General features: G+C 37.9%; 1 protein-coding gene across 1 annotated transcript; it reads right to left on the bottom strand.

Moving 5' to 3' along the window:
• Window positions 1-77,877: 77,877 nt before the first annotated feature.
• On the bottom strand, window positions 77,878-189,924 carry MDFIC2 (MyoD family inhibitor domain containing 2). The gene is made up of 5 exons (XM_060402222.1): window positions 189,807-189,924; window positions 189,143-189,230; window positions 122,657-122,695; window positions 89,089-89,310; window positions 77,878-80,612 (listed from the first exon to the last, which is right to left on the bottom strand). The coding sequence occupies exons 2-5, from the start codon at window positions 189,228-189,230 to the stop codon at window positions 80,353-80,355; spliced, it is 609 nt and encodes a 202-aa protein (XP_060258205.1). The 5' UTR covers window positions 189,807-189,924; the 3' UTR covers window positions 77,878-80,352.
• Between the last annotated feature and the right edge of the window lie 98,434 nt (window positions 189,925-288,358).

Below are 288,358 nucleotides of genomic sequence, written 5' to 3'. Positions count from 1 at the left end.
CTCTTGAGAGTCCCTTGGACTGCAAAGAGATCCAACCAGTCCATTCTAAAGGAGATCAGTCCTGGGTGTTCTTTGGAAGGAATGATGCTAAAGCTGAAACTCCAATACTTTGGCCACCTCATATGAAGAGTTGACTCATTGAGAAAGACTCTGATGCTGGGAGGGATTGGGGGAAGGAGGTGAAGGGGACGACAGCAGATGAGATGGCTGGATGACATCACCAACTCGATAGACATGAGTTTGAGTGAACTCTGGGAGTTCGTAATGGACAGGGAGGCCTGGCGTGCTGCAATTCACGGGGTCACAAAGAGCTGGATACAACTGAGCGACTGAACTGAACTGAGAGATAGGGAGAGAGAGAGCAATAAATAACAGAACCGTGCAAATCATATGAAGAATTATGGAATCAAATATACAGTGCTGGATTTGAAAGAGACTAAATTTCACATAAGACCATAATTTCTGTTGATGCAGGTCAACTTTGACAAGATTGGAAAAGATGCCTTTTTACTTCTGCTTATTCGTTACAACAATTTGCTAGTCATTAGCTCCTGTTCTTAAGTGCTTGCTCTGTGCCAGATACTGGTCTGAGAGTTTCAGATATGTTTACTGCCTTAGACAGCTCAGAATCCATGAGATAGCTACTATTGCCATCTCCACTTCCAAGAAAAGGAAATAGAACTCCAGAAATGTGAAGTTAAAGCTTTCTGGTAATTGGTCAAGCATGAATTTGAACCTGTGTCTCTTAGACCCTAAGCACCATGCATGTAATTGCTACATTGTGCGTGCTAAGTCGCTTCAGTCATGTCTGACTCAGCGACCCAATGGACCGTAGCCCACCAGGCCTCCTCTGTTCATGGGATTTCCCAGGCGAGAATAATGGAGTGGGTTTTCATTTCCTCCTCCAGGGGATCTTCCCGAGTCAAGGATTGAACCTGCATCTCTTAATATCTCCTGCATTGGCAGGTGGGTTCTTTACCACTAGTGCAGCCTGGGAAGCCCATCATAGCTATATTGCTATATTAGTTCTACCTAAATTCCAACAGTAAAGGGCTTTTCAAAATGGTTTCCAAAATAAAAGTTAATACTACAACTATTCTTCTTGAATAATTTCATGAACAAGATGGTTCCTCTAATATTTATGCATTGATACATACTTAATTAAGTATGTAAATTAAATTAAACTCATGAAGATGTAAGCATCCATATCTTATCTAGAGATGCAGTGCTGAAAGATGCTCCTTAAGAAAAAATGTGGATTCCATTTCTTTTATTTTATCATTAAAGTATCTGTCATTGAAATAAACCCTAAGCATTTTATAAAGTGGCATGATTGAAGGTAATAGATGTGGCTGTTAGAAGGTATTTCTTATCCCAGCTGGAACAGTGTTCACAGATACTGGAATTAATTCACTTACTCTTGCCCTAATCTAGTTTCCTATTACAGTGGAGAAACAATTTCTGTCTTTAAACAAAATCTAAAACAAACAGAAGACCAGGAACTTAAAATAATTGTCAGAAAGCAGTGAATTTGACATGTGCCTTCACAGTTTCCACAACATTGCCATCTCAAACATGTTGGCTTTGGTTTGTGAGATAAATTGGTGATATCCGTTGGAGGAAAAGTTGAGATTTCTGTGTTACTGAACTCAAGAACACTTCCTGTAAATCTTCTGCAAATTTGTATTATAATATGTTCTAGAATTCTGAACACAAAGTGTTCTAGTCATGAGTTTTCGTTGAAAGAGTATTGTACAAAGCTAGTCACCAAGTTAAATTTGGGACTCCCCCTTCAGGTTTAAGACATGAAGATTAAACAAATGTAGCTGAATTCCTGTCTAGAGAAAGAGTGAGGAGGTAGATTATAAAGAATCTAACATTTATCTGAGCATAAATATTGGAAATTATTGCAAAGGGAATATAGAAAGTGACTAAGTTAATGACATATTTTCAAGTTCAATGAGAAAGGCATTGCTGCTTTTTTTTTTTTTAAAAGAAAACTGTGTTGCCTTTTTTTCAAGTTTGTTTTAACTTAAATTATTTTCTATAGTTTTGCTCTATTCTGTGTAATTTTCAATAAATGATGTATTTATTTATGTGAAAAGTAAGAAATGCAAAAGTAACATGAAAGACTTTTTACTACCAATTTTCTAATGAAAGCCAATGACTTTTTCAAAAATTTGGTTCTAGGTTTCATTTGCTTAAAATGAAAAATGTATTCTTAAAACTAAATCAAAAATATCATATTATCAGTATTTCTGGCAGCAAGTGAATGAGTATTCGTTCTGAATAGATCTCTCTGAATGGCTGCTCTATAACTACTGTGTTTTGTTAGAAAAGTATATTAAAAAGTGGAAACAGCATCAAGAATGAAGAAAAAGGATAGAAACAAAGTATAAAATATGTAATCTTTTAAAAGGACTTTATCAAGGAGAATCTTAGTGAAACTTTAAATGGGAAAGTCACACAATCCTGAGACTTTCCCATTTCCTATTCAATGAATAATTTACTTTTTAGATGAGATTTGCTAACATTATTGCAGAATAACTGTAATTGAAAATTATTAAAGCTCCATCTTTATTGCATTAAAAATCCTTGCATTTGGTGTTTGACCAGGTCTGCCTCATCATTAAGAGTTTTGAGGGAAAGCAAATCTGTCTCCCAAAGAATAAAGAGCTAAAACCTTAATTGCTTTCTTGTTTCCCACAAAGATGCTAATATGATGAACTGAATGTCAGGAATAATAAGACAAAATGATGGTGTACACCCTGCAAAGAGAAAATAAAACATCTTTTTATGTAAACTGTCACGAGAACCTCAAGGAAACTCTTTGCTCTTTCTCTGCCCTGATTTTGAACCGCTTCATTAAAAGTAATTTTGTTTTTCAGAAGGAGAACTCCCACATTATTCTATAAAAATAATTTTAAGAGAAATCTTCAATTAAGAGGTTATTGTTGTCTGAAAGATTTTTCCATAGTTGGTTGGTAGCTGAAAATGTGATCTTCTCAAGTTTGAATGGAAATATGACATTCATAATGGTTTAAAATAGATGTGTCTTGTCTGTTTGAAATGCCAATGAACTTGGTATTATTTATCAGGTCCTTTGAAAATGTTGGAATTTTCAGAGGACAGAATTTTCAAAAAGGAGAGAAATTAATCATCAATTCTTTCTGTCTTCAAAGGATCGAAAAGTTAAATTAGATTGATTAAGCCCTGTTCAATGCAATATTTTAGCTTTTGAGAATCAAAAATAAACAAGAAATCATGGATTTAAGCTAAACCTGCCTGAAAATATTCCTTTTATTTCACTTTTTTGGGGAAAATGTAGTAAAACTCATCTCACTGGCCATCTTACCCAGTGCTTATCCTAAATTTAGATACCTGCTTGGCCTGTAGTCCAACTTGATAAATGTTTGGATACATAAATGCATATAAACCACTTGCAACAACATCTCAAATTCTTTTTTCAGTTGAGATATAGGTGGCATGCATTATTTTGTTAGCATCAAGTGTACTGCATATTGCTTTGACGTTTATGTACATTATGGAATGATAACTGCAATGAGTCTCGTAACCACGTGTCCCCATATTACTGATCATATTTCTTGTGCTGCATATTATATTTCTGTGACTTATTTGTTTTACAACTGGAGTTTTATACCTCTTAATCCCTTTCACCTATTTTGTACCCATAATCCCACCCTGGGGAGTGTCTAATCTTAGTTTAAAAATAATTCTGAACAATGTATTTACTTAATAATTTATCCTCCAGAGAGTTTCTTCTTAATGGATATAGGAAAAGTAAACTTGTCATTTCAGGCCATGGAAATCATTTTGCAACTGAAGCAACAGTGACCAGAGTTAGCAAAGAGTTTCCTAGTTCTTGTGACCTGGTCTACATATACAAGTTGAAGTGTGCCATAAAAGGGTTTCTCTTGACTTAAGATGCCCCTTAGAACCACCATGTTTCAAACTGTGTTTTGGGAAATGCTAATCTCTAGAAATACTCATCATAAAAATGTTCCAGTTTAAATAATTCTGTGGCATTCTGTGGCAAACACTGAGTTGTACTTGAGATTAAAAAGATACCTGAACCTATCAAAGGCTCTGAGAAGGTCTGCATTCTTTTCTGCCATCTATTTACCATTGTTCAATGCAGAATGAATTGTTTGGTATTGCATCTTCTCAGCTTATTTAACCATGAGAACATCTCTCTGCCTTTGAAAAATCTGAACAACCCTAGTTAGGTAAAACCTAACCCTGTTAGGTCTTACAGATGGGAGGAAGCTGAACTCAGGGAAGTGAAATAACCTGCCTATGGTCATGCAACTCTTCAGAGATATTGAGGTAGGATTTGAAGGCTGAAGCCTGAAGCTCTATCCTAATCTGTCACTGTGACTTGAAAGTATAAGGAGCTACACTCATTTGAAACATGTATAGTTTCTATGTTGAACAGTTCTTTTCTTGTGTACTCCTTAATGGATTTCTTTTTTCCTCATGTCCATGCTATTGGGATTTTGTTAAAAAAAACAACAACAACACTAATTACATACAGTATATTTACTTAGAAAAAGGTTACTAAATTCCATGCAGTATTGTAGTTAGAACTGAGCCCAAATTTATAACCAATATGTAAAAACCTGGAGTCAAGCAAAGTCTGTATATTATTTAAAGCCAGGAATGATGCTCAGTAAAATAATTGTAAGTCAGTAGAGCACGTGAAGACATCAATTTGCCTTTAAGGACCTTGTTTAAGTTCTAATCTCTTCAGAATATTAAAAAGATTCAATTTTTTATGATATTCAAATGAAAATTACATTGAGAAAAAGCATTTAAATTCATTAAGAATTCCTTCACGGTGAGAAAAATATATATGCTTTTAATTTTTATATAGACCTGTTACTGACATGTGTACTGTAATTCTCTATGCATACTTGTATATTTTTGTGGTTAGAGAAGCATGTACATGTATATACAAGTATATATCTATATAAATAAATTTAATAAAAACAACGTTGTGTCTGAATTGTTAAAATATCAATTTTTGTTATTTTAAATGTAATATAATTTTAGACTCTTTTAATAAATGTCCAGTGGACAGATTTATTATTATTATTATTTTTAATTTCCTGCATCAGATCTAGGTCTTTGATAAATGCCACAGACAACCCCAGCAGTGTAGGACGGGCTTGACAGTTCTTCAATAAAGGGCTGTGTAGTTTTTTTTTGTCAGTGTCTTCCTCCCAGTGACAGCTGCTTTGTTCTTTCCTAGTCAGATTTTCTAGTTAACACATCAAAAGTGTATCTGTGTACACAAAGTATGAAGAAAACAGTTCAAAGAGGTAAGAGATTCACTTTTAACTCTTCGCTACATTTTCCCCACCCTTGTCACAAAAGACGTCTCCCGTGGAAACTTCAGAACAAGGTGAGGAGTTCATGATGGAGCACTAGGGTGTGTATAACATTTAGGAATTGGTGTGTTAGAAGGCGAGTTGGTCAGGCAAAGCGCTGACAGACTCCACATCAGTGAGTGCTAAGCTGCGGTGAGGAATTTGTGTTTTCCCAAGAAAACCAAACCATACAGGCTTTTACATTCAATTTATTGTCAAAGCCTGATTTCTTCTTCTTGGCCTATCTTGATGACAGTAGTTGCCTGCTTTATGCTCATAACTTTGGAGTTGTTTCTTGCACCAGTGCCAGCTGGAGTTCACACTCACACATACATACACATACACACAGACACACACACACACCCATGGACAGTGCTTGCTCCCATGCTTAAGCAAATGGCCTGGTGCTGAGACTCCCAAGATCTTTTTGACTAAGCTAGTTAAACCTGGATTGGTTTTAGAATATTCACACTTAGGAGAGAAGGCTCTAGCACTTGGCTCCCTCTTGCAGATTTTTAGTGATACGTGGAAGCTTAGTCAAGGATGTATTAAAGCCAAGATCGACAGAAAGACAGACTTCCTTCTTCCCTTCCCAGCCATACTTCTGAGAAGCCCTGAGTTGGAAAAATATGGAGAAAAGTCTAACACCCTCTTCAGTGAATCAGGTTGAAATAGGCCAGCCCTGGATCATGTTGTATGCATGTTTTTAGTGTACCTAGTGAAGCCAAAACAATAAACATTTATTTTAAAGATTTTTTACATTTGATCTTTTAACAAAGCAACAGAGTAGTAGTCATGAGAAAAATAAAAATCTTTTTGGACTTTCGTAGGCTTAGTTTATAGTTGAGTATAGTTTTAACATTGGAAATAGGTCATCTTTTCAGTACTTTGGGACTCTTTAAGTCTTAAGCCAGGCCAGACAGAAAACCATGTGCACAGCAAACAAAACAGCCCTGCATTTCCCGAGCACTGCTGGTATCTGTTGTGTTCCTAGTACTGTGTTAGGCTTCAAGGAGGGGAAGAGACATGGGCTGGATAAAGTCTGCCTAGGGTCAGCTGAGGCAGCCACGTGGCTTAGCCTCTTTAACACTCAGTTTTCTTACCTGAGGTGGGGATTCTAATGATCCAGCACTCACAGTGGATTGTGTGTGTGTGTGTGTGTGTGTGTGTGTGTGTGTGTGTGTGTAGGGGTGGGAGTGGAGAATTATGCATGAAAAGCACTTGACACAGTCCAGACCCAAGGCATGAAACTATAAAAGACTCAGAGGGACCATGTTCTTAACACAGGGCTCCATAGACCTGGGATTTAGCAAGCGTCTGTTGGATTCCAAAGCATAGCTTATTAGCGTGCTTCTGTGGGATATCTATTTGCAGTCAACAAGCAGTAAAAAGTCATAACCATTAAAGATTTTGTTTTCACCTTTACTATATGCAGTCTACAATCAAGAGTGTGATGGTCTTTCTAGCTCTTACCTCTTTCCTATTAATTTTCAGGTATTAAACAATGTAAAGCACAGATAAGCTTAATTAACAGAGATATACTCATATTATAAACATTTAAAATACAGTAATACTTTAAGCTAGTGTTAAATGTAAATAGAATAAAATGCCACACATTTTATCCAAGAAAGAAAGCTCTCTTTTTATCAGGACATTTATTTAACAGAACATTTTTCTTTTTTTCTTTTTTTACTATTTCAGGCATGTATTCTTTAAATTGTTTTATTTTAAAAATCATGGCTTTAGAATAGATAATTTTTAAAAGATTAGGTTTGTAGGTGTCAAAATAGGCTCAATTTGTGAAATAAACGCATTCTTAAAAACATAGTGTAACTTTTGAATGTGTTACTATTGATAGCAATACCTTTCAGTTTGTGAATTCTTTGGCAAATTTCTCTCCTTCTTCAAGATTTTTTCCATTATTTTGTTTTGTGCATTGTTTATCTCACCTTTCTGAGACATTCCAAATAGTGTTCGAAGCCATGAGGGGTACTCTCCTTTTTGTTCCCAAACTCATTTGTCTTCAAAGTTACCTGAGGTGCTAAAAAAATAATTCCTAGCGCCTACCCCATAAATTCAAGATCAAATGGTTAGTACCTCAGAAGCATTTAGAGAGCTTATTAGAGTGAAGACCACTAGGCTGCACCCACAGATTTTCTGATTCAGGGCATCTGAGGTGTGGCCCAAGATCCCTTCTCTTGGATGTTCCTTTCTCTTAATTGAAGTATAGTTGCTTCACAATGTTATGTTAACTACTGTCGTACAGCAAAGTGATTGTTACACACACATTTTTAAAGATACTCTTTTCCACTATGGTTTATTATAGGATATTGAATATAGATCTCTGTGCTGTACAGTAGGACCTTGCTTATCCATTGTTTATAAAAGGCCTTATATCTGCTAACCCCAACCTCACACTCCATCCCTCTCCTGACCCCCTCCACCTTGGCGATGACTAGTCTGTTTTCTATGCCAGTGATTCTGTTTCTGTTTCATAGGTACATTCATTTGTGTCATATTTCAGATTTCATGTATAAGTGATATTGTATATTCGTCTTTCTCTTCCTTCCTTACTTCACTTAGGATGATAATCTCTGTGTCTGTCCATGTTGCTGCAAATGGCATTATCACGTTCTTTTTAGTGGCTGGATAGTATTCCATTCTATTTATGTTCCACATCTTCCTTATTCGTCAGTGTGCATTTAGGCTGTTTCCATGTCTTGGCTATAGTCACTAGTGCTGCTGTGAACATAGGGGTGCATGTATCTTTTTGAATGACAAGCTTCTGCATTTCTGGTAAGTTCTTAGATGGTCCTGATACTGCTGGACTGGGGACAATATTTTAGTTATCTCTGTCCTAGATTGTGCATTTCTGGGAAATTTTTGTTTTTAAGCACTACCCCACCACACACCCCCAGGTGATTTTGGTGTTCAGCCAGGCTTGGAAACCAGTGATCTGGTGATAGTTCCCTAGGATATTAACTACTCACATGTGACCTGGTCAGGGACCTTAGCCAGGGTTAAAAATTAAGGTGCCTCCAGGTTTGGGGGGCAGGGGAGGAGGGTAGGAACAGAAAAGTTAAAGACTGGAGGCTCTACATGGCCTCTGAAGATTTCTCTTTCAGAATAGTTTTGAGACATTGTCAGAGTAAAATGGAATCATCATCTGAGGGGTGAAATGGGCACACAGCCAGCACCTGGAACTCTGTGGGAAACATTATTAATTTTGTTACCTCTGTACAGGATTGGGAGGTATGCACAGGGGGCTGGTTCACCAACTAACTTAATGCCCTGGTCAAATCCCTAATTGTTTTGGTTTTGGTTGCTTAGACTTTTTTTTCATTTCTTGGGTTCATCACTGTGATTATTTGTTCATGACTCTCCCCAGACTCTATCTTATCTTACTCACCCTTCTGTTTCTAGCATGTAGCATGGAGCCAAGCTCATAGAATTTGTTGAATGAATGAATGAATTTCTATTCAATCCCAATCAATATCCAAGTAGTTGACTTAGAATAGATAACTCTGTAAATATGTGCCGAACGAATTAATGAATAGACCTCTAAGTTAGAGGCGTGACTAAGCACAAATTTCACCATTTGGGAAAGAAACATATATATATATATATATAAAAAAATTCATTCAGTAGGTGCTGGAGAATCATATATATATATACGCACACACACGCACACACACACAGTCTTATATACACATACATATAAAAGTCCAAGTCTTCTAATGTCAGTTGAGAACATTTTTATCTAACACATAAGCTTTCTTTTATGATTAGACTATTAAAATACTGTACCTGCCAAATTTGAAGGTCCAATTCTCTATGAAATTTGCCTAAAAGCGAGTATATTAGAAATAGACATCTTGTTAAGTACATTTTACTGTAAAAATTATCTATCAGAAGAAAGTTTCATATAATTGTTTTGGATTGAAAATTTTCTCCTTCTCTCAGTTATTTGGACTTACAGCTTTATGTGGCAAGATCAACTATGTAAAGCTGAGCAAGGCTGAAAAAAAATGACAATCTTAATCAAGTAAAATTAAGTAGAACATTTTAAAATGTCAAAGATAGAGTATGTTATCCCTATGTGAATGAGTGTTTTAAATAATGACCAAGAGTATCCCCCTGAATACAGGCTCCCTGGTGGCTCAGTGGTAGAGTCCACTGCAATGCAGGAGACATGGGTTCAATCCCTGTGGCATACTGAAAACCCACTCCAGTATTCTTGCTTGGGAAATTCCATGGACAGAGGAGCCTGGCAGGCTACAGTCCACAGGGTTGCAAAGAGTTGGAGATGACTGACTAGACAAAAATAATAACAAGAAATACCTCTGAATACAGTGAGCTTCAATGTCTCTGAGAATTTTTGTATCTAATCCAAAATTTTGCAAGTAATATGTCATTTGTTTTTATTTGAAAAGGAAGAATAAAGTGTTTATAGCCAAAGCTTTATTGTCACTATTATTATTTTTAACTTTTAGACTCCATTCATTACGTTCTTTCTTATAAGGGAGAACTTTGGGACAGAATCCAGAGAAGAGCTGTCTGTGGGTTTATTAGGCTCATCATTGTAAACAGTCAAAACTTAACAGACCGCTAGTTCAGGATAAAGGTCCATCTAGTCAAGACTATGGTTTTTCCAGTGGTCATATATGGATGTGAGAGTTGGATTATAAAGAAAGCTGAGCACCAAAGAATTGATGCTTTTAAACTGTGGTGTTGCAGAAGACTCTTAAGAGTCGCTTGGACTGCAAGGAGATCCAACCAGTTCATCCTAAAGGAGATCAGTCCTGGGTGTTCATTGGAAGGACTGATGCTGAACCTGAAACTCCAATACTTTGGCCACCTGGTGTGAAGAGCTGACTCATTGGAAAAGACCCTGATGCTGGGAAAGATTGAGGGCAGGAGGAGAAGGGGACGTCAGAGGATGAGATGGTTGGATGGCATCATTGATGGAATGGACATGAGTTTGGGCAAGCTCCGGGAGTTGGTGGTGGACAGGGAGACCTGGCATGCTGCAGTCCATGGGGTTGCAGAGTTGGACATGACTGAGCGACTGAGCTGGAGTGCAGGATAGCAGCTAGGAAGGCCATATGTTATCACATTCTCCACCTGAACCAAAGGCAGATGTGAGTGTATGACCGTGATTCTACCTCCCAACATGTCACAAATGAGATAGAAGTTTTCACCGTCTTAAAAAAGTATTATTAATAAAAAGGAAGTGCTTGTGATTGATCAACAGGACAAATTAAGATAAAGCTTACTTGACCTTGAGTTAGTCTGTGCTCCATGTTTTTTGATGATAGTTCTTACTCTGGAATACAAGGATTAGTTGGCTGTGGATGAAGTCTCTCAATTGAGCACTTTTAGACTTCACTTGTTGAATAAGCTGAATGGCCTGGAGAAGTTGCAGGATGAAAGAAGATAGTGTAAAGCAGAGTAAACTTACCTGGGGTAGCTTCCCTCTTCCTGTTCCCAGTTTGCAGACATTCTTGTCTTCGTGTTGATACCAGTGTCTGGGTATTTCTAGTTGCCAACTAATCTGGGACTCTCTACTGCAGAAATGCCTCCATGCCTCTTACTGTCTTTCCAAATCAAAACTACCATTTCTACCAGATCTGTTTATCTGACATCATTGTGTGAATTCTTGATAAATCCATCCCAACACTCTGTGAATGAAAACTAGTATTCCAATGAATACTAATCTAGGAAGAAAAATAAAAATGAATTTCAGTTCAGTTCAGTCACTCAATCATGTCCGACTCTTTGTGACCTCATGAACCACAGCACACCAGGCCTTCCTGTCCATCACCAACTCCTGGAGTTCACCCAAACCCATGTCCATTGAGTCGGTGATGCCATCCAACTGTCTCATCCTCTGTTGTCCCCTTCCCTCCTGCCCTCAATCTTTCCCAGCATCAGGGTTTTTCCCAATGAGTCAGCTCTTTGCATCAGGTGGCCAAAATATTGTTGAGTTTCAGCTTCAACATTAATCCTTCCAATGAACACCCAGGACTGATCTCCTTTAGGAGATAAATTTCAAGGTTAAATATATCCATGAAATTCTTCATGAACTCTCCTTGGAGACTCTCAGATGTTAGCTCTGAAAAGTCCTATGGTAAGAAAACCAGTGTATTTTGTTAACTTTTTGTATTTTTGAAAAGTAGCTTGGTGGTTCTCTGTACTGTGTTTCACAGTGGCTGAAGGGGGTCAAATGTACAGTGATGGATGGTAACATACCTTTGGTGGTTATCACTTTGTAGTGTAATTCGACACAGATGTTAAATTATAATGCTGTAACTTGAAACATATAACATTATATACTAATTTTACCTCATTTTTTTTTTAAAGGGAAAAGTGTAGCTTGGTAATTGAAACAATAAGGATTGAAATAAGGATATCACATGACAAGATTTTTCTGTGTCCCTCTATTTTTAGTATCCACTTCTCGGATTTTAGAAATCCTCATTTGAAAAAGAAAGGTTGCCCTTTTCTATTCTCCTTTAAATTGTCTAACTCTTTAAGAAAGGAAACCAATCCTTGGCTGTGCTCTGGGGTGACATGAGGCTGAGAGGGCCAGACAAGGAATTCTTTTCAATCAGGAGCAGATAAGAGGCATTTGGGGCATGAAATTAACATTGTAGTTTATTACTAATGATGTCTATTAATAACCTTCAGTATCTCATAACCACTCTTGCCTGATATATCTGGTAGTGCAGAAAAGTAAAAAGTATTAAACATGTGGAGAATATATAGCAATGTAGAAGGTAATATTTCATAGGGTAGGGAGAAGTAGCAATTTTTAACTCTAAAAACTGTCTTACAGGTTTATGTAAGCATCAAATGTGTGTAAATCTTTAATACCACTCCTGATATCAATAAATATTTACTATTAAAAATAGCAAAGAATAATTTCTATTCGCATTTATTTGAGACTAAATTTGTACACATCTCAGTTAACATTTTGATAAAAGTCACCCCTTTCACAACATTTGCTTCCCAAACTAGTATGGCGACTTTATATTCGATTAAATTACAGGCAATATGTATTGAGTACTTATTATAGTTTAGGTTTTACTCTAAGCTTTTCTACATATATTATTTTATTCTCATAATGACCTTAAGAGGGAAACATTGTTATAGTCATTTCACAGGTGAAGATTCTAGCATTTAAACTTGGTCTCTGGATTGAGAAGATCCCTTGGAGGAGGAAATGGCAACGCATTCCAATATTCTTGCCTGGAGAATCCCACGGACAGAGGAGCCTGGCAGGCTACAGTCCATAGGGTTGCAAAGAGTTGGACACGAAGCACAAGGAACAAGAATCACGCAGCACCTGATGGGAAACATTCACCCATCTGTTAAAATAGATGCATTATAGAATATTTGACATGTGAAGAATTTTAGAGATCATCTGTTTACAATCTTTTATAAATAATACTTCTGTTTTTAAATAAGTAGTGATACTGAGACCTGCAGAGGAATAGAATCTTTTTCTGGGTGACCTGGTTTGTGGGCAGACGCAGGTCTTTAATCTGCCCCATGTATTTTATTCAGTGATTTTGGGGCTGCTTATAAATTACAGTGTATAGAAATAAAAGTGTTCCTAATCAACAGATCTCCAAGCTTGTTCTAGCAGATTGCACTTTCCATAATGGCCATATCTCCATATATTTCATCCTGTACGCCTGTTTTTGCAGTATGAGACAGATGCCATTCCATCATGGGTGATGTCTTTCTTCTCTTGTCTTTAAACTGGGTGGACTTTTGTAATCAACCGACGGATAATAGTGAACATGACATTCCGTCTAATTCAGTAAAAGGGCTCTTGCGTTAAAGGGGATGTGACTTCTGACCGGCTTTGTTCTTTCTCAAGACTCTTGCTTTAGAATCCACGAAACATGTTGTGAGGAAGCACAGAATATGTGGAAAAGCCATGTATTAGTATCCTTGGTAACAGCCCAGGATTAATTCTCAAATAGTTAAGACTTGTGAACCTTCAGGTGATTTTGTCCTCTAATCGTGGGGTCTTCCTTATGATGTCCAAGAAATCATGGCGCAGTGACAGGCCATCTCTGCTGTGTCCTACTGTATTTCTGTTAGCACAATAATCAATTATTTTATGCCAGTAAGTTTGGGGTAAATAAGTGTTTAACTGTAACAATAGGAATATGTTTTGTAATGTAGTGAGGAGATCCCATGGCAAAAATCTGAAATGTATGAAAGTGGCTTTGGAACTAAGTAATAGGTGGAGTTTGAAGGGCCATGAGGACACTCTTAGTGCAAACATGATGGATCTCTAGGAGGATTTTGACAGGGTATATGGGTAGCGGAAGTCTTAGGACCCTTGAGGAAGCTATTGGTTAGGTCTTTTAAAAAGTGAAGAAAATAACACTGAAAGCTGAAAATCAAGAGCTCTTGTTGTATTGTGGTGGAAACTGTATCAACACCTGGATTAATGTGCAAAATGGGAAATGTACCTAATGAGCTTGTTGAGTTTTCAAGTGACATTTCAGGGGAAACATTAAGGAATAAGACTGCTAAGTTTAAACATTAAACTGTTTCTTATTCCATACTCTCTGCAGTTCTAAGATTAGAAGATGTTTTCCTAATCAAATGGTGGAAATCAAATACAGGATAATGTAAAAAAAATTATAAAGATATAAGCGAGAGTGTAACTATGAAGCCTTTTATTAAGATCTCAGAAATGTTTGAAGTGGTACTTCAAACAAATGGTAGGAATTTTAAGGGTCCTAAAGGTGTTATCTCATACCAACCTTATAGGAAACCCAAGTGTAGAGAATGGGTCATCTTGAGAGATACGTAAGTATGACAACTTTTGTCTAACAGAGTGGATTATAAATTAATTCATAAAAATAAACAACAATTTTAAAAGAATTAAATCAGTCTGTAGTGAAAGGGATAGACACAGTAAGTACAAAGTGAAAAAGGGAGCTTTAGACTCTGTAGGCAGGAAGCAGGCTTCCTTCTTGCTAACGTGGCCTCCATTTTATGGAAAAAAAAATCTGACCTCAAGGCTGGAACTAAAGGTTGTTAATAAAAAGTTCCTAGGACTAACGTCCAATCAAAGAAAGCATTAATTTTGGACCTGCAGTGGAGCAGTGCTGGCAGTGAGTCCCCCTGTCCTATACTTATGAATAAGGACCATCTTTAGCAGTTATTCTGCGTCTGTCCCACCATTGGATGGTGGATGTATCAAGGGTGGATAACTTGCCTCTTTGGCTCACAGGTCTTAAGATGGAGAGGAATATGCTTAAGGTCCGTATTTAAGGAAGTGATGTTCAGAATCCAGGCTTTTGGTATATATGGATGTGAGTTTCGTCATCTGTTAAGTGGAGATAATATTTTTTACCTTGACAGGAGGTTATGAGATTAGATGAAGTAATAATATGTGTGTATTATTCCTATACATAGAAAATCCTCAAGAAATGATTATTGTTATTGGTTTCTATAAAGCTTATTCATTATGTGGAAAATTCTCAAAGAGATGGGAATACCAGACCATCTGACCTGTCTCTTGAGAAACCTATATGCAGGTCAGGAAGCAACAATTAGAACTGGACATGGAACAACAGACTGGTTCCAAATAGGAAAAAGAGTACGTCAAGGCTGTATATTGTCACCCTGCTTATTTAACTTCTATGCAGAGTACATATTGAGAAACACTGGGCTGGAAGAAGCACAAGCTGGAATCAGGATTGCCAGGAGAAATATCAATAACCTCAGATATGCAGATGACACCACGCTTATGGCAGAAAGTGAAGAGGAACTGAAAAGCCTCTTGATGAAAGTGAAAGAGGAGAGTGAAAAAGTTGGCTTAAAGCTCAACATTCAGAAAACGAAGATCATGGCATCTGGTCCCATCACTTCATGGCAAATAGATAGGGAAACAGTGTCAGACTTTATTTTTGGGGGCTCCAAAATCACTGCAGATGGTGATTGCAGCCATGAAATGAAAAGACACTTACTCCTTGGAAGGAAATTCATGACCATCCTAGATAGCATATTAAAAAAGAGACATTACTTTGCCAACAAATGTCCGTCTAGTCAAGGCTATGGTTTTTCCAGTGGTCATGTATGGATGTGAGAGTTGGACTGTGAAGAAAGCTGAGTGCTGAAAATTGATGCTTTTGAACTGTGGTGTTGGAGAAGACTCTTGAGAGCCCCTTGGACTGCAAGGAGATCCAATCAGTCCATCCTAAGGGAGATCAGTCCTGGGTATTCATTGGAAGGACTGCTGCTGAAAATGAAACTCCAGTACTTTGGCCACCTGATGCGAAGAGCTGACTCATTGGAAAAGACCCTGATGCTGGGAAAGATTGCTGGCAGGAGGAGAAGGGGACTACAGCAGATGAGATGGCTGGATGGCATCACTGACTTGATGGACATGAGTTTGGGTAAACTCTGGGAGTTGGTAACGGACAGGGAGGCCTGGTGTGCTGCGATTCATGGGGTCGCAAAGAGTCGGACATGACTGAGTGACTGAACTGAACTAAACTGAATTCATTATGTCACAAACTGGGACATGAAGAAAAGTTTAAAGCACTACTTGGAGAAATCTTTGCTTTTCAATATTTTTGTTAATTAGAGTTCTATGACACATAGTATTTTACCAAAAGAAAGAAAGAATAAAGAGTATATTTCTCAATGGATATATACTGGAAACAGCAGTCTGTAATAATATGTAAACATATGGCTAAACTTGCAGGCTTTACAGTCAAATGTAGTTACATATTCAGCATAAGCCACAGCTAAGGTATTTCATTCTTAAAATGTATATGACCTAACAATATATAACAGTATATAATTTAAACCCAGTAAAATAGGAAAGCACTTTTATAACATATTTATAATTTATTGTTATTTTATTACTTATACATATGATACATATTTATTTCTAAAACAAATATATATCTTTGGCCACCTATTTTATTTTCTTAAGTTACAGGCAGTACATTACTCATGAATGGCAGAGTATGTCAGTTATTTATCTTTCCAAAGTATCTAAAAGTGAATGAAGCTTGAATTGAGCAAGGAAGGATCATAAATTAAAAAGTGAATTCTCTAAGAAAATCTGGGAAAAGGTTTGAATATAAAATTAAAGTACATTTTGCCATAAAATATAACTGTCAGGGTGGCGTGAACCCAAATATGAATTATGATTGGATTGAATTTGTTTTTTTATCTGATGGAGCACTAAAGAATCATTTTGAAATCATTGATCTTGGCTAGCTTGAATCTTTATTTTTCTGATAATGTGTCAATGAAGTATAAAGCTGGTGAGAGACAATTTAAGCCTCTGCATTTATTTGTCAATAAAACCTGTGCTCTATTGGGTTTTTTCTCAGTTACATTGTTTTATCATGTCAATATTTCATAAGATTATAGGGCTGACTAATGGGAATAGCTATTACCACTGTTGATGTACTTTGAAAACAGCAATCCATATTTTATGGACCAGAAAGATACAAAACCTTTACCTTTGACCTTATTGAACATAAAAGTAAAATAATGTAGATGAAGTTTACTTCTTATTTCACCTATTCACAATTAGTTTCCAGTAGCCTCAGGAATAAATGTTAGAATAGGTAACTTATCCTTTTTTGGTTTGTAAGAAAGAGTGATGGATGGATCTCAAATAAAATTCTTCAGAAGGCAATTTAGGTAACAGAAATATCTTAATGCCAGCCAGAAAAATAGACTATAAGCATTTTTACATGAGTCTTTTCTCATTATAAAAGTGATTGATTCATGTTCTCTGCGGATGTCCTAAATAAAACCACAGCCAAAAGGAAAAAGTCGTGTCCAATCCAAACACTCAGAGACTACTCTTAATGTCATTTGTATACTTCCAGTCTTTTTTCTATGCATAAATATTTTTATTCAAAAATATATTCTATATACTGGTTAGTAACCTGAATTTTTAACAAATTATTTTTTGTACTTTTAATTTTATACCAGTTTGTCAAGAAAATAATAAGCTAAAGCAGGCAATTTTTATAATATAAAGTTTTTGCACTGATGCCCTGTTACGTTTACTCACTTGCCCATGGAATTTATACAGATAGCTAATGGCTCAGTGATAAAGAATGTGCCTGTCAATTCTTACAGGAGACGCAGGTTCAATCCCTGGATTTGTAAGATCCCCTGGTGAAGAAAATGGCAACCCATTCCAGTATTCTTGTCTGGGAAACCCCATTGACAAAGGAGCTTGAGGGGCTAAAGTCCTTGGAGTCACAGAGAATTGGGCGCAACTTTGCAACTAAACAACAATATGCTTGTATAAAAAATTCCCTGTGTTATCTAATTGTTTTAAAAACACTGGCTTGTTGGTTGTCATGTATTTGACAACTTATAGTTGTGTGCTTTAAACATAACAAAGTTTTTTTTCCTACCAACAAAATTAAAATACTTTAAAAATCAGATTTCTATTTGTAAAACATGGTCAATAGCTAGATTTAAACCATACTCCTGAGTGTCTCTAGAAATATTTTTGACTATCTCTGTGTTCAGTTCAGCTCAGTCGCTCAGTCGTATCCGACTCTTTGCGACCCCATGAATCTCTGTGTTAGCCAGTTTCTAAGTTGGTGTCCAGTGACTGTTGCTTCTTGGTATTCATGTTCTATATAGTATCCTCCTACCTTTAAGTAGGACTGGCCTGTATATCCTTAGGAAATTGTGGATTTGCAACTTCAGGGTTAGGCCAGAAAAGGCATTACAGCTTCGACTTTGCTCTTTTGTAACAACCCTTCCAGGGGAGTTCATGATCTGAGCCACAGTCAGCTCCTGGTCTTGTTTTGCTGACTGTATAAAGCTTCTCCATCCTCGGCTGCAACGAATATAATCAACCTGATTTTGGTATTGACCATCTGGTGATGTCCATGTGTAGGGTCATCTCTTGTGTTGTTGGAAGACAGCGTTTGCTATGACCAGTGTGTTCTCTTGGCAAAACTCTGTTAGCCTTTGGCCTGCTTCATTTTGTACTCCAAGCCAACTTGACTACCACTCTGGATATCTCTTTACTTCTACTTTTGCATTCCAGTTCCCTGTGATGAAAAGGATATCTTTTTTTTGGTGTTAGTTCTTGAAGTTCCTGTAGCTCTTCATAGAATCATTCAATTTCAAAGAAAGGCAATGCCTATGAATGTTTAAACAACCATACAGTTGCACTCATCTCACATGCTAGCACATAATGCACAAAATTCTCCAAGCCAGGCTTTAACAGTATGTGAACCGGGAACTTTAGATGTTCAAGCTGGATTTAGAAAAGGCAGAGGAACCAGAGATCAAATTGCAAACATCTGTGGCATCATAGAAAAAGCAAGAAAAGTGCAGAAAAACATCTACTTCTTCTTCATTGACTACACTAAAGCCTTTGCCTGTATTCAGTCACTCAGTCATGTGTGACTCTTTGTGGCCCCATAAATCGCTGCATGCCAGGCCTCCCTGTCCATCACCAACTCCCGGAGTCTACCCAAATGTATGTCCATTGAGTCAGTGATGCCATCCAACCATCTCATCCTCTGTTGTCCCCTTCTCCTCCTGCCCTCAATCTTTCCCAGCATCAGGGTCTTTTCCAATGAGTCAGCTCTTCGCATCAGGTGGCCACAAGTACTGGAGTTTCAGCTTCAACGTCAGTCTTTCCAATGAACACCCAGGACTGATCTCCTTTAGGATGGACTGGTTGGATCTCCTTGCAGTCCAAGGGACTCTCAAGAGTCTTCTCCAACACCACAGTTCAAAAGCATCAATTCCTTGGCACTCAGCTTTCTTTATAGTTCAACTTTCACATCCATACATGACTACTGGAAAAACCTTGAAGTGAAGTTGCTCAATCGTGTCCAACTCTTTGCGACCCCATGGACTGTAGCCTACTGGGCTCCTCTGTCCATGGGATTTTCCAGGCAAGAATACTGGAGTGGGTTGCCATTTCCTTTTCCAGGGGAACTTCCCGACCCAGGGATCGAACCCAGGTCTCCCACATTGTAGGCAGATGCTTTACCATCTGAGCCACAAGGGAAACCCTAGCCTTGACTCAGGAAAAACCATAGCCTTGACTAGATGGACCTTTGTGGACAAAGTAATGTCTCTGCTTTTAATAGGCTGTCTAGGTTGGTCATAACTTTCCTTCCAAGGAATAAGTGCCTTTTCATTTCATGGCTGCAATCACCATCTGCAGTGATTTTGGAACCCCCCAAAATAAAGTCTGACACTGTTTCCCCATCTATTTGCCAGGAAGTTATGGGACCAGATGGCATGATCTTAGTTTTCTGAATGTTGAGCTTTAAGCCAGTTTTTTCACTTTCCCCTTTCACTTTCATCAACGGGGTTTTTAGTTCTTCTTCACTTTCTGCCATAAGGATGGTGTCATCTGCATATCTGAGGTTATTGATATTTCTCTCAGCAATCTTGATTGCAGCTGTGCTTCCTCCAGCCACGCGTTTCTTATCATGTACACTGCATAGAAGTTAAATAAGCAGGGTGACAATATACAGCCTTGACGTACCCCTTTTCCTATTTGGAACCAGTCTGTTGTTCCATGTCCAGTTCTAACTGTTGCTTCCTGACCTGCATACAGGTTTCTCAAGAGGCAGGTTAGGTGGTCTGGTATTCCCATCTACAGAATTTTCCACAGTTTATTGTGATCCACACAGTCAAAGGCTTTGGCATAGTCAATAAAGCAGAAATAGATGTTTTTCTGGAACTCTCTTGCTTTTTCAATGATCCAGCAGATGTTGGCAATTTGATCTCTGGTTCCTCTGCCTTTTCTAAAACCAGCTTGAACATCTGGAAGTTCATGGTTCATGTATTGCTGAAGCCTAGCTTGAAGAATTTTGAGCATTACCTTACTAGCATGTGAGATGAGTGCAATTATGTGGTAGTTTGAACATTCTTTGGCATAGCCTTTCTTTGGGGTTGAAATGAAAACTGACCTTTTCCAGTCCTGTGGCCACTGCTGAGTTTTACAAATTTGGTGACATATTGAGGGCAGCACTTTCACAGCATCATCTTTTAGGATTTGAAATAGCTCAACTGGAATTCCATCACCTTATGTTACATCCATACCATTTCTGTCCTTTATTGAGCCCATCTTTGCATGAAATGTTCCCTTGGTATCTCTAATTTTCTCGAAGAATCTTTCCCATTCTGTCGTTTTCCTCTATTTCTTTGCATTGATCACTGAGGAAGGCTTTCTTATCTCTCCTTGCTATTCTTTGGAACTGTGCACTCAAATGGGTATATCTTTCCTTTTCTCCTTTGCTTTTCACATCTCTTCTTTTCACAGCTATTTGTAAGGCCTCCCCAGACAGCCATTTTGCTCTTTTTCATTTCTTTTCCCAGGGGATGGTCTTGATTCCTGTCTCCTGTACAATGTCATGAACCTCCATCCATAGTTCATCAGGCACTATCAGATCTAATCCCTTAAATCTATTTCTCACTTCCACTTTATAGTCATAAGGGATTTGATTTAGGTCATACCTGAATGGTCTAGTGGTTTTCCCACTTTCTTCAATTTAAGTCTGGATTTGGCAATAAGGAGTTGATGATCTGAGCCACAGTCAGCTCCCGGTCTTGTTTTTGGGCAACTGTATAGAGCTTCTCCATCTTTGGCTGCAAAGAATATAATCAATCTGATTTCGGTGTTGACCATCTGGTGATGTCCCTGTGTAGAGTCTTCTCTTGTGTTGTTGGAAGAGGGTGTTTGCTATGACCAGTGCGTTCTCATGGCAAAACTCTATTAGCCTTTGCCCTGCTTCCTTCTGTACTCCAAGGCCAAATTTTCCTGTTATTCCAGGTGTTTCTTGACTTCCTACTTTTGCACTCCAGTCCCCTATAATGAAAATGACATCTTTTTTGAGTGTTAGTTCTAAAAGGTCTTGTAGGTCTTCATAGAACCGTTCAACTTCAGCTTCTTCAGCATTACTGGTTGGAGCACAGACTTGGCTTACCATGATAATGAATGGTTTGCCTTGGAAATGAACAGAGATCATTCTGTCATTTTTAAGATGGCTTCCATGTACTGCGTTTCGGATTCTTTTGTTGACTATGATGGCTACTCCATTTCTTCTAAGGGATTCCTGCCCACAGTAGTAGATATAATGGTCATCTGAGTTAAATCCACCCATTCCAGTCCATCTTAGTTCGCTGATTCCTAGAATGTTGATGTTCACTCTTGCCATCTCCTGTTTGACCACTTCCAATTTGCCTAGATTCATGGACCTAACATTCCAGGTTCCTATGTTCTTTACAGCATTGGACCTTGCTTCTATCACCAGTCCAATCCACAACTGGGTGTTGTTTTTGCTTTGGCTCCATCCCTTCATTATTTCTGGAGTTATTTCTCTGCTGATCTCCAGGGAGTTTATCTTGCATTGTATGGATCATAACAAACTGTAGACTGGTTCCAAATTGGGAAAGGAGTATATCAAGGCTGTATATTGTCACCCTGCTTATTTAACTTATATAGAGAGTACATCTTGAGAAATGCCAGGCTAGATGAAGCACAAGCTGGAGTCAAGTTTGCTGGGAGAAATATCATTAACCTCATATATGCAAAAGACATCATGCTTATGGCAGAAACTGAAGAGGAACTAATGTGCCTCTTGATGAAAGTGAAAGAGGAGAGTAAAAAAGCTGACTGAAAACTCAACATTCAAAAAGTTAAGATCATAGTACCCAGTCCCATCACTTCATGGTGAATAGATGGGAAACAATGGAAGCAGTGACAGACTTAATTTTCCTGGGCTCCAAAATCACTGCAGATGGTGACCCCAGACATGAAATTCAAAGACACTTGCTCCTTTGAAGGAAAGCTATGATGAACCTAGACAGCATATTAAAAAGCAAAGACATTACTTTGCTGACAAAGGTCCATCTAGTCAGAGCTATGGTTTTTTCTAGTAGTCATGTATGGATGTGGGAGTTGGACCATAAAGAATGATGAGCGCTGAAGAATTGACATTTTTGAGCTGTGGTGTTAGAGAGGACTCTTGACAGTCCCTTGGGCTGCAAGGAGATCCAGCCAGTCCATCCTAAAGGAAATCAGTCCTGAATATTCATTGGAAGAACTGATGCTGAAGCCGAAGCTCCAGTACTTTGGCCACCTGTTGGGAAGAACTGACTCATTGGAAAAGACCCTGATGTTGGGAAAGATTGAAGGCAGGAGGAGAAGGGGACGACAGAGGATGAGATGGTTGGATGGAATCATTGGCTTGATGGTTGTGAGTTTGAGCAGGCTCTGGGAGTTATTGATGGACAGGGAAGCCTGGCATGTTACAGTCCATGGGGTCGCAAAGAGTTGGATACAACTGAGTGACTGAACTGAACTGATCAACATTTCAATATGAAGTCTTTGTGGATATATGATTTATCTTTTGTGGGTTTCTTTTGAATTTAGTTACATTTTATCAGGATTTTAATTATGAGTCATAATTGATTCCATTGATTTGGGAAACTTGACACAGACAATGTCTTCTCTTTGCTTCCAATCTTATGTCCAGTGGTAACAGGTTAGGTAAATAGATTGGTATATATTCATCCTTCCATAGCCCTCTGGTCATTTAAAATTAGGTAAATATATAAACAATTTTTTTCTTTTCTAGACGTATGAAATCTCATTCTATATATTATTCTGCAGCAGTTTGTTTTAGAGAAAGTACATGTTGTGCTGACCTAATCCATTCTTCTCAATACTGCTTAGTGGTCTAAAGCAGGGCTTGGCAAACTGGCTTTTGGGCTAATTTGTCCTGCCACCTGTGAGTTAAGAATGTTGTTTTCTTTTTATTTTAAGACTGGGAAAACAATAAGAAAAGTATATCCTGATATGTAAAAAATGTATGAAATTTAAATTTTAGTGTCCATAAATAACATGTGATTATGACACAGTTATGCTCATTTGTTTATATAATATCCCAGCTTAGCTGAATAGTTGCAACAGAAACTATGGCTAGCAAAACCTACAATATTTACTATCTGGCTCTTTATAGGAAGAGTTTTCTAATTCCTGATCTATGGCACAGTGTCCAATTGAAATACAATGCAAGTCATAAATGTAATTATAACTTATCTAGTGGACATATTTTTAAAAAGTAAAAAAAGACAGAAAATTTTAATTTTAATAATATTGTATTTTAGTTAACCAAGCACATCTAAGGTATTATTTCAGCATTGCAATAATATGAAAATTGTTTATGTGACATTTTATATGCTTATTTTTCATAGTGTTTGATATCCAGTGTGTATTTTGTACTTATAGTGTGTCTTGAACTGGCCACAGTTCAAGGACTTAAAAGCCACATGTTGCTAATAAAGACTGCTGTATTAGACAGTGTAGTTGTATAGTTGACATGTGTTATGTATCACTTGTTGATAGATATTCAGATTGTGTCTAGTTGTTTTTTGTCATTATAAACCTAGGAGTCCTTATACATACTCATTTCCATAGGATACAGGGTACCAGAAGTAAAGGTGCTGAGTCAAAGACATGGACACCCATAATTTAAATAGATACAGGAATTTCTTTTGGAGTGAAGTTCAAACATAAAAGCATGTGGGTTGTATATTATCCCAACTTTTTGTTTTGTGTTGTTTTCTCTCAGTGTTTTGAGAAGAAAAAGTATTTTTTTGGCACTTTAAATCTGTATTAGTATGAGATTCTCGTAATTTTTTGTTTGCTAACCAATATTGGTAGGAAAAATAGTGTATACTGTAGAATGTCTTGCAGTTTCCAAATAGTTTCAAAAACAGTATTTCCCATGGTTCTTTGGCAACTCTGTATAGAATGGATTTGGCAACTCCGTATAGAATGGATTTTATCCCTATTTTATGGCTGATGTGATTGAGACTCAGAAAAGTTAAAAGGTCTCTGTGATAACACCACACAAACGTTAGAGCTAGGACTTAGGATAAGTCCTGGATCAGATTTCACTATTCTTCCTAGTACCATATTGCCTGTTTAGTTCATTTGTTAATTTATTCAAAAACATCCTCTGAACTTTGATTATATAGCAAGCCCTATATGAGGTCAGTAATGAAAAAGACCAGTGGGTTCCTGCCCAGTCAAAGCCTGAGGGATATAAAAGGTAGCAAATCTGTGAAGCACCTTTACAAAAGAAACATAATTCAATTGCTTTAAGCATGCTTGAGTCCCTATTTCACTGAGAGGAAGCCCTTCATCTCATTAGAGGGATTGTGATCAAGTGATGATAAAAAAAGACAAGGACTCAGAATTATCTCCGTGTGCCTTCTGAATGAACCACTTAAAGCCTCAAGCACTTTAAATCACTGAGACATTTAGCTCCTTTCAGAGTTGCATGATCTGACGCACTTATGGAACTTCAGACTTGTTGCTTGACTATTTGCAGTCCCAACTCCAAGCCCAATCAGTTAAGTTGATGGACAGAATGCAAGTATAATTCTTGTACTGTGTTAGAAAGTAGCATAATTTCTCTGTGTGATGAAACATCTGGACTAGGAATTCTAATGTGCACCATCTATCTTTCAACCGAAGCTAGGAGAATCAAATGCTTTGAATCCTAGTGAAAGAAATTATGCATGTGAGACCCAAAAATATCTTCTTAATGAGTAGAACCAGTAAGGGAATGTACATGTGAGGATATGTGTGTGTGTGCATGTGTGTGGAGGTGGAATTATTTCAATTATAAGTTGCCCAACAGAAATTTCTTTTAGATTTCATGTGCCTATTAATGCTTTCAGTTGTCCTACTCCCCCTCCAGTCCCCCATCCACTCTCTACATTTTTTTGCACCCAATTCTGGGTCCTGGGGGACTGACCTTTATGAATCAAATCACTTTCTCTTGGCTTGGCCAGTGGCAGGGGCAGGGGCTAGGAGAGTAAATTAACACCTGGCTAGGTAGGTGGTGGAGAGGGCATTAAAAGGTGTCATTTTCTTCAACTGTAGGTATCTTGGAGGACATATTTGGAAATCACTCCTTCCCCTTAACCCTTCAGATCAGAGTGAGCTCTGCTGTGCCTCACCATTCCTTGTTAATTTCCTTGACACTTACCCACATCTTTGTAAATAAATTATTTTCCCAAGTCCTTTCCAGCATTCCTTTGATGTGGTGTTTTTTGCTGTCTTGCCCCAGGACAGTGCCTTATATATATATTTTTTTTTTTTCATGAAAACTAGTGTTTTAGTGTTCTTATTCAGAGTTTTTATAAGTAGTGGACTATAATTAAGCCTCTTGCTAAGCAATTTGGGAGACAACTTTGAATTCCTATCCAGGTACACTTAGATATTCTTGCTGTTGGAGTAATTGTATGCTGTTAAGTATGTGCATTTAAATACAGCTTTCCTAAGTAGAAGAAATCATCAAAAAATATTTAGAAAGGGCAGTGACCTTTTGTAAAGGCATCACATTAAAATGTTTTACATTTTTACCTTGCCCATCATTTTTCTCATTAAACAATATGCATTATTTTTTAATAAGGCCACTCACAGGCACAGGCAGCAAATTGGCAAATTGGCCTTTACATTAAGCTTTTAATGTTAAATTTATAATGAATATGCCAAACTGCAGTATATGAAATAATTGTCCGCTTTCTATCCGTAACTGAAAAAACTACAGTAGGCTTCAGGACTGTTGTGTATATACAGGATCTGTTTCCTTCTGAAAGATTTTCTGACCTACATTGAATAAATCACATCCTTTCTACTCCTACTGTCTTGAATTCCGGAGTCTGTTAGTTAGAATTTAACTTTTATTTATTTAATTGGCATTTTCATTTCTCTCTAAGGAACTCTGTACATTATCTATAGTGTTTTCCAAGTTATACTAATGAAAGAGCAATTTGATTATATTATTTTCTGCTTAACTGTCTTCAGTTACTCCCCAGTGCCCACCAACTGCCTCTTATTGCCATATTGTGTAATCTATTCCTCACCTTTATCCTGTTACCTCTTGCTTTTCTCCCTCTTCTCCCTTCTTTACATTTTTTAAATTGAAATATAATTGATTCATGATGTTGCGTTAGTTTCAGGTGTACAGCACAGTGACTCAGTTATATAGGTATGTACAAACACACATATATAGTTCCCAGGTGGCACAGTGGTAAAGAATCTGCCTGCTAACACAGAAAGTGCAGGAAATGCAGGTTCAATCCCTGGGTCAGGAAGATCCCCTGGAGTAGGAAATGGCAACTCATTCCAGTCCATGGACAGAGGAGCTTGGTAGGCTTCAGTCCATGGAATCACAAAGAGTCAGACATGACTAAGTGACTGAGCATACAGGCACACAGTGTGTGTATGTTAATCCGAACTCCTAATTTATCCTTCCCCCTTTCCCATTTGTTAACCATGAATTTGTTGTATGTCTGTGAATCTGTTTCTGTTTTGTATATAAGTTCATTTGTAACATTTTTTAAGATTCCTCATCTAAGCAATGTTATGCAATGCTTGTCTTTGTCTGGCTTACTTCACTTAGTATGATAATGTCTAGGTCCATGCACATTTCTGCAAATGGCATGATTTCATTCTTTTTTATGGGCACATAATATTCCACTTTATATATATATATATATATATATATGTGTGTGTGTGTGTGTATCAAAACCAGGTCTCCCCCACTGCAGGCAGATTCTTTACCTTCTGAGCCACTAGGGAAGCCTCTCTCTCCCTCTCTATGTACACACACACACACACACACACACACACACATGCATGTATGCACATACCGCATTTATTCATTCATCTGTTGATGGGCATTTAGATTGCTTCCATGCCTTGGCTATAATAAATAGTGCTGCTGTGAACATTGGGGTGCATGCATCACTTTGATTTATGGTTTTCTCTGGAATGCCCAGGAGTGGGATTGCAGGATCATAAGGTTATTCTATTTTTAGTCTTTTTTTTTAAATTGAAGAATAATTGCTTTACAATGTTGTGTTGATTTCTGCCGAATGCAACATTATCAATCAGTTATAATTAATGTGTGTGTGTGTGTGTGTGTGTGTGTGTGTGTGTGTGTGTATGCCTTCGTTTGTGAGCCTCCCTCCCCTATCTTACCCCTCTAGGTCCCTCCATGGTGGCTTTACCAGTTTACATTCCCACCAATAGTGTAGGAGGGTTCCTTTTACTCCACATCTCTCCAGCATTTGTTGTTTGTAGACTTTTTGATGATGGCCAGGCAGAAAGTGAAGACGAACTAAAAAGCCTCTTGATGAAAGTGAAGGAGGAGAGTGAAAAAGTTGGCTTAAAGCTCAACATTCAGAAAACGAAGATCATGGCATCCAGTCCCATCACTTCATGGGAAATAGACGGGGAAACAGTGGAAACAGTGTCAGACTTTATTTTTGGGGGCTCCAAAATCACTGCAGATGGTGACTGCAGCCATGAAATTAAAATACACTTACTCCTTGGAAGAAAAGTTATGACCAACTTAGATAGTATATTCAAAAGCAGAGACATTACTTTGCCGACTAAGGTCCGTCTAGTCAAGGCTATGGTTTTCCTAGTGGTCATGTATGGATGTGAGAGTTGGAGTGTGAAGAAAGCTGAGCACCGAAGAATTGATGCTTTTGAACTGTGGTGTTGGAGAAGACTCTTGAGAGTCCCTTGGACTGCAAGGAGATCCAACCAGTCCATTCTGAAGGAGATTAGCCCTGGGATTTCTTTGGAAGGAATGATGCTAAAGCTGAAACTCCAGTACTTTGGCCACCTCATGCGAAGAGTTGACTCATTGGAAAAGACTCTGATGCTGGGAGGGATTGGGGGCAGGAGGAGAAGGGGACGACAGAGGATGAGATGGCTGGATGGCATCACTGACTCGATGGATGTGAGTCTGAGTGAACTCCAGGAGTTGCTGATGGACAGGGAGGTCTGGCGTGCTTTGATTCATGGGGTCTCAAAGAGTCAGACACAACTGAGCAACTGAACTGATGCTGACTGCTTTGAGGTAATACCTCGTATTTTTGAGTTGTATTTGTCTAATAATGAGCTGTTTTGAGCATCTTTTCATGTGCCTTTTGGCTTCCCTGATAGCTCAGTTGGTAAAGAATGTGCCTGCAATGCAAGAGACCCCAGTTTGATTCCTGGGCTGGGAAGATCTGCTGGAGAAGGGATAGGCTCAGTTCAGTTCAGTCGCTCAGTCATATCCGACTCTTTGCGACCCCATGAATCGCAGCATGCCAGGCCTCCCTGTCCATCACCAACTCCCGGAGTTTACCCAGACTCGTGTCCATCGCTATCCCCTCCTGTATTCTTGGGCTTCCACTGTGGCTCAGCTGGTAAAGAATCTGCCTGCAATGTGGGAGACTTGGGTTTGATCCCTGGGTTGGGAAGATCTCCTGGAGAAGGGAAAAGCTACCCACTGCAGTATTCTGTCCTGGAGAATTCTATAGACTGTATAGTCCATGGGGTCACAAAGAGTTGGACATGATTGCGTGACTTTCGCTTTGGCTATCAGTACATCTTCTTTGAAGAAATTTCTGTTTAGGTCTTCTGCCATCTTTTTGACTGGATTTTTTTTTTGATATTGAGCTGTATGAGCTGTTTGTATATTTTAGTGATTAATCTTCTGTCTGTTTCATCATTTGCAAATTTTTTTCCCCTTCTGTAGGTTGTTTTTTTGTTTTGTTTATGGTTTCCTTTGCTGTGGAAAATTTTTTAAGTTTAATTAGGTCTCATTTGTTTATTTTCCTTTTTATTTTCATTACTCTAGGAGGTGGATCAAGAAATATCTTGCTGTGATTTATGTCACAGAGTGTTCTGCATATGCTTTCCTCTAAGGGCTTTATAGTACTTGGCATTACATTTATGTCTTTAATTCCCTTTGAGTTTATTTTTGTGTATAGTGTTAGACAATGTTTTGATTTTACTCTTTTACATGTAAACTGTCCAGTTTACCCAGAACCACTTACTGAAAAGACTGTGTTTTCTCCATTGTATATTCTTGCCTCTATTGTTGTAGATTATTTGACCATAGGTGTATGACTTTATTTCTGGGCTTTCTCTGCTGTTCCATTGATCTGTGTATCTGTTTTTGTGCCAATACTATACTGTTTTGATGACTGCAGTTTTATAGTATAGTCTGAAGTCAAAGAGCCTGATTCCTCCAGCTCAGTTTTTCTTTCGCAAAGAACCTTTGGTTGTTCGAGATCAGTACTACTGTAGCCATGACTCCTGGTCCCTGGGAACCCTGTGAAATTATCCCCGTCTGTGTACTTTCACATACTGGATCCACCTAACAACAAAGCTTTAAAATATGTGAAGTAAAAACTGACAGAAATGAAAAGTAAAATAGAAAAATCTACAGTTATGGTTGGAGACATCACTATTTCCTTAGTAGTTGATAAAACTAGTAGACAGAAAATCAGCAAGGATGCAGAAGGAGTAAACATCATTAACTGTTTGGAATCTAACTGGCATTTATAGAATGCCCTATCCAAAAATAACAGATAGGACTTCCCTGGTGGTAAAGTGGGCAAAAATCCACCTGCCAATGCAGGAGATACGAGTTTCATCCCTGGTCTGGGAAGATTTGACATGCTGCAGAGCAACTAAGCCCATACTCTAGAGCCTGTGAGCTGCAACTGCTGAGCCTGTGTTTCGTAACTACTGAAGCCGTGTGCTCTGCAATAAGAGAAGCCAACACAATGAGAAGACTTTGCACTACAAGGAAAAGTAGCCTCTGCTCACTGCAGCTAGAGAAAGCCTGTGCACAGCAATGAAGACCCAGTGAAGTAAAAAATAAAATGTATAATTTTAAAAGGAAAAAAAAAGCAGATAATGTTCTTTTTAAGTTGTTGTTGTTCAGTCGCTCAGTTGTGTCTGACTCTTTGCAGCCCTATGGACCACATCATGCCAGGCTTCCTTGTCCTTCACTATCTTCTAGAGTTTGCTCAAACTTATGTCCATTGAGTTGGTGATGCCATCCAACCATCTCATCCTCTGTTACCACCTTCTCCTTCTGCCCTCAATTTTTCTCAGCATCAGAGTTTACAATGAGTCAGCTCTTTGCAGCAGGTGGCCAAAGTATTGGAGCTTCAGCTTCATCATCAGGCCTTCCAATGAATATTCAGGACTAATTTCCTTTAAGATTGACTGATTTGATCTGCTTGCTGTCCAAGGGACTCTCAAGAGTCTTCTCCAGTGCCACAGTTCAGAAGCATCAGTTCTTCAGTCCTCAGCCTTCTTTACAGTCCAACTCTCACATCCATACATGATTACTGGGTAAACCATAGCTTTGACTATATGAACCTTTGTTGGCAAAATGGTATCTCTGCTTTTTAATATGCTGTCTAGGTTTACTATAGCTTTTCTTCAAAAGAGCAAACATCTTTTACTTTCATGGCTGCAGTCACTGTCTACAGTGATTTTGGAGCTCAAGAAAATAAAAGTCTGTCACTGTTTCCACGTTTTCCCCATCTATTTGCCATGAAGTGATGGGACCGGATGCCATGATCTTAGTTTTTTGAACATTGAGTTTTAAGCCAGTTTTTTTTCACTCTCCTCTTTCACCTTCACCAATAGGCTCTTTAGTTTCTCTTCACTTTCTGCCATTAGGGTGATTTCATATCCATATCTGAGATTATTGATATCTCTCCCAGCAAACTAGATTCTAGCTTATAATTAATCTTGCCCAGCATTTCTCATGATGTACACTTATTTATAAGTTAAAAAAGTGAGGTGACAATATTCAGCCTTAATAGTTTTCCTTTCCCAATTTTGAACCAGTTTGTCATTCCTTGTACAGTCTAACTCTTGCTTCTTGATCTGTATACAGGTTTCTCAGGAAGCAGAATGGTGACCTGATATTCCCATCTCTCTAAGAATTTTCCATAGTTTTTTTGTGATCCACACAGTCAAAGACTTTAGTGTAGTCAGTGAAGCAGAAGTAGATGTTTCTCTGGAATTCCCTTGCTTTTTCTTTGATTCAGCAGATGCTGGCAATTTGATCTCTGATTCCTCTGCCTTTTCTAAATCCAACTTGTACATCTGGAAGCTTTCAGTTCACATACTGTTAAAGTGTAGCTTGAAGGATTTTGAACATTACCTTGTTACCATGTGAAATGAGTTGAGTTGTATGATAGTTTGAACATCCTTTGGCATTGCCCTTCTTTGGGATTGGAATGAAAACTGACCTTTTCCAGTCCTGTAGCCACTGTTGAGCTTTCCAAATTTGTTGGCATATTGGGTGCAGCACTTTAAAAGCATCATCTTTTAGCCTTTGAAATAGCTCAACTGGAATCCCATTACCTCCAGTAACTTTGTTCATAGTAATGCTTCCTCAGGCCCACTTGAATTCACATTCAGGTTGTCTGGTTCTAGGTGAGTGACCACACCGGGTCATTAGGACCCTTTTTGTACAGTTTCTCTGTGCATTCTTGCCACCTCTTCTTTTTTTTTAAAAAAATTAATTAATTTATTTTAATTGGAGGCTAATTACTTTACAATATTGTAGTGGTTTTTGCTATACATTGACATGAATCGACCATGGGTGAACATGTGGCCCCGATCCTGAACTCACCTCACACCTCCCTCCCCATCCCATCCCTCAGGGTCATCCCAGTGCACCGGCCCTGAGAGCCATGTCTCATGCATCAAACCTGGCCTGGCGATCTGTTTCACATATGGTAATATACCTGTTTCAATGCTATTCTCTCAAATCATCCCACCCTCACCTTCTCCCACAGAGTCCAAAAGTCTGTTGTTTACATCTGTGTCTTTTTTGCTGTCTCACACATAGGGTCATCATTACCATCTTTCTAAATTCCATATATATGCGTTAATATACTATATTGGTGTTTTTCTTTCTTACTTACTTCACTGTGTATAATAGGCTTCAGTTTCATCCACCTCATTAGAATTGATTCCAATGCATTCTTTTTAATAGCAGAGTAATATTCCATTGTGTATATGTACCACAGCTTTCTTATCCATTTTTCTGCCAATGGACATCTAGGTTGCTTCCATACCCTAGCTATTGTAAACAGTGCTGTGATGAAAATTGGGGTACACATGTCTCTTTCAATTCTGGTTTCCTCAGTGTGTGTCCCCAGCAGTGGGGTTGCTGGGTCATATGGCAGTTCTATTTCCAGTTTTTTAAGGAATCACCACACTATTCTCCATAGTGGCTGTACTAGTTTGCATTACCACCAACAGTGTAAGAGGGTTCCCTTTTCTCCACACCCTCTCTAGCATTTATTGTTTGTAGACTTTTTGACAGCAGCCATTCTGACTGATATGAGATGGTAGTTCACTGTGGTTTTGATTTGCGTTTCTCTGATAATGAGTGATGTTGAGCATCTTTTCATGTGTTTGTTAGCCATCTGTATGTCTTATTTGGAGAAATGTCTGTTTAGTTCTTTGGCCCATTTTTTAATTGGGTCATTTATTTTTCTGGATTTGAGCTGCATGAACTGCTTATATATTTTTGAGATTAATTCTTTGTCAGGTGCTTCATTTGCTATTATTTTCTCCCATTCTGAAGGCTGTCTTTTCACCTTGCTTATAGTTTCCTTCATTGTGCAAAAGCTTTTAAGTTTAATTAGGTCCCATTTGTTTATTTTTGGTTTTATTTCCATTACTCTGGGAAGTGAGTTATAGAGGATCCTGCTGTGATTTATGTCAGAGAGTGTTCTGCTTATGTTTTCCTCTAGGCGTTTTATAGTTTCTGGTCTTACATTTAGATCTTTAATCTTTATTTTTGTGTATGGTGTTAGAAAGTGTTATAGTTTCATTCTTTTACAATTGGTTGACCAGTTTTCCCAGCACCACTTGTTAAAAGGATTGTCTTTTCTCCATTGTATATTCTTGCCTCCTTTGTCAAAGATAAGGTGTCCGTAGGTGTGTGGATTGATCTCTGGGGTTTCTATTTTGTCTCATTGATCTATATTTCTGTCTTTATGCCAGTACCATACTGTCTTAATGACTGTCGCTTTGTAGTATAGTCTGAAGTCAGGTAGGTTGATTTCTCCAGTTCCATTCTTCTTTCTCAAGATTGCTTTGGCTATTTGAGGTTTTTTGTATTCCCATACAAATTGTGAAATTATTTGTTCTAGTTCTGTGAGAAATACCATTGGTAACTTGATAGAGAGTGCATTGAATCTGTAGATTGCTTTGGGTAGTATACTTATTTTCACTATATTGATTCTTCTGATCCATGAACATGGTATATTTCTCCATCTGTGTCACCTTTGATTTCTTTCACCAGTGTTTCATGGTTTTCTATATATAGGTCTTTTGTTTCTTTAGGTAGACTTATTCCCAAGTATTTTATTCTTGTCATTGCAATGGTGAATGGAATTGTTTCCTTAATTTCTCTTTCTGTTTTCTCATTGTTAGTGTATGGGAATGCAAGGGATTTCTGTGTGTTAATTTTATATCCTGCAACTTTACTATATTCATTGATTAGCTCTAATAATTTTCTGGTGGTTTCTTTAGGGTTTTCTATGTAGAGGATCATGTCATCTACAAACAGTGAGAGTTTTACTTCTTCTTTTCCAATCTGGAGGCCTTGTATTTCTTTTTCTTCTCTGATTGCTATGGCTAAAACTTCCAAAACTGTGTTTAATAGTAGTGGTGAGAGTGGGCACCCTTATCTTGTTCCTGACTTTAGGGGAAATGCTTTCAATTTTTCACCATAGAGGATAATGTTTGCTGTGGGTTTATCATATATGGCTTTTATTATGTTGTAGTATGTTCCTTCTATGCCTGCTTTCTGGAGGGTTTTTAATCACAAATGGATGTTGAATTTTGTTAAAGGCTTTCTCTGCATCTATTGAGATAATCATATGGTTTTTATCTTTCAATTTATTAATGTGGTATATCACATTGATTGATTTGCGAATATTGAAGAATCCTTGTATCCCTGGGATAAAGCCTACTGGGTCATGATGTATGATCTTTTTATATGTTGTTGGATTCTGTTTGCTAGAATTTTGTTAAGGATTTTTTGCATCTATGTTCATCAGTGATATTGGCCTGTAGTTTTCTTTTTTTGTTGCCACCTCTTCTTAATCTCTTCTGTTTCATTAGGTCCTTGCATTTCTGTCCTTTATTGTGCCCACCTTTGCATGGAGTGTTCCCTTGGTATCTCTAATTTTCTTGAAGAGACCTTTAGTCTTTCTCATTCTATTGTCTTCCTCTATTTCTTTGCATTCTTCTTTAAGAAGAATTTCTTATCTCTCCTTGCTATTCTTTGAAACTCTGTATTCAGTTGGATATATCTTTCCCTTGTCCTTTGCCTTTTGCTTCTTTTCTTTTCTGAGCTATTTGTTTTAAGAGTACATGGGTTTTACCCAGGAGAGGTCATATCCTGGATTATAAAACAAACTTTTAACACCTTTAAAATAATTAAAATCATATAAAATATTCTCTCTGATCATAATGTATTACACTAGAAACCAGTAAGAGAAAGATGACAAAAGAACTCCAAATAGTTATAAATTAAGCAACATACTTTGAACCAATCCATGAGTCAAAGGGGAAATATTAAGGGAAACTGAAAAATATTTTGAACTTAAAAAAATAAAATCCTATGTAAACAGAATTTGAGGGTTGCAGTTAAAGTAGTACTGACCTGAAAATTTATAACATTAAATGCTTATGCTAAAAAGAAGAAAGGCCTCAAATAATCTAAGTTTCTGCCTTAAGAAACTGGAAAAACAAGAGTAAAAATAACCAGAAAGAAGCAGGAAGAAGGAAGTAATAAAGATGGGAGAAGTTAGTGAAGTTTAAAATAAAAATCATAAAGAAATTCAAGAAAAATTGGTTCTTGAAAATAGCAGTATAATTGGCAGTCCTTTTAATAAAACTGACAAAGAAAAAAGATAAAATTCTTACTATCAGGAATAAGAGAATATCACTACAGACATTAAAGGAATAATAAGGGAATACTACAAATAGTTGGAATACCACAACATTTAATACCCAGCCATTTTAGTCACTCAGTTGTGTCCGACTCTTTGCGACCCCATGGACACCAGGCTCCTCTGTCCATGGGATTTTCTAGGCAGGAGTATTGGAGTGGGTTGCCATTTCCTTCTCCAGGGAACTTCCCGATCCAGGGATCAAACCCAGGTCTCCCACATTGTAGACAGATGCTTTACCGTCTGAGCCACCAGGGAAGTCAATAAAACTCTACAGACTATTAATATTACCAATAAGAGCTAGGTAACCTTGATAGCATTATACTATTAAGGAAATACATAGTTTAAAATCTTCTGAAAAAGAAACCTTTAAGTTCAAGTGATTTCACCACTGGCTAATTCTACCAAACATTTAAAGAAGAAATAATGTCAGTTATATCCAGTCTCTTCGAGAAAAGAGAAGAGCAGGAAACACTGCCAAATACATTTTGTAACACCAGAGTCACCCCAATACTAAAAGTCAAAGGTAGAACCAAAACTACAGACAAATGTCTTTCATGAACATAAATACAAAAATCCTCAGAAAAAATTAGCTAATCAAATCCAGCAATATATAAAAATTAATATGCTGTGCCCAAGGAGAGTTTATTCTGGGACTGCAAGGCTGAGTCAATATTTAAAAATTAATCATTGCAGTCTACCATGTTAATACTTTAAATAGGAAAAACCGTATATCAGTTGATACAGAAAAGGGACTTAACAATTCATACTAAAAATCTATCAGCAAACTAGTAATGGAAAGGAATTTTCTCAATCTGATGAAGAGAATCTACAAAAACCTACACATAACATCCACAACAGTTTATTTTAAAAAGGAGTGACTTCCCTTTAAGACAGAAAACAAAGCAGGATGTCTGCTTCCCTCACCCTCACACTGGAAATTCACAGATGATATGATCATCTATGTAGAATATTCTGAGGAATATCCTCATATTCCCAGAAATAATAATTGAGTTTATCAGAGACATAGGGTACCAGGCCAACATAATAACCAGTAGTGTTTCTAGATGCTATCAATCAAATGTAGGAAATAACAATTTAAAAATTACCACCTATAATCCTGCCACAAAATGAAATAGTTGGATATGAATCTTACAAAACACCTGTAATATCTGTATGCTGAAAATTACAAAACACTGATGAAATAAATAAAAAATGAATTAAATAAGTGGAAATACATACTTTCTTCTGAGAAGGCAATGGCACCCCACTCCAGTATTCTTGCCTAGAATATCTCATGGATGGAGGAGCCTGGTAGGCTGCAGTCCATGGGGTCGCCAAGAGTCGGACACGACTGAGTGACTTCACTTTCACTTTTCACTTTCATGCATTGGAGAAGGAAATGGCAACCCACTCCGGTGTTCTTGCCTGGAGAATCCCAGGGATGGGGGAGCCTGGTGGGCTGCCGTCTATGGCGTCGCACAGAGTCGGACACGACTGAAGTGACTTAGCAGCACATACCTTCTTCAGGGATTGAAAGACTTAGCTTATCAAAATAGTTTTTCACTCCATAGTAAAATGTTAGTCCATTTCTAAGTAAACTATAGGTTTAATAGAATTTCACTTGAAATTCTGTCATGATTTATTTGTAAATATAAAAAGCTGTTCTACAATTTTTACAAAAAAGTAAAGGATCTAGAATAGACAGAAACCGTTTTGAAAAAAAGAGTAAGGTTGGAAGTATCACTCTATCCAGTTAGAACTTTTTGGAGAGTTGGAATAATCAAGATGGTGTGTTACTGGCTCATGGATCACACATAGATAAATAAGATAGAGTCCAGAAGGAAATCAATACAAATATGCCAGTTGATTTTTTTAAAGGTGTAAAAGCAATTCTTTAGAGAAAGGACAATCTTTTAAGCGAAAAGTATTGGAAAAATCAAACATCTATATTTAAAAATGTAAACCTTGACCTTAACTTCACATTGTATACAAATATTAACTCAAAATGGACCATAGATTTAAGTGTAGAATGATAAAACCTTCAGCAGAAAACTTTCTGAACTGGGGTTAGTCAAAGAGTTCTTAGACATTACAGCAAAAGAGAATCCATAAAATGGAAGAAGGTTCATACAAAAAACTATACATGGGCTTTTATGACAGATCTATGCATGATCACCCAAAATAGGAAGAATCTAGATGTTCAGTAGGTGAATGGATAAATGAGCTGTGGTAAAACGATACACTGGAATACTCCTCAGTCATAGAGTGTACAGACTATTGACAGCGTGTAACCATTTGTATGAATCTCAATAGCATTATCCCAAGGGAAAGAGGTCTATCTCAAAAGGTCATTTACTCCATGATTTTGTTTATAATATTCTTGACCAGACAAAGCTGTAGTGATGGAGAAGAGATTAGAAGTTAAGGGTGAGGAAGTGGTGTGATTACAAGCACAGGGAAGTTCTTGTGGCTTTGGCTCTGTTCTGTATCTTGATTGTGGTCGTGGTTACATAAGTCTCTACTTGTGTTAAAATTCATAGTAGTATACACTAAAAATGTTAGTTTTATGGCAGATTAATTAAGCAAATTAGCAAGGAGATGGGGACAACATCCGACATATGTACAAAGGTACGTGCGTGTGTGCTCAGTTGCTGCCGTTGTGTCTGACTCTTTGAGATCCCATTGACTATAGCCCGCCAGGTTCCTTTGTTCATGATATTCTCCAGGCAAGAATATTGGAGTGTGTTGCCATGCCCTCCTCCAGGGAATCTTCCCAACCCAGGATCAAACCCAAATATCCTGCATTTCTTGCTTTGGAGGCAGATTCTTTACCCACTGGGCCCACTGAGCCACCTGGGAAGCCCCGGTACAAAAGTAGTGGATATTAAAGCAGTTAAACCAACAAAAGGACCTGGAGGCCCACTTGATGCAAGGAGTGAGAAAGAGGCCTTTGTTGAGAGTGAAAATTACGTGTTCCTATTGAGGCAGGAGTCTGTTATTCAGTCTCCACCGTGTTCTTTCACCCTAAAAAGGAAAAGGTGTTCTGCCATGAATGGTGGTTGGTTTCCTGTACTTGAAGACACCCAAGCAAAGGATGAAAACTCTTGCCCAGAGCTTATTGTAGTGGTTATTGCAGAAAGTAAGACATTCCATTAGATTTCTGTGGTCAGTTCATTTGCAATCCTGTGACATAAGCAGGAGCCAGAGGATGACACATCATCTATTGTTGCAAGGTGAGGAATAATGCAGATTGGCTAAACTATGCATCAGTTTGTCTCTCACAAAGAACAGCTGCAATCACAATAATTTCAGAGATGAATCAGTCTGATAGTTCTGACGCTGATCTGTCAGTCTAATCTGAATGTCTGAAAAATTTGCCTCCAATATAAGGTCAAGTGGGATGGAAAGAATTACTCTGTTTATTTTAGAAATCTTTTTTATAGGTGTGCACATCTCATTTGAAAACATTTATGATGATCTTGTTTTAAAATGGTTGATCTATTTATATTCAAGCAAATTCCTTAAGCAGCTCTGGTGTTTTAGGGGAAAAATAGAGGGAGAGGCCTGAAGCCCTTTTCTAGGATGGTAATGGAAAGTGCTCATATAAAGAAAGCACTAGTGTGCTTGCTTCCGCAGTTAGTAGGGGGCTTAGAGCAGTCCTGAGCCATCATGTATGCTTTGGAGGCTTTCTTAGAATTGCCCAGTCCAACAGAATCAGCTTCTCACCTGGGAGTCTGTTAAAAATGCAGGTTGTAGGTCTCCACCCAGACTTCCTCAATTATAAACTCTTAGGGTAGGGTCTAGTATGCCTTCTAGATGATTCTGATGCAAACTAAGGTTTATCTGATACATATTGAAGTTTGGCATCTATGATATCATTAGTTTTGCTTCTGACTAATTTCACACAGGTTTCTGAACAACCCCAAGGGTTATTTTTAATCCATTGGAAATTCATATTATGTGGTTACAAGCTGACCAGTGGGTCAGAGAAAGTCCACTTAGCCAACTGCTAGCTTAATTCCAGCATTTGGCATCAGAGAAATTAAAATTCCATTACACTTCTGTCCATTTCCAACTTATAAGCCATTTTGATTTGCAGCTTCAACTTACAATCGAAAACAGAAAACAGCAACCTCGACACATACCACTCTCTAGTTTCTTATATGATTAGCTCATTATTAGCCCATTTAAGAAGGCATATTCTTCTAAATTCTGTGTCCGGCTCCAACTTCCTTTCAAAACTTCGTTATTACACTCCTGACACTCTTTTTTTTTTTTAATGTTCCAATTGGTAGTTGTTTTCTCATGGTGCTTGCCAAACTGAGTTTAAAACTTCACTGTCTGTTTTAATATCTCAATTGGTTGCCATAACATGACTGCAGAGGTTTCTTGAACCAGAAGCATGTCTGCCAAGTAAAGCTTTAAGTCTGAAATGTGAATGTGACATGCTTCTTCATCATTTAAAGCACTGTTTAATTAAGGATCGGTGAACCCCATTTCAGTTTGAGTTATTTGAATGTCTAACGTTTATTCAAACATCCTGATTTCAATAAAAACTCTAAATGTGGGTTGCCAGCACTTTTCCATTAACTTTTAAATCCCTGTGTGTTTCAAGGGAAATATAGTTTGTATGTTTCTGATTCATTTACACTTAACTCATCAGAATATTATTTTGCTGGAACCAGTTCTTGTCCAAGTGTCACGTACCTCTTAAAATCCTTAGAAATAGGATGTTAGTTAAAACACAACAAAATATAAACGAAGCCGAGGCTTAGAAAAGTTGAACCATATTTGGCTTTGTTTCTGAACTTGGCCCCAAATGCCGGTGGTTTAAAGGTGTAATAGAGGACAAGATTCCTTTTACTGTCCTGGCAAAATAGGACTACCTGCCTTGTGGCCCTGGGTGCAATACACACATTTGGAAGTAATTATAAAGGACAGGAGTGAAAGTAAACTACATGCAGTATTGGCGTTTTCATTTCAGTGATGGGGAGGCTTCCTCTAAAATGTCCATGAGAAAAACCTTCTGCCCATTTAGCACTGGAACTTGAATCACAAGAAACCAGGTGCGTACCTGCTCTCCCACCGAAGCCTGCACATAGCAAATCTCCAAGAACTCAAAAGAATAAAATGATGTGAATGAACTGTTAACTTTCTTGAGTCAGGCTAGACTTGAAAACAAGACTTTCTGTGTTATTAGATTGAGAGAGAAATGTATAAATCAGTACTTCTTATTTTGTGGTTAACCTGTCTGTATTAATCAGGGTCCAGTCAGGAAAGCAGAATCACTTTCTATATTGCAACAGAGAAATTTCAGAAAGGAAACTGGTTGAGAAGGTATGAGAGGACTCCTAGAGCAGCATGGGAAGACTGGTGGTTCAGAAGGAAGTACAGCTAGCAGGTGTCAGCCCTCAAACTGGAGGAACAAAGGGAAGTTGAGATTTTCAAATCCAGAATCTTGGATGAGGGATGTTTTGGGACTGAAGAGGGCTGAAGAGGGATGGGGTTCTTTGGGGTGTTGATACCTTTGAGTGCTGTCCCATGAGGCTAGTTCTAGGAGTGCAGAAAGCAGCTGGGTACTGGAGATGATTGCCATTCTCAGGGTGAAGAACCCTGTTCATCTGAGTTATAGGGATTCCCATTGAAACCACTTATGGGTAATTGTCCTGTGAATTGACAGGTTAAAGCAATGTGTTAACTCCTTCCTGAACTTCATTGTTCAGTTTCTAAGAGCTTCATTGTCCTCATCCATAAAATGGGGCCAATAGTCTTTACTTGGCTCATCTTGATGGTGTCTTTGGGACATAAAAAGATATTAAAACACTTGGTCTGTGATCAGCGTGTGTGTGTGCTAAGTCGCTTCAGTGGTGTCTGACTCTTTGCAACCCAATGGATGATAGCCTGCCAGGCTCCTCTGTCCATGGGGATTCTCCAGACAAGAGTACTGGAATGGGATGCCATGCCCTTCTCCAGGTGATCTTCCCAACCCAAGGGTCGTACTCGCATCTCTTATGTCTCCTGTATTGTCTGGCAGATTATTTACCAGTAACACCACCTGGGAAGCCCAGTCAGTGGACAGATTCCACGTAAATTCGTGGTGTTGTGATTGTTCTTTTTTAAAAAGAACTTACTTTTCAAAAAGTCTTACTTTACTTTAAAATATAATATTGATATAAAAGAAATCTAAGACAAAATTGCTTATACCCCATCATATAATCAAGTAAATAGTTTATTTTTCTTCATATACTCATTGTTTTATATATTTCCTAATACTATCATCATTTTAAACTCAAAGCCTGGAAACTTTGTCTTTCAGGACATGAGTGAACTGTTTTTCTGTTTCTCTGAAACAGGTACAAATACATTTTTTAAGAACTAGATGTGGAGGAGGAAGGAAGCATTTGTAAGTAAAATCAGATTATTAACTAATAGTGTTAAGGATGTTTTACAGCTGCAGATCACAGCGCTGAAAGGAAATATAGCCGTGTTTATAAAATTGTAAACAGAAATATAATTCCAGGCTGCCTGAGCCTTTTTCCTAATTATACTGCTTTTAAGCAGGTGAAAGTGAAAATATTTATAAAATAAGATATGGTTATGGCACCTGATGCAGAAATATGTTTATCCTTCATATTTTATATTTCTGCATTGAAATTGAATGCTTGGTTGGCAATAACATTAAGAAACAAATGTCATCAAACAGTTCGAGGGAGGATTTTAAAGTTACCATTTCAAGTGTATGGTTTTGAGAACTGGCAATCCCTGCAAGTGTGGATGGGTTGTGTTCTTTGAATACCTAAGTGTTATTTGATGCTCCTTTGGTTTTTGGAGTTTCATTTAGTAAAGCACTTGTACACATTCAGTGAAATATCTATTACTAAGGGATCTTTTTCCCCAACTCTCTTCTAATCAGAAGTGACAATGAATATTTTCTACATTTCCTAAAGAGGCACTGTTTTTTTTTTTTTCCCCTTCTTTTTTTTTCCCCTCAAAACATAGAGTACTGGCATGTTATCTTCTGTAGACCCTCAAGGTAAAACTCTCTAACCCTTTCTAAACTATCAGTAAAAGTGGGTGGCAATGGACTGTTTTCCCCTTGGGATATTGTTGGAATAGGCTGTCTTTATGTGTATTATTTTCTTAGTCAATGAGCTTTGGAAGACAAAAAGCTATCAGTCTGATACTCAGTGACTTCTTTCAACACAAAAACACCCTAAGGGGAACCTCAGTGACTGGTAGAGTAGAAGGGATGGCTTCATGTCTAGATTTTTCCAGTGAAAATGAATTGGAAAGCTAGAGGCATTGTGGCGTATGGGCGTTCCAGGGGAGTGACACGTTCAATTGGAAAAGGGAAATGTGAATTTGAAATAGCTATTTGGTCTTCCCACTCCAGTAGCAGAAAGTGTTAAAATTGTATCTGGTCTGAAGCATTCACAGTTACAATTGAATTTCAGTGAAAGTATCTCTTACAGACCATAAATGTATGCAAAGTCACCATTCCATTGGCCTTTTAATGAATCTGAAGGAATTGTAGATCCCTAGAATTGCAGTGTCCCTAGAAGGTGTGTGTGTGCGTGTGTTTGCGCGCGCGTGTGTGTGCGTGCCTGTGTACATGTACACTCACTTTTTTTTTTCCCTCCCAAGGGAATGATCCTGAAAGGGGGGTCATTATTCTGTCAGTATATATGCCCTTGGGATGTCAGTGAAGTATTTTTTTAATCCTCACCCCCCCCAACTTTTTAAAAATGGCTTTACAAAGTCAAAAGTGGTCCCTAATATGGTTGCACTGACAGTATATAAGGTACAAAAAGCTGTCACAGCATCAATCAAATGTCAACTCTATAGCAACTTTACCATGATACTGAAAATTTACCCGTTAATGCTCAGGAGTTTCTGTTTGGGGAAGCTCTTCAGGTCATTGGGCATTTCCTATGGCTCCAATTCACTGCAACAGAGATTATGGAGGAAGACTTTTGTGGTTGGGTCAATTTCCCATTGTACTATAGCCTACATCTGGGGAACATGAAAGAGAAGAAAGAATATAAACAGGCTTTTAATAGTCTGAAGATAATCTTATCAGGGAAAACAATGTATATTTATGTGCCTGTGATAAAAAAAAAATCTTTTGGCATTTTTTATTGTGGTAAAATATCAGTTTTAGCCTCTGATTGTAAGTCGTGCTGCTCTTCTTAACTTTGGGTTCAGTTTTGGTTCTTCAAGAGAGAGCACCCCAAAATGGGGACATTCACACCAAAGGAAAAAAGGGTATTTGAATATAGGCTGGAGGAAACAATGTGTTGCAGAGACTATATCCAAATGTTAAGGCTCACACATGAGCCAGGATGGTGCCTTAGGACAGTCACGGAGATGATAGAAAGTAAGAGCCATGGGCTCATCAGTTGATGAAATCCATTGGTTACTATTTTTGTTGAAGTATAGTTGATTTACTGTGTTGTGCCTATCTCTGCTATATATCAAAGTGACTCATTTATACACATATTATATATATTCTTTTTTGATAGTCTTTTCCATTATGGTTTATCTCAGGATATCGAGTTTGGTTCCTATGCTGTACAATGAGACCTTGTTATTTATCCATTCTAAACGTAATAATTTGCACTTAACCACCCCAAACTCTCAGTCTATCATCCTCCCTTCCCCCTGCCCCCTTGGCAACTGCAAGTCTGAAAAATGAACCTATCTATAAAGCAGAAACAGACTCATAGTCATTGGTTAATCTTTAAAGCTTTATTTTTAGTACTCAGATACATTCTGGTGACTATCTTACATTAACTTTCTTTTCTCTCAAAAAGATGCTGTGCTACATATCAGAATCTATAACTTCAGACATGTCACCTCTTTGGGCCTCTTTTTCCTTGTTTATAAAGGATTAAGTTTCAAGGACCTCTAAGGGTCTTTCAGCATTGACTTTATGACTCTGAGGTATGGGGCTTAGTCCTCTGGGTTGTGAAATTCCTTACCTTGATGCTGAGCCCCAGAGGGGCTGATGGCTTGAGGAAGGAAGCTTTCTTCAGAAGATAATGTTAGCACATTAGAATTGGACAATAATGTAAGATCGAATCCTCATTCCTCTTCTTGTTGAGACAGGCCCTGGTGATCCATCTTTTGCCTCTGTCACCCTAATTTAGGTCATTCCTATTGTGAGGTTTCTCAAATAGTACCTGTCTGGGTATAAAATTTATGTTGAAGGAGCATTAATGCAAGCTCTTCATAAGATGAAGAACTTAACAGTATGCTGTTATCTGAGGATGATATATTTTATATACTCAAGACATGTTTAATTAGCTTTGGAAGAGTCAAATTGGTCTGGACAGTAATGAAGCTTTCTTTTTATCCCTTTATCCCACATTCTGTTATAATGACAGGCAAGTTATTCAAGAAATCACATTTCAAATTTGGTGTATTTGTAAATCTCTCTCTATGTTCCTGCAAAGCTAATCAGTTTTGAAAATTCATTTCTTGCTCAGGATAGAACGCAGGAGAGAACTTAGAATGACACAGTGGCATAAAGAATAGAACTAATAGGTGTTAGAGCTCTTCAAATATTGAACATGTATTTTTTTTTTTGAAACATAGTTACTAAATATTTGATAAGTGTTTACATCTGAGTAGCACTCAAAGGTTTTATAACCTTTGATATGCACTCCCATTTTGCAGATGGGGATACTGGCCAGACTGCCAAAGCTTTAAGTACTGGAGCCAAGATTCAAAATAAACCTTTTGCCCCAAATCTCTGCCTCCTTCCAAACAGAAAGATCCAAGGTTAATGTGTGATGGCTGTTCCTCTATTTAATGAATAAAAGAAAAGATTGACTCTACTAATCCAGTGGTTCCTTTGAATTTCAGGGGTCAGGTGGGGATTTGTCTCTGGTGGATTCCACCGCTGCAGAGCCAAGGAAGACATTTAATGGTCCTCATGATGGTTTTGAATTTTAAAAGTCACTGAAGGGCTTTCCTGCTCGCGGTCTGGTTCACTCTCTCGGCATGCCTTTGAGGCAGGCGTCTTGGATATTCTGACCCCTGTGTACTGTGTGTTTACTTAGGGCTGCGCTGCGTCCTAGCTGCAGCACCTCTGGCTCTTCCCTGTGGTGCACAGGCTGAGTGGCCACATGGTTTGTGGGGTCTTAGTTTCCCAACCAGGGATCGAATCTGAATCCCCTGCATTGGAAGGCAGATTCCCAACCACGGGACCACCTCCCTGTATTTTTGAGAGATTTTTACCTCGTCAGGTTGCACACATGGTCAGTACTGATGCAAGGCCAGGAAAATGCTGCTCCCAACCTCCAACTAGTACCACCAGAAATTTTGTGGGAAATTTCAATAAGTGGTATTTTGATAGAGACAAGAGTAACGAATGAAGCCGAAAAAGAGAAGAGCCCATCAAAAGTGACAAAAGTGGAAGGATGTAGGTCATTATCTATTCTAATGTATTTTTTAAAAAGGAAGGGGGCAATTTAGAAATCTTCTGAAGAATGAAGATCTTAGCAAGAGCAGTTATTTCTTTTGATAAAGACAGGTCTTTTGGTTGAGATTTTGATGTTTAAATTCTTGGAAAATGTCTGATTTTTTTTGTTTGAAAGAACTATAGGAGGTAAAATAAGGGGAAATTTTTCTACAATGTCTGATTCTGTTTTTCAGAAATTGAGAGTTGTTAAGTTGTTATTAAAGAAAACTAATTGTGATGTCATGCTTGCTTTATTCAGAAAAACACTACCTTGTGTTTGCAGTATATATAGAGAGTTGGCATGTCTTTATAATTTAGGAAGGTGACACACCTAAACTCCTGTGCTTATCTGTTTTTACTGAGTCCATTTCGTGGGTGTGAACATTTTGAAAACAGAGTAATAAGCAGTAGATTTGGGTCTTCGTCTAGCAGCCAAAGAAGATAGAACAACAACCTAGTTAATTTCTTTGAATCTGTTTTATGGGACTTTTACCTTTGTTAGGCTTATTTTTTTTATTCTGCAGTCATTGAGCACTTCTTCATGTAAATGTATTTTCATAAAAACTGATTCACAATGCAGGATAGTAAGGATATCAAACCACATATCACTGTGGCTATCTGGAAGTGTGGTACAGAAAGATTGAAGTTTCATCTCAACTTGCCAGACAAAAATCCCATGATATCGTCCATGGCTTCAGGCCGCAGGGGAGTATGGTAGCACAGGAGTCAGATTATACACTCAAGAAAATACAGGTGGCAATCGTGTGATTCTGTGCTTCTGAATCACAGGAGTTGTACATAGACAAAAGAGATGTATGTACAAAGAGAAGAGATTAGGAGAACAGTATCCCTAGTGGAATGGAATGCTCTGTAGGAATTAGTGGAGCTGGAAGAATAAGTACTTTTGAGGAGGGTAGGAGGGGTAGCAATCTTTAGTGAAGAAAATTATGATAATACAATATGACAATTAGGAATGTCTAAGGGAAGTTCCTTAACCAAAGGAGCTAAAGCTGAGCTCATTTTGAAAGAGCATGGAAATAATTTGGCTGCTGCGGCTAAGTTGCTTCAGTCATGTCCTACTCTGTGTGACCCCGTAGATGGTAGCCCACTAGGCTCCTCTGTCCCTGGGATTCTCCAGGTAAGAACACTGGAGTGGATTGCCATTTCCTTCTCCAATGCGTGCAAGTGAAGTCGCTCAGCTGTGTCCGACTCTCCGTGACCCCATGGACTGCAGCTTACCAGGTGCCTCTGTCCATGGGATTTTCCAGACGAGGGCTGGAGTGGGGTGCCATTACCTCTCCCAAATAATCTGGAGATGTAGCTAATAATTCTAGCTACCAATCAGTGAGCACTTTGTGCCCGCTTTGCTCAGCGCTTTGCATGCCTTGCCTCTAATTGTCACCATGATCTGGCAAGGAGACACCATTATTAACTCTATTTTGTAGATGAAAAGTGTAAGTCTCAGGTGAAATCACTCAAGTCTACAGCTAGTAAGTAGTAGGGTGAGATTTGAAGCCAGATGTCTTTGATTCTAGAGTCCACACTCATACCCAACAAAGTTTTTTTTTTTTTTTTCAATTGTCCTGGGTAGGATGAAGCCAGACTTTGTAGTGTTTTAAGTGACAGATTATAAGATTTGATTTTTTTTTAAATTTGGTATTTAAGGTATTTCACCTTTCTCCAGGATACTAGTCCATAGATTTTTAGTAAATTTACCAAGTTGTGTAGCCATCACTATGAACGAGGTTTAGAAGATTTTTTAGCATCCCTTTATGTTTCCTCTTGTGCATTTGCTGTTAATCCATCTCACACCCTGCTCCTCCTCTCATCCCTATAGACCACTAATCTGCTTTCTGTTTTCATAGTTTTGTCTTTTCTGAGCACTTCATATAAATGGAACCATGTAATTTAATCATATAATCACATAATATGTGGCCTTTTGTAACAGATTTCTTTGAGCATAATTTTTTTTGTTTTGTTGATGTTGTGATGTGTCCATATTTCATTCCTTTCTGTTGCTTAATCATTGTCCATCATAAGGGCAAACCACATTTTACTCATGAAATCAGTCACCAGTTGATGAACATTTATATATTTACAAATTTTGGCTATTAGGAATAATGCTGCTAAGAACTTTCATGTATAAGCTTTTGTGTGGATATATATTATTTTCATTTCTCTTGGATATATACCTAGGAGTGGAATTGCTGGGTTATTGGGTAACTCTATTTACCATTTTGAGGAACTTCTAAACTGTTTTCCAAAGTGATTGTACCATTTTACATTTATGTCAGCAGTGTATGCAGGATCCAGTTTCTCCACATTTTCCCCAGTATTATTGTCTTTTTTTTTTATTATGGCCATTCTAGTGTGTATAAAATTCTAGTGAGTATAATATCACATTATGATTTTTATTTGTGCTTTCCTAATGAATAATAATGCTGAGAATTTTTAATATGCTTATTGTCCATCTGTATATCTTCTTTGATAAAATGTCTATTTAAATCTTTTGGCCATTTTTGATAGAGTCGTTTGTCTTATTTTTGAGTGCAAGAGTTCTTTGTATGTTCTGGATATAAGTCCTTGGTCAGATAAATGTTTTGCAAATATTTTATCTCAGTGTGTTGCTTGTCTTTTCATTTTCTTGATGAAATCTCATGAAACACAGATATTTTGAATTTTGGAAATATAATTTATCATTATTTTTACATGGATCATGTTTCTGATGTCATATCTAAGAATTTTTTGCCTAAGTCAAAGTCTTAAAGTTTTCTCTTTTCTTCTAAAAGTTGTATTATTTTAGCTCTTTATGTTTATGATACATTTGGATGTTTCAAGTTAATTTTTGTATATTTTATGAAATAAAGGTCTGCTATGTTTCCCTGTTTGTTTGTTTTGATAGGTGGGTAGTTTATTGTATTAGCACCATTTGTTAAAAAGGCTATTATTTCTCCAGTGTCTTTCTTGGTAATTTGGTGAATGCTAACTGAAAATATAAGGATTCATTTTTGGATTCACCTCTGTTACTTTGACCCATATGTTCATCCTTATGTCAGTTTCACCCTATCTTGATAGCTATAGTAACCAAGTTATAGTGAAGTTTCAAACTTATGAAGTGAAAGTCTTCCAACTTTCTTGTTTGTTTTTTTTTTTTTTTTCAAAATTGCTTTGGCTGTTCTAGGTCTTTCCCACTTCATTATAGATTTTAGCATCAGCTTGTTGATTCTGGAGATCTGATGAAAGTTTGAAAGTTATTGCATTGAATTCACAGATCACTTTGGGAATAATTGCCATCTTAACAGTATTGAGTATCCTACTCCATGAACATGAAATGGCTTTCCATTTATTTAGGTTTTCTTTAATTTCTCTCACCAATCTTGTGTAATTTTCAGTGTACAACTGTGGAACATTTTTGTTAAATTTTGTTAAATTTAAGCATGTTATTTTTGATACTATTGTGAAAGTGAAATGAAGTCACTCAGTTGTGTCCGACTCTGCGATCCCGTGGACTGCAGCCTACCAGGCTCCTCCATCCGTGGGATTCTCCAGGCAAGAATACTGGAGTGGATTGCCATTTCCTTCTCCAGAGGATCTTCCTGACCCAGGGATCGAATCCAGGCCTCCTGCATTGCAGACAGATGCTTTACCCTCTGAGCCACCAGGGTCTCGTAAAGATATTTACTAATTTATGTGGTGATTGCAGCCATGAAATTAAAAGATGCTTACTCCTGGGAAGAAAAGTTATGACCAACCTAGATAGCATATTCAAAAGCAGAGACATTACTTTGCTGACTAATGTCCATCTAGTCAAGGCTATGGTTTTCCAGTAGTCATGTATGGATGTGAGAGTTGGACTGTGAAGAAGGCTGAGCACCGAAGAATTGATGCTTTTGAACTGTGGTGTTGGAGAAGACTCCTGAGAGTCCCTTGGACTGCAAGGAGATCCAGCCAGTCCATTCTGAAGGCGATCAACCCTGGGATTCTTTGGAAGGAATGATGCTAAAGCTGAAACTCCAGTACTTTGGATACCTCATGCGAAGAGTTGACTCATTGGAAAAGACTCTGATGCTGGGAGGGATTGGGGGCAGGAGGAGAAGGGGCCGACAGAGGATGAGATGGCTGGATGGCATCACTGACTCGATGGACGTGAGTCTGAGTGAACTCCGGGAGTTGGTGATGGACAGGGAGGCCTGGTGTGCTGCGATTCATGGAGTCGCAAAGAGTCGGACATGACTGAGTGACTGAACTGAACTGAACTGATGTATAGTCCATGAAATTCTCCAGGCCAAAATACTGGAGTGGGTATCCCCTTCTCCAGGGGATCTTCCTAACCCAAGGATTGAACCCAGGTCTCCTGCACTGCAGGCAGATTCTTTACCAGAAATTAAAGTCCTCTATATTGGAAAGAAGAACTAAAACTGTCTGTATTTGCAGATGATATGCCCTGTATATATAAAATCTGCAGGAATCCACACATAAGACAATTTTTTTTTAGAACTAACAAACAGATGTATCAAGGTCATAAGATATGAGATTAATATACAAAAATTAATTATATTTCCATATACAAACAAGTTAGTCTTAATTTTATTTTTGGATTGTTCATTGTATATGGAAATATAATTAATTTTTGTATATTGATCATATATCTTGTGACCTTGATACATCTATTTGTTAATTCTAAAAAGATTTGTTGTATGTGTGGATTCTTGCAGATTATATATATATAGGACATATCATCTGCAAATACAGACAGTTTTAATTCTTCTTTCCGATATAGAGGACTTTAACTTCTTTTTCTTAACTGAATTGTTGAGAAATTCCCTGGTAGCTCAGCTGGTAAAGAATCCACCTGCAATGCAGGAGACCCTGGTTGGATTCCGAGTCAGGAAGATCCACTGGAGAAGGGATAGGCTATCCACGCTAATATTCTTGGGCTTCTCTCGTGGCTCAGATGGTAGAGAATCCACCTGCAATGTGGGAGACCTGGGTTCCATCCCCAGGTTGAGAACAGCCCCCAGAGAAGGGAATGGCTGCCACTCCAGTGCTCTGGCCTGGAGAATTCCATGGACAGAGGAGCCTGGCAGGCTACAAGTCCATGGGGTTGCAAAGAGGCAGACACGGCTGAGCGACTTTCACTTTCACAGAACTTCTAATACTACACTGAAGAGAAGTGATGAGAAAGCAATTATACCTTGTTTCCAATCTTAGGACAGTTCCTTCATTCGTTCACAGTTGGGCATGATAGTCACTGTAAGTTTTTCATAGATGTGTTTTATCATGTTAAGGAAGTTCCCTTTTATTCCAAACTTGTCAAAATTGGCTGTGACAGTTTAAAAAGTGGCAATTTTCTTATCTAATCTTTAGCACGAAATTTTTACCTAGAGCAAATTAGTATATTCTAGATCATTAAGTTTCAAAGTTTGTACAATAAATGTCTTAACAGATCTTTTCTCCCTTTTCCTCCAGAGAAAGAGAATACTGGAAATAAGTAAGGCTAGAAATTGTTGTATTTTATGGATATATTTTGCTTTAGTTGATCTCTGAACTAGACATATCTTCTATATAAACCCTGTCCAACAGAAATACAGGTTGAGCCTTAAATGTGAACTATATATGTAACTAAAATTTTCTAGTAGTTCCATGAGAAATGTAAAACAATACAAGTAAAATTAGTTTTAAAAATATTTAACCCATATCTTAATTTTATTTAACCCATCATATCCAAAGTATTATCAAATCCACGTCATCCACATGAACATTCTCTCTTTTTTTTGTATTTAGTCTTTGAAACGTGGGGTGTATTTTATACTTAAAACATATCTCAACTTGGAATAGTCACATTTCAAGTGCTCTGTAGTTACAGGTGGCTATTGGCTACTGTGTTGGAGATTACAGTTGTGTATCCTTACATACAAAACTGTAGTTAACTAATAAATATTAAATAGACATATTGGTGGAAACATGCTTATTATTTGCTACACAGTAATAGGTATAGGGTATATAGTTGTTAATTTTTGTATTTAAATAACACTTGAGCAGAATTCTAGCATCTTCTAATACTGACAAATAATCTTGTGATGTGTTATACCTGAAAATAAAGGCCATGCCTTAATGCAAGATTTTCAAAATGCAATTGAGTCTATATTTTCACAGTCTTTGACATGGTGAGTGATATACTGTCTTTTGAACAATATAAATATAGTAAAATGCCTATAAGAACATGGTGACTAAGAGATTGAGCTGGGAAAAATATGGCCAATGTTCTCCCTTTAATTTCTCCTACTTGTCTCTTGGATATTTGGTCAACAAAATGGCATCAGCTTTCTTGCCAGCATAAAGAGCATTAAAGGAACAAATGGGCATCACAGATCCCGATGAACATCAGCACTGACTGCATTATGACACTCTGGCTGCTAAATCTTTCATGGTAATGGGCCGTGCTGGAGATGGCTGCAGTGATAGACTTCATGCTGGAAGAAGCCTGTGGTCACTGTAGGTGGTGCTAATGTCATCTTATCACTGATTTCGAAGGATCACTTGCACAACTCGTAATGAGAGTGGCTAAAGTGTTGATTTTGAACTCCTTCTGAATGTGAAAAAGATGATGGTTTCAAATCTTGGAGAGACATACTCCCAGTGAACACCACCACCCTTACTGAAGCAGTGTTAAGTAGTGAAAAATAAAGCATTTCTGTGTTTAAAGCTGTGTGCTCAGTCACCCAGTTGTGTCCAACTCTTTGCAACCCTATAGACTGTAGTTCACCAGACTCCTTTGTCCATGGAATTTTCCAGGCAATAATGCTAGAGTGGGTTGTCATTTCCTCCTCCATGGGATCTTCCTGACCTAGGAATCGGACCCAGGTCTCCTGTATTGGCAGGGGAATGCTTTACCACTGAGTCACCTGGGAACCCTCCATGTAAGTCTCATGCATTCTAAACTGAGGGGAAACTGTATTCTCATGCTTCCCTATTCTGTCTTTGGATATCTTGGTTAGAGTATTAGTTAGAAGGCTTGAAAAGTTCAAGGGCACAGATTCAGTCATCATACAAGCTAGTGGTTTTCAGTATTTACCAGCCACAGCTCATTCTCCTTCCTCCAGCTGCTGTGTTGAATGTGTACTTAGTCCTAAGGGAACTAAGGGAGAAAGTGGTAGTAGGTAAGGACCATCCATCACTCCTATTGTCAGAACAACTCAGACCCTGTGGAGCATGGGTCAGAAGTGGCACGTGGGCGTCTTTTAAAGAAACGCAGCACATAGAGATTATACCATCGGGAGGAGTCATATGCTTATAAACTGGACTGTGGTAAGTTTTCGATGAAAGCATGTCTTGGCACTCAAGCTGAGAATAGCTGTAAAGCCAGTAAACAAAAGCAACAGAAGAGATTAGCTCTTTGATATATGCGGCCATCAGTAGATCCTGAAAGAACACAAGCTGGTAAGATCAATGAGTGCAGATAAGAACACTGTTAGACTTAGTGTTGGTAGCCAACATCAGCATTAATGTTTCCATATCAATGCTTACTTATGGCCTCTCTTTTCTAACATTCGGCTTAAAATGAGTATTCTCAATAGATAGTATCATTTCTGCTTGTCCATTAGTTTATTAGCACTTTTCTTGTTATATTTAAAGTGAATTTTAATTTCATACACTATTCTAAAGGGAGTTGTTGATTATATTTTATCAAGAAACAATGGGTTACACGTGGAGTTCATACCAGTGTCTTTGCTGACATTTGATTCAGGTTTTCTAGCTGTTTTCTGAGTTTACTGGTCTCCATCCAGTTCAGTAGCTGTGTGTATCTAACTGAGGAAAAAGTGAAAGTGAGGAGAAAGAGTCATTAACTACCTAAAATATAAAAGGAAAATTGCTATCATCTGAAGGGTTTTTGCACACATGTGTTTAATGTCACAGATCTAGGGGAGAAAAGAAAATTTGGATAAACTTTTGGTTTTGCTTATATTGCTACCTATGAATAATCTTTCAAGGCAAAAATCCTTCTCAGTTTTTAAGATGGAAAATATCATTTGAAGAAGCTTAAAGTAAACATGAGTATCAGATACATTATGAAGTCATTGAGAGAAGGCTATTCAGCCACAGCTTACAGGATATCAGAAAAACATATGATGTTTTATACAAGGAGAATTTGTGGCTTAGACTTCAAAACTTCATGGATTTAGGAAAATGTTTATATTCTTATTTGGTTTGATTTAGGGAAATATTTCTTTAACATCTCCTTTTCATATTGTGCAATTCACAGTGGAGACATGTCTGTGAAATATTTACACATGATTTTTATTTGAAAAGAAGTAGCTGCTTGCTGTATGAAAGTTTCATGGAGAAGATTCCTTGCTCTCAAAAAAAAAAAAAAAAAAAGAAGCAAAGTAAAAAATTTCAGAGAGATCTTTTTTTTTTTTCTTTTCAAGACGTAATTGATTTTCTCCCCAAAAGGGTCTTTTTAGAAGTCTAGGGTAGACAATGCTCTAACCTTGTCAGAAGAGGATAATAAATTTAGAGTTGGACTGGTTTGGAAGGAAAGACTTAGAATGAACTACATTTTATAGGAACAGAGCACCGAGGGTCTGTTGTTAGTTTATAGAGCCTTGATTAGATAGGTTATTGATTTTGGCTGCTGGTGATATGGTTCATGTTCAGAAGGTATCAAACTCATACTGAATAAAATAGAAGCAAACGCTTTAAAAAAAAAAAACAAAGTAGTGAGACACTGGCTAGCAGTCGAGTTGTTCTTCAAATGGAATGGGCAGCTGTGCCTTATTGCCTTTAGCCCTCTGGAAGCAGTTATGTGTATTAAATACTGGAATAACTTGATATTTTAAAAGCTTATATGCTCATCCAAGTAAAATGGTTTTAGAAGACTACCGGGAGTTTCATGAGTTTATAGTTAAATCAATACCCAGATTTATGCTTTTTGGACAGAGAAACTTGAATTTAATTGAAAAAAATGAATCTAATGAGGATAGACATATTTTGTGCAGATGTAGGAGAGGTTTTTTTTCCCCCCCTTATTATCTGAAAAATGAAACAGGTACTTTTGGTATGAAGATGAATATAGCTTTACAGGAAAATGACAAATGTTCAGAAACTTTAAAAGAAGATTTGTGATATTATATAGAGGTTCCTGAATGTCTGGAATCTGGTGGAATAATTTTTGCCTCTTTTAAATTCTTGAATTTAAGATTCATTAATTATACAGAAAAGCACATAATATTTTACTTTATACTGCACAATTAATGGCCATATGGTATTAAATTGGCAACCAGACTATGAAAAAATAATAATTTTAAGCAGAATTACTTACAGTCTACATTTTCTTCTTCCTTATTTTGCACTGACGATGCTTTACATAGGAATTTGTATTTTATTTACTAACTAAATGGAGATAAAAACATTTTTAAAAGAAATTGTAAGGGACATTGTTAATTTTTTAAGAGATACCTTAAAATAAAAATCCTCTAGGTACTCCTTTCTGTGTTCTCAGATGTCTTCCTATAAAAGAAGAAAAAAACATTCTCCAAGTAAAGGAGAAATCTTGTAAGAAAAATTAGTCAGTTCAGAGATGTTTTGATGATCTGCAATTTATTTTCCACTAACCCTAATTCTTCACAGTCTTTGCCCACATTTTGCTTCAGGAAATATTCAAATACACAGTTCTTACATAAACAAAAATTCAATTTCATGGAGATTCTGTCTGTGTAATAACAGCAAGATTAGACCTTGAAATGCACTGAAGCAAATTCAGCTTCTAGAAACATATGGACTCAAATAAGTTTAAGAAAAATCATTTGAGGGCAGAATTTGGCTCTGTGATATTTTAATGCAATGAAAGAGTTCCAGAAATAACTGGTTGCTTGCCTGCTGTCCAGAAAACACATGTTAAAAAATTCCCTTGTTACCTTTTCTCTATTCTCTACTTCTCACAAATGAAGAAGTCTATTCTTACCGGCAACTCTGTGAACATCGTAATTTTAAAAGTGGAATTTGTATATCAAAGTGTCAGAGACTATTCTACGTTTTTCACAAGTGTGGAGAATTGATCACTAGTAAATCTGGGAGTACCTAAGAGTTATGTCTAGAAGGTTAGCTGAAGTTTAACTTCATTGTCGTATATTTCTCCTGGAAGATCTTGTGAATACAAGTTAAAAAAAAAAAAAACAACCTTCAGACATATCAAACCCATACTGTTCAGAACATTTATAGGTTTTATGTATAATGCTATAAATAAAAATACTTTTTCAGGATGTGCCCTGTGGAAAATGGAAAATCTGAATATTATTTTTGGCTAAAATAATTTTGAAAAAGCACCCCAAAACTGGACATTGGTGTAGGTGAAAAGGCACAATCTTTTGGAGGAGTTTTACTCCAGGTAAAAACTCAAATATGAATGATCTTCATTTAATAAAGCATGAGGGATGTTTATGTTTTTCTGTTATAACCTCATGTGGTGTGTTTAGAAGTTTGTCCTGTTGTCCTTTAAACCTTCTATACTCTTTTCAAAGAGCATAATCATTATCCCAGAAAAATAAAAATAAGAATCAGTGGATATTCAAAATGAACAAATCCTCTAACCTCCCCCATGGATTTAGGGAGACACCTGGCAGACTAGACAATGAGAGATACAGAATTAAGTTGAAGAAGCTTCAGGTTACAGGTTTCAATGTTTTAAGGCTGTGTTGGAAGTGGTTTAATTTGTGCCAAGAAGTGATTCAATTTGTGCCAATAAGTGATTTGAAAAGTAAGCAGTGACTTGGTCATGTTGTCGCTGGAAAGAAACCTGACAAGGAGTTACTGTCTAAATGACAGTGCCTTAATCTAGTCAGCTGATCTAATCCATTAGACATACGCTTTTATTAAAGAAAGTTTTCTATCAAAGAAAACTTTCTATTAAGCTTTGTTCAATTAAGTTTCATTTTTAAAACATGTCTAAGTCGTTTCAGTTGTGTTTGACTCTTTGTGACCCCATGGACTGTAGCCCACCAGGCTAACTCTGTCCATGGGATACTCCAAGCAAGAATGCTGGAGTGGGTTGCCATTTCCTCCTCCAGGGGATCTTCCTGACCCAGGGATCGAACCCACATCTCTTATGTTTTCTGTGTTGGCAGGCAGGTTCTTTACCACTAGCACCACCTGGGAAGCCCTTTTAAAGCATATTTTGCCTTTTATTCAGTAAGTAACCACAGGTCAGGTAAAATATTTTTATATTCCTTACAAGCTGGTTAGTTATATTGAAACCTAGATTCCTCCCCCACCCCACTCAAGTTGTTACTTGGCTTCATGAATAGTTTATTTATTTATTTATTTTTAGGTAACCATCTCGGTTTGACCAGGGAAGTTCTCTTGAGTCAGGCTAGAAAGAGTTTATTGTCACACCTGCACTCATGAGAAAGAGAAAACAAAGCTTCATTTTGTAGTCCTTGGGAATTCTGCTCCATTAAGATACTGCTACTGTCAGCTTTAAAAGTTTATTATGCTAGTTAGCTTATATGTGCTGGTTTATTTTCATGTAATTTGAAACTACATCCTATTTCATAACAATAAATTGCTTGTAAGATGTCAGACCCCTGTTTGGGTTAGGGATGACTTATGGCTGCAGGTAAGAAAATTTTAAAAAGTGTGGCTTAAACATGATGCTTAGGGCAAAGGCAGTTCCTATTCCTTTTAAAGATAACCTCGTTTTCCCTAAAAGCTCATTGCACAGAACTTTTTTTCACGGTCCATTAGAATCAGATGGGAGCCTGGGAAATTCAGGATTTTAGCTGGGCACAAAATCTGAGTTCTTGATTTAAAATGGAAACAATATTAGGGAGATTTAAAATGGGAACAGTATTAGGGAGATAATAATTGTTTATCTTTAATAACATCAGTTCAGGTCCAATCTGCAGATTACAACTAAATTATTTTCTCTTTATTAAAAATTTTTTTCTCTAAGAATGTTTTACCTTAGTTCAGCTTGTCTCATAGCATCTTTATAAACTTAATATTGGTCCTTTCCTACCTAGGATGTTGAAACGATCCACCTAAGATGATCCAGTGTTATGTAGGGATTAGGTGTACTTATGAATTATTGCTCACATACTTAGCCACTAACAGCCTATTGTATTTTTCTTCTCAGGTAAATATAAGAGGCCTAAATTTATGCTGATAGAGATATTATTACTCTATCATATTGATGCACTGGAGGTTTAATAGATTGTAATACAAGCTCCTGTTTCTTCAACCATTTGTTTTTCAGCATGAATTACCTTTAAAATAGCCTCTGTTCTTTGCCACCTGGTCTGCGTAGTACTGAATTAATTATTTCAGTTTAATTCTTAACAACATTTACTGAGTGCATATTCTTTGCTGTGGTTTTCCAAAATTGCATTTTTAAAAAGGGCTCTTGAATATTTCAAAAATGCTGTAAAATTTGCCCCAATTTTTCACAGTAGTAAAAGGCAAAATCCACTTTAACTAAGAAAATAAGTATCTGTTTTAACTTGTAAGTCACTTGTTTAGGTGTTATATTATCTTTGACACCTCTTCCCACACCAGTACTGTTATATGTACTTTTAATAGAATTTGTGTATGCTCACATTAGATGATTCTTGCAAAAACTTTTAAAAACACTTTTCTCTGAATTGTTGATTACTTGCAGTGTTCATCCATCAAAATGATAAAACTTGATACTTAAAAATTTTCCTACTTTGTTTTCACTATCTTGTTAATCACATTAGCCAGGCTAAAAACTGTGTCTCTGTTTAATTTTGTTCTCTGAAGATAACAAAAGATTTATTTATATTAACAGGTACTTTAATTAGTTTTTCTCCTTAATACTCATAAAATTTTCTCCTGGAGGTGATATTTTCTTAATTTTTGATTTAAAAATAATTTTATGCATTTACATTTATAGGGGAATGTTACCAAGATTCAAATTTCTGTATCTGGGGAGTGCAGAATGGCTAGAAATTAGAATGGCTGATTTTTTAAAAAAGACAAAAAATACAAAACAAATACAAACTCCCTAGGAGAGTGATTCAACTTGGGAACTTCTAAATTAACCCTCCCTTTAATTATTTGGGTGTAATTTCTATGAAGGATCCAGTCCAGTTTAATGTCTTACATCTTAACTAGGTAATGAATAAAGTGTTCTTTTTTGACTGATCGTCCTTTTTTTTGGATGATTGTATTGATTTATACTCTTTTCTCAGACTTAAACCAAGCACCCCTATACCCAAGTATTTAATAAGATGGTTTGGAGCATGCCATAAATAGAAATTGTTTATGCTAGGAAACTACTTTTCACTTTTTGGAAAAAATCTAAGTAGTAAATTAATCATGTTTTGATCTCTTTTTAAGTATGTTGGAGAGTGCTTAAGTGGCTGGATAGAGAAAGAAAAGTGTTAGTTGCTTTATGAAGTGGTTGAATCTGAAACTCAGGCTCAGAATTCAGCCAAAGTAGAATATACATGGCATATAGAGGAAAGGAACTCATAAGCAAGATATGAATGTGGAGATAGAGGATCCTGGAAGCAGTCACAGATATTATTAGCTCTACATTTAGGCAAATGGCCATTAATTATGAGAAGAACAATTATGTTAGTTATAGGTACTTCATGATATCTAAAAGGAATTTTAAACTTCTCAGTAGTGTATTTTTCTTATAGAATCTAGCTTTATTGTATTCATCTGCCTACCAATGAAAAATCTAGAAATGGTTAATCTTCTGTCCTTTCAGTTTTCTAATCAATTAATATCAATAAGGTCTAAGATTTTGTAGGCTGCTGCCTATGAAGGAGCAGCCACTGGCCTGGAACCACTTCTAATTATAGATCATAAATCCTAAGTGGACATTCTAATTTCAGAATCATGAACTAAGCCAATTCTGACATATTTTTTCTCTTATTTCCCCAATTCTAATAAGTACTGCCCCTAACTTCCCATCTACATTTTAATGTTTTCAAATTGAGCTACATCTTAAAATCAATATGGACATTTAATGCAGCAGTTTTTCTTTTATATCACAAAAGCTGGTATATAAGTGGCTCAAGTATAAGGAAATTTATCACACTTAGAAAGTCTAGAGATGAACAGATTTGCTTTTTAATTGATATGATGGTTTAACAAAATTAGAGACCTTCGTTCTTTTCATCTCTACTCTGCTAGTGATATGAATATAGATATGGCATTGATTTCATCATGACCATCAGTTGGCCATCAATAGCAACCAAGACATTTTTGTTGTTCAATCACTGAGTCGTGTCCGACTCTTTGTGATCCTATAGACTGCAGCATGCCAGGCTCCCCTGTCCTTCACTTTCTCCTAGAGTTTGCTCACACTTATGTCCATTGACTTGGTCATGCTATCCAACCATTTCATCTTTTGTTGCCCCTTTCTCCTCTTGCCTTCAATCTATCCCCATATCAGAGTCTTTCCCAATGAGTTGTCTGTTCGCTTCAGGTGGCCAAAGTACTGGAGTTTAAGCTTCAGCATCAGTCCTTCCAATGAACTTTCAGGATTGATTTCCTTTAGGGTTGACCGGTTGATCTCCTTGCTGTGCAAGAGACTCTCAAGAGTCTTCTCCAGCATCACAGTTCGAAAGCATCAGTTCTTTGGCACTCAATCTTCTTTATGGTCCAACTCTCACATCCGTTTATGACTACTGTAAAAACATAGCTTTGACTATATGGACCTCTGTTGGCAAAGTGATGTCTCTGCTTTTTAATACACTGTCTAGTTTTGCTGGGGCTTCCCAGATGGTGCTAGTGGTAAAGGACCCGCCATCCAATGCAGGAGAACTAAGAAATGGAGGTTCGATCCTTGGGTTGGGAAGATCCCCTGGGGAAGAGCAATGGCAACCCACTCCAGTATTCTTGGACTTCCCTGGTGGCTCAGATGGTAAACTGTCTGCCTGTAATGCAGGAGACCAGGGTTCCATCCCTTGATCAGGAAAATACCCTGGAGAAGGAAATGGCAACCTACTCCAGTACTCTTGCCTGGAAAATCACATGGACAAAGGAGCCTGGTAGGCTACAGTCCATGGGGCCACAAAGAGTCAGGCATGACTGAGTGACTTCACCTTCACTCTCTTTTCTAGGTTTGCCATAGCTTTTTCCCAAACAAACAAGCATCTTTTGATTCCATGGCTGCAGTCACCATCCACAGTGATTTTTAGAGCCCAAGAAAATAAAATCTCTCACTGTTTCCATTGTTTCCCCATGTATTTGCCATGAAGTGATGGGACTGGATACCATGATTTTAGTTTTTTGAATGTTGAGTTTTAAGCCAGATTTTTCACTTTTCTCTTTCGCTTTCATCAAGAGGCTCTTTAGTTCCTCTTCGCTGTCATCTGTATATCTGAGGTTATTGATATTTCTCCCAGCAGTCTTGATTTCACCTTGTGATTCATTCAGCCTGGCATTTTGCATGATATACTCTGCATATAAGTTAAATAAGTAGAGTGACAATATACAGTCTTGATGTACTCCTTCCCCAATTTTGAACCAGTCCACTGTTCCATGTCCAGTTCTAACTGTTGCTTCTTGACCTGCATGCACGTTTCTCAAGAGACAGGTAAGGTGATCTGGTATTCCCATCTCTTTAAGAATTTTCCACAATCTGTTGTGATCCACACAAAGGCTTTAGCATAGTCAGTGGAGGAGAAGTACATATTTTTCTGGAATTCTCATTGCTTTTTATGTGATCCAATGGATCCAAACGTGGTTTGCAATTTGATCTCTTGTTACTCTGTATTTTCTAAATCCAGCTTTTATATCTGGAAGTTCTTGGTTCATGTACTGTTGAAGCCTACCCTGAAAGATTTTGAGCATTACTTTGCTAGCATGTGAGATGATTGCAGTTGTTTGGTAGTGTGAACATTCTTTGGCATTGCCCTTCTTTGGGATTGGAATGAAAATTAATCTTTTCCAGTTCTGTGGCCACTGCTGAGTGTTCCAAATTTGCTGGCATATGGAGTGCAGAATTTTAACAGCATTATCTTTCAGAATTTACAGTAGTTCAGCTGGAATTCCATCACATCCACTAGCTTGTTCATAGTAATGCTTCTTAAGGCCCACTTGATTTCACATTCCAGGATGTTTGGCTTTATGTGAGTGACCATACCATAGTGGTTATCTGGGTCATTAAGATTTTTAGTTCTTCTGTATATTCTTGCCACCTGTTCTTAATCTCTTCTGTTTCTGTTAGGTCCTTACCATTTCTGTCCTTTATTGTGCCTATCTTAGTATGAAATGTTAGCTTATGCAAGACATTTTAGCTCATGCCAAATGAAATGACAAAGTACACCTCTCCCCTTACCCTGATATTTAAGTCCTTCCTCTGAATCAGATAGGATCAGTTTAGGTCATTTGGCCATCCTCTCCAGTCAGATTCATTCATTCTCATCAGGCTCTACCCCTGAAGCTTTACCTGTGTCCCCTGAGTCATATGAGAGACAGAAGGTACAGACAACTCATAGTATCCATAAGGAAGTAGATATGTGTGAGCTGAGCCCAGTACAGAAACCTACTGTGGTTAGAAAAAAAAAAAAAGTGATGATGTTATGTGTTGAGACTTCATAGATAATATCCAAGGAGTTGGATTTATCCTCTCTCTTACCCATTCCTGCTGCAGTATCCTCCAGAAACTGTGCCAAATGACTGGATGATAAATTCCTGATAAGGTGATAATGGCTTAGAATGACTTCACTTGGTTGGCTTCTCATGATTATTGCATTAGAGCGAGGAACTCTTGCAATAAAACTCCCTTTGATGATGGTGAAAAGTTGGATCTTGTGATCCCCTAAGAAAAAGCTAGTGGGAAGTTGGGGTATCCTGACAATTCATGGTTGATGCTACACTGGGCCACCAAAATGCCTTTCCACATAGTCATTACACTTTTTTTTTTTTTGCCATTCAAGAAACATTTATTCCATAGATATTTCTGTCCATGTTTCAAGACTTAAATTTACCATACGTACAGTATCTCCTTGCACTAGGGATTCACACTTTAGGTAAGAATTTGAATTCACCAAATTCACTGAGAGACAAAATATAAAACTTGGAAGAGTTCTTCACACAGGTTTTTCAAAAGAGTCTGTATGATCTTTGCTTTAAGATCTGAGGCTGAAATTTTACATTATGCATTAAGGAGGTGGTATATGCAAGAAAAATGATTCAGGTCTTTATCAAACATCCAATTGTCCTTTGGCATTACCCAAGAAGATGAGAGAAAATATGTACATTCATATATTCTCAGTGAAAGAAAATACCTAAAGAAAGTAGAATATTTTTTTTAAAAAATCACTCTTTTGCTCTATCTGTACTTCTTTGTTTAAGAGATCAGCTTTTACTGCGATAATTTGCATTTGCACATCTCCCTGCTGGGCCAAATCTGACAAGTCCCAGTTGCAGATCTTTCTGCATAGGGTATGTCGTCTATGAATAATAGTTTGTTCAGTCAATATTTATTGAGCACCTACCATGAACTGGTCTCTGATCCCACAGGCTGAGAAAACAAAGATGAAAAACACACAGTTCCTTATTTCAAGAGAGTCATAGACTAGTGAAGGAAGAGAGCTGCCATAGGGTAAGTACAGTGACAGACGCATGCTCGGGATATCGTGAGAAACAGACAAGAGACATCAAGTTGTTGATGAGGCTCCTAGATGGGCAGTGTATAATATCTTGCCATTTATTTTGACTTCTCTTAATTCTAAAAGAACTTTGGTGATTACCACCTGACATGATATCTGGAAGTAACAAAGCCCACATTTGTTGAGAAATTACCTTACACTGGATGCTGTGCTAAGTGTTATACGTGCATCATCCTGAGTAATCCTTGACGTTATCCTTCAGGGAAGATTCCAGTATTATTCTCATTTTATAGAAGAGGTCACGTACCTGGGAAAGGTCAGGCTGGATTCAAGTTCACTTTTTTTCATCTTTAAAATCCATACTCTGAAGTGTTCGCTGTGGTACCTTCAGCAACTTTTTGTGTAAAGGGATCTTTATTTGTTCATGATATAGCTTAAAAATTGTTTGAACATATGGACAATATATGTGCGTGTTTGTATGTCTGCAAAATATACAGTTGGATGGTCTCTATATGTACTTGCTGTGAAAAATGTATGGTGTATGTATATATCTATAAACACTCCCGCCCCATATGCTGAGCGTTATAGTTAGCAAGATGAACCAGTTGGCCGTTACACACGCTGGCAGGGCCATCGTAGAAGCAGTTGCTGGGGATGGATAGCACCCTGTTCTCCAGGACGTTTGTCTTATTGTCTTATGAGGACTCTTCAGAACGGTTCCAGCCTCTTTTCCAGTGCCAGCATTTCTGTAGCCAGTGGATATTTTCTGCTTTTCTCTTATGCTGGAGATGTGTGGAGAGAGGCAGGGGGCATTAAAATAATTCTCTGCTCGATGCTCTGATACACTTAAGACAGCCCTCTTCCTGGAATATATAAATGCCAGCAAATCAGCATTTCTTAAGATGCAGTATCCTTCCTGGAAATCCTGTTAAAGGACATACCCTGGCTACTTGTCTCAGACCGAATGAGAATATAGTGAGGCTCATGATTTCCACTGCTGAGATATTAGCATAAATCTCCCACTAATGCACCTCTGCCTGTTAGCGAACCAGTTGCTGTAAGAAAGTACATTAAATTGAGAAGGCACTAATGTTTTGTAACTGGGGTGCAGTACTGGGAAGCCAGTATTTGTGGGGAGTTTCCAGCTCAGCAGATACTACTGGGGAGGCACGTGGAATTTCCCCCTGATTGGGTCATGAGAAATGATTAAATGTCTCATGAGAAAAAAAAAATTTTGTGTTGCTCATGGAACAATAATAGAACCTTTACAGTGGATACAGAGCAGTTTCACCTGACATTTTTTTTGAACAGCACAACAATCTCATGAAGCCTGAGGCAGGGTAACTGTCCCCATTTTAAAGAGGGGGGAAACTGAGACACATGAGGTTGACTGCATGTCTACCTTAGAAAGTCAAGGCTGGAAGGGCTGCTGGGGTGCGTCTCTCTCTTCATGAGAGAGGCACTCATGAGTGTGCTCTGTCTTTTTTCCTTGTTCTTTCTCCTCCTCCCTTCTGAATCCCCTGCTCCTCTTTTCTTCAGAAGTGAAATTTATAGCCATTTAAAGATTTCCTATAGCATAGTGCTCAATGAATGCATTTTTGGTGTATGTTGAATGAATGTTAGATGAGTGTCAATGAAATCATATGTAGACCATAGTAGCTAAGAGTTACAGGGACTGCAGGGCAAGGGCAGCCCAGCATCTTGTCTAATCAGCTTTCCTTGGCCACCACCCTGTCTTTATTGACTCCCTTCAAAACACCATATCGTGTTGACCCCAGTGGTGTCCAGTATCACATTTTACCAAGGGGCTTATTTGCTGAAGGCCAGTATCACGTGGACAGAGGAGACTGGCAGACTACAGTCCATGGGGTCACAGAGAGTCAGATGGGACTGAGCGCACACATGGCATCACTAGGATCTTTATCGAGAGGCTCTGAGCTTTGCCTCTAAGCAGATCTTTGCTTGATGATAATGACTGTGTCATTTCCAAAGTTTGGGAGAAAACTTTTGAGTTCACTTAACTGCCTATTAGGTGTTAGGATACCTCCTGTTCTAGCTGAATGGAGTCATACACTTCTTCATGAGATCTTGGATTATAATGTCAGGCTTGCTGTGTCCAGAAGTCTTCAGGGAAAAGTACAACTCAGGTATATGTCCTTGTTGAGTAGATGGATGGTTGTGATAGTGAGATGTTCATGGGCAGTTTCAACTGTCCTGTGGCCTTCATTTTCTTGGTGTGTTTCTTTTTTTGTTTCATCATGAGGTAGGTTTTCGTTGTTTTACTTAAGCTTGGAGTGTATGTGTGTGTGTATGTGTTTGAATAGGGAAAGATGGATTAAGGGGAGAGAGTTTTGATTTTCTTTGAATTTTTGAATGATGGAATTATGAACTGGTTATCAGTTGTCCTTGAAGATAAATGACTTTGAATAGACTTAGCTTTTAATCTTAGCTAGAAAAGAATCTCAGACGTCTTAATTTTTATAAGCCATATTTCTTCATATGTAAAATGAAGCTAATAATACCTTTTTATAGGCTTCTTTTATGAAGCTTGAACTAAATAATATGTATAAATTGCTTAGGCCAGTGCCTACCATGTAGCAAATTCCTGGGCCAATGAGAGCTATTCCAGTAACAAAAGTAATAAAAAATTATAATGACAAAATAATAATCATGTTGATAATTGCTAATATACATGCTAATATATATGATATATAATATGAATACTAATATATATGCATGTTGTATATAAATAACACCCATACACATATATATGATACTTGCTGCTGCTGCTGCTGCTGCTGCTGCTAAGTCGCTTCAGTCGTGTCCGACTCTGTGCGACCCCATAGATGGCAGCCCACCAGGCTCGCCCGTCCCTGGGATTCTCCAGGCAAGAATACTGGAGTGGGTTGCCATTTCCTTCTCCAACATATGATACTTAGGCCTTAGAAAATAGATATCTACCTGAAACTTTTTTACAAAGTCAGGGTCTCTTTTATATACCTTTTATCTACCTACATAGGAAGAATAATCTTTAATTGCATCATTGTCCAATCAATACAAGTCCTTGACTGAACTTTAAGCTGTGCTATTCCTCATTGAACAATAATGGGGTACAAAGATAGATTGCACTACCCTATATCCATTCATTCTTCCACAAAATGTTAAATCTGTGCCAACTATGTACCAGGGAATGTATTAATAGTAGTTATTGGGTATACGTGCATGTGTGTGTACATGTTCAGTCACGTCTGACTCTGCAACCCCATGGACTGTAGCCCACCAGACTCTGCTGTTCATGAAATTCTCCAGGCAAGAATACTTGAGTGGGTTGTCATTTTCTGCACCAGGGGATCTGCCTGATCCAGGGATTAAACCTGTGTCTCCCGTGTCTCCTGCACAGGCAGGCAGATTCTTTCCCACTGAGCCACCTGGGAAGTCCCACAGGGTATACAGTGGTGTATAAAGTGTATAAAAGACATATTCTTCTTTCTCTTGCTCTGGAGTTACAAATTTAATTCTGTATCATGAAAGGAAAGCAAAGTGCTAAGGTATGGTGAAACAAAGGCCTCCTAATGTAAACTGAAGTTTCAGAGGGAAGGAGTAGAAATCTGTGACCTGAAGGGTTAATTGAAACTAGTCAAAGGAAGGAATAGCACATACTAATGACCTGAGGTAGACAGCAGCACCTTAAGTTGGGGAAACTGACTTTTCTGCTAAGGCTGGAAGTTTTGTGCAAGGACCATGGCATAAGTCATAGTGGGGAGTTTGGAATTCATTGGGAAACAATGGGAGATCATTGAAGGAGCAAGGAGGTGACAAGTTTTAGTTGCCATTCCATTTGTAAGAGACTTCTTTTTTTTCTTCTGTTTTTTGGCCATGCCTTGTGGCATGTAGGGTTTTAGTTCCCTAGATGAGGGTCTGAACCCATGAGCCCTGCAATGGAAGGGCTATCTTTTAACCACTGAACCACTTGGGAAGTCCCTTAAGAGACTTCTTTTTACCATTTTCCTACCAGCAATTGCTCTGTTCCCATCTATAGAAGCCCAGTGGTTTCTGCCCTCCCTATCTAATAAGACATGCCCAGAGAAAAGGCCCAATTTTCTCACTCCTGATAAGGTTAAGTGGTGAAGTTGTATAGTTGGTCTTGAGAGAACACTTGTATCTTAAGGGAGATCCAAGTTTCAGCCAAAGGAATGAATCTCTATATGTGATGGTCTTTGCATCAATATGTCAGTGAGCTTCTTTTGGAGAGGATGTGGCCTGCCTAACAGAGAGCTCAGAGGTAAAGAGATCAGGGATCAAGTCCAAGCTCTGCTTCCTTGGTGTGTGATGGGTGATTTAATCTTCTTAACCCTTGGTTTCCTTAACTGTAAATGGGGAAAGTAATTCATAGGGTTATTGAATTAACTGAAAAAATGCATGTGAATCAATACACCATTGTAGAACTTTTTATCTTCAATACCACTGTGCAGGGTCCGAGTAGCACCTCCCTTCCCCTGAATTCTCCTTCTTTTGAAAACATTATCACAACGTTTCAGGATAATTTCAAATCGACTTTCTCATGATCTGTATCATGTCATCTATGTTTAGACATTTTCACACTTTCATCTGAAAACATTTTGGGTGTTCTTCCTTTAAGAAACATATACTTTCTTCCACACACATTTTTGCATATTACAAACTGTCTCAATGTGTAAATTATTTCCTTGAAATAATTGGCAATTTGGTGTCGGTGATGGGCAGGGGTGATTCAACTGAGAGCTCAGGGGAGAGATTTTCAGGGAGGGGGCTGAGGAGGAAGTGGTCTTCGGAATCCATGGTGATGCACGATAGGATAAAATAAATGTCAAGTAGACTCAAATGCTCAGAATTCCAATACTAAGATTGGCTGGAAGTCCTCATTTTGCCTTCAGAGAAGGGACTGGGCAGGAAACAAGTGTCTAATGGTGGTAGCAAGTTTTTCAGTGCCCATGGCATATGCCCTCAGAAAGCTTGCTTATCTCCCCAACCCCCGCCTCCATCCCACCAGCCCCCCCTTCCAAAGAAAGGGGTAGGGGAGCTGAAAAACACTTGGCACAGGTGCAAGAAAGCTGAAAACGCCTGGCAGAGCTCTCAGGCGTCTTTTTCCACTCCGCACCAAATGTTTTACAGTCTTCGTGAGCCCATATAGATCCTGGCTTCTGCCCAGTCATTTGTTTGAAACTGTAGGCTCCGAGAAAAGGCTCCACACTGCAGCTGGCCTTTAAACCGTATTTTATGGGGGAGAGTGTTCAGGGTACAGTTGGAATGGGGAGAGCTTGCCTTTGACGTTGGACGTAAAAGTAACAGATTGGAGTGGGGCGGAGCTAACGCCAAGGAATTGTTGGTCTGTTCATTTTCCCAGAGAAGATGAAGCTTTTGGAAATTTCACCTCAATCTCAGCGATATCACGGGTTAATGTATAAGGAGGGCCCCAAATGCAACGTGAGCCCAATTTAGCTCAATTTTACTCAAACATAAATCTAATAGTTCCAAGTAATGGAGATGGCAGAATCATTCTTAAGTGATATAAATTTTTCATTAATTTAGGGCAACTGTGCCTTTGCCCCTACCTGCATGCAAGTTCATTATGAATGAACATCTAATAGTTAATGTTTTGTCTTTCACGTTCTCTATATCCTTTTTTTTTTCTTTTTTTGCCTGCTTATCATGTTTACGACTTGTAATTTCGAAGGTTTAATGACTAATTAGATTTTTTGGTAAGTATATATCAACAGCGCAAAAGAAAAGAACTCCCAACAGGAGAGTTAGTCAAAACTGAAATTTGAACCTAAAATGTCCCTGTTAACAATTTAGGGACAAGTAGACATTTGAGAAGGTGATGGCACCCCACTCCAGTACTCTTGCCTGGAAATTCCCTTGGATGGAGGAGCCTGGTAGGCTGCAGTCCGTGGGGTTGCGAAGAGTCAGACACAACTGAGCGACTTCGCTTTCACTATTCACTTTCACTTTTCACTTTCATGCACTGGAGAAGGAAATGGCAACCCACTCCAGTGTTCTTGCCTAGAGAATCCCAGGGAGGGGGGAGCCTGGTGGGCTGCCGTCTATGCGGTCGTACAGAGTTGGACACGACTGAAGCGACTTAGCAGCAGCAGCGGCAGACGTTTGTATCCTCCTCAGACCTTTGGATTTAAATAACTTTTTTACATTAAATACTTGACATGTCAGTCACTCTCCTAAAGACATCTGATGTACTTTTTCATTTTATCTTCAGTATAACTGTAAGATCTAAGTTTGATCTCCCTATTCTAGGTAAGGAAACTGAGGTATAGGAAATTTAAGTAACTTGCCCAAAGAGATGATTATAAATGTACAATATGGATTTATTGTCTGGTCCTTTAAAAAAGTTTTCAGAAACCATGAAGAGCAAAATATTCCCAGAGTAAATATTGTTGTATCCACTTCACTATTGTCAGTGGCTTATATAAAATGACTTACCCTGGAATGGAGTTAAAAATCACGATGCTCCAGGAGGAGGAGGTTTCTCAGAGGTCAAGACTTTCCTTTCTGAAACAGAGAAATCATGGCATATGCAACTGAATACCTAAGTTGCCTAATATGGATGTTACCGGTTCCTTATTATTTTGGAAGTAGCATTCTCTGAAAGCTAGCTCATACCCAGTGTCTCCTGAGGTGCCAGAACCGTGACAAAAAGTATACTCTTCTTGAAATAAGTTAGTCATCATATATATGGCATAATGTGAATCATGGCCCTCAATTTTGAGACTCTATTCTTATGAACTCCATCAATAAATAAATATTTTCTCAGTTCTCAAAGTGAGAGCAAGTAAAAGAAAAAAAATAATAGAACAGTAGATATCTATTTAGAGGGATAGTGAGATAGAGAAGGAGTGAGCACATCACATGCCGTGAAACAACGAGAAAGATGAGAGAGTGTGTCAGTAGTTCCCCGTGGCAGAATCACAATCTTCATTTGGATGAAAAGAATCCCAAATCTCAGTTTGTGAGCTAAAGCAGATGGATGTTCCATGTTGGTACGGATTCCTGTTTGAAGCAGTGTGGTTACACGGATGGGGTGGGTCATTTGATTTTCTCTGAAGTACTGTCTTGTGCAGCTGTCTAAAAGAATTATGATACCCCATGAAGTGCACCATCCATGATGCTTTTAAAAATATTAAATAAAGGCTTCAACCAATGTCTCAAATCTATTTGCCCTTATTTATACACATGATTCTTTGGCTAATATATGTTTGGAAAATGCTGAGTTCAACACATATGTGTAGGGTATTTTTTACTGCAGGACTTCTCAGAGTCTTTAATATTCCCTATGAGTCTCCAAGAAGATGTAATGTTATACCCCTTGATCTTAGAATGCTTCTCCCACAAAAATGTCTACTTGAAACTACTGTGCTGTCAAACAGGTAGGGAAATGCTGGGGTATTGTTGCTTAGCTAAAGAAGGGTCTGACTTTTTCATTTTCAGAGTAATTGAGGCTAAGCCCCCTCCTACCTAGACATTCATTGTGAATGAGTTTTTCACAGTTAACTCTTCTCCTATCTCCCTCTCTTTAGTCCTTTTTGGTTTCTTATCATGCTTGGAACACATAATTCCTAAGGATTAATAACTAATTAGATTTTTCAACAACCATAAATTAAAGATGTAAAAGAAGAAATGAAAACAGTAGGGTAAGTCAGAACTGAAATTTGGAGTCTCAGCTCTCACTGAATAATTTAGTTGTAAGCCCTTGCTGGAATAACTATATGCATCTGTGTCACCTTTATGGGGAATCCTTGGGAAGAATCCTGAAATGGAGTCCAGAACACCTCTTGGCATGGTATATTTTACTTCTCAAGTTGTCAGATGAGACTAATGCATTGTGTACTTACTGAAGTGTGATGGGCAAAGTTTGCTGTGCTCTTTTCCTATGAGAAAGGACTGTCTACACCCAAAAAGAATGCTAGTGTATGCAAATCCCTGCTAAGACCCTTTCCCAATAGGTGTGATGTTGCTTGTCGTGTTGATCTCTAGATCTCCATCATAGATTGCAAAAAAAAAAGGTACCCTTTCAACTCATGACTGCGGTTTTATAAAAATGCAAAATTAAGGTATTTTTGCAGCCTTGAATCTTAAAACGATTCTTTCTTGTTTTAAGCACCGTACCCTACAAAATGTGAATTTGCCTCCATTCCTAAGAAAGTCTTAATTGGGTTTTCCCACAGAAGGAAGGGCTATGTCAAAATTTCCTCCATGGGAGATGTCTTTAATGTGGCCTTCTTGGGGAAAAGACCATTCTGATTTAAGGAAGCACGCTAGATGAGAGAGATCTGAAAACATACAACCTTTATAGGGATTCTAGAACAGAGGTTTTTTTTTTTTTTTTCCCCACAGCAATATAACCAGATAAGTACATTGTCTTTGCTCTGCTCAATGAATTTTTATAAAACCATTGCTTCTCTAAAAGCCTGCGAAATATGTGGCATGTAAGATCTTCAGTTGCGGCATGTGAACTCTTAGTTGTAGCACGTGGGATATAATTCCCTGACGAGAGATTGAACCCAGGCCCCTGGACCACTAGAGAAGTAAGTCCCTGAAAATTTTAATGAAAGTAGTAAATCTATACATGTACTAAATCTACACAAAAGATTTTGATAGAATTATCTCTTCTACTTTTAACAGTGACCCATGGGGTAGGTGTTAATAGACACATTTTATGATGTTAAATTCAAATAGGTTTAGTTACTAGCTCAGTTTGTTTAGCTAGTAAACAGTGGAGACAGGACTGGTACCCATGCCTGTCTGTAGACTTCAACCTTCTTATCTACTCTTATATGGCTTCTTGAAGCCATTTCATAGAATTTACTTGTGTTATAATGGGGGCATTCTAGAAGAGGAGTGTCCTGATAACGCAAACACCCCAAGACCAGAAGTGGGGGCCTTTAGGATGGTGAACCTTTGGGCTGTTCCTCTACTTGAATGCCTAGGTAATATTCTAGGCACTAAAAAGAAAAGGATCTAATATCACTTTAAAGAGTATCCTCCACCCTTCCAACTCCCTCCTCCCTTGGAAGGAATCTTGAATTTCTGTATCAGTGCTATTAGTTATAAAATTTCTGCTCACTCTGGGGTTCCATCGGGCATCTTGATCATGGTACGGCTCTCTCCTTCATGCAGTAAACTCCAGCAGGGCCAGAGAGGAGTAAATTTCAAGCATGACCAACAATAAATACGTGGGTTCTAAGCCAATGCAAATGTGCTAAAAGTTCATCAGATGAGTTTTCCCTGATTATTCCTACAGGACCAATCTAGCTATTGAGAAGTCAGTTTCCATTATTTTTTCCCCATGTGGCAGAACTTGCCAGGGGCCTGGAATACAATTTAGACTCCAGTCAGATGGGATTTGCACTTCGTCCAACCCTGAAAAGTCACTCCTTGGCTATTATTTTTCACTCTATTGTAAATAGCAAGAGGCAGATGAAAAGGTAAAAAATATGTTGGTTGGAAGATACTTATTCTCGCCTACCTAGGGTAATCAAGAGGCGACATCAGCTCCAGATTTGGTAAGTAATAACTCACATTTGACTTTAATACACTGTGATAAACTTTGAGGAATATATCTTTTAAAACATAAAACGCTTTACCTCTGATTTAAAGTTTGGGGGATTGGTCCTATGCCGTTGGCGGGTTAGATTTAGCATCTCTGGAAATTCCAGAGCAATTTTAAACTACTCTTTTTGATCACTTGCTGCAGTTCCAGCTTTCAAAGAGAATGAGATGTTTTGGGAATGAATTGTGATGGACTTATATGAAAATTTATATGACCAAGAATTGGATTTGTTCCCCTGGAATATTATAGATTATGTTTTATGTTGGAATTACATCAGTGTGCAGAGCAGCAGAAGGCTGGCTTAATGTAGCTAAAAATATACCTTGACTTTCCACTTGGAATAAAACTCTCCCCTCCCAACGTGTTCCTTCCCTAATGAAAATAATGGCTTCATGACTCATAGACATGATAGACAGTAGGGAATATTTGAGTCTTAAAATAGGAAGAGTTTGAGAAAGGACTAATAGCCCTTTTCTAATTTCTTTCCCATCCATCTCTTTCCTCCTGTTTTCCCTGTCACCATCCTATTTCAGGCCTTCAGCACCCCATGCCTCACTGCAGTGGCCTCTTTGTCAGTCTCCAATCCCTCCTTGCTCTAATTTGTCCTGTACACTGTGTCATGGCCCAGCCTCCTCCCACCCCACTTTAATCATGTAATCCTGTGCCATTTTTCAGTGGGTTTCATTTGTTCCAAAGTAGATCACAAACTAACTTTCAAAGGCCTTTTCAGATATGAACCTTGCCCCTTCCTCCTTCCACACAGTCACTCACTTCCTAACCACCCCCTTAGTCCAGGCCTCTACTAAGTCTTTCCTAGAGTTGGGCAATAACCTCCCTACTGGTTACATAGTTTCTTTCATTAAACCTGCCCTTGCCCAGTTTATGTTTACAGTACCATTGGTAGCATGCAGGATGATTCTTGGTGCTACACAGACAGTATTTTTTAAAAACTATTTTTTATTGATGGATAGTTTCTTTACAATGTTATGTTAATTTCTGCTGTACAGCAAAGTGAATCAGCTCTATGTATCCATATAACCCCTCTTTTTTGGATTTTTTTCCTATTTAGGTCATCACAGAACACTGAGTAGAGTTCTCCCAGCTATACAGTAGGTTTTTATTAGTCAACTATTTTAGGCATACTATTAGTAGCATATATATGTTAATCCCAGTTTACCAATTCCTCTTGCCACTTGATGTCCATACATTTGTTCCCTGTGTACACAGACACTTTTTTATTTTCAAAATTATCTCTAATCACATATTAATACTTTATTGTAAAAATACTACTAGTATCAAGACCGTGAACTTATGCATATTATAGCTTAAATAAGAGTCATCAAAAACGTGAGCTAGGAGGGTAACCTCATGAGGTTTGTGGGTCTGCTGAAGCACTTCTACAGCATTTAGAACCCTAACTCTACCTCACTTCCCAAGGGCAGTTTTCCAAACTCACCCCCTCGGCTAGATCAAGGCTTACTGCCTTGCCTACATCAGCAGTTATTTGATTGTAACAATGGCAGAGTGACCGCACTGGCAAGGTCCTACCTTCTTGCCTTCCCCTTCCATTGCCTGCACCTTTATTGCAAAGCTGTACAGCAGTGATTTGAAACATTCATGCAGTTTTCTGAGGCGCCTCAATTACAAATGATGATTATCTTAGCTGCTGAGAGAATCTTGTTCGATATTCTTGTTTTATTTTTTAAAATACTTACGGGAACTTGATGTTCAATGAAGACCCTTAGGCAGAAAGTGCTGAAAGAGGGAACAAAGATGATGTAGGAGAGGGCTGAACGTAGTGAAAGCTCTGAATCCACAAAATAAGTTGTGGCTTTGTAAATTCACTAAGTACGTTTGAGGAACAATAAACCATAAAAGAGGTTACCGTGACCTTGGTTTCTGCATAGCTTTTGAGATAAAAGGTCTCAGTATCAGAATGCATTTGGTTGACTGTAGTGTTGTTGACTGATTAAAAACAATTCATGCTCTTATGGAATGCTGATGAGGGACTGGTCTGGGTCCTGTGTGCAGGATGAGCTCTGGAGGCAGAGATCAAAATTGCTTTGCTAAAATGGAGCACTAAAATGTAAGCCTTTGTAACCAGAAATGAATGGGGCAGAGCTCCTGACATAAAGATTAAGTTGCTATACATTCACTTTGCATTTATTACTTATTAGAGTACATATCTTAAAAGCATATTGAAGATGTTTCAAATTCTCATCATTGCATAGGATAACAACTCAGAAAACATTTACTATCAGCGAGTGGGTTTCTTTGAATAGTGTCATATTTTTCTGATTGCTTTTGCTTTAGAAGTGATACTTGGGCTTCATTTTGATTCAATCATTTTTCATATGTACAACTTTTAGACTTAGGGATAAAAAAGTGAAAACCTTGAAATGAACACAAGTGGTTCAAGCCTTGCAACAATTGCTTATTTGGTGTGAACCTTGAGCAAATTACTTAATTTCTTTAAGTCTCTGTTTTCTCTAGGAAATGAGGATGCTAGTAGAATCTGTGTCATAGGGCTGTTTAGAGAATAGTGATAATGTATATAAAGCACTTAAATATTATGTTTTCTACTTAATATTTCTCTTATCAGTAAAATAAGAATAACGCAGTAAAGGGAACACTGTCAGGCTCTCTGGTCTCCTCCTAACTATGTACTGAGAGCGTGTGGTGAAGTTTGTAGATGGTATTGCAATTCAGGTTTAAGAATGCCTCAGTCTCACCCTCCCACTCACCCCTTTCTCCCCCTGTTGAGTTCAGCAGAGGGAGCTATATGGATAGGAAAAATAGCTAGATGGGGAATAGATTCTCTTCTAGCGATGTAAGTACTAATCAAGGCAGGTTTTTCCAGCTAAGACTGAATCAGAAAATATAGTTTAGATGTCAAGGTTTAAGTGAAGACCTCTGTTTACTACTTCTTAAATCAGGATAGCCCTGGCTAAGGTGCTTCCTCAGTTGCCAGCAGAGATGTGATATGACCAGCTTAGTCTAAAGAAGTAGGCCCTGCATCAGCCTTAGCAGGGAAAATGAGAATGTCCTGCTCTTGAGCTGATCTTTAAACCAGATTCCCTGACCTAAACTAATGTTTTGTAAAATGTGGCCCAATGAATGTCCTGGCTTCTGACCAAAAAGATCAACAACCCTTCCTCTTGTGACAGTAGGGAGGAAGCTAAAGGATCATCACATTCCTAAATTCCTTCCCAAAATGTGGAGTCTGTTGCACTGGGACTGCTAGACTTAGCAAATAGAAATATAGGACAAGCAGTTTACTTTGAATTTCAGATAAACAAGGAATTGTTTCATAGTATAAGTATTAATATGTCATGTACAATATTTGGGACATTGCTTGTACTAAAATATTATTTGTTATTTATTGAAAATTTGAAGTTTAAATTTACCTGGCAAGTTTGTTTCTAACAGTTTTTTAAGGTCCATTTGGTAATGATTTATTGAGACTGATAGAAAGGCTTTCAGAGCTCTTTGGGAGGTTGTCCTGTGTGTTGTAGGATGTTTAGTAGCATTCTTGGCTTTTAATCACTAAAGCTTAATAGCATCTTTCCTTTTTCCATTGTGACAACCAAATATTAATATGCCTCGAGACATTGCCAAATGAGTGCCAAATCACCCCTGAGAACCACTGCTTTAGAGACAAGTAGCAAAAGCCAGGCTATGAAGCATATCAGGATAGCAGACCAGAAGGTGGCACTTTTATTTTTTCTCTTCTACTTTTTTGACCACACCACATGGTATGTGGGATTTAGTTCCCCAACCACAGGTCAAACTCACACTCCCTGCCTTGGAAGCATGGAGTCTTAACCACTGGACCACCAGGAAAGTCCAAGAAAGTGGCACTTTTATCTAGTACTGATGCAGATCCTGTCCTTACCTCCATTCCTCATCCCTTCCCGCATTCTGGGCTCCTTCATGGTGATGTAACGAGCTGTCTAGACCTATGTAGAAAATCCCGTAATACAGTTTTTGTCCAGTGTTGATTATAATCGTTAGAAAATTATGCTCTATTCACCCTACCTTTCGAAACAATTCACATGAGCCTTTATGTGGCTCCTCTTCAGGTTTTAACTCAGATATCTTTTTTGAAGAACACCCAACGAAATATTAAACCAAGTACTTAAATTTTATAATTTTATCACAGGTCATCAGTTTGTATAACCTGGGTGAACTTAACATTTAACTCAAAATTCTTAGAGTCAAAATGCCTTAATTAAGTGAATGTACTATTCTTTTGTTCAGTTCTATAAAGGGAGAAATTTAGAGGCATTGGATAATGAATTCTGCCCTTCAGACATTTCCACCTACACATTTATCCTTGAAAAAATGCTGATATGCCTTCATGTGATATTTCTTATTTGTGAAGGTTCCCTGACTGAATATGTTGTCTCACTTCTTTGGGAAAAAAAAGAAAAAACTGAGGCGACTTTTGCCTTATTAACTTTGATTGTCCAGCATTGATAATTAATTTTGTAGGCCTATCAGCTTATGTAGTGGGAAAATTTCATTAGCAAGTTAAATGTAACTTCGTTTCTTCATGGCTTCCCATATTTTGTAGGCTTTTAGAGAAGCAATGGTTTTATAAAAATCCATCGAGCAGTGCAAAGACAATGTACTTATCTGGCTATATTGTGTAGAAAAAAAAATCTCTTTCTGGAATCCCTATAAAGGTTGTATGTTCTCAGAGCTCTCTTATCTAGTGTGCTTCCTTAAATCAGAATATTCTTTTCCCTAAGAAGCCCACCTTAAAGAACAACATTATCTTTATTTGTGATCACAGGCTTTCATCACGGCAGAAAAAAAAATCTGAACCTTCTCAGACTCTGATATTTGTATTTAATCAATAACCACATTCCTTTTTCATCTGTCTTACCTCTGCAATTGCATTTTCCCAGCTATGTATGCTTTATTGTGTAAGAATTCAATTGAAAGAGCCATTCATGTTTGCAAAAAGGATGATGTTTTATTATTGGTGATAAAGAAAAGAAATTTCACACTTTGTATAACCGACCCTTTCTTTTAGAGCATGGCAAATTCTGAAAGTGAGGGATAAGTTAACAAACCATGGAAAGAGAGGCCACAGAAGGATCTTGTAGTATTCTGACCACAGTATAAGATAAGACCTGACAATTTTTATGTCTTTAATTGACAAGTATTCAGTTCACTTCTGAAATGGATCATCTTTGCCCAATTTGAGGGTTATGTAGACTAGAAAGAATGAGGGGATGATAGTCAAAATACTTAACATTTATATGACATGGCTTGATGAATGAGATGAGATACCATATTATTGGGACAGGATCCCAAAGACCCTCTACAGGTCCAGGTGTTCTTCCTTGAGTGACTGGACCGTCAGGAGGTGGGTGGGGGCTCGGAGAGGGGCCAGGTGGTTAGGGGTATGGGAGAAGCCCTAAGGAGGTTCACAGTAGCAACTGTTTATGAGCCAGTCTGGTAGTATTTTGATATTTGAGCAACTGGAACAGGTATACAGCTGCGTAGAGCTGAACTAAGAAGTAGAGAATCCTGGGGTAATGCATGGCCATTAGAAACTTAGACCACCACTTTGAGTTTCTGACACTGCCATTAAATCACTGTATGATCTCGGATCAGTCAGTACTTGGGGGACTGTTTTCCCTTATGAACATATTGGGTAACAACAACTTTAGGTCCCCCTCTTAATACCAGAGTCAGACACGACTGAAGTGAATTAGCAGCAGCAGCAGCAGCAGCAGCAGCAATTCCATCCTAAAGATCTGCAAGTTCTATGCATACAGTTGTCTCTAAGCTTCTAGAAAGAATTGAGACTACAGTGTTTCATAAGGGTTGGGCTCTGTATTCCTCTGTGCTTTGTGGATAACATGATGCTTGAACAGGGACGAAGCCTGTAGTAGCCGTACATGCACTGTGTTACCGGGACGCAAGAGCAGTTCACTGTTTTTTATATGGGCAGTTTAAAATATTTTCAAAAGATTAAGAGTTTTCAGTGTTTTGAGGAAGTTATTGCATAGCAGAAAAATGTGCTAGTTGGCTACAGACACAAACCAAACATGCCTTTTGTCCCAAATTGCCAACATCAGGCAAAGATAGATATTTTGGGATTTGTTGTTATTGTTGTTTGTCTCGATCATAAAAAGTTCTGTTGACTCATTTCACCTTTGTGTTCTTTGGTTATTGATAGTGTGTTGTTTTTACATTTGATGAAGGTAGTGAGATAGAGCCATTAGAATATTTAAGAACACGTTTGTGAGCAGTGCCAATGCCTACAGAGACTAAAGAAAATTCAAGTGACTTCAACCCCCACAAATTGTCTTGTTTGTTTTAATTTGTTTGAGTCAAAAGTCACTTTCTAAGTTTATACCACATCTTACAAAATTTTTCGTAAATATGAGGAAGTGCTCAATATAATTATGAATCACTTGAATTTTCAGAAAAATAAAAAAAGATATGGTTTCTGAAACACATTCTATATTAGAAAACTCAGTGCTGAATAAGGACCTGCACATGTATTTCTTTCGGGTTCCTACATAACTGATCATTTAGTAAAATGAACTGGTTCTGTTTTAATATCCTGTTGCTTATTGTACTTGACAAACAGAAATGAGGAAAATGAAGAATTGACGATCTGGGGTCATTTTCTTGAAACTTGCTCATAATTCGCATTTCTGCTTATTAGAATAAAGAAAAGATTTTCTGTAACAAATTAAGAATATGCATAACCTGTTATGACATAGTCATAAGCATATAATAATATGATCTAGAATTACAGTACTCTCTCGAAGTACATCATATTCAAAATTCACTGGATATGTCTTAGAGACATCTGTTGTAATTACAGGAACACGGTTTCTAATTCATTTAATTCCCTTTCCTACCTAAACTGTACATATAAGTGAATTTTAAGAGACTGTATAAATAAATTTTTAATTACAAAATGATGTTATACAATACATTATTAATAATAACCAACAATGCATAATGTTTATGCATGAGTCCATTAGAAAGACAAGCTAATGTATGTCAATTCTAAAAGAATGCACTAATTTGTCCTGAATTTGTGAATGAAGTTGAATCCATGATGCAAGCCAATGAGTGCAATAACACAGAATGGTTCTGCATGCTATTTTGCAGTCAAGAAACATCTTGTACCTATGGCATTTAAGAAGTATTTAAGATTTGTTCATCACATGTGATCAAGATCTGATTTTTCAGTGAGCCATGCGGTGGGGAAATTTGGAACAAGACCATTGGGTTGACAATACTAGCTTTTTCCCAGACAGGTGCAGAATAAAATGGTCTAGAGCATCCAAGAAATGTGTACAGTTCCTTACATTTCAGCACAGGAAAATCACAGGCTCATTGTCATGAAGTTTCCCCTGAGGGCCAAAAGGTCTGCCTGAACAGGGTTCCTTTGTTGCACTAACGATAACAAATTTCTGAAATCTCCATGGCCAACTCCAGACACTCACTGGTCTCGTGACAAGATTCAAAAAGGCTGCAGTCAATGTCACAGTTGCAGTTGCAGTCATTCCGGGAGTGGCTTTCATCTGAGGTGTGATGGTACCTGTGGGAGGGGCAGCAAACATTGATACACACCGTTTCACACGTGTCCGGGAGCATCAGGAGACAATCCAGAAACTGGCAGAACAGACAAGTGAGGATAAGGGAGGCGCAGTCCTCTGGCGAAAGAAAGAAGAACAATTATATGTGGCTCATCTGGGGACGCAGATGCAGGGCAAGCATGTGCAGTGGTGTGCTTGATAACTTTATAGCCGACTCTTAATTATTTATCCGTATTGGGGGTGATGAACACCGTTCTTTTCTCAACTGCTCTCACCCCTGTCCAGTACTCACTCTACTTAAGTAATTGCTTTATTAACTTCCTGAGCATTTCCTATTGATTCCACATAATCTGGTTGTTTAAAGTGCTGTCCCTGTTCTAAACTCCTATATTTACATTATGTATAGAGGTGCTGGGAAGCTGCCCAATTAGCTACCTCTCTTGAAACCTTGCAGTGGTCTGAAAAACAGCAAGTCCTCCTCAAGTGCTGGGAGCTTTCAGGAGCAATTAGATTTGGGGACAAGGAGAGACCATCCACATTTCTGGCTTCTCGTCACAAGGCTTTTTTATTTGTTTGATGTGGATTCCAGTAAATCTGCCACACCCATATTCAGTGCGAGTGAAAAGCACATTTCAAAACCTAACATAAATTACTTTTTAAATAATCGTAGTTGTTTGTGGTAGTATATTATTTTTAAGCCCTGTCTCATTTTTCCTCCAGTTATGTAAAGCCTTGATTTTATATAGTTAAATGAAATACATCATCATATACACCTAAAATGGTATAAATCTTATCAATCCTGTGTAAAAAAAACTGTTTTAGAAATTTGCTATGCAGACTTGTGAAAATATGAAAAGTATCTCGAAGGCATCGAAGGTAATTGGTAATTCTAGCCAAGCAGCTGTGATGGGTTATGGATTATTTTTTGTTTGTTTGTTTCTATAAAGGGAATTAGTTAGATGCAGCAGTTCTTTTGTTAAAACTATAACTTCTTTCCTTTTCTTTCTTCATCCTCCCTCCCTCCCTCCCTCCCTCCCTCCTCCTATTTTTTTTTTTTTTTTTTAGTTAAGAAAGTCTCAAAAACATGTAAGGGTTTTTAAAAAGGGTAGGTAAGTGTTCATGTGATATATCATCTAATTAATTAAAATCAGTATACTGAAGACTGCTGATGGTTGAAAGTAACATTTTAGTGTGAATTGGGGAAAATTCCCCTCTCCTAATGGGCTTATCAATCAATTAACATTATTAGACTTTTATAATCTATTTTTCCTCCATTAAGAATGTTAGTAATCTTTGGTTTTCAGACTTCAGTTGACTGACTACACAAGCCTGCAAATTCTGCTTTCTGCGTCATCTGCCAGTGCTGTCTAAGTGTTTTTAGGTCCCCATCCATTGACTTAAGAATGTCTTCCGGAAAACTTTTTTCTGTTATTCGTAACAGAACTGCTGTTCTGTTGTACAACACTGCTTAGTGTTTAAGAGAAGGGAGAATATGGAAATTCTCTGAAAGGGAACAAATATTTTAAATAAAGTCATTCCAATTTATTAATATATATATATAATATATATATATTAATATATATATATAAAGGTCTAAAATGAGTTCTGCATACAGGTAAACAAAAATCTCCCTTCATCCCTCAGTCCCTCCTGCCCTCTCCCCAGCCTCTCACCCTCTGATTCTTTCTTCCCAGTAAGACAGAGTGGTAAAGAACCATGCCATAACTTTTATGACCACTTTAATTGCTATATATTGTTGCAGGTGCTGTGGCCATTACTCAGTATTTATAGTTTAGGTGGCCTATTTCATAATACGTCTATGGTGTGTGTACTCATCTCTGTGCCAGACAGGGTGTATTTTTATTCCCTCAGAGCCAGCTTCTAGCATGTGGCCAACTCACCCATAGCTCATAAGTCACTACAGATCACCCAAAAAATTCAGAAGTGCGTGAGTGCCGTTCATAGACTATTCTCAGCATGCATTTCTGAAGAGGGCGTGTTGGTGGTCAAAGATCTTGGGCATAAAGCCTCATCACTTTTTTTAATGCCAAGACTGCTCTTCTAGCAGCCCCTGGCAAAGAAGAGGCTCTCAGGAGAAAATATTCTAAGCAAATGCTCCCTGATCTCTTAGAATGGAGAATCAGAGACTTACTCAGGTCTGTGACCATATAAAAATAATTTACCCACCAGATCCTGTCATTTGTAAGTATTACAAGACTGAAAGTTTGGCTTAGAAATAAGTCAGGTTGGGTGCACGGTGTCCTCTGGGGATGGGAGCTGGTATTTCCTATCAGAGTGTGAAAACCTGTTTGTGAAATGGCTTTGTAATTTCCTGTGGGTATACAAATGTTTGGTTTCAATCGTCTTGCCAACATCTCCTCAAGTTGTCAGACCCTGGAGGTCTCTGCTTCTGATGTACCATAGATTTTATGTATGATATTATATATGTATATTGTACTATATGTATATTGACCTAATCCTTTGGTCAAGCTGGCATTTGTTTCCTTCCTTATCTCTATCTTGCACTTGAGAATAGAGCCCATTATTCTTTTTCTGTTTATAAGTCAGTCCTTTTTATTTGGTTATAAAAGGCAGAGCCTCTAGCCCAGAAAAACACGGCAACATTAATGAATTGAAAACAGATTTTTTTTCCCCCACTTTCAAGTGTGTTCCACACAGTTCCTAAAAGATGTATTAAATAATTCTGCATGATCAGGGGAAACTGTTTTGCATATGGTCCATTTTTGTTTGCAAAAAAAGTAACGTAAGCAGTTCAGGGGAAAATTCTCAACTTTGAAAAAAGAATTGGACTTTCCATTCTCCTGAATGGGTATATTTTCCTTTGCCTGCAGTATTCCTTAGAACTTTAATGTTGCATAAACTTGATGTTCCATAGCCTCTCATTAGCATTCCTTTTGGCCCATCTAAAACATCATGACATCGTGCCCAGCATCCATCCAGCTACCTGCATCTCATCTCTTCTGCACTGTGTTCAGAACATCTCTCACTTAGCAAGGCCACATTGCATCATGGAGCTCCCTCTTTCCCACATTCCACAAACCTGTCTCTTTCCTAATTTTATCTTGTGAATGGCTCCTGAACGCACATATGAATTGCCTCAAAGCTACACCTCATTCCTGTCATTTTTCTTTTCCTCATCATACCCTCTCCAACCAATTCTCTCCTGAGTTTCACTGATTGCCTTGCAGAGTCCTATTTGAAATTTGTCAGCCTCTGTCAACTGTCTTAGCTGTAGCCACTATCAGGTCCATGGAAACAGCCTCCGGTCCAGGACACTGCTTCCACATGTGCCCACCTCCAATTCATTAGCCCCTGTGATATTTAAAATCATAAATTAGAACATCTCACTCTCCCTTTAGAATCAGGTCCTAAATCCTTACCTCAGGCTACAAAGCTCTCTGCTTTGAATCTTCTCTTTGGTTTTATCTTTTTCCAAATGCCCTTCTATCTGTGGCTTCTGCTAGTACCACTTACTTCTGTTTTGTCTACTAATAGTTACTAGTGGCTGAGAAGCTAATGTCCGTACTGACGATCTACTGGTGACTAGGAGGGACCAAAAGAAGAGGTGGCAGAGCTTTCCGATTATTGCTGATTTCCTCACTTGGCTTTCAGCTCTCTTTATACCTCTGCAACACATTCCTTACGTATTCAATTCCTTTTATTGAACTACGTGACATCACGGCATAGGCTCTGCATGTTGCTGTCAGGATACCCATCTCATTTCTCACTTCTTCCTTCCTTAAACCTGAGTTAAAGGAGATCTGAGACCTTCAAGCCATTCAGCCGAATGTGGTATTTGCCTTTGAGCAAGAAGCCATGACAAAAACCCTCTTAGGGTGCTTTTATTTCCTCTTTACTTTCAGCCCAAGGGTGCATGCAGGATGTGAAGACTGTGAAGTGCTAAGTGATACTCTTATGATCCTGAAGGACTACTGCAGCCTCTGGACCATTCCAAATGTAATTAGAATATTGGCTGTTTAAGGGGGAGAATCTGTTTCTGTTTTGTATATACATTCATTTGTATTACTTTTAGGTTCCACATATAAAGTTTGTCTTTCTCTGCCTGACTTACTTCACTAAGCATAATATTCTGTAGTTCCGTCTAAGTTGTTGCAATGCCAGTATTTCATTCTTTTTTATGATTGAGTAAGGAAATGGCAACCCACTCCAGTGTTCTTGCCTGGAGAATCTCAGGGACGGGGGAGCCTGGTGGGCTGCCATCTATGGGGTCACTCAGAGTCGGACACGACTGAAGTGACGTAGCAGCAGCAGCAGCAGTATTCCATTGTATAGGTACACCATATCTTAATGTGGTTGCTAAAGGGGAGATAGAAAGGGGGGCAAATTAGGGGTATGGGCTTCACAGATTCAAACTACAGTATATAAAATAGGTAAACAACAAGGATATACTGTGCAGCACAGGAAGTTACACCTGTTATTTTGTAATAACCTATAGTAGTACTGTTGCCTGGAAAATCCCATGGACAGAGGAGCCTGGTAGGCTGCAACTCATGGGGTCGCTAAGAGTCGGATACAACTGAGCGACTTCACTTTCACTTTTCACTTTCATGCATCGGAGAAGAAAATGGCAACCCACTCCAGTGTTCTTGCCTGGAGAATCCCAGGGATGGGGGAGCCCGTGGGCTGCCGTCTGTGGGGTTGCACAGAGTTGGACATGACTGAAGTGACTTAGCAGCAGCAGCAGCAGAGTATAATCTGCAAAACACTGAATCACTATGCTATATACTTGAAGCTAACACAGTACTGGAAATCAAGCATACTTCAAATTTAAAGAGGCAGGGATGTTGTTAAGACTCTGCACTTCCAGTGCAGGGGGCACAGGTTTGATCCCTGGTCAGGGAACTTAGGATCCCACATGCTGTACCACACGGGCAAACAATAAATATGGGGGAAAAAGAGAGGCAGAATCTGCCTCATTAGAAAAGATCATATTTAGTTATAATGGAGAAGGCAACAGTGTGAAGGAATTTCCACCAGTGTGCCTGGGGTCAGTCCCTCATTCACGGCCCTGTCATCTCTGAGTTTGCCCTTCTAGCTGTCGTTGTTCTTGCCACCACCATGTCTGGAATCAGGAGGAAGGCGGAACCAGAGGTGGCTGTAGCTGCCTTCTGTGGTCCCTGCCACACTTCTCAACTCCAGAAGCATACCTCCTGCATCCTTGGGAATCATTTTCCGAAGTGGCAAGAACATGAATTTAAAAAATACAGATTAAAAAAAAATCCTATCGTCTTCTCCCAAAACAAAATTAAAAACAAAAACAAAGCAAAAGACGAGATGAACCTCCTCCAAACGCCGTATTCTGGTATATTATGGTTAATGGTCACCGAGAGAACTTGGCATTAATAACAAGATTCATGACATGGTGGCTCCAACTGGTTACTGGAAGTTTTTGGTTCAAAAGTATAAAAATTGGTTCCCACTCCCCCAACATTAAGTTCTTCAAAAAAGTCTGTAATGCAGAATGGAAATAGATAAAGTGTGACTGCCTTTCTCTAGCTGGGGTATCATCCCTGATTTTATCAATTTTAATAGCTACTTAAATATGTCAAGATCTATTTAAGTTCAGACAAGCACAACTAACATTGAAGTTAGTTCTTTAGAACTAGAATGACTAGATTTGGGTGATACTTAGTAAATTTGTGCTTATGTTTTTTTCTGAGCAAATGAACTGAAATAATTATAAAATTGAAACATTTTATAAGGTGACACTATTGCATTTAATTGTATGAAATTTACAGTGTAGAAAACGTAATCATTTTATTCAGTAGTCCATGGTGTAATTAAGACTATTCTTTGGAGGTGTCTTATATTTATGATTTTCCTCTTCCACTTGGATGAGACACCTCAGATTCAAAATTATACATCCATTAGGTATATTCTCAGATTCTTTTTAAGGAGCCTGTTTTCTCATAGCATGTATATCCTGGTTTTATCATCCACTGGGATGCTTTTACAGTTAGAACATAGAAGCAGAAGCACAGATAGTGCTCTGGACTTCTCCCCTTTTCTTCAGGAATGGGACCACGCAGGATGAGCCATGATTTAATAATAATGTCGCAGCACATAGTGTGTGATGTGCAGTAAAGATCCTTCTTAAATTCCCATCAGAGCACACACCATGAACTGTGCTAATGGATGTAGCGCATTTTACAAAATCTGCATGTGTGAGGCTTCTCCATCCTTGTTTTAAGTGGGGGCAATGTATATAAATAATAGATATTAGCAATTAAGCATCCATTCCTATGCACTCATTTATATATTTGAAAATAAATTAACCACAAACTACATGAAAGTGGATGCAATCTTCTCTTTTCCCTTCTGTTTCCCCTGCTGTTCCTGAAAGATATTTCTGTATTTATCTCAGTATGAACAATGACCCCAGCTCTCAATTTCTGCATCCTTAAATTAATTACTATCAAAATTTCCTAAAATGAAGTGAATCTGATTTAACTGTTTTAGTTCCTTGATGTTTGCTGTCTAGGATAATAAGGGTTTCTTCACACTGTTTGTGGGCCCTTGTCTGGATGTTTTACTGTCTTTTAACCAGACACCAAAAGTGCTTACCTTGGTAGGGAGGTGTTTTTTTTTTTTTTTTTTTTTACAGCTAGGGAAATGAAGAGTAAACTATTTCCTAGGCTGTTAGCTTAATATTGGAATTTCCTGGACCACAGTAGTCTTGGTCCAGGCCTTAACGAGACTGTCTAATTCAGCAGTCTTCATGAATCTCCTTTGCTCTTTTGCAGAGTGAATAGTTTTTTTCTACGTGCAGCATCAGAGTAGGGTTGCCATTTTAATAGAATAGTCATTTGGATCTTCCCTGAGAATACAAGGGTTCATTTCAGGCAACATGCTGACTGCATTGGCCTTCTCATTCTGCCAAGATACCTGATAAGATAGGTCAGAGTGGTTATGTTGTACGTGTGTGTGTGGATACATATAACGGGAATTCCTGATTCTGAAATCATTACAAGAGCTGTGTAACCCTGACATGATTTGACAAAATTCTTTACTGTCAAAATGCTGAGAACGTTGTTGTATTGCCTGTTTTCTGGATATAGCATCAAGCTCTAACAAAACAAGAAATATGGACATCATCTTGACTCAAGGTCATAATCTGGCAGTCTACAGGCCAAAGATAGCCAAAATCCATGTCTTGTTGTGAGTATCTGGGGCTTCATAAAGGAAGCTGGCAACATCATAAGTGTTGCCAACACTTACAAATCGAGAGGTTGCATGTAACATTCTAGGTCTGGCAACTCTGAACCTCTTTTTCCTTCTGGCAACAATTAGTTGGAGCTGAGTAGAGGCAGTGCTCTTTACGTTGCCATAATACTTGCCAATGCCTATTGTTTACCTCCATGCTTCATTATTTGCATTATCACCTGGCAACTACAGGCGATCCTGTCTGTAGCCTCTGGTCAAAAGCATCCATGACAACATTTTCACACGATCATATATAACATGTATTAGAAATCTTTTCCTTACTTTTTAAAACCGTAATCATAATAAAAGCAAAAATTAGACACCTATCATGTAATAGACTTTGTCCTGGATGTTTGACCCATGCTATTTCATTTGATCTTCAAAACACTGTATGGTGCATTACTAGCACCATTAAACAACTGGAAGTTTGAGATTCATAGGTGGTAAAACTTTATCCAGTTTTATACAGTGAATAAATTTGAGTCAGGAATTAAACTGATGTGATTTCAAAGTTCCTATTATACAGAGTTCATTTCATTTTTTGTCTTATTTTGAAAGGCAAATATGAATTTAAATATAGACCAGAAACTATACCCTGTTATGTTTTCCTTTGAGAAACTTTGAGTTTTCCTTAAATGCAAATATCAATATGGAATATTATAAAGCTTTTGAGTGATTTGCATCTTCTGTAAAGGTCACTGCAAAGTTAGCCTGACTAAAATTCCATATGTCTTAGTCTGAAGTCCATTACTTTGAACTTGACTATGCTGATCATTTAACATCAGCTCAGTTTGAAATTGGTTTTGCAAATGAAACATGCCTCTTATGTCATACATCGAGATGGTTTGGTGTAGCTATGCACTGATTCAAATGCCTAGGAGGCAGTTTTACCAGAGGAACCTACCTTTTCCCAGGCTGCTGATGTCAGCATCCTTATAGTCAAAGAAGTCTATTTTTACACTTTCAACTTTTTGATACTATTCCACTCTGCCTTCTTCTCCTCTCAGTCTAGACTCAAAGGTTGAATAGTTCCAGATCCAAGAAGAGAAAAAAATTGGCCATTTAAAAAATTTGCTTCATAGCTCCATAGCCAGGATGATTATACCTCAGTTGAGCTATTTAAAACCGGTTGCCTCAGACTCCCACCTTGGAGAGCAAACAACCTGCCAAGCACCTCGTAATTGCAAGGTGACCTTGACATGTGTCATTCACCAGAGTTTTCAAATCAAAGTCTTCCTGTTTAATATTCATAGACTTTTTTTTTCCCCTAACAGCATATGTGATGATTTTCCAGGGGCTGGGGGTTGGGGAGCTTTATTTAGAGATGGGTTGATTGTGAGAAACATACCATCAGTGTCTCTCGGATGAACTGAAGTATCAGTTTGGAGGTAGGAAAATTTCGTTTGGCTTTCTTCAAGGGAGGACAGTGATATGCTGGATTCTGACAGTTTTTTCTCACTGGGGGTTTCCTTGGCTGGTCCATCTGTGATATTGAATTCGGATACTGAATTTATAACGATAGCATTAATGGCTTTCTGGTCTGCCTGCTTTTCATTTGTGAGTTGCACATCTAGATGAAAAAAGAAAACACACATACAGACACCCGCTGTAGTCGACATGACCTAGGGATCCAAAAATGGATGTTTGCAGACAGATTCCCATTCTAGACTTTTACAAGATTAAAATATTATTTGAAAGTATGCAACATTATTGAATAGGATTATTTTGAATGAAAATATATGTAAGAATAAACGTGCAATAATTATAAAATTTAAAACACATGGCAATTTTCACATTTCATGGTAATTTGTAACAGTGATTTCCACGGTGGTCTTTGTAGTAATGGGTGGGAGAAGCAAGGCGTTCACTCACTAGAATTAACAAAAATCTCATAAAGTGTTGCCAGCTTATTGTCATAATGTGTTGTGGATCTCAGAAGTAGTATTGGGTTAGCCAAAAAGTTGATTTGGGTTTTTCTCTAACATCTCATGGAGAAACCTGAATGAACCTTTTGGCCAACAGGAGGATTTTTAAATGCTGGACAGTATTGTTTAATATTGTGTATGATCTCAATCAAGTTGTTGCATTCCTTTGCCTTTACAGACCTCAGTTTCCTTCCCTGAATAAGAAAAGGGGTCACACATAACCAGCCTATAAGCTCATTTCTGTATCTGCCCTTGAAGACTCTTTGGTTGCCAGTCTTTTCTCTGCTTTGCCATTTGTTAGGTCCTTATAAAGGTGATAGTCGTCTTTGTGGCTTTGAGAGTGTGCTTCTCGGAGAACAGGCTTTTATTTCCATATAACAACCTGGCAGGCAGGGAACGTCTAGCAAGCTCTTTGACTGAGATTCTGGTTTGGAGAGGCACAGGGAAGGCTGAGAAGCCTGAGAAGACCTAGGTGCTCTGTGTGTTTCACAACTCCCATGTTTGTTGACTGATTCCCACATAATGACTGAGGCTGTCAGCACTGGGCTGGGCCCTCAGAATTCAGTGCTGCCTAACTGGGGCTTCCCTGGTGGTTCAGACAGTAAAGAATCTGCCTGCAATGCAGGAGACCCAGGGTCAATCCCTGGATCAGGAAGATCCCCTGGAGAAGGGAATAGCAATCCACTCCAGTATTCTTGCCTGGAGAATCCCATAGACAGAGAAGCCTGGTGGGCTACAGTCCATGGGGTCGCAGAGAGTCAGACATGACCGAGTGACTAACGCAACAACAACAGAGGTCTGGTCACTGGCTTTTAGAAATGTCGAACACATTAGCAATGCAGTAAAATGTTGAGGAGTGTTCAACAGAAGCATACCACAAAATCAGGCGAGAGAAAGAGACCAGATAGGGTAGTGGTGCAGTTAATGTATAGCTTACTTGCACCAGTGAAGGGATCTAGAGATGGAGAGAGGGGTTAACAGATGTGAAACACACATCCAGACTGATTCCTAGGGACTTCTCCAGACCGAAACAAGCACCAGTCCTGGGGATCGGGCGGCACTATTGGGAGATAGTAAAGATGCTTTCTGGAGGATTTCCTTTTCCATCACTAGCTCAGTCCCTAATTCAGTAATGCTCACTGAGTGACTGAAATCAATAAAAGAGTTGGCAACCTGGTTTAATTTTACTGTGGTTAGGCAGCTCTGTGCAAGAAGTATCTTCTTGCCAACTCCATTGTCATTGTCCTTTCAGAAGTTGCTTCTTAGTTTGAAGCAGATGGAAATCTCTACTTGATCCTACCTGCTAGGACGGGGGTTCCTAGACCTATCTACAGAGTAGAATCATCTTGGAAATCTTTTAAAGATCAGGCATCCCCTCTATCCCTTTAACAGATTGGATTACAGTTCCTCAGAGATTTTGGAAGCTTCCCAGGAGATTCCAACATGCAGACAAGTTTGGGAACCACTGCCATAGCGACCTTCTGCTTTTGAGAGTGGGAAAAGGAGAGGACAGCCTACTGATAGGTACATCAGTGATTTTCAGAAGCTAATTATGAAAAGAGTTGTTCTCCAAAGGCTCCTAACTGGTGTGAGAACTGACCCTATTGCACACACAATTGTCTTCAGCCTTTTTTGTTTCTTTCTGAGCCTCCAAATAGACTTGACTTTCAACAGTGCTTAATTTTTTTTCTCTGTCTCTTATGCTCTTTGCTTTAAATCTCTTGGATGAAGTTTGATTCACCTTAAAAGGGATTGGCAGAAACAGGGGTTCAGGAAAACATCTGCTGTTGATAGCATTTAATGTAATGTCAACCTAGACAGCATATTAAAAACCAGAGACATCATTTTGACTACAAAGGTACATATAGTCAAATCTAAGGTTTTTCTAATAATCATATATGAATGTGAGAGTTGGGCCATAAAAGAAGGCTAAGCACTGCAGAATTTATGCTTTCTAACTGGTGCTAGAGAGGACTCTTGAGAGTCCCTTAGACAGCTAGGAGATCAAACCAGTCAATCCTAAAAGAAATCAACTCTGAATATACATTGGAAGGATCAATATTGAAACTGAAGCTCCAATACTTTGGTCACCTGATACAAAGAGCCAGTTCACTGGAAAAGACTGTCATGCTGGGAAAAACTGATGGCAAGAGGAGAAGTGACAGAGAATGAGTTAGTTGGATAGCATCACAGACTCAATGGACATGAGTGTGAGCATACTCGGGGAAATAGTGAAGCACAGGGAAACCTGGTCTGCTTCAGTCCCTGGCGCTAAGAGTTGGACACGACTGAGCGACTTCACTTTCACTTTTCACTTTCATGCATTGGAGAAGGAAATGTCAACAACCCACTCCAGTGTTCTTGCCTGGAGAATCCCAGGGATGGGGGAGCCTGGTGGGCTGCCCTTAATGGGGTTGCACAGAGTCAGACTTAGCAGCAGCAGCAGCAGCAGCATGGGGTTGCAAAGAGTTGGATACAACTTAGCAACTGAATAACAGTAATAACAATGTAATGTTGAATTAATAGAATTAGCTCAACAGATAGAGAAGCTCTTGGATTCTAACTCAGAAGAGGTTCATGGATTTATGATAATGATAATAGTGATAAAAAAGAATAGTTTATTTTTCTTACTTGGATATCAGAGTGTTGACTAACCACCTATAATCACAAATAGTCATTCAAATTATGCCTTCAGTACTCTGAGAAGTACTGACATTTGAGGCCAGATTCCTGGGTGGCTCGGACAGTAAAGTCTACAATGCACGAGACCCGGGTTCGATCCCTGGGTCGGGAAGATCCGCTGGAGAAGGAAATGGCAATCCACTCCAGTACTATGGCCTGGAAAGTCCCATGGACAGAGGAGCCTGGTAGGCTACAGTCCATGGTGTCACAAAGAGTTGGACATGACTGAGAGACTTCACTTCACTTAACTTAATTCTTTGTCACAGGGAAATTATAGAATGTTTAGCAACATCCCAGTCCTCTTGCTAGTTGATGCCAGTAACACCAATTGCCCCAGGATACAATAAACAAAAATGTCTGTGGATATTGCCAGATTTCCTCCAAGGGTTAAAATCACCCATTTTGAACACCAAACCACTGCCTTAAATGTGCACGCGCCCCCCCACCCCCACCCCGACAGAATTGTATACATTTATGTCAAGTGTTCTGTGTTACCACTATGTACCTTATTTAAGCATCACAAAGACACTAGGAGGTGGTTATTGTCAGCCTTCCAGAATACATGGGAAATGCATAAATTGGTACCCCAAGTTAACAGATGAATGAGTAAAGCCAAGGCTTAGAAAGTTTATTTAGATAAGTTGCCTGAGGCTTCCTTGTTAGTAAATGATAGAGCTGGGATTTGAACCCAGGCCGTTTGGACTCCAAAAACGTTGCTCTTATCCCTGTCTCTCTATATTATTCAATATTTCCTCCAATTTGTTCTTAGCTTTTCTCTCTCCTTCCTCACCACTGGAACTGCACATCAGCAAAACCCTTTTCACTCTAAATCCTTTGATGTGTCACCTACTGAAAATCAAGCCTTGCAAATAACATCACTTTATAGACATACCCCTCCCTCAGCAGTCTTTACAAAGCAAGATTACCTTCTCGCACATTTAGGGAATCTTGCCTGTTTAGTTACAGCTGCTCTATCCTCAGGAAGAGCTGATAGATAACGAAACCTTGATGAATATAGAGATTACAGCATCTATTTACTTACAGAATTAATTGACAATCAGTGCAAATTATCACACGTAGTCAGGCAGCATATCATGTAAATCGCCTTTGCACAAAGTAATTCAGTAACAAAAAAAAGTTGGATAGAGGTTACTGGAATGTAAGAACATGCGGAGAATACAGTATACAGCCAAGTGGTATATGATTCTCTTTTTAATTTCTCAACACTTTTAAGTATAGCATTTTGAATCTAAGTGGTGTGCTACATTAAGCAACCATTTGGAGACACTAGGCTTGTACTGAGAGAATTTTATAGAGAAGTTAAGCTGCCATTCATAAAGTTATTTTAATTCTATATCTGTTTATATTTTTATTTTTTTCCATTCCCCAGTGGGAACTATCTGTTACTCATTAGAAAATCATCTGACAAACACACATTTCAGAACCCAGTCTGTTCAACCCAGAATTCTGACATCTGAAATGAGTCACAATTTTGGGTGAATGTTACTGACATCTTCCGTCTTTTGTAGATGGAGTGCTAACAATAATTTCCCCAGATTCCTTCTTTTGTGGTGTTACTTGACTTTGTACCCAAAGTATTACAAAGTAACATAAGCTAAAAGGAGAAACATAAAAAGTGGTATCACATCTTCTGCAGAGAAAACTATTTTGGAATTAAATAAGGAATTTGTGAAACTATATTTGGGATGTTATACATAGTTCTTGACATTAACTTAGAGAAAATAATTTTTTTCAACAGGAAAAAGATCACAAAAATTAGGACAAAAATTAGAAGTTCATCTGTATTGTTGGTGAAAAATATTAAAGTGGATACTAAACGTCAAGGAAATAGAAAATTTCTGTTTGGGCTAGAAGTAATTGCAGAAGCAGTGGGAATAAATGTGAGTAACAGAGAAGACCGACAGTTAATTAATTTTTTATTACCACTGAGCAAATGTTATTAATTTAGTTCAATTAACATTTATTGAGTACCCACATGCAATGGATGAATCAACGTGAGAGGAGATATTAATTTATTTATTTGAAGTTTTTAAGGAAACATTTTAATAATTTTCACTTTTGCTCACTAATTGTGAGTTTAGAATTTTTGCATTGGTGCATCTTCAGAGTTTATATCTATATATATATATATATATATGACTTCAAATTATGAATAAGTAGGATTACCCCCACCCTACACCACAGGCACTCCTCTGATTCTATTCTTGTTTTTTTTTCTTCCCTTCCACTCGCCTTTCTCTTTCTGGGTTCACTTCTTTGACAGACCTTTCGTATCTCTGTTACTGGTTTCTTTTCCCCCTCCCATTCCTTCAATATTCTTCAAACTTTGTCCTTTTAGTTCCTTGCTTTGTTCCTTGGTCTTAATTCACACTCACAACTCATTTTCTTTGTGTAATTGGTTACCAAATCTCTATGCAGTCAGCCAGCCAGGCAGATGAACTGTGTGCCTAGATATGCTTGGGATTTCAGAGACTAAGAGCAAATAGTCTTGGTCCTCAAGAGACCCACAGTCATCACAAATTGCGTTCTCAGACATGCAGCTGACTATTGGATGTTTTATTTGATTTACCAGCCAAATTATTACAATTGTTTTGTCTCTTTCTACTTGGCCTTTCATTCTCCTCCTTGAACTTGATATTCCTGGATATCCCTGAAGAATTCACAATTTAATTTCTTTTCAAAGTATTGTCCTTTTGCTGATTTCTTAAACTTAAAAGTATTTTTTGATTTGCTCCATCCCTCCAACTGGTGCAGTAGTAAAGAATCTGCCTGTCAATGTAGGAGGTGCAAGAGATGTGGGTTTGATACCTGTGTTGGGAAGATCCCCTGAAGTAGGAAATGGCAACCCCTCCAGTAATCTTGCCTGGAAAATTCCATGGAGAGAGGTACCTGGTGAGCTATGGTCCATGGGGTTGCAAAGAGTGGAACATGACTAAGCAACTGAGCACACTCACCAAACACACACACGCACATCCTTCTGTCACATTATTTACCAGTTCTTATTTGTTCTTCCTTCTAAATATCTCACAAGTACATCTCTGTTTTTTCATTTGCAAAACTACCAGTCAGGTTTAATCTTCTGTGCCCTTAGTTCTGGATTCCAAGGTACACCTCAGAGATTTCGTTGGTTCTGTTGCAAAAGACCACAGTGAAACAAATACCGCAGTAAAGCAGGTCATGTGACTATTTTGCTTTCTCAGCGCATCTGAAAGTTCTGTTTACATTATACTATAGTCTGTTAAGTGTGTAACAGCATTTTGTCTAAAAACACAAGGTACGTACCTTACTTAAAAATACTTCATAGCTCAAAAATGCTAAGCATCAATGAGTTGTAATCTTTTTGTCATAGTCACCTCAAAGATCACTGATCACAGATTATCATAACGAATACAGTAAAAATGAAAAAGTTTGAAATACTGTGAGAATACCCAGGTAAAGAACCTGCCTGCCACTACAGGAAATGTGAGACTCAGGTTCAATCCCTGGGTTGGAAGATCCCCTGGAGGAGGGCATGGCAACTCACTCCAGTATTCTTGCCTGGAGAATCCCATGGACAGAGGAGCCTGGTGGGTTACAATCCATGGGGCTGCAAAGCGTCGGGCATGACTGAGGCAACCTAGCGTGACTTAGCACAGCATGCACTGTGAGAATTATTAAAATGTGACACAGAGACTTAAAGTGAGAAACTGCTGTTGGAAGAAGTGACTCTGATAGAATTATCTGATGCAAAGTTGCCATAGAGCAGCTTCCTTAGTGGCTCAGATGGTAAAGAATCTGCCTGCAATGCAGGAGACCCAGGTTCGATCCCTGGGTTGGGAAGATCCCCTGGAAAAGGAAATGGCAACCCATTTCAATATTCTTGCCTGGGGAAGCCCATGGACGGAGTATCCTGGTGGGCCACGGTCCATGGATGGCAAAGAGCGGGACACAACTGAGCAACTAACACACTATTCAATTTGTGAAAAATGCAGCATCTGTGAAGCACTATACAGCAAAGCAAAACAGAACAAGATTGGCCTGTATTTCAGTACCATTGATCTCAACTCTAATAGCAACTCTCCCAAGACATCTTATACACTGTAATCAAAAAGATATCATGAGCAATATTCTCCTGATCATATTACTCATAAAAAAGCAAAACAAAGCACACGTACATCACGCATACACACAAAATGTCAGTAACTCTTTCTTCCCCATTCTCTTATTCTCAATGGCTTAACTCAGTTCTATTGACATATTGCCTTTTGAGAAAAATTAGCTTGTTTTTAAGTTTTCCTTCTGAGCAATAAACTCCAGAAGTCTCTATGAAAGTTACTAGATAAGATTTTAAGGAAGGATGATTTTCATTTTAATTCTGCACCAAAATTTTAAGGTGAGTGTGCATTTCAAATATTTGGACTATTTTTTAAAGCTGTGATGATGAATTATATTTTCCTTTGGATTTAAATTGTCCTCTAACTTAGAATTTAGTACTGTGATTATCTGTAGTTGAAATCTGATCAAAACAGAGAAGTGACATTTGTAAGTATAAGTTACCAAGCCGTTAACAAATAAGTATGATTAGTAAGCTGATACTGTACACATAAGAAAAAAAGTTTCTCCCATAATGAGCAAAGTTTGTAAAGTTCACACAAATGTCAGAAGTGATATCTTGTTGTTAGAATATATGGACTGTCTTCTCCACAGCTTGGTAGGTAATGACACAATACACAAAATAGAAAAAAGCATACATGATCACACATGGTGAAAAATTATTAGAAAGAGCTAGAATCATTTTCTTGATGTATAGAGCACTGTTTTTCTTAAACTGAGTTAAGTTTGAGATCTGATACTATGGTTAACGACAGAACAAAATGAGGATGATAAGGATTCCCTAGTAGTGACAAAAGTGTAATACAAGGTAACTGATACTCAAAGAAGTTATATTTTAAAAACACACATTTTCTTTTTTCAAAGCCGAGTTGGGTAGTTTACTCAAGGTGAGAGTTGAAGGCTTCCTAAGTATCTCACCTTTTGAGATGAATGTCAGTCAGTAATTCATGGATTGTGCCATTGTTATATCCTGTTAGATAGGACCACATAAAATCTTATGTGCATTACATCTGTTTTTTCAGTTCAGTTCAATCACTCAGTCGTGTCTGACTCTTTTTGACCCCATGGACTGCAATATGCCAGGCCTCCCTGTCGATCACCAACTCCTGGAGTTTACTCAAACCCATGTCCGTTGAATCAGTGATGTCATCCAACCATCTCATCCTCTGTTGTCCCCGTCTCCTCCTGCCTTCAATCTTTCCCAGCATCAGGGTCAGTTCTTCACATCAGGTGGCAAAGTACTAGAGTTTTTAATGTTTTTTAATGGGGGAGAAATAAATGAACTGAATATATGGGATCTTCTTTTTCTTTAATTTTTCAGATGCCAATTCTGGTTAGATGTCCTTTAAAGACATTCAGGGTTTGTTTTCTTTTTTTTAAAAAACACTCAAGTAAAGCAGCAGTTTTATGTATTATTGTTTTGATTTGTCTTCTGCAGCGCTTCAACTAAAACTGTCTCAAAAATATTAGATGAAATGTTTATCAAGGGCCATGACAAGAGGACATCTTAAGCCTTTTCTATCAGCCTTAGTAAATCTCTCTTTTAAAATGAGAAAAAGCAAGTGAGCATTATTTCTCCAGATATGATAGGACTAAGTGTTCAAGGTGAAAAGCATTCAGGGGGAAGAAAGTTTTAAGAGAAAATTAAACATGGCCCCGTCCTAGGTTTCCCTGCTGCCTGCAAAGCAACTTCAGTTTAGGGGGCTGAAGTGGAATTTTTGGCCTAATGCTTCTAGATAATTACTTCTGTTTTCTGTTTGCCACTATACTTTGCACTGGTAGGCAGGCACAGGCTAAGTGATATACTTTTTTATAGCTCGATCCTAAACTGTAGCAAGAGCAATTCAGTCCTAGAATGTGGTTGAATCTTCTTTCAACATGAAAACAGTTTGCAATTATGAGTCTCCATTTCATTTTTATCCAGTTACTTTCAGTTTAATGTTAGTATAAAGTGTCTCAAGAAATAAAGATTATGTTATCTTAGGGAAAGAACTGTATAAAGTTTTTATAGCTTGATGCACTTGGATTAGTAATAGGTTAAGAGCTCTGAAAAAATAAATGGGGCCAATCAGGCTATAAACTCATGTCTAATTGGTGTTGTATATACAGTTGATTTCTTTTCTTACTGTTTGTATTTAAATATAAATGTTAAAAATTAAATTATAATTATTCACAATTGTCTCTGTTCTGTTAAAGCCATCACAGTTTCTCATCCCAACTATCTGAAGGTCACTGAAAGTCTCTTCCTTGCATTATCTCATTTGACGCTCACAACACTATTGCAAAGTATTATTATCACTATTATATGAATGAGGAAGTAGATGGAGGGTCAGAGATTTTAATGGTTTGCCCAAGATTATCCGACTGGTAAGGGGCAGAGCTAGTACTTGAACTTACGCCTTCTAATTCCTATGACAGTCAAACTTTATTTTCACAAATTGCTTTATGAAACCAGGCACTCTGATATGAGATCAAGACACTTTTCTGAAGTATAACTCCTTTGTCCTTTGTGATTTTCCTCTCTAGGTGATCTTGCTGGTGTTTGATTAGGAAGCATGCTATATGTTTGCCTAAAACCAGAATTTACAAATGATTGCATTTTCCAAATTTATCCCTCAAAGACAAATGCAAGTGACATCTCATAGGTGAAGTTTCCTACAATACCCCCTGACTCCAGCTGAAACTAATTGTTTCCTTTGGGAGCCCCCAGAGACCTGGGCTGGTATCCTCATTATATCCTATAGTTCTGTTTATTGTACAGTGGTTAATTTTGGATATATTTCTCTTCCCCTTTCTGCTGTGAGTTCCTTGCAGAAACTACACCTCTATTTGCCTTTGATTTTCTAGCACCTAGCACAGTGTCTGGCAAAAAAACACATGTAAAATTTCAGATGAATGATGAATTGACTGACAGATTGAATGTGGGGTGTCTCAACTTTCAGTTGATAATTGACTCATTTTCTCTGGTACAGGCTTTTCTGATCACATCTTCTATTGGCCTTCTTATCCCACTCTCAATATGCCAGTTGGTCCTGGTGAAAGTCTAAAAATTCTCTCTTTTGTGCTAAAATAATATTGATTTTTATTTTGATGTGAATGCAGCATTTACATTTGTGTCTATAAAACTGTGAAGAATACAAAAAGACAAGCAAAATAAAATCCCCTGTAATTCTATCATTATTAACACATTTTATTTGTTTCACCAAAAGACAATGGAAATATCTGGTATATGTATCTATATATGCATCAGATTTATAATATGTAGTGTGTATTAAATTTAGAATATATATTAATGTAACTTTAATGTATTATTATATAATATATATGTATATTGTCTATATAATAATATGTATGTATATATTGTATACATTGCTTCCACTATGTGTCACTCACTCTTCTAGAACTGTTATTGGTATTAACTCATTTAATACTACTAGTAGTAGTAGTGTTAGTTGCTCAGTCATGTCCGATTCTTTGCAACCCCATGGGATTCTCTAGGCAAGAATACTGGAGTGGGTTGCCCTGCCCTCCTCCAGGGGATCTTCCCAACCCAGGGATTGAACCTGGTCTTCTGCATTGCAGGCGGATTCTTTACCCTTTGAGTTACCATCGGGATGATACTAGTAGTACTTAACACTCATTTAATACTACTTAGTTAAGTACTACTAGTATCATCCACGCTCTTTGAATGAAGACCAAAGAGCACAAGGATATAAAGTAACTTACCCAAGGCCACCTAACTGAAAAGCAGTGGAACTGGTGTTGAAATTAAGGCAGCAAGGCTACAGACCTATGCTTCTTACCATCATGCTGTATTCTCTGTCTAGATAGAGATTTAAAAAGAACATCAACCTTGATCAACATCAACATTTTATTGGCTATATTATATATGTTACTGTTATATCACGAATATTTCTCTATATCCCAAAGATTATTTAAAAGCATGCATCTCATCTCAGATGTCACCTCCTCAAAGAAGCCTTACCTTACACTAAATCTAAATGAGTGGTCCTCGGTTGGGTCAGATTTTGCCACCCAGGGGACATTTGGCGATGGTTGGAGACGTGTTTTCCTGTCGTGGTTGGGATGAGTGCTTTCAGTGACGAGTGGCCAGGGACACTGCTAATAACCATGCTGCGATCCACAGGAACCATCACAGCCCTCCCCCAACACAACAAGCCTACACAAAGAATATGGGTTTCAATGGCAATAGTGCAGATGGTGAGAGATCCTTGTATAAAATAATCCCAGGCTCTCACCACCAGCAATTTCTATTACATCACTATTTTATTATCTGCATAGTACTTTCAATATATTTAGTTCAGTTCAGTCGCTCAGTCATGTCCAACTCTTTGCAACCCTATGGAATGCAGCATGCCATGCTTCCCTGTCCATCACCAGCTCCTGGAGCTTGCTCAAAATCATGTCCATTGAGTTGGTGATACCATCCAACCATCTGATACTCTGTCGTCCCCTTCTCTTCCTGCCTTCAATCTTACCCACCATCAGGTCTTTTCCATTGAGTCAGTTCTTCACATCAGGTGGCCAAAAGTATTGGAGTTTCAGCCTTAGCATCAGTCCTTCCAATGAACACCCAGGACTAGTCTCCTTTAGGATGGACGGGTTTGATCTTCTTGCAATCCAAGGGACTCTCAAGAGTCTTCTCCAATACCATAGTTCAAAAACATCAATTCTTCACTCTCAGCTTTCTACTACTTTCTATTACTCTAAAAATATTTTGCATGTGTCCTCATTTCCTTGATTGTGTAGTATATGTCTCTTCTACACTTGACTGAAATATCACCTTTATGAAAGCTTTGTCTATATTTATTAATTGCAATCTCCTGAATGGGTGCCTGTTACATAATAGGTACTTAATAAATAAGAAATCAAATAATGTATATCATTTCTTATGTGACATATCATAAAGCGTTTAACAGTTCCACCATTCAATAAAAATGTAGATTCTTGACAATTTTTGCTATTATAAATATTCTTAAACATTTTCATGAATCTTTTCATATATCTATCTGTTTATATAGGTTGAAGTCATAAGTAGGGGCTTACTGAATTAATGGTGAAATTTCTAAAGCTTTTCATGTAATTTACTAATTGCCTTCCAAAAGGATCATGTCAATTTATACCCACACTGATAGTGATTGGGGGAAGTTTGCATACTTTTTTCTGGCTGACTCTAGGTTTTACCAATAAAATAATTTATTTTTATCAATTCGAGCAGAACTTTGAGCCAAGTCTTCGGTTTTCTATATCTGAAAAGACAGTCTTTCACTATCATGAGAAGTGCGAGATTTTTTTTTTTCATATTCACTGCCTTTCTGAAGAATTTTTGTTCCACGGCTAGATTCATGGGTAATTCTGAGCTCTCCTGCATTATATGGAATTAGACAGTGAAAGACATTCATTTTGGGTTTATATATCCATAAACTTTGGTTGGAAAATATTTATTGGATGACTGATGGTTGGTTTCGGTTTATTTAGCTGGTTCTTGCCTTTGTATCGTGAGGCCTCTGAGGTGACATGTCTGCTGACAGACTTCGCAGGATGCCTGTTGGTTTGTAGGTCTTGACAGGTTCATACCCATCCATGACATGCCTATATAAATGTAGGACAGGGATGTCATCTGTACAGAGAGCCTGGAGCCTGGAAGTCAAGCCACGCTAGTGGAAGGGCAAGAGGTAACAGGAGGCAATAAGTGGAGGAGCGAAGCACGTGTGCATTTCCAGCTCCTTTGGCCCGCTGTGTGTGCACAGTGTATTGTGGCATCATGAGAAGCCTAAGTGGGGTCTATGATCTGTTCCTTGTGGCCTATCTGGTAGAAGTTTAGCTCAGTGGTCTCCCTCCATATATATACACACACCTAATAGAGTACAGGGCTTCCCAGGTGGCACTAGTGGTAAAAATCCACCTGCCAATGCAGGAGATGAAGAGACACAGGTTCGAACCCTGGGTTGGGAAGATCCCTGGAGGAGAGCATGGCTGTCCACTCCAGTATTCTTGCCTGGAGAGTCCCATGGACAGAGGAGGCTGGTGGGCTGCAGTCCCTAGGGTTGCACAGAGTCGGACAAGACAGAAGCAACTTAGCAATAGAGTACACGTCTATCCAATGCAGGTTAAAACAGCTATTTATATTTATTTTTTAAAGGAAATGCTCACATAATAGATATTTTGGTATATTTTTAGTGTATATAGCAATTAATATGGCAGCTTATATTTCTATTGTGCGTGCCCGTGTGTGTGTGTGTGTGTGTGTGTGTATGCCCAAGATGGGCTTGCTCATTACCCCCACCCTTTTTACTTTTTTAATAATAGTGGTTTACAACAAAAACCTAGAGACTGCTGGTCTAAATAACAGAGTGAGGTCAGCTCTCTACATCCCCCTCCACCTGAAGGAAAACCCATCTTGTTTGACTTCCTTTCTGTACTGAGGGTGTGGCTGCTGGAACACTGACAGGCACAGCAGCTGCAGTAGTGGCCTGAGTAGACTTTTCCTCTGAGTTTCTATAGTGGTAACAGGATTAACAGACTCTATTCTGGAAGTACTTGGGTGGCATAACACCTCCCAGCAGAACTATTCCTGACAAGGACGTGCAGATGGAAATGCATATTTATGTCACTTAAAGCCTACCAGAGACACAAGGATTTGAGCTATAACAATAAATAGAAAAAAAAAATTCTCCAGCGTTTTTGGTAACCCATACTCAAGTGCATTGACGGTGCTTGGCGAAAGACCTATAGTTTGCTCCTTGTCCAAGCATAAAATATTCAGTATTCTAGCATGTGAAGGTAGCCTATTCGGAATATATTTTAGAATAGTTGGAACAAACTAGCACAAAGTCAGTTTACATTTCCAGGTCTTAAAAAATAATAGGACAATTCTATGGCGTGTTTGGACCATTTCAAGGAGAACAGTCTTATTTTAAAAAGTCTCCACTTACTCCATGTGTTAATCATGATAGGTTTTAAAAATTATCTCCATAGGCCAAACGGACACTGTGGTCATAGCTTCAAGTTTAAAATATTGTCTTTATAGCAATCCTTGATACAACTTCTCTTAGCTTTCTTCTCAAACACCTCAGACAAGATAGAAAAGGAAAAATGCTTATGCCCATAAATTATGGGTTTGATTTTTCTGGGAAAAATTGACACAACATATCAACTCATAAGAACTGAACTGAAGAATCCAATCAGTCTGGCGCTTTGGCTAGGTCTGCTGAGAGGGAAATGAACTATGTCTGTTCCTCCCCATCACCACCCCCAGTCATGGTCCGGAAATGAATATTTTATATTAACTGGAAAATTGAGCTTCCTTCTCCTTTGAAGAGGTGTGCTTTTTGATCTGATTGGAGAGCTGTAGTTCTTTGACACTCTAACCAATCCAGGTATGATTTGTTACCATAAACAGAAGATTTTCAAGCATTGTTTGAGGTTTTCATTAGATTACCTGAAGAACTCTGTGAAGAAAAGACAAGAAAATCTTAAGGAGGAAACAGATGGAGGTGAAAAACCTGCAGGATAGATCCAAAGGGACACAGTGAATTAAGAGGTTCTGAAGATGTCAAAATTATGACAGAGTTAAAATCTGCCTTAGGAACAGTAAAACACAGAACTGACCCTACAGCAAATATCAGTAGTCATATAGAGAGTAAATATGAACAACTCTCCCATAGTTTAAAAGTAAAGGACAGAGGATTAAAGTTGATGATAAAAAATGGTGCTACATATAGAGGCCAGAGCACATAAGTCTTACCTAAGAGCTATAGTTTCCTGAAGAAACCAAAACAGTTTAAATACAGACTTTGCTTAAAGATAATCTTGATATGTATGTCTTGAGCAGAAATAATTTACGAGTGCAAACCTGTCTAAAATGTACTAAAAAGAGACCAACAATCCTGCAAAGTATTTTAACTTATAAAAATAAAAATATTTTTCAAGCACCCAGACAAGCAAAATTAGATCATATAAGAAAGAATTGTTCTTAGGTTGTCCCTAAATCATTCTTGTCCAAAGTCAAGTGCCAGAAAACAGTGGTGCAACATTTTTTTCTTTTTTTAATTTGAGGGAAGATTAGGTCTTGACCATTTTATCCTCAATCATTTTGTCTTTTCTGTGTGAAAAAGTATACTAAGGTGTTCTCATAATACTTCATCAGAAGATACACTACTCTAAAGAAAACTAGCAAAACTTTTTTTGGAAAAAAAAAGTTATATTTTCACTTCCTAAGAAAGCAAGAACAAAGTTAGGAACACAAGTTTTGAGGTGCTGAGGCAAGGAAAGAATGATAATTGTCCTGAGAAATGATCAATGGTTACAAGTTTTAAATTCCAGTGAAAGCATTGAAGTGAATATTATCATTCAAAACTAACTCTGATTGGAGGTGACAGAGCCAGAAACCAGGAAGTGTTTAGAAGTGTTTGGTCTCTTTACAAGATGGTATCTGGGTATAATTATAAAGCAACTTTTGCATTATTAATTTTTACTCATTATGGCAGTTACCTGGAAATTATATGTAAGAACGATTCTCAGATAAAACCTCCACTCACAAAAGTGTCTGAATTTTCCAAATGCTTGTAATGAGCATGAGTCTTCCAAATTTTCTGAATCTTTCAAGTTTTCTTAAATGAGCATTTTAATGCAAAATACCTTTATAAAAGCTGAGAAAAATAGATTTCTTCATTGAAAAAAATACTCCCTTTCAAAATGACCAGTTAAAAATGGGCTTCTTTAAAATGAATGTTAGAATGTCCTAATGTGATGATGTGGATTAGAATCCAAAGTAGTCAATGGAAACATTAGTGTCTGGAGTGGTCAGTACGCATACATTGGTAATTTTATTCCGTGAAAAGTGTTATAACTGTTTCCTTTGTTTAATGAAAGCATGATGAAGGCAAGTATTGTTATATGTTTATCTTTCACTGATCCTCTAAAATATTTTCATAAAGAAAGGAGGAAGAGAGATTTCAGGCATTTTGAAGAAGACCCTGGAGCCAGTGAATATTTGGATGAGGAACCCATCTCAGAACCATATGGGATGCTGAAGAACTCAGAGAATCAGGGCAGCGATCAGCACTGTAAGTTATACAGCTGTACTATACAGCACTTTCAATTCACAGTGTTTTCAGAGCCACTGTCTTTTTAATCTGCAGTTCCTTTCCTCCCAAAAGCACCTTCCACACCCACAGACATTTACGTCTCCCAACTTTGTGAATGCCCTTTACCAGTACCGTTCTCTCTGCTTTAAGTTACCTTCTTCTTTCCCTACCTTACTCAACTTCTCCTCATCCCTCAAACCCAGAGGAAATGGTACTTTATTTCTTTAACAACTACCTGTCATCTGCTCCTGTACCTTGCTAGGTACAGGGACTATGGGGATTAACAAATTCCATTTCCCATCCTCATGGACATTTAACCTCTCTGAAGCCTTTCTTGACTTGTAAAATAGGTCCTTTCTGTCTGTCCTTCCATTATGAGTGCGTCTTTCCCACTGTGAGGAAAGCTGTCCATGCCTTGATGTTCCTGAGCTTACATAGCACTTGGCGTAAAGGTTGAAAGAATGTTGAGAGGTGTTTGTTAACTGATGATAAGCAACGCAATATTTAAATTCTGGTTTTCCTGGCTTCTAGTTGTGTGCTCTTTCCTCTATATTATATTGCATCTAGAATAGATATAATAATACCCAGGAATGGTGAAATATTTTCAGGTAAGTTTTCAGATATGAAATTCTTTGGAAACTTTATCCAATTACAGAATTTCAGATGTTGGATAAACCATAGGTGTTAGTTTCATCTTCCACTCACCAATTCATCCATCCATTCATTCACTTAGCACCTGCTATAATAATGAAAGTATTATAAAGATTATAATGATAACTAACATTTGCTTTACACTGTGAGAAGCTTTGGCTAGGGCTTTAAATGAATTTTCCTTTAATTCCTGTAGTAACGCAATGAGGAGGTTATTAAAAGTACAGTTTAACTAGCAAGAAAAATGCAGTTTAGAGGGGAAGGGCGCTGTGCTTTATTCATTGGTATGTTTCTAAGCTAGAAAAATTGGAGTAAGATTTTGAACTGAGGCTTGAAGCCTGCTGTCCTTGCCTTTATCAAAGATACAGGAACGAAAAGATGAATGTGTCAAGGTTGTGCCGTTGGGGTCTTTATGGTCTATTTATAGGAGGCAAACATGTCAACAGACAGATTGCCCACAGGTATCCCTTCTCTGCCATCTGTAACATGAATTTTGTACCAATGAAATTCCCCTTAATGACTAATGGCTGGTCAGAAATCCCCACTGAGGCCAAGGTTCAAATGAAGGGACAGAAAAGACAATGTATGATGAAAGATAAGGCACTTTGGCTCTTGTCCCACTCCCTGGGACTCTGATGCATATGATTCTATCTGGCCATCATTGTTAAGGAGGTCTTTCATATTTATAGGGCATTGCAATATTAGATGATGAGTGTTAGTCCTCATTCCATCAGCTGGGTAGATTAATCTCCTAATTCTCTTTAACAGCCTCTATCAATTAGGTTGTCTAAAAAGAACCCCTGAGCCTGGCTGAAATCTTTTGTGTCTCTCAGGTGAGTTCTCTATCTCACTTAGCAAATAACAATAATATTAACCATGATCACATCCACCCTTTATGCTTTAGATTCCTGTAGGTGCTTATATCAGAGAAGGCAATGGCATCCCACTCCGGTACTCTTGCCTGGAAACTCCCATGGATGGAGGAGCCTGGTAAGCTGCAGTTCGTGGGGTCGCTAAGAGTCGGACACAACTGAGCAACTTCACTTTCACTTTTCACTTTCATGCATTGGAGAAGGAAATGGCAACCCACTCCAGTGTTCTTGCCTGGAGAATCCCAGGGACGGCAGAGCCCAATGGGCTGCCATCTGTGGGGTCACACAGAGTCGGACACGACTGAAGCGACTTAGCAGCAGCAGCAGGTGCTTATATGGTCCAAACATTTTCTCCAAGGTTTATAAAACAAAGAACCACTACTTTGGAAATCCAAGAACTTAAATAGAAGAACAGTTACAGCCATGAAGAGTTGAAAGTTTGGGTAAAATTTGTTCTTAGTCATTGAAGATGAAGACTCTTTGAGATTCTAGGTTCTCAGCTTCTGAAATGCTTTTATAGTGCCATAAAGATAAAACTAGTCATTTTAGCTCTTTGTTAAGAGTACATTGGCATTTGTATTTTTGTCAAATTAGTTATATAAAACTGTGCATTTTAAATAATTTTAAATGATTGATATTTATGGATTTGTTTGTGTCTATGTGCTTACAATTTAGTATGTTAAATGAGTAGGCTTTCAACAAAGCAATTCTTTACTACTGCTGCATCTGCTTTGGATTAATCTCACTTTAATTGAATGCCAGATACATTTGCAAGAGCTCAAAAGGTTGAAAACAGTAACAGAAATTCTAAAGGAATAATACTTAAGGTGGAACCATAGGGCCTCCTGGTTTACATGAGCTTCCTTACCATTTAGCTAATGGAATATTTAAACTTGTAATGAGCCAGCCATACTTTGTCTGAAACAGGTATAAATATACCCACTGATTTCAGTTCAATAATCGTGGCAGACTGGAAAGAGGATTTTTTTTTTCTTTCTTTCTCTGAGAGAGCTCCATAAGTCATCAGAAGATAGTGCTGATGTTTTAAAGGAAGTATATTTGCTCTTGTTAAGGTTACTCTGAGACGAGTATCTTTACAGGTGATCAGCTTGTTGAGTCCAGAGGGTAATTTTGCCTCATTTATACATCTTGTGGGCATGAGCCCATGTAGATCTCATTTTATAATATCTAGAAGAGTGGTTCTCAAACTTTGTGTGTACCTATTATGAGTCACAAGGCAACTGAAATTCAGAGATGTGAAGCAGCTTGTCAAAGATTCAAACCCAGTTTGTTCTAACTGAAGTTTTCTTGTTACCGTCTATCTCTGCACAGATTCCTTAAAATCAGCTGAGATAAGTGCAGAGCACTGATAATAAAGACTTTCATCCAATACTTTGGGCACACATATGTTTAAGAAGATGTTTGAGTTAGAATTAGAAATGATTCTCTTTTCCTTTCTGAGAAAAAGTTACTTTTCTAGATTTCAAGGAAACTAATTGCAGTGACTCAATTACTAAAGATGAGAATTCTCCTCTCCTAGGAAATGAGAAATCTATTAAATTCTCCTACTGTCATAAAAAGGCTTAAAGCTTGGAGCCCTGTCCTAGATTCATCACCAGAACTTAACTCTGAAATATTTCTTTTCCCAACATACTACCCAGTTTTAAGAGCATCTTAGGACAGAACCAGGTCAACATAGTTACATGCAGTCAACTTAATTCACATAAAAATGAGCAAATGAACATGAGGCCTCTTTGGGTTCTTTTGCTATTTTTTTCTCCCTCAGTGATAATTTACTTTTATCACTTTTTGAGACCCAGTCTTGGACCTTTTACAGTGCTTCTTTCTGTGGTACCTTTTACTCCATCTGACTTGTGTACATTCTTCCCTCATCCTTGTTGTTTTCTTTCCTGTTTGACTAAGCTGACACACTCTCTATAGTGAATATACACAATACAAGAGTGCAATATCTCTAGTCTTTATATATTTCTCCCATGTATCTTTATCATAGGAGACATTGTAGAAAGTACCAGGTTTATGTAGAAGCCAAATCTTCATGTGTATCTTTATAACTAACAGGCAGAGGGAAAAAATAATTGAGTGCAGATGAAATGGGATTAGTAAATTGCAAGAAATAGCATAAATATGTTTTCTTCTAAGTTTGTAAGTGAGCGTTTTTGCATACTGATTCAATGTCCCTTCTGTCACATTCTACTTGGATCAGGCACGCTGCCTTCTTGCTCGGTCTCGGGAGCATGTTATGATGGTAGGTGAGTGACCCTGGCGGATATGCAGCAACGACGCCCTCCTTCAGGCCGATGCCTCAATGATGGAGGTGTTTTGCTTCATTATGCTCTCTCACCTAGACTGGAAGCCCTTTGGATAGGCTCCAAATGTTCCACAAAAGGGAGCACTTTTATAGAGAAAAATGCTTAGTTTTCTCATTGGCAGCACTTAATGAGTGTGTCCTCTGAAGATAGGGAAGCACCCTGCAGAGGATGCATTTAACACAACCCTATAATTTCCGCAGTGCTCACTCAGAGGCTGACTTTACAACTGCCCCTTCACCTTCACCAGTGCCCAAGGCAGTAATGGGGTCACTTAGAGAGCTTCCTTCAACACTTGGGAGTCTACCCTCTGAGACTTCAGTGGAGGTAAACACCAAGAGAAAATCCATCCATCTGTGGGGTTTTATTTTCCCCCATTCATTTAGAAGTTCACTCAGCAACATGCCATTTCCAATTCTGTTCTCTGTTAAAATGCTGCAGTTGATAACATCACTGTAATTTTTGCAGTATTTCCCCCCTTAACCACCCAACAAAGAAAGGAAATGGAAGAAAAACGTATGTTAAGTGAAAACATAATATTATATCCTCTTTGACTTGCGCAAAGGGTGTTAAAACAGATGCGTTAGTTTTGACCAAATGCAAGGTTTCTATGAGGATTTTCGATAAGTGATATGACAGAGTTGGTACGTGTGCTCAAGACAGTGGAGGTTAAAACTGTTTTGAAAGCATATTTCTCTCATATATCTCACACGTTGAGCAAGCTACAGAATAAATATATGGTAGATATTTTTCAGTGCAATAAAAAGATCTTCAAAGTAGGTCTCTCTTTTCCTGAAATACCTTTTTGTGCCATGATGAGCTAGCCAACAAAAGAATTTTGAGGGGGGGGAGGTTAATAAGAGAAAGTAATTTATAATACTGATATGTCAATATGTTTTTGAATAAACTTTTCCCCAGATTTTCTTGAAGTCTCATTAATGTAAGAATTATAATTATATGTCTTCCTCCCACTTGGAAAATGGCACAAGGCGCCTGTATGCAGTTCTGCTGTTCAAGTCATCACTAGAATAGAAATGTCACGACTTGGTTAACAATGCTTTATTATTCACATGGATCTTTTTTTTTTTATAGTGTTCTTTAGCTCAAAAACATTGTAAATCAGATATGTGCCTCCCACTCTTTTGTTCATTTGCAAATTTTTATTATTCTAGTTGAAGAATGCAACGGTGTGTCAAGAGCCAGTGTGTTCTGTTTATGCTCTTCTTGCTTCAAAATCCTGTTTTCTGAAAAAGGGAAGATGCCAGAAGCATGCCTAATCCTAGCTTCTTCATACATTTGTAAGAAAACTCTCTTCCTCTTCTGGATCAAAAGAAGTTTGGTGTTTTGAATCCATGAAGGTGAAACAGTGGAATGAAAATATACTTAATATAAAGGAAAAGTACTTCAGACATTGTATGGCTTTTAAACATATGTCATTTGCTTCTGCATCAGTTCTCCCTGTTTCTCTGGTTTTTACTGCAGCACTGCTGTGCTCAGTTCAAGATATCAATATGTGGTGGTGGTTTTGTTGAAATAGCTTCAAGGTGTCCCATTTAGAATCATGTTACTAATAGAAAGAGTGTTGACCTCCTAGGACATAAAATCATGCTATCGAATTTTTGTTCCATCACCAACTATCATGGTATGTACATGATTTAAAACACTTTAGAAAGAGTGTGAAATATAGCATCTTATGCCTGAATTCATAAATATGGTATTCATGTAGATTAACCAACATTGATTTAAAAAAAAAAGATCCTTCAGAAAATATCATGTAGTATCTATCTAACAGATGAATCTGAAGCAAGACAACAGTCAGTAATTCACTCATTCTTTTGAGAAACATTTATGGGTTATTTATATAGTACTTAACAGCACACTCATTCTTGGTAGATACACAAGGATGAATAAGACCTGGTGCCTGCCTTCTAAGTTTACCCTTCAGTGGAGTGTCAGGCATTCAGATGACTTCAGTAGCATATGACAAATGGATAATAGGGCATACACACAGTTCTGCGGATGCAAATTCAGGGATTTTTAATAATGCTTGGTGTAACGTAGATAGGTATCTACAAGAGATGATGTTTTCACTGAATCTCAAAAAATTAGTATTTAGTTGCCAGGTGGCCATTGATATTCAAGGAAGAAGAAAAAAATCTGTAAAACACAGAAGTGTGAAAACTAGTATTTAGCAGAGCATAGTAAGAACATGGGGGAGGAATAAGCAAAAGTGAGAAGAAGGATTAGGGGAGTTGTGGTGGAGTTTTTATGTTTACCTATGGATTTTAGACTTAGGCCATTAGGTAGTGGTTATTGATTTAAGAGGAATGGATCCCAAGGAAACATATGGACCCTTTCTTTGGAGAAATGCACCATACACAGACATATAATATAGATTCCCAACCCCTTACCCCTGAACACACAGATTATATCCAAGTTCCGTTAACTCCTGTTTAAGCACCTAAAATAAGTATTTTAAGCAGAAATAAAACAAGATCATGTATTTGTCTTAGAAATGCCAGTATGGAGGATGAACTGGAAGGAAAGTAAGCTTTGTCCTCACCACAGCTCTGTAGGCTAAGCTCTATTGCTATCTACATTTTACATATGAGGAGGCTGAGGCACAGATAGGTAATATAAGTCATGAACTGTAATTGCAAAGAGTGAATGGCGAAGCTGGGATTTATACTCAGGAAGTCTGGGTCCAAAAAAGAAGATGAGCTTTTAATTGTTATGGTGCCCTATCTATGATATAGTAGACTAAATAGGCTGATAATGATATTCATAGTACATATAATTAATATTCATAATATAGCAATGCAAAGGAGAAACTATAATGATATCTGTTTGAATAGGTCACTGCAATTATTTGGATTTCATGTGAAATATTTTGTATTTATATATTTGGAACTGAATAAGGTACTAACAGTAGTCTTTACTACCCTTAAGTTTTAGTAGTTTTGTTATAAAGAGTTTTGTTACTTTTTTAGAGATAAATGCTTATCTCAAATGGAAAATAATGCAAATATACTGAAGAAAATGTTATATTATTTTCACAGTAAATGAATGAAAAAATCTTGATAAAAATCTTCTAATTAGAATTTAATTCAAAAAGTCACTCATCTTTAGCATTTTTTTTAATATCTCAGAATATATTGCCTGTTTTATAACTGATATTAGGCTGCCAAAAAAAGTTTCACTTCTAGAGATTCAGAGATTTTTTTTTTTTTTAAAGATAGCACAGCCACATGTACCCCAATGTTCATCGCAGCACTGTTTATAATAGCCAGGACATGGAAACAACCTAGATGTCCATCAGCAGATGAATGGATAAGAAAGCTGTGGTACATATACACAATGGAGTATTACTCAGCCGTTAAAAAGAATTCATTTGAATCAGTTCTGATGAGATGGATGAAACTGGAGCCGATTATACAGAGTGAAGTAAGCCAGAAAGAAAAACACCAATACAGTATACTAACACATATATATGGAATTTAGGAAGATGGCAATGACGACCCTGTATGCAAGACAGGGAAAGAGACACAGATGTGTATAACGGACTTTTGGACTCAGAGGGAGAGGGAGAGGGTGGGATGATTTGGGAGAATGACATTCTAACATGTATACTATCATGTAAGAATTGAATCGCCAGTCTATGTCTGATGCAGGATGCAGCATGCTTGGGGCTGGTGCATGGGGATGACCCAGAAAGTTGTTATGGGGAGGGAGGTGGGAGGGGGGTTCATGTTTGGGAATGCATGTAAGAATTAAAGATTTTAAAATTTAAAAAATAAAAAACTAAAATTAAAAAAAAAATAAAATAAAGATAGCACAAAAGTTTTGGGAGTAGGATCTCTGGTAGGCTTGTTTGGAGTTGTCTTTTCTCTGCCTTCAAGTTACAGTATATGAATACACATAGGAAAGAAAAATATTTCCAAAGTCAATTTATTGGAACCAGGTGCAATACTCAAATTGCTTACTTTTTAAAAAATATGGTGTTAAATGTTGAAAATTGGAAAAAAAAGCTTTGTATACTTTTATAGAGGTAAATATCTATTCCTCTCATTAATTTTTTTACATGACTTGTTTTGATAGGATCGAAGTTTTATTTGTATTTTGGTTTTCTTTATTGACTAAGATGTATAGGCTGAATCATACCTTGAAGTTCTTTAATTCCTTCATTTAAATGGGGTTGAGTGTCTGCTCTGTGATGGCTACAATACTATACTCGGTGAGGAGAAACTCAGATAAAAGATGTAAGTCAGTTTTCAAATTGCTTCCAGTCCAAGAGCAGACTCCACTCAGGAGACGCTGGTAATTCCATGCAACAAATGATCTTGACTGAGGTTATAGGGATACTGGTGAGTGGTACCCAGCTCTGTCTCCATCATGGAGGAGGCCTTCCCAGAGAAGATCTCAAGAGCTGAATCTGAGGAAGCATAGGAAGAATGCCCATTTTCTTTTGTTAAAAAAGAAAAAAGTGTAAAACTGTCTATGAAAAAAAAAGTTCAATTACAAGCATTCTGGTACACATGTTTAAAGGAGAACATGCGAAGATGAGTAAGGAGGGTAGAAGCAGATAGAAAAAAAAAAATTCAGAGACAGCCAAGGAAATTGGGTGAGTGTATAAAAGAATTTAGCAGTCAACATCACCAGTGCATTTAATAGGGACATTGTATATTCTGAAAGCTCCTTATTGCGTAAATTGGTATCCCTAGTGCTTCAAATATGGCTAAAGAAAATACTCTCAGTAATACTGATTTTAGCTTATACAGATTTATGTTGCTGACAGAGACTGACTGAATGTCTGCTGAGCCAAATCTACTTCTTTCTGGACACACATTTTCTGGCCTCCTTGTATTAGGTACATGGTTCTGTGCAAAAGGGATGTGGGCAGAAGAAGTGCCTCACTTCTAGTTTGTCCCCTAAAATACGCCCTGTGATTCTTCACAGTTTGTTTTTTCACTTCTTGGACAGATTTAAGCAGAGAATGCAGTAGAAAACTCTGAGGGTCCACATAGGGATGGCAGGACCACAGGATGAAAAAAACTTGGATCCCTGAGTCACCATGTGGTGGAAGGCAACTCAGATATTTATCTGCATGGAACTTTGGGTGGCCAAGAGAGATCATTTATTAAATTAGGCCATAGAAACTTGCGGAGTATTTACAGATGCTGCTGCTGCTAAGTCGCTTCAGTCGTGTCCGACTCTGTGCGACCCCATAGACAGCAGCCTACCAGGCTCCCCCATCCCTGGGATTCTCCAGGCAAGAACACTGGAGTGGGTTGCCATTTCCTTCTCCAATGCATGAAACTGAAAAGTGAAAGTGAAGTTGCTCAGTCGTGTCCAACTCTTAGTGACTCCATGGGCTGCAGCCTACCAGCTCCTCCATCCATGGGATTTTCTAGGCTAGAGCACTTTACAGCAGGTACTGTTAATCAATCTGGTTAATAATATGTTAATTTGGAATACAACTCATATGTAAGTTAATCAATAATTATGTTTAAGTAATTATTATTGAGTAATAATGATCAAAATACTTACTATTTATTGAGTTCCAGGATTGGTACAAAATACAATATATTTATTTTTTGATTTTCCCCTATATGAAATGTACTTAGTAGATACTATTATTGTAGTATTATATAATTGTATAACAGTAGAAGTCATCTCAAAGAGTCAGACACAACTGAGCGACTTCACTTTCACTTTTCACTTTCATGCATTGGGGAAGGAAATGGCAACCCACTCCAGTGTTCTTGCCTGGAGAATCCCAGGGACGGGGGAGCCTGGCAGGCTGCCGTCTATGGGTCGCACAGAGTCGGACACGACTGAAACGCCTTAGCAGCGGCAGCAGCAGAAGTCATCACACTATAATGGTTAAGAAATTGAGGCTCAGAGAGTTGGAGACATTTTACTTAAGGTCATAGAATTAACAGTATTGTGGCCAGGATTTGAATCCATGCTGTCACATGTGGTAGCTATCCACTTAACTGTATATGGTCTCCCATTGGTAGATACTGTAATACATGTTGAACAACCAATACCATGTATTATTTTAACAACAGTCAGTACAGGTGCCTTTATTCTTTAGGATTATGTAGAAGCTCCATTTCACCCTTAAGAGAAATTCTTTTCACCATTATGTCCCTTCATGAAAATATGTATTTATTTGTGGGCTAGTACCAAAATGTTTGGTTTTGACCACTAGAACTATTATTTGATTTTCAAAGTCTCTACAAGCTTATTAGCATTATGCACATAATTGATAACTCATACATATGAGTCCATGTATACACGCACACATTTTTAAAAAACTCTAGCCAAATGGATGTTTGAAAATAACAATAGAAATCTATCTTGAAATTGACTGATAGATGTTATCTATTTATATTGTTTATTATACCTTAATGAAGGACTGCAAGGAGATCCAACCAGTCCATTCTGAAGGAGATCAGCCCTGGGACTTCTTTGGAGGGAATGATGCTGAAGCTGAAACTCCAGTACTTTGGCCACCTCATGCGAAGAGTTGACTCATTGGAAAAGACTCTGATGCTGGGAGGGGTTGGGGGCAGGAGGAGAAGGGGACAACTGAGGATGAGATGGCTGGATGGCATCACTGACTCGATGGACGTGAGTCTGAGTGAACTCCGGGAGTTGGTGATGGACAGGGAGGCCTGGCGTGCTGCGATTCATGGGGTCGCAAAGAGATGGACACGACTGAGCTACTGAACTGAATGAAGGAATGATGCTAAAGCTGAAACTCCAGTACTTTGGCCACCTAATGCAAAGAGTTGACTCATTGGAAAAGACTCTGATGCTGGGAGGGATTGGGGGCAGGAGGAAAAGGGGATGACAGAGGATGAGATGGCTGGATGGCATCACCGACTCAATGGATGTAAGTTTGAGTGAACTCTGGGAGTTGGTGATGGACAGGGATGCCTGGCATGCTGCGATTCATGGGGTCTCAAAGAGATGGACACGACTGAGCTACTGAACTGAACTGAATGTCCAGTTTCATTTAACGAAACAAACTTGAGCTGTGATCACAGCAAACTGTAATTTATGAGTCAAGGATTTTAGTCTTTTGGTGGAAATCTCTTTTAAGTAGAGGTTTCTCCTTGGGAACAATTCATCCCATCCCTTCATCCTGCTTGAGTTATAAAGACAGTGCTCCATGATAAATCCATAAGCCAAATGTATATTCAAATATAAGGATGCTGTGCACACATCTCACCTAACTTGTGTTATCCTCCTCCTCCCAGATGGGAGAAGAGGATCTGAACACACAAAGGTCTTTATTAAAAAGGTGAACTTCAATTTGAATAAAAAGGCCACTTCCTGGTCACACTTTGCTACTTTCCCCTGCTTGCAGGCGGCTGGCTTGACCCTTAGGAGGGACCAGCAGCATGAAGCATACCCACACGGGTCCATCCTGTCTTGCTATATTGCTCTGCTATTTTAACAAATCCTTTTAATTTTACCTTTCCTGAAAAAACAGCCATATTGTTATCAACTGTAAACGTATTAAAAACTCACAAGGGCATTTTAGTATGTGTATCATGCCTGAAAAATATTATTGCCTGACAGGCCCCCATTGGCAAGTGAAAAGAGGTTTTATTGAAGGAAACAGCAGTAGCAAACAGCAAGCAGTGCACAGGAAGGTAATTGTTCTTTTAATATTGGAGTCACACGTTCACTTAAGATGAAGGCTCCTCCCTGCCCCTGCCTCATCCACACCCAGAGGACCCGCCAGACAAGCGGCCCTGCCGCCTCTCTCTGGGATCAAGCTGTCAATGCGGACTTGTATTCCTTCCCTTTTCCTGAGCTAAGCTCTACCCCCAGAGCTCCCAGCGCCTTCCTGAGTGAAAGCTCTGAAAGAGCTCCCTTCTAAATTGCATCAGTCGCAGGGCACTCTTCAAACTGACAGAACAAAAGAGCCAAATTCTCAAAGTCTGGGCTGAGTGACTTGTTAGTCGTGCTGGTTGATTACCTCTTAATAGGCTCTGAGAACGGGCCACGGTCATTTTGATGCTGCTTAAGGAAACCTTGTGGAGTTCTTTTCTAGTTAGTTGCTATTTAAGGTTGATTTGCTTAATCAGCAAAACACACAGCAAGGGGACAGAGATACACAGAGAGAGAGATATCTCAGAAGGAAGTTCTTCCTACTATCCCTCACCCCATCCAATCATTGGTAATAAAATTACTTGGACTAGGAGTTAAAAAAAATAAATTCTCATTGAAAAGGACTAAACAGGCTGCTCTGATGTACGTGTGTTTGTGTATGTTTCTCTTCTGGAATGGATGCAATACTAAATAATAGTGTTTCCTTGCTGGCTAGTTAGCACTGAGTTCCCCAAGCTTTACTGTCTGCTCTTGCTGCCCCTCTCCTTCCTCAGCCATTAATGAATACATTCAACCAGCCAGGGTCACTTTATTATTCTGACATAATGAACTGGGGATGTGATTTCCAAGTTCTGAGGCTGACACTGGCAGGGTGATGCTTTCACCTCGAGGTGCCCCAATTGTGTACTCGACACACTTGGAAGAATAAATATTGATCTGCTTTCTGAGGATATGTGGCCATGTGAAATGTTAATGCTTTTAAACGGCTTTGGACATAGAAAGTAGCTATTATTACCACTATTATTATAAGGTATAAAATCTCAGAGAGTATCTCATCTTCACCCTTTATCCTCATGATTGGTGTGTTGAGTGCCCGCTGTATTCACATCACTGCTCATGTGACTGGGTTCAGTGATGACATTCACAGACAAAGACATTGATTTTGAGACTAGCTGGTAAGGACGGTAAGGATTATTCTCAACAGTAATTATATACATATTTTATGGACTTCCAATAACAAACGTTTATTCTCTCATTGGGCCTCATTCATTACTGGGTTGGAGATTTTCCATTTGTCTTCTCCAGATGATTTATTCTCTTATATGAAAAGAAGGAGGAAACGGCCATTTAAAATCATAATTGGCCATAAAACTTTGGGGCTCTAAAAAGGATAGGGTTAATATTTACCATTTGGTTTGGTGAAAAAAAAAATCCAGGAAAGTTTGGATACTAAAAGTGAGTTCCCCCCAAAGCCATGGTGTAGGATTAAACTGTTCTAAATAAGAACAGGTGAAATTTATGATTTGGATGGTACTGGTGAAGCCTGAAGGAAATAAAAGTGCAGCAAGGTGGCAGGAGGCAAGGACTCACCATGGAACAATGGCCAGTGAGAATGGCCAAGTGACATAGTTAACAATATGGGCTGTTTGTATAGTCAAAGCTTTTTCCAGTAGTCATGTATGGATATGAGAGTTGGACCATAAAGAAGGCTGAATGCTGAAGAATTGATGCTTTTGAACTGTGGTGTTGGAGAAAACTCTTGAGAGGCCCTTGGACTGCAAGGAGATCAAGCCAGTCAATCCTAAAGGAAATCAGACCTGAACACTCATTGGAGGGACTGATCTTCAGCAAGCTGAAGCTGCAATACTTTGGCCACCTGATGCGAAGAGCCAACTCATTAGAAAAGACCCTGATGCTGGGAAAGATTGAAGGCAGAAGGAGAAGGGGACAACAGAGGATGAGATGATTGGATGGCATCATTTATTCGATGAACATGAGTTTGAACAAGCTCTAGGAGATGGTGAAGGACAGGGAAGCCTGATAAGCTGCAGTCCATGGGGTTGCAAAGAGTCAGACACAAGTGAGCGACTGAACAACAACGAATAGCAAATTTTAAATTGCTTGTAAGTTTTGCTGATAAAGGCCTTCTCCCCTTTGTTTTCTTTAAACTTTGGTAAAAATCTGTTAGACCCCATGTAGATCTGAGACATGGAAGGTATTTGCAGTAGGTGAGTTGGGATTGAATATGAGACAATTTTGCTTTTCTCAAGGACTCTAGGCACTTGAAGAGAGGGTTGCGCTGCCATCTGAGTTACACATTTGTTTATTAAGTCATTCATTTACCTAATGTTTATTGAGTATCTACTGCATGCTAGGGACTCTGATAGAAATTGGAAATACAAAAGAGAGTAGTACTGATATGACCTGTGCTTAGTACAGGTTATGGTTGTATGTAATGGGATGCACATGTATCTGCTTTGCAGTAATTTGAAAATTTATAGGGATCCTTTGTGATCTACACACATAGCAGGGTTGCTGTTTCACACCGCCCCCCGCCCCCCCCACACCAGTTCTTCTTTACTTTATTTTGGCAAATTAATTTCTTTATTGGTTCCTAGCTTTTCAGATTTTGCTCAAGTAATGCCTCCCCCCTCTCCCCACCTAGTCACACCTTGCCAAGTCCTCTTTACAGCCTTGGATATCCTCAGCCTGAAGAAACCTCACATTTTTTTTCTGATTTAATTGGTCTGGAGTTCGGTCTAAAGCATCACAGTTTGTAACAACTGCCAAGATGATTCTAGTATGTAGCCAGGGTTGAGAACCGCTGTCCAAACATGTGCAAATAAAATCTTGTTGGTACAGTGTCCTACGATTGCATTTTGCAGCAACATTTACCCTTTCCTTTATATTTCCTTTTTTTCCCCTAGGAGAGGAAAATGGGTCCTTCTCCTCTTCAACGTGACCTTTTGTATCAGGAGTTTGCATCTCCTTATCTTTCGCTGTCCACAGGATGCATCTTTATTCACCATGATCCCCTTTCCCTGTATTTTCACTCTCTCTACTGACTCTGTCCTGCCTCTGCAGGCTGACTTAGGTGTGCTATAGCCTGAAAAGCCTTCTTAAGGTAATTTTTCCATCACCCAATTACTCAGAGGGGTCCTTAGCACAAGTGACTTTACTATCTACTCATTTCTTGATCCTTCACAATTGGCTTCTATCCCCACCAAGTAAAACTGATCTTTCAAAGCCCTTGTGGTAGTACATGCAAGCTGCTTAATGCATATTGGTTGAGTGAAAAAATAAATGAATAGATGACTTTCTAATAATCAAATCAATGATCTTTCATCAGTTTCTTTCCTCCTTGATAACATGACTAGTCAGGAGCATGACTCTGACCCTGTCTTTTTTAGCAGAGAATGCTGTTGTTGTTGTTGTTGTTGTTGTTTTCCCCCATTCTGATATTTCTTCTACGACCCCTTGGCTGGCCACTTCACAGTTGTGCACAGGTGTATGGGTTGTGGAAGCAGACAAATTTGGTCATTAAATCAAGTCCCTGCCACTTCATAGTTGCATGACTTAGAACAAATTGGCTGCCTCACCAAGCCTCATTTCTTCATCCATAGAGTGGAGATAAGACAACACTGCTCTAAAGATTGATATGATACTTCAGTGCCATTGCCAAGTCATTAAGTGCTCAGTTAATGTTAGTGGATGTTTGCATTGCAGTGGATAGAAGCTGCCTGTGGGCAGTCACTAAGCCATTTTTTCCACCACTGTATTCTGTACTTGAAACTTACAGTGTTAGGCTCAGGATCTTTGAAAAAAAGGTGAATGAATGAGCCAGTACATTGTTCTCTTAATGGATGATTTTTCTCAAAGCCTTGCCTTAGGCTCTATTCACTCTTTCCCTTGCTGACCTCATTTATTTCCTGGTGACCTTTGATATCATTTATTACTCCACCTCTCTTCTTCATGTAGATTACCGCCACATCTAAACTGAAATTAGACTTGGCTTGTTGTGCCCTCCATATCCAGATATGTTGTCTTTAAGACATTTCCCAAGCAAGCATCCCAAAAAGCATTTCTTGCATATCTTAAAATCACTATATTCAGAAAAGAACTAGTCTGTCTTCTCTCTCCCTAACTCTTATTATTCATTTTAATATATTCATTATATATATTTGGAAGAGTCTGCTATATAAAATATATTTGTGGGATTTCACTGGTGGTTTGGTAGTTAAGACTTCACACTTCCAATGCAGGAAACACAAGTTCAATCTCTGGCCGAGAAAGTAAGGTCCTTTGAAATATATATATATTCAAAGTATATAAATTATATATTTCAGGTATATAAATATGTGTATATTTCAAGTATAAAGTATATATATTTGTTTAATTTATATATACATATACAAAATATATGTGTTTATCTATGTCATGACCTCCAAAGAGTTCTACCTGCCTATCTGTTGATTGGCTTAATGATATTCCCATCTACCAAATGTTATTCTTCCTAATGTATAGCTCAGGTTTTTAGCTACCTGCCCTAATGACAACCAAAAATAACAAGAACTGTAATTCTTACAACTCCACGCTTCTTATCCTGCCAGTGTTTTTTTTTTTTGACCCTTATTTTAATCAAAACTCCCTATTATATAAACAATATTTATACTTTAAGCAAGCAACACATAGTGACAATTTTATTGTGGAAAAAAAGAGCTCACGCAATATGGAAGTGTAAAAGAAAAGCAAAATTCTCACTTCACCCCTGCTCCCCGCTTCTTTCTTACTACTCTTTATGGAGGTGGTTCCTATATTCAGTTGGGGATAACTCTTTTCTAGATTTTTCATCTAAATTGATGAACATATACATGTCTGATGCTTACTTAAAGTAAATGGGCCATACTGCATTTGTTAACGTGATGCTGGCTTTTTCCTCCCTCATTAATATGTCTTGTTCCTTTAGCCCCACCTCTTCCTAGAGGACTGTGGCCCAGTATAGCCTCCTACAGGAGCACCATGACATATTAGGCAGACTTTCATTGCTGAATGTTTAAAAGCTCCCTTACTATTTATTCCCCATTTATCTGTGTCATCTTTTAACTAAATGAGAAATCACATTTCACATTTTCCGTCTTTGCCTCTTTGTACATGCCTAACAGTGAAACTTTTACTTACCCCCCCAAACCCAGCTCAAATGTTAGTTGTACATGGGGTCCTCTTGGCTAATTCTAGCTTAAAGTGATTTCTTAGAGAAGTTGCTCCATCCTTCAAGGACAGAGACTGAGATTTTTTTCATCCCTTAAAGCTAAACACAGGGTCTTAAATAGGAAGACGCTGAATCAGTGTAATGTATAAATGAGAACATTATTTTTCAACTTTTGTTATGTAACATGTATGTAGAGATAGGCTTATAAGCACCTTCAAGGAAGAAAAATGATTGTGGTATACTTTGAATAATGCAGATGTGTGATGATGTGTATGCCAGTGCTTTGGCCACTATACAGTGGACACTGACAAAGATGGAGTCCTTCCCTTAACACATTACACCCAAAGTGCCCATTATCTAGTATAGGAAGCTATTACAAAGAAATCAGATGAACCTACCAGGGTCTTCCAGAGGACTTTGAATTGAACTGGATAATCCTAAAAGAAAGGAAATTAAAGATAATTATTTGCACGAATATCCAATTTTTTTGTCCTTCCAGGATCTGTTTACCTTTTTTTCAGGGAAGAGAACCCCACTTTCGAAAAGAAGACCTGTTCCACATAGTTTGAGTGGAATGGTCTTGTCCATCCCTATTCCGTGCAGAGACATGGTAACCCACATCCCGTAAAACCCAGCCATGGTGGTGTTTTGTGGGATGGCTCTAAGAACCAGATAGTACCAGTCAGTTTGCTGCCTGAAAGTGAGAGTTCTCTCCTCTTTTGTGAGGTTGAAGATAACTGATAAAAGTTGTCTTTCTTGCCTTGTATAAATAGCTGAGAATAAAGCTAAAACAGGGAGCCAAATTACCATCAAAGCAGGGCATTGACTTGTCATTTGAGTGCCTGGAATTTGAGTGTCATTTGAGTAAGTTTCACTTACTCCTGAAACTCATCTTCTTTTGGAGATCCTAGATATGAGAATCTATAAGTTCCCTTTACCTATGCTACTTGGGTTTCCATAATGGAAAGAGGCTCGCAACATTATGTAGGAGGTTTAAATAACTTTAAATATTTATCTGATTCTGTTTCCTTCCCATCTCTTTTTTACAGGATGTATGCTGATGAAATTCTCTAAGTTCAGTTGTTTAGTCTGCTTTCTAACTCCTAAAACATTCACAGAGTAGAAATTGGAGGCTGGATTTTGTGCTGAAATGTCTGATAAGAAATAAACTGAGATGCTGTTTTTGGTGACCTGGTCTTTCATCAGTTTTATTCAATTTACTTGAGTGAAAAGAGGAGACAAAAATGTATGTATTGAGTTTCTACTCAATTCAACTCTTTCATGACAGATCCTGATGGAGAAGATTTTGTAAAAATCAAGATGATTTTCAGATTAGGTGCTTTGGTGAAGGTCACTGGCTGGTTAGATGTGGTCGATTTAAGATTAGGGTCCAATTGGGTCTGACCTCTGAGCCCTCCCTGTCCACCATCTGGAATGTCATACAGTTAGGAAGAATGTTGACTCTTAGGTCTCAAAGCACATTTTTACCTTTTAGTCAACTGCTTTGACATTCATGGTTTGGCATTATTGTTTTGGGGGAAATTATGTTCTGGAGAGAAGTATATTGCTCTATAGGGAATTTGAGATTTGAACTTGGAGACGTTAATTCTAGTTCCGTGATATATATATATACATATATATATATATATATATTTCCACTGAAGAGCTCTGTGGTTATGAAGTTCGGCCTTTCTAGATCTTAGGCTTCCTCCTCTGTCAAATAAAAGATATGAGGGCCGATCATCTCTCAAATCTATCCTAGTCTACTTCTGCTGGTACACACTTTTCAAAACTCTATACTTCTCCTATTAGAAATTCTAACACCCTGTGTTTTGATTATATGCACTGATGACTTTCCCAACAACGAACCCAGCATATGACAAATAATAGATGATCAATTAATATCTGTTGAATAAACAGATGAGGGTAAGAAGTCTGTTCACTTTTGTATCTAGAATACTACTTTTTAATATATTTTTTTCTACTGACCAAAGAGTGATCTTTGAAATTGCAGGAAATAACCTGAAATTTTGCTGGCAAGAAGTAAAACTAAGCTAATGGAAGATTTGAGTACTACGGGGCTCAGTCCATCAGTGTGTATTTTAAAGAGGACTTTCCTTTAATTCAGAGCTCAAGATAAGCAAAGAGTTAACTCACAGTTTTCAGATAGGAGATGTACTTTAAAGTGTAAAATGGTCATTTTAGGATGTCACTGTAATTCAGCTTTTAAGGATTGGTAACTGAGCCATCTTGGTGAACCTTCCTGTGAATGAAACCTTCCTTAATCAGCTTTTCCTATATTATTTCATCCTGGGAAAGAAAAGCAGTAGCTAAGCCAGAAGCAAGCAGAATAACAACAAAAAAAAAGGAGTCTGTGGCCAAAGCAACAGAATTACTTTTTTTTTCTTTCACTTGTGTTTGTGAAGGAGAAGTAAGAAACATAATTTTTTGTCTTTGTTTGGACATTGGACAATACAAATCACAAGAACATTTATTTTTGACATACTATTTTTTTGGTGTTCTTTGGGATTTGGACCCTAATTAAAAAATATGTGTTTCCTAGCCCTTCTTACTGTGAAAATCCTTGGCAATATAAACAGATGCACTGGTTGGCTTTTAATTCTGACACCAGACTGTCTGAAATAATAGCTCTGAGAAAGTGTGAATTCTTTCATTCCTCAAGCTTTAATTATAAGTACTTAATTTGTTTCTCTTTCTATTGCTGACTATCATACCAATCTGTTTTATTTTTTATCTGGCTAAACATTGTGCACCTTAGAAGCCCCTTATTTGGAAAAGTTTATTCTGCATCAGAAGAGAGAAACAAGTTGAAAGTTTGACTTATCTTCATATTCCAGTTCACATCACTGTAATTTAACAATTAACATATTAAGTGGTATTCTAAAATTTTGAGTTATATAGGTCTTTATGATGACAGAATTAGGATCTTGATAAGCAGTTTGAAAACACTGAATATTTCTCATAAAAGTTGATTCATCATTTGAAAAATGAGCCAAGTTAATAGCTTACTAAGTCATCTTGACCTTTCACAGTCAAAGATATTCTTCACTTTTTGTGTCCACCGTTTTTTACACCTCGTAACCAATTTGCTGGCACATCGTTTTCGGCCACGGGACTGACTGTGGTGGTACTGGCTTCCGTCCTTACATGAAGTACCACATCTGCACATTAGCCAAAAAAGTCATCAATTTCTGGAAGTAGGAGCTTTTCTAAAGAATTGCTAGGTCAAATCTTTTTAAATATTGTCATATATCTTTTAAAACTTCACTGAGTTGAAATGTGCTTTTTATTTTCTAAGAGAAAAAGAAAATCAAAGAAATGCAAGTCCTTGATGGAACTCAAGATAAATATAATGAAGAATGTCTTATGTTTTTTCTCCAATTGGTTTCTTTCCATTTACATTTTGAGACGCTTTCATCAATTATTTTGGAGCCTAATACTAAAGATGTTAAATCCTCTTTGTAAATATGATGGAAACATGATTGTGGATAAAAGGCAATGTGCTTTTAAGTTAGAAAATTTTATTTCATTTCATCCTTGTAGCAATCCTAGATATTATTGGCATTATTATATAATTGTATATATTATTACTTTAGATAGTTCTGTTATTTTCCTCATTTTAGAGGGGATTGAACTAAGATTGTATCCTAGTTCACAGAACCTGGAAGCTGTGGAGGCATAGACTTGACCCCTGGAAAGGGTCCCTTCTGCTGCTAGAGTTTGTTGTTGTTGTTTAGTCTCTAAATTGTGTCCGACTCTTTTGCAACCCCATGGACTGTAGCTCACCAAGCTCATCTGTCCATGGGATTTCCCAGGCAAGAATACTGGAGTAGCTCGCCATTTCTTTCTTCAGGATATCTTCCCAGCCCATGGATCGAACCTGCATCTCCTGCATTGGTTCAGTTCAATTGGTTCATGTCCGACTCTGTGATCCCATGCAGCAGGCCAGGCTTCCCTGTCCATTACTGTAGGCAGTTTATTTATCACTGAGCCACCAAGGAAGCCCACTGCTAGACATTACTGCAGTTAATGAACCTGTTTTACACACATGATCTCATGTAATCCCCTTCCCTGTCCCCCCTAAAAAAAGGCTTTCCTGATTGCTCGGTTGGTAAAGAACCTGCCTGCAATGCAGGGGACCCCGGTTTGATTCCTGGGTTGGAAAGATCCACTGGAGAATGGATAGGCTATCCACTCCAGTATTCTTGGATTTCCCTTGTGGCTCAGCTGGTAAAGAATCCACCTGCAATGTGGAAGACCTGGGTTTGATACCTGGGTTGGAAAGATCCCCTAGAGAAGGGAAAGGTTAACCACCCCAGTATTCTGGCCTGGAGAATTTGGAGTCACAAAGAATCGGACACAACTGAGTGACTTTCATTGTCTGACACCCCCCAAAAATATTAATATAAGGTCTATTATACACCCATTTTACAGATAGAGAAACTGAAACTCTGGTAACAGAATTTTCTCAAATTCACTGAGCTTGCTCATTAAACTGTGTTGGCGACATGAGGTTGGAAGTGAGGGCTGCCTGACTGTAGTAACCCTGTGCTCAAAACCTTTATTTTAAATGGCTTTGTCTAAATAGCATTTGTCTAAATAATAGCATTTGTCTAAAGCTTCAGAATTTACTATTTAAATCTAGTAGACAGCACCAAAAAAATTCTTTGGTGTGCAGTGACTGAAATAAACTATTTTAGGTGCCAAAAAGACTTAAAGGTAAGGGCCAATGAAATAAATGCTGTTTTTGTTGTTTTATTTTTTTTAACAATGATGAACAGGAATCTTGGGGGATACGTATGTCCAGTGGTAAAAGCAGAAGCTAGGGATTTAGGCTCCTGGATTACTTTTCTAACTCCCTTTCACATGACATGTCATTTAATTCCTTCACCTCCAATTTATCTCCCCTAAATTCAAGTTGGTCGTGATAACATCTCTTCAGGAATGATGGTTAACAAACAAACAAACATGGTGACACTCTCTTGACCTTTTTCCAAAAATGCAACCACTCTTTTGTCCATTTTTTACTTTTTTTCCCATAAGTCGAAAATTTGTTTACATGAACTTAGAGTTTTGAGACTATGAAGTCTCAGTTGCCCTTGGGTTCCATGACTACATTTTGGGGCAATAGCTTGTATAGCCACGTTAGCTTCTAAGTTGTTTCCTGTTTTTCTTGGTCTTACTGCAATCCTTGCCAAAGCTTCCCTCCTCCTCTGCTGCATTAGTAATGCAAAATGAAATTCATTGTGCCCATTATATCTGTTAAATGGTTTCCATTTTAACTTGAGAAAAATGTATTGACGTTCATGTGTTTGGCATGGAAAATGTGTATATCTATCGAAGATAGCAACTTGTCTGTTGGAATTACAGTGCATTATGTATAATGCTTCTTTTAGCCGTGCATGTACATTTCCTGGAATCTTATTGTGTCAGAGCTTGGAAAGTTTACACAAGCATTGGTAATCTAATTTTTGTCTGGTGGGTGGCTGTGGAAATATGGAGTATTTAAAAAAGCAAATGTCTTGGCCATCTGTGCCAGGCAGGGGTGTCTAGTCAGGTGGGGTAAAAGCACTCATCAAAAAAACGTTTTAAAAATATTGCCCCGAGTCTAACCTAAATATTAATTTCCCAAGAGCAGAAAGACTTAACAGTTACTGTAACATGGTTTTGAGTCCATTTCTGTTTATTCTCTTTAGGAGTTCTAACTGTAAGGTGGAGGCATCCATTTTATCTTTCTCCTGCCTCTTAACGATAATCCTTCTCTAGACTATATTGTCTCCTATGTCTTTTGTCTTCTGCAGACATGAGTCTTTGGCTCATGAACATCTTGTTAAGGTCTGTTGAGGATTAGGGGCTGTGACACAATTTTCTTGCTGAGTCTTTTTATTGGGGATTTTTCAGTTGGTTTGTCTTGGAAGTCTTTGAAATATCTTCTATCAAGCAATGATTTTCATTTTTCTTTGTTCTTCTTAACATCGGGGTTGTATTTTGCTCCACTGTTCCTGGGGTCTGGGTAATGAATTGTATTATTTAATAGGTGAGTGTGAAATTCTGTGTGCAATAGCTGGACTGCTCTCTGCTTCTCAGAGTTGCTAAATCCTCCTCACTGCACGGCTGCTGAACTGTGATGTAGTTTTTGTTTTGTAGCTTTAACTGGATTTCAGTCAGCCATCTGAAGCCGGGTTTCTTAACTTTGGCTCTATTGTCCTCTGGGGCTGGATAGCTCTTTGTGGTGGGTACTGTCTTGTGCATTGCGGGTTGTATAGCAGCATCACTGGCCTCTACTCACCAGATGTTAGCAACACCTTCCCCCAGCATCTGCAGGTATTTATTCCTGATGTCCCCTGGGGGGCGTGAAATCACCCCATTTGAGAATCACTGATCTAAAGCAAGGTTGAAAGACAAGGCTGGCGTGATGTAAGGAATTTCCATAAAAAGCACTGAACTCAGGCAACGCAATGACAATGCTGAGAGAGCTTTGTGTCTTAGAGGATATGTGGAGAAACTGTATCACACATCCCTGGAGAAAATACTGTAATAATTGTCTATAGTTTCTTAGACTGAGTAACAGAGGAGGTAAGGGTCACCTTTTAAACTGCTTTGCTTCTGATCAGCTAATTATCTTCTCACCCTGTGATGCCTTTTATCTCCCCTCTAAGCAACTTGACTCACAAAAGTAAAATTCTAATTCTTCACAGATTTTCACCTTAACTACGTTTCTACCCTAACCTCCCTGCTCTTCTGTTTCACCCACTGGTTTTCCTTGGCTCCATTGGGAACATGGTGCCCATTTATTTCTTTAATCCACTTCACCACCTCATAGTACGTTCTACTCTGAGGATGAATTTTAACAAGATGCCTTTTACTGCGTAGTACACTCCAGTAAAGAACTAATGTTTACGGTGATGTGTATCCCTATTCCAACTGAAAAGCGGAGGTGCCGCAGACCACTACTGTGTAAACTTTCTCCTGTTTGACTTTTTCTCAGTGCCTCTCTGAGTGAGTTACATCTGTTATATTTAATGGCAGTCTTATGGGCCTGTCCACAGGGTATCTATTTGCTGCTGAAATAGCAGTGAAGATAGCCCACAAATGAATGAAGTCATCAAATGTATTTGATGATAAAATCAAGGATATTTTTTAATTTTTTGATGATGTGTAAGCTGTGGAGGGATGCTAACAAATCTGTTTGATCAATATATGGAATATAAAAAGGAGAGGAGACAAGACTGACTGATGAATAAAATGAAACTGACGCAAACAGGCTGACAGCCAGCTGTAAGTCTCTTTAGGGCAAATGCAATTAACTTAGAATAATAGACTCAAATTTGATGGTTAGAAATGCATTTTTATTAACAATCACAGGCCGAGTCATTATGCTCTTATGAATAAAATGGTACTTATATTTCGTGCATGTGTGTGCATGCATATATAAATATATATATATATGTATATATATATGTCTCTCTGTGTATATATCCATGCCTCCCACATTCCTGTGTGCTCTGCTTACAATCGGGTTGGAAAAGTTGATTTTTAGAATAATGTACTTTAAAAAGGAAATTCATTCATAAATTGTCTCCAGGACTATAAATTCTGAATATTCTCCCAAATTACATATATAAAAATCATACTACTTATCTGGTGCTATTAGACATAAAGCCAGTGAGCCCTGGTCCCAGAACTGCTGGTCCTTTGGGGATTTGGAATTGCAATCAGGGATTTACAGATTTCATTTTGAAGAGGAGAAGTCATTACTAGAAACCTAAGCTCATTTCCTCTCCTTTAATAGCTATTTTAAATCATTCATTTAGAAAATACATTAACTATTTAGGGTACTTGAAATGCATTTCTCTTGGCATTGTCTGCATTTTTTAAAGAGTTTTTTTTCTAAAATTTTTTTTTTTTAATGATGAGAATTAGCAGAAAAAGATCAAATGACTTCTGTGTGATAAAAACTTATTCTTGCATAACACTTCCTTCTCTCATTGCCCAAGAGGAAACAATTTAAAACTTTAACAAAATGCTAGAATACTATAAGTAAACTTTTTAATGCCATAGAGTTGGAAAAAAAAAGTATGCTACCCTTAGAAAATTAAAAACTGGACTTTAAATATGGTTAAGAAGTAGCATATGGTCAAAAGTCTTTTAAAATGAATTTGTTAATAATTTAAATCCAAAGCAGTTTTAATTCTGTACTGCTTACTTAATATTGATACCCGCCTTAACTAGGAAGTGAGTAAAAAAGTAAATAAATAAAAGAGATCATAGGAAAAAATAAGGAGCTTTATTTTCTACAAAGAATTCAGGATATGGAGTCGCAGACTCCTTTAGATATATGTATTTTTTTCAAATGCAAAATAAAGCTCCCTGAGTTATGTAATTGCTATTCTTCAAAAGGACATCATGAAGGTTGACAATTTAAAATGTACTCTTCCTGTCACCATCCAATTTTTTAAAATGTCTACTGATGGTGTTAAAAACAATCTCCGCAGAAGAGGGCTGCCATTGCCAATTTAGGACACTGAGTTTGTTATTAGCGTAGGCATATTAGATCATCCTCTTGCTCTTCCTGCCTGCTTTGTTCTTTTGATATGGCAGGGAACTGAAATTGACAACAGCCTACATTTATATAACAGTAACTTGCATTGTTAAATATATATGTGTAGATAGACAGATAGAGAGTTCTTTTATTCCCCAAAGATATCAAAGTTCACTACACGCCATGAAAAAAACCACAGAAATATGCAGATGCGTCTAGGGTGAACCATGACAACTATTTAAAAGCATCAAGTATTGACAGCCTCAAGATTCTGAAATAGTTCATAGTCATTTTTAATTTTGGATATTTTTATCCCTTTAGAAAATTTCTGTTTTCTTCAGGAGAAGAGGAGGATAGAAAGGTCACATTTTGTTAACTGAAGTAGTTGAGAAAAGTGAGCTGGGAACTTAGCTGTCCAAGTCTACAGGCCTTGACAAACAATGTTGTGGTAAACATGAGGCTGAATAGACTGCTTTGTATCAGTCGGTGTTTGATCCATTGCATTCATTAAAACCACATAAAGTAAACTCAAAGTGGGGAGTCTTATGATTGGATAGGCACTCCTATAAATAGGGTTGCATGTATGTGTGCTTGGTTGTGCCTAACTCTTTGTAATCCCATGGGCTATAGCCCGCCAGCTCCTCTGTCTATGTAATTCTCCAGGCAAGAATACTGGAGTGGGTTGCCATTTCCTCCTTCAGGGGATCTTCTCAACCCAGGGATCAAACCCACATCTCTTGTGTCTCCTGCACTGACAGGCAGATTCTTTACCAACTGCACCACCTGGGAAGCTCCATCATATTAAATTTAAAAATACCAAATAAAAATACAGGATGCTTAGTGACATTTGCATTTCTGATAAATGATGCATAAGTTTTAGAAGAAGTAGGTCCCATGCAATATGTGGAACATACTTAATACTAAAAAAATATGCATCATTTAGCTGAAGTTTAAATTTAACTAGGCATCCTGTATTTAATCTGGCAGTCTTCACCATAAAAGCAAGGCTTTGTGTACTGTTTGGAAAATAGATTATAATTGGGGTAAAGAAAGTTTTAGAGAAAAACCAATAGAACTTTTTGTTATCCTTACAACAGCCTTACCATCTTAAAAATTTTAAGTCTCTTTTCCCCTCAAAGAATAGCAGTATACAATATTATGTTTAGACTTGACTCTCTGCTCAAAATTTTATGATTATAAGTCCTGCACAGAATATTTAACAATATAAGGCTCAAGTCATATCATAGTTGGTGTCTGTCTCCATGGCTGCCATGAAGGATAGATAGTTTTTTTAAAATGTCTTGTTTGGGTACCAGATACAGAGCAAATGGGAGAAGTCTAAGCTGTGCTGCTTGAATGAATTTATTCCCTCACCATTGAATTGATTTTCTCTTTCCTTCCAACTTTTTGTCATTTCCCTTCATTTTCAGACACATTGATAATATTCCCTCTATAGCTGAATTTCCATTTTGAGATACTCTTCAGCATGCACAGGGTGAAATGTCATACCATCTTAGCAGTAGGGTATAGACAATATTTCTTACAAGGATAGAACTAGATTAGGTCTGGTGATGGGGAGAATTAGTGAAGTTATTTTTAAGGCCACCAGGCAAGTTGTAGAAATATTTAACTTCAGCTATTCAGCTATATTCTTGAGCACTTCATATGTAGTCTTTATTATTTAATGTATATTAGCTATTATATACCTGGAGAAGGAAATGGCAACCCACTCCAGTATTCTTGCTTGGAGAATCCCATGGACAAAGGAGCCTGGCAGGCTACAGTCCATGAGGTCGCAAGAGTCAGACATGACTTAGCAACTAAAGACATAGAGAGAGAGAGATCTATTATACAAATGAGTTAAGAATTTTCTTAGAGGACTTTATAGAATTTTTATCTTAGGCATTGTACCAGCCTTTCATTGAACCACAGAACCAAGCAGCAACTATATTGTATTAGAATTTTGATATATAAGATTATATCTGTTTCAAAACTCAGAATTTAATGACTCTTTAATATCAAAAGGTAAATCCTTTTATTCCCATCATCATTATCATTGATTTTGTTCCTCTTGTAAACATGCTATGATCATTTGCCAAGGAGGTATAAAGTGAGAGAGATGTAGGGGAGACGAGCAAGAAGCAGAGTAAGTTAGGGCCTTAAAAAAGATTCAAGGTAACAACCATACAAAACAGGATTATGGTCATCAAGAAACCAGAAGCTGATAGTTCATCAAGAACAAAAATAATACCAACTTTTTGTTTCTTAAATGTAAGTTTCTATTTATTTTCTGTGAAAAAGAGATACTTACTCTTCTTTTAGATTAAGTTAGACATTACCTCAACAAATAAAGCAGAATTTTCAGTTAACTTCATCAAAATAAAAGTCCAAACAGTTCAATTTAATCCATCTTTATATTATTTTAAGGATAGGGAGGACAGCGGTAGGGGACCCAAACTAATATTTACTATCTGCTCCATGCAGGCACTGTGCCAGGGAATGCTAAACTATAATCTCTGACCTCAGGACTCTTTGACTCATGATCTAATGAGAGAGATAGAAAGTGAATAATTACTATGCACTATAATTAAGTGCTATAAAGACAGAGTATATTGTACAGACATGGTCCAACGTAGAATGTTATCACCCTTATAAAGCAACTGCAGGAATGTCTTCACTGGGGAGATAATGGTTGAGTTGGATTCTGATGCAATTATCAACTGGCCAAAAAAAATTGAAAAGACATTTTATGTAGGGAGTGCAACAATCGTGTTGAGTCTGGAGTAATATTAGAAGCAGACTGGTTTGACTAGAGCATAGCAGGAATTCCAGGAAATGGGACTTGAGAAATAGACATAACTCAGAACTTGGAGGCCCCATAATATCATAGAAAAGAGAATTTGAAGGAGCAAAAATATGGTCAAATTTAGGAAGAGAATGCTTGCAGCAGATTGGAAGAGACAAGGCTAGAGCACTGTTTGGGGTCTTCCAATCATTAGTTCAGGTAAGAAATTTGTTGTTGTTGTTTAGTCGCTAAGCTGTGTCCGACTCTTTTGTGACCCCATGGACAATAGCCCGTCAGGTCCCTCTGTCCAAGGGATTTCCTCGGGACGTATATTGAAGCAAATTGTCATTTCCTTCTCCAGAGGATCTTCCTGACACAGGAATTGAACCCATGTCTTCTGCATTGAAAACAGATTCTTTACTGCTGAGCCACCTGGGTATCTCTTCAGATAAGAAATAGTCAAGGCTTAACCAGGATGTCCATTTGTAATTCAGAACGTAATAAGCCAAGGAACTCAAGAGCTGCATGTTCTGAAGAGTGGTGATAAACCTGGTTAACATCAAACAGGATTGCAATGAGGAGGCTGCCATATGTGATTTGTTTGCTGATGGTGGCCTCTATAACTCAAAGGAAAGGATATCAAGGGAAGGAAAGTGAGTCAAATTTATTGATGGTAAATCATGTTAAAAGGAAATGGATCAGGCAGCTTTAGTCTCAGTATTCCAGTTGACAATTTCACAACCATCTTTTTCCCCCCTATGGAATTTTACCCATTTGGCTGAAGAATACCCTAAAACTCAGAGGTGTTAAAGATAATATTGTAAATTCACAGAGCTAGAAAGTGATGGTGTGGAGGTCCCCACTTAAGTCTGTCTAACCACAAGGTCTCTGATCTCTCCTTTAAATTGCACAGCCTAGGATTAACTTCAGAGGGATGCTTGTGTTTGGATCAAGTTGAACAGGGATTTAATTGTATGTCAGAGATACTTCAAGTAATCTCTGCAGGAGTATGAAGTAGTTTCAAGAGCTTTGTGTCTCTAATATTTTCTAACTGGCTTCAAAGTTCAGAAACGTATTGATTCATTCATTCATTCAATATCTAGTAAGTGCCCTCTTTCTTATTTTCAGTCATAATTTGGAGCATTAGTGTCTAATGAAAGGAACTTATGCTGTGCTTGTGTAAGTGTTGGCTTGGATCCAATTTGGGAAATGCAGCCATTGCTGTGATCTCCAAGTCCCAGGAGAAAAAGGAACAGAAAATAATAAAATTTCAAATTTTCCCTTCATATCCTTCTTTTTAGATGAATCATCTTTTTCCCTTCCCTCTTTCATGACTGCCCCATTAGATCACAGTGAATTTTTCCCTAAGATACAGCCTTGTATGTGCCCCTGCTATGAAAAGGGGGAAAAAAATGTAGTGTTTTTGGCCACTGGCGAGCTGCCAATTCCAGAGTACCAGCACGTTGAGAGTCATCTTTTGTTGATTTCCTCTCTTGCCTTTTCTGGATGGTGATGAGACTCTCATGTGGCATGAAGCCTGTTTGCTCCTTACTGTATTTATTTTGTTAAGATTAAAGTTGCTAAGATACGGTAGTTATTTCAAATTGTAACTGCCGATGCCAGTGGTCATAAAATAAAGAACTAAAATTCCTTTATTTGCTAATGCTAATAAAAAAACATTCTTGAGGGGGCGAGGGAATTTTCTGGCAAAAAAAAGTGAGCAGTGAGCAAAGTGGTCTAAGGTTTAGCACATAATTAGATCCACTAGTCCAACTGATGTTGAGCTATTTTGGTAAAAAATGAAGAGAGAACTTCTGCCTTTGAGTTGTTTGTTAAAGTATTGTTTTTAAACAAAGAAATGGTCAGGTTGTGCAAATTTTGTGTCCCTTTTTCTATTTAGTGGTTAAAGCCAAGGGATTTCTTTTTCAATCTGTTGCTAGTTATTCTTCTCTGTTCCATAAATATTTTGAGGGATTTGAAGTTTTAACATTTTCTCGTAACTTCTTGAGTTGGCCCCCTTAATTCTTCTCATCTCATGTATCTGATGCCCTAAATCTCTCATTGTATTTATTTTATTCTTAGTACATAGTTTTTCAATTACTTGTAGTTTTATTGTTTTCAATGACATTCTTTTAGGTAACTGAGGAGATGCCACGTTCTATGTTTCAGATTTAATTGCTATTGACCAATTAAGCATTCTGTATTTTTCTTCATAATGAATGATTGTTTTAAAAACTCAGAATGTTTTCCAACAAAATTCAGTCAATTCTAAGACATTCCTTTGAGCTCATAGGTAAATATTTTCAACTAATACTTAAAAGAAAAACCATTAAACTATTTGGGTGGAAAAACAGTCTTAGGGCAGCCAGTTTGGCAAGGTTTATTCTGTGTATGTGTGTAATTTCAAATTACTGTATGTTTTTATTTTACAAAAATTTCCAGCTTCCCCAGGACACTTCACAAACTAATATCCAGAGTTTCCACTGGCAATCCTTCGTTTGTCCTGGAAGCATCTTGCAATATGGAACCAAGAAAATACTGTGTTCCCTTTGGATTTATAGACAGGAACATATGTATTTCCTCTTCAGCACACAATTCTTTTCAGGGGAAGCCAGGTTTAATGGGCATATTGTCAAATAATAAAGATTCACCAAAACTACATAGCTTGTTTGGCTGAAAAAGTGATCTTCAGTAGAATTTAATCTATTTAGAGAAAGATAAACTATAAAATAATGACATATCTCGATGTGATTTGATTAAAAGTAATATTGTGTGAAATCACCATTTAAATACCTTTTCAGAAAGACTGAGAGAACGTGCCGTACACTATTGAATTGTATTCATTAAGCTTATTTCTAATACCCAGTGGACCCTTATTCCACAACAAGCCTGTGGTTAATTGTAATTGCATTAGAGAAATTGCAGAAAGGTGGTTTCTGCCCACATCTTTGGAGACAAAGTGACTCCTCGGTGGTCACCACAATAACCTCTGTGGTTATTGCCTTCTTAGAACTTTGAGATGCCAGTCCTTTGTAGTTTCAGTTCTAACATCTGAGTTCTTAGAATTTAATGTCCAGGAGGTAAAGTCATTTACCACAGTCTTGAGCCTTCATATTCTGTGTTGGTAGTTCATCTTTGCCATAATAAAGGCACCATCTGAAATTTTATTTTACCCGACTGTTTATACCAAGGTCTAAGATTATAGATAAACTGTCACCGTCTACTTTCATATAATAGTGGGTGTATGTCAGAGTGGTTTATTGGTCTGAACTTTCACTTCCCTAAAACAGCATTTTACCTATACACCCTTGCTCTGTCTCATGATGGGTGACAGAGTTTACAGACTCCTTCTTTATGGAGAGTCTAGTACTGTGAGTTGACTTGACCAAAATAAAGGATGGAATATGAGCACTGTGATTACAAATGTGAACTCATGCCTTTTACTTTGAGAATAACATGACTAAATAGTTGATTTTCCAAGAAAAATGAGAACATATGTGTAGATCTGGACCCAGCTTTGAGCTAAGCCCTCCTGTACCCAGCCCACATTAGCCAAACTGTAGTTGTTGCACAGATATGCAAGCAAGAAATAAATGCTCACTGGCATTTGTGACTGATATCTTGGGTAGCTTGTTATATAACATTATTATGGCATTGTCTGACTAAGCCAGTCTGCCTGGTTATATAGTTCCTTAACCAGGAGTCTTCAAAATAGCATCTGCAGAGGTGTCAGGTGCTGATGTACAGGAAAACATCTACTCTGTTCTCTTTTGGTTCCATGCTACTTTTGAAGCTGAGTTCAGGCTCTGAACAGATTTGAAACGTTTCAATACATTTATGAATCATGTGTAATTGATCAGTGCCCAAACCTATTTCTTAGTGAAAGAGAATAAAATGGGAGATTTTTGAAAACTTGAAATAGTTTTTGAAATGGAGCTACACAAAGTCTCGGTGTAATTCTTACTCAACGTACCACATAGGTTTAAAAGTATGTAAAGTCTTAGTTTAAATTTAAGCAGTATACGCTGTACCTTCCACTGGAGTATGGTGGCGTATACTAGTGGTTCATAAACGCTTCACAAGGACTACTTCATTTGCATCAGTGTAGTATTCTTGACTGGAGAATTCCATGGACGGAGGAGTCTGGCAGGCTACAGTCTATGGGATCACACAGTGTTGGACATGACTGAGTGACTAACATATTCACTTTTTTTTAATGACCTTTTTAAAAATGAGTGATAGAGGAGGAATGAGCCTTAACTGAGGGTATAAATTGTTGTAGTAATAGCTGTCAAATGGATTAAAGTAGATTAGAGAGTAATAGGTTAGAAGCATGATTCTAGAGTTATAATCTCAAAGGTTAAGTAAACCCAGGTGAAAAACAGAAATCAGTTAAGTAGGCCAGATGATAGGAATGGGACATGCTTGCAAAGTGGATAACATGTACCCTATTTATAGGAGGTGGGTTCAGTTCAGTTCTGTTGCTCAGTTGTGTCCGACTCTTTGTGACCCCATGAACCGCAGCATGCCAGGCCTCCCTGTCCATCACCAACTCCCAGAGTCTACCCAAACTCATGTCCATCGAGTTGGTGATGCCATCCAACCATCTCATTCTCTGTTGGCCCCTTCTCCTCCTGTCCTCAATCTTTCCCAGCATCACAGTCTTTTCAAATGAGTCAGCTTTTCACACCAGCTGGCCAAAATATTGGAGTTTCAGCCTCACCATCAGTCCTTCCAATGAACTCCCAGGACTGATCTCCTTTAGGATGGACTGGTTGGATCCCTTGCAGTCCAAGGGACTATCAAGAGTCTTCTCCAGCACCACAGTTCAAAAGCATCAATTCTTCTGTGCTCAGCTTTCTTTATAGTCCAACTCTCACATCCATACATGACTACTGGAAAAACCACAGCCTTGACTAGGCGTACCTTTGTTGGCAAAGTAATGTCTCTGCTTTTTAATATGCTGTCTCAGCTGGTCATAACTTTCCTTCTAAGGAGTAAGTGTCTTTTAATTTCATGGTTGCAGTCACCATCTGCAGCTATCTTGGAGCCCAGAAAAGTAAAGTCAGCCACTGTTTCCCCATCTATTTGCCACAAAGTGATGGGACTAGATGCCATGATCTTAGTTTTCTGAATGTTGAGCTTTAAGCCAGCTTTTTCACTCTCCTCTTTCACTTTCATCAAGAGGCTCTTTTTAGTGAGTATTTGGCTCTAATTTTGTCATGCAGGGCACTGCACTGTCTTTGAACACCTACTATGTGTCAAAAACTATTCTAGATACTACAGATACAATAGTAAACAAAACAAACAGAAATCTTCATGGCATTGATATTCTGGTCATTAAACAGACCATAAAAAATTGAGTGAAGTAAAAAAAAATTTAGATGGTGTTAAGTGGTAAAGAGGGGAAAAAAAGAGCAGAAAAACGAGGTAACACAAAACAGCCAACAAAACATATTTTAGAGAAGTTTGAAATTTTTACTTTGAATACAAGTAAAAGGAAATATTCTACTCCATGAAATAAAAATATTTAAATATAATAAAATGTGCACTCATATCTAAAAGCAAAACAAAATCCAAAAACGTTTCTGTTTTGCTCGTTGGTAAAACTGAGTTGTTTTTGCTTTTGCTTTTGCTTTTTTGCTTTGGCTCCATACCCAGCTGTGGATGTGACTGGTGATAGAAACAAGGTCCAATGCTGTAAAGAGCAATATTGCATAGGAACCTGGAATGTCAGGTCCATGAATCAAGGCAAATTGGAAGTGGTCAAACAAGAGATGGCAAGAGTGAACATTGACATTCTAGGAATCCGCGAACTAAAATGGACTGAAATGGGTAAATTTAACTCAGATGACCATTATATCTACTACTGTGGGCAGGAATCCCTTAGAAGAAATGGAGTAGCCATCATGGTCAACAAAAGAGTCCAAAATGCAGTACTTGGATGCAATCTCAAAAACGACAGAATGATCTCTGTTTGTTTTCAAGGCAAACCATTCAATATCACCGTAATCCAAGTCTATGCCCCAACCAGTAACACTGAAGAAGCTGAAGTTGAATGGTTCTATGAAGACCTATAAGACCTTTTAGAACTAATACCCAAAAAGATGTCCTTTTCATTATAGGGGACTGGAATGCAAAAGTAGGAAGTAAGAAACACCTGGAGTAACAGACAAATTTGGCCTTGGAATACGGAATGAAGCAGGGCAAAGACTAATACAGTTTTGCCAAGAAAATGCACTGGTCATAGCAAACACCCTCTTCCAACAACACAAGAGAAAACTCTACACATGGACATCACCAGATGGTCAACACCGAAATCAGATTGATTATATTCTTTGCAGCCAAAGATGGAGAAGCTCTATACAGCTGGCCAAAAACAAGACCGGGAGCGGACTGTGGCTCAGATCATGAACTCCTTATTGCCAAATTCAGACTTAAATTGAAGAAAGTAGGGAAAACCACTAGACCATTCAGGTATGACCTAAATCAAATCAGCTCAACATTCAGAAAACGAAGATCATGGCATCTGGTCCCATCACTTCATGGCAAATAGATGGAGAAACAGTGGAAACAGTGGCAGACTTTATTTGGGGGGGCTCCAAAATCACTGCAGATGGTGACTGCAGCCATATAATTAAAAGACGCTTACTCCTTGGAAGAAAAGTTATGACCAACCTAGACAGCATATTTAAAAGCAGAGACATTACTTTGCCAACAAAGGTACGCCTAGTCAAGGCTATGGTTTTTCCAGTGGTCATGTATGGATGTGAGAGTTGGACTGTGAAGAAAGCTGAGCACCGAAGGATTAATGCTTTTGAACTGTGGTGTTGGAGAAGACTCTTGAGAGTCCCTTGGACTGCAAGGAGATCCAACCAATCCATTCTGAAGGAGCTCAGCCCTGGGATTTCTTTGGAGGGAATGATGCTGAAGCTGAAACTGTAGTACTTTGGCCACCTCATGCGAAGAGTTGACTCATTGGAAAAGACTCTGATGCTGGGAGGGATTGGGGGCAGGAGGAGAAGGGGATGACAGAGGGTGATATGGCTGGATGGCATCACTGACTCGATGGACATGAGTCTGAGTGAACTCTGGGAGTTGGTGATGGACAGGGAGGCCTGGCGTGCTGGGGTTCATGGGGTTGCAAAGAGTCGGACACAACTGAGTGGCTGAACTGAAAACTGAGTTAGTCCAGTTAAGAGAAAGGTTAAGAAATGCAGATATAAGATTAATTATGAATCTATATAGTTTGAATCTATATAGCAGGAATTTAGTAGGCATGTTTATATTTTTAATATTCTTTTCAGAACATTAATTTTTTCAGTAATTGTACATAATAAAACCTAGTTCCAACTACACACAAAATATCATATGCTAAATAATAATGAAAAAACATTAGTGTCAATTGCATGATTTTAACAGCTGTAATGTCTGTTTTTGACTTCTGTTGAATTTAATGGATAAATTAAAGTCATATTTTAAGACTACTTAAAAGAATCTTTACAAAAAATCTCAGCTCTAAACACCCTAAAATTGCCTATTTTTTATTCAATCTGCAATTATTATTTTGTTTTATACAAGTTTTTTTTTTACATTATTATAAACAGATGTGAGTATGATCTGAAATAATATAATCCACCTTAGATATAAAAGATATAGAACAAAAATAAACTCCCTTGGGGATTTCCTTTCAGTAAACATTGGAGAAAATTCATTTTCATTTAGACAGCTTTGGAATACTAAATACACGTCTATCTTCCCCAATGGTGAGGTGGCAAAGGTAGTTACACTTACAGACCGAAATGTGGAAAGCAATTTTCTTCTATGAAATCAGTGATTGCCAAGAAGTTCATTACTTAAGTTTATCACTGGGATAGAATAGGTAGTCTTTTTCTTGCAATTATAAAATGAAATTAGAAGTCCTTTCATCACTTAATCACTCTATCAGTGGCGATATCCAGTCACCTCCCTCTGCATGGTAGTTAAACTGTGGGCAGTTTCTTATGTTTCTCTGTACATGATTTATGGATATATTGCACTTCTCATTTTTATTTAAAAAAATAAAAGCTTATTATATACAATGATGTTTATTTTTCCCTTTTGCTAGTTTAACATGTTCTTTAATAATTTTATAGTATTCCCCTGTATTTGGCTAGTAATAGAATTGTGGCATTTAGCTTGTTTCCTATACTTTTGTAAAACAGACCTCTGATTTTATGAGTTTTGCATTTTCGGCTTCAAACAACCATGAGTTGGAACTATTTGGGGAAAAAAAATTCCAGAAAGTTCCAAAAAGCCAAACTTGAGTTATGTAGCATTTACACTGCATTAGCAGCTATTCATATAGCATTTACATATACATATACATATAGCATTCATATAGCATTTACATTGTTTCCAGTAATATAGACATGGTTTAAAGTATATGAGAGGATGCACATAGACTGTATGGAAATGCTATGCCATATTGTATAAGCTCAATATAAGCTTAGATTGGGGAAAAAAAATCCACCTACAATGCAGGAGACCTGAGTTCGATTCCTGGGTTGGGAGGATCCCCAGGAGAAGGGAATGGCTCTCCACTCTGGTATTCTTGCCTGGAGAATTCCATAGATAGAGGAGCCTGGCGGGCTACAGTCTATGGGTTCATGAAGAGTCAGACGTGACTGAGTGACTAACACTTTTCACTTAGCATTGGCAGACTTTGGTGTCTGCAGGGGTTGTGAAACCAATCCCCTGTGGAAGTCCGGCAGGACTGTAATAATTTTTGGAGTGAACGGGGAAGCAAATTGAAGAAGAAAGAAGTGCAAGTGAAAGTTATGGAGCAATTAAGAGTAAATAGTTCAATTAACAAAAGAGTAAACTGATTTAACCATGCTGCTTCTTTGATATCAGGGAAGTTATTTTGAGGCATATCATTACAAAACAAGTAAAAAACAAACAAAAATGTTAGTGAGCTATAGAATACAGAACAGAATTGTACTAATATATGATGTATTTTTGTGTGTGTAAAACAAAACTATGAAAAGTACTTTGTGATTCTGTGGGCATCATGCTGCTGCTGCTGCTAAGTCGCTTCAGTCATGTCCAACTCTGTGCAACCCCATAGACGGCAGCCCACCAGGCTCCCCTGTCCCTGGGATTCTCCAGGTGAGAACACTGGAGTGGGTTGCAAATGAAGTCGCTCAGTCGTGTCTGACTCTGCGACCCCATGGACTGCAGCCTATCAGGCTCCTCCGTCCATGGGATTTTCCAAGCACACAAATAATCATAGATGAGTCTGAACCATTTTTGACAGCTGATTCATAACAAGCGAATATGGAATGTGTTGGTTCTGTGACTCAGGAGTAAATAAATGGCCCATTCTTCAACTATGCCTTAGGTACTCTGAACACTGAGAACTGGGGAGTCAACATGCACCAGTTGACGGAAGCCTCTGTCACTTTGGGAAATGCTAGCTCCTTGGTCATGTGCAAATTGTGGATCCTGAACATTTCATGGGGGGAAAAAAGTCTTACTTACATGGAGAATTGGTAATTTTAAATATGTGAGCTAAAATCAGAACCTTCTCTCCCCCTTCTCTCCTCATAAAATTTAACCAAATACAGGTAATAATACCACCTGGAAATCTTTTACAGTACAAATAAAAATGTAAGTTCAGAGTTCTAGGTGATGAGGTGAGACCCAACAAGATAAAATAATTTTATCTAGTAGTTTCCCCATGTTTCCTAACTGTTTGAAATGGGTCCTTGTAATTAAGAAATGTTAAAAAAAATTACATATAAGCTGTTTGCTGCTGGTAAAAATAAAGCTGCTTTCTGGGAATCAAGATAACACGTGTCTCTGTCACAAATTCCCTGAGTCACACAGAAATGTGTTCATTACTTGAGAGACGTGGTTTGGCCTTCTTATCAACCTTCCCTATGATGATCCAGTGTAAAAACCAATCTCCAAAGTTTCTTTAAAATAGAATGCTGACTGTAAACTGTAACTATTAAAAGTTTGTAATCCCAGTTCTAATTTAGGGTGGTATGCTAGCTCTTTGTGGGTCTCAGGACCCCATTGTTTAATTAACTTTTCTTAGTGCTGGAATTCTATTGACTTTAACGAAATTAATATAACATTGGAAAACCCATGCCACTTTCTGTTCCATCCGTAAAATAAACAATGCATTATTCAGTAGAGTCTAAAGTTATGAGCTATGTCTCTCCTTTTTCAGAGTAAGAGGAAGCAATGGAAAGGGTCAAATGATTATTATTAGTTCTCTAGTTTATTCTAAGAGATTTTCCCCTACTAATCATTACTTCCAAGTTGAGAGCTTATAAACCTGTTTTAACACACTGATACTACAATTCAAAGTAGATAGAGGCTATTTTCCCTATGTTCTTAGGCAACTAGAAACTTAGATGAACTTCTGTAGATAAATACTTGGCATTTAGCAATGCATTCAGTCCCTTGGGAAATGGATTAAAATTTGTCCTCACTGTGAAGCCCAAGGAAAAGCCAGACTTTGTGACTAAGCAAATTAGAGGAGCACACAGCCAGTGATGCGAAGAATATCTGGCCAGTATCATAAAATTCAGAGATATGATGGTGAAAATCAATATTAGAGCATAGACTGTGAAAAAGGAAAGAGTATTTATGCAGTGTTTATGGATGGGTAAACCAGCACAACTTTTCTAGAAGGTAATTTGATAATATAGGTGTGATTATTGTATAGGACTTGGTTAATTATGCTTTTTGTCTTCCTAATGCCCCTCCCCTTTCCTCCCACCCCCACTCAGTATTGGAAAGGACTTTCCTTGGCAAAATCTTCCTTATCTCTTAAAACCTGTTGCATTTGGTCAATCAGGGCAGTTAAGAGTAGACTTCTTGGGGAATTTCTTGAAAAGAGTCAACAGGGAAAAATATTCTCCTTTGGGACCATGAGCTTTAAGGGATTAGGTTTAGGAACTGGAAAAGGAATTTGAAGAAAATACCACTTACAATAGCACCAAAAACCATGGAACACTGAGTAGTAAATTTAAGGATGTATGCATACAACCCGTATACTGAAATCTACAAGGCAATAGATTTTTGACAAAGGAGACTGGGTAATTCAATAGGGGAAGTAGTCTTTTCAACTAATCGTTAGTAGAACATCTGGGTATTCATAGAGACAAATCCCAACTTTCACCTCACCTCATACACAAAAAAATTAACTTGAAATGGATTATAGATCTAAATGTAAATGCAAAACCTGTCATTTTCTAGAATTCATCATAAGAGAAAGGTTTTGCAACTTGAATGTGAGGATAGATTTCCTAGGATCTCAAAAGCACGAACCATAAAAAATGAATAAATTGGGCTTATCAAAATTAAAATTATCTGTTCTTTGATAGACCCTGTAAGCAATTTAAAAGGCAGATTACATATGGAGAAAATAATTGCAGTATATTTATTTGAAAAGAACTTCCTTTGAGCACATGCACAGATGCTCATAAACTCTGGTTGCAGTCGTAACTGTAGATCAGTCTCTAGACTCTTCAGTCTTAAGAGCAGTTGAGTCTCACTTTTAAGTTAGTATGCTCTGAATGTCTGCCATTTGCACATGGGGAGTTCTGATTGGCACGATCTTTTAAAATATTCATATGCTCTAACATAGCTCTCACACTACTGGAAATTCATAAAACCTGAAAAGAAACGACACAGTCAAAGCTTTATGTATGAGTGTGCATTGAAGCGTGTTTTAAATAATGAAAACTTTAAAATTATATAAATAGCTGTCAATAGGGGCATAGAACCAGACAATAAAATGTTATTTATCCAATAAAATATAAAACTGGAAGGAAGCATGTAAAAATACTGACAGTGGGTGAGGGGTGTGGTTGATTTTTTTTCTTAAAAATTTTTTTGAACATATGCTAATAGTGAACCTGTTGTTAAAATTTAAGTGTAAAGTTTAGAAACAACTAAAAAGGTAAAGGAAGGTACCAGAGATATAAAAGAGAAAAATCTTGATGTTAGTCTTAATTAACTAAATCAAAATAATGTACCTATCAGGTCAGGCCCTACTTTAAATTATCCAGTGTCCCCTAGTAGTTCTTATTTTATATTCCAGATGTCTCAGGATAGAAGACAAGGTCCTTTATCATTTACCCTTTGTCCCTCTGCTCTATGGCCTTGGTTCTAGCCATTTCCTGGAATACTCTCTATTCATAGTCAATGCTAGAAATGGACTAGAGAGAGTAAGGGTTAGCATGTCACATAATCTGTCAAGAAAACTGGTCTTATTCAGAAAGTAATCGGTCAAGTCTTGCACTTGAGCCTAAATTGTGTTGAACAAGGCCTGGAAGCACTTGAAGAGCAGGGACATAACTGCTCTATTCATGGGCATCTCAGAAGTAAGCACTGAGCAGCACTTTCTAGATTACTCTTCTGCTGTAGATATGTAAGGATCTAATTACTCCTCTAGATTTGCTTTCAACTTTTTTTCCAATCGTTTTTGGACCCTGCAAGTCTGAAGTGTTATAGACTGCATCCGTAGTCTCCCCTGTATTAGTGTCTTGTTGCTGCCATCAAAAAGTACCATAAATTAGATGGCACAAAATAATAGAAATTGCTTGTCTTACAGTTATGGAAGCTGGAGGTCCAAAATTAAGGTGTTGGCAGTGCTGTGCTCCCTCTGGACTCTGTAGTAGGGCTCCTTCCTTGCCTCTTCCTAGCTTCTAAGTAGTTTGTAATATTTGGGATTTCTTGGCTTGCTAGGTGAAATTATTGCAGAAAATACATATTCTTTTAAAATATTTGTGTAATATTTATTTGAAAATCGACATTCAGTATTTATAAAAACTAAAAATTGGTTCCCTGTCATATGCTAAGTCATAAGAAAATACCAATAAATTCCCTGAAGCAAAAAATGTGTTTGTTGTTGTTCAGTCCATAAGTTGTGTCTGACTCTTTGAGACTCTGTAGACTGCAGCATGCCAGGTTCCCCTGTCCTTCACAACCTCCCAGAGTTTGCTCAGATTCACGTCCATTGAGTTGGTGATGCTATCTTGCTATTGCATTCTCTGACCCCTCCTCCTCCTCCTTTTGCCTTCGGTCTTACCCAACATCAGGGTATTTTCCAATGAGTCAGCTTTTGCATCAGGTGGCCTAAGTATTGGAGCTTTCAGTCCTTCCAGTTAATATTCAGGGTTGATTTACTTTAGGATTGACTAGTTTGATCTTGTTGCTGTCCAAGGGACTCTCAAGAGTCTTCTCCAACACCACAATTCAAAAGCATCAGTTCTTTGGTTCTTAGCCTTCCTTATGGTTCAACTCACATCCATGCATAACTACGGGAGAAACCATAGCCTTGACTATATGGACCTTTGTCGGGAAAGTGATGTCTCTCCTTTTTAATATGCTGTCTAGGTTGGTCATAGGTTTTCTTCCAAGGAGCCAGCATCTTTTAACTTCATGGCTACAGTCACTGTTTGCAGTGATTTTGAAGCCCAGGAAAAAAAATTCTGTCACTGCTTCCACTTTTTCCCCTTCTGTTTGCCATGAAGTGATGGGACAAGATGCCATGATGTTGAGTTTTAAGCCAGCTTTTTCACTCTCCCCTTTCATTTTCAAGAGGCTCTTTAGTCCCTCTTCACTTTCTGCCGTTAGAGTAGGTTTCTCCCGGCGATGTTGATTCCAGCTTGTGATTCATCTGGTCCAGCATTTCACATAATGTACTCTGCATATAAATTAAATAAGCAGGGTGACGGTATACAGCCTTGTCATACTCCTTTTCTAATTTTGAACCAGTCATTTGCTCCATGTTCAGTTCTATTAATAACTGTTGCTTCTTGTCCCACAAACAGGTTTCTCAGGAGACAGGGTAAGGTGGTCTGGTATTCCCATTTCTTTAAGAATTTTCCAATTTGTTATGATCCACACAGTCAAAGGCTTTAGCATAGTCAATGAAGCAGAAATAGATATTTTTCTGGGATTCCTTTCCTTTCTCTATGGTCCTACAAATGTTGGAAATTTGATCTCTGGTTCCTCTGCCTTTTTTAAACCCAGCTTGTACCTCTGGAAATTTTTGGTTTATGTACTGCTAAAGCCTAGCCTGAAAGATTTTGAGCATTACTTTGCTAGCATGTGAAATGAGAACAGTTGTATAGTAGTTTAAGCATTCCTTGGCATCGCCTTTCTTTTAGGTCACTATAATAAAATATGACCTGTAAGAATGTACAGATTGTTTTTTACTATGGTTACCTAAAATTAGAAATTTAAAGAACAGCAATTATAAAGAGCTGTCTAGGTAATAGGAAATTTAAAAATTATTCTCCAAACTTTTATTAGATCAGAAAAGAAATCAAAGCACAATTATGTTGTGTTTAGAAAACAAAGGCTGTGATATTAAATATCCAAATTTAAAGCATAAGTCAAATATAAACTTAAGGAAAATTACTATTTTTAAATGACAATTACTGAAATAAGGATTCAACTCAATAAAATTTAAAAAGAAAATGATCCTAAGTCATTAAAAGAGAAGAAAAGGGAAACACATTGAATGAAAAATAAAAATTGGATGAGAATGCAAAGATAAATAAATCAAAGTTTATTTTTCCTCCAGAAAGGGAAAGACACTGAGAACACAAAGTTCTGAGAAATATTGTAATGCAAACCATACAGTTATGCAAATAAATTAGAAATTTTAGATTATTTTAAAATTTGGAATACACAGACAAGCAGAATAGACTAAGAACTTTGGAAAAAGTGGTTGAAGTCTCAATTATCAGTTGATTTTACAGATGATTCCTTTCCAATTTCTAAGATACAATTATTTCCAGAACTTTATAAAATATTTAAAAGCAGGGAAGTTAAATAAGAACAGCTTTCAACATAATTTTGTAAAGAATATATAATTCTGAACCCCAAATTATAAATTGAAAAAACAAAAAGAAAAACTCAGAGCAATCCCATATAAATGCAGCATCTGTTTCAGGGCTAAATGTTTCATTCCCTGGTAGATTAGTGGCTGATTATTGTAGTCTAGATCCTGGACTATTTTAATTACTGGAACTCTATTACATATATGGCTGCTTCCTTAGTCCTACTCCAGTGTTTGCAAAAGGCTGCCTGGAACTTCACAACTGATTGAATGTTTTCTCTTTGTGCATATCTGAGTGAGTGGCTTTGCAGGACTGATTTTTAAATACATTAAGATTTTATTCCTAAAGAGCTGGAAAGTTCTTTACATCTCGAGGTTCCCACTTATTCATCATTAATCTAGTTTAGAATTTCCAAACTCAACATGACCAGGAGACAGGCAGGCATGTAAACTGAAAAAGGCCTGGGAGAAGGCAAGGGCAACTGGAGAGTATTATGCATGGCTAAACTGAGTTGTGATTTATCATTTCCAGCTAATTGGTACCATTTGAGATGCAGACTGTGTTATCAGATTTTTGCTTTTCAAAGATACTAGAAATTTGAAATTTCTATGAAAAACTTCAGATTTTTTCAGTATTGCTACTTAATTCAAATATTTCATAAGAATCACACTGCATGAATTACAATACACTAGGGCTTGCAAATTTGACCTGATGTTACCCATCCACAGGCCACCATTTTGCAAGTTCTGGCCTGGTCTATTGCCTTCATATTACAGATGGGAAAACTGAAACCTGTGTAAGTAACTGACCCATCCAGGAAGGCCTCACAGAGAAAGTTGGGGGCAAGGGTGCCCCTGGAATCTCAGCCTCTTGAATCACACTTGCCAAGGCTGTGTTGCAGTGAAAATCCTATCAAAAGGCACAAAAGAGTGGCATGCTAGTCCTGAATGATAATGGTTAAAATTGTGATGTTCACTTTTTTTTTTTTTTTTTTTTAAGGAATAAGAACAGTCTGCATCACAAACAAAGGGCTCTTCAGCACATTTATTTTGGTCAACTTTATGGAAGTGTAATTTACATACAATGCGCCTGAGTATACGGTGGGGTCTTGGCAAATGAAATCATCACCATGATCAGGATGCAGAGCATTTCTGTGCATGTGTGTGTGTGTGTGTGTGTGTGTGTGTGTGTGTGTGTGTGTGTGTGTGCGTGCCCTCATGTGTGTACATGCTTGGTCGCTTAATTGTGTCCAGCTCTCTGCGACCCCATGGACGATAGCTCGCCAGGATCCTCTGATGGAATTTTTCAGTCAAGAATATTAGAGTAGGTTGCCATTTCCTACTCCAGGGGATTGTCCCAACCCAGGGATCAAACTACATCTCCTGCATTGGCAGGCAAATTCTTTACTGCTGTGCCACCTGGGAAGCCCCTGCTGCTGCTGCTGCTAAGTCGCTTCAGTCGTGTCCAACTCTGTGTGACTCCATAGACGGAAGCCCACCAGGCTCCCCCATCCCTGGGATTCTCCAGGCAAGAACACTGGAGTGGGTTGCCATTTCCTTCTCCAATGCATGACAGTAAGAAGTGAAAGTGAAGTCGCTCAGTCATGTCTGACCCTCAGCGACCCCATGGACTGCAGCCCACCAGGCTCCTCTGTCCAGGCAAGAGTGCTGGAGTAGGGTGCCATCACCTTCTCCGTGGGAAGCCCCTATCATCCCCCTAAATTTCCTTCTCTCCCTTTTCAGTTACCATGCCACCTACCAGCCATGCACTAATCTGTTTTCTGTTCCTGTAGATTAAATTTGCCTTTCCTCACATTTCGTGTAAGTGGAGCCATGCAGTGTGTACTCTTTTGTGTCTGTTTTCTTTTGCCCAGCATAATGTTTCTGAGATTCATCCACTTTGCTGAGGTCATTCATTTGTAATGCTAAGGTGTATAGTTCATCATATTAATATGAATAAACCATAATTCTTTTATCTATTCTCCTCTGATTGATGCTTACTTCCCTGGTGGCTCAGATGGAAAAGTGTCTACAGTGCGAGAGACCTGGGCTCAATCCCTGGGTTGGGAAGATCCCCTGGAGAAGGAAATGGCAATCCACTCCAGTATATTGCCTGGAAAATCCCATGGACAGAGGAGCCTGGAAGGCTACAGTCCATGGGGTCACAAAAGCGTCAGACACGACTGAGTGATTCACTTCACAGAGCTAATATGAAGAAAGTTACTATGAACCCTCATGTGCAGGCCTTTCCGTAGGCATCTGTCTTCATTTTCTCTCTTGGTTAAATATCTAGGGGTGGAATTGCTGGGTTGTATGGCATATATATGTTCAACATGTAACATATGTGAAAATACTTCCTGGCACATTGTGAGTTTATATAGAGATACTGATAGTGATAGTGTTAGTTGCTCAGTCATGTCTATTCTCTGTGACCCCATGAACTGTAGCCTGCCAAACTCCTCTGTCCATGGAATTTTCAAGGCAAGAGTACTGGTTGCCATTCCCTTCACCAGGGGAACTTCCCGACCCAGGGATCTAACCTGGGTCTCCCGCACTGCATAACCTGGCAGAGTCTTTACTGTCTGAAAATGCTGAAATACCAAAACCCTGTTATCCTTCCTCTAAATGCTTCCATCTTTCAGCCAAGTTCTCATTGAAAATGTTTCCTGGGTCACTGGGTTAGAATGTTCTCTTTCAGCAAGATTTTGGGAAGGAAAGGAAATGGAAAAGAGATCAAAGGAGGTCACTGAAGTAAATAACTAGGGAGACAGCCAGCAGGTAACATTCTGCACAGACTCCCCCAGGAAACTTCCTGGCCTTGTGCCTTTTAACTGTTGCCCTTAAGACCTCAATCCCGATCACATAACATTCTTGCTCCTCTTTCTAGCTTCACATATTCTTTCTCACACTCCTGACTACCTGTTGCCAAAGAAAGTCCAGCCAGAGACCTGAGTTTTGTCTGAGAAAGGTTATCTGTAAAAGGAAGGAAGATGAATAAGATCCTAAGAGGACTGCCAAATCTGAGATTTACTCCAGTGATCAGTGAGACATGAAAGGTATGTATGAGGTTTCATGCAGATGTGAATGCTTGTCCCAGAGGTAGAATAGCAAGTGTGCTAAGCCCAGCGAGTTCATTAAAACTTACTTGACTCTACAATTCCTCTAAAGATTACTCTCAAGAAAATATATGTTTATATAGTACTCATCACCTCTTTTTTCTCCTTAAAAAATGAGATGCTAAAACCTTTAATCCAAAGAAAAGTCTTAAAAGCTTCAGGATGAGATCACAGAATTGTTTCTCTCCAGGAGTATTTTTTAGGATGATTGCTGTCACCTGGGAGATGCTCCAGAAAAACCCTCTCTAAAACAGTAAACTCCAGATAATACAACGATATCACATAATTGGGAAAAGGTCAATTCTTGTGTAAAGTCTGTGTTATGAGGATCTTTTTTTCTACAAAAGGAGAAAGTTGTCTTATTTTTGGTAGTAAGGTATTTTGCTAGTGTCAGAGGGGAAAAAGGCGAGGCTCAGGAATACTTGGTACACGTATGTTGCCATTTTCCTTGTGTTGCAACAGCCAGTGGTCGGCATTACAAATTGATCATAGTTTTTTAAAGGATAGCTTTTTTTATAGTTGCTTAGTAGTCAGATGTACAGAGGTCTAGAATTTGCTTTGTTATACCAAAATTCATTGACCTTTTCAGAGCAAGATGTTGGTATACATATTATAATTAAAATGAAGAAATAGCTGTGTGTGTATGTGTGTGTGTAGTGAGAGGGAGAGAGCTGGTTATTTTCATTTCAAGGAGTTCAGTTAGGTGATTCAGATTATAATATTTTGGTGCTTTTGATTGCCGGTAAATTATGATTGATGGAAATGAAACAAGGTTTAGAGTCATCGTATTCAACAAAATAAACTTTTGAAAAATAGAGTGAATACCTGACAGAAGTGAGCACTGATATATATAATTTTTCAATGACACTGTTCATCAACTTGGTGTTATAAGATACATTTACAATGTATTTTCTGGAAATAATGTTAAACTGAGTACAGGACTTAGGAACCTTCAAATTCAATATGCATTAAGAAATGTTATAATAATTATTAGATTTTGCTAGTGATTTAACTTTAAAACCCAATCTTTTTTTTTTTTAACTATTCCTTCTATAAGCTCTGGATTAGTTTTGTTGAAGACTTTTGCCGGTTTTGAAATATAAATTATATAAAAAAGGAGAATAAAATCTATTATCATTTGTCTTATAATAAGATTCTCAGTGCTTTGTCTTCCAAAGCAAATTGCAAAAATAAACTGTCTCTTCAGGGTGATATAAGTCTGTGGCTGTCACTCATAACTTCCAAACAAAAATTCCTGTAGTTATCAGAAACGCCTCCACATCATTCTCACTGATCTTATAATTTTATCAGTGTTAGAAATTTTAACTTACAAAAAAAGTTGATTTTAAAGAATTCCCTATTTTATATATTACATTTCCAAATATTGATAGTATTCATAATTATTAAAAATAAAAGCTGCAGAATGGTACAGCCTGTGTTTAAAGCCTGGCCTTGCCTTTGGTTAGCTTTGTGACCTTGGGCAAGTCCCTTATCCCACCTCCCGTACCTCAGTATCCTCATCTGTCAATCAGAGATTACCTCACAGAGTTGTTACAAGGATGAAATCAGTTTATATTTGTGAAGTGCTTAGAGCAGTGTCTGGCATAAGATACGTGGGTGTGTATGTATGTGTGTATTTTATATGCTATATATATATGTATATATACAGATATTACGTATATATATATGTATGCTATACACATGGAATTCTCCAGGCCAGAGTACTGGAGTAGGTGGTCGTTCCCTTCTCCTGGGGATCTTCCCAATCCAGGAATCGAACACAGATCTCCCACATTGCAGGCGGATTCTTTACCAGCTGAGCCACCAGAGAAGCCCAAGATGACTACAGTGGGTAGCCTATCCCTTCTCCAGCAGATCTTCCCATCCCAGGAGTCGACCAGGGTCACCTGCATTGCGGTTGGGTTCTTTACCAGCTGAACTACCAGGGAAGCCCATCATATGTGTGTGTGTGTGTGTGTGTGTGTGTGTGTGTGTGTGTGTGTGTATACACACACACATATATTAGGTGTGTATATGTATGATATATGAGAGCCAGGTAAGTAAAGTAAATTTCAGAAGAGGATACTGGATTTATTTTTTCTTAAGAAAATAAGAAAAATTTTGTCCTTGTCCTTATAAACAAGCAAGCATGAGTAATTACTAAATCTGAAATTTAATGCAATCAGAGATACTGACATGTACTTTAACTGAGACAGAAGATACATTGGTGAAGTCTGTGTAATTGACTGAGCCCTCAGTAGTTTTTTCAAACTTTATTTCTCCACTTATAAGGCCTGAGAAGGCTTCAACAATTTAAGTAGCCTGTGTCTTCAGCTGCCTGGAAATAAGATTTAAAAAAATAACTGGGATTGTTGAAAGCAATAGTATATCATTTTACATGGGCAATCCATTTTGTTTATTCTGAAACTAACCAAAATTACCCTAATGACTTATGTAAATGAAAATATCAGTTATTTGATTTTTTTTCCCTTAGTTCTGGCCTCACACAGGCAGGCTAATGATTATTTGTCAGAGTCACACTGTTTGCTTACAAGGTATGAAGGCTTTTTAGACACTATAATGACGGCTCTTGATTCACTTGATAATATTTAGAGTAAGCCATAAAAGCTGATCTCTGAATGAACAGACCGCTTTTATTGGCTTTTAGTGCTATTACTGCTGTCATAAGTGGAAAATTGGCCTAATGCAAGCAATACTGCTGTGTCATACTGCAAAACTGCTGCTTGGTTTTATGGTTTATTTCTTCTTAAGAAAGTATGACCAGGTACAGGGATGGTTCCACCACCTCCTGAGCTATGGAGTCTGATGTCACCATAGTCTGTGGTTACTTGAAGAACAGAGAGGGATGTACTCAAAGATGGGTGGGAACTTGCTTAATATCCTAGGCATGTGCTCACTTGTTACATAAATGCTTGTTGAATGCTACTGTGTGCCAGGTGTAGGGATGAAAGGTTAGCACAGACTTGACTAAGATGGGACTGGTTTTGATCAGGGGTTGATGATTGAGGGCCTGCCAGCTGGATTTCACTGGCTTCCTAAAAAAGCAAAGACATCACTTTGCTGACAAAGTTCCATATAGTCAAAGCTGTGGTCTTTTCAGTAGTCACGTACAGACATGAGAGTTGGATCATAAAGAAGGCTAAGTGCTGAAGAGTGGATGCTTTCAATTTGTATGCTGGAGAAGACTCTTGAGAGTCCTTTGGACTGCAAGGAATTCAAAGCAGTCCATCCTAAAGGAAATAAACCCTGAATATTCATTGGAAGTGCTGATGCTGAAGCTCCTATACTTTTACCATCTGATGCAAAGAGGTGACTCATTGGAAAAGACCGTGATGCTGGGAAAAATTGAAGGCAAAGGAGGAGGAGATGGCAGAGGATGAGATAGCGTCACTGACTATAAAGGACATGAATTTGAGTGAACTCTGGGAAATGGTGAAGGATAGGGAAGCCTGGTGTGCTGCAGTTCATGGGGTTGCAGAGAGTTGGACATGATTTAGCAACTGAACCACAACAGCAATAATATTTTAAAATTTGATTGAGATATAACTTACATAGAATGAAGTTGACAAATCTTAAGTATACAGATTGTTTTAATTTTTTAATGTACAGTCATGTGACCACTGTCCACAAGATAAAGAACAGTTTTAGCACCCTAGACATCTCCCTCATGACCCACTCTAATTCAGACCTTTGCCCCAAGAGTGAGTACTCATCTGGACTTCTATCACCATAGATTGCTTTTGTCTGTTTTACCTATAAATGGGATTATTTGATGGATGTTCTTCCATACCCAACTTTATTTGTTAGCCATTGTTTCTGGAAAGATTCATTCATGTTTTAATGTGTACCAACAGCAATTTCTCCTTTTTACAGGTGTGTAGGGCTACACCACAATTTATTTCCCCATTTTATGGTCAGGGAACTTGACTATTCCCAGTGATTGGCTGTGTTGAATAAAGTTGCTCTGAACACTCATACATTATTTTGGTGGGCATAAACCCTACTCAGTTCTATTGAGTATAAAACTGGGTAATAGAATTCCTATTTTGTAGAATGGGCTATATTGTAGAATGGGTGTATTTTTGGCTTTAGGTAAATACAGCTTAGCAGTTTTCCTAATTGGCTGCAGTTTGGACATCCTTCAATAGTATATGAGAATGCTAGCTGCTCTGTGCTGTTGTCAACAGTTGATATCGTCAGTTGCAATACTGTTTTAATAAATGTGAATGCCTTTATATGCTTCATGTGTAAGAAATTCAAGAAAAAACATACTTGGCTTGGGAATATGTTTTCTAAGTACACTTGAACATGTGTAAGAGACTACCATGGGCCATGGGGAGGTGGTGAGAATACCAGTTTTGGGATCAGAGGAATTTAAGTTGACATCTCTGTCTCTACTCTTTTATAAATGAATGGCCTGGGTCAAATAACTCATGTTCCCTATGCCTCAGATTTCTCTTTCGTAGAGCATAGCAAAACACCTTAAATCAAAAGATTGTCATGAAGACAAGTGAAATAACATGTAAAGTAGTGAAGTAGTGCCTGGCACATAGCTGGGACTCAATGGATAGTTCCTTTGCTCTCTTCTTAGTGGTCTGGGTGGTCACATAAAACAGTGAAACTACTCCAGAAAGATCCATCTCTATGTAGCTGCCTATTAGCCTCTAATTTTCTACATTCTCAAGATTTCTTTCCTCCCAAATATTCTGTTGCCCAAGCCAGACTCCTGAGTGTCTTCCCACGGTCTTTCCTCTGGCTCACTCACTCTATGCAATAATGACAGAAATGAGTACCTTTCTGGTTTTTTATTTACCAAGTGCTATGTGCCAAACACTGTAATGAATGCTTTACACATGTTGCTTCACTAGAACCTTGCAAATTGCATAGGTTTCTCTCCATCTTACAGATGGGAAGAAACTGAGAACTTGAGAGATCATATTATCCTTGGTCACACATAGAGCAGGTGGTGGAACTAAGATTTAAAACTAGGTCCCTTTGACTCTGATGTTCATTTGCTTAACTACAACTCAATACAGTGAACTAGTCAAAAGGTCCTCTTGACAATCTCCAACACATCCCTGAATATATAATTTCATCTTTACCTCCCTATTACCTGCAAATTTTGTACACCTTCTAAGTTCCTTTAACAATGTTCTTCTTGCCAAACATGTAACCTACCATCAACTTTACTGGCACCCCTGGTAAAAGTGAGCTCCCAATTCAAACAGAATCAGAGTTGAAGGCTCAAATTTGCGTGGGTCTCTCGCACCACATGCTGGGTTCTATTTACATAACCAGTTCTTTTTCTTCTTTTTTCCACACCATAGGATGTGGATTGGGATTTCTTGAATAGTTGCTAAGGGCTAGATTATGCATTCAGGCAGATAAATCCCTTACTCTTTGTCCTTTCATGGGCTGCTCTGAAGTATTGTTTCTCCTTGTATACTTCTCCAGAAGTCCCTTGCATTTTATTATCCCTGGGCGCTATGTGCCTTGCTAAGTAGCTTCAGTTGTGTCCATCTCTTTGTGACCCACTGGACCACGGCCTGCCAGGCTCCTCTGTCCATGGGATTCTCCAGGCAAGAATACTGGAGTCTATTGCTGTGTCCTCTTCCAGGGGATCTTCCTGACACAGGGATCAAACTCATGTCTCCTGCAGCTCCCACATTATAGGCAGATTCTTTGCTGCTGAGCCACTGGGGAAGCCCCCTGGGGGCTATAGATATACACAAAGAATAGAAACCTTGAAGACAAGCAGTTCAGTTCAGTTCGTTCAGTCATTCAATTGTGTCCGACTCTGCGACCCCATGAGTTGCAGCATGCTGGGGCTCCCTGTCCATCACCAACTCCAGGAGTTTACTCAAACTCATGTCCATAGAGTTGGTGATGCCATCCAGCCATCTCATCCTCTATTGTCCCCTTCTCCTGCCCCCAATCCCTCCCCAGCATCAGGGTCTTTTCCAATGAGACAACTCTTCACATGAGGTGGCCAAAGTACTAGAGTTTCAGCTTTAGCAGCAGTCCTTCCAATGAACACCCAGGACAGATCTCCTTTAGAATGGACTGGTTGGATCTCCTTGCAGTCCAAGGGACTCTCAAGAGTCTTCTCCAACACCACAGTTCAAAAGCATCAATTCTTTGGCACTCAGCTTTCTTCACAGTCCAACTCTCACATCCATACATGACCACTGGGAAAACCATAGCCTTGACTAGACAGACCTTTGTTGGCAAAGTAATGTCTCTGCTTCTTAATATGCTGTCTAGGTTGGTCATAGCTTTTCTTCCAAGGAGTAAGTGTCTTTTAACTTCATGGCTGCAGTCACCATCTGCAGTGATTTTGGAACCCCCCAAAATAAAGTCTGATACTGTTTCCACTGTTTCCCCATCTATTTGCCATGAAGTGATGGGACCGGATGCCATGATCTTAGTTTTCTGAATGTTGAGCTTTAAGCCAACTTTTTGCCTCTCCTCTCTCACTTTCATCAGAAGGCTTTTTAGTTCCTCTTCACTTTCTGCCATAAGAGTGGTGTCATCTGCATATCTGAGGTTATTGATACTTCTCCCAGCAATCTTGATTCCAGCTTGTGCTTCTTCCAGCCCAGCGTTTCTCATGATGTACTCTGCATAGAAGTTAAATAAGCAGGTGACAATATACAGCCTTGATGTACTCCTTTTCCTATTTGGAACCAATCTGTTGTTCCATGTCCAGTTCTAACTGTCGCTTCCTGACCTACATATAGGTTTCTCAAGAGGCAGGTCAGGTGGTCTGTATTCCCATCTCTTTCAGAATTTTCCACAGTTTATTGTGATCTAAACAGTCAAAGGCTTTGGCATAGTCAATAAAGCAGAAATAGATGTTTTTCTGGAATTCTCTTGCTTTTTCAATGATCCAGCACATGTTGGCAATTTGATCTCTGGTTCCTCTGCCTTTTCTAAAACCAGCTTGAGTATCTGGAAGTTCACAGTTCACGTATTGCTGAAGCCTGGCTTGGAGAATCTTGAGCATTACTTTACTAGCGTGTGAGATGAGTGCAATTGTGCGGTAGTTTGAGCATTCTTTGACATTGCCTTTCTTTGGGATTGGAATGAAAACTGACCTTTTCCAGTCCTGTGGCCACTGCTGAGTGTTCCAAATTTGCTGGCATATTGAGTGCAATGCTTTCACAGCATCATCTTTCAGGATTTGAAATAGCTCAACTGGAATTCCATCACCTCCACTAGCTTTGTTCCTAGTGATGCTTTCTAAGGCCCACTTGACTTCACTTTCCAGGATGTCTAGCTCTAGGTGAGTGATCACACCATTGTGATTATCTTGGTTGTGAAGATCTTTTTTGTACAGTTCTTCTGTGTATTCTTGCCACCTCTTCTTAATATCTTCTGCTTCTGTTAGATCCATACCATTTCTGTCCTTTATCGAGCCCATCTTTGCATGAAATATTCCCTTGGTATCTCTAATTTTCTTGAAGAGATCTCTAGTCTTCCCATTCTATTGTTTTCCTCTATTTGTTTGCATTGATCACTGAGGAAGGCTTTCTTTTCTCTCCTTGCTATTCTTTGGACTGCGTTCAGATGCTTATGACTTTCCTTTTCTCCTTTGCTTTCGCTTCTCTTCTTTTCACAGCTATTTGTAAGGCCTTCCCAGAGAGCCATTTTGCTTTTTTGCATTTCTTTTCCATGGGGATGGTCTTGATCCCTGTCTCCTGTACAGTGTCACGAACCTCCATCCATAGTTCATCAGGCACTCTGTGTATCAGATCTAGTCCCTTAAATCTATTTCTCACTTCCACTGTATAATCATAAGTGATTTGATTTAGGCCATACCTGAATGGTCTAGTGGTTTTCCTACTTTCTTCAGTTTAAGTCTGACTTTGGCAATAAGGAGTTCATGATCTGAGCCACAGTCAGCTCCTGGTCTTATTTTTGCTGTCTGTACAGGCAGAGCTCAGTTCAAATCGCACACATGTCACTCACTAGTTGGCAAGTCTCAGCCTCTCCTATCGCTGGCTGCCTCATCTGGACAGTGGGCATGATTGTCTGTCCCATCTCTGTGGTGTTTGCACAGATGAAAGGGATAGATGCTTGTGTTAGACCTTCCATTGCTATGACCCTAACGAAAGTTGGGGTTTGAATGTCACATTTCCAGAGGGAATTCAAGTTAGAATCCTGATTTCATACAAAATAAGAGAGACTAAAGAGTATGTGGCATTTTTTTTTTTTTTTTTAAGAAAATGAATCTGAGGCAAAGATGGCCAAATGTTAACATCTGTTCAGTCTGGGTGGTGAGTAAATAATATCTTTTTAAAAGAATGTTTAAAATGTCAAAAATCAAGTACTTAATATACATGCTATTAATAATCTTACATGATTATTACAAGATAATTAACTCTGCTTCTGATCCCTGATCTGTAGTCTTCCCACCCTCATACAAAAGGGCTTTACTGTCTTTGGGTGACAGAGAAACTGCCTAGTAACTTTTTAAAATCCTGAACAAAGCTTGGATTTAAAGCCCAATTAGACTGGTTTTCTTGTTAAAGTTCTATGTAACCTATGGTCATGTGTTTAATTTATAGGGTTTTTTTTTTTTTTTAGTCTCATTAGACAGACTTAATAAACATTAACTAGCAGGAAAAGTAAAGAAGCCAGGATATTGTACTTGTTAATCCCTGTGGTTTATTTCCATAATCCTGCCTGACAATTTTATAGAGTTGAGATTAACTTGATTCCAAATGGTAAACTATCAAAACTGATATTTTACTCTTCAAATATCTCTCACAAAACTCTATTAACCTATCTGAAAGCAAAAGCAAAAACAGAAGGATACTTCTTTGAAGAGCAACAAACATCAGGAGTAAATGGTTTGGTATAGCTGATTCATGTTTTTGGAATTTCACTGTTTTGTAGGTTAAACTTAAACCACTGTGGTTCCAAAGTAAGGAATCTTGTTCCTTACTAAGGAAAAGAACATTCTTAAAGTAATTTTACTTATCCCTGGAGAAAACATACCCAATGTTTAAAAAAAAAAAGTGTTTATCACATACTTTAATGGGTAACATCTTGGGTTCTGGACTATCTAAGCTTTGCACTCTGCTTTCCCACCTATTATGTGTTGATCTGGGGCAAATTAACGTCATTAACATTGTCTAGCTTAGTTTTCTCAATGGTTTCTCTTTGTGTGTGTGTGTGTGTGTGTGTGTGTGTGTGGGTGTGTGGGTGTGGATAGTAATAACAGCTATCATATGAATTTTGAGATAATTTGGTAAAGTAAGACATGTTAAGTATTTAGTGCTGGACAAATTGTAAGCTTGCAGTGTATCCCACTGTTACTGTTTTTATTGTCACAAATCAATCAAGTTCACTAGTAGCTCCAAACAGAACTCCTGTGTCCCTTCTCTGGAGTGATCTAACATCTTGAACACAGATCTGTTCCTGCACTTACCACAGTGTTCTATGCTTTATCTCTCTGTCTCTCTCTTTCTAAATTTCTTTTTGCCTGCACGGGGTCTTCATTGCTATGCATGGGCTTTCTCTAGTTGTTGCAAGTGGGGGATACTCTTGGTTGAGGTGCCTGGGCTTCTCATTGTGGTGGTTATTCTTGTTGCAGAGCATGGAATCTAGGGTGCGTGGGCTCAGAAGTTGTGGCTCACAGACTCTAGGGTGCAGGCTGAGTAGTTTTACGTAAGCCTCTTTGCCACATGGCATGTGAGATCTTCTAGGACCAGGGATCGAACCTGTGTCTCCTGCATTGGCAGGCAGATTCTTAACCACTGGACCACCAGGGAAACCCTTTTTCTCATTCTTTAACCTTATCTCCTTATCTCCTACTACACTCTGAGATTCTCCTGAGGAAGAACAGTTCCTTTAGCACAGTATTGCAACATTAGTAGCCAAGAATGGCAAATCTTTGGCAAACATCCTTTCATTCTCCCCTCTGGTACTTAGCTGCTACCCTTACCTCATTCAGAATCCTCTTCAGCACAGCCTTCCTAGGAGTCACTGACAACCAGTTAGAAACCAAAGAGCTCAAGATCAGTGTATCTGTTACCTTTATAATAGATGCTCATCAGGTGTTAAATGATACATAATATTTCCCTTGCCTAGTTACTTATTTTTTAAATTTATTTTTAATTGAATGATAATTGTTTTACTATATTGTGTTGGCTTCTGCCATGCAACAACACGAATCATCCCCCACCTCGCCCCCACCATCCCCTACCCCTCTAGGTTGTCACAGAGCCCTGGGTTGAGCTCCCTGTGGTATGTATAGCTGCTTTCCATTAGTGATCTATTTTACATTCGGCAATGTATATGTTGGACTTCCCTGGTGGCTCAGATGGTAAAGCATCTGTCTACAATGTGGGAGACCTGGGTTTGATCCCTGGGTCGGGAAGATTCCCTGGAGGAGGAAATGGCAACCCACTCAAGTACTCTTGCCTAGAATGTTTCATTGCTACTCTCTCAATTCGTCCCACCCTCTACATCCCCCTCTGTGTCCAAAGTCTATTCTCTGTATATATCTGTGTCTATACTCCTGCCCTGCAAATAGGTTCATCAGTACCATTTTCTAGATTCCATATATGTGCATTAATATGCAAAATTTATTTTTCTCTTTCTGACTTACTCTCCTCTGTATTACAGTCTCTAGTTTCATCCTCCTCACTAGGACTGACTCAAATGAGTTCCTTTTTATGGCTGAATAAAATTCCTTTGTTATTCATGTACTACAGCTTCTTTATCCATTCACGTTTCGATGGACATCTATGTTGCTTCCTTGTCCTATCTATTGTGAATAGATGTGCTATGAACATTGGGAGTACATGTGTCTTTTTGAATTATGGTTTTGCCCAGTAGTAGGCTTGCTGGGTCATATGGTAGTTTTATGTCTAGTTCTTTAAGGAGCCTCCATACTGTTCTCCATAGTGCTTGAATCAATTTACATTCCCACAGGCAGGGCAAGAGGGTTCCCTATTCTCCACACTGTCTCCAGTGTTTATTTTCATTTTTTATTGGTGGAAAAAATTTAAAGACAGCTTTTTTGTCCTTTAAATTTTAAGATTTTCTTTTAAATTTCTCTACATTAATTTTGATTTGAGTATAGTTGTCTCACAGTGTTGTGTTTGTTTCTACTGGACAGCAAAGTGTATCAGCTATACAGATATGTATACATATCCCCTCTTTTTTGGATTTCCTTTCCATTTAGATCACCACAGAGCATTGAATAGACTTACCTGTGCTATACAGTAGGTGCTCATTACTTACATAGTTTACATTTATAATCAATAGTGTATATATGTCAATCCCAATCTCCTATTTCATCCCGCCTCCCCACCCTCTTGGTGTCCATAGGTTTGTTCTCTGTGTCTGTGTTAAGACAATTTTTTGGAGTGTTTTTAGGTAAAACAAAAGTAAGAGGGAGTTGCAGAGATTTCTTGTATACCTCTGTCCTCAGGCATGCACGACTTCCTCCATTACAAACATCACTCACTAGAATAGTACTGCTTTGTTTTAACCAAAGATGAGCTTAGCCTTCTTCCAAAATATATAGTCTACAGATCTTGTCTTTGGCTTCTTGGCATAATTTAGAAATGTGATAATTTGTATTCTCCCATTCTCGATCTCTTACTTAAGTGAAGTGAAATTGCTCAGTCGTGTCCAGTTCTTTGCGACCTGTGGATTGTAGCCCACCAAGCTCCTCCGTCCATGGGATTCTCCAGGCAAGAATACTGGAGTGGGTTGCCATTTCCTTCTCCAATCTCGTACTTAAGTTTTGTTCAATGATTTATTTTTTGTCATTCATTTGTTAAGTTTTATCTATCATATACAAGACGTGACGGTTTCAGAGCTGAATAATAATGATTCTCTTCCCTCAGGAAGTTAAACGTTGCTGTTGTTGTTTAGTCACCAAGTCTCTCTCTGACCCCAGCACTGGAGGGGCACTGCAGCACTGGACTGCAGCACTCCAGGCTTCCCTATCCTTCACTATCTCCAGGAGTTTATTCAAAGTCATGTCTGTTGAGTTAGTGACACTTTCTAACCATCTCATCTTCTGTCTCCGTCTTCTCCTTTTGTTTTCAATCTCTCCCAGCATCAAGGTCTTTTCCAAAGAGTTGGCTAATACTCTACAATTAAGTTTGTATGTTTCTACTTCTGTTATAGTCTTACCTCTGTGGCCCCCTTATGACATGGGATGTTATTCTATGTCTCTGAATTTAAGCTTCTTTTCATGAAATTAAAATATGACCTATCTCACATCATTGTTGTTAAGAATTAAGTGAGACAATACACCCTACAATTTTCCTTCATAATATTAGCGATTATGTTTAACTGATTATTTATGTTATATAATATCTGCTTTACCAAACCAGAATCTCTGAGTGTAGTTTTTGGGCTTGCCCTGTTTCTTTTATAGCTATAGCTTCAATCAGTGTGCCCAACACCTAGTAAATGCAATTGCTATTATTTTACTGTTAATCACTTAACAATAATAAAGGTGAATCTGGAAGCAATTGCATAGATGAAATTCAAGCTCTATTTGTCTGGCTCCTTTAATTTGAGAGACATTGAATAAAGAAAGTTCATAGACTTGGGATTTCTTTTATGTGTAGGAGTGTTTCATATTGTTATGTATTTTTACGTATTTTTTTAATATATGGCTTCTTGTATTGGGATGGATTGTCTTCTCTTTGAGCAGCAGCAAAATAAAGTCAAAATTCATTTTCAGTACTTTAGCTAATGAAATGTTCTCTTTAACAATGTTTAGACATTGAAAACCACATATTTGATGTTGTATATATGGCATCTATATCTGTATATATATATACACGTGTTATCTATAACTTGCAGATAAATTATAGATAAAAAATAATTATTTTTCATTTCATAGTCACACACTGGAATTGCAATTAAAATGTAGAAATTGTATGCAAAGTTTTCTTCTGATGGCAGAACTGCTCTGGTGGGTATAAGTTCAATATAATCAACTTTTCCAAAATAAGCTTAGAATATTTTTGGTTTAAAATTATCCAGTGGGAGAAATATATGGATAATTGATTTATGAAAACTTAAGAATTTATCTTTTTTGCAGAAGTAAAAACTGTTTGTAGGAAGTGCAGTCGACTTTGATTTGTGTTAAGAAATATATAGCGTATTGTACAATGGGAGGGGCAGAGGTTCAGTCTTAGCTGACTTCGACTCTGCCCCTCTCCTTACTTTTTAGATTTCTGAACATGTTCTGCTCATTTGCATTTCCTTAGTTCAGGTGTCCTTAATATTGTTTTTTGAAGCCATGGAAGCTTGGTGAAGGCTAATAACCAGTTTCCAGAATCATGTTTTAAATGCATAAGATAAAATCCAGGAAACCAGCTACATATAGTTATCAAAATATTTTTAAATTGTCGATAAAGTAATATATGTATCTCTTCATCAAATAAACTTAATGTGCTGTGCTCAGATGCTCAGTTGTGTCTGACTCTTTGCAACCCTATGGACTATAGCCCACCAGGCTCCTCTGACTGTGAGATTCTCCTGGCAAGAATACTAGAGTTGGATGCCATTTCCTCCTCCAGGAGATCTTCCCAACCCAGGGATTGAACCTGCATCTTTTATGTCTCCTGCTTTGGCAGAAGGATTCTTGACCGCTAATGCCACCTGGGAAGCCCAATAAACTCAAAAAGATCCAGAAATTGGATAACTAATGATGAAATAAAAATAACATTTTGAAATATCGGTAACAACTTTAAGGTGATGTGAAAATATCCATGATTTCTGTTTCTATTATAGTCACAGTTGTTGCCAGTACAAATTATTATGGTGTTGCCTTTATTTATGATTCAAAGGAAATCTAAAGTTTTGTTAGAGTTTAGTGAGAAGTTTCGGAGAAGGCAATGGCAACCCACTCCAGTACTCTTGCTTGGAAAATCCCATGGACGGAGGAGCCTCGTGGGCTGCAGTCCATGGGGTCATGAAGAGTTGGACACGACTGAGCAACTTCACTTTCACTTTTCACTTTCATGCATTGGAGAAGGAAATGGCAAACCACTCCAGTGTTCTTGCCTGGAGAATCCCAGGGATGGGGGATCCTGATGGGCTGCCGTCTATAGGGTCACACAGAGTCGGACACGACTAAAGCGACTTAGCATAGTGAGAAGTTTAGTTGGGTGTTACAGTGATATAAAATGGTGTTAGCTTGGTATTTGTCCCCAAATAAGATTTTCCTGATAGGCCTCATTCTTTTCTTCTTATTTTCTCTTTTCAATGCAATACTTGATTCTACTAGAAGTAACAGTTTTTTATGACACTAATATTCATCCAGACAGGCTTAAGAAAGAAAAAAAGATGGATGAATATCTGACTCTTACTGAAAAGAGAAGGGGAGGAAAAAGGCCTGCTTATGAACCTCCTTATATTTGCTAATTGGTACAATTAACTGTGCTGTTTTCTATTTTATTACTTAATTTTTGTGTTACACATTGAGCCTAAAGAGACTCTTAGAGCCAGGAAAAAAAGTGGAGTTGTCTGATGAAAGATGGTGTAGAGACACATTAAAAGCATAAGCTGTCACTCAGGAATATGAATATAAGATCAAGGATGGTACTTTGGGCGACAGTTGAATGAATTTTTAATATTTATCAATTTTTATTAAAATTGGTAAGTTTGTCAACTGATAATTGAAAACAAGTACAGCTTGCTTTCATAAAGACATTTTCATGTTCTAAGTTTTCTCATCTGAGTTTCTTCTTCAGTGCTTTAGAAATGTCACTTGTTCAGAACAAGTATTGTTCTAGCATTTAAAACGTGGTTCACGGAAATTTATATTTCTCTTTACAGTGAAAAAGATATCATTCTTTAGAATAAAATGTACATTGATTTTCCTCATACTATTCTTTATAAAACATACCCTTTTTTGCTAACAAAATCTGTCCACTCTAGTTCGTTAATAGACCTTTGTAGTACAATGAATGAAAATGCTTTGATTCAATTCTATTTCATTTGATTCTATTCTATTTCACAATATTTATAAGCCCTTTTTGTTGACAAACACTGTTGAAGGTATGTTTGGGAATATAGAAAGGACTAAGAAACCACACATTCCCTGTTGCTTTCAAAAGTGTTAGGAAAAGAGAGAAAGAGGCTTAAAAGGTGATTATAAGAAAAAAGTTTAAAGTACAATAGTAGTTATTATTGGGTATTCAGTACTTTTACTTATTTTTCATTCTGCAAAGTAGCCATCAGCTGAAAATAACAGACAATTCCAACTCAAACTTGCCTAAAATCTAAGATAATTTATTTCTTTTATGTCAGTTTTAGAAGTAGACTGGCTCAAGGGTTGATTAAATCAGTGGCTCAGACAACCCACATAAGAACACAGATTTTTGTTTCCTTTTTTTCCCCGTGTTAATTTAGGTCGGATGTGCAGCTTTATAATTAGCCTGACTTTCCTTTATGATTATAAGGTGGCTTCCCACTTTCATGCATCACATAAAGACTTGACGGCATCCAAAAGTAAGAAGAACTTTTCTCGTAAGATTTCTTAGGATCCAAATAAATCTAAATAAAAATGAATAAATAAACAAAACAATCAACTCAGTTTTCCTTACACAAAATAAAACAAGACAAAAGCCTATATCAGAAGTCTCCAGCAGATTAATGTCTCATTGTCCTGAATTAGTTCACACACTATTGTCTAAAACTGTTACTGGCAAGGGAAAACAGGATCACCATGATTGGTTAGTGTTAGAGTTAAACTAATCAGAATTCATTTCACTTCAGGGACTGTTGACAGAGCTAGCCTCCCTGGAAATGCATGGCTGCACTGAAGCAGGTGTTGTTATTCAGTCGCTAAGTGGTGTCCAGCTCTTTGAGACCCCATGGACTGCAGCACGCTAGGCTTCCCTGCCCTTCACTATCTCCTGGAGTTTGCTTAAACTCATGTTCATCGAGTCAGTGATGCCATCCAACCATCATATCCTCTGTCACCCTCTTCTGCTTTTGCCTTTGATCTTTCTTAGCATGAGAGTCTTCTCCAATGAGTCAGCTCTTTGCATAGAGTAGCTAAAGTATTATAATTTCAGTCTCAGCATCAGTCCTTCCATTGAATAGTCAAGACTGATTTCTTTTAGGATTGACTGGTTTGATCTCCTTGCTGTCCAAGGGACTCTCAAGAGTCTTCTCCAGCATCACAGTTTAAAAGCATCACTTCTTTGGCACTCATCCTTTTTTATGGTCCAAGTCTCATATCCATACATGACTACTGGAAAAACCATAGCTTTGACTATAATGGACCTTTGTTGGCAAATAGCTTTTCTTCCAAAGAGCAAGCGTCTTTTCATTTTGTGGCTGCAGTAAACATTTGCAGTGATTTTGGAGCCCAGGAAAAGAAAATCTGCCAGTTTCCCCTTTTTCCCCATCTATTACCCATGAAGTGATGGGACTGGATGCCATGATCTTAGTTTTTTGAATGTCAAGTTTTAAGCCAGCTTTTTCACTTTTCTTTCACCCTTATCAAGAGGCTCTTTGGTCCCTCTTTACTTTCTGCCATTAGAGTGGTATCATCTGCATATCTGAGGTTGATATTTCTCTTGTAATCTTGATTTCAGCTTATATGTCAATGCTGTATATTGTCATCCTGCTTATTTAACTTATATACAGAGAACATCATGCGGAATGCTGGGTTGGATGAAGCTCAAGCTAGAAACAAGCTGAAATTTTGTTCGGTTCTGAACAAAATTGAGGTTCCTTAAGAAGAGACGGAAAATGGATATTGGGCAGGCAATCTGCTGTATCTGCTGCAACAGCCTTTATTATTTTTGATTTATAGCTTTGGAAACTGAAACTCAGTGATGTTAACTGATTTGCCTAAATTCACCATTTAATTAGGAGTAGAACCTGATGTTAGATACAGGTCATTGTGGTTCCAAACACTCTACTCTTGATGGCATCATCCCCAAAGGTATAAATTATGCAATGGAAATGTTTTTAAAGTTCTGTATTTTTGATCATGGTATCCTTTGATTCATACTGACTATCTGAGGCAAAAGTGTTGTGTCTTTGTTGTTGATACAGGCTTTAATTAATGAAACTAAGTATGATTTGGTAAAAACACTTGTCCCACATTTATTTTCTCTTTGCTTCCCATACCTGCTCATTATATTCTTTCATCTTGATGGAAATAACAAAATTAAATTATGTGTAAAAATAGACACAGGCTTGATTTGCAAACCTCGTAACCTCTATTTACCCCATTATGACTATGTCTAATGTGTGAGTCAACTTGTTGAACACATCAACAGAACTCTAGATCTCTTTTACATCTTATCATTCATTCTAAGTAGCAGCATTTTTACTGATGGGGAAAGGGTGAAAGCTTTACTTATCAAGATACTTTCTTTACTTTGTATTAACGTGAAGAGAAAATAAATAAATTTTGTCTACCCATTACTAACCTTAGATTGGGCTTCTCTTGTGGTTCAGATAGTAAAGAATCCGCCTGCAATGTGGGAGACCTGGGTTCAATCCCTGGGTTGGGAAAGTCTCCTGGAGGAAGGCATGGCAAGCCACTCCAATATTCTTGCTTGGAGAATCCCATGGACAGAGGAGCCTGGTGGGCTACAGTCCATGGTGTCACAAAGAGTTGGACATGACTGAGTGACTAAGCACAGCACAACCCTAGATTCCTCTTCCAATGCCTATAAACTTGAAGTTTAAAATATATGAATCCAAGGAGCTTCATTTAAACCCTATGCTTCTTTTCCTTCTCCAGATCTTCCGCTTGTTATCTCTCCAACTTAGTAACTGAAAGAACTCTAAATATACTGCTTCCTCCCTATTAACTTTAGCATCCAGAAACTACTCGAAAATGTGATGCACTACATTTTAGTGTCTGCAGTCTAAGAAATACTCAACTTCCATTTCTATTAATAGAACCCAACACTTCTAACACCCTGACATTGGTGGACGTACTTCTCCAAATAAGGTAATTTTAAAAAGAAAAACGTTTAGTTATGTAACTCACACCAAATGAAGTACACACCACAGTTCCTGTGTTTCCACTGAGCAAGGACCTTGGTAATTGACCCAGCAACTGAGATACTGTCCTTGACCTTTGTCTCCTTCATCTGTAGGACCAAGTTACCAGGAAGTCCTGATAATTGTAATTTTCAGCAAATTATCAAGATGTATTTTCTCATTCATAGTGTCATTTAAAACATCTCTACAGGAGCTACTATGAAGCCTCTCATATCCACACTGCTGCCAGAATAGCAGTGACTTATACATACCACTGTGTGTAAAATAGATAGCTAGTAGGAAGCTGCTGTGTAACCCAAGGAGCTCTGTGACAACCTTGGGGGCTGGAATGGGGGATAGGGTGGGAGGGAGGTTCAAGAGGGAGGGCATATATGTATACCTATACCTGATTTGCATTGCTGTATGGCAGAAACCAGCACAACATTGTAAACCAATTATCTTCCAATTTTTTTTTTAAAGAAAAAAACATAGTGGTCTTAAAAAAAAAAAGAAAAAAAAAGCAAATCTAATAATCGTCTTTCTGTGTTAAAGGCCATTTTATATTTTCTCATTACACTTCAAGTAACTTCACATAGTTAATAAGTACACTATGATCTGCTTCTCTGGTCCAGCGTATTGCCAGGCTTTGATCAGATACCCCCCCTACCCCCACCCCCAGTATATCATGGTTTTGCCAGTGATTGCTGACTGACTAATTAATATATATATTATTCCTTATGAAAATTTGAAATGATGCGATGCTATTTCTCCCTAATCTCTGCTTAGTTTTAAAAAAGAGAACAAGCTAAATTTACATTTAAGTACATTACTCTCTTTGTTGAATTTAATATTGTACAGTCTTAATAACTGTACAGATATTTTGTTTCCCTCTGAGTAGTTGGTTATTGTAAAATGAGTCCTTACAAAACACAAAGCAAAAGAACCAAAGAGCCTACAAAGTTTAGGTAGAGGTTGTATGAAAATTCGAAGAAGGCAATGGCACCACACTCTAGTACTCTTGCCTGGAAAATCCCATGGGCAGAGGAGCCTGGTAGGCTGCAGTCCATGGGGTTGCTAAGAGTCGGACATGACTGAGCAACTTAACTTTCACTTTTCACTTTCATGCATTGGAGAAAGAAATGGCAACCCACTCCAGTGTTCTTGCCTGGAGAATCCCAGGGACGGGGGAGCCTGGTGGGCTGCCGTCTATGGGGTCACACAGAGTCGGACACAACTGAAGCGACTTAGCAGCAGCAGCAGTATGAAAATTGCTTCAGACCACAAAGACTAGATGACTTGGTGAAAATTAACAGTTAAGGTATCTGAGCCACTAGAGGGATGTAATTAGACTCTACTTCTGCTTAACCCCAAGTTATTCAATGAGCTTCTCTTATAACTAATGCCAATTTCATATAATTGCCATAGTTTCAACTGATTAGACAGAAACAAGAATGGTTTTCATTTCTTATGTCTAGGTGCCTTGTGGAGCAGGAAGTGTATTTGTATAATCAGAATTCTTTGAGTTGCGTGAAACTTCCTAGTTTCCTTTACTATGTGAAGTGAGAAATTAAAATCGTTCCTTAAGCATTTTGTTAGTGTTGTTTTCTTCTTGTGGGTCAGATGGTAGGAATTCAGGTAGTTTGTTAAGTGCTGTTTGATTACCTAAAAAGTTAGCTTTATTATTTTAACTAAAAAATATTATTATTGTAAACTAGCAGGCTTCTGATCACCAAAGTATAATCAAATTGAATTTGCAAATGAAAAAGACAATGGATGAAGTATCCATAATGCCTATCTGAAATACATTATGTTTGTTTCTGGTGTCAGGCTTTTATTACAGAATGATGCCTTTTATTCTTTGCTAAAATCATTTACTACTATATAAAGATTTAAGGAGACAATTTTTGAAAAATTCTAACTACAAGAAGAAAAATTAAGGTCACATCTAAGATTGACAATGGGATGCTACTCGCTGAATATGAGAAAGCAGGACTATGTTTAATGTAATTTTCTTTCTGAAGAGATGTTAAGACCAGATAGGGATATTTGAAAATTAAAGTTAGATTTTGGATCCAAACATCCTTAGTTTTGCAGGTTTTTGATCTGTTTATTAGCCATGCAAAAATATATTGCTATTTCTTAATCTGATCATGGTTGATTCTGCCACTGGAATTATTCCCTCCTCCCCACTTTGATGTGATATGTTTTATTTTTCAAGTGTTTGTTTCACAAAGACCAGCAAACAAAGTGAGATTTCCACTTCCCTCCTCCATCAGCAATGTTTTTTATTTGCTTAGCCAACATCAATGGGAAGATATTAAAATGATTAACTCTCTTGTGTCTTAAATGACTTGATATTATGTGAGCTGAACTTCCAACTTTTATCTCTTAAATGTGAATGTGGAAATATTACAGTGTTGTGCTTCATTCTGAACTATTTAATCATTGCAATCTGTAGATAAGTCGGCTTCTGAATCTTTGCCTAATGTCATAACTAAGTCCTCTTTCCCACTTAAATCACCATGTCTGTGCTGAAGACAGGTATGTAGAGAATCCAACTAAATGAATTAGAGGTTTAAAGATACATTACCCACAAGACTTTCCCAAACATTTCAGTTTCCTTTAGTTTTAATTGTCCTAATGAGTGATGGTGAGGGATTATTGGTTATCTATCTTAAAGTGTATTTGACAGCAGAGTCTGATGGAAAAAGCACTGGATTAGGGATCAGCATGTTGAGCTTGAGATCTGGGGCTCTTATCTCTGAACATTCTAAAAACTTCTCTGACCTTCACACTCTTCTGTGCATGGCTGTTTTAAGAACATAAAGTGGAGCACTGATATGCAGTATATTATATAGTATATAGAGTATAGTGTTCCCTGACAGCCAAAGGTAAGGTTTGAGGACTATACGAAGTACTCTGGTTCGTCCATTTACAAGGGAATCCCGATAGATATTGTATTCTTTTGAGATTTAAAAGCCAAAAAAAAAAAATAACCTAAATATCTGAAAGCAAGGAAATGCTGATGTATATATTATTATTATTTCGATAATGAAGCACTGTGTGTATAGTTAGGCTTCCCAGGTGGCTCAGTGATAAATAATCCACCTGCTAATTCAAGAGATGCAAGAGGCATGGGTTCAATCCTTGGGTCAGGAAGATCCCCTGGAAGAGGAAATGGCAGCCCACTCTACTATTCTTGCCTGAAGAATCTCAGGGACAGAGGAGCCTGGTGGGCTACAGTCTACGGGATCACAGAGAGTTGGACATGATGAAGTGACTGAGTGTAGCACAGCCCAGCATACAATACATATAGCCATTGGTATGATGCTGTAAATTTATATTTATCAACCTGGAAAGGTATTGATGTTCAGTTTTGAATAAGAAAACACATTATTAAATATATGACATAATCATATTTCATTATATTTGCCAAATATTGTGTAGTACACATATAAAAGAGAAAAAGAAAGATGTGCAGTGGCTACCTCTGGGTGTTACGATTTGGAGTAATTTTTTTGCTATTTGTGTTTTCTAATTTTTCTGAAATAAACAGATTACTTACATAAGGACACAGACACACAGACACACACATACTGCAGTTTAAATACTAGAGGATTTCTAGTATCTCTGACACCCACTCTGTCGCTTATGCTCTAACGTCTAGTCCATGGCAAAGATGTTGGGTCTACCACTGTCTTCCTTGTCAGTCTGTTTCCGTTGTTTTGGCAACCAGTAACTCAGTTCACAAATCATTCTTTCTCATCTGTGGTTGCAACAAGCTTCTAACTAGTCACTCTATTCCACCCTTCAGCTCTCTTTCTACCCTTCAGTCTGTTTACATCAACGTCCTCAAATCACAAATGTTTTCTAAAGCACAGAGTTTTCTCCCATCTTTAGATCCTGTTCCCCTTCTCAACCCCTATCCCAGATGTATTTGATAGCTTCTTTTTGCCCTAGAACTTTCTGTGTATGCTCTTCAGTCTAGCATTGAAAGTCTTTCATGATAGAGCCAGTGTTTATTTCTTTCTGTCATACGCATAACCTTGACCCAGTGAAACTTAGCTGCTGTTCTCTGAACAACTCAGACTTCTCTGACTCCACTTTGGACCATCATATTCCATCAGCTTGTAATGCTGCTGCTGCTAAGTCACTTCAGTCGTGTCCGACTTAGTGACCCCATGGACTGCAGCCCACCAGGCTCCTCCATCCATGGGATTTTCCAGGCAAGAGTATTGGAGCTTGTAATGCTACTTCCTATTAAAACTTTACTTGTGTAACCCAGCCACATCCCGTTTCTCTGAATTCTAGATATGTCCTTTCCTACTAATGAATATCATATCATCTTTGGAATATATTTATATTCATTTATTCATATCATTTGTTGAGCATCTGCTATGTTTTAGGGGCTATCTGGATTCCCAGTTATAGAAGTAAGAAGTAATACACCTTTGTCCTTGAGCAATTAACAATCTAATACTTAACATTTTTGCTTTATTTTATGTTTACTTATGATAGTTTCCTTTTCTACCACCTCTCCCTTATCATATATATATATATATATATATATATATGCACACACATATCCACACACTGATATATCAATGTACATTGATTGTGAATACATGAAGTGTTATTTATATCTCATAATAAAATACTCTGTTACAGTCTTAGAGAAGCTAGTCAAGAATTGTATTGTGTTAGAAAGGCAGAGAGAAGAATGGAATAAAATATTTTGTTCCATAAATATATACATATGTTAGACATATGAACATATATATGTAATATATAATTATTTATTTTTTAACCATGTCACTTTTCCCTTTTCAGAGTTTTCAAAAATTAAATTTGATTTCTAATTAGCATTGTTAACCTGTGGAGTGATGAAAACAAGTTATTTCTCCTAGTTGCTAGGGGACTTCAAGATGAGACTGATGTCCTTAAGAGACTGAAGCAAACCTTACATTCTTCTTCTAGAGAGCAAGTGATGAATTGAGTTTAGAACTCAGACTTGGTAATTTGCCCTAGAATCTGGTGATCTGAGAGTAGCTTCTTAATGGTTGTTAACCTATGGAATTTAGGGATTTAATAGTAGTATATTGGAAACACCAATATGTTCATGACCTATGAATATGCTATGCCTCCAAGTTGTTATTTTTTTTTTTTAAGTCCTTAGTGCAGTTTTCCCTCTTCACGAATCATTCATGTTAGAATTTCCCTTGGAGACTTAAGTGAAGTTCCTTACTACTATTAAGTATCTCTGTTTGTTCCATGTTATAGTATTTGCTCTTTTTAAAATAAGGATATCAGTTGTTTTCTTTTTCTTTCCTCTCTCTTTTTTTTTTTTTTTTTTTTTTGAAGAAAAAAGACTGGCTAATACATTAAGGAATATTTACACAAAAGGTCTTTTCTTTTAAGGGACATAGGTAAGAAGTTAATATTTTGAAATGAATCCTTCTGTTTTCAAGGGGATTTTTAGTACAGTTGTTTTAGACCAAATCTGCTATATACATTAAAAATAGAGGAAAGCAACCAGCTCTGTTTTAATTTTAAGAGAAATCTGTATCTGTTTAAGGAATTGTGTGTACCCATTTGGTTTGCTGTATGAGAGATCTGATACTGAAAAACTGCCTCCAAATTGGTTGTGCACTTTATGCTATGTTTCAAATACAGCTGAAAAGCTTGCTCTTGTCTGGTCTGAATCCTAATGGCAAATGAGATATGTTGATATTTTATTTCCCCAACTGAATTTTAAGTTCTTTGGGCAGAGAAGTCCTGGTATATTATTTGTGCAAATTTGTGCCTTAGAGAAAATCAAAACATTTGTTGATTTGGCTTACTTAATTGTATATTATTTTGTAAAACAAATGCCTCTTTTATGATATGAATCATTTTGTCTTATCAGTATGCATTTTCATATAGTGGTCTAAGAAATTAGTTTGAAGACACATACGTAGAGTGGAATCTTATTTGTTGAAGGTGGATAGAATATAATTTTTGATGAGTTATTTTTTATTGTTCAGAAGAGTTTATTTGTGGAAACTTTATATATTTTAGTGAAATTTACATTCAGAATGTTTTAGTATTTACAGAGATCTTTCAGGCTTCCCTGGTGGCTCAGAGGTTAAAGCATCTGCCTCCAATGCGGGAGACCCAGGTTCGATCCCTGGGTCAGGAATATCCCCTGGAGAAGGAAATGGTAACCCACTCCAGGATTCTTGCCTGGAGAATCCCATGGACGGAGAAGCCTGGTAGGCTACAGTCCATGGGGTCGAAAAGAGTCGGACACGACTGGGCGACTTCACCTTCATCTTCAGTAACTGTTAGAGAAATTTGGTTTCCTGTCTACAATGCTGAATATTCTAAATATAGGAAAGAAAAAAATCACAAATGAAAGAGCTAAAGTGCAGAGTTTCCTCTCCTTTGTCTATTCTTTGAGATGAGACATCATAAAATACCTTTCTTAGCTTCTGCAGTGTAGCTGTTTCTTTTCCGATCTATATTAGTGTGGAAGTTCAGCTCAAAGGGAGAAACTGCCTGATGTCTTACTTAATCCTATGCCTCTAGGAGTTGTTCTCTCTTTTCTGAAGTTATACACTGCAAAACTACTGTCATTGCCCTTGCTTTTTGCCTTTGCTTCACATTTACTTTTTGACAGGCTTAAATAATGGCTAAAATGGTTGAAGTGATTTATGCCTGTAGACTGATGTCTTCATTTGCTCGCTTCACATTCCAATTTTTTTTTTTTTTACTAATGGTCTGGTGCACACCTAGTGCAGGTGCATTTTATTAGAGAGTAGATTCCCTCTAAATGCTGTTCCTAAGCTGAAAGAAATGGGCCATAATCATATAAAAATAAAGTGTCTCTTTGTGGAATTTACAAGAAATGGAATGTCCTTATTCCTGAGCCATAGAACATAAGGGTCCTTTTTTTTTTTTCCCTCTCTCTCTGTAAGATTGCTCTTTATACTAATGTTGATTAAGTGAGTCACACCAACAGCTGTTGTGACAGAGAGGAAAATGAATGAGTCTCCTGAAAATCTCAGTTGAAAGAAGTAAATCTCTTGAAGTTTCTAGTTAGCTACAATTTTCTTTTCCTGTTGAGACAGGAAAGATTGGTTCCCAGTCTCTACAGATGGCTTCACTCCTAGTTCATAAAATTGCAATTAATAATGGTGAGCTAAGATCATTCTGGATTTGATGTACTGCTCTATCATCATTGAAAAAGAGTCTTTAAATCTGCTGTTTAACAACTTATAGGGACTTTGCACTGATTAATTCATCTGGTTATAGTCTCATGGGCTGACATGGCATCTTCTAGGCCTTCCATTCCATTGGGATCAACATCATCATTTTATAAGAAATGAACTTACTTCTTTATAGGCTTAGTTGGAGAGAAATTTCAACCGTCAGCTGTAGGATATGCCACGGGAATTTAATTTGTTGACCTATGAGAACACAGAAGATCTCATCTTTTACTGAACATTCTCCACATAAAATAAGGTTATCAGAGAATCAAAATGGTTCTGACATTTGAACTTTAAGTAGAAGGCCAATACATTTAAAGTAAGTACTGTCCTTCCTGAAATGTTCAGCGTTCCAACAACAGCACATGTCAGGCTCTTAAAAAAATATCATCCCTTATGGAGCAAAGCACTGAAAATTTGATGGTGGGCACCAGCCCTTAGAGTGCACTTTATTTGGAAGCCACGTAGCATTTGTTCTTCTTCCATTCTGGTGTCAGAGCACTGAGTTTCCTCTGAAGAAGCATCTCTCCCCCATTATGTGTAGCCCTGTGGTGCTGTCAGTCAAAGTACTCTTCCTTGCCTCGCCAGGATGGGGACTCATAGCCAAATCGACAGAGCTTTCTTCCTTGAGATTTGAAGTCTTGAATACAGAGGGAGGAAAGGGCAGGAAAAGTGTGTGAAGCTCATGTTTTAGGAGTTAAATCTTGACATCTGGATCACCAGAGTTAGATTACTCCCTGCCCACCCTGGACCTGAATTTTCTTTGTAGACTGCAGAACAACTCTCAGACTTCCAATAAATTCCACTTTTCATTAATTTCGCTAGAAAAAGTATCTGTTACTTTCCTCTTAAAAACTATGTGATGATTAATTTTATGTGCCAGCTTGGCTGGGCTAAGGAATACCCAGCGAGCTGGTAAAATGCTATTTCTGGGCGTGTCCATGCGGTTGTTTGAGGGACTAGATTAGCACTTGAACTGATAGTCTAATTAAAGAGAATATCTTTCCAGAGTGAGTTTAGGGCTAAATAGAATGAAAAGAAAGAGGGAAAGCAGATTTGCTCTCTCCACTGGAGCTAGGACATCCATTTCCTGGCCTTGGACATCAGCTCTTCTGGTTCTCAGAACTTCTTACTTGCACCTAGGTTTACACCACTGGCTCTCAGAAGTTGAGGCTTTAGCCTGGAGCTACACTACTGGCTTTCCTGAGCCTCCTGAGCAGACCATGGGATGACCCAGCCTCCATAAGTGTGTAAGCCAGTCCCCCATAATAAATCCTCTATTATCTGTCCATCCATCCATCCATCCATGTTCTACCTATTTATCCATTGATGTATGTTCTATCTGTCCAGCTTATTTTTATTTCCTATTGGTTCTGATTCTCTGGAGAGCCCTGATTAATGCAAACTATGAAAGCTTCATTTTATAGTTGTGATATTTTGAAAGTAGTACATTATCCTTTGATTTGTTGTTGTTTTTCTGCTAAGTCATGTCCAACTCTTTGTGACCCCCATGGTCTATAGCATGCCAGGCTCCTCTGTCCTGGAATTTGCTCACATTCATGTCCATTGAGTTGGTGATGCCATCTAACCACCTCATCCTCTGCACCCGCTTCTCCTTTTTTGATAGTCTTTTACTTAGTTTTCATTTGAGGATAAAATGCAGTGAGATATATTTTAATACAAGTTAAAATAAGTCTCTAGTAGGCATTTCCAGGGTAGACAGTTTATTGGAATCAAAGATGCTGACCAAGGTCCACAAAAGCTTCAAGGCTCCGTTCCTGGGCAAACTCCCCGTGCTTATCAAATGCCAGCCTTCCTTCGGGTCAAGATGCTCCAGCCCCTCTTATTTTCATTCACTTTTTGGAACATAACACGTTCTTTCCCACCTTAACCCTTCTACTTGAAATGGTATTTCATTTCCTGTATTCTGCCATCAGCAGATGCTTTCTCAATCTTCAGGCCTAAATCAAAATCTCTAGCCAACCTCCCTGTCAGCGTTACTTAAAGTAGACAGCTGATCTCATGTATGCTATTGCCCAATTTACAATCTTCATGGGATGTCACCATTTCACATTTAATGGGACCCACCCAAATCTTCCGATTCCTCCATCTCCAGCCACTTTTTCTCTTATTCTTCATGCATCATTATCATCATGCAGTTTCTCAAGCCAGGAGTTAACTTTGCCTCCTTTCCTTCTCTTGCCTCACACCAGAGCACCAGCCAGTTCAATCAGTTCTATCTCCAAAATAGATCCTGAATTCTATACTACCTCTTTCACCTTCACAGTTTTAGCCTGTCTCGTTTATCATCTTTTGCTTGGTCAGTTGCAGGGTCTTCTGTTTTATTTCTGCATATGCATATATTCTTTACCACATCCAGTATAAATAGTTGCTTTTATGCCCTACTTAGAATCTCCAGTGACTCCTAATTCAGATTAGGGAAAAACATTAAATTCCTGCCTATGGCCAGCAAATGTTCAACATTATTTATGACTTGAACATGTTTCTCCCCCTTCCCTTCCTTACTCCCTCCCTCCCTTATTTCCTTAAGTCTTTCTTCCCTTTCTTCCTTCTCATCCAGTCATTCTGAACCATACTATCATTACAAAGACTCTTTTCCCTGTTGGAATGCTCTTCCCAGACTTTTGGACAGCTGGCTTCTTTTTGTTATTTAAATTTCAGGTCAATAATCTTTCATTCAAAACTTCTCTGATGGCTGCTTCTGAAAGATAGTTCCCATGCCAGTCTCTTTCATATCATCTTATTTTAACACTTCAAAATAATTACCTTGTAAAATGATCTTGTGCTTGTTTACTTCTTTAAGGGCATATTTTCACATCTAATTTCTCCTTTCACCTCTGGTTAAAAACAAAACAACATTCTCTTTGACTGCTACCTTCTCCTTACCTGTGTTTTGGTTATTAGGTAACACATGTTCACAAGTCCATGGAGACTACAGAAATAAGAGCTAATGATTCTATTTCCTATGTGCACATAATAAGAGGAAATCAAGATACACTATTGGTGCACATTAACAATTTCAAATAGACATTAGTGTTGCTTAATTTTAAAGCTAGACACACAAAAAGTAGCCCCTTTAAAAATGAGAATTGTCTGAGTGAGAGAATTAGCATGGATTAATATTTAGTCATTATAATAAAGCACTTAAATACATGAATTCCTTGAGGGCAGAACCTGTGGCATTTTCATTTTTTGACATCTTTGTTTCTTTGCCTAATATATTATCTGCAAGTTCAAGAGGAGTCTCTTCAAATGCTTGCTGAATTGTATAAAAATGCATTTTGAAATTGTCTTAATGCTCATGATCTGAAATTATTTTTGAGCAAATGAAGTGAATTGTCTTCACTTAGAATTAAGGGAAGTTTAGTGAATTTATGAATGTCAGTACATGTAAGATTTATACTTTCTCCATCTCATTTGCAAACAGACCTTAACGGAAATGAGATGGGATTCTTGTGTTATGGACTTCAAGTTTTGGATTATATTGAGAAGGGAATTTGTGGAACATGGCTTTTTGAATTTCTTGGATATTTTCCAATATCTAGAATTATTGGTCTCTAATCACTTTATGAGAAATAGATGGGAAAACAGTGGACTTTATTTTTTTGGGCTCCAAAATCACTGCAGATGGTGACTGCAGCCATGAAATTAAAAGACACTTACTCCTTGGAAGAAAAGTTATGACCAACCTAGACAGCATATTCAAAAGCAGAGACATTATTTTGCCGATTAAGGTCCATCTAGTCAAGGCTATGGTTTTTCCTGTGGTCATGTATGGAGGTGAGAGTTGGACTGTGAAGAAGGCTGAGTGCCGAAGAATTGATGCTTTTGAATTGTGTTGGAGAAGACTCTTGAGAGTCCCTTGGACTGCAAGGAGATCCAACCAGTCCATTCTGAAGCAGATCAACCCTGGGATTTCTTTGGAAGGAATGATGCTAACACTGAAACTCCAGTCCTTTGGCCACCTCATGCAAAGAGTTGACTCATTGGAAAAGACTCTGATGCTGGGAGGGATTGGGGGCAGGAGGAGAAGGGGACGACAGAGAATGAGATGGCTGGATGGCATCACCGACTCAATGAACATGAGTATGGGTAAACTCTGGGAGTTGGTGATGGACAGGGAGGCCTGGCGTGCTGCGATTCATGGAGTCGCAAAGAGTCGGACACGACTGAGCGACTAAACTGAACTGAACTGAATGTTCATGAACTCTGATTAAATGATCACACTGTATTCAAGCCGCCAGCTCTTTGGTGACCTGACTTCTCTATATTTATACTAAAGTTTAGGGACATTTTCTTTAAAATATATCTAAATAATGATTTTGAAATAATCAAAGATTATAGTCACTATGTGACTGCTTATAGAAAAAGTATCTATAGTTCAGAATAACCTATAGAACTTTCATATCTTTTCTTCCTGGCATTTTTAGAAGTGAAAGCCAAACTTATTCATTTCCCTCCTCCTCCACCCTTGCCTTAAAAAAAAAAAATCAAGTATTTTCTATAATATGAACTTTCCCTGTGTGGCCCCACCCAGTGTAGCAGCTGTGGGACTGAGTCAGCATCAGGTCAGAAGTATAGAACTCTATGCCTTGTATGTTGAGGACACATTTGTAACTTGGGATAATTTTATTCTTCTATTTATTACACCCATAAAGAGACTGCTTTACTAAACCAATCACGGAAAGCTAGTCTTCCGAAAGACAAACAGTTTTATTTCAATGTTCTTAATTTTATGTTTTTAAGTCAAACGTTTGTTTTAACTTTGTGTGTGTGTACATATATATATATGTACACACATACATATATAGAGAGAGTAATATTTATGGAAAACCAGTTTTCAGGAAATTATAATAGATTTTGTTGAGAGATACAAGCTTTTAGAACAGAAGTTACAAACTGGTAGCCCTTGAGCTGAGCTAGACTCACAGAATCTGGTTTATTTGTCCTGCATGGTATTTTCTTGTAACTATTGCTGTTCATTGTCATTAGTTAACCTTTAGAATTCAGGTGATGTCATATAGAAATTCAGTTCTCCTGAAAAATCAGGAGACACTCCAGGAAATTGTGTGCAGTTCAAACACTGGCGATGCTGTGATTTTAAACTGCAAATGGCAACAATTTAAAGGCTCCCATCCCTTCATTTCACTGTTTCTCTTCCGTATCAAATGATGTAAGGAGCAAGCACTGAAATGGTTACCCAGAATGCTCCCTGGCTTAATGGAGTATTACATGCCATCTTATTCCACCTGTAATTTTCCCCCAATTTCTATGTTATATCAATTTTTCCTTCATAACATTTTTCACATTTGGGCCTATTTTCTTCTTCTCCTTGTTATGACTTTTATGCCAGTCATGTGGCCCTCTTGACTAGGGTGTTGAGTGCATTGCTGGCTTAGCCATCATCATCCATCTTGCCTTAAACTTTTCCTCTGCCTGTCCCATGCCAGTTTGTACTCCAGTTACAGATATGTATGCCCAAATCACAATTCAGTATATTGGTCCCTGACCTCAGACCTGCCTGCACTGACAACTTATAAACCCATGTCCAACTACTTATACTTGGCACTCCGTCTTTTTGTCCTCCCTTTCTTGTGTTAACCCATATGCAGATAACTAGCCAACATGCCCATTTCCCTGGCACCAAAGGGGGTATTGCATCATGCAGCCTCTGATGCTTTTACTCCTGGCATTAACTCCTTCTCTCCCTCTGTGCAAATAGCTCATGGCCATCTTCAAGACTGGCCTTTCAAGACCATCTTGGCCCACAGTTACACAGCACAGCTCATCTTGCTGGGTGCATATTTCACAATCATATTTTGCTTCTCTTGTTGTCTTAAAACAGGTTTTCTCTGAGTATGGTCCCTGAGCGTGTTACTTCATGTTACTTGCTCTTAAACATTTATATCCTCTCTCCATCTATATCCTGCTGAATTCCTTAAGTTGGGAGTCAGGAATTTGATCAATCTAAAATTTGAGAAGTCAGGAGTTCAAAGGCTGTAGTGATACAAGATTGACTGGTAGTTTGATAGAAGATGAAAATAGATTCAGTTAGTTTTATTCTGAATACATTTTCAGGTTTATTGATGTGTTTCTTAAACACTATTTACCCTAATTGTTAGTAAAAAGCTCTGGATGTTGCTTCAACCAACCCTTTGAGAGAAGTAGAAAGAAAAGAACCTTTTCACCTTTCAGGCCAAAGCAGGACAATTAGGTAAAATTCTCGACTGCAGGACTGTGTTTCTTTCTTTCCTCCTTTCTTTTTTTTTTTTTTTTTAATTAAATGTGTGCTATTATGCTCATGCCTTGTCTCTGTTGATACTGTTAATAAACGTAAATCAAATTGGGTGCACCAAATGAATGTTTGAAGATGAAAAGTTAGAAGGAGTATCAGTACTTAGGTTGGAAGTGATGATGTGACTCTTCTTGGTTCCACGCTCACTCTGAGGTCAGGTGCCGTGGTAACTGGTTTATGTAGATAAACCCAGTGAGCATTTGGTCCAACCCTAATCAGGCAGTGCTGTGATTCCCTATATTTTAACCATGAACATTATTCAGCTGGAGTTTCAGAGGGAGGCAAGAGACACTGTGATGGGAGAAGCAATTAATTTGTTATTCATAAAGGAGGTTTTGAACAACTTTCAGATCACTACAGTCATCCCTCCCTATCCATGGGTTCTGAATCTGCAGATACAGAGGGCTGACTCCCCATACCATCTGATATGAGACTTAAGCATCTTTGGAGTTGGTATCCACAGGGGGTACTGGAGCCAGTCCCCTGGTGGATACTGAAGGATTACTTTATTTATTTTTCTTTTTTAAGGGGGAAGGGGTTTTGATAAATTACAAACAGCCCTAAAATATGGCAGGGTAGAAGGACGTGCACTCATCTTTTCCTGTGAAAACCCCCAAATTGCAAGTAACCGTTGAACAACCATCAACAGGAGAATGTTGGGTCCCACCGAAAAAGATACCAACATCCAGGGACAAAGGAGAAGTCCCAGTAGACAGCAGGAGGGATGAAATCATGTTTAGAATCAAACCCTATACCCACCAGAGATGCTCGGAGGGCTCAAACAAAACCTTGTGCACACGAGGACCCAGGGAACTCACAAGACACTGAGCCAAACCTACCTTTGAGTGTTTGAGTGTCTCCTGTAGAGGCATGAGTTAGCAGTGGCCTGCCACGGGGACAGGCAGTCAGGCTGCAGCAGACCTGGAAGGTACGATGTGTGAACTCCACTACAGAGCCATCAAGCAAACAAACTACAAACTGGAAAATAAGTATCCCAAAGAAGTTCTCGCACTGTTGTTAAAGTTCTAGGACCCACAGCAGAATTCCCAACCTGGGGAACCACCAAAGGGACTGAGAACCCCCAGGGAATTTGACTTTGAAGGCCAGTGGGATTTGATTACAGAACTTACATAGGACTAGGGAAGCAGACTCTTGGAGGGCACAAACAAAATCTTGTGTGCACCCAGGAGAAAGGAGCAGTGACCCCATAAGAGACTGAGCCAGACATGCCTATGGGTGTCCAGGAGTCTCCAGCAGAGGTGTGGGTCAACAGTGCCTTCCGTGAGGTTAGGGCCACTGAGCACAACAGTCCTGGCATAAGTCCTTCTGAAGGAGGTCACTGTTACCAGCATTACCACTAGCATAGCTTGGCCTCCGGTCAAACTACAGGGAGGGAACACAGCCCCACCCATCAACAGAGAATTCGATTAAATATTTACTGAGTTTGGCCCTGCCCATCAGAGCAAATCTCAGAGTCCTCCACAGCCAGCCCCTCCTATCAGGAAGCTTCCACAAGCCTCTAAGGAGCCATCTAAGGAGCCATCAGAGGGCAGATAGAATGGAAACCACAATTATAGAAAACTAACCAAATTGATCATTTGGATCACAACCTTGTCCAACTCAATGAAACTATGAGCCATGTCATGTACGGCCACCCAAGACAGACATGTCAAGGTGGAGAGTTATGACAAAACATGGTCCACTGGAGAAGGGAATGGCAAGCCACTTTAGTAACCTTGCCTTGAGAACCCCATGAACAGTTTGAAAAAGAAAATAGATATGACACTGAAAGATAAACTCCCCAGGTTGGTAGGTGCCCAATATGCTACTGGAGATCAGTGGAGAAATAGCTCCAGAAAGAATGAAGAGGCTAAGCCAAAATGAAAACAATCCCCAGCTGTGGATGTGACTGATGATGGAAGTAAAGTCTGATACTGTAAAGAACAATACTGCATAGGAACCTGGAATGTTAGGTCCATGAATCAAGGCAAATTGGAAATGGTCAAACAGAAGATGGCAAGAGTGAACATTCACATTTTAGGGATCAGTGAACTAAAATGGACTGGAATGGGTGAATTTAACTCAGGTGACCATTATATCTACTACGCTGGGAAACAATCCCTTAGAAAGAAATGGAGTAGCCATCATAGCCAACAAAAGAGTCCGAAGTGCAGAACTTGGGTGCAATCTCAAAAACAACAGAATGATCTCTTTTGGTTTCCAAGGCAAACCATTCAATATCACAGTAATCCAAGTTTATGCCCCAACCAGTAGTGCTAAAGAAACTGATGTTGAATGCTCCTGTGATGACCTACAAGATCTTCTAGAACTAACACCCCAAAAAGATGTCCTTTACATTATAGGGGACTGGAATGCAAAAGTAGGAAGTCAAAAATACCTGGAGTAACAGGCAAATTTGGCCTTGGAGTACAGAATGAAGCAGGGCAAAGGCTAATAGAGTTTTGCCAAGAGAATGCACTGGTCATAACAAACACCCTCTTCCAACAACACAAGAGAAGACTCTACACAGGACATCACCAGATGGTCAATACCAAAATCAGATTGATTATATTCTTTGCAGCCAAAGATTGAGAAGCTATATACCGTCAGCAAAAACAAGACCAGGAACTGACTGTGGCTTCGATCATCAACTCCTTATTGCCAAATTCAGACTGAAATTGAAGAAAGTGGGGGAAACCACTAGACCATTCAATTATGACCTAAATCAAATCCCTTACGATTGTACAGTGGTAATGCAAAATAGATTCAAGGGATTAGATCTGATAGACTGAGTGCCTGATGAACTATGGATGGAGGTTCGTGACACTGTACAGGAGGGAGGGATCAAGACCATCCCCAAGGGAAAAAAAAAATGTAAAAAGATAAAATGCATGTCTGAGGAGCATTTTACAAATAGCTGTGAAAAGAAGAGAAGTGAAAGGCAAAGGAGAAAAGAAAACATATACCCATTTGAATCCAAAGTTCCAAAGAATAGCAAGGAGAGACAAGAAAGCCTTCCTCAATGATCAATTCAAAGAAATAGAGGAAAACAACAGAATGGGAAAGACTAGGAAATGGCTACCCACTCCAGTATTCTTGCCTGGGAAATCCCATGGACTGAGGAGCCTGGTGGGCTACAGTCCATGGGGTTGCCAAAGAGTTGGACATGACTTAGAGACTAAATATTAACACGAATTTTTCAGTTTCTGTTATGTGAGTATTATAAGAAGCTAAATAAATAAAAGCATTTTTTTGGTGATTAAAAAAAAGATCTAGTTTCTCTGAGCCTCTGTCTTTTAATCTGGAAAATGGACCAATACTACAGTACACCAAATGGTTACAGGGACAAAAGGAAAGAATTTACATGAAATGCCGTGAGAGAAACAATGGCAGGAATGACTGAGGCATGCAAGAAGGACCTCCATGTTTGCTGCCTGTGCTGAACTTTGACTGAACATGGAAAAATAAAGCAACTGAATAGTTGGCTGAGTTGCCAGAAGGAAAGAATAATGCTGAGAACTGGGCTTTTTGTGGACTAAGGCAATCCCACCTACCCCCAGGAAAGGATAAGTAAGCTCGATAGCTGAGTCATGTGTGGAACAGATTTACTCCCCTGTCCAGACTTCAGTCACCAGCTTGTGTAGCCTGCATGATCTTCCTCTTTTCCACATAACCCCTCTGCCCATTTTCTCCGATCAGACACTATTCTGGTTTTCTCCCAAATCTGTGATCCCCCAAATTGCAATTCTAAGATCCCAGATAAACTGCCTTGTTGCCTCTTTATAGAGGTCCTTTCTGTTGACAGTGCTATAAAAACATATAGCACTTAGCATGGTGCTCATTGTTCGAACTATGAATCAGAATCTCAAAAAATAATTATCTGATTTTGAACCATACTTTAAAGAGGGGATAAAAGACACAAAATAGTGGCCTATCTTCCCCGTAATTTCACAAGCTAGATATTATACTCCTTGGCTAAGGAATCCGAAGCTCAGAGAGGTTAAGTAAGAGCATAGTCACCAGCTAGCAAACAACTGAGCAGAAAAATTAAAACTCCACCTGCCTGACTTCAAATCCTCTACTATTGCCACTGCATCAGTCTATTTCTTTTTTGATAAGACAACATATTAACTTTTTCTTAACATTAAATGAAAAGACATTTATGTTAAAAAACTAACTCCTCCTGATAATTCACAATTAATGAAATAAAGTAAACATAATTTGAGTGTAGCTTAAATTGTGTCCAAAATGGGATAAAACAGGTCACCTGGGAAATTAGGTTTTGTAGAATACAATAATTAAATCCTAAGTTTTACTTAATGGAGACAGTTTTTTTAAAACAAAAATTTTCAGGAAGCAATTGACTGGTCTATCAATTTTGTCGTTATTTCTCTATGATACATCTATAGCATGGAGCAGCTGAAGCAAAACAAAATAAGATAAACTTCCCTATAAGCAGCAGTAAAGAACTCCTCTGTCTTGGTGGGTTTGGTCTTCCCAACAAAAACACAGAAGGATTTTTAGCCTGAGTTCAGTTTTTGTTTTTTACTTCTGTTTTTTTTTTTAAGTTTGTATTTAAAAGATTGTTTAATTAAAAGAAAAAAAAAGATTTCTTAGCTCTGTGGCTTTTGGAAGGAAATGATTCTGAGAATACTTCATGTCTGTACCCACTTTTATCCTGAAATGAAGTCTTCACTAGAGATGAGTCCCAGCTATTAAATTTGATTATGGGGCCCTGGGGCAGAAGGATAATCTTTTTTTTTTTAAAGTGAACAGTTGAAAAATGACAGTGGTGGTAAAGAGCAATTAAGAATAAGAGTGGATGGAGGATGTATATGTGAAAGTGAAGGTGTTGATTTAAACACTTTAGGAAAGTTTTTGAGCACAAATCATGTCCTGACAAGTGACTTAAACATCTTTTCTTTGAAACACGGTGAAAGGTGGTAGTTAAATTTATTTGCTGAGGAGTCATACGGTCTGGGATCAAATCCCAGCTCTGTCACTTCCTAATTTTGTAATTTTAGGTAATTTACTTAAACTCTTTGAGATTCTGTTTTCTCACCTGAATGTTAGGAGTAATTAGTGCTTTATAAGGTTGTTTTGATGATTCAGCATAATCACTAATGCACATTGTCATTGTGTTTGATGTAATAATGATGATGATGTTTGATGTTATAGAACTTACTTGACATATATATTAAAGTCTCCTGTGACCTTAGAAAACAGTTTTGAGGAATGGCAACTACTTAAGAGCCATCTTTTTACAACTGAATAGATTCAGGAAATGGTGTAAAAGAGACAACTTATTTATTTAAATAAAATATCAAATCAGTTTCCTTTAAGAAACATTAAAGGTATTCATAAAAAGAAAAGAATATGAAATAAAGCCTTCTAGTAAATAATCATGAGTTTATACGTGTTTTCGAAAGTGCACCAATTTGTACTCCTCCTAGGAGAACTTATCGATTTGTGTGTGTATTTCAAGCAGGCATCTTACGCACACAGTGCTTGTGGCCGACAGCACTCTCCCCTGGGAAGGTGGCTCTGTAACTGCAGTGAATGACAATTCTATTTGTAGACATGACTTCCTACAGCCTGCACTCCTTTCTGTGATTATTATTTAAAAAATACTTGTCCTCAAATGATTTCATCTTCCTGGGTACAAAGGAGAAAATTCTTTAGCACAACAAGAACCTTATAGGTAACATGTATCTGAATTGGAAGAGTATATTCCCCTACTCATAAAATCATCTAAGTGTCCTGCAGCCTAAGAAATACAAAAAACATTTCAATGCTAAACACCCTCAATCTACCACTTAGGCCAAAAAAAAAAAAAAGAGAGAGAGAGAGAAAGAAACAGAAAATCAGAAGTATTAGTATCATTTGAACTGCAGGGCAGTTTTCCTCATTCTGCCCACTCTTTTTTGCTTATAAACAAAAGCACAATTTTCACATTGATAGAAAATCAACAGTAAGAGAACTTACCTTCCTTCAACCAAGAAATGTTATTTTTGTCATTTTCAAAATGCTTAGCTGTTCTGACTTTTATCTTTTCCAGCTCAGTTTCTGACATCTAAGTGGAAACAGAATTGATGATATAAAAAATTCATTAAGAACCCAAATTTATAACATGGAACCTTATATTTAGAGATGACTGCCATATTATAGGAACATTTTATCTCTGTAGTTTTTCAGCTCCCTGTCTGATGTTAAATTTTATATTTTATCCACATGTAGTATTTTACAACACTACACTGAAAATGAAACTTCAGAAGATATTTCACTTTCAGCAGTCAAGATTGCTGTAAGGTCTGATTTCTGAATACAAAAGAAAAACAGATGAACAACTAGCCTCCGATTTGTCAAAATCAAAACATACAGAGCTGTTTCAATGTTTTTCTTAATAGTCTAGAGAAAAGCATGCTTCAAAGAGATACACAAAGATAGAAAGGCTAAGAAACACAGAAGGACCTTTTTAGCAGTGTGGTGGATGGAATGAGAGCCCTATGACCTCAGCCAGGCCACATTGAGCTTCCTGAAGGTGTTGAGATCTAGTAGGCATCCTTAGTGCACTGCACTTGACTTCCTCCCAGACTTGGTCACAGTGAGCTAGGATGCTCCGCTTGCATCAGCACCTCTATGTCCTTACCTGTGTGTTCCCAAGGGAGGAGGCCCAAGGCGAGGGATGGGGAAGCAGCGTGGCAATGCTCTGGACAGCCTCCCTTGTCGTCTCTCGATGTCCAGCATTCCTCTGCCCTGCCAGAAGTGAGCGAAGAAGCAAATACGCTCCCTCTCTGGGTGGTGCTAGATTTGTATTGCTGCCAGAAGCATCCAACTTGCGGCTGAGAGGTTTTTTTTTTTTTTTTTTTTTAAGGTAATATAAAGCCTGTGGTTCAAAACAATAAAAACCTTCTCCTGGCTAGCACTTATTTAAAATGATACTCTGCAAAATAAGGTAAAAAGAATGAACTCTTTTCAAATGGATGGGGTTTCTCCAGTCCCCTTCCTTCCACACCCGCCATTCATCACTTATGGTTAATATTAAAAGGTGTAGAAAAAAAGAGATTGAAAAATACATAGAGACTATTTGGGTTAACAGAACAAAGAAGGGAAGCCTCTCTGGGTTTATTTTCTAGATGTTCACCCTGCAGCTGCTGTTTTGAAAGGCAAGTGTTTCTAACATTTTATAGGTAACAAGAAAACATTTCAAGTTCTTTTGAGACTCTGCAGATAATCCAAAAAAGAATTTGAAATCACATTCCAAAGAGGATTTGTCTTTAGATTCTTAGGCAAAGATACTGTTTTCAACAGAAGTTGAAAAACAAAAAGCATAACCCTTAGGTATGAATGATAATAAATCATCCAGCATTCCTAAATGCTGGTTTTTCCATTATGAAAAAAACAATCATTATTTTTTGACCCTAGATGGTTTTCTTCCTCCAGTGTCTTTAACCTGGAAACTGTTATCTGATTGTCTTGTGTCCATTTCACCTCTTTTCCCCAACTTCATTTCTTCTATTTTGCTCTCAGTTTCATATGAAAATTGACTGATCAACATAGTTTTTAAAAACAATAAAACTGGGAGCAAAGATAAATGTCAGATTCCTGTAACAGCCAATAAAAACCTTGACTGGTCACAATCTATAACATTATTTTCACCCTATGGCTTCAAGTTTTAAGATTTTTCCGTGGTGCCTAACCTTCTTTCCACTTTAACCTAATTGTAGTGCTGAAGTTCCTTGAACTTACCTGCTTCCGTTACTAACATTTCAGAATGTTGCCTTAGAGGCCCATCTTCACCTCCACGTTGAAGTCTTCTATCTCACTCATCTAGAAATGATCATTCCCTTCTCTTGGGACTTCTGGCATACACATATCCATTGTGGTCTTATATAAACTTGCTTTATTTTCCTGATAAGATTATAACCCATAATACTTCCCCCCTTACCACACCCCCGCTTCTGACATGATCAGTTCAGTTCAGTTCAGTCCTGCCCAACTCTTTGCAACCCCATGGACTGCAGCATGCCAGGCCTCCCTGTCTATCACCAACTCCTGGGGTTTCTTCAAGCTCATGTCCATTGAGTAGGCCATGCCATCCAGCCGTTTCTTCCTCTGTTGTTCCCTTCTCCCACCTTCAATTTTTCTCAGCATCAGGGCCTTTTCCAATGAGCCAGTTCTTCACATCAGGTGGCCAAAGTATTGGAGTTTCAGCTTCAACATCAGTCCTTCCAATGAACATTCAGGACTGATTTCCTTAAGGATTGACTGGTTGGATCTCCTTGCAGTCCAAGGGACTCTTAAGAGTCTTTTCCAACACCACAGTTCAAAAACATCAATTCTTTGGCACTCAGTTTTCTTTATAGTCCAACTCTCACATCCTAACATGACTACTGGAAAAACTAAAGCCTTGATTAGACAGACCTTTGTTGGCAAAGTAATGTCTCTGCTTTCTAGATTGGTCATAACTTTTCTTCCAAGAAGTAAACGGCTTTTAATTTCATGGCTTCAGTCACCATCTGCAGTGATTTGGGGGCCCAAAAAATAAAGTCTGCCACTGTTTCCACTGTTTCCCCATCTATTTCCCATGAAGTGATGGGACCAGATGCCATGATCTTAGTTTTCTAACTGTTAAGTTTTAAGCCAACTTTTTTACTCTCCTCTTTCACTTTTATCAAGTGGCTCTTTAGGTCTTCACTTTCTGCCACAAGCATGGTGTCATCTGCATATCTGAGGTTATTGATACTTCTCCTGGCAATGTTGATTCCAGCTTGTGCTTCATCCAGCCTGGCATTTCACATGATGTACTCTGCATAGAAGTTAAATAAGCAAGGTGACAGTATACAGCCTTGATGTACTCCTTTTTCAATTTGGAACCAATCTGTTGTTCCATGTCCAGTTCTAACTGTTGCTTCCTGACCAGTGTACAGATTTCTTGAGAGGCAGGTCAGGTGGTCTGGTATTCCCATCTCTTTCAGAATTTTCCACAGTTTGTTGTGATTGACACAGTCAAAGGCTTTGGCATAATCAATAAAGCAGAAATAGATGTTTTTCTGGAACTCTCTTACATTTTCAGTGATCCAGCAGATGTTGGCAATTTGATCTCTAGTTCTTCTGCCTTTTCTAAAACTAGCTTGAACATCTGGAAGTTCATGGTTAAGATATTGTTGAAGTCTGGCTTGGAGAATTTTGAGCATTACTTTACTAACGTGTGAGATGAATGCAATTGTGCGGTAGCTTGAGCATTCTTTGGCATTGCCTTTCTTTGGGATTGGAATGAAAACTGACATTTTCCAGTCCTGTGGCCATTGCTGAGTTTTCGAAATTTGCTGGCATATTGAGTGCAGCACTTTCATAGTGTCATCTTTTAGGATTTGAAATAGCTCAACTGGAATTCCATCAGCTCCACTAGCTTTGTTCGTGGTGATGCTTCCTAAGGCCCACTTGACTTCACATTCCAGGATGTCTGGCTCTAGGTGAGTGATCACACCATCATGATTATCTGGGTCATGAAGATATGTTTTATATAGTTCTGTGTATTCTTGCCACCTCTTCTGAATATCTTCTGGTTCTGTTAGGTCCATACCATTTCTGTCCTTTATTGAGCCCATCTTTGAGTGAAATTTTCCCTTGGTATCTCTAATTTTCATGAAGAGATCTCTAGTCTTTTCCATTCTGTTGTTTTCCTCTATTTCTTTGCATTGATCACAGAGGAAGGCTTTCTTATCTCTCCTTGCTATTCTTTGGAACTCTACATTCAAATGGGTATCTTTCCTTTTCTCCTTTGTTTTTCACTTCTCTTCTTTTCACAGGTAGTTTTAAGGCTTCCTCAGACAACCAGTTTGGCTTTTTGCATTTCTTTTTCATGGGGATGGTCTTGCTCCCTGTCTCCTGTACAGTGTCACAAACCTCCAGCCATAGCTCATCAGGCACTCTGTCTATCAGATCTAGTCCCTTAGATCTATTTCTCACTTCCACTGTATAATCGTAAAGGATTTGATTTAGGTCATACCTAAATGGTCTAGTTGTTTTCCCCACTTTCTTCAATTTAAGTCTGAATTTGCCAATAAGGAGTTCATGATCTGAGTTCAGTCAGCTCCTGGTCTTGTTTTTGCTGACTGTAGAGCTTCTCCATCTTTGGCTGCAAAGAGTATAATCAGTCCGATTTCGGAGTTGACTATCTGGTGATGTCCATGTGTAGAGTCTTCTCTTGTGTTGTTGGAAGAGGGTGTTTGCTATGACCAGTGCATTCTCTTGGCAAAACTCTATTAGCCTTTGCCCTGCTTCATTCAATACTCCAAGGCCAAATTTTCTGGTTATTCCAGGTATTTTTGACTTCCTAGTTTTACATTCCAGTCCCCTGTAATGGAAAGGACATCTTTTTGGGGTATTAGTTCTAGAAGGTTTTGTAGGTCTTCATAGGAGCATTCAACATCAGCTTCTTCAGCATTACTGGTTGGAGCATAAACTTGGACTACTGTGATATTGAATGGTTTGCCTTGGAAACCGAAAGAGATCATTCTGTTGTTTTTGAGATTGTATCCAAGTTCTGCACTTTGGACTCTTTTGTGACTATGATGGCTACTCCATTTCTTCTAAGGGATTGTTTCCCACTGTAGTAGATAAATGGTCACCTGAGTTAAAGTCACCTATTCCAGTCCATTTTAGTTTGCTGATTCCTAAAATGTTGACACTGACTCTTGCCATCTCCTGTTTGACCGCTTCCAAATTGCCTTGATTCCCGGACCTAACATTCCAGGTTCCTATTCAGTATTGCTCGTTACAGCATCGGACCTTGCTTGCATCACCAGTCACATCCACAGCTGGGTGTGTTTCTGCTTTGGCTACACTCCTTCCTTCTTTCTGGAGCTATTTCTCCACTGATCTCATGCATATTGGGCACCTACTGATCTGGGAAGTTATCTTTCAGTGTTTTTGCCTTTTCATATTGTTCATGGGGTTCTCAAAGAAAGAATACTGAAGTGGCTTGCCATTCCTTTCTCCAGTGGACCACATTTTGTTAGAACTCTCCACTATGACTAATCTGTCTTGGGAGGCTCTACACGGAATGGCTCATAGTTTCACTGAGATAGACAAGGCTGTAGTCCATGTGATCAGATTGGTTAGTTTTCTGTGATTGTGGTTTCCATTACTAGAAATAGATTGGCTGGTTTTCTGTGATTGTGGTTTTCAGTCTGTCTACCCTCTGATAGAGAAGGATCAGAGGCTTATGGAATCTTCCTGATGGGAGAGACTGACTGCGGGGGAAACAGGGTTTTGTTCTGATGGGCAGGGCCATGCTCAGTAAATCTTTAATCCAATTTTCTGTTGATGGGTGGAGCTGTGTTCCCTCCCCGCTATTTCAGTTCAGTTCAGTTCAGTTGCTCAGTCCTGTCCGACTCTTTGTGACCCCATGAATCGAAGCACACCAGGCCTCCCTGTCCATCACCAACTCCTGGAGTTTACCCATACTCATGTTCATTGAGTCGGTGATGCCATCCAGCCATCTCATCCTCTGTCGTCCCCTTTTCCTCCTGCCCCCAATCCCTCTCAGCATCAGGGTCTTTTCCAATGAGTCAATTCTTCGCATGAGGTGGCCAAAGTACTGGAGTTTCAGCTTCAGCATCATTCCCTCCAAAGAAATCCCAGGGCTGATCTCCTTCAGAATGGACTGGTTGGATCTCCTTGCAGTCCAAGGGACTCTCAAGAGTCTTCTCCAACACCACAGTTCAAAAGCATCAATTCTTCGGGGTTCAGCTTTCTTCACAGTCCAACTCTCACATCCATATATGAACACTGGAAAAACCATGGCCTTGACTAGACAGACCTGTTTTGGCAAAGTAATGTCTCTGCTTTTTAATATGCTACCTAGGTTGGTCATAACTTTTCTTCCAGAGAGTAAGCATCTTTTAACTTCATGGCTGCAATCACCATCTGCAGTGATTTTGGAGTCCCCCAAAATAAAGTCTGCCACTGTTTCTACTGTTTCCCCATCTATTTCCCATGAAGTGATGGGACTGGATGCCATGATCTTAGTTTTCTGAATGTTGAGCTTTAAGCTAACTTTTTCACTCTCCTCTCTCACTTTCATCAAGAGGCTTTTTAGTTCCTCTTCACTTTCTGCCATAACTGTGGTGTCATTTGCATATCTGAGGTTATTGATATTTCTCCCGGCAATCTTGATTCCAGCTTGTGTTTCTTCCAGTCCAGCGTTTCTCATGATGTACTCTGCATAGAAGTTAAATAAGCAGGGTGACAATATACAGCCTTGACGTACTCCTTTTCCGATTTGGAACCAGTCTGTTGTTCCATGTCCAATTCTAACCCTACTATTTACCTGGGGCTTCCCTGGTGGCTCAGAGGTTAAAGCGTCTGCCTGCAATGTGGGAGACCCAGGTTTGATCCCTGGGTCGGTAAGATCCCTGGAGAAGGAAATGGCAACCCACTCCAGTATTCTTGCCTGGGAAATCCCATGGATGCAGGAGCCTGGTGGCCTACAGTCCACAGGGTCACAAAGAGTCAGACACGACTGAGCAACTTCACTAACTATGGTGGAAGTAATGAAGATAATGGCAACCTCTTTCAAAAAGTAGCATGTACTGGCTACACTCAATGCCCCCAACCCTGCAGCAGGCCACCACTGACCCACGCCTCTGCTGGCAACTCCTGGACACTCACAGGCAAGTCTGGCTCAGTCTCTTGTGGGGTCACTGCTCCTTTCTCCTAGGTCCTGGTGCACACAAGGTTCTGTTTGTGCCCTCCAAGAGTCTATTTCCCAGATAACCTACAGATTAATAATGGTTGGATAAACAAAACCAGGATATCAAAAAACAATGGTGTTTTCCTTGTCCCAAAGCGGACCTTATTAAAAGTTCCTTTGATTGTCTCTTTTCTCTAAAGTGTTTTATGCCTCTTCATCATAAATTTGGAGACCAAATCTAATGCCCTTAATAGTTTGGGCACTGACCTTTGGAAAAGCAAATTATCTAAATTTTAGATATTAGTGGGGTCAGAAAGATATTTGGTAAATAGCAGTGACAGTGAACAGAGACATCATCGGAGCTAAAGAAATCTAAGGTGCAAGTGCTGACCAGATAAGAAGAAATAATCAGGAGAGACCGAGTGAACCCAAAACACTGCTAATGATGTTACTCATCCTAGTTTATTTTCAGTTGTATTTTAATATTAGACTATGTGATTATTCACATTACTCCTCAATGGGAACCATTTTTAAGATTCACCGTGGCTTTAGATCTCTGTAAGTTTACAAATCATATAACCTCTTCTTCTGTACAGTTTCTGAGAGACCCTATTCCTACTTGTGTGTGATGATGAATCCTTACTTCACATTCTGTGATTGTTTTTATATTTTTTATTTTTGTCCACCTATCCTAGTTTCCAATAATCTGACCCTAGAGAGACACTTAATTCAAATCTTTGCCCACATTTTTTACTTTGGATGTTATGGATTATTCCTGAAGTAAAAGTGAAAGTCACTCAGTTATGTCCAGCTCTTTGTGACCACATGGACTATATAGTGTATGGAATTCTCCAGGCCAGAATACTGGAGAGGGTAGCTGTTCCCTTTTCCAGGGGATTTTCCCAACTCAGAGGTTGAACCCAGGTCTCCCACATTGCAGGCAGATTCTTTACCAGCTGAGACACCAGGGAAACCCATGGATTATTCCTTATTGCGATTTATTCTTGGATTATTCTTGATTGATACATATTTTCCACTTGTTTTACTTTTGCAGTTACTGTGATATAGTTATTTGTATTTGTTAAGTGAATTGCAAACTTTAAACTCCTTTGGATAAATAGTTCTGAGGAGGGAATTATTAAGCTAAAATTCATTTTTCATTTGAAAATGCTATCCAATTTTGACTGATATGTTTTAACCATGTCCTAACAATTAAAATGTCTCTTGTTCCATTTCATTATTTTTCTCTCCTTAGCCTTTTGCCACCCTCTGATTTCACGTTTGCTCTTTGAATTTGGCTTTTTTTTTTTTTGAAGACTGGATGACATTACTTAAATTTTCTATATGGGATTTTTTTTTTCACTTTGAAGAGTGCCATATTTTGAAATCAGACAACTCATTGTAAATTCTTTTCTTGTCTTTGTATTAGCAATAATTTTTAATGCAAACTGTAGAGACATTAATGGACTTCCCTAGTGGTTCAGTTGCAAAGAATCTACCTACCAGTGCAAGAGATGCAGGTTCCATCCATGAGTCAGCAAGATATTCTCAGGAAGGAAATGGCAACCCATTCCAACATTCTTGTCTCTGTCCCACGGGTAGAGGAGTTTGGCAAGCTATAGTCCACAGGGTCACAAAAGAGTCAGACACAACCTAGCAGCTAAACAACAACAAACAACAGTATAGATATTAATAAACATGATATTTGATTTTTCCACCTGTTTCATCAGAAAAGATGATAAAAGTAAGCATCAAGTACTTTACCCTGTTGTTGTTCAGCTAAGTCATGTCTGACCCTTTGCAACCCTATGGACTGCAGCATGCCAGCCTTCTCTGTCCTTTACTATCTCCCAGAGTTTGCTCAAATTCATGTCCACGGAGTTGGTGATGCTATCTAACCATCTCACCATCTGCCACCTTCTCTTTTTGCCTTTCATCTTTCCCAACATCAGGGTCTTTTCATATGAGTTGGTTCTTTGCATTAGGTGGCCTAAGTTCAGTCCTTCCAATGAATGTCCAGGGTTGGTTTCCTTTAGGATTGACTGGTTTTAATCTCCTTGAATTCCAAGGGACTCTCAAGAGTTTTCTCCAGCACCACAATTTGAAAGCATCAATTCTTGGGCATTCAGCCTTCCTAAAGGCTTCCCTGGTGGCTCAGATGGTAAAGAGTCTGCCTGCAATGCATGAGACATGGGTTCAATCCCTGAGTTGGAAAGATCCCCTGGAGAAGGAAATGGCAACCCACTCTTGCTTAGAGAATTTCATGGACAGAGGAGCCTGGCAGGCTATAGTCCATGGGGTCACAAAGAGTCAGACAAAACTGAACAACTTCACTTTCTTTCTTTTCTTTCAGCCTTCTTAATGGTCCAACCCTCACATCCGTACATGACTACTGGAGAAACCATATCTTTGACTATGTGGACCTTTGTTGGCAGTATGATGCTTCTGCTTTTTAATATGCTGTTTAGGTTTGTCATAGCTTTTCTTCCAAGGAGCAAGCGTCTTTTGATTTCATGGCTGCAGTCACTGTCTGCAGTGATTTTGGAGCCCATGAAAAGAAAATCTGTCACTGGTTCCACTTTTTCCCTTTCTATTTGCTATGAAGTGATGACACCGGATGCCATGATCTTAGTTTTTTGAATGTTGAGTTTTAAGTCAGCTATTCATTCTGTCTTTCATTCTCATCAGGAAGCTCTTTAGTTCCTCTTTACTTTCTGCCATTAGAGTGGTATCATCTGTATATTTAAGGTTGTTGATATTTCTCCCAGCAGTCTTGATTCCAGCTTGTGATTTACCTAGCCCGGCATTTTGCATGATGTGCTCTGCATATAAGTTAAATAAACAGGATGTCAATATACAGCCTTGTCATACTCCTTTCCCAGGTTTGAACCAGTAAGTTGTTCCATGTCCAGTTCTATTAATAACCTTTGCTCCTTGACCCACATGTAAGTTTCTCAGGAGACAGATAAGGTGGTCTGGTATTCCCATCTTTCATAGTCGGTTGTGATCCACACAGTCAAAGGCATTCACATAGTCAATGAAGCAGAAGTAGATGTTTTTCTGGAATTCCCTTGCTTTCTCTGTGATCCAGTGAAGGCTGACAATTTGATCTCTGGTTCCTCTGCATCTTCTTAACCCAAGTTTTGCATCTGAAAGTTCTCAGTTCATGTACTGCTGAAGCCTAGCTTGAAAGATTTTGAGCGTAACCTTACTAGCATGTGAATTGAGTGCAATTGTATGATAACTTTATCCTGAATCAACTATAAGCCACTAGTGTCCTCACTGAATGGAACTTACAGGCATTCCATATTGATGCCAACCTCTAAATCATTTATTCACCCACCTAGAGAAGAACTTGGCCCACATAATTCTCCATCTGGATGATGGAGTCTAATTTGGACTGGGTTTAGTCTTTTGAGCTAGACCGGGCCTTGCAATGAATCAGATAAACCACAACTGAAGATACGAACTAAAAAAGAGTTAAGTCTAGTGAATTCCAGGCAAAGGAGACTTGGAATAGATAGTCCAAAAAGATACTCAGACGTGACTGGCCAGCATCTAAAGTCAGACTGGTCTGACAAAGCTCCAAGAAGAATAAGCACGTTTTTGAAAGAATCCCTGTCCAAATTGTGTTTCTTGTGCTCATTTCAAATAATGAACTAAACAATTCAGACCCAGGAATGCAGTCTCCAGGCTCATGTTTTCTTGTTAAATTCTTTTCTGGTTTTCTTTTCTAAAAGGATATAGTTTGAATGTACTTTTATTTTGTTATTCCTTTCCTTTTATTTTGACTCATGCAGCATAATTTCTAGTTCCCAGTCAAAATCTGATCTAGAGATAGAATCTTTAAGGGCAGAGTATCCAGCATGTGGTTATCTTTGACAAACAAATATCTGCCAGATAATCATGTGTTTCATCTTCTTGTTTCTTTTAAAAATAAAATTGAATGTGTGAAGCTACAGCCTTATTTAACAAACAAATAATTATATGCTGTCATATTAGTCTTTTGTGGTTGTCTACAAAATCATTACACTGTCTCTTGCCATTGCTTTTATAACAGTGGTATTATATGTATAGTGCATGATATGATATTAATCAATGTATAGAGAAGTCACCAACTTAGATTATTGAATTTGAGAACTCTTGTAGAGTACATCTTTCTGAAGGATTAGTGAGAATGAAAATGGTATAGGATGTGTACTACTCCTTTGAAAGTATGTTTTCTGCTGTAGAGTAGAATCTCTATATTATTTAGAACAGTTAATTAACATTTGTAGCAGCCATTCTAATGGCATTTCATTATATGCCATCACATTTTATAATTCTCTCTGAGATTATGTGGTGTTGGAACAAAAATACATGTGGAATAAAAAAACATTGGTCCAAAGTATCAAAGGCAAAGGCAAATAAAACAAGAAGAAACGTCTCTATTTGTAATACAAGCTTTCTCAGTTGAAAGTTACAACTAACACCACAAGACATTCCAATTCAAGGATTTATTAGATGTTAGATCTTATGAAAAGTTTAGGTTTAAGAAATGACACTTGGGATATAAAATACATTAAGTTTTATTCATGTTTCATGCCAAACCATTAAAAAAAAAGCTTTTTACCTTGACCTAATTATTTTTATGCCTTATAGAGTTTCTTTTACTGACATAGACCTTGATTGGCACTGAGAAAACATGTAAGAAAAAACATGTGAATGACACTTGCTAGTGGGTTATGAAGATTTTTATCTCCTTGGGGTTATGATATATATCCTTTAACTTACTACTGTTCAGTTAATGTAAATACTGTTCCACTTCACATCAAATATAGCAACTATATAACTATATAATTCCGTTAAAACACTCTCACTTTTGCACTTTTTTAAAAAAAATATCCTGTGCATCTACAAATGTTATACTCTGACAGGCAGTGTTCATGTGTGTGTGTGTGTGTACATGTGTATATTTAAATAGTCAACTGTCTTTGAAATAAATGAGGAGAAGGAGAAAAAAAGATATTTTAAAAAATGTTTACCCACATAGCTGCCATTTCTGGTTTTCTTCAACTCCTTCTAGTAAACCTGAATTTTCATTTGATTTCATTCCTCTTCGGCCTAAAGAATTTTTTTTTCTTTTATTGATGTTTGAGTTTGCTGGTGACAAACTCTTTGAGTTTTTGTTTATCTGAAAATGTCTTGAATTCCCTCTCCTGTGTGAAGGATATTTATCTTGAGTATATAGTTCTTGTTTGCTAGTTTCCTTTCTTCTTTACCTCCTCCTTCCCTCCGTCCCTCCACCTGTCCCTCCCTTCCTTCATACCTTTATTTTAATTTTGACATTCTTCCTGTTATTGTTCCCCTATATCTATCATACCCTTTCCACCTCTCTGATCCCTTTAATTTCTTTTAATCTTTGTTTTTCAGCATCTTGTCTATGATGTGTTTAGGCATAGGTTTTAAAAAAGTTTTTTTTTCTGCTCTGCTTAAATTTTGCCGAGATTCTAGATTTTGCAAGTGCGTGCATACACACAAACACACACACACGTATTACCAAGTCTGGAACATTTGGGGGCCATTCTTTCTTTTTTTTTAATAAATTTATTTTATTTATTTATTTTTTTGTCTTTGTGATCATTTGTTTCTTTTTAAAAAATTTATTTATTTTAATTGGAGGCTAATTACTTTACAATATTGTAGTGGTTTTTGCCATACACTGACATGAATCAACCATGGGTGTACATGTGTTCCCCATCCTGAACCCCCCTCCCACCTCCCTCCCCATCCCATCCCTCAGGGTCATCTCAGTGCACCAGCCCTGAGCACCCTGTCTCATGCATCGAACCTGGACTGGCGATCTGTTTCACATATGATAATATACATGTTTCAGTGCTATTCTCTCAAATCATCCCACCCTCGCCTTCTCCCACAGACTCCAAAAGACTGTTCTATACATTTGTGTCTCTTTTGCTGTCTTGCATATATGGTCATAGTTACCATCTTTCTAGATTCCATATATACACGTAAGTATAGTATATTGGTGTTTTTCTTTCTGACTTACTTCACTCTGTATAATAAGCTCCAGTTTATTCTACCTCATTAGAACTGATTCAAATGTATTCTTTTTAATGGCTGAGTAATACTCCATTGTGTATATGTACCACAGCTTTCTTATCCATTCATCTGCCGATGGACATCTAGGTTGCTTCCATGTCCTGGCTATGGTAAACAGTGCTGCAATGAATATTGGGGTACATGTGTATCTTTCAATTCTGGTTTCCTCATTGTGTATGCCCAGCAGTGGGATTTCTGGGTTGTATGGCAGTTCTGTTTCCAGATTTTTAAGGAATCTCCACACTGTTCTCCATAGTGGCTGTACTAGTTTGCACTCCCACCAACAGTGTAAGAGGGTTCCCTTTTCTCCATACCCTCTCGAGCATTTATTGTTTGTAGACTTTTGATAGCAGCCATTCTGACCAAAATGAGATGGTACCAAACTGTGGTTTTAATTTGCATTTCTCTGATAATGAGTGTTTTTGAGCATCTTTTCATGTGTTTGTTAGCCATCTGTATGTCTTCTTTGGAGAAATGTCTGTTTAGTTCTTTGGCACATTTTTTTGGTTGGGTCATTTATTTTTCTGGAATTGAGCTGCAGGAGCTGCTTGTGTATTTTTGAGATTAATTATTTGTCAGTTGCTTCATTTGCTATTATTTTCTCCCATTCTGAAGGCTGTCTTTTCACCTTGCTTATAGTTTCCTTTGTTGTGCAAAAGCTTTTAGGTTTAATTAAGTCCCATTTGCTTATTTTTGCTTTTATTTCCATTACTCTGGGAGGTGGGTCATAGAGGATCTTGCTGTGATTTATGTCAGAGAGTGCTTTGCCTATATTTTCCTCTAGGAGTTTTATAGTTTCTGGTCTTACATTTAGATCTTTAATCCATTTTGAATTTTTGTGTGTGTATGGTGTTAGAAAGTGTTCTAATTTCATTCTACAGGTGGTTGACAAGTTTTCCCAGCACCACTTGTTAAAGAGAATGTCTTTTCTCCATTGTATATTCTTGCCTCCTTTGTCGAAGATAAGGTGTCCATAGGTGCATGGATTGATCTCTGGGGTTTCTATTTTGTCCCATTGATCTATATTTCTGTAGCTTTGTAGTATAGCCTGAAGTCAGGCAGGTTGATTCCTCCAGGTCCATTCTTCTTCCTAAAGATTGCTTTGGCTATTTGAGGTTTTGTGTATTTCCATACAAATTGTGAAATTATTTGTTCTAGTTCTGTGAAAAATACCACTGGTAGCTTGATAGGGACAGCGGAGCCTGGTGGGCTGCTGTCTGTGGGGTCACACAGAGTCGGACATGACTGAAGCGACTTAGCAGCAGCAGCAGTAGCAGGTTGATACGGACTGCATTGAATCTATAGATGGCTTTGGGTAGTATACTCATTTTCACTATGTTGATTCTTCTGACCCATGAACATTGTATATTTCTCCATCTATTTGTGTCATCTTTGATTTCTTTCATCAGTGTTTTATAGTTTTCTACATATAGGTCTTTTGTTTCTTTAGGTAGATTTATTCCTAAGTCTTTTATTTTTTTCATTGCAATGGTGACTGGAATTTTTTTGTTAATTTCTCTTTCTGTTTTCTCATTGTTAGTGTATAGGAATGGAAGGGATTTCTGTGTGTTAATTTTATATCCTGAAACTTTACTATATTCATTGATTAGCTCTAGTAATTTTCTGGTGGAGTCTTTAGTTTTCTATGTAGAGGATCATGTCATCTGCAAACAGAGTTTTACTTCTTCTTTGCCAATCTGGATTTCTTTTATTTCTTTTTCTTATCTGATTGCTGCGGCTAAAACTTCCCAAACTCGGTTTAATAGTAGTGGTGAGAGTGGGCACCCTTATCTTATTCCTGACTTAGGGAAAATGCTTTCAATTTTTCACCATAGAGGATAATATTTGCTGTGGGTTTGTCATACATAGCTTTTATTATGTTGCGGTATGTTCCTTCTATGCCTCCTTTCTGGAGAGTTTTTATCATAAATGGATGTTGAATTTTGTCAAAGGCTTTCTTTGCATCTGTTGAGATAATCATATGGTTTTTATTTTTCAATTTGTTAATGTGGTATATTACATTGATTGGTTTGCAGATATTAAAGAATCCTTGAATCCCTGGGATAAAGCCCACTTCGTCATTATGTATGATCTTTTTATATGTTGTTGGATTCTGTTTGCTAGGATTTTGTTAAGGATTTTTGCATCTATGTTCATCAGTAATATTAGCCTGTAGTTTTCTTTTTTTGTGGCATCTTTTTCAGGTTTTGGTATTATGGTGATGGTGGCCTCATAGAATAAGTTTGGAAGTTTACCTTCCTTTGCAATTTTCTGGAAGAGTTTGAGTAGGATAGTAGGATATCCTACTTAATTTAGAGTTCTTCTCTAAATTTTTGGTAGAATTCAGCTGTGAAGCCGTCTGGTCCTGGGCTGTTGTTGGCTGGAAGATTTCTGATTACAGTTTTGATTTCCGTGCTTGTGATGGGTCTGTTAAGATTTTCTATTCTTTCTGGTTCAGTTTTGGAAAGTTATACTTTTCTAAGAATTTGTTCATTTCTTCCAAGTTGTCCATTTTATTGGCATATAGTTGCTGATAGTAGTCGCTTATGATTCTTTGTATTTCTGTGTTGTCTGTTGTGATTTCTCCATTTTCATCTCTAATTTTGTTGATTTGATTCTTCTCCCTTTGTTTCTTTGATGAGTATGGCTAATGGTTTGTCTGTTTTCTTTATCTATTCAAAAAACCGGTTTTGGCTTTATTGATTTTTGCTATGGTCTCTTTTGTTTCTTTTGCATTTATTTCTGCCCTGATTTTTATGATTTCTTTCATTCTACTAACCCTGGAATTCTTTATTTCTTCCTTTTCTAGTTGCTTTAGGTGTAGAGTTAGGTCATTTATTTGACTTTTTCTTGTTTCTTGAGGTAAGTTTGTATTGCTATGAACCTTCCCCTTAGCACTGCTTTTACTGAATCCCATAGGTTTTGGGTTGTTGTGTTTTCATTTTCATTCATTTCTATGCAGATTTTTATTTCTTTTTTTATTTCTTCTGTGGTTTGTTGTTTATTCAGAAGTGTGTTGTTTAGCCTCCATATGTTAAAATTTTTAATAGTTTTTTTCCTGTAGTTGATATATAATGTTACTATATTGTGATCAGAAAAGATGCTTAGAATGATTTCAATTTTTTTTTTTTTTAATTTTACCAAGGCTGGATTTTTGGCCCAGGATGTGTTCTATCCTGGAGAAGGTTCCGTGTGCACTTGAGAAAAAGTTGAAATTCATTGTTTTGGAGTGAAATGTCCTGTAGGTCTCAATTAGATTTAATTGGTCCATTGTATCATTTAAAGTTTCTGTTTCCTTGCTAATTTTCTGTTTAGCTGATCCATCCATAGGTGTGAGTGGGATATTAAAGTCTCCCACTATTATTGTGTTACTGTTCATTTCCCCTTTCATCAGTTCAGTTCAGTTGCCCAGTCGTGTCTGACTCTTTGCGACCCCATGAATCGCAGCACACCAGGCCTCACTGTCCATCACAACTCCCAGAGTTCACTCAGACTCATGTCCATTGAGTCAGTGATGCCATCCAGCCATCTCATCCTCTGTTGTCCCCTTCTCCTCCTGCCCTCAATCCCTCCCAGCATCAGAGTCTTTTCCAATGAGTCAGCTCTTTGCATGAGGTGGCCAAATTACTGGAGTTTCAGCTTTAGCATCATTCCTTCCAAAGAAATCCCAGGGCTGATCTCCTTCAGAATGGACTGGTTGGATCTCCTTGCAGTCCAAGGGACTCTCAAGAGTCTTCTCCAACACCACAGTTCAACAGCATCAATTCTTTGGCACTCAGCTTTCTTCACAGTCCAACTCTCACATCCATACATGACCACTGGAAAAACCATAGCCTTGATTAGATGGACCTTTGTTGGCAAAGTAATGTTTCTGCTTTTTAATATGCTATCTAGGCTGGTCATAACTTTTCTTCCAAGGAGTAAGTGTCTTTTAATTTCATGGCTGCAGTCACCATCTGCAGTGATTTTGAAGCCCCCCCCCCAAATAAAGTCTGATACTGTTTCCACTGTTTCCCCATCTATTTGCCATGAAGTGATGGGACCAGGTGCCATGATCTTCGTTTTCTGAATGTTGAGCTTTAAGCCAACTTTTTGCCTCTCCTCTCTCACTTTCATCAGGAGGCTTTTTAGTTCCTCTTCACTTTCTGCCATAAGGGTGGTGTCATCTGCATATGTGAGGTTATTGATACTTCTCCTGGCAATCTTGATTCCAGCTTGTGCTTCTTCCAGCTCAGCGTTTCTTTTGATATACTCTGCACATAAGACACTTGTTAGCATTTGCCTTACATATTGTGGTGCTCCTATGTTGGGTGCATATATATTTATAATTGTTTTATCTTCTTGGATTGATCTTTTGATCATTATGTAGTGTCCTTCTTTGTCTCTTTTCACGGCCTTTATTTCAAAGTCTATTTTATCTGTTATAAGTATTGCTACTCCTGCTTTCTTTTGGTCTCCATTTGGGTGAAATATCTTTTACAGTCCATCACTTGCAGTCTGTATGTGTCCCTTGTTTTGAGGTGGGTCTCTTGTAGACTGCATATATAAGGGTCTTGTTTTTGTATCCATTCAGCCAGTCTTTGTCTTTTGGTTGGGGCATTCAACCCATTTACATTTAAGGTAATTATTAATAAGTATGATCCCATTGCCATTTATTTTGTTGTTTTGGGTTCGAGTTTATACACCTTTTCTGTGTTTCCTGTTTAGAGAAGATCATTTAGCATTTGTCGAAGAGCTGGTTTGGTGGTGCTGAATTCTCTGAGCTTTTGCTTGTCTGTAAAGCTTTTGATTTTTTCTTCATATTTGAATGAGATCCTTGCTGGGTACAGTAATCTGGGTTGTAGGTTTTTCTCTTTCATCACTTTAAGTGTGTCCTGACATTCCCTTCTGTCCTGAAGAGTTTCTCTTGAGAGATCAGCTGTTATCCTTATGGGAATTCCCTTATGTGTTATTTGTTGTTTTTCCCTTGCTGCTTTTAATATTTGTGCTTTGTGTTTGATCTTTGTTAATTTGATTAATATGTGTTTTGGGGTGTTTCACCTTGGGTTTATCCGGTTTGGGACTCTCTGGGTTTCTTGGACTTGGGTGACTATTTCCTTTCTCATTTTAGGGAAGTTTTTAGCTATTATCTCCTCAAGTATTTTCTCATGGCCTTTCTTTTTGTCTTCTTCTTCTGGGACTCCTATGATTTGAATGTTGGGGCATTTGACATTGTCCCAGAGTTCTCTGAGGTTGTCTTCATCTTTTAATTTTTTTTCTCTCTGCTTCATTTATTTCCACCATTCTATCTTCCACCTCACTTATCCTCTCTTTTGCCTCAGTTATTCTACTGTTGGTTCCCTCCAGAGTGTTTTTGATCTCATTTATTGCCTTTTTCATTATTGACTGATTCTTTTTTATTTCTTCTAGGTCCTTGTTAAACATTTCTTGCATCTTCTCAATCCTTGTCTCCGGGCTATTTATCTGTAACTCCATTTTTTTTTTTTTTTTTAGATTTTGGATCATTCTTACTATCATTATTCTGAATTCTTTTTCAGGTAGATTTCCTATCTCCTCCTCTTTGGTTTGGTTTGGTGGGCATTTATCATGTTCATTTACCTGCTGAGTATTTCTCTGCCTTTTCATCTTGTTTAGATTGCTGTGTTGGGGACCTTTCTGTATTCTGGCAATTTGTGGGTCCTCTTTATTGTGGAGGTTCCTCCCTGTGGGTGGGGTTGGGTGAGTGGCTTGTCAAGGTTTCCTGGTTAGGGAAGCTTGCATCGGTGTTTTGGTGAGTGGAGCTGGATTGCTTCTCTCTGGAGTGCAATGAAGTGTCCAGTAGTGAGTTTTGAGATGTTTATGGGTTTGGTGTGGCTTTTGACAGACTGTATATTAAAGCTCAGGCTGTGTTCCTTGTTGCTAGAGAGTTTGTGTGGTATGTCTTGCTCTGGAACTTGTTTGCTCTTGGGTGGAGCTTGGTTTCAGTATGTGTATGGAGGCTTTTGGATGAGCTGTTATCGATTAATGTTCCCTGGAGTCAGGAGTTTGCTGGTGTTCTCAGGTTTTGGATTTAAGCCTCCTGCCTCTGGTTTTCAGTCTAATCCTTACAGTAGCCTCATGACTTCTGCATCCATACAGCACCGATGATAAAACATCTAGGTTAATGGAGAAAAGATTCTCCACAGTGAGGAACACCCAGAAAGATTCGCTGAGTTACCCAGAGAAGAGAAGAGGGAGGAGGGAGATAAAGGTGACCAGGAGGAGAGGGGGAATCAAAAGCGGGAGAGAGCACTCTAGCCAGTAATCAAATCCCTATTTGCTCTCCACAGCCTGAAACATTCAGAGAGGTTCATGGAGTTACATAGAGAAGAGGAGAGGGAGGAAGGATTTAGAGATGACCAGGAGGAAAAGAGGGGAGTCAAAAGGAGAGAGATAGATCTAGCCAGTAATCAGTTCCCTAAGTGTTCTCCACAGCTCAGAATACCCAAAGAGGTTCACAGAGTTGGGTAGAGAAGAGAAGGGGAGGGAGGAGATAGAGATGACCTAGGGGAGAATAAGGAGAGTCAAAAGGGGAAGAGGGCAATCAAGCCAGTAATCACACTCCTAAGTAAAAATGGGTACTGAAGATTGGATTCCTAAAGGTACAAAATTGATAACAAATACCAAAAAGCAAAGATTAAAAATCTAGAGTAGAGGTTAGACTCTTAAAAATACAATATTAAAAAAACAAAACAAAATCACAAAAATTATAAAAAAAAGTATATGAAATTTTCTTTAAAAATAGTGTCTTTTTTTTTTTTTTGCAAGGTAATAGTAGGTTATACGGAGAAGGCAATGGCACCCCACTCCAGTACTCTTGCCTGGAAAACCCCATGGATGGAGGAGCTGGTAGGCTGCAGTCCATGGGATCGCTAAGAGTCGGACACAACTGAGTGACTTCAGTTTCACTTTTCACTTTCATGCATTGGAGAAGGAAATGGCAACCCACTCCAGTATTCTTGCCTGGAGAATCCCAGGGACGACAGAGGAGCCTGGTGGGCTGTGGTCTATGGGGTCGCACAGAGTCGGACATGACTGAAGTGACTTAGCAGCAGTAGGTTATAAAAATGAAAATTAAAAGAGTAATAATGGACATAAAAAATAAAAAGAATTTAAAAATTTATAAATGATTTAAAAAATGATAATAGTAAAAATGTATCTAGGAATTTCTCTGGAGCTGTTGTGGGCAGTGTGGGGTCAGTTCAGTTTCAGATAGTTCCTTGTTCCAGCTTATACTTCTGAAGGTCTGAAGGCCCCTTCCAATGAAGTCAGTGCTAACTATATAGTTTTAATCTGTTGCACCTGTCACTTCCAAAGTGGTTCACTCTGTTTATTTTGGCTTCTGTTTGCAAGTCTCTTCAGTGTCTGATATCCACCCTGACACAAGGGGGCTGTGGTGATCACTTATTTAGGCTCACTTGTTCAGTTGTGCTGTGGGGAGGGAGAAACACTGCAAACAAATATCACTGGCGTGTATAGGGAGTGCTCGCAGTGTCTCGGCCACACTGGGTTTGCCCCCGCTCACAGCGTGTGTGCTTTCCCAGTCTCCACTCCTCAGGCTCAAGGTTGCTCTGCAGGGGAACTGTCTAAAGCTGGCCCTGGGTTGCGTGCACTTCCCAGGTCTAAGTCATTCAAGTTCAGGTTCTAGGGTATTCCACAAAGGCACAGACTCAGTTGGGCCTGCGTTTTGTGACCTTCCCAGGCTGAGCAGCTCAGGCGACCGGGTGCTTGGCGAGTGCATTCTCCCCAGGTGGGGCAGTGTGTCTTATCACCTCCCCCATCCCAGCCGCTTGGTTTCCTGGGTTCGCAGTGGGAGCACCTTCTCAGATGTGCCATGTGTCTCCTCTGGAGAGCTGATCTCTGGCTCTGACCCTCCTGGTGGATGTTAACCATCCAGGATCCCAGGAAGACTTGCTTAGCAACTGGGAGCATGCTCGCAGTTTGGTAGAGAATGCCCCTTTCCCACTCTGGCTCTGGCCCGCCTGCCTCCCTACCTCCAGTGGGGGATGAGCCAGTCCACAGCCAGCTAGCTCTCCTCTGGTATTCGCTCAGTCCTTTGTTCTGTGAGCGAGCCTAGCAGTGCCTTATGTTAGAGCTTTTCGTGGGAAAGTTTTCTCTCTCTCTCTTTTTTCTCTCTCTCTCTCTGGCTATCCCACTGTTTGGGTTGCTATCTCACATTCGGTCCCTTAGATTGTCCTCAGGGCTTTCAGGCCTGGTCCCTCCCCTAAGCAGTGCAGCCTGCATCTCCCTGTTCAGCCCCCACTTGCTGGTGGTGGATGTGAGCATCTGGGCTACTTCTCAGCTGGGAGTTGCCATTAGGCATGCAATCTGTGGGTTTTATTTATTTACTTTTCCTCCCGGTTATGGTGTCCTCTGAGATTCCGAAACTCCCTACAGACCCCCCAGTGAGAGGGTGTCCTGGTGTTTGGAAACTTCTCCTCTTTTACGACTCCCTCCCTGGGACGGAACTCCATCACTAACTCTTTTGTCTCTCTTTTTATCTTTTATATTTTGTCCTACCTCCTTTTGAATACAATGGGCTGACTTTCTGGGTACCTGGTGTCCTCTGCCAGCATTCACAAGTTGTTTTATGGAATTTGCTCAGCATTCAAATGATCTTTCGATGAATTTGTGGGGGAGAAAATGGTCTCCCCATCCCACTCCTCCACCATCTTAGGACCACCCCCCATTATTTCTTTAAATATTTTTTTCTGCCCGTTTCTCTGTCTTCTCTTCCTCCCTCATTGCAATTATACATATGTTACACCAGTTAATATTTTCACAGAGGTCACAGAGACTGCATATTCTTTCTCTAGCCTCTTGTCTCCATTCTTTGGATTGACTAATCTTTGAGATTTGCTTTTAATATCACTAGACTTTTTTTCTATAGTCCACAATCTATTACTCTTAACAAATCTTAGAAAATTTTCATTTTAAACATACTTTCAGTTCTAGAATCTACATTATGTTTGGTTCTAATAGTTCCTACTTTTCTACTGATAATACTCAACTCTCATTTTTATCACCATTTTTTCCCCTTAATTTCTTGATTATTATAGTTATTTGAAAGTCATCATTTGGTGATCTTAGTGTCGACTGCTTTCTTTCTTGCTTATTCAAGTATCTAATAATTTTTGATTTACACTGATTATTTTCAATGATACATTATGGAAAGTCTGGACAATGCTGCTTCCTTTTGTAGGATATGGAATTTTGTTCCAGCAAGCAGTTAAACTACTGGTGTATCCTTTGTATCCTGTCATGCTTGGTTTTAAGTTTTGTCAAGGCTGAGTCAATCTCTGCATTTTTCTTAGTCTTAGAATATAGCTTATACTTAAACATCTGGTTGTTGTGGCCAAGTCATATCCTTTTTCAGGACTCAACTAAATGTCCAGGTTGTTCAGTGAGGTATGAGTATCTCCTGTCTAGTTGAACCAGAGTATGATCTAACACTGCTTTAACCCTTGTACATGCATTCATCGCTTGGTCCCATAGAAGCTACTCTTTCAACATATTTCAAGTCTCAAACTACATATGTACAACCCATACTCTAGCCAGGATTGCTAGAGTGAACTCTGCCCCTTACCTACTTTGTGCAGCTCGCTCTTCTCTAAAATCCTGCAGTGAACATCCTAGTTTCTTAAACAGACAAAACTCCAGTCTCTGCCTTGTCAGCTCAGTCAGTACACCTGCCACTCTGCTTGGGCCCTTCCCACTTGCACTATGGTAGGGAAAGGGCTGCAAAGTCAAGAGCTGAATGAAATACTTAGCTCATCTTTTGTGTTTTCCTACTCTTAAGAATTGTTCTTTCTATTGTTTGAGGCTTAAAAATATCTTCTTAATTTATTTTGTCAGATCTTACAATGATATGTGAAGACATACAGTCCAGTATCATTTCTTTAACTTTTGGTCCAAAGTTAAAGAAAAGTTAAAGAAAGTTAAAGAAATTTTGCAAATTCTTTTACCTCTATCCTTCCAATCAGTCAGACATCAGAGATAGGTTTTGCCATCCCGTAGTGCAGGGCAGATGAGCCAAGAACAAAGGATGGATCCTTTTTGAGATTCACATTTCCTCAAATTTCCTTTTATTTTCATCTCATAGAAGACTCAGTCATTTTGAAAGCAGGTCCTTTTTATGATAAGTACCAAAGAACTGAGATCACATTTAAACCATAAATCATATGTTAGGTAAGACTACAAAATTGCTTAAAATTCCATGGATGGAGGAGCCTGGTGGGCTACAGTCCATGGGGTCACGAAGAGTCGGACATGATTGAGCAACTTCATGAATCAGACTTCATGAATATTTGAGCTAATCACCCCACCAAATTAAAATTTGACAAGTTAGTAGGAAGGGAATTTGAAGAAGATGTGTGACTATGGTTTAGATGCTGGATGTTCATTAAATAGGAACTTGGTGCCTTGTTTTAGATAATTTTGAGAGATTGGAACAATAGGATCCTTGGATAATCTGGGGACTACTAGGGCAGAATAGATCTTTGCCCCCCTTTCCTAGAAGTACCTTGGTAGGTTTCAAGACCTAGAGAAAAATCTCTGTATCCAACATGACATCTAATTATCAAGAGCAGACAAAAAGACTTGATGAAAATATTTGAGTATTTCATAATACAGTATATTCTGAAAACACATGGGGAGAATTCCAAACTTCTTCCAAATTTCAGAGAAGTGCTAAGGGCCATTGAACAGAAATAAGGCTCTTAGTTCCAGTAAGAGATGCCGTTAGTGGTTGCTGCATAGTAGACAATCCAAACTAGAGGCAATGGGGGGGGGGAGTGGTTATTGAATTTGACAGAAGAAATAGTGGGGAAACAGATGATTCCCAAAGGCCATCAGGAAGTGTTCTCTCTAAGTGAAGACCAGCAATGATGGAGGATTATCATGTATTAGATTTGCTATTCAGGGTGAAATCAAGGAGGGATTGTCAACAGCCTGAAAGCCTCTCTTTGAAGCTGGAAGAGACTGAATTAACTTGAAATGGTAAGTTTGTTTTCCACCAGCAGTAGAATGTAGGCGCAAATGCTAAGTTAATATCAAATATGGAGAAGTAAAATCACCATATGTTTTGTTGATCTGAACACATATCCTTGCCTTATACATACTTCCATCTCCTCTACTCTCCTGAGATCTCTAAAGACAAATTCACCAATACAGTCAACATCTACAAGTGGTGTTTATAAGTCTGTTTAGAATTGCTTTCTTCTTAGAGAATGACTACCATCATTCACAGAGGTGGGTGCCACACCCACCTATTCATTGACCATAATAGATAGTATCAGAAATAGGTGATTCAAGCTGGGAAATCCAATATTCTCTCCCAAAATTTGGAAGTGGATTCCAGTCATTAGGGTGAAGTAACTTAAGTCATCTAGAGTGGCTTGTTTGCGTTGTAAGAATGTAGAGAAATTGGGCAGTTGGAGAGAGCAAAGTGGGCAACTAATTTTTTACAGTGTCTTCATCTTTAAAATGGAAATAGTAATTATGGTACCCACTTTGGAGTTATTTGGGGATGGTTACATGTTAATAATGTACAGGTGGCACTAGTTGTAAAAGAACTGGCCAAATGCAGGGGACATAAGAGACATGGGTTCAATCCCTGAAGCGGGAAGATCCCCTGGAGGAGGGCATGGCAATCCACTCCAGTATTCTGGCCTGGAGAATCCCACGGACACAGGAGCCTGGTGGCCGACAGTCCGTGGAGTTGCAAAGAGTAGGACATGGCTGAAGCAACTTAGCACACACACACACACACACACACACACACACACACACATTAATGAATGTAAAGAATTTAGAAAAGTGCCTGAACATATAGTTAACACTTGAGTGAATATGTAGAAATCATGTTTATTATGGGTGATTTGTTTTTCAACTTTATTGAGGTATAGTTGACATAGAGACACATATTTAAGACATGCTTTGAGCAGTTTATATGTGTGTGTGTGTGTGTGTATACCCATTAAATAATCACTATACACAAGATAACAAACATCCCCATTTAGTTTTAGAGAAAACTCTAAAAAAGTTTTCTCTTCTCTTTGTAAGCCAGCCTGCTCTCCACCCTCATTATTAGATAAACATTAATCCTTTTTTTTTGTATTCTCTATAGCTTAATTTGCATTTCCTAGAATTAAATCTAAATGGAATCATGCAGTATGTATTTTTTGTTTCTTTTGCTAAATTTTTAAGTTCAGCACAATGATCTTAAGATTCATCCCTATGGTGTCTCTAGTGCACTTTTATTGCATTTCATTGTATGGACACACCACAGTTTGTTTATCCATTCACCTGTTGATGGGTGTTTGAGTACTGTCCCATTACAACTATTACAAATAAAGTTGTTGTAAACACTTGTACACAACTCTGATCTTACTTTGTGTTTGGTTTTAGTATGTGTTGAATTAAAACAAACGAGGGGGGCATGAGAAAAACTCTAAAATAAATAAAACTGTGATGAGAAAATAGCTTTTTAAAAATAGTATTCATTAGCTTGCAAATTAATTTCATCCTGGAATATAAAACTTTACCTTTAAGGGACTAGTTGACATCCAAATGGGGTTAACAATGCCTGTCTTTATATTTGATTACTATGAGATTTTTGCTTAATTAATATCTGTTGGAAAATCTTCTAAAGAGAAAAAAGATGGCTTATAAAATTCAAGACAATAAGAACAGATACTGTCCCTTAACCTCTCAAAATTGTATTGTAGAAATCAAGAGGCATAATATCTTCTCAGAAATGTGTGCTATTATGTTTTAAAAAGGTAATTGAACTTTTCATACAGTTAGAACATTTGGTATAATTTATTTTAAAAATAAATTACAGAAATGGCAACTTTGTTTTCTCACTAGAAACCTCAATATTTTGAAATATTTGAATGATAGTTATTTCAGCCATATAGAATGTTGCTTACTGAGTTTGTATTATAAATTACTTTAGAATTATTTATTAATGTGAAGGGATTGATTTATTGGATTCTTACGTTATAGTACCTTTTGGTAAATTCTTAATATTTTCTTTAATAATTCTGTAAACTAATAGATATAATTGATGGAGGTATGGTAATGCTAAAACAAAGTTGTCTTCAATGAGTATAATAAAATCTACTGTAAAATGTTAATATCTGGAAAAATCTTTTTCTTTTAGATGAGAGGAATTTTTTGACTATATGCAGTTATTTGCCTCCTATTTGAGTCTCCTCATTGTTAAGTTCTTTGTCATCTTCTTGACTTTGTCTTGGCTTTTTTACTTCTGAGATCTATGTAGCCAAGTAGAATGGACAAGTGTGATTTCTTTCATACAATACTTGGTTTTCTACCTACATCAGTGAGGAATGCTTTTTTTTCCTTTTTGCTCCTTGGAGAGAAAGGAAAAAAAAACATGTTATCTTGATCAGTCTTTTCTCCAGACCACCTCTCATGGGTCAGTCTCAAAGCAGGACATTTAAATAAATTGAACTTCAAATACAATTTCAGTTTAATAGGACTTTTTGGATTCAAAGAGAAATTCTAACATTTGATCAACTATTCACAAATGATGTCTTTGTATCCTTTAAAGAACTATAAAGCAAATAAAAAATTGTAAGCTGTTTTATTTGATGTTATCTGAGATAAAATAATTCTTTGAAGAGCTGTAGAGACTAATTGGAAAAGAATATCAGTATATACCTAAATTATAAACTTAATAAAGTTAAAACCACACAGGATCTACATAGGTAAGCCACAGTGAGCTAAGAATACACAATTGTTAATGTTGTACAAATTCTAAGGGGAAAAATGAATTTCTTGGAGAAGAGATGAGAAAATTTTAGTGGACAGAAATTTAAAAAGTAATGGTTGAATATAGGAAAGGAATAAGGTATAGATGATAAAAGGAAAATTTTTCCTTCCACAAATTAGATCGAAAATATAATTTTTTTGTAATAAATAAAAAGTAGCAGGTATTTTTTTTTTTTTTTGTGAATTATAAATCTCCTCTAAGATCCATAGGACACAAGAAAAAGAAACCGGAAAACTATCTTTTCTCTCACAAATTTTGGTTGAAATCAAGAAAAATATTTTAAGAAAATCCCAAAGATTTTTGTTATTATAAAAGATGGAAAGAAGCAAAATCATTATGAATTTTTCATTTTACACTAATAAGTGGCAGAAGTGGGATTTCCATGCAGGGTTTGTTGGTCTTAAATTAATACCATAGGAAGGGAAATTTTCAACACTGCCAGCTTATTTCTTTCAATTATCAGTGGCTCTGATGTGATTGAATGATGTCACCTAGGACAGTCACCTACATCACCATGTACATCCTCTTTGCAGCCCTTATCACAGTAGGCAAGTTACTGTGGTTGCTTGGTTAATGCCATCAGGCTAGACTATGGTTGTGAAGACTGTACACTATAAAATTTCAAGGTGCATGATATGTCAACTTAGCTAGTCTGAATTGTGTTTCCCAGAATTCTTTTCATGTATATTTCCAATTATGGTGAGCTACAAAAATTTTTTTGTTGTAGATTTTGAAAGACAAAAGTAAAGCAGCAGCTTTATTTTTAACTTAAGGTTCAGGTAACCAGTTTTGTAGTTCTGTATATTGTTACCTATCTGCTGGTTCACTTTCTTGATGTGGAGAATAGCCAGTCCACAACTTTACATCTTCCCCTAATCCTCCTCCAGTTTCTCCTGGGGTGATGGTGTATTTAACTCCATGATGAAGGACACCAACTTCTCCTGCAGGATATCTGCTTCTTTAGGGTTGGAGATAGTGAAGACCAACAGTTTCCAATCCAAACTCATGGGTTCCAGCACAAACTCAAGGGTATCAGTTTATCCTTTTTAATCCTCTACTTTACATACCTTCTTGTTTTCCTGATTACCTGCTCTGCCAACTTGAAACTCCAGCATCAGAAGCAAAACAACAGCTTTATAGGGACTAATCAACACCACAGATTATTTAAGGTCAAACCCCTATAACACATACCTTAACTATATAAGCCTCTTAGTGGTTCTGCTTCTCTGATTGAACTCTGACTGATTAAGTGCTCCATTCCCATTCACCACATAAATGAAACTGTGTACTTGTAGTCCTGCAGTACACTAACTGAGGGCTGAATCAGCAGCCGTGAAAGTCTGTAATCCCATAGCTTAAGTGGCTTGAAGACTGGAATTACTAGTTTTTGTTTATTGCTCCAGTAATAGGTAGGAAAAGATACTTGCTCCTCGGAAAGAAAGCCACGGCATACCTAAATGGCATTTTAAAAAGCAGAGACCTCACTTTGCAACAAAGGTCTGAATAGTCAAAGCTATAAATTCTCCAGTGGTCATGAATGGACGTGAGAGTTGGACCATAAAGAAAGCTGAGTGCTGAAGAACTGATGCTTTCAAATCGTGGTCCTGGAGAGGACTCTTGAGAGTCCCTTGGACTGCAAGGAGATCAAATCAGTCAATCCTAAAGGAAATCAACCCTGGATATTCATTGGAAGGACTGATACTTTGGCCACCTAATCCAAAGAACCAACTTATTCGAAAAGACCCTGATGCTGGGAAGGATGGAAGGCAAAGGAGAAGAAGGTGGCAGATGGTGAGATGGTTAGATAGTATCACCAACTCAATGGAGATGAAATTGAGAAAACTCTGGGAGACAGTGAAGGACAGAGAAGGCTGGTGTCCTGCAGTCCACGGGATCACAAAGAGCTGGATACAACTTAGTAACTGAACAAAGACTAATAGGTAGGAAAATTGACTTTGTAGCCAAGAACATTTGGAAAACACCGAACTTATTCCTCACCACTGTACTAAGATCCTACCACTTCACACAGTAAAAGCTCTATAAATCCGTGTAATGAAATAATTCATTCAGTCCATCCTTATCCAAACTTATATGACCATGGAATCATTTTCTGAGTAGCTTCTCTTAACATAGCCCTGCAACCAGTGGTTGTGAAACACATTTTGAGAAATACTGGAATACATTCTGATTAGCTCAGTCATTTAACATTTGACTCTCAACATTTCTAAGTGCTAACGTAATTTAAAGTCCCATTTAGACAGTCAAGATTAAATGCATACAGGAAGTGTGATCTTAAGAAAGCAATGAAAAACAATGCTTGCTGATTTACAGTGTAACTCCTTCCAGCCCTTTTCAGATCTTGAACCACTAGGAAAGGCTGGGTGGCAGAAGATGCATGCTGGCATAGGAAAAGCACAGTGCATGGCACCATGACAAAGAAAAGAGGTTGTGGAGGGAATGTTTCTCCTCCTCTCTCCATTCTATTTTCCTTTCAGTGCTGAGTTAGAAGATGAATATGTGAATGCAAAAAGGCTATGAGATAATGAACAGAAGGCATAAAGTGTTGAAAGCTGAAACCAGGTTAGCCTTGAATGACATGGAGGAAAGTCAGGCTCAGAGCTAATCATACACTTCATTTATATGCTAACTCAACTGTTTACATGTAGAGGAGATATTTCTGTGGGACACAAGTCACTGCACGGTCAGCAAGGCAACACTGTAAAATAGAAAAGGTTAATTTTTGATGGCACTTGTTTCTCTTGGTGAAGCAAGCAGTGGTTCTCAAAAGGAGTTCTTTGGGTGGCCATAATGACTGGGGAACATCACTGGCATATCAAGGACAGGAGCTTAGGATATTGAACATCCTGTTGTGGAAGGAGGATCCCACACAATAAAGAAATGATCTCCCCAAAATGAGTTTCCTCTGTGTTAAAGATATACAGAAAGAACTCTGTCTGGGTCTATTTCCTTTTCTATTCCAGTGTTTTCAGTATGTGTGTATCTCAACTAGGTGTGGATCTGATAAAAGTTATTGCAGGAAGATTGAACAGGCCTGAACTTTCAAGTGTTCATTTACATTTCAAAAGAGGAAATAATCAACTCCAAAGGGTCTCTAACTAATTGAGGCTGTTAGAGGGAAAAATATATTAAAATATTTTATTAAAGTAGTAATATGGAGATAAATTTTGAGATACTTCCTTCCTTTGCAGTTTGCTCATTTCGCATTCTCCTCTCTCTCTCTCTCTCCTTCTATGAACGATACTTCCCTTCCAAGAAATCATATGTGAATGGTTAATGTTGCACCTGCATGATGTCAACCTTTAATTTTTGGAAATGCATGTTTATAAAAACAAATATCCAGTACTTGGAGAGAATGGATAGGTACATTATATTGTAAATCATCTCTCTGTCCAAGTAAAGGAAGTTTTGTCTGAACTACTAACTTAAACCCTCTAGGAAGAATAGGTAATCAGACAATATAGCAGTTTTTTATTTTTCCTTCTTGTCTACACATGACCAAACCAAAAATATTTCATGTTCTGGCTTAGTTAATGGTGTTATAACCATTCTGTATTGCTTTATATCTTGAACTAAGGGCTCCAGAAGTAGAAGAGTAGGGGTAGCTGATGAGTTATAGCACCAGCTGTATGTATGTAAGGAAGCACTGCCCTTGGAAATGTGTATTATCTCCATCCTCAAGATAAAAACCTGAAGCTCAGAAGGCTTAAATATGTAATGCTGAGAAGCAGTGGAAGTAATGCTGAGGAACAGAACTGACCTCAGGTCCACTTGGTATCTAAGCTCATACTTTATGTCTATACCCTACAGTATACAAGCCTTTTTAGTGTGCTTTATAGGCTGTCCTACATAAATATCTATGTTCTAGATAGTTTTGAATAAACCAGCTATTTAACAGACTATACTAAGTATAAATAATCAGGGAGGTTTTGCTCTAGTTGGAGGGATGTCCCATGGAGATTGGCATATGCATATGAAAATGTAGCCAACAAAACATGGCATGATATTAATTAGTGCCAGCTGAGATGCACATTCAATAACTGTAGGATTTTAGCAAGGAAGAGCTCACTAAGAGCTGAGGTAATGGCACTTCCATAGTGTAGTAGTTATCTCACTGAGTTGAGGTAGTCTAGGAGGAAGTCATGATTAGTTTTCAGACATGAGGTGTTATTAATAATAGTCATGGTATATGCATTTTCAAAAAGTGTGATGAGCATTTATTATGTGTAGACCTGAACTAAGCTTTGGGAATACAGTGGTTAAAGGGGTGGACAGAAACCTTGCCTGTCTTGTGACCCATTCCTCCTCGGGCCCTGACGTTTCTTATGCCTACAGAATCACCTGGGCATCCTGGTGAAATGTAATTTTTAATTCAAGAGGTCTGGAACAGACCTGAGAGTCTGTATTTCTAGCAAGGTCCTGAACAATGAACATGCTGCTGCTCTACAAACCATGCTTTGAGTAGTGAGACTCTTGAGGAAGTAGATTGGGAATGAAGAAATCAATAGTGAGTTATTTAACTTTAGCAAAAATAACTACAGATCTGTCAAGAGCATGCAACCATCTATCCTAGCTTTCAGCTCCTATCTCCATAGAGACCGGGCTACCGTTGCTTCCTTGTCATGGCCTGGATAGGCCAAAAAGATGAGATAAATCACTTTGGTTTACTAGCTGAGTGCCAAAGAATTGATGTTTTTGAACTGTGGTGTTGGAGAAGACTCTTGAGCATCCCTTAGACTGCAAGGGGATCAAACCAGTCAATCCTAAAGGAAATCAACCCTGAATATTCATTGGAAGGACTGATGCTGAAGCTGAACCTCCAATCCTTTGGCCACTTGATGCCAAGAGCTGACTCATTAGGAAAGACCCTGATGCTGGGAAAGAATGAAGGCAGGAGGAGAAGGGGACGACAGAGGATGAGATGGTTGGATGGCATCACTGACTCAGTGGACATGAGTTTGACCAAGCTTCAGGAGATGGTGAAGGAGAGGGAAGGGAAACCTGGCATGCTGCAGTCCAGGGGGTCACAAAGAGTCGGACATGACCAAATGACTAAACAACAACATCAACAACAACAACAACAGTGTATATTCAATGGATGTCTTTCCTTTTTGTTGAATTGTTTTCCCTCACCTATTTACAATCCGGGAGATTGTAACAAATTGTTTTTGTATATCACCTTTTCACTCTTGCTTTCCTAGTATACCTTTCTCCATATGCTAAAAAAATCGATAGGATTTCAGCTTGACCCTGATATTATTGGAATCAGTCTAATCGCAGAACATTTCTGAATTTTGTGAATTTCTAATTTTATTTTGAATATATGCTCTCTCTCTTCCCTCCCTCTTTTCTTCTTTTTCATCTTCTCCTTTCCCTTTCTCTTTCTCCTTACCTTTCATATCTTCTGTTTGGTTTTTTTTTTTTTCTGTCATTCTGTGTTTTTTTATCTATCCTCAGAGTGAAACATTTGCAAATTAATAGGGATTCTTAATATAGCACCAAAATGATGAGGCTTTGCCACTTATTAGTTTTCTTACTTTGGGGTAAGTTATTCAACAACTCTGTTTTGCACTTTCCTCGTCTTTTAAGTGGGGGTTAAAAACAATGGCCATTTCATAATGTCATGGTGGGATTAAATAATTATTGAACTAGAACTTGGTAAATACTGTATAAATGTTGGTGGCTATTGTTATTATTATGCAAACTTTTCTTCCTCCTTGTGGGACGACAGACTTTCCCTCCATTGGACAGTACAGATGTCCATGGCACTGAGGCACCGAGTTCAGTGTAGTTGTTATCTCTGATGTTCTGAGGAAACACTTAGAAGGTCTAAAGGGTTTTTAATTTCCATGCCTTCTTCCTCCATGTCTTATCAAGTTTTGAACATTTTTTCCGTTTCATATATGTACCTCTCCTTTATTCTCATTATTCAGTTACCCCACAAATGTATTTTATGTATGTGTAGTTTATGTCATGATGGCAAGACAGTTATGGATGAAAGTTGTTTCACTAATTTTTGACAATGAGGGATGATAATTTCCACTATTTCTAGTGTTAACATCCATCAAGTATATTATCAGGGACTTCTGCTTCTAGCTACAACAGACTAAGGAGAACCAGATTTAACCTTCCACTTGAAACTCCTGATAAAAAAAATTTAGACAAACATATAGCCAATAATAATGAGACGCTGAAACAGGAAGTAGAGGACAGCGATACTTGACAGAAGGCAAACAACCAAGAGGAACCTAATGAATGCCCCATCTTGCTTTCAAGGATTTTACAAGTTCATTACAGGGTGAAAAACCTAAACAGAGCCTGGAAATCTCTCAGAGTTTAGGAGACATAGTTCAGAGATGAGGAGAGCCAAAACAGAATACATGTGGCAGAGTCCTGGGGAGAAGAGAACTGCACCCTGAGTGAATGTTCTCTGTCAGATATTCAGATAAAGATGGCTCAGTGCCTCCCTGTGAGGTAACTACGAGAGTCCAGGAAGGATTATCAGAAAGAACTAGGCAGGGCAATACCTGGAGCCCACATGGGGTCAGGAAGAGTTTATGTTCTCACCAGCCAGAGTAAAATGACCTACAACGCTGAGCATCAAGTACATTCTCAGTGTCGCAAAGTATAAAGGCAAGCTACAGAAGGATCAGGTTGTTTCCAAATAACTTAGTTGTGTCTGAGAGCAAAAATGAAGGATCTGTCTAGGAATTAAGTATCCTCCAGCATTCAACAATGTGAAAGACCATGTCTGACATCTAATAAAAGTTGACCAGGCATACCAAAAAGCAAAAAAAAAAAAAACAAAAAAAACAACAACAACAACAACAACAAAAAAAAAAAACAACTGATAAGCAGAAAAAAAGCCAGTCATTGGAAATAGACCCAGAATTGCCATAGATAATAGAGTTAGTAGATAAGAACATCAGAACAGCTGCTAAATCTATACTTCAGTTGTTTTAAAAGGTAGAAGAAAGCATGCATATTAAAAGAGTCAGAGAAGTTCCAAAAAAGAACCAATTTGAATTTTAGAGATGAAAAAGTTACCTGAATGGGATTAAATGTATATTAAATATTGAAGAAGAAAAGATCAGTGACCCTGAGGAAGTAACGATAGAAATTATAAAGAAAATAAAATATAGAGAGAAAAAATAGAGGAAAACCAGCAAAACATCATTTGAGTTATGGAACAATTTAATTAGTATAATTTATGTGTAATTGAGGCTCAGCAACAGTTGACAAAGAGGGGAGACAGAAGGAAATATATATTTGAAGAAATACAGGTAGAAATCTAATTTTTTTAAAAACTGAATTTCCAAATTTGATGAAATGTATAAACCCATAGGCTGAAGATGCTCAATGAGTCTCAAGCACAAGAGACAGAAAGAAAACCAAAGCATGTTAAAGTACTTAAAACCAGTGTTAAGAGAAAAATCTTCGTGTCTTTGAGAAAAGACACATTGCAAATAGGGTACAATGGGTAAGTGACAGCATGCAACAGCCGTCCCATCTAAAATAATGCAAGATGAAAGACAGTGGTGCAACTGTTTTTATATATTAAAAAGGAGAATATCAACCTCAGATACTATTTGTTGTTCTGTTGCTAAATTGTGTCACACTCTTTGCGACCCCATGGACTGCGGTATGCCAGGGTCCCCTGTTCTTCATTCTCTCCTGGAGTTTGCTCAATTCATCTTCACTGAATCAATGATGCTATCTAGCCATCTCTTTGTCTGCCTCAAATTCTATACCTAGCAAAAATCTCTTTCAAAAATAAAAGTGGAACAGAGAATTTTTCAGACATAAAGCTGAGAAAATTAATCACTGGCAGCTCACAATTACCAATACATAATACAGCAATGTGCTAAGCATTTTATGTGGTTTTTTTTCATCTATTATTTTCCAAAACCTATACAGTATTGGCACCCTTACTTCATGGAGAGGGAATTAAGCTTGTGAGATCTCAAAGAAACAGCCATGATGTAGCCAGACTACAGAGCTTGCACTAATACACTTCAGGCCAATATGAAAAAGGCTGTATGTTATATGATTCCAACTATATGACATCCTTGAAAAGGAAAGCTATGTTATAGAGACAGTAAAAATATCAAGAGTTGTAAGGGAATGGGGATGGAAGGATCAGCAGGCAGGCTGCAGGCGGACCGCAGACGATTTTTAGGTCAGTGAAAGTACTCTGTGTGATACTGTGCGCTGTAACGATAGATACATGTTCCTGTATATTTGTCCAAAGTCACAGAATGTGCAATGTCGAGAGTAAGCCCTAATGCTAAATAAAGTTTTGAGTGAGATTGTGTGTCGCTCTCAGTTCATCATTTGCAACAAATGTACCACTCTGGTGGGGGAGGCAGGTAATAAGGAAAGCTATGCATGTGTGAAGGTAGAGTCTGTCTTCTCAGTTTTACTGTGAACCTAAAACTGTTCTCAGAAATTAAATCTAAACTTTAAAAAAAGTCTGCTGTCTGTATATTTGTTTCACTAGTCTAAATCCACATCTGTAGCCAGGAAATAGTGTTTTTTGTCATTTGGCAGGAAGTGAGACTGTCTCAATTGAAATCATGTGTCCAATAAATATTTTTGAAAATTAAGCTATTAAAGTCATCATTTTAAAGAGGGCTCATACCTACTAATGATGTTTGTTACAAGAAAACTTTAAAGAAATTACTTTATTAGCTATATTTTAGTCACAGTCCAGTGTATATTTTAGGCAATACAGCACAAAAGTTTAGATAATCAATTACTTCTTATCTTCAATCATACTCAGTCATCTTACTATGATCATGATCGCAATAAACTTTCTGAGGTAACTAAAATTAAAGAAGAAAAAGATTTAAAAATTTCTTAAGCTTTTCAGTCGCTTGATAAAAGTGAAGCATTGACTTTATATGTTTGATCAGTTATTAGATTTTAAAAGGTCTATTATAAAACTATTAAAAGCTCTATTAACATTTGTCTTTATTTTTTCATTGAAACATTCTAAATTATTTGTGAACAAGTAAATAAATAAGGTATTTTATTACTATTTTGCTCAGTTTTTCTGAACAGTTTTGAGTTAGGAGAGATTGTAATTCAGTTTATGTCTGGTTGTATTACTCAGTAGTAACTTGATTCTGCATACTCAATCTCAGTTAGGATTTGTGGAAAATTGCTGTCAAAGTATTGCAATGTAGAAAAAAGCCATGGGATTCTATCACTGAAAATGTAACTTCCATGCAAAAATTTTATGTTTTAATGACAAATTTTCAAGTGATTCTGATATGCTTAAGAAACTAGAAAGCACTGCCTATGAGGGAAAAAATGAGAACATTAACATGCTTCATGAAAACTCATTGTAGATGTATTATCTGAGATACAAGAAGAATCATATGATTTCAAGAATTTTAAAGACTTTAAAGTTTGGAAGAAACAAATTAATATTATTTTTTCTCCTTAATTGCTTACCTGAAGTTTGTCAAAACTTCATTGGAATAAGAAGTTTAATTGAATAACAAAACATTTTTTAGCTAGAGACATTAACCTTCATATTTTGAAAACTATTTATCGGAAAATCTGTTGATACACTTCATACCCCTATGAAGCATTGGTGAATTTGTGAAACCTGAAGCAGTTTTATATTCAACAGAAAGTTGTTTAAATTTTTAAAACTCAGGAAAAGCATAATCTAAGTTTACATAAAAAGATGGCTATAATTCTTGATTCCAGTGTGGAAAATGGGTGCTAACTCTGTTGAAAAAATGAATAATCTATAAATAATTATATGAACTTCTTAATAGTAACTGACCATAAGTCTAATTCAGAAAGCATATATAAACTTTAAGAGAAACTTCAAAAGTGATCCAAGCAATAACTAATAATATTAATATTTATAAATGTGTTTTTACATTTTTAAAAAGTCGACATTTTAAAATCTTAATGATGAACTGATCAAAATCTTTCAAAACCCACATACCTTTTTCTATAATCAGTTATAGAACTTTGAGAACTTATCAGTAATCTGATGTACATGAAGAGTGAAATGGACAATTAAATAGCATATTCAGACAAGCTATCTTTATCTTTGTGGTATATCTATATTTGTCCTTATATAATACCACTGAATATAGCATTTAGATTTCCTGAGGTCTCTAATAGATAAGAGCGAATACCAGAGGGTAATTCAAAGGAGGGGAAAAACCAATATTCACTACTCTTTAATAGATAAACATTTGCTTATTTATTAATGCAATCATTATTTAATTTATAATGTTTTCATACCGTTTGTGGCTCAACTGATAAAAGAATTCGCCTGCAATGTGGGAGACCTGGGTTTGATCCCCGGTTTGGGAAGATCCCTGGAGAAGGAAAAGGCTACCCACAATTCCATGGACTGTATAGGCCATGGGGTTGCAAAGAGTCAGAAATGACAGTGATTTTCACTTTCACCATTTAAAAATAGTTGTTTATGTATTGTACTTCATAATCATATACTCTGATATTATAGTATTTGAGTTAGTGCTGCATGTTTGAAAGTAGGTAAATTAAAAGGAAGATTGGGGTTTTTAATTAAATATAAAAGTAACAGTAAATTATAGTGAATGGCTAATTTAATACTGTAATTTTCTCACATATCAATAAAACATTCCAAATAGAGTAAAAATTGTTTAAATTTGTATAGAAAATTTTATAAAAAGACATTTATTATCTAAAATCTGAATGATTACAGTGATAGAAAATGAATTACAGGCAATTCATTATATATGAGTTTATAGAGTTGTAAGTGAAAACTAAACAAAATTCCTTTTATATTAGACTGTCAAAATTTTCCATATCTTAATTTAGCTTTATTTCTGTTGATAATAATATGTATTAACTATTCTATGGGGATATGAAACTTGGGAGATTAAGATTCCCAAACTGAAGCTTTTTACCTGTTTGAGAACACACAAATACTTTAAAGCGTGAACTCTGTAGATTGTTTAAATGTACCCAGGGAATCTCATCCTACATGTTGGGAATAGGTCCTATAGCATTATGTTTATTTCCATCACTTTTCTGTATTTCTTTTCCTCTCCAATGCATGATTTTTCTGCTACTGTGAACCCTCCTACCAGGCCCAATCAAAACTTCGTCCCATGAAGTAATTGGTCCTGGTGGATGGGTGATCTAATATTGTGGATGGCTAGAGCTTATGTGCAGCTTATCTCTTTGTGGTACTCCAGGGGGAGAAATATGTGTTTTCTGTTTCCTTCTTATAAAAACGAGACTTGGGGTCACCTGATATCAGACCCTAGATTTTACCTCCTTCACAAATCCAATTTATTCAATCTATTTTGGACTTAAGCATTCCACATAGCCCCTGACACCTCGCTGTACTTTATGATAGATAAGGTAGGAAACTCAAGGCGCTGTTGATGAAAATAAAACAACAAAGTCTGCACACACACACACACATGTCTTGCCAGAGAAGTGCTTTGAACTATTTTAAAATAAGTGAGTATCACTAACTTATATAAGTGATAGAATAAAGCACCCCTGTTTTATTTGTAAAAAAAAAAATTGTCAGATAATTTGCATTCCTGCCCTTTATCTTTACTGTTATTGAAGTCTTAGTGGAATAAAGTTCCATTTGCTTCTATTCACAGAAGACTGTCATATTCAGATAATTTGGCACAATGCAAAATTTATCTCTTACCAAGAGATTATAAGTGTTAATGAAACAAAATGGTATTAATGTGAGATTTGGGGGAGAATTTCACGATATTTGGTACAGTAACTTCACAATTAAAGTACTGTTTCACTACTGTCCGCAGACAAAGGGAAGTGTGGCTCTTATGAATTCAGAATTGATTGTTCTATCAATACTGAACACTTTGTGTGTTGTGTGCAGACTGACACTCTTAGGAATGATCTAGAAATTAAAAGTTCCATTGTTTAGGTCAGTGTGAATCTGTTTGGAGAGTTGCTTTCTCTTTCACTGTAGAAATATTCTAAGAGATGGACACAGTGTTGTAAGTCAACTAAGCAGACATTTTAGGATGGCTTTCTTTAATTCAAAACACACAGAATTCAAAAGAGAAAGATGTGTTTGGGAAAGGAAGAGCTCTGACTGGAAGCTCATTGTGGATTGATGTTTTCTCTTCACTAAAACTCTCTCATGATAGTCTGAGTCTTGTCAAATGTCTCCATGGTGTTGAAACAACTCTGTTTCCTTCCTTGGCACTCTTGGCCAGCTGGCTGTCCCTAGGTTAGGGTCCTTTTGAGGGACTTCTTGGCACTGCCTTACAGTCCTCATCTTGGTGACAAGCAAGACACAGCTGCTGTCTTCACTTTCCTCTTGGGTGTTCAGGTGTCATCCCTGACCTAGTACCCTCCAAACTGAGGTCATTACCTTCTCTGGGAAAAGAAAAATACTTCATCACAAGGATTTGAGTGAGAATTAAGTAGACCATGATGGTTTTAGCACAGTTCCTGGCGCTGTGTAAGTTCCTAGTAAATGCAATAAGCAATCCTATTTTTGGATATGGTGGGTCCTTCTGTGTTCTCTGTTGTATCCATATTATTACCTTTCCTTGACCACTCAGTCTTAAAAACTTGAAGTCATTTTTCTTCCTGTGTCATCCTCACTCAGACTGTCCTCCTTGGTCACAAATTCCTCTATGTTCTCTCCTTCAGGGATTTCTTTTTCCCTGTCATTCTGCTCCAGGTACTGCCCAAACAATAACCAGTCTCTACTCCTTCCTTGTAGACAGAGCCTGTTTCCTGCTTGGGGGACTGAAATGTTATATGCAGGCATTCCATAGAGATATTTCAGGTTTGGTTCTGGACAACGACAGTAAAAAGAATATACTGACGTGAGTCACATTAATCTTTTGGTTACCTGGTGCTTATAAAAGTCTTATTTGTAATATACTGTAGCCTATTAAGTGTATAATAACATTATTAACACCATATATACCTTAATTAAATATCTTATTGGTAAAAACTGCTAACCATTGCCTGAGCCTTTAGTGAGTCATTGTAGTAACATCAAAGATCACTGATCACAGATCGCTGTAACAAATAATCCTGAAGAAGTCTGAAATATGGTGAGAATCACCAAAGTGCAACAGAGACACAAAAAGTGAACAAATGCTGTTGGAAAAGTGACACTGATAGATTTGCTTGACACAGGGTTACCACACCCTTTATACAGCATGACTTTGGGGGATATGTGGAATTCATCTGGGTCTTGATTTTATTTGCCAACCTTTATATGGAGCCTGGAGTCTATAAATTGGTCTTCTCACTGGTCTGCTTGTGTTCTTCTTTTGTCTTCCCAATCTACCTGCCCCTTTCTGCTCAATAGTGCTCTTCATCTCCCCTTTTATTATATGTCAATCCTGTTAAACATCTTTTAACAATTTTTGATTTCCATCATAGTGGTCTCCAAGTAGAAGCAGATGAGCAGTACAACCCAGTTGAGCATGTGAAGAAACTGTTAGAAATTATATGTCAATGGAAATTAAACTTTACCACTATTTAACATATCAACTGTCATTGGTTTTTTCACCAGATCATTTATCTGATGGTTACATATCACTCAAGGTGAGAATTCTACGTGGGGAATCTATAGATGAAGCACTCTCACTGATTCAATTGCTCTTACGTTATTTTGAAATATTGAAGGATACTTGAGTTTCATTAAGTAGATTCATAGATTGTATAGTTTTTTCTAAATTATATAAAGTGACATCAAGAGATCTTTAAACCACAGTATTGAAAATGGATTTGGTTCCAGACTGACCTAGAATCTAATCTTAGTGCTTCACCCCCATAAATGAGTAACTATGGAGGCCTGGCGGCAATCATTGACTCTACAAGAAGAAAAAGCCCTATGCTAATTAAGACTCTCAAAATACTCCAAAACTTTCTGTGCTGTTTATGGTTGAGAGGTAGTAAACAATCATGTGCGTAGTGGCAGGAGTATGGATAATCCTGTCACACAAGCTAGTCTGTCAGCAGAGAGGTTTGACCTGAGACATCCTTGTCCCACCCAGGGGAGGGAATTAGCAGCAACTATTGACACAACAAATGAAAAACCCTTCACCAGTATAATTCCTAACCAACCCACTATACTAATAATTTCTAACTCCCCAAAAGAATTTGCCTTTAGTAAGTCTAAAACATCTTGTGCCTCTCAGATTGGGAGGCTGTAAACAATCACATGTGGCTGGACGAACCTATGCAAGTGGGCTAGATAACCTTCAGAGGAGTCCGTAAGCTGAAACACTCTTGTCACGCCCAGGAATTTTTATTGCCTTGGAGCTGCACGTTTACTCCTTCTCCAAGAGAAACGGTTATGGGGGAGAGCCCCCCGTAAAGTCAGGGGTGTAGGTGAGAGCATAAAACAGACTCTGGTTTTGGGGTTAGATGCTCGGGAACAGGGGGTTTCCTGAGGCTTGATCACGCCTTTGCGTATGCCAAGCCTCCTTCCTCATGACCTTTGCCATGGGCGGAGTTCCTCGCGCTGGCCCCTGGCAAGTAACTTTGGGTAGGAAACCACAGTTCAAAATTAGAATGGGCATATATGACATTCTGCAGATAAGGAAACACCTAACCCAGATGCTTACTCCTTGGAAGAAAAGTTATGACCAACCTAGATGGCATATTGAAAAGCAGAGACATTACTTTGCCAACAATGGTCCGTCTGGTCAAGGCTATGGTTTTTCCTGTGGTCATGTATGGATGTGAGAGTTGGACTGTGAAGAAAACTGAGTGCCAAAGAATTAATGCTTTTGAACTGTGGTGCTGGAGAAGACTCTTGAGAGTCCCTTGGACTGCAAGGAGACCCAACCAGTCCATTCTGAAGCAGATCAACCCTGGGATTTCTTTGGAGGGAATGATGCTAAAGCTGAAACTCCAGTACTTTGGCCACCTCATGCGAAGAGTTGACTCATTGGAAAAGACCCTGATACTGGGAGGGATTGGGGGCAGGAGGAGAAGGGGATGACAGAGAATGAGATGGTTGGATGGCATCACCAACTCGATGGACGTGAGTTTGAGTGAACTCTGGGAGTTGGTGATGGACAGGGAGGCTTGGCGTGCTGCAATTCATGGGGTCACAGAGAGTCAGACATGACTGAGTGACTGAACTGAACTGAACCCAGTGAACACACACAACCACTCAATTACTGTTATTTTCTTGTCTTGTCCAGGGTTTAGCTTGTTTTCATTTAGAGTGCATGTTCCTTGAGCGTGAAATGTGGATATTTTACTGTTTGTTTCTTTCAGAATGTTATACACATGAAAACAGTGCGTGTTGATGCAACCTTGTAGTTAGCTCCTGGATTCCTCAAGCCTCCAAATGTTATTTTGTTTTGTTTGAGGATGATTGTGGTAAGCAGAACAAAATAAGTATGCCCAGTTTTTTTTTTTTTTTTCGTCTTTGACCAGTACGTGATCACATTTCTTAAGGTTTTCATCTATGTACTTATGTACTAGTACTATGTACTATGTACTTATTTCATCTATGTACATAATTTTATCTATGTACTTTTTCTTAATACCACACAAAATATTTCTGAGAGAGAAGTAACTCAGTTAGAATTGACTGTTTTGAGGTTGAATAACCAAAGTAACCACTTTGAAATAAAGACAGCCTATTTACTTAGCCTCCATGGAGCTGTCCAATGTTATAATCCTGAGTGGCACTGACATACTGAAGGTCTCTTGAACTTATGCCCACTCCTATCTGGGTAATTTTTCATCAGTATCCTAGGCTTATAGCACACTTGTGAAGTAGAGAAGTTAAATTCACTTCACCCATGAGGAAGCAGCTTTACTATCATATCAGCAAAGAGTAAAGGGGCTTACTCTGATTTCTTAAAAATAGGAATTTAAGTCTACAAACTCCTCAAATAATAAATTTGAAATGTGTTGGTAGTCTCAAATTTATCTTCCACACTATGTGATTATAGCTGTATCAAAACAGGAATTTCTGTCTTGAAAAATCAAAGAGAATTCCATGGCCAAGGCATATCTTCTCATATAAGAAAAGTTTCAGACTGAAGTTAGGAATTGGCATCATCAGCAACACTCAAAGTTCTTCCTAAGAAGGGAGCCTCAAGTTTTAAATTAATGGAGCCCCAATCACTGTCTTTAATATTTAAAAGAGCCACTGTGCAAAATAGCACTCAGCATAGAGAAAGCATATGAGCTCAGACATCGTCCAATCTTAAAGCTTGATCCAGTTATATATTTTAACTTGAAAATGTCATCAATTTTTTGAATATCTAAAAACTGCATGGTAAATTATGTAAAAGAAGAAAAATAAGTAGAGCCTGAGTCTTTGAAGGCAGGGCTAATTTGATGACTTTCTAAAATTTTCACATAGTTTCTTTGGAAGCTGGGTGTTTTACAAGTATACTTTTAGACTGGTAATTGTAAGATGAGTAATCAGTGTAGTGATGTGATGTGTATTTCTAAAGTTACACAATAATTTACTTCCTTTCTGGAGTCTTCCATGTTCCCCTTTCCCACTCAAAGATGTATCTATCAATCAGGGAGATTTGTGGGAGAAACGTGTAAGAGTCAGAAAAAGTCAAGCTTCAGGAAACAAACATTTTCTGGCTCTTCTGATTGGTATGGATATCTCCTACTTACAAACAACTTTTGTTCTTAATCAATCTTGTAAAGAATAAAGAAACCACAGCAGTATAATATGTGAGATGGGACTTAGTAGAAGAATTCAGTAGTTTACTTTATGAGCAACATTTTATTTTCTGTATTATCCTAATCTAATGAATCCTTTCCTTCAGAGAGAATCATTATCTTTCCTTTGGAATGTTGTGTTGCCCAAGTCAAACACAGTGGACAGTTTTGTTGTTATTGTTGTTGCGTGTGTGTTTGTGAGAGGAAGATAGAAGTTCTTTTCATTGAAGAATAGATTCCTTACTGAAAGGTAATAGTTTATCTGTTTCTAGCTATTCCCAGATCACCACCAGTGAATCAAATATTCTTCATATTACAGAAAATTTAAATGACTTAATAATAATATCCAAACTTAACAGGGAGTTTTATATCCCATGCTCTTAGGTATTTAATTAAAAATAATTGCTCTGGTGTTCCAGGATTTAGAGCCATAAAGAGGGTACCAGATCCTCTTTGCATCGTGGCTTCCTGCTCTAACAGTGGGCCAGAAGAGCTGGAATGCAGTTACCCTGTTAAGTGATTCTTTTCTCTATTGTAGATTCTGCACTGTGGTTACATTTCAGCTGTCAGTTTTCCCCAAGGAAAAAGCAGTAAGCAAAGAATATGAATAAATAAATGCTCAACATCTTGCATGTCCAGAGTTTATTATAATTTCTTGCAATAATGATAGACATTTTGTAAGCTTTATTTAGGGAGATTTTGTGATCACTTGGCATAACCATATGCTATAATTGATATTTGAAAGTGCCTGTATTCCTGCTAGGATATGGAACTGATGTGCTAAGTTAAATAATGATTGTACATTTTATAAGCTGATCTTAAAAATTTGATTCCCTAAATGGAATTCTGCTAGTCATGCACTCAATGAAAATTTGAATAAATAAATTTCAAAACAGTAACATTTATCATGTTATCTTCTATTTAAGATTTAGTTTTGTTTTTATATTTTTTCTTCCATAGATTACATTGTAAACTGAATCTCTACTTTTGGTTTTCATTTAAAATTCAGTTTCATTGCATTTCTCTAGTTTCTTGAAAATATATTAATGTATAGATATTAAAAAGTTTATGGTTAAAATATTAAACCTTTTTGATTGTGTATGTTCCAATATGTAAATAGTAGGGTCATGTATTTTTATTATTCAGTGATCAAAATTTATAATGTTTTTATCATATGATCAGTTTGATAAAATAGTGTATTATAATGTGGGAGATTTGACTTTAACATTTGGACAAGCCTGTGTTAGAATCCCAGTTCTGTAGCTCCTTTACAAGGATTACTATTTTGTCTAAAGCAAGATATATTAAGCCTCTGAGTTCTCCCCCACCCCTTTTTTTCAATCATAACAAATAAGCCAATAGCTACTCCTTTTCTTTTTTAATGTTAGAAATTTCCTTTATTATATTTAGAAAGGTTAAAAAAAAAGGTGGGGGCAGAGTGATGGAATATAGAAACAGAGTACCCAGGCTCTAGTCCAGGTTTTTGTCTGACATTCTAGATCTGTCATTGTGCAGAAAAGAGTTAATAGCAGACCCGAAACTGCTCTCCTTAAAGAGCTCTGCTTGAAATGCTGGCGTTTAGCAGGTATGTGGGAACTTGGATTTGGGGAGCATTCCTGCCACCCTGATAAGAGTGGCTGCTTTTGCCTAGATTATCTGTATAAACAGTGTGGTTTATGATGAGCAGCTGCCTTCCTTCAGGGACTCTGGCCTTTTGGTATGTGCTCGGCAGAGCATGCCTACGTGACAATTCACCAACAGAACCCCTGGGCACTGCATCTCTAATGAACTTCCCAGAAGACCACACTTCACAGGTGTTGTCACAACTGGGAGAATAAAACATACGTTGTGTGATTTCACAGGAGAGAACTCTTGGAAGCTTGCACCCGGTTTCTTCCACGTTTCACCCACATGCCTTCTCCTTTGCTGATGTTGCTTCGTATCTCCTCCCTGTATAAAACCTAGTTGTGCATATGACTGTATACTCATGCATAGCCTTGTAAGTCCTCCTAGCAAATCACTGGACCTAGGGTGGTTTGGGGACCCCTGACCCAGGGATCTGGCACAAGTTAATATACCTCTCTGAGTCTGTTCCCTCTCTGTGAAGTATGTATGATCCAGACATCTCCCTTGCAGGATGGCTGCCAAGTTAAAATGTCTGCAAAGTGTCATATGTATGTGGGTTGTTGCCATTCCTGTTATCATTGTTGTTGGTAGTATTATTTTATTTGAAGCATTGTCCTTTAAGTTAAGACCTCTTTAAGGTGCTTTTCGGTATGCTTTCTTGATGTAGTGGGCGTGAGGGCAGGCCGAGGCATCCAAGTCATTCCTCTTTCTTAGCTTGGCCCTACTATGATTCCATAACTAGCCCGTAAGAGACCAAGATAGAGCTGAAAGGACTTTCATATATTGCCTGTTCTCCCCAACTATATTCTAAGGACTGCATAGCAACTCTAATATTTTATTATTATTACTTGCTTGCTGAGCTGGCAGCTAATACCATCTTATTTTCCATCTGTTGCAGTCCTGATATTTTTCATGAGGAGGACTGCTTAATCTCAGTGAAGGCAGGTTCTTACACTAGCCCAGAGGATGAATCTTGGTTAGTCAAAATAAATGATGATAAAAGAATCTCATTCCTTTTGACCACTGATCAGTCTAAGAAGGCACTGTGACTGTGTTGTGATTTACAAGATGTAGAAGTAAGAATACTAGGGACTATTTCCCTTCCCACATAAGAAGATAAAGCCTCATGAGGCAAAAGCCCTTTACCCCTTGCCTCTTTTCTCTTTCTTGCCGAGAACATGAATGCAATGACTGGAGGCACAGTGGCCATTTTGTGTCCATGAGGACACAAACTACTAAAGGAAGACTGTTCAAGCAGAAGAACAGAAAATCCTTCGCCTTTAATGTTGTCATGGAGCATCACAATGCTTTCTTATTAAGAATACAGTGTGCAGCATGAGATAAGGACTTCAATAAGAGAAACTTTAAAAATATTGCCTTATTAGTATTGATATATATGCTATTTATAGTATACTGGAAGTATATAATATATATCCCTGTAAATCAGTGAATGTAGCATATTTGAAGCCAACATTTGTCTGTATGGTTATTAGAGTCTTGCTATAAAACTGCCCTTGTTTTAAATCCCCCAAACGGGCTTCTTGTTGGTTTATAACAAGGAAGCAAGCATTTTAAAAGCAGAAGTAAGAAAGTGCATTTGGAATTACAGCCCTTAATAGAAGCCTTTATTCTGTATGCACCATTACAAGTTATAAAATACTATTACAGTTGAGTGTTTGGGGGTAAGTTTGTTTGAGACAGAAAGAGTGATGACAGAAAGCACAAAAAAACTGGGAAGAAGATCGCATGGTGTCTATAACCGGAAACTTTAGGTGACTCACTTCAAACTCTTCTCTTCAGTAGCTGCAGTAAAACCTGCTGTCATATTTGACACTGCTTGTTAATAAGTGGAAAAATTTTAAAGAATCTGTATCTTAGCATAGCTGCTTAGCTGGCGTAGAATTTGTGAATAATTGATGATGATTTTAAATTGTGATGCATCGATGGTGTGCACCAGCATCGTTGGCTTTACACCATCCTCTTTCCAAAGTTTTCATCCGAGTGTCTGATTAACTTCCGAAGAACCAAATGCCACTTTCCTTTTGCTAAATTGATTGATTAATGGATGAATGTAAGCTACATTTTGAAAGAAATCCAAGATGTCCTGTCATCTTTTATAAACTCTGCTTTAGAGTGTAAGAGGGAATTTGTGAAATGTATACCCTTTCTTTCCAGAAACATCTCTTCAGGCAGAGGAAAATGGGCTATGGCGGAGGTCAGGATTGGAGGAGGTCCCTGCTAGTGACCCTGGTGCTTCTAACATAAACACACTTGTGTTTCTTTCCTTCATTGTCTCTCTTCATATTTTTCTCCCTGTCCGTTTTTCTTTGGCTCATTGTTTGTGTACTGTGGCAGTTGCAAGTGAAGAGGTGGCTGACTTCTTAGTTCGAGCCACTCAGCACATGGGAAACAGGAGTAGTAGGTACTGAAAGTTAGTGGTGGGTATAAAATTCTCGGAAGAGTTACAAGTGCCTAGCAAGGGAGAACTGGAGATATTAATCTTTTACGAAGACGATTTTGTACTTGGAGCCAAATCCCCATTGCTTTATAAAAAAGAATAAGCATTTTATTCTAGGATAGCGTTGCTTTTACAGAAAAATTGATAGTGGGGAGTTCCCTTATATCCCCCACTTAGCGTCCCTTTCTCTTAACATCTTATATTGGTACCTTATTATAGCTGAGGTTCTTACCTTATTTAGGCTTTTTAGTTTTTACCCAGTGTCCTTTATATGGTCTACATTCCCATCCAGGACACCACATAATATTTAGTTGTCATGTCTCCTTAGGTTCCTCTTGGCTGTGGACCTTGATAAATTTATGAAGCAGTGGTTAGGTATTTTGTAGAATGCCCCTCCACTGAGATTTCTCTTACATTTTTCTTGTGAACAGGTTGACCTTATAGGTCTTTGGGAGGAAGACTAAAGTCTGATGCTCATCACGTCATATCAAGGATATATACTTCCAATATTGCTTATCACTGTTGAGGTTAACTTGCATTACCGGGATGAGGTAGTTCTTATCTAGTTTCCACTATAAAGTTATTCTTTCTCTTCCCCCTTTCCTTACTGTACTCTTTGAAAGAAGTCACAATGCCCAATCCATACTTAAAGGGAAGGGAATTATGCTCCACCTCTTGGAAGATAGAATATCTATATCATTTATTTAAAATTCTTGTGCATATCAGACTTGTGTCTTCGTCACCATCTATCTAGTCATTTATTTATTTGGATGCCTGGATATTTTATACTTCAGCATCTAAGCCAATAATACTTTGTTGCTCAGATTGTCCCATCTTTGGCCATTGGGAGCTTTTTCAGCTGCCTCCTATGTTCCTTGGACACACCTCCATCATTATGGGTGTTTTTGAGCACTTCCTCACTTCCTGGTGGTTTCAGATGCATCTGGCTCGTCTACTATATTTTCTGCCTCAGCCATAATATTAGCCATTTCTCCAAAGATTTCTAGTTCCTTTTACTAGAAAATGGTATCAGAAACCAAGATCTGGATACTTAGTCTGCTTGTTGTTATTTTACTGGGGGAATCTTTGATCCTGGACCATCTCAGCTCAGATAACAAAGAAATATGTGTGTCCTTACTCTTGTATATATTTATATCTTTAAGTATCCTTGCATGTAATAATGTTATCTATGTTAAATTAAACATGAATTCAAATGAGTATCTCCAACTTTAATCCATTACTACATGGATCATACTAACTTTCTTCCCATGTTTAGTTATAATTTCCAGTGGTAATTGGAATATATATTAAATTATATAGCTATAATTTACTCCAACGGTAAGAAATCTGGTTGCCAGAATTTGTTGTCCACTTACTTAATTGTTCAGTTCTAGCATACATGTAGAGTGATTTCAGAAGAGATAGCCTATGTTCCCATAGGAAACAACCTTTATCAAGTGTAGTCCAGTGCTTATGTATAGTTCCTTTTACGTTTAGTCTTAGAGAATTCACTAATTTAAAACGTTACTTAGAGCATTTCCTGTTTGCCTGACCCCTGTTGGTGAAGTGGTTTCATGTAATTATAATACAGTCAAATAGTTTTGTCACATTATGCATTTCATCCTTTGATTTTCCATCCTCCTAAATTATTATTTTTTTTAATTTCACATGTTAAAGCTCATTCTTTGTTTTTGCTATAAAGTTCTATGGATTTTGACAAATACATCATGTCCTGTATCTACCATTACAGTATCATATAGAAGTTTCATGGCATTAAATAAAGTCCCTTTTGCTTTATCTGTTGGACCCCTACCCCCATCCTTTCCAGAACCTCTGGCAATCACTGATCAGTTGACCATCTCTATTGTTTACCTATTCCAGAAAGTGATATGATTGGAATCATACTCCATAGTTCTTTCAGACTGACTTCTTTCACTGATCAATGGCATTTTATATTAATCTGTATATTTGCATGACTTGATAGATCATTTTTTTATCACACAGTTAATATTCTGTTATATAAATGTATAACATTCATTATCCATTCATCTGTTGAATCTTGGTTTTGCTTATTTTGAAGAATGTGACCATAAATATTTAAAAATTTTCTTGTACTAGTTTTTATGTGGATATAAGGTTTGAAATGAGTTGGATAAATACCGAGGAACACAATTACTGCATACTATGGTAAGACTTTGTTTAACTTTGTTATAAAGAACCGAACTGTTCTCGCGAGTGGTTGTATCATTTTGCGCCTCACCAGCGATGAAGCAGAGTTCCTGTTGCTCTGCATCCTTACCAACAATTGATATTGGAAGTTTTTTGTTTAATTTTAGCCATACTAATGTGTGCAGTTTTTTATTATTGTTTTAATTTTTATCTCAATAATGAAAAATGATGTGTATATTTTCATATGCTTATTTTTCATGTGTATATCTTCTGTGGTAGGTAACTTTCCACAGCTTTTGCTCAGTTTTAAATAGGTCTTTTTGCTTTTGGTGTTGTATATTAAAAAAAAAAACAACCCATCATCAAATCTAAAGTTACATCAATTTTCTCCTATGTTCTCTTATAAAAGTTTTATTTTTCCATTTTCCATTGAGGCACATGATACAGCTAGATAATGTTAATGAAGATTTGCATCTAAGTTTCTTAATTTACATGTGGTTGTACAGTTTTACAACACTGTTTGCTGATGAGTCTATCTTTTTCCATTGATTTCCTTAGCTCTTTTGTCAGATTTCAGTTGATTTTGTTTGTGTGAGTTTGTTTCTGTGCAATCAATTCTATTCTGTTGACTTGTGTATCTGTTCTTTTATCATCCCATCATATGCTGATTCTTGGAGAAGGCAATGGCAACCCACTCCAGTACTCTTGCCTGGAGAATCCCATGGCGGAGGAGCCTGGTGGGCTGCCATCTATGGGGTCGCACAGAGTCGGACACAACAGAAGTGACTTAGCAGCAGCATATGCTGATCATTGTAGTTTTAAAGTAAGTCTTGAAATCAAGTAGTGTGAGTCTTCCAACTTTGTTCTTCTCCTCCTTCGATGCTGTATTGACTACTCAAAAACCTTTGCTTTTCCATACAACATTTAGAGTTAGTGCAGATTTCTAGAAAGTGTCTTGCTCTTATTTTGAGTGAAATTATATTGAACTTTAGATCAAGTTGGAAAGAATTGACATTGAGTCTTCTAGTTCATGAACCTGGAACTTCTCATTTATGTTCTTTTCTTTTTTTATAAGGTTTTAAAAAATACTTTTAATTATTTTTTAAATTATGAAACTATGGTAACATATTTACAGGAGACTTGGAAAATACAGAACACAGTTATAGATAGTTCCACTGTATTTTACAATTATTTTTTAAGTAGATAAATTAAGATTTTTATTGGGAGTTTCAAACTCTCAGAAATTAATAGAATGAGTGAACAGAAAATCAGAAGGATATGGTAGACCTGAAAAGCACTTTGAACCAATTCAACATAATTAAGACTTGTAAAATTTTCACACAATAGCAAGATACAAATTCTATTCAAGTTCCCATAGACTACAAGCCAGGAGACACTAGAACATATCTAGGGCCGTAAAACAAGGTAGAAAAATTTCATGGTCTAAAGTATTGAAATCATACATAGTCTGTTCTTTTACCAGTGTTCTTCCCATTTGTTTTCATCTTTCATTATGTTGTAATTTTCCATATACAGAAGACTTGTACATATTTTAGATTGATACTTCATTATTTTACTTCCTGGAGTGATTATACATCTATTATAAATGTAAATTATGTTGTTACAAATTCTTATTCCCATTGTTTGATAGCCTTTACTTTTATCTAAGAAAGCAATTAATTTTTGAATATTAATCATATATTCTACAACCTTGCTCTAATTTATATCATTCATTCCAGGAGCTTTTTGGTAGAATTTTGGGTTTTCTAGATAGTCATGTCACCTGTGAATAAAATCAGTTTTATTTCTTCTCTTCATGACTTTTTAACAGTATAATATCAAGAAGTCCTAGAATATAACAGAAAGAAACAAATGAATCTTTTTCAACCCTGTTAGGTTTCCTGTGAAGTCTTTTTTGTTCAAAACCTATCAGCACAAATACATTTAAACTTTCCTCTGTCCTTTGTACATTGAAACAAAGAGGGAAAATTGTCTTACGTATTTATTTAAGGGAAAATTTTTCTCAAACAGAAGTTTCTCAGAAGGAAATGAAAATTTAGGGAAGATGTCTTAACTTTCTCAAAGTTAATTGAATGTTGCAAGCCCTCCCTTTGATGGCTTTTTTTCCCCTTTTTTGTAATATAATATTTAATTCTAAAAATTCTTATAAAACATTCATAACATTCCTTCTTTGCAGGAACACAATTGGACATTGTAAATGTACTGTTAGTACTTTTTGTACTTGTAATCCAGTCATAGAACATCTCTTTTTCAAGGACAAAGTAATAAGCTATGGTGTTTTACACGTAAGCTTTGAGCTGTTGATTTCTTTCGGGAATGCCAAATAGATCTTGCAGTGAAATTCATGCATAACCATTTTGCAAAGACATATGCTGATTACACACTGATGATATATTGATTACGGATCTTTGCAGAAGAGAAATGGAGATTACCACCTAACACATGAATTGAGCCATTAGGTGGATTGCCCTGTGCTAAAATAAGATCCACAAATACTGACCTGCTATGTACAGAAATTAATTTAACAGTAAACCAGACTAAGATAACACAGGCAAGTAAATATATCATCAGTCTGAACGTCTGACTGTAAGTAGTGTCAATACAAGTATTCCTTATTGTGGAGCTAATTAACAAGTTACATTTCATGTAAACAAGGTTGCATTTATTTATTGAACATAATTAAAGCTGAAACTCCAGTACTTGGGCCACCTCATGCAAAGAGTTGACTCTGATGCTAGGAGGGATTGGGGGCAGGAGGAGAAGGGGACGACAGAGGATGAGATGGCTGGATGGCATCACTGACTTGATGGACGTGAGTCTGAGTGAACTCTGGGAGTTGGTGATGGACAGGGAGGCCTGGCATGCTGCGATTCATGGGGTCACAAAGAGTTGGACATGACTGAGCGACTGAACTGAACTGAACTGATGTGCATTATATACCAGGCATTGTGGCAGATCAAGGGAGGGTGGTTAAAAGAAAGAAATTAATGAACTTGGCTTTGGCCTTCTTAAATGTGTTAATTACATTCTGAGTTCAAGCTCTAGTGATTTTGGGGACCTAACTGTAAAACGAGAAAGGTTGTTTTATAGGAGTGTCTAACATAATAAGAGGAAGGGTGGAGAAGGCCCTCGGGATGGCTGTAGAGCCTTGACCTTGGACACTGAAGGATATTGCAAGCTGTCTCCCTCTGCCTTGTATCTCTGTCTCTCTTCTTTTTTTCTACCTTTTTTTTTTTTTTTTCTACTGAAGCATGGTTGGTGTACAATATTAATGTAAGTTGCAGGTGTACAATATAGTGGTTCAAAATTTTTCAAGGCTATGCTCCATTTATAGTTATGAAATTTTAGCTATATCCCTCCTGTTGTACGATATATCCTGGTAGTTCACTTTGCACCCAATAGTTTATACCTCCTACCCGCTACCCTGTGTCATCCATGACCCCTCCCCTCTCCCCATTGGTGACCAGTAGTTTTTTTCTACATCTGTGAATTTCCTTCTCTTTTGTTGTATTTACTACTTTGTTGTGTGTTTTAGGTTCCACATTTAGGTGATATCATGCAGTATTTGTCTTATTCTGTCTGGCTTGTTTTGCTTTCATAATGCCCTCCAAGTCTATCTCTGTTACTGCAAGTGGCAGAATTTCATTCTTTTTTTGTGTCTAGGTAATATTCCATCGTGTGTGTGTGCACATGTATGCCACATCTTCTTTGTCCATTCTTCTGTTAATGGGCACTTAGGTTGCTTCTATATCTTGGCAATTATAAATAATGCTGCTATGTACATTGGAGTACATGTATCTTTTCAAATTAGGATGTTCATTTTGTTTGAATATATATACCCAAGAGTTGAATCGCTTGGTGGTATGGTAGCTCTCTTATTTATTTTTGAGAAACTTCTGTATGTTTTCCACAGTGGCTGCACCAATTTACATTCTCACCGACAGTGTACAAGGGTTCCCTTTTTTCTACATCCTTGCCAACATTTGTCTGATTCTCTTTTTGTAAATTTAGTTGATGCTTCTCTTTAGTGTCTGGCCTTTTCAACTGACCTAGTTGAAAATAGGAGTGCACATGTTAGAATACAGTTGTACATTTATTCATCCAACAAATATTTATTGAGGGATTATCATTCCAAGCATGTTCTAAGTACTTGAATGCAGACCATAATGAAGAGGAGATTAGCAACACCTACCCTCCTAGAGTTTATACCCTAATGTATGGAGAACACTGAACAGTAAACATCAAAAATAAGATATAGGAAAAATGTTAGAGAGTGATAAGTTCTAAGGTAAATGGTAAAAATAATGAGAACAGACTGAGGGGGACTTAGTGTGCTGGGAATAGGTAAAGGAGGTTGCAATTTTTGGCAGGATGTCAGAATAGATAAAATTGATAAATTTTCTCAATTATAAAATTGATAAAATGACACTGCACAGAAAGACTGAAAGAAGTGTAAAGTTTGGCCACACAGGTATCTGGGGGAAGAGTCATGGCAGAGGAAATGGTTAAAGTTAAGGTCTCCAGGTGGACCGTGTCAGGGGCATTGTGGAATAGCATGGAAACCCACGTGGCTGAAGCAGAGAGCAGGAGGATAAAGAGGTCAGAGGAGAGATGTAACAGGGCCACTGATTTGCAGACTGTTATTCTAAGATCTCGGTTCTTTCTTTGGCAGAAAACAGGAGCCAGGAAAGGGTTTTGAGGAGATGCACAATCTGAGTCATTTTCAAGGTTTGCTCTCAGTGTCTGAGCTACATGGAGACAGGTGAGTGGAGCAGTCAGTCTTTCCCCCAAACCTTCTTTTTTGCCTCTGTTACAGGAGAGAGAGCTCACTTGCCCATCCCAGGCAAGTCATTGACTTCTGAGGAGCTTTGGTTTGGTCAGTGAATTTGCTTGCTGGAGTGTACTTCTTTATTTTTTAATCCCAGATTTTAAAGCTTATGTGCAATAGTTTTAATAAAGAGTTTTACATATAATACCTTAAATAAAGTACAGTATGTTTTCAAATTTAAATACTGTCTGTATGTACAGTGGCATATATTCTTATTAAAGATAAATTCAAGTTCCTGTTTGTTGGTTCCAAAATGCATGTATATAGCTTGCTAAATCGGAGAAGGCAATGGCACCCCACTCCAGTACTCTTGCCTGGAAAATCCCATGGACGGAGTAGCCTGGTAGGCTGCAGTCCATGGGGTCGCTAAGAGTTGGATATGACTGAGCGACTTCCCTTTCACTTTTCACTTTCAGGCATTGGAGAAGGAAATGGCAACCCACTCCAGTGTTCTTGCCTGGAGAATCCCAGGGACGGGGGAGCCTGGTGGGCTGCCGTCTACGGGGTCGCACAGAGTCGGACACGACTGAAGCGACTTAGCAGCAGCAGCAGCTTGCTAAATCTGATAAAATAGTGAGGCATAAAACAGTCAAGTGTTATATGTAATCAGGAAGCCTCTTTTTAGCAGTCTTTTCCCCCTTAAAAAAAAGTTTCAAAACCTGTACACTTCTAAGTTTTGAAAATATCTGTTAAAAGGCAACATTTCAAGTTAACCAACAATTCTTATAGTCTATAGTAATAAAACTAGATATGTGTAGATATAAGTATGTGATTATGTCCATATATACATTTGAGTTTTTCAAACATGCATACCCAGGTCAGATCTCCATGTGTGTAGAATAGGGGGATGAGGTATGGGAGAACAGTTTTCAGAAAGTGGGGAGCAGTTGGAGGGAAGAGTGTAAGGAAGCTGGCAACCTCATTAGTTGCTCATCTTGTGTCAGTTAAGATCCAAAAGAATAAAAAGTGTTCATAAATATTTTCTCACCCAGATTATAGCTAACTGCAACAAGAGGGATATTGGTAAAGCCAAGAGGGAGGTGGAGAGGAGGGGAAATCACTTTTTAAGTGGGTCATTAAGGCCTTGAGCTGGAAAGGCAATTTGGATTTGGCCACACAGAGATGGGAGTGGAGGTAGTGGTGGAAGAAGAGGTCACCTAATGTGGAAGAATGTGCCCTCCCCAGGGCGGGGGTAGGAAAAACACTGCAGACAGGATCATCTGCACAAATTATGCATGAGTTTACCCAGGAGGCTGCTGAGCTGCTCCACAATAATGGGTGATTGCCTTCACAAACGCATCCTCCTTTCCTGGTTCATCCCAGCAGACACTTGCAGGGAAAGGTATTAAGAACAGATGTCAATGCGAAACACATTATTTTTATGAATATGATTGTTGCATTGAGCTGTTGCAAAATAATCTTCTATTAGAAAGTCTATAAAGGCATTGATTAAAAAGTAGGAAAACTTCCACTTAAACTTCTTCTCTTTTGGATACTGAATCCTGAACACTAATACTGGGCACACAACTATAGTCCAAATTCTAAAAAAGATGGAGGCACCAGTGTCTTCTAAGCCAGAGAGAAATTCACTGGATAATGAAATTTTTCACAACGTTAAGCTTATTCCTTAAAGTTGTTATTTAAAAATATAGTTTTGTTTAATCTAATTTTCTTTGACTCCCAAAGATTCTGTGCCAAAGCTACTCCTCTTTTGTTTTTTGGCAATAAATAAATACATACATACATATATAAAATTTTCTTCCATTGAGTTACATTGAAATTCTAAGGAATAATTATCTTTTTGGCCCTTCTCTTGAACAAAATATGTTAGACGTTTTATCTCAAAATTTGCTACAAACGTTTCGTAGGGATTCCACTCTTTCATTTTTATTAAACAGTAGTAATGGTTTATATGATTTGAGTTTTTTCTTAATGTGTATTTAAGTAAATTATTACCTGCCTCTTGAGAAATCTGTATGCAGGTCAGGAAGCAGCAGTTAGAACTGGACATGGAACAACAGACTGCTTCCAAATAGGAAAAGGAGTGCGTCAAGGCTGTATATTGTCACCCTGCTTATTTAACTTATATGCAGAGTACATCATGAGAAATGCTGGACTGGAAGAAACACAAGCTGGAATCAGGATTGCCAGGAGAAATATCAATAACCTCACATATGCAGATGACACCACCCTTATGGCAGAAAGTGAAGAACTAAAGAGCCACTTGATGAAAGTAAAAGAGAAGAGTGAAAAAGCTGGCCTAAAGCTCAACATTCAGAAAACGAAGATCATGGCATCCGGTCCCATCACTTCATGGGAAATAGATGGGAAACAGTGGAAACAGTGGCAGACTTTATTTTGGGGGGCTCCAAAATCACTGCAGATGGTGACTGCAGCCATGAAATTAAAAGAGGCTTACTCCTTAGAAGAAAAGTTATGACCAACCTAGATAGTATATTCAAAAGCAGAGACATTACTTTGCCGACTAAGGTCCGTCTAGTCAAGGCTATGGTTTTTCCTGTGGTCATGTATGGATGTGAGAGTTGGACTGTGATGAAAGCTGAGCGCCGAAGAATTGATGATCTTGAACTGTGGTGTTGGAGAAGACTCTTGAGAGTCCCTTGGACTGCAAGGAGATCCAACCAGTCCATTCTGAAAGAGATCAACCCTGGGATTTCTTTGGAAGGAATGATGCTGAAACTGAAACTCCAGTACTTTGGCCACCTCATGCGAAGAGTTGACTCATTGGAAAAGACCCTGATGCTGGGAGGGAATGGGGGCAGGAGGAGAAGGGGACGACAGAGGATGAGATGGCTGGATGGCATCACTGACTTGATGGACGCGAGTCTGAGTGAACTCTGGGAGATGGTGATGGACAGGGAGGCCTGGCATGCTGCGATTCATGGGGTCACAAAGAGTCGGACATGACTGAGCAACTGAACTGAACTGAAGTAGACTATTATATTGGAAATATCGTGGATCTATTATTATATGATAAGCTAAGGATTATATATGAAAGACGATTCCATGTATAGTACTTTTTTATTCCGATTCTAAAATAATTATAATTATAGAACTGCTTTATATGTGTCATACTAGCTATTTATTCATTCATTAAAATTAAAAGTTTATTATTAAATTTATGCTCTAGAGAGAGGATAGAAAACAAATGTAAAATACATAAATTCGTTAACAAGATAATTTTAAATATTGAGACATGCTATGAAGAAAATAATGTGGGATAATGAAATCAGAAATACTATGCTATGGATGGACTAATTTAGGTTGGGAAGTCAGGAGCAGCATTTCTACGAAGTGGCTTTGGTTTGAGACCTGAACAGGGGTGAGAAGGTATCAGTCTTCCAAAGGTATAATTGAAGAGCATCTTGGATATAAGTTTCAGCCTCTAAAATTGGAGTGAGTTTGGTATATTGAAGGGTCAACAAGAAGACTTGAGTAGAGATGTCACAGAACTCTTGGTGTGTATCTGAACTATATCCTATTTCAGGTATTGTGACTAATATATGATTATAAAATAATACCCTGAGGGCAGATTTGAATTTAATGGATTAAAAAAAATCTTATATAAAAGTGAAAATTGGCCAGGTGTGGTTCACATCATCTGTTCCTGTAATTCAGAAACAAAGAGAAGTCTAAGAATCAGTAAGTTAACACCTGGAGAATAAAGGAGAACTTATAAATTTTACCAACAAGTTGCTGGATACAGTTTGTCTTCTTTAATGATATATAATCAGTGGGGAAGAAATGCTTACCTCTTGTAAAAAACTTGTTACAAGCAAGGTTCTATAGCAGAAAGATGGAGAATATGGGATTTGAGTTAGGGAATGAAAATATATTTTTTAAATGTTCTAAATAAAAGGAAGTTCAGTTCAGTTCGGTTCAGTTCAGTTCAGGCACTCAGTCTTGTCCGACTCTTTGCGACCCCATGAACTGTAGCACGGCAAGCCTCTCTGTCCATCACCAACTCCTGGGGTTTACCCAAACTTATGTCCATTGAGTCGGTGATGCCATCCAGGAGGTACATCTCTGTTGTCCCATTTTCCTCCAGCTTTCAATCTTTCAAAGCACCAGGGTCTTTTCAAATGAGTCAGCTCTTCACATCAGATGGCCAAAGTATTGGAGTTTCAGCTTCGCCATCAGTCCTTCCAATGAACACCCAGGACTGATCTCCTTTAGGATGGACTGGTTGGATCTCCTTGCAGTCCAAGGGACTCTCAAGAGTCTTCTCCAACACCACAGTTCAAAAGCATCAATTCTTTGGCATTCAGCTTTCTTTATAGTCCAGCTCTCACATCCACACATGACTACTGGAAAACCATAGCCTTGACTAGATGGGCCTTTCTTAGCAAAGTAGTCTCTGCTTTTTAATAAGCTGATTAGGTTGGTCATAACTTTTCTTCCAAGGAGCAAGCCTCTTTTAATTTCATGGCTGCAATCACCATCTGCAGTGATTTTGGAGCCCCCCAAAATAAAGTCTGCCACTGTTTCCACTGTTTCCCCATCTATTTCCCATGAAGTGATGGGACTGGATGCCATGATCTTCGTTTTCTGAATGTTGAGCTTTAAGCCAACTTTTTCACTCTCTACTTTCACTTTCATCAAGAGGTTCTTTAGTTCTTCACTTTCTGCCATAAGGGTGGTGTCATCTGCATTTCTGAGGTTATTGATATTTCTCCCAGCAATCTTGATTCCTGCTTGTGCTTCATCCAGCCCAGTGTTTCTCAAGATGTACTCTGCATATAAGTTAAATAAGCAGGGTGACAATATACAGCTTTGACATACTCCTTTTCCTATTTGGAACCAGTCTGTTGTTCCATGTCCAGTTCTAACTGTCGCTTCCTGACCTACATACAGGTTTCTCAAGAGGCAGATCAGATGGTCAGGTATTCCCGTCTCTTTCAGAATTTTCCACAGTTTATTGTGATCCACACAGTCAAAGGCTTTGATATAGTCAATAAAGCAGAAATAGATGTTTTTCTGGAACTCTCTTGCTTATTCCATGATCCAGAGGACGTTGGCAATTTGATCTCTGGTTTCTCTGCCTTTTTGAAGACCAGCTTGAACATATGGAAGTTCATGGTTCATGTATTGCTGAGGCCTGGCTTGGAGAATTTTGAGCATTACTTTATTAGCATATGAGATGAGTGCAATTGTGCAGTAGTTTGAGCATTCTTTGACATTGGCTTTCTTTGGGATTGGAATGAAAACGGACCTTTTCCAGTCCTGTGGCCACTGCTGAGAGTTCCAAATTTGCTGGCATATTGAGTGCAGCACTTTCACAGCATCATCTTTCAGGATTCGAAACAGCTCCACTGGAATTCCATCACCTCCCCTAGCTTTGTTCATAGTGATGCTTTCTAAGGCCCACTTGACTTCACATTCCAGGATGTCTGGCTCTAGGTGAGTGATCACACCATCATGATTATCTGGGTCATGAACATCTTTTTGTACAGTTCTTCTGTGTATTCTTGCTACCTCTTCTTAATATCTTCTGCTTCTGTTAGGTCTCTACCATTTCTATCCTTTATTGAGCCCATCTTTCTATGGAATGTTCCCTTGTTATCGCTACATTTTCTTGAAGAGATCTCTAGTCTTTACCATTCTGTTGTTTTTCTCTATTTCTTTGTATTGATCGCTGAGGAAGGCTTTTTTTTTTTTAATCTCTCCTTGCTATTCTTTGGAACTCTGCATTCAGATGCTTATATCTTTCCTTTTCTCCTTTGCTTTTTGATTCTCTTCTTTTCGAAGCTATTTGTAAGGCCTCCCCAGACAGCCATTTTGCTTTTTTGCATTTCTTTTCCATGGTGATGGTCTCAATCCCTGTCTCCTGTACAATGTCATGAACCTCCATCCATAGTTCATCAGGCACTCTGTCTATCAGATGTAGTCCGTTAAATCTATTTCTCACTTCCGCTGTATAATCATAAGGGATTTGATTTAGGTCGTACCTGAATGGTCTAGTGGTTTTCCCACTTTCTTCACTTTAAGGCTGAATTTGGCAATGAGGAGTTTATAATCTGGGCCACAGTCAGCTCCTGGTCTTGTTTTTGCTCACTGTATAGAGCCTCTCCGTCTTTGGCTGCAGAGAATATAATCAATCTGATTTGGTGTTGACCATCTGGTGATGTCCAATTGGAGAGTTTTCTCTTGTGTTGATTTGCTATGACCAGTGCATTCCCTTGGCAGAACTCTATTAGCGTTTGCCCTGCTTCATTCTGTACTCCAAGGCCAAATTTGCCTGTTACTCCAGGTTTTTCTTGACTTCCTACTTTTGCATTCCAGTCCCCTATAATGAAAAGGCCATCTTTTGGGGGTGTTAGTTCTAAAAAAAATCTTGTAAGTCTTCATAGAACCATTCAACCTCAGCTTCTTCAGTGTTATTGTCAGGACGTAGACTTGGATTACAGTGATACTGAATGGTTTGCCTTGGAAACGAACAGAGATCACTCTGTCGCTTTTGAGATTGCATCCAAGTACTGTAGTTTGGGCTCTTTTGTTGACCATGGTGGCTACTCCATTTCTTCTAAGGGATTCCTGCTCACAGCAGTAGATATAACGGTCATCTGAGTTAAATTCACCCATTCCATTCCTTTTTTAGTTTGCTGATTCCTAGAATATCTACGTTCACTCTTGCCATCTCCTGTTTGACCACTTCCTATTTGCCTTGATTCATGAACATAACATGCCAGGTTTCTATGCAATATTGCTCTTTATAGCATTGGACCTTGCTTCTATCACCAGTGACATCCACAACTGGGTGTTGTTTTTGCTTTGGCTCCGTCTCTTCATTCTTTCTGGAGTTATTTCTCCACTGTAGCATATTGGGCACTTACCGACCTGGGGAGTTCATCTTTCAGTGTCCTATCTTTTTGCCTTTTCATACTGTTCATGGGGTTCTCAAGGCAAGAATACTGAAGTGGTTTGCCATTCCCTTCTCCAGTGGACCACATTCTGTCAGACCTCTCCACCAGGACCCGTCTGTCTTGGGTGGCCCCACACGACATGGCCTAGTTTCATTGAGTTAGACAAGCTGTGGTCCGTGTGATCAGATTGGCTAGGTTCTGTGATTGTGGTTAAATATTTCTTCAATTTCTAGGAAAATGGAGTAAATGTTCTTTCTCTATTCCTTCTTCTAAGTTCAGTGAACCTCCCCTCACCCCTTATCTGGACATTATACATTTTCAAAAGCCTATGAAGAAAAGTAGAGAAAGAGGAAAGCCTGGCTGTTTAGAGATTAGAGAGGTTGAGGGACAATATGGAATATGGCATTCCCTTCCAGTCTGTCAACAAGCATTTCTCTGTTTCTAACCAGTTCTTAAATGTTAGTGGACCAAGCTTTACCAGCTGTTAGGGAAAGCCGCCAACAAGGAAGACAGACATTGAAATGAAGAAGTGGAATGAGCCAACAGGAGCTCTTACAGATAGAGTAGGAAGATGAAAAAGGGGCTGAAAAAGAAAACTTTTTATAATCCTCAAAGATATACATGACATCTCTTCCATAAAACAGGATGCTGCATTTTGAAATAAATAAACAGAGAGGAAAAGAGAGCTCTTGAAAATAAAACAAAAATTCTTGTAAAGAAATCACTTTTAATACTGAAAGATATGGTCATGGATATTTTCCAGAAAGTAGAACAAAAGAAGGAAGAAAATGGAATATAAGAGAAAAATATTTTAAAAGAGAGGAGAAAGAGAAATAGAGGCAAAAAAATGATTAAATAAATAATACAATGTAATTTTCCACAACTGACAAATTAAAATGCCCACTGAGTGCTCAGTATACAGAATGGTGGTGGTGATCGTCGTGTGTGTGTGTGTGTGTGTATGTACATTCAGTCATGCCTGACTCTGTGATTCCATAGACTTTTGGCCCCCAAGCTCCTCTGTTCACGGAATTTTCAAGGCAAGCATACTGGAGTGGGTTGCCATTTCCTCCTACAGGGGATCTTCCCGATCCAGGGGTCAAACCTGCATCTCTTTTGTCTCCTGCATTGACAGGTGGATTCTTTACCAAATGCACCTCCTAGAAAGCCCAGGGGGTGGGAGTGGGGCAGGGAGTGGTAAATATCATATACTATTGTAAAATTCCAGCAAACCAATAATAGAATATCTTTTAAATCTTTCATTTGAAACAGTAGAATCACTATCATTTTATTAATACTTAAAATATCCAAATAGTAGATAATGTATAAAAAATGGAAAAATTGCATGATATAATGGAGGAATTCTTCATAAGCTTAGATGGTTTGTGAAGCATTTGACTTGTTGCACACGATTTTGTATAAATATGCATTGTTCTAGGAAGAGACAGAATTTCCCAAAGCTTTCCTGATGAGTCCATGATATAAAGGAATAGATAGATGGGTGAATAGATTCATAGATAGATGCCTGGGTGGATAGATAATAGACAAAGAGACATGATGGATGGATGGATATGTAGCTAGATAAAGTGAAGAGACCATAGTCAGAGAAAAACCTTGAGTTTCTTCACACTGTATCTATCTAAGTTTTATAGTATTTGCTTTTTACTTTTAACTCAATTTTATGATTTGGACTTTCCTTGGTATTACTAAAGCAAGAGAAAATACTATTAGGACATCATTTATCTGTCTGAAGAGCTTTATCTGATAATATCTTATGTTCAAAACATTCACAAACTCTAAAACTAAACTTGGAGAGTTTTAGAGCTGAGGCAAATATATGATAATACTAACATAAACCGTCATTGGTTTTATGATAGTGTTTATATGAATCAATTCACAGCCACGATTTCATTTGTTCCTTCAACAATCTTTTGAGTTCTGGAATCCTAGTTTTCTTATTACATTTGATTTACAATTTTTCACATGTTCTAAGAAAAAGTCAACAGAAAAGTACTCAGCAAACAATGACAAAAAAAGATATAAATTTGTCATACTCATTGCAGAGAAGTTTAAGGCAGCTTTAGTCGATAGCAATAGATCTGAAATGATGTATTCTTCATGTGAATCTGAATTGCTAACACTTGATGAAGATCTAACAATAATGACTCAATCAATGACATTGATAGAAGCAGATGTAATTTTAAACAAAGTTTCTGAAGAAGTGAAATTTTTCCCTTAATCATTTTTATTTTTTTTTACAATGCATGTTGTTTTTTATGGATTACAACATAGCACATGTTCTTAGAAACTTGAATATTATCACACAGAAGGACACTAACAGCACCTGTCAGTCAGTAAGTTCAGTCGCTCAGTCGTGTCCGACTCTTTGTGACCCCATGAATCGCAGCACGCCAGGCTTCCCTGTCCATCACCAACTCCCGGAGTTCACTCAGACTCACATCCATTGAGTCAGTGATGCCATCCAGCCATCTCATCCTCTGTTGTCCCCTTCTCCTCCTGCCCCCAATCCCTCCCAGCATCAGAGTCTTTTCCAGTGAGTCAACTCTTTGCATAAGGTGGCCAAAGTACTGGAGTTTCAGTTTCAGCATCATTCCCTCCAAAGAAATCCCAGGGCTGATCTCCTTCAGAATGGACTGGTTGGATCTCCTTGCAGTCCAAGGGACTTTCAAGAGTCTTCTCCAACACCACAGTTCAAAAGCATCAATTCTTCGGTGCTCACCTTTCGTCACAGACCAACTCTCACATCCATACATACCACTGGAAAAACCATAGCCTTGACTAGATGGGCCTTTCTTGGCAAAGTAACGTCTCTGCTTTTCAATATGCTATCTAGGTTGGTCTTAACTTTTCTTCCAAGGAGTAAGCGTCTTTTAATTATATGGCTGCAGTCACCATCTGCAGTGATTTTGGAGCCCCCCAAAATAAAGTCTGCCACTGTTTCCACTGTTTCCCCATCTATTTCCCATGAAGTGATGGGACCAGATGCCATGATCTTCATTTTCTGAATGTTGAGCTTTAAGCCAACTTTTTCACTCTCTACTTTCACTTTCATCAACGGGCTTTTTAGTTCCTCTTCACTTTCTGCCATAAGGGTGGTGTCATCTGCATATGTGAGGTTATTGATATTTCTCCTGGCAATCTTGATTCCAGCTTGTGCTTCTTCCAGCCCAGTGTTTCTCAAGATGTACTCTGCATATAAGTTAAATAAGCAGGGTGACAGTATACAGCCTTGACATACTCCTTTTCCTATTTGGAACCAGTCTGTTGTTCCATGTCCACCTCTAACTGTTGCTTCCTGACCTGCATATAGGTTTCTCAAGAGGCAGGTCAAGTGGTCTGGTATTCCCGTCTCTTTCAGAATTTTCCACAGTTTATTGTGATCCACACAGTCAAAGGCTTTGGCATAGTCAATAAAGCAGAAATAGATGTTTTTCTGGAACTCTCTTGCTTTTTCCATGATCCAGCGGATGTTGGCCATTTGATGTCTGGTTCCTCTGCCTTTTCTAAAACCAGCTTGAACATCTGGAAGTTCACAGTTCATGTATTGCTGAGGCCTGGCTTGGAGAATTTTGAGCATTACTTTACCAGCATATGAGATGAGTGCAATTGTGCAGTAGTTTGAGCATTCTTTGACATTGGCTTTCTTTGGGATTGGAATGAAAACTGACCTTTTCCAGTCCTGTGGCCACTGCTGAGAGTTCCAAATTTGCTGGCATATTGAGTGCAGCGCTTTCACAGCATCATCTTTCAAGATTTGAAACAGCTCAACTGGAATTCCATCACCTCCACTAGCTTTGTTTGTAGTGATGCTTTCTAAGGCCCACTTGACTTCACATTCCAGGATGTCTGGCTCTAGGTGAGTGATCACACCATCATGATTATCTGGGTCATGAACATCTTTTTCATATAGTTCTGTGTATTCTTGCCACCTCTTCTTAATATCTTCTGCTTCTGTTAGGTCTCTACCATTTCTGTCCTTTATTGAGCCCATCTTTGCATGAAATGTTCCCTTGGTGTCTCTAATTTTCTTGAAGAGATCTCTAGTCTTTCTCATTCTGTTGTTTTTCTCTATTTCTTTGCATTGATTGCTGAGGAAGGCTTTCTTACCTCTTCTTGCTATTCTTTGGAACTCTGCATTCAGACGCTTATATCTTTCCTTTTCTCCTTTCCTTTTGCTTCTCTTCTTTTCACAGCTATTTGTAAGGCCTCCTCAGACAGCCATTTTGCTTTTTTGCATTTCTTTTCCATGGGGATGGTCTTGATCCCTGTCTTCTGTACAGTGTCATGAACCTCAGTCCATAGTTCATCAGGCACTCTATCAGATCTAGTCCGTTAAATCTATTTCTCACTTCCGCTGTATAATCATAAGGGATTTGATTTAGGTCATACCTGAATGGTCTAGTGGTTTTCCCTACTTTCTTCAATTTAAGTCTGAATTTGGCAATGAGGAGTTTATAATCTGAGTCACAGTCAGCTCCCGGTCTTATTTTTGTTGCCTGTATAGAGCTTCTGTATAGAGCATCTTTGGCTGCAAAGAATATAATCAATCTGATTTCGGTGTTGATCATCTGGTGATGTCCCTGTGTAGAGTCTTCTCTTGTGCTGTTGGAAGAGGGTGTTTGCTATGACCAGTGCGTTTTCTTGGCAAAACTCTATTAGTCTTTGCCCTGTTTCATTCTGTATTCCAAGGCCAGATTTGCCTGTTACTCCAGGTGTTTCTTGACTTCCTACTTTTGCATTCCAGTCCCCTGTAATGAAAAGGACATCTTTTTTGGGTGTTAGTTCTAAACGGTCTTGTAGGTCTTCATAGAACCGTTCAACTTCAGCTTCTTCAGCGTTACTGGTTGGAGCATAGACTTGGATTACTGTGATATTGAATGGTTTGCCTTGGAAACGAATAGCTCTTGCAATCTTAAATTAAAAAAAAAAATTAAGACTTTAGCATATATTTATTCATTTTTTTTCTATGTCTCCAAAACAAAATCATCAAATTGTATAAACATTAACCAACTTTAATAAAATTTAAACAGGTTGATAAGATTTCTTAAATGTACTATATGCTAACCTGTTAAATATGCAGATAAGCAAACGTATCTTAAACTTTTCTTGATAACACTGAGTCCTTTTTCTAGCTGTTGTCTGTTGACATTCTCTATATCTACTGAGAAGTGTCAGCTCCTGGATCTGATGCTCCACAGCCCCTCACTACCTTTTAAAAACCTTGTCTATGATTTGGTTCTTATGGGTTATTTTCTTCTGGGCAATCAGGAATTAACTGATATTAATATTTCTTCCTGCCTTAAGAGTAGTAACCCTGGGTAGTGTCTGTTTTTTACTAATTTAATGCATCTAATTTGCTATGGACTGAGAAACCAAATAGCTAATTTTATTAATAATCCTGCCTCCACCTAGAGCAGTAAATATAACTAGCTTTTTTTTTTTTTTGAGCACTTACTTCATTCCAGGAAATTTCTGTGATAAATGCTTTTAATCTTCAAAATAACTGACTTGGAAGCTCAGGAATAGCAGAGATTAAGTCATTTCCCCAAATTTATCCAGACAGTGACTTTTTTAAAAATTTACTTTATTGAAGTATAGTTGGTTTACAGTGTTGTGTCAATGTTTGTTGTTGTTGTTCAGTCACTCAGTCCTGTCTCACTCTTTGCAACCCCATGGAGTGCAACACACCAGGCATACCTGTCCTTCACTATCTCCCAGACTTTGCTCAAACTCATGTCCATTGAGTCTATGATGCCATCCAGCCATCTCATCCTCTGTTGCCCCCTTCTCCTCCTGCCCTCAATCCTTCTCAGCATCAGGATCTTTTCCAGTGAGTCGGGCTCTTTGCATCAGGTGGCCAAAGGATTGGAGCTTCAGCTTCATCATCAGTCCTTCCAATGACTATTCAGGTTAATTTTCCTTAGGATTGACTGATTTGATCTCCTTGCTGTCTGCTCTGTATACCAAAGTGATTCTCCTTCTTGACTGCCTTCTGTTTCCTTTTCTTGCTTATCTAAGGTCTAAAAACCAGAAGGTCTAGTATATTCACGGTGTGCTAGAGTCAGTTCATACCAGCTCCCAAGAGCTAACTTTCAAACCTTTAGTAATTTTGTGAGTCAATTCTTAATATAGCCATTATTAAAAATTAAATTGTATAAACTTTAAATTATAAAGGTAATAAATACTCAAAACTCTTGAAGTTACTTATATCTACTGTAACTCCAGGTTGGAAATACAATCTCGTGGTATGCTACCCTGCATCTCTTCCCAGTCCCATGTTCAGCAACTTCATGTAGGCAGTTCAGAGTCAACCAGCTGGGAATATTTACACTGTGGAAATTGGCAAAAGCAACAAAATCAGGGTATTTTCCTTCTTGAGAAGTGGTTATTAAACAATTACCAGCAATAACCGAAGTAAAAGGAACTGAACTTCCATATCTTCCATATCATTAGCCAAGTGACTCCTGGGGCAGTGTTTCTCTTTGGTAGTGGAAGACCTCTTTGCAAATGAGTAGACGGTAGGGAGTTGAGAACATTTTAACTGAGCATTTTGTAGATGAGAAATCCCACCCCTTGGTACAGAATATATCTTTTTTTTTTCCTGTGAAAACTGAATCCAACTTCTTTTTATTTCTATTTTTTTTAATTGAACTGTGTTTATTTCAATCATATCTTGGCGAGGGATCGTATTCTTCAAAAGTTTGATTACTTTCTTCAGTGATGTGAACTTATTCTTAAAATCCATAAAATGTAAAAGACGCCAAAGTAGAGTGATAAAAATGTCAGTTGTTGTAACAGAATTTATGGCTTTGGTTTTAATACTAGGAGTGTTTTGAAAATATCTTGTATCTTATCTTGTGCACATAGTGGCTCTTATTCAGCTGAGAAAGAGGTTAAGTGAGAAATGAGTTGGCTCGTGAAGGATACATTTTTTCCACCCACCCCAACCCCTAACACACATATACACTCACACACACATACCCTGATGTTAATTTGATTTGAAAAAATATCAGGAAACATCATCATCAATTTCTCCTCTTGCAAAACTGATTATTCTTGCTTGACTGCCCTCTGCTGGAATTCCTGAAAATATACACTTTGCCTCTACTTCCAGGGACTAGATGTAGGCCGGATGCAATTAAATACAATGTGCACAATCTTTTCAGGGCATATTATGTGCAGAAGCCCAGGTATGCAGGATTAGAAATAAAACTGAGTTAAGCATTAAATGTGGTGGTCAAGTGTTTATTTAATTAGCCATGAAAAATAGCCAGGTTTTGAATGGATCAAAGAAAACAATTATACATAATGGGTGAACTGAAAACAATTGACTATTAAGGAAGGAGAGGAATGCTTTAATTAAACTAAAAGATATACCTAATGTTAAATGAGGTGGTTACAAAAGCTCCACAAATAAAGCTGCTTAACTGCTGAGTATAATATGAGAGATCAGAAGGAGTGTTTAAATGTACCTAATAAAAAAAATGCAACCTTATTAAAATTGTATTGCTATTATTTAAAACTATAGTGAGCTTTCTCTGTTATTTAAGCTAAGCCACCACATCTAAGAATATTCATTTACTGGTTTAAAATATTTAGGTTCCTCATTTATTATTAATTCTGATAAAAGATATTGCTTATGTGTACTTAAGAGTATATTTCTTGTGAAATTTAAAGAAAATTCTTTCAGAGAGGATAATGGTTATGGCATATCACTCCTTATGATGTACTAGGTTAGCATATACTTATCTCTACATTTGTCAGACTCTGAAGTTAGGCGAATAGAAATCCACTGTCAAATAGGTTGAGTTGGTGGTGAATTGGCACCTTGGGACTCATGCTTGAATGGTATTACTGCGAAATATTGTTAGTATAAAGATCAGATCCTCCATCAGCAGAATTTGAGCTAGTAAATGAAAAAGACTTCTGTAAGTACATTTGCTGTTCAACGTCTGAGCCTTTATTTCCTGCCCCATTTTTTTTTTTTTGTATCATTAAGAGATAAACAAGGAGATTAGAGAGGAAGAGATGGAGAAGAGATGGTGATATATCAAAGAAGTAATAGAAGGGAGAAGAGCAAAGGATCCCTTCTCTCCTCACACCATCTTGTTTCCTTTGTGTCCCTCATGTGGATTAGACTCTATAAAGTTATGCTTGTAAAAAGCCCAGTCTTCCCTATTCAAGATAGGGATTCTGCATCATTGAACATTACGACTTAAGTATACAATAAGGACAAGACCTTCTTAGAAGCAATGCTAATCAAGTGGTTATAGATGTTAATCTTTTTGCAGTAAAAGCTGATTCTGTACAAGTCAGTCATTTTTCCTATTGTAAAAATGACAGTTTTGTACTTTACAGTGAGGCTACAGAGGGAAGGAAGGAGATTATAGAAACTCCTTCAATTCACCAGACTAAATGCAATTGACTCCATCACCCCCATCAGTGGTAGCATACCCAGCATGCTTCCCAGACTAACTTGAAAAGAAGGTCGGGAGACAGAGTAAGATGGTTGACCTGGAATTCGATTTGACTTTTTGAGTGTCATAAGATGAACCCTTAATCATGGAAGTTTTGAATGGAATAAAACATCTAAGACTCTTCAGAGTAAGATATGATAAAGTAATAATGTAAGTGGAAAAAGCTCAGGTTTGGGGAAAGCTGGTGTGTTCCAAACTTTGTTGAAATTATAGATTGATATTTCAGGGTGAGCATATTAAAATATTATTTAGTCTAATGTTATTCTAAATGAAGAATAAAGTCTATTTTATTCAAAGGAGAGAGATTAGTAAAAGAAATATAATGAATAGCTATACTGTTTTGTATTTTGAAGTATTCTGTCAGTGTGCTAATCATTTAATCAGCATTATATCATTTAAATTTTAAAACCTTTGCTATGAGTTGAGTAGTTAATCATGCCCATGTTACAGATAAGAAAAGTCAGGCTGGGAGGCCCAAGGTCACAGAGATGCTAAGTGCTAAATCTTGGAATCTCATCCTGTTTTCCTAACTCTGATGGCAAAGCCCTTAAACACATAATGTGTTAGTGGTAACGTTCTTCGAAAATCTTTGTCTCCTTATGAATCACTATTCTGATTATATGATGAGGAATAGGCAGAGCTCCTCTGTTTCTGTAGCGGGGAAATGTGAACACTTGAGTCCTCTTAGCTAAAGGCTACCACATGTGACATTTCTAGATTACCAATTTTCAAAGAATTATATTAAAAAAAATTATACGCAATACTGAAGCACTGTGGAAGACAATTTTCATCCTCTTTGGATAAATGTGCGTTGTCTACAGGCCATCATCTTTGCTCGTGTTTCCAGAACCCTATTCTGGGGAAATGATCTGACAGACAGGCTGCTCCCAGAGCTGCACGCCCCTTTCCCCACTCCCGTCTCTCTGCAGCATCTGCATTGGGCATGAGCCCGGATCCATATTTACGAGACATATGTAGACACTTTTCCCTTTCTTGGCAAATGCATAAATAGAATCCTAATGTCTACATGTAGGTACTATATAAATACAAAGTTGTGCATACTCTGTGGATGTCATGCATCATTTATCCGTGTATTTTTAGCTCACCAACACATTTACATACGCTGTCACGTTTCAGACTGCACCTCGATATAGTGCCTTCTTCAACTTGAACTCGGCAGCAGGCAACATCATTCTCCTAACATTTTCACCACAAATGAAGATCAAAAAGCAAGATAATAAATCCAAAGATAGAAGACACATTTTAAATGGGTAACACTTTCCTAATATGCTCTGAACTTACTATAGAATTATCTAGAGCAGAGGAGTGAATCTTTTGCTCTGTAATTAGATTCATGCAATCATCTTAATGTATCTATTATGCCAGGATTTCCTGAGATGAATGTTTACACCTTGGCCGTTGTCTAAGGGAATATAGATATGTAAACCATCATTTCCAATTCTCTGTTAAAAACCTGTGAAGTACAGTAGCAGAAAGGGAAAGATTCTTTATATATGACTTGACTGAAGATGTTAAAGAATCTTCACTTGGGGATATAATATTTGAATTGACTTTTAGAGGATGAGTAAACCTTTGGATTTTCTTTTGTGTCAAACATTAGAGGAGGTAGAAATCAGTTGACCTAAGGGATCAAGTCTTAAGATCAAACATAAGACATTAATTGATCTAAGAAATAAAGTCCATGATGTTTGGATTTCTCGACAGGGATCAATTTTACATTTCAGAAAACTAGAAGGGAGCAGATGATTTGCTTTTCTTTCTTTTATTAAAACCCTGGGCATCTCTATCTTTGACCTTATAGTTCTGTGTTCTGTGGATATGGTAAATCAGTTTAAGAGGTTTGTGGTAGAACCATACCAATGGTTTTTAAGCCTTTTCCTTGAGAAGTGTAGCATTTTATTAAATGAAAAATTTCATGGAATACCAAGAGTGAAACAGATAAAGGCAGACAGTTGAACTTACTTCTGGTTGAAGTAAGGGATGGGGGAGGAAAACGACCACCTGAGTGGTACTGTTTGAAGTCCCTGAGCTTAGTGAAAAAAAAAAAAAAAAAGAAAAATCAACAAAGAACTGCATGTGTATGTATGTCTGAGATTTCCCCAAGTCCTTCAATTGCAAATAGATTGTATCTTTAAAAACTGATTCTAACCCAATATCTTTATCTAATTCTGTGGAATTTTGAAGACACAGGAAATATCTGTTCTGTCTGTCCTTCATCTCCTCCTTCCAGTGGCTACTTAAGGAATAAATGTTATGTGTTGGATTCAAGAGTGGTTTTCACAATGTCATGTGAGCAGTAATCCTCCAGGAAACATGTTTGATGCAGATTCCTGGACCATCTTCCACAGTACTGATACATATAGATCTGGGGTAGAGTCCAGGTATCTCTATGGATGTCAGTTGCATGCCACATAATTCTGATGCAGGGGTCTGTCAGATGAGTGGTTAAAGTATAGATTGCAGTGGAGGAAAAAGAGGATTGAAAGAAGAATGAATTGAAAGGAAAAGAAGAGTAGTAAAGAGAAAAGAAAAGCATACATTAATTGCAGAATGCCAATAAAAATTGGCTGGCAGGCCACATTGCTACCTCTGTGTTAGAACAATAATTAAAAGAAACTTCTAAGGGCACTAAGGTATGTTTTCCCAAATTGGGAGCATTTAGTCAAGCTCCATGTATCTCTTATTCTCTCTCTCTTTTAATCTTCTGCTCCTTCTCCTATTTCTCTTTTAAAAGAAGTTATTGAAGTTTATGAAAAAAAACTCAGCAAAGTTTTTAATAAACATTTTCCAGGGTTTTAGAAATACATGTGCCTTGCTAAATGTTTTTATGTAGCAGCAATCATAGAATATATCTGTATATGTCTGATATATTTCTGTTTTGTCTCAGTATTATTTTGTAGGCATTTCTGTATCATTATATATCTTTTTATAGTGTCTACTGTAGTACCATAGCAGTATGAGAATTAAAATATTTAATGCATGTAAAACTCATTATAAGGAATGACAGACACTTACTATTCCATAAATTGCAACATTGTTGTATGCCCTTTTCTAAGCTCAAAAATAGCCTTTTATAAAGACCCAGATGAAGTTACTGGGTATGAACATTTTTTTCTGTATAAACATTTGAAAGTCTTAGTATAAGTTTTTTTCTCCTGATATTTGATACATTGCTTTTCAAAGAGTCATTTTCATTTTCAGTGCCACTAGCATTGTTTGAGTGTGTCCATTTCACTGACCCTCATTAGTATGTGCACTTTATCATTTTATTAAAAGCTGGTATTTTTAATTGTATTACTGAATTATATTTATGTGTATGTGTGTGAAAGAGGTGGGGAGGGATTTATCAGTAATCTATTCTCGTATATTTTTTGAGATTTTAATATTTTCTTACTGTTTTACATGGGCTATTTTGTGTAGTATGAGCTACAAATATATTTGTAGCATATTTTCTCTTTAGTTTGGCTTTGGGTTTTAAAAAACTTATAAATTATGTTTTTCATTTTCTTGAGGTCTTATCTTGCCTATCTCAATCTGCCCTCCCTCTTTCCTTCCTAATAGCTGTTATTTCTATCATTTCTGCAATGTAGAGCATACAATATTTATGATTAATTTCTGTGTGTATTTCCATTTTACTTCTACAGTGAAACCTATTCAGTACCCAGTAGAGTCTCTTTACCACAGTTCTTCAATTATCTCTTTGTTAGAGGAAGTTTGTCCTCTGTTAGTTTCATCAAGAAGGGCTCATGGGAAACATCATCTCTGAGTTCTTCGATGTTCAAAACTGTGTGTGTATGTATGTGTTTTAACAGCCTTATTCCTGGAGGAATATGAAATCTTTACATCACCCTTCACTTCCTTGAGTTTTTTGTTGATGTTGCTCAACCCTCTTCCGGTATTAAAAATGTCAACATGAAGAAATTTGAAGCTGACTGTATTTCTTCCCCTTTCAGAAGCAAATTTACCTTTTTGTCTTATGGCCCCCAAAGATTCCTCCATCTAAATTCCAAAAATTTATAAAGATGTGTCTTGGTGTTGACTGTTCCTGGTCTGTTTTCTACTGTCCATATTACATCTTTTCTTTAAGGAGATTCAAGTCGTGGTCTATCCAGGACATTTTCCTTGCATCAGACCTTTAAATATGTTAATTTCCCATTTTTCTCATTTTCTTTGTGGGACTCTGGTAATACAGATGTTGCATATTCTTTTCCTGCATTCTATAGCTTTTTTTTTCAAACTTTTTTTCATTTTATCTTAGTTTTATTTTCTCTATCTTCTGAATCACCTTCCATGTTTTCCACGATAGCTATTTCCCCATGTAATCCTTCAAATTTTATGCACATTTATCTAGTAATTATGGTGGAGGTGGGGTTGGGTAGTATTGAATTAAACTTTTCATCTTGGGATATTGTAGATTCATAGGCAGCTGTAAGAAATAATAAAGAGAGAACCCTTTACACACATATCCCCCCGTGATAACATCTTACAAAACTATGACACAATACAGTACCACACTGATACTATATGATACTATACATGCATCCACTGAATCACCGAAAAAGCAAGAGAGTTCTAGAAAAACATCTACTTCTGCTTTACTGACTACGCCAAAGCCTTTGACTCTGTGGATCACCACAAACTGTGGAAAATTCTTCAAGAAATGGAAATACCAGACCACCTGACCTGCCTCCCGAGAAATCTGTATGCAGGTCAGGAAGGAACAGTTAGAACTGGACATGGGACAATAGACTGGTTCCAAATAGGGAAAGGAGTACATCAAGGCTGTATTTTCTCACCCTGCTTATTTAACTTATATGCAGAGTACATCATGTGAAATACCAGGCTGAATGAAGCACAAGTTAGAATCAAGATTGCCGGGAGAAATATCAATCACCTCAGATATGCAGATGACACCACCTTTATGACAGAAATTGAAGAAGAACTAAGGAACCACTTGATGAAAGTGAAAGAGGAGACTGAAAAAGTTGACTTAAAACTCAACAGTCAGAAAACTAAAATCATGGTGTCTGGTCCAATCATTTCATGGGAAATAGATGGGAAACAGTGGACACAGTGAAAGACTTTCTTTTGGGAGCCTCCAAAATTACTGCAGATGTTGACTGCAGCCATAAAATTAAAAGATGCTTGCTCCTTGGAAGAAAGTTATGACCCAATAGGCAGCATATTAAAAAGCAGAGACGTTACTTTGCCAGCAAAGGCCTGTCTAGTCAAAGCTATGGTTTTTCCAATAGTCATGTATGGATGTGAGAGTTGGACTATAAAGACAGCTGGTGATGTTGCAGAAGACTCTTTAAAGTCCCTTGGACTGCAAGGAGATCCATCCAGTCCATCCTAAAGGAAGTCAGTCCTGAATATTCATTGGAAGGACTGATGCTGAAGCTGAAACTCCAATACTTTGGCCACCTGATGTGAAGAACTGACTCATTTGAAAAGACCCTGATGCTGGGAAAGATTGAAGGCCAGAGGAAGAGGGGTCGACAGAGGATGAGATGGTTGGATGGCATCACCGACTCAATGGACGAGTTTGAACAAGCTCTGGGAGTTGGTGATGGACAGGGGAGCGTGACGTGCTGCAGTCCATGGGGTCTCAAAGAGTCGGACATGACTGAGCGACTGAAGTGAAGCAGGACAATCATGTGGATACAGTTAAGATACAAGGAGTTTCCATCACCCCAAAGATCTTTCATATTGCTCTTTTATTGCCATACCTACTTCATTCTTTCCTCTATGCCCCCTACTGATTGTGATTTTAGCAACCACTCATCTCTAATTGCTCTCTATAATGTTAACATTTCTAGAATGTTACAGAAATGAAAATGTACTGTATATAACATTTAAGGTTTATTTTGGGCTAAGCTTTATTCTCTGGACTTTCATCCAAGTTCTTGATGTGTCAATCATTTGCTCCTTTTTATTGGTGAGTAGTATTCCCTGGTGTATATGTATCATAGGCTGTTTCACCATCCACCTGCTGAAGAACATCTGAGCTGCTTTCAGTTTGGGGCTGTTACAAATAAATCTGCTAAAAATAATCGTGTACAGTTTTTGTGTGAACATAAAGTTTCATTTCTGGGTTTTTTGAATCTATTAACCATTTGCTGGTATTTACCAAAGCTTTCATATTATATCTTTGTGTTAATGCTTTTTAGAACTCTCTTAGTACTCATCTGAGTGAGGTGGCTGTTTGCAGATTTGCTGTCGTGTAAGTGTTAAGAATGGGGAAGAGCTGGGAAAGTCCTCCAGGTTGGTAACCTGAAAGCTGTCTCCTTTCCTACTACCAGGGACAAATACACGAACATGACACTTCTAAAAGTATGACATCAATGTGGTTAGGGCCACCTCATTTGCTTCTGTAAATTGAACCAGGTTGAAGTTTTTCCTGTTTCCATCCCTGTCTGCTTTGTTTTCTGACCCTGAACCCAGATCTCCTGCATTGCAGGCAGATTCTTTACTGTTGAGCCGTCAGGAAAGCCTCCCTTATTGCCCTATTAGATATAGATCTTCCACCACAGGGTGAGGCTCTCACCTTCAGAAAGTGTATCATTTCTGACTCTTTCTATTATCCATGGTTGCTGGGCCCTCTCAGGAATCTCATTTTTTAAAAATTCTCCTCACTGTTACCCTATCTAAGCTATTTCTAGCAGATCACTTATGTGTCTCTGGGTCACATCTATACCTTAGCTTCATTGTAAATGGAGTTTGCAGACTTTTTCTCCTGACTTGTTGTTGTTATATGATTTCCAAGAGGGGAACGTGAAAAAATGAAATGCTGCTTTAGGGAGATATTTTCATAGTGGAAAATTTTAACCTGCATTTGTTGAGCACAAGACAGCATATTAAAAAGCAGAGACATTACTTTGCCAAGAAAGGTGTCTCTAGTCAAAGCTGTGGTTTTTCCAGTAGTCATGTATGGATGTGAGTGTTGAACTATAAAGAAAGCTGAGCACCGAAGAATTGATGCTTTTGAACTGTGGTGTTGGAGAACTCTTGAGAATCCCTTGGACTGCAGGGAGATCCATCCAGTCCATCCTAAAGGAAATCAGTCCTGAATATTCACTGGAAAGACTGAAGCTGAAGCTGAAACTCCAATACTTTGGCCACCTGATGGGAAAAGCTGACTCATTTGAAAAGATCCTGATGCTGGGAAAGATTGAAGGCTGGAAGAGAAGGGGGCCACAGAGGATGAGATGGTTGGATGGCATCACCGACTCAATGGACATGAGTTTGAGTAGACTCCAGGAGTTGGTGAAGGACAGGGAGGCCTGGCATGCTACAGTCCATGGGATAACAAAGAGTCGGACATGACTGAGCAACTGAACTGAACTGAATGTTTTAGTCTTTCATTTTCGTACTTCTGAAGAATCAAAAGAAGACATATACTGGAAGATGAGACAAGAAACATGTTGATAAGATTTGTTCATGGGTAACAATTTTCAATTGGCAATTTAGCCTTCATCAAAATACTTTTTAGAAAATCCACAGAAATTTCTTTTGAGTTAACTAAGCATGGTCTTCAGTTCATTCTTCAACTAGTTGGTGATTTTAGGTAAAGTATTTTCAAATTTTCTGCATGAAGCATTTATTGTAAGTTGGAAAAAAGTTATAAATGCCTGATACACTAATTGTTATTACTTCCCATGAACTCTAATATAACACTTATGTTGAAAGATTGAACTGGTATGCTTATTTTAGAGTTTCTGATTTATAAAGAAAGAAACATTCTACACATAAAATGGTGCTATTTAATTTGACTGAATCCATCAGACAACTTGTCGCAGGAGGTTTTTTATAGGTCCTTCTGTGATAAAATGGGACTTTGCCACAAAACAAGAGGTACCACTTATTTTCACTATTGATTCTAGGATTCTAAATTCACTATGTCTTTCAGTGGGCAAAGAAAGCATGTTTATATGCTTTTTTTCTCATCCAGAGTCATGCTGTAGGTTGAGCCCACAATAAAAATTTGAAAACTATGGGAAATTATAGAGGGTAAATAAAGGTTATATACAGATTTACCATTCACACATGTCACATTGTTCTAGAATATTTCCTGTCATTCTCTTTGTGTACATTTTAACTTAGTTGGCATCATGCTGTCCATGTAATTTTATTTCTTTGCTTTTATTTGGTTTAATATTAAATGTTATTATTTGTCATTAAAAGTCTTAATAAATATCCTTTTAATCACTGAATATTTTTATTCTGTCTTGTTGAAGTACATAAAATAGACCACAAGAAAGCAAAGGCATACCTTGGATAGCAAGATGTATCTTAAAAATGTCAAAAATCCAAAAAATAATATATTACTATAAAAGTAAAATACCATCTCAATTAGAAATTCAAAAGTTTTTCCTATTTTTGGAAATGGTGGAAAGAAAACGGTGAAATGATTTTAATATCCATGAGGAAGAGTAAGTATTCAAAACATCTAAAAATTGTACTTAAAAAATTATAAGAAGTGATTAACTTCTAGAAATTAAAATCTACATTTTAGTATGATAATAAAAATATTATAATATTAGCAGAGAAACAGACAATTATGCCTGGAAAAAGACATCTGAATATACTTAGAAAATTTTAAAAATACAAAGAATATGATACTGTGATTCAATAGAGAAAGAATGGCTTATTTATTTATTAAATGTGCTTTTAAAACTGGCTCTACACCTGGATAAACAGCAATTGTGGACCTCTCAGGTCACATAATACATAGAAATAAATTCCAGGTAGATAAAAAGGTTAAATCTTTTTTTTTTTTCTTTTTTAAAATAAAACAAAAACCTGGTAATAGACTTTAGGTGAATGTTTTTATAACATTAGGATGAAGGAAAGCAATTTGAGCCAGACTGAAAACTTGGGAGTCATAATAGAAAAGAGACATTTAAATTTCCATAAAGTAATTTTGTAGGTTAAATTACACAAAAACAAAATAAAAAGACAAATGAGAAGTTGTAGGGAAATGTTGCAACAAAAATGACAGGAAAAAAATGTTAGCTGTGATATTATAAAACACATACAATTACATAAGCAAAAGCAGAGTGCCACAATAGAAGAATGTTCATAGGTTATGAATAAGTAATCAACAGAAGAAGAAATTCAAAAGACCAATGAACATATGAAAGAATGCTTTGTTTCATTAGTAACAATGAAATACTACTTCTCACCCATAAGATTCACAAACTTCTCACCCCTCAGATTGGCAAAAATTTAATAAAGTGCTGGTAAGTACATGCAGGTGAGTCTCTCTCAGAGACTACCAGTGAGCGCGTTTATAGGTATAGATCTTTAAAGAATCACATGGAAATATGCATTTCAAATTTTAAAAGTACAGCCCTTTTGACAAAGCTTCACTCCAAAGAAACTGCTCTATCAAAATAAAATTGCTCATATGTATAATATGTATAAGGATATTTATTTCAGCTTGGAGTTGCAAAATAAAAACCAAAAGCTGTTTACTCTGAATGCCAATTAATAGGAGAATGATTAAAATAAAGTTTGTTTCACTCATATTAGGAAATACCATTCAGCTAATTTAAAAAGAATGATTTAGAACTACGTGACCTACGTCCATGATGTATGACGTTGAGTGAGAAAAGTCAACTTTGGGGAAATGTCCGTAGAAGGAACACATGTATACAAAAATAAGCAATGATAAAAATGTCCTCTGCATATAAATAGAATTTGTGAATATAATTTATATGAACCTGGTGAAGGGTAAAGAGAGATACAAACTCACTGGTAGATAGGGTAATATTAACAGGGTCAGAATAACAGGTAATACCAAGGCAGTAGCAAAATAGAAACATACTTAATGGTATATTTTATAAAATTTAGAATATCAAGTTCTAATTTACTGTAACTTTGCACAAGTTATACACACATGCAGAAGGGTTCTCCATAAAATTGGAAAAGTTTTCCTTTGAGTTGTCATTGTTACTTTCATAGTGGGTTTGAATTAATTTTTTTTAAAAATAGCATTCATTTTTATGACCATATATTATTTTATTTAAGTGTCCAAAATGTGAGATATGAAACACTTGATATGTAAATCGTACATATTTCAGAATTTTTTCTTAGAAAACATTTTAATAGCATAAATATAAAACTAAAATATACAAGTACTTTGAAAGTTTCTAACATCTGTTGCCAAATGCTTTTAGAAATTATTCCTTCTATACAGTATTCAGATCTTAAGAGAATATTTCAAGCTTCTGCCTACTTCTACTCCTCTACCAGTTTCTGACTTGATCATGCTGTTTCTTCCATTTTGGGGGAAACTTTTCCCTTTTAAACTTCAAACTATGTTGTGAAAGTGTGAAAGTGTGAGTCACTCAGTCATGCCCGACTCTTCTGAGACCCCATGGCGTGTAGCCTGCCAGGCTCCTCTGTCCATGGGATTCTCCAGCAAGAATCCTGGGGTGGGTTGCCGTTTCCTTTTTCAGGGGATCTTCCCAAGCCAGAGATCTAACCCAGGTCTCCTGCATTGCAGGCAGATTTTTTTTATGTCTGAGCCACGAGGGAAGCCCAAATTTTACTATAGACACTTAAAAATAACTGTAGTAATTTAAAATATGCGATATATTGAAAAAAAAAAACAAGCTGTGCTAAGTCTAATCAATAACCCATGTTATTTCGTCTTTCCCATCATATCACGTTATTGTTATCAAGGGGAATTGGTAACATCTAACAAAATGTCAATGGCAGTAATCAAATTGCCATTATCTGGTGGATCACCAAAAATGCAAGAGAGTTCCAGAAAAACATATACTTCTGCTTTATTGACTACGGCAAAGCTTTTGACTCTGTGGATCACCACAAACTCTGGAAAATTCTGAAAGAGATGGGAATACCTGACCACCTGACCTACTTCTTGAGAAACCTATATGCAGGTCAGGAAGCAACAGTTAGAACTGGACATGGAACAACAGACTGGTTCCAAATAGGAAAAGGAGTACATCAAGGCTGTATATTGTCACCCTGCTTATTTAATTTATATGCAGAGTACACCATGCGAAACACTGGGCTGGGTGAAGCACAAGCTGGAATCAGGTTTGCCGGGAGAAATATCAGTAACCTCAGATATGCAAATGACACCACCCTTATGGCAGAAAGTGAAGAGGAACTAAAAAGCCTCTTGATGAAAGCGAAAGAAGAGAGGGAAAGTGTTGGCTTAAAACTCAATAGTCAGAAAACTAAGATTATGGCGTCTGGTCCCAACACTTCATGGCAAATAGATGGGGAAACAGTGGAAACAGTGAGAGACTTTATTTTTGGGGGTTCTAAAATCACTGCAGATGGTGACTGTAGCCATGAAATGAAAAGATGCTTGCTCCTTGGAAGAAAATTTATGATCAACCTAGACAGCATATTAAAAGGAAGAGACATTACTTTGCCAACAAAGGCCCATTTAGTCAAAGCTATAGTTTTTCCAGTAGTCATGTATGGATGTGAGAGTTGGACTATAAAGAAAGCTGCACACTGAAGCATTGATGCTTTTGAACCCCCCAAAATAAAGTCTCTCACTGTTTCCACTTTCCCCATCTATTTGCCATGAAGTGATGGGACCAGATGCCATGATCTTAGTTTTGTGAATGCTAAGTTTTAAGCCAACTTTTTCACTCTCCTCTTTCACTTTCATCATGAGGCTCTTTAGTTCTTTTTCACTTTCTGCCATAAGGGTGGTATCATCTTCATATCTAAGGTTGTTGATATTTCTCCCAGCAATCTTGATTCTAGCTTGTGCTTCACCCAGCCCAGCATTTCACATGATGTACCCTGCATGTAAGTTAAATAAGCAGGGTGACAATATACAGCCTTGACGTACTCCTTTTCCTATTTGGAACCAGTCTGTTCTATGTCCAGTTCTAGCTGTTGCTTCCTGACCTGCATATAGATTTCTCAAGAGGTAGATCAGGTGGTCAGGTATTCCCATCTCTTTCAGAATTTTCCAGTTTATTGTGGTCCACATAGTCAAAGGCTTTGGTGTAGTCAATAAAGCAGAAGTAGATGTTTTTCTGGAACTCTCTTGCTTTGTCGATGATCCAGAGGATGTTGGCAGTTTGATCTCTGGTTCCTCTGTCTTTTCTAAATCCAGCCTGAACATCTGGAAATTCATGGTTCATGAAGTGTTGAAGCCTGGCTTGGAGAATTTTGAGCATTACTTTGCTAGTGTGTGAAATGAGTGCAATTGTGAAGTAGTTTGAGCATTCTTTGGCATTGCCTTTCTTAGGGACTGGAATGAAAACTGACCTTTTCTGGTCCTGTAGCCACTGCTGAGTTTTCCAAATTTGCTGGCATATTGAGTGCAGCACTTTCACAACGTCATCTTTTAGGATTTGAAATAGCTCAGCTGGAGTTCCATCACCTCCACTGCCTTTGTTCATAGGGATGCTTCCTAAGGCCCACTTGACTTCACATTCCAGGATGTCTGGCTCTAGGTGAGTGATCACATCATCGTTTTTATCTGGGTCGTGAAGATCTTGTTTGTACCGTTCTTCTGTGTATTCTTGCCACCTCTTCTTAATATCTTCTGCTTCTGTCCTTTATTGTGCCCATCTTTGCATGAAATGTTCTCTTGGTATCTCTAATTTTCTTGAAGAGCTCTCTAGTCCTTCCCATTCTATTGTTTTATCAGTGGTTCTCAACTGGGAGCATTTTAGCAATATCTGGCTATATCTGTAGTTGTTATAGATAGAAGATGCTACTGGCATTTAGTGAAAAATTATTAAACTTATTAATAAATTAATGAATGAATGAAAAGTAAAATAATCTGGTTCACTTAACCAGAAAACTTTGACAGATCATGACTCTCCTCTGATGACCTTAAAAATTTTTTATCAGAATATTTCTTCAAGCAGATATATTTCTTTATATTAGTAGGTAGATATTTGTACAGTAATTTATATTAAAGTAGGAGTTTGAGAGGGTGAGGGTTTTTTGTTTTAATGACTGTATCACAGAACAAAATGCATTGTAATGCTGGGATTCTTAGCTCTAAAGTTTTATTCTTAGTTTTTATTTGAGCCAACATTTAAACTTTCTATCACAGTTGCTCAAATATGATTCAGATACACAGCTCTTGGTCTAAATTGTATAAATCTCTGAGCCCTTTCCTTTGCAGGCCTTGAGAAGGATTGATTTGAAAGAAATGTTTTTGAGAGAAAAGAGAATCTGGTTTCTTCCAAATTAGAAAATACTTCTGGTTTAGAAGATGAGAATTGTTGTGTTTCACACTGGCTTATTCTTTACTTCTAAGTGAAATTTTCACCTTCCTCCCTTTTCCCATCCTTTTCAACCCATGTCCCTCTTTTCCTTGCTTATTCTCTGACAGGTAACTTCCCTTGCTAAATCCATCCTATGGGAGATTAGATGTAGGAAATCCTGAAGCATAAATTTTTACTGTTTTTCAATAGTTTTCATTTGCATTTTTTGCATTTAATTTTTATACCTCTCTGAAAAATTATAAATCTGCAAAGTAATTAATTACCTATGAAAAGATACACAGCTCCACCAGTACCTAACAAGGGCTTAAGTACACATTACCCTTGCTGACCATTCTGCATGGCTAAGAGTGTAGGGGTGTTCTTATAATTGTTTTCCTTAAAAAAAAAAAAAGAAAGAAAAGAATAAAAAGAAAAGAAGAAAAAAAGAAACACGTGTGGTCCTCTCAAGCCTAACAGGTAAAAGCAAGAAGTTTCATATTGGGAAATAGCTTTCATTTTCATAAATGCTGTAATTAATCATTTGAGAAATAAAACTATTCGCGGTGACCCCTTGTGTTCTTTGAAGTTTCCACGCCCACTTTCTGTATGAATTGGGGTGTTAAGTTCTAGTGTCAGTGCCAATTCTAACTTAGAAATTACATTCTTCCCACTCAGAAATTCCTCCTGCCGTTTCAACAGGAGAAATTATTCTTCATTTTCTCTCCTGAAAACTGTTGTGTAATATTGCTGGCAGAGAGAAGATGTTTGGTTCCACCTCAGAGGTAGCTGGATTTCCGCGGAGGTTGGAGTGATATCTATAAATAGAATGTAAAAAGCCTTGGGCTAACTGTTGATGAAAAGTGTTATAGATAGGTAAGGTGTTATTACTACAAAAGCATTATTTTCACTTTGCTACAAGTTACAACGAGCCTTTAAGTCTGCCCCACAGTATTGTAGCGAGGCATGCTTTCTGCCTTCCATTCTTCACCTCTAACAATTTATTTCTCTTGTATCAACACTACTTGTCAATTTTTATTAAGCCCAGTAATTTGAGGCATTTTGAATTTTTTTACTCTCAGTGTCCTTGGTGGGGAGTGAAGTGACCAAAAACACCCTTGGTTAAAGCTGCAACATTTGAGTACTACTAAATAAAGGAGCAGAAAACCAGCCTTGCCCGGAGATTTAAAAAAAAAAAAATAGGGAAAAATAATCTACTTCAGTCACACTGAGTCTTAAACACGATTCAGTTGCGACCTGCTGATTTAATCAATCCTTTTCAGTTAAAAAATAGAAATTGAAGTGTAACATGTGTGATGAAAAATTTTAATAAAACACATTGGGGTTTTTTTTTTTCTTCATAGGAAATGAAAATGATCTGAAGGTAGCCAGTGCACCTTTTAAAACCTCCTGAAAAAGGAAAATCAAGTAATATGAATGCATCAAAGTTTGTTTGCAGTTCTATATACATATTGTAATATAGAATCTTTGGTGTTTACATCCTTGGAATCAGAGAGATAAATATGGGTCAGTTTAATGACATGGGGCCCACCTTTTGGTTGAGGTACCTTGACCTCGATCTCTGAGTAGTGAAATAGTTTTATTCTTTTCTGGACATAAAACCAGTAGGTGAACTCTCAAATTGGGAGTAAAGGTCAAAGAGAAGAGCTTCAATACAAATTATTGTAAAACCCTTTCCACTATCACCAGCAAGGAGGAGCACTCGGACCTCTGACTGAGTATGGGGCCAAGTAACACATATAAACAAAACGCAGCATTTTGATCAATAAGAATAATCTTACTCGAAATTACCTTTCCTCTCTCATTTAAAGCTGGTAGAATTCAGATATTCTAGAGTCTTAGAAAATCCAAGTTTTTCTTGTAAGCAAGTGTTATCTGATTAAAGTTCCTGTGATGGTGAAAGTGTCATATATCCCTGCTGTCCCAATAAGGGACTTGGCAGGCACTAGCCAGTGGTGGCTCTTGAACACTTCTGAAATTAATTTTATGTACTTTTTCTTAATTTTAATAGCCACATATGCTTAGTGGTCAATATATGTGATAACATAATCAAGGTATCAAGGTAAAGAGTTATTCAAAATAGTAGGCATCTCCAACCTAGAGTGTATCCATCCTTTCTAAGGAAAGGCTGGACGCACATACTTTTATAGGCAGGATGATATAGAAGAAAAAAACAGGGGCTATGGAGTCTGATCATCAGGGTTCCAGTCTTGGCATTCTGCCCTTTGCACAAATTTTCTTTAAGACTAACTTTCTATAAAATAAAAATAATAATACTTTATTTGTTGTGAAGATGAACAGAGAAAATGTTCTTAGGACAACCAGCAAACGTCCTGCCCTGAAAGAGGAGCTCATCAAATATTAATCCTTCCTCTCCGTCATTACAAATGTGTAGGCGATTGAAGACCCAGGCCTAAATTGGGCATAACCATTAGCTACAGAGTTTCAATTATTGTAGGTATAACTGGTTTCCTGAGAAACCAGTCAAAATGTGTAAACTCATTCAGAAGTTAGATGAACTCCACTCACTCATTCAATTTATATTTTAGTGCCAGGTTGTAAGACAGCTCTTGTGTTCTTTGGGTGTATAGTTCAGGACAGTCTGTGATTATGTGAATTGTGAGTGGTGAAAATTTTGACTAATGATGTGACCTATGCAGTGACCTGTGTCAAAAACAGAGCTACTTGATTAGTGACAGTATTTCAGTATATCTCCTTTTTATTCACTCATCCTTTATTGATTTTATGCCCTATGCTATGTTGTCCTCACTTGATTTACATAGTGGGAGAATTCACATTCCTTTTTCAGAAAATTCCTCTGGATGATGGTAAAGATTAACCAGTGTCAAATGATGCTTGAAGAGCACTGTTGATAGTCCCTTTTCAGCTGTGCTTTTGAACTAGCAGTTTGATGCCATGAGTTTGAACTAGCAGTGTAATGCCCAGGACAAATGTGGTAAACTTTTGAATATCCAAGCTCAGGGTCACAAATCTGCAAAAGTTAGAATATGCATTCACTGTAGGGAATCACACTGGCTGCTTGCCTCCGTGCATGCTTAGTGAGTACAGTGTACTCTTAGGAGCAAACAATACCATTGGCAAGAGAGTTCTGAAGCAGACTGGCATATGTGAGTGAAAAATCCCAGCCTTAGGCTGGCAGGTCAACAATTTAAATTCACATCAGGCATACAGTGACAGAAGCTCTCCTGATGGCCCAGGTCCCTAGCACATCCTCTTCTCCCAGCTCAAAGTCAGCAGCTCTGCCTGACTCTGACTTCAAGAGGGAAGTTGGATTAGTGGCCACTGTTCCTCCCAAGCTCCTTTTCTTGGGGCCACTTAAAGTCAGAAAACATGTGCCGTAGAGATTATATTCCATTCATGAAGGGATGTAGTTTTATGGAATGAGAAAACTAAATCCACTTGAACATTAATGCTTAGAAGATTTGGTAAGTAAAGAACAAACCAGTGAAATCAAGATTGTGTGTTGCCCTCCCATATCAACTCTCTAAACTATAGGTGATGCAGGAACTGGACTGTGATTCATCTCATGTTAAGTTTTTGGAAGATGGAGAATGAGGAGGTATTCATTAAGCTTAACGTATTGAGTTGGCCAATACATTAGTTCAGGAAAACCTGAACTAACATTTTGTCCAACACAAAATTTTTTAAAAGTAATTTTGAAATTCAGTGTAGCTATCAATTGATTCAAATGCTAAATTCTCAAAATCCTGTTGTAGATCCATGAGAGAAGTTTCATATACTGGATCTTTTTTTTCTAACTTGTAACAGATAACAACTGTTCATACTGTTCAGTGTGTCTGCCCTTTGGTGCCCTCTCCCAACACCTACCATCTTACTTGGGTTTCTCTTGCCTCGGACGTGCATCTGGTCCCATCACTTCATGGCAGATAGATGGGGAAAACAGTGGAAACAGTGTCAGACTTTATTTCTGGGGGCTCCAAAATCACTGCAGATGGTGACTGCAGCCATGAAATTAAAAGACACTTACTCCTTCGAGGGAAAGTTATGACCAACCTAGATAGCATATTGAAAAGCAGAGATATTACTTTGCCAACAAAGGTCCATCTAGTCAATGCTATGGTTTTTCCAGTGGTCATGTATGGATGTGAGAGTTGGACTATGAAGAAAGCTGAGTGCCGAAAAATTTATGCTTTTGAACTGTGGTGTTGGAGGAGACTCTTGAGAGTCCCTTAGACTGCAAGGAGATCCAACCAGTCCATCCTAAAGGAGATCAGTCCTGGGTGTTCATTGGAAGGACCAATGTTGAAGCTGAAACTCCAGTACTTTGGCCACCTCATGCGAAGAGTTGACTCCTTAGAAAAGACCCTGATGCTGGGAAAGATTGAGGGCAGGAGGAGAAGGGGACAACAGAGGATGAGATGGCTGGATGGCATCAACGACTCGATGGACATGAATTTGAGTGAACTCCGGGAGTTGGTGTTGGATGGGGAGGCCTGGCGTGCTGTGATTCATAGGGTAGCAAAGAGTTGGACGCAACTAAGCGACTGAACTGAAATGAACTGAACAGATACAACAGGGTAAAGGGAGGTAGCCTAGAAGAAAATGTCCAATAGAGTTTTACAGTTAATGATTAAAAAAAAAAAAGAAAGACACACAAAAAACCTAGGCACGAGGCAGTTGATTTCTCAGTTGGGATGTATTTCAGGAAAATATGGCATCATGCCTTCCCCATCAGGACTTGGTAATCATTCCACTATTCATGAACAGATGCCTTGGTCAGATCCCCAAGTGTAAGTGAATTCATTAAAAGATCTAGGGAATTGGGGTATTAATTCTAAATCATTACATATTATAGATTTTCTGGCAACATGTAGAGGTACATGGCAAGGAGAGGAAATAGTAGAGACTATATCTAAGTCTTGGCCAGAAGTTGGTCTCATGAGAACACCACAAGAGCTCTTTTTAGCATAAGAATTAAACTCTTAAAAGATTTAAGCAGTTATTGTCACAGTGTAGAAGGTTGATGTAAGACAAAGTAGAATTACGAACGCCACAAGACATATATGGAAACCTCTGGAAATAATCTATCAGATAAAGGAGAATGCACAAATTATTTTGTTCTTTGCATACTTTTTTTAAAAAAAAGAACTTTTCTGAGATAGTTTTTGTGAAGGCAACTCTGTCCTGTAGAATGTTTTAAATAATGTTGTTTGTAATAGTAAGGAGTGCTAAATATATTGTGGCATATTTTTGAATTGGGGCTTAGTTTTGCTTATTCCAGATGTTCATTTGTTCACTCAGACAGTTTGGCACTGGTTGATGTGTGGGTGGATGTATATTCTCACCTGCACAATTAACTTGAAGTTATTTTTGGAATCATTTTCATTTTCAGCTATTAGGATGATACCATACTTGGGAAAAATGCTGCTAAGAGATGATGAATAGCTAAGGGCAAAATGTAACCGCTGGGGCAAAGGAAGAATTTAAAAACAGCATTGATACTGTTTTATTGAGGATAAAGATTTTTGCGTACACAGGTCAAATAGGTATGCTCTTTCATGTTTGTATAAATCGCATCCTAGAGAGAAGGCAATGGCAACCCACTCCAGCACTCTTGCCTGGAAAATCCCATGGATGGAGGAGCCTGATAGGCTGCAGTCCATGGGATCGCGAAGAGTCAGACACGACTGAGCTACTTCCCTTTCACTTTTCACTTTCATGCATTGGAAAAGGAAATGGCAACCCACTCCAGTGTTCTTGCCTGGAGAATCCCAGGGATGGCAGAGCCTGGTGGGCTGCCATCTATGGGGTCGCACAGAGTCGGATACGAATGAAGCGACTTAGCAGCAGCAGCAGCAGCCATCCTACAGGGGCTCTATTCAACCATTCTGGCTACCTCTGAATATCATCAAGATACAGGAGTTACTTGAAATGCCTACATGAAATTTTATTGTAGAAGACGACTAAAATGCCTTATAAAAATGTTTTATCTCTAGAACGATATCCCAACTTAACATGCGCTGCATGTAAGCCTGTTTCTATTTGTTTTGTTATTGCTTATTTGTTACCTTCTACCCCGCTAGAAGCAATGAAATGATGAATGATTTTCTGGTTCAAACAATAAGTGTGGTTCTTAGCAAAGAGCAAATCATTTGAGTAGAGGTGTGGGCCCCTAGGGATATATCTGAGTTAGACAAATGTTTCTTCGAATTATCATTCTAAAGCAGGGGTGAGCAAATTATGACCAGTGTGGCCAACTGTAGCCCACCACTTCCGCTTTTTTTTCAGATAAAGTTTTATTGGAACATAGTCAGGACCCATTAATTTACATATTATCTATGCCTGCTTTTGCACTATAATGGCAGAATTGAGTAATTTTGACGGAGATATATGAACTTCAAAGCTTAAAATATTTACTATATGGTCCTTTACAGAAGAAGTTACCCAACTCATGCTGTAAAAAATAGTTTTTGGTTTGTTTCTTCTGTTTTGTCTTGGGTCTTTTTCTTTTGAATGTAGTAATCACTAGAGATTCACCCAGGCAAGAATACTGGAGTGGGTTGCCAAGCCCTCCTCCGGAGTATCTTCCAAATCCAGGAATCAGCCCAGGTCTCCTGCATTACAGGCAGATTCTTTATCATCTGAGCCACCAGGGAAGTCCAAGAATACTGTAGTGGATAGCTTATCCCTTCTCCAGGGGATCTTCCCAACTTAGGAATCGAAGCGGGCTCTCCTGCGTTGCAGGCGGATTCTTTACCAGCTGTTCTACCAGGGAAGCTGTTTTTACATTTTGCATTTACAGAAATTATCCAAATCATGCTGTAAAACATAGTTTTTGGTTTTGTTTCTTTTTGTTTTGTCTTTTTTTTTTTCTTTTAAATGTAATAATCATTAGAGATTCATGAATACAAAAACCAGTCCAACCACTTCTCTGCTGCTGTGTCTAAAATATAGACTGGAAAAATCTACACATTCAGTTTCCAATTTTCTTTATACTTGAAGGCAGTCATATGCCTCAGTTCTAGTGCTTGATATAGAATGAAGGGTGGCTGTGGGATTCTGAGAACAACTGTGGCCAGTACAACTTTCTGGCTTTGAATCTGAATACAAAACCTTGAGTTGGGGCAGCTATATTGATCTATGTGGGAAAGGTCAAGGAAAAAAGCAAAAGAACCAGTCGCTTTTTGTTAATCACAGTCATAAATTAGCCTATCTAATATGAAATAGTAATTTGAAATCTTATAAATCTCAAATTTGTGATGATGTAGGGAGGGGGAGTAAATGGGAAAGGAGAGTCGCCATGAATTGATCTAAAATAAAAATAGATGGTCTGATGAATTCTGAACATCCTGTTGTAAACTAAGACTGAACTCTCTAAATGGAATATTGTTCTGTTTATCTTTTTACCCCTCCATCCACCTGTGTACTTCTGAGGTCTGTGCCATAGTCTCCAAAGCTGGCTATCAACAACTCCTTCCCTCCCTGTGTGCTCAAACAGTGGTGTCTGTTCAGTCAAGACTGCCCTTATGACTTGCTTTGACCAAATAAATGCAGTATAAGTAGCATTCTCAGACATCTGAGCTTCAAGAAGACTGGCATTTCTGGAGGACAAGAGAAAAAAGTGTGATTCAAAGAGGAGGGTGTAATCAACTATGTCAAATGCTGTTGACAGTTCAGATAGGAAGAGGACCGGGAAATGGTGATTGGATGTAGTAAAGTGGGTGTCATTTGTGACCAAGACTAGAGTGATCTCTGTGGTTTGCTTGGAGCAATGTCCTAACTGAATAGTATTTAAGAAAAAATTGGAAGAAAGAAAGAGTACTAGTAACTGAGCAACTGAAGGAGGGACAGTGATACATGACAAGAACAATTTTTTGAAGACGGCAGAAGTGGTGTCAACTTATCTTAGTTCCTGTATTATAATTCTTGGGTTTAACCTGTAGTTTAAAGGCAGTATAGATTCATTATAAAAACAGAATATCTCAAAGCAAGGTTAATGCTTGGCACATAATTTTTTGGCAAATTATCTTCCTTATATTTCAGTTTCTGCATTTGTAATATGAATAAAAACGATCATTTTATAGAGTAATTGCCCTGATAAAAGTTCTTCATTTGTGGTTTTAAATTTGATCATTCTCATTGTTCCAGATTATCCTGTTTGAACTTGGTATAAAACATAAAAATAGATGTCAATAAACATTATTTTAATAAACACATATTTTTCTCTATTTAATGAAGCAAAGTACCAAATAAAAAATAATTCTTAATTCTTATGATTTCCTCAAATTTTAGAGGAGCTATAAATTTAAAAGGGGGAGGAGTATATGTGGGAGAGGAAAATATTAAAAGTATTAAAAACTAAAAAAGTAATCATCTATTGTTTATTATGGGGGTGTGTGTGCTCTCAGTCCAGTCTCTCTTTGTGACCCCATGGACTCCTCTGTCCATGGAATTTCCCAGGCAAGAATATTGCGGTGGGTTGCCATTTCCTTCTCCAGGCGATCTTCCTGACCCAGGGATTGAACTCACATCTCCTGCATTTTCTGCATTAGCAGGCAAATTCTTTACCACTGAGACATGTGGGAAGCCCATTGTTTGCTATGTTCAGCAATACATTTATATTAGGTTAACCCTATTGTAGAATTACAATCCTTCAAAAATATGTTACCATATTTTATCACAGTAAGGCCATATCTTGGGTAGAGTGACTGGCAATAATAGAGAAAGAGCCACTGCAAAGAAAGAACCCTCTTACCTCTGTAGTTGAAACCATATATTTTAAATTACATCTACTTTTTCTGTGTTTTCACTGGTGGCTCAGCAGTAAAGGGTTTTCCTGCAGTATGGGAAACACAGATTCGAGCCCTGAGTTGGGAATATCCCCTGGAGAAGGAAATGGTAACCCACTCCAGTATTCTTGCCTGGGCAATCCCATGGACAGAGAAGCCGGGCAGGGTACAGTCCCTGGGGTCATGACTGAGTGACTAAACAACAACAATCCTGTTTCTGTTTTATTTGAGATCACCTCTTGAAAAACAGTAGTTTAGAAAGTAAATCCCTATTGCTCTTTTGACAAAAATGTAATTAAAGCAGGAATGGATAAATGAGTAGAATATTTTGAAGTTAAAAGATTCAAATTAACTGAATAAATATTTATAATCATTTTGATACATTCTTTAGAAGTATGCCCTTTCTGGCATAATATTTTGTAATATTTTGTGTTCAATTTCAGGTTCATTTCATGTTGGCACCTGTTTTCTGGGTTCTCAATGGCACAACATGTGTTTTAGGCTAGTGCCAGTAATGTTTTTATATGATGTCTTTCATGGTATTTGTAGGGAAATTCTTCTTGTAATTGCAAGACGGAAGTTGTCTGTAATCCAATGATATGTGCATAATTGTCTGTGTTCATTATAGCCAAAGTTTGATTGTCAGCAGTATTGAGGGTTATGTTTTTGCTTCCTTTTTATTTTAATAATTAATTATATTTCCTTCTAATAAAAAGGGTTTGGAATGGAGTTTTATGTTTTTTTTCCCCCCAAGCTCATTTATTTCAATTTCCTGGTGTTAAGCTAGAATATACCCCCTTAAAGAGAATGGGACTTTTAATTATACCAGTTAAAATTGCTCTTTGCTTTTGTTACAAAGTCAACCTTACGGACCCGTGGTGGCAAGTATCTTTGGCAACAACTTGATAAATTTTGTATGAAATAACAAGATCTTTTCACTTTCAAATAGATCCATCAGACAATATTTGCAAGATTTATTGGTTCATTCTTATTAGATGCCAGATAGTGTCTTGTTGCATCAGCAGAGCCCTGCTATTAGTCTCCCTCAGTGATCAGTGCATCTGCTCACAAATATCAAGCTTCCTGGGCCGAGCAATGGAAAGAAGTGGATGCAATTAGGCTAGCCTGAGACAGATTGGAAGTTGATGTGATTTTGTCTTGGGAACTTTTTTCTTCTTTTGGAAAATATAAATAGAGCACTGAAAAATACTAAAGATCTTAATCACAATTATACTCTGATTTTTGAATATTTAAACTCTGTGACAAATACCATACAAAGTGTTTTTCATCAAGTAGCTCATTCAAAGTCTCACCATCCCATGGAGGGTAAGTTCTATTTTATCTCCATGAATTTGAGGCTCAGAGAGGTTATGTAACTTAGCCAGGGTCACACAGGAAATTGCAGCAAACACCTAGGAATACTGACTTCAAATCCCTTGCAAGTAAATAATACACACATGGCCTCCTGGGAGAAAGGATTCAGTAATGGCAGACACCTGGGCTTTGCAGCCTTATAAGACTCACTCTAGCCTATGCTGCTTTAGTAGACCGTGGCTCTGGCCCCAGAGCAGTCCCACAGAGCCACCCTGAAGTATGTTTGAAAGGAAGCCAAAGGGTTAAAATCATCACGCTGGTATTTGAATTTTGCCTCTACCACCAGTTTCGTGATTCTGACTAAAAAGATCTGATTCCTAGTATCTGCATTGTAGAGTAGAAATGATGGCCAGATTTGTCTCATAGGGCTGATAAGGGATGAAATGAGCAGGAACCAGTGATCATTTTGACTCAAGCCAGGTGATGACGGACAGTACCAGGTAAATTCAATATTTAACTAATTGAGGAGGCAGCAGAAGCGGCAGAGGATCATGGGATAGTCGGCAAATACAGACTTCGCCGCCAGGCTGACTGCGAATTTTGCAAGTTTGGGACTCTTCACTGAAGATTTAGCTTAGAAAAGGTAATTCCTATCTCCTCCACAGAAACGTGATTCAAGAAGGAAGGGAGGAGGAGCTGACGGAAATGTTTTCGATAAAACGCTTGAGTATCTGAAAATGCTTTTGATAGACTCTCCCATATTATGCCCTTTTATAACTTGTTAATATTTGTGGTAAGCTTTTATGTTCAGTCTTCACTGACAAGTTTTCTGGATTCTCAAAGACGGGTCCACCAGTTTTTAATTCACAGAGCTCAGCATGCAGTGTTTTTGGCTTAAGGCAAATCCATAGACCGTATAAACCTCCATTTTCTCACCTTAAATTGGGACATTAGTATTAGACAGTATATGGAAAGTGCAACGCTTAGCAGTCGGTTGATTGCAACTAGTGGTAGCCCTCTTGCTGTTTTTCCTAAAAGCTGTTTATTCATTCAGCACATTGTTTGAGCACCTACCATATGCCGTAAGCAACGCTTAAGGCTGTGGATATGGAGAGCATGGTCCCTTAATTAGTAGCACTTGCTTTCTAGAGGTGGAGAAAAGTAAATATAGAAGCCCATAAATAGAATGATATAATTACAGAAGGTTTAAGATAAGACGCTCTAAAAAATAATCTGTGAAAGAATAATTTAGTGCTCTTCTCTAAAGAAATGAGACAGCTGGAATTTTGAGTGGAAAGGGGTCAGCAAAGTGCAGAGGGACCACCAAGTGCCCAGGTCTGGAGGTGGGAGTGAGCTTCACTGTTCTGAGTCCAAGCAAAGCAAAAAAATACGACCCAGGGGAGTCGCTGAACTCAGGGAAGTGTGCTGGGGCTGCAGTCCAAGGTTTGCTGAGGAGGTGGATTTATTCCTCATAGAATTGTTACTTAGTTTTTAGCTGGAAAATGGTTTGACAGCAATGTTGTTTAAAGATGCCTTTGGTACCAATGTGGAGAATGGATTGGAGTGAGGCATGTCCAAAGGTATTGAGGAGGCGCTTGTAAGTGAGTGCAGATGAAGGATGTTGATGGCTTGTGCTCAAGCAGTAGTCCTAGTCAGAAACCTTTGAGAATCATTGGAGGTTGAACCCACAGGACTCCCTGCTGGATTGTGCGTGTGACTGTGAAGGAGCAGCAGCCACTGATACTTTGTTTATCCACGGTTTTCTGTATTCATTTTCTTTTTTAAAATTTTTATTAGAGTGTACTTCATTTACAATGTTGCATTAGTTTCTGCTATATAATTTTCTTTTTTTAATATACTTTTCTTTTTCTTTCTTTTTCACTTACCTCTCTGTTTATGTTGAGACTGTCACCTAACTGCTTAGCATTCTTGCAATTGACTAAGCAACTCTCAGAAACATACCTGTTTTCAGGCTCATTCTGGAGAACAAGACACATTTTCCTATGTTGCTTTTGTGTGTGTGTATGCTCCGTCGCTTCAGTCATGTCCAAACTCTTTGTGACCCTATCGACTGTAGCCCACCAGGCTCCTCTGTCCATGGGATTCTCCAGGCATAATTCTCCAGGGGTGGGTTGCTATGCCTCCCCCAGGAGATCTTCCCAATCTCTTAGGTCTCCTGCATTGGCAGGTGGGTCCTTTACCACTAACTCCATCTGGGATGTTGCTCTTAATCCTCCTTAATCCTGCCAAAGGTATCCGTCTATCCTCTCCCCGCTCCTCTTCTCTCCCTAGGATGCAGCCAACATGGGAGTAGGGTAGGAGCCCATTGCCTGCACCAGTTTCCCTCTCTCCAGCTCTCTCCCTTTTTGTCATTGCCCACTCTGGTACTTCCCAGTTGCCCATAAAAGACTTTTATGTCTAGTCTGTGTGGCAAGAAAAGGGCTTCCTGTCTTCAGTCCCCAGTCTGTGGTTTGAATTCTACACTCTGGGACCTGTAAAGTTGTGATACTGATATTCAAACCAGGCTTTAGAAATGCCAGCAAAACTCTTTAATTTTATCCCTAAAGTCCCTAGTTTTTGCATGTTAAAAGCACCTAGGCATTCAGATTATTACCTCTGCTATAGTTAAACAGAATCCATTCAGAAATTTATTAAATGGCATTATTATAGGCTTTATGTATGCCTTCTCTGAGGCAGCTAAATGGTTAGAAGTATAATGGGTTCAAGGAGCCTGGAGTAGCAGAGACAACCATGTAATAAGCCCAGTGTCATCATCCCACTAAGTAAGATTAAATAAACTTAAGGGGAAGTATCAAGTGTCTAAGGCCAGGACTCAGTTCTTCACTAAGATGTTGCATTGTATGGGATTTAAAGGCATAAGTTAGGGAATCGAGTGACCTGAGTCTGACTCTCACTTGGTTCATCCCACCCCTCCTATCAGACACTGGGTGTTACTTCATCTCTCTAAGCCTGTTTCCCCTTTTACACTTCCCAATAATTATCTCTGGTTTATAAGCCATCTAGTTCACCAGGTTACTAAGCTCCTCTAAGCCCATTTCCTCATCTTTAAAATGTGATTTTAACTCTGAGGGTTATACATGATCATACTTGTAAAGCGCTGGGCATTGGTGTTTCACATATAATAAGTCAATAAATGATAGGGATGATTATTGTCTCAACTGATAACAGGAGAAAAGAGTACCATCTATGATATATGGTATAAACGGTTAGGCCAATATAAGGGGTTCCTTTGTGATGATATCCAAGTACCATTCGGTGACTAATAACCATAATTGTAGAGTTCTCAAGAAATCTGAGCCTTTAATGATCCTTAGCCATGTTGAGTTGTTCTGTGATTGCAGATACCCATGGGCCCTCTGGGCAATAATTCATGTGTATAGTCATCCAGAATATATTTAGTGAGCATCTACTATGTGCAAGACATGATTCTAACTTTGTCCTAGGCATATGGGTCAATGAGTAAACCAAACCCAGACTGTTTTAGGCCTTGGATAATAAAACTGTGAAAAGCCTATAAGATACCCAAATCAAGATTTCAAGTGGACAGCTAAATGTGGGATTCTTGTTGTTCAGTTGCTGAATAAGGTCCAATTCTTTGCAACCCCATGGTCTGCAGCACCCAGGCTCTTCTGTCCTCCTCTATCTCCTGGAGTTTGCTCAAGTTCATGTCCATTGATTAGGATTCTAGGGTTGGTCATTGCTAAGTTGTGTCTGACTGTGACACCCAGTGGACTGTAGCCTGCCAGGTTCCACTGTCCATGCTATGCTTCTCCAGGGCTGTAGAAATATAAATTCAGGACTATTCAGAGTACAGAATATCTTGCAAAGTCAAATTGGGCATCATCTTAAACTTTAATTCTGACTTCCAGATTAAAAAACTTTTTTCTTAAAAGGATCAAGAAAGCAAGGGATCATCTCCTGTTTTTGTCATTAAGTGTTTCTGGAGTGAAAGTTTGCAAAAGGAAGAAAAAAATCAAGAGAACAAGTTAAAAGAAAATCATACTTGCTTGTCATTCTAATTTTTAACTTGGCTTTGAGTGAAAAAAGAAAATTTAATAACCTTAGTTAATGCTTAATGAATCCTTCATTTGGACTATGATCCACTACATAAAATCATAAAACAATGAAAAAGTATTTCAAATTGTTATATGTATGTGTGTACGTTGTTTAGTAGAAAACATGATAATCTCCACAAATCTCACCACTATAAAATTGTCACCACTACAACATTGAAAGGTTTTCTCATAGTTCCTTTTTAATAAGCAATATACATAATTTTTATTTGAGATTTGAGTATTGTTATATTTTGTTTAGTATTTTTAGCTTACTGTTATATCAGAAGGTTCTCTAATTTTTCAGCATTTATTTTTTAATAGTCTTTAGATTTTTAATAATCTTTAGAAAAAAATTTTCATGTTGGTTAAATGTTTGGTGGGGGCAATGTACAGTGAACTATTAGCAATTCCTCAGCTGCTGAAAACTGTCTCCACTTTACAATTAATTCTATGCATGTATATGTGAATATGCATATCTATGTAGGTATATATGTGAATGTATAAGTATATATACACTAGGTAAGGAAGGTGAAGTCATATATATGTATATAACTTCATCTTATTTTTTTAGAAGAAATCCTAAAAGTGAAATAACTGTATCCAAAGGTATAAATATCTTAATATTTTTGTTTGAGAAGGATGTTTGAGATGTTTGAGAATGATATTAGTTACACATTCAACATTGGAGAAAAGAGTTCAATTCCCAGTTCCACATGACAGTGTTTGGTTATTACTTTGCTCATCTATCAGATAAAATATAACAATCTTGTCTTTACGTTCTTTATTATGAATAATGTTGAATGTGATTGTGAATTCTGGTTTTTTTAGCTTTTCTAATATCTTAGAAAGTATTCATAATTCTGTATTCTTCTTTCTAATCATTATATAATTTTCCTTACTGAATCAATTATAATTTCCAAAAAAAAACGTTAAGTAGCAATGGTCATAGTGGTCAATGTCTAGAAGCACAATCTCTGCAAGGAAATCAGTGGTACAGAACAATTACACCAGAGCAGCTTGGGAACCAATTACATAAGTTACAGAGCAGATGTTAAAAGAAGAATATAAAATTACACATGCCTATGGGTGCCTTAAATATGTTTGTCCTTTGAGAAGAAAGGTATTTACTCATATTGACTTTAACCTGTGATCATTCTTACTAATCTCAGTAGGGAATGAATGAGGTTTCCTGTATATTTCGGACTAAGTCAAAGTCTTTTCATCCAAAATGAATTCAAAATTATATATTAAGATGTATATGTTGCTGCTGCCATAATTTTCAAAACCTGGTTCCTACCACCGATCAACAGAGAAATTTCTAAAGTCACATATTCTTTTTTAACGATCCAAATAAACATAGCACAATCTTGTTACTAGTTTCCTTCTCAACAGCACATGTCCTTGTGATCCTTACACAAATGATTTAAGTAGATATATATTTATGAAGCACTTTTTCACATTAAAAGAATACATTACAAAATAGCACGTATATGACCTAAAATTTTTCTTCGTAATTTTTGGCATCCTAAAAAGATCCTGTAAATTTGATTACCATCTCTTCAAATTTGACTTTTCGTTTCATGAACAACACAGGGAGTGTGTGGTAAAAAATGTAAATGCTAGGGCTCTGCTGAGACACACATAAATATAGATTTGTTGGAATTACTACAGCTATCTGTCAGCCTTGTGGCTTTTTGAGCCAAAATTTCCTAATTCCAAAATTATGAGCATCTGACAAAATCCGATTTATATTGCTTTGTGAAACTAGGGCCTCCGTATACACGGGGTAATAGACTGAAAAAAATGGACTTGGGCAAATGAGAAGTGCATCTTAATCTGTTGTTTAGAGATCATTTGAAAACGTATCTTAGACTCATTCTGTTTTAGAGTGAGAAAAAATCTGAAAGACAATGGATGAATCTTGCAGTTTTAGTCTCCGAGATATTTACAATGGAAATACAGACAGAGATGTTTT

Source organism: Ovis aries, chromosome 19 (assembly GCF_016772045.2).
Source record: "Ovis aries strain OAR_USU_Benz2616 breed Rambouillet chromosome 19, ARS-UI_Ramb_v3.0, whole genome shotgun sequence".
Classification (NCBI taxonomy): domain Eukaryota; kingdom Metazoa; phylum Chordata; class Mammalia; order Artiodactyla; family Bovidae; genus Ovis; species Ovis aries.
The sequence above is the reverse complement of the archived record's forward strand: the minus strand, read 5'-3'. Positions and strand labels throughout refer to the sequence as shown.

Coding starts and splice junctions, on each gene's coding strand:
- MDFIC2 (XM_060402222.1), bottom strand. CDS start 189,230: ATGTCAGAAACTGAGCTGGAAAAGATAAAAGTCAGAACAGCTAAGCAT. Junction 122,696..189,142: donor CATTTCTTGGTTGAAGGAAG/GTAAGTTCTCTT, acceptor CCTTTCTTTTAG/GATTATCCAGTTCAATTCAA. Junction 80,613..89,088: donor TCATCCGAGAGACACTGATG/GTATGTTTCTCA, acceptor TTCTTTCGCCAG/AGGACTGCGCCTCCCTTATC.